We start from the raw sequence: 288,358 nt of genomic DNA, 5'->3' as shown, positions 1-288,358 counted from the left end.
CGCCAATAACGCTCTCCGTTTCCGCCTGAGACACACCAGCTGCCGGACAAAATCAAATGAGCAGTGCTGGTCCTCCACAGCAAGTTTCGTAAAACTCAGTCTCAGGAGGCTCAAACAAGCTCCCTTCGGTTGCACTGTCAAATAACGAATTGTAAATACGAACACAGATTAAGCCCAAAAGTCTGATGACAGCAGTTACCAATAAAAGTAGCGATCTCACTCTCATTCCAAATCAGTAGTCTGTTCGCTAAACCGATGATGATCACCCAATGCAGACAATCAGTCCAATGCAGGGATCATGTAGCAAGAGCTGGCTTCACCGTAAAAACATGCAGAAATCGGCAGGCCCAGGCTAGAGCTGACCGTTTCCAGATAGTCAGAAATGTCCACCAAGTCCATCATCTGGCACATCCACGACAGGGCTGACCGGTCTTATGGTCACTGGTGGGGCTTGTGGAGTGCAAGGTTACTTCTTTTTCTTTTTTTAAGCGCTTCCCAATCTATACAAGGTAGGCTCTTCAGTTCCACAAGTCCAAAATACACGCAGGTTCTTAAATCGTCGCCAGTGTTATGAAGAATGAATGTGCGCAGGCATAGGTCTTGTATTGATGATTGATGCTTTATTCTTTAGATCCAAATCATTAGTTACAGGTTAACAGGAGATGTTCTGTTCCTTCTTAATGCCCCACCAGGAGCAGCGTCCTCCCTGCTCAGCCCCTTCTCACCAACTGATCACACTAGAATCCCAACCACCCTCAACATTCTATCATACCTCATCAAAGGCTGAGCAGGCAGGCAGAGAGCCAGAGTAGGGAGAGTGTATAGATAATAAGCACATCACAACACATCTCCCCCCTTATAATATTTGAAAACAATCAACATGTGTTAAGATGATACAACACTCACTGAGCATAGGAGGATGCATTAATAACAACTAATTAAACATCACCCCCCCAGCGATAATGATCATAAACAGTAAAATGCATGAAAATAAATTTAACACACATTTAGTAGAAAAGGAAGATGAATAACCAAAACATTAAACACCATCCTTCCCCTGATAATGATCAAAAACAAAATTGCAAAACTAGCATGAAAACTCAGACTACAACTATGGGTACAAGACACTACACTACACCCCACAACGTACCCATTATGCCTCATAAAAAGGCACAAGACTGCGGCAGAAAAGGGATCTACAACCCTAAGCTGCACAACCTAAAACAAGACAGATCTGCCACTAAGACAGATCTAAGACTGAAAATTAAGTAAGTCCAAACCTACTTTGAGACAAATTGCAAGGCAATTCTAACTTCAAAACAACCTCGCAAAAAAAAACTAAGGGTAACCATAACCCAAGACAAAATTTAGGGTATCCCTTAACCCTCAAACACACTCGCAAAACACTATGGGTATTTATAACCCAAGACAAATTTAGGGTAACCTTTAACCCAAGACACACCCACACGTGGGTGACTCTAGACCATTTAGGGTATCCTTTAACCCTATACAAACACAGGGTAACCTTCAACCCCTTACAATTCAGGGCAACATAGCAACCCAAAACACTCTCGCAATACTCTTCGGTATGCTTAAACCCATAGAATACAAGATAACCTAAACCAACCCCCAGACATACAAGACTAATCGAGAAATCTCACACCCATGCTCATTCAGCAATATAATAATACAGAACAGGTTCAGACAACAAAACACAGCTTCATAGGCATGGGAACCAACACAGCAATGAACAAAAATAGCGGCAAAGTGACCAGTGAGCGACTTCTCACCCGAGGGCCACCTCTGTCCCACAGTGTCTTAGAAAAACAGATGCTTGCTACAGGTAAAAGTCCACTTCTTGGCAAGCAAAGATGAAAAGAATCTTCAAAATGTCTCTGTTTGCTCACCCATAACTGTGAATACAGTCACCACCACTCTGACAGAGCCTTGAAACCAGTACCTCCAACATTACCGCTGAACAACACATAAACTTCAATGTCTTCACTGTTTGAACAGCGTTGTCCCCCGACTCCATCTGGTTTTGAAAAAAAAATACTTTATTCCGGCAGACAAAACACACGGAAAACGTGGTTGGCAACAGGAACTCCAGTCAGCCAAACTCAAAATGGCAGCACGCTTCATGACGCCACGCCGGGTGGCTACCGGCGCGTATCTGCATACAGGCGTCACTGGGCAGCATCACTGTGAAAGAGAGGAGCAGTGCGTCACTCTGACGATTCTGTGAGTGACGAGAAGGCTGCACGCGATAGACCTACTCACAGGTAAGCGTGCGCATTACTTGTAACGTGACTTTTGAATTTGAAAATGACAACGTCCACAATGTAACGCAGCAACCACCAGGCTCCAGCGTAATTCCTCCGTAAAAATTCCTCCTGACGTGAGCTTCTGTTCTCTTGCCAAATAAACGCCAATAACGCTCTCCGTTTCCGCCTGAGACACACCAGCTGCCGGACAAAATCAAATGAGCAGTGCTGGTCCTCCACAGCAAGTTTCGTAAAACTCAGTCTCAGGAGGCTCAAACAAGCTCCCTTCGGTTGCACTGTCAAATAACGAATTGTAAATACGAACACAGATTAAGCCCAAAAGTCTGATGACAGGAGTTACCAATAAAAGTAGCGATCTCACTCTCATTCCAAATCAGTAGTCTGTTCGCTAAACCGATGATGATCACCCAATGCAGACAATCAGTCCAATGCAGGGATCATGTAGCAAGAGCTGGCTTCACCGTAAAAACATGCAGAAATCGGCAGGCCCAGGCTAGAGCTGACCGTTCCCAGATAGTCAGAAATGTCCACCAAGTCCATCATCTGGCACATCCACGACAGGGCTGACCGGTCTTATGGTCACTGGTGGGGCTTGTGGAGTGCAAGGTTACTTCTTTTTCTTTTTTTAAGCGCTTCCCAATCTATACAAGGTAGGCTCTTCAGTTCCACAAGTCCAAAATACACGCAGGTTCTTAAATCGTCGCCAGTGTTATGAAGAATGAATGTGCGCAGGCATAGGTCTTGTATTGATGATTGATGCTTTATTCTTTAGATCCAAATCATTAGTTACAGGTTAACAGGAGATGTTCTGTTCCTTCTTAATGCCCCACCAGGAGCAGCGTCCTCCCTGCTCAGCCCCTTCTCACCAACTGATCACACTAGAATCCCAACCACCCTCAACATTCTATCATACCTCATCAAAGGCTGAGCAGGCAGGCAGAGAGCCAGAGTAGGGAGAGTGTATAGATAATAAGCACATCACAACATGAAGCTTGGCGGCAGCGCTCTGACACACAAAGGGCAGCTGGAAACTGTGCAGCCGGACGCACTCCAGAGAGCAGCCGCCACCGTGAAGCGCCTGCATGCCGAGGGGAAGCGCTGCATCGTCGTGCACGGAGCAGGGTGAGCCAGAGATGGCCTCTGGAGTCTGGCTAGGGTGACCAACCGTCCATAAATTTCACGGACAGTCCGTAATTTCGGCCGTCTGTCCGTTGTCCGTGAAGGATTCTTTAACGGACGCCATTTGTCCGTAATTTTAACCGGGCATCGGTCGCAACACCCTAAAACCGGCACAGCTTCCACCCACCTCCCTGCTTCACTCCGATGCTGTTGAGGTCGGGTGCAACAGACTCCGATGCAGTACCAACGCTCAGATACCCAGCAGCATTGGAGAGGCACAGCGGGATGGCAACTCTCACACCTTCAGCCCTTGATGAGCTGTTAAGAGGTGCTTGAATGTGACCGAGAGGGAGGGGCTGCAGCTTCAGGAGCAGGGGCATCTATTCAGATGCAAACAGCCCTGAATGCGGCATGTCTCTGCAATTTAGAGGGGCCTCACACATTCCCTTTATGCCCAGGGCCCCAGCCCTGATTACCCCGAGGCAGCACGTGGTTCTCTTCACAGAGCTTAATTACTGTCACTACATTGTAAGCAAACCTCGGTTCTTCAAACGTGCAGTCTATAATGTAATAAAATAAAGGAATGGCACAATCGCACCCACACTGATTAACAAATTATAGAGGACAATCAGTTAAATCAGCTCTATTGGAGTATCTCCTTTAAGTACTGTACATCACAGTGGGGGGTGGCAAAACTAACATTTTGGAAAGAGAGCCTGTCTTCTCATTGTCTTGTCCAAAAGGGGGTGAGGAGCCCTACCCCTCCCTGGAAGAGACCAAGATGATACTAGAATACTGCATGCCCACCCCTGTGCCCACCCTGGTGGATCCTGTTCCCCCTCCTGTGATGGCTCCTGCCCCCCGCCCCCCAGGGATGACACCTGTCCCCCATGTGGTGGCTCCTGTCCCCCCCCACCTGTGATGGCTCCTGCCCCCCCTGTGGTGGATCCGGTCTCCATCCTGGGTGACTTCTGTCCCAGCCCTGGAATAGCTCCTACAGCGAGGGTGAAGTTCTTGATGGGTCTCTTCTCAAAAAGGCTCAGCTCAAAATGAATATGAAAAGGTGGGCGAGTGAGTAAGTGAAGGGATGGGTGGATGAATTAGTGAAAGGCTGAATGGATGAATGAACGATTGAATAGATGGATGAGAGAGGATGGATGGATTGATGAGTGAGTGGAAGGATGGATGAGAGAAAAGGTAAATAGCTGGATGTATGGGTGGCAGGGTAGCTGGATGGGTAAAAGGGTGGATGGATGAGTGAAAGGATGGATGAGTGAAAAGGTGGATGATGAGTGAGTGGGTGGATGGATGGATGAGTGAAATGATGAATGGATGGATTGATGAATTGATAAGTGCAAGGGTGAATGGATGGACGGATGAGTAAAAGGGTGGATGTAAGTATGGATGAATGAGTGAAAAGGAGGGTAGATCGACAAAAGGATGAATAGATGAGTGAAGGAGTGAAAGGATAGATGGATGAGAGAAAGGATGGGTGAGTGATAGGGTCAATGGATGGATTCATGAGTGGATGAGTAGATGGATGGGTGGGTGGGTGGATGGAAGGAAGGATGGCTAAGTGAAAGGGTCGATGGAGAGAGAAAGGGAGGATGGATGGATGACTGAAAGGGTGGATGGGTGGAAGGATGAGCGACTGGGTGGATGGATGAGTATGTAAAAGGATGGCTGGATGGGTGAAAGGGTAAATGGCTGGATGGATGGGTAAATGGCTGGATGGATCAGTGAGTGGATGGATGGATGGGTGGAAGAGTGGATGGATGAGTGTACAGATGGATAGGGTGAAAGGGTGGATGGATGGATAATGGATGGATGAGTGAAAGGATGGATGAAGGGATGGATGAGTGAAATGATAGATGGAAGGATACATGATGGATAGGTTTGCAAATGGTTGAATATGTTTGGATATGGCTGGGCTTACTTATATACTATTGCGCAACCTCATCTGATGTGTCTGTAAAACTTACCTATTGTCCTGAAGTTTTGTCCTGAATTTTGACCTCCTGTCCTGAATTTGTGTCCTGAATTTTGACCCTTTGTCCTGAATTTTTACACTCACCGTCCTGAATTTGCACCAATGCCAGTTGGTCACCCTAGGTCTGGCTGCAGTGGGATTTAAAGAGCTCCGTGAAGCGGCTGCATGCCGAGGGGAAGCGCTGCATCGTCGTGCACGGGGCAGGGTAAGCCAGAGATGGCCTGGGGGGGGGGGGGGGGCGGCTGCAGTGGGATTTAATCTTCGCCCAAATTAATATAGAGAGCTTCCTTGTATTCTTTTCATGCTTAGGCAGCGCGAGCGGGGCGGGGCGATCGGCATCAAGTCGTTTTATAGCAGAGTAAGTGCTCAAAATCGTGAGAAACTTTACGGTGTCTGTATTTAAAAAAAAAAAAATGCACACATTAAAAAACAGCACTTTAACCTATTGTCAGAGAATGTAGCCTATCAACCTTAATGACACTTTCACTTTGAATAAAATCAGAAGCAAGCCTACGCACTTCCTGTTACCTTTGAATCATTGTTTCATTACATTTCTTAATGTTATTGAAGACGGCCATAGCAGTTAATGGGCACACTCGATCTCGACATGCCCCCTGCAGGGCCTTAAAAAGTCTGTCTGTCTATGCCGCACTCAGCTCTTGCAAAACGTGTCCCTCATCGGCCATTGTAAACTCGTTCAATCCGATGTGCCCTGCCCCTGACAGCAAGTCCTAGGTCAAACAAACATTGGCAAAGCCAATAGGTCCCACCTATGTGAGACCTATTGGCTTTGTCAATGTTCTTAAGCATGTTGTACAAAAGCCTACCTGCAGTGCAGCGGCTGAAAGTGTAACATAAAAAAGTGCTATAGCCCCTTCAACGATGGCTCTGTCATAGCGAAGTTGTACTACTTTCAACCATACCGCACAGCAGCCACGCAGCTGTACAACAAGGGTCAAAAAACATTGTATAGCCAAATAGTAAGGCTATTTGTCTTAGTCAGTATTTTCTTTGCCATGTTGTACAGCTGTGTGGCTGCTGTGAAGCATGGTTGAAACTAAGAAACAAGTATTGGCATAGCCAATAGTTCTCGCTTTTGGGACCTTATAATTATTTAGTTATGCAGCACAATATCCTTGGTGCAACAACATTAACTGTTGCATGGTTAAACACTTATAAGGCCCCAAAGGCGAGACCATTTGGCTATGCCAATGCTTGTTTCCTCCGCGTCTAAGCTAATAATCCTCTTAAAAACTGCCCAGTCGTATCTCAATGTTTGACTTGAATGAAAACTCAATTATGTTGAGGTCAGTGTAGGCCACAGCGGTGTGTGAGATGCAGAGGTGCGACCAAGTATAAATCGCATTGCAAATAAACGAAGAGTGGAAAACCCGTAAAAGTCGGCTCTGTCTAATGTTGAAGCCTGAGAGTACTAGTGAGCAGCTAGGTGAAGTAAATAAACAGGAAATCTACAAATATTACACAAAATCGTAATCCAGCAATTCATTTAAATATGTCTCAGTTATGAACATAGTGGTGGCTCGCAGCTTGGCTTATCGTTGGAATGTGCGTGCATTCTTTTTTCACACGTGGCCTGGGCAGTGTATTTTCACATGCAGGTAACATGACCTCTTGAAAAGAAATGGAATTTTTAGTGCTTCAATTAGTCCTCCTCACAGGGCGAAGAGGAGCAAGTTAGTCGCAAACTGACTCCAGGTCCATTGTGATGCTGCTGCGGACGCTCATGGGCACAGCATTGGCATCAGTATTGTGTATAGCGAAGAGCAGATCATCCGTTATGTATTGGACCTTGAAGTGTCACTGGTCCTACAACCCGAGACATTTTTTAAGGACTAGCTTTTTTTAAGTAACAGACCCATACAGGCACTTCACTTTGTCTGCATGTTGTCACTTGAATCGTCTGGTGCCCTCACAAAATGCCACCAAAAACCTGGTTTTCTGTGTAGATGAACGGCGTGGGGCCAGGGACACATTCCCATGAGAGTGAACTTCAGTTTGAGGGTCTTCTGAGCACAAATGCCCTGACGTAGAGTATGGTCAGTGGATGGAGGCAAGAATAGAGGCCAGAGCAGCCAGTTCAGCGGGTGCTACAGGGAGAGCAGGAAGAACAGAAGGCAGGGAGGGGAAAACGACAAACCGAAAGGTTGGAATTGCTCACGGAAAAAGAAACTGTAACGATGCACAATGAAATAGAACAACTGATGTTCATGTAAAGTGCTCTGATAACTTTGCGTCGAGTTCCCGCTACATAAAACTCCCAAAAATAAATATACATAAATAAATGGCAGAAATGTATTTGCAATACAACACAAAGGAAGGACGAGGCGGCATGGATCGTGAGTGCCCACGGGGAACCTGACAGAAACATACAAATGGGGGACGCTGCCCCAGCATCCGCCCTGCACCACTGTGGCCTGCCAATGAGAGAAGGGAAATGCTGTGTTTGTGCACGCAGGGTGGGGGCAGGGCTTACAGTGCAGAACGGGAGGAGGGGAACCAAAATAAACAAGCAGCGATGCGCGGCTCTGTCTAATGTTGAAGTCTGAGAGTACTAGTGAGCAGCGAGGTGAAGTAAACAAACAGGAAATCTACAAATATTACACAAAATCGTAATCCAGCAATTCATTTAAATATGTCTCAGTTATGAACATAGTGGTGGCTCGCAGCTTGGCTTATCGTTGGAATGTGCGTGCATTCTTTTTTCACACGTGGCCTGGGCAGTGTATTTTCACATGCAGGTAACATGACCTCTTGAAAAGAAATGGAATTTGTAGTGCTTCAATGAGTCATCCTCACAGGGCGAAGAGGAGCAATTTAGTCGCAAACTGACTCCAGGTCCATTGTTATGTTGCTGCGGACGCTCAGGGGCACAGCATTATCATCACTTTTACTTCACTGAGGCAGTTACGGCTGCGCGGACACGGCTGAGAATCGGAGGGGGTGCGGGTAGAAATAACACGCGAGTGGTGACGCGATGCTGAATAAGACAAGCCCGGGAGCTGTGTGCGCATGCGCTAAACCGAAATAAAAAAAAAACACGGGAGTGGTGACGCGATGTGGGGGAGGGGGAGGGAATTGAAGCGCAAGCAAGGCGGAGAGAGGCACGCAAGGCTTAATGAGCCTTGACAGAATCCCACATGGCGGCTGCGCGCGTGCACGCAAGCTTGAGGCCAGCAAAAGCCTCTGGTAGCACTTTCAAAACCCACTCACTAAATTTCTCTCAGAGCAGCGCATGCGCTGGCTCAGCGAGACCTAAAAAGCACTATAAAGAGGCCAGCGTTGACCATGTCGCAGCACTTTTCTAAAAAACCTTTAGCCATTGTACAGTGCAGTTATGCTGCTATCCAAAATGACTGTAAACATTGACAAAGCCAGTAGACGTTGCATAGGCGAGACCTATTGGCTTTGCCAATGCTTGTTATGTATCAGTTTCTGTGATAGTCTACTCTAGCAGATTACCAGCATTGTAACTAACATGTGTTGCTATTTGCAACTCGGCGGTATGCATTATTATCACCTTTCAGAGCATAAAAGCTTGTCAGTCTGATTGGATTCAAACCTGTTGTTAGCACAAAGGTTACCTAAGGGGCCTACCTCACGTTTGAAATCCATACACTATTTTATCTTATCATTTGTTTGTTTTCACATACAAATGAAGAACTGGGCTGTTTATATTTAGAGACTGGGCTAATTTGGTGTTTTGGTGAATTACATCCTGTGATTCTGGGCAAATCACTTAATCTCCCCGTGCCCAACAAAAAAAAAGATGAATGTGTTCTCATGTAATGCAACTGGTGCCATGTAAAGCACTCTGATACCCGATTCGGGTCAAGTTTGCGTTATATAAAACTCTGTAAAAATAAATAAAAAAATAACAAATAAAAAAAACACCATTCAGTGCATCAGATACCTTAACCCGCTGAGCGTTCTTGGTGGACATGTTGAAAGGTGTCTGCTACCAGGCTTGACTTTTTAAGAATCCTTAAACGTCCACGTGTATTGTAACAACTAACTTTCTGATAGTAAACCCCTAAAACGTTAAAGAACTACAACAGGCTTTACTGTTGGTTAACTGTGAAGGCTTGTAAGTGGAATGGAGGAAGCACTCTGCAGCCACACAGGGGGGCTTGGGTTTCAGGACTAGCCTGTCTGTTGTAGTACCCTTCCAAGGATTATTTTATACCAAAATCAACTCTGCAACAAAATGGTATCAGAGTCTAACTCTGCCAGGGAGTCTGGCAGAGGTGGCTCCTCCGCTATAGCGGATGAGCCTTGCCCCCCCCCAATCCCCGTTGACCAGAAGAGGGAAAGGAGATATAAAATAATATTTTATTAACATCATTTTATTTTTCTCTTGGAATTGTTGGGGCGAGGCTATGCCAGTCATGGAAATGGAAGGGGAGTGGTGGGCAGCACTGCTGTTAGTGCACATGACGGTTTGGCCGGCCATCTTAGGCGTGCCGGACTGTCATATGCATTGACATCTCCTCAACCCGAGCTGCACTGCCGGTGGAGAGAACAGCAGGCGTAGGCTCACTGACCCATTTGGAGTGGGGAAACAAGCCCGCTTAGGCCAATCCTGGCGCTCCTCTTATGTTGCCCTACCACAGTCATGGACGACCAGCCGCTGCTGGAGTCTGGAGAAACATCTGTAGCACCGCCATTGCAGAGGCCGGTGATTCTGAAACACACCACAGGACAACGGCACTATGGAGCATTGGGAAAGGCAACCTGTCGCTGCTTAAAGACCCACTGAGTTTGCTAATGGAAACTAACTCAAAAGTGATCGGGCCATGAATCACATCACAGACCGATGGGGGTTAAAAGGTCGCTTTTATTTCAACAACGACAATTCAATACAATAACGCAATCAATGAATTTGCATGGAACCCCACCCCGCCACTCCTTCTTGATCCCTCGTGAAATATCCCGTATCGATTCCCCAATGAATTTTCCCCCGTATCGATCCCCCATGACTTTTTCCCCATATTGATCCCCATGAAATTTCCCCATATTGATCCCCATGAATTTTCGCCCGTATCGATCCCCCATGGCTTTTTCCCCATCTTCATTCCCCCATGACTTTTTCCCCATCTTGATCCCCCCATGAATTTTCTCCCACCTTGAACCTCGACCCCAACCCCTTAGTTTGTCCCTCTTCCTACCTCCTGCCTCATTCCTCTGTCCTCTGTTTTCCCTCTGTCCTAAGCTATTCTGCCTGCCCCAACCCTTCCTTCCTGCCTCAATCCCGTCCAAATCTGCCAATAGGTAAAGGAAACCCCGTGAGAACCCGGGAAGCTAAGCCAAGATGAGGGGCAATTAAATAAATGACGGTAGGGTGGGAGGGAGGGGCACAAAAACGGCCATGCTGCCGCCTACCTTGCCTCAGGACCCCCAACTGGCACAAATTAGAACGCGGCATTTGAAAACCGCTGCGTTCTAAAGGAGGCGCCTCGCCTGCGCGTGCTCGGTCTGGGCAATACTAAGCCCGAAGCAGCCCGGGGTGGACATTCTTCGAATGCCACCCCCAAGCCCCCCATCGGGCAATGAATCATATCACAGACCGATGAGGGTTAAAAGGTCGCTTTTATTTCAGCAACGACAATTCAATACAATAACGCAATCAATAAATTTGCATGTAACCCCACTCCTTCTTGATCCCCCATGAAATGTCCCCATATCGATCCCCCATGAATTTGACCCCGTATCGATCCCCCACGAATATTCCCCCACCTTGAACCTCGACCCCAACCCCTTAGTTTGTCCCCCTTCATACCTGCTGCCTCATTCCTCTGTCCTCTGTTTTCCCTCTGTCCTAAGCTATTCTGCCTGCCCCAATCCTTCCTGCCTGCCTCAATCCCATCCAAATCTGCCACCAGGAAAAAACCCAGCAAAGGCGTTTTTCCTGCCCCCCCTCTTCTCCCCCCCACTAAGGATTTGATTTGTGAAAGTTCCCCCTTTCAGTAAAGATGAAATCAAAATCCCAAACCAGTTCAGTATCAACAGCTGATTTAGATGAAAACGCCAGAACATAAAATCTTGTTGTCAAGACACAAGTAAGGGACTGTCGCTAATACTGCCCTCAACCCCAAGTTGCCATCCCAATATATCGAGTAACTTTCTTTAATATTCACCAAATACAATTCTTTTGGTATAACCAAAAGTTGAACACCATCAGGTTTGAAAAATCTGAAAACAAGTAACACAAGGCCGGAAAGTTGTACCAAGTCATTTTCCATTAATCTTAATAAACTCGAAGCTAAAAACGTAGGTTAAATCTATAACAACTTCGTTCAGCCTTCATGACTGCCCACTTTAGAAAGGAGTGTCCCACGATCCAGAAGATTGCCATGTATGCTGGAGAAGAGATTTGACAACCTAGAAAGAAAAAAGATTTAGCAAGACCAAAAAACGATGTCTAAAATTCATTCAAATCTCTAACATATCTTAAAGAGCAATTAATTATTGCTCTAACATCATCCGGGCCATTTCGCCCTGTAGTCATCTGCCATTGAACCATAAGTTGATGAGAGAGCTTATTTATGAGTTAAATCAGCTCACCTTCAGAAAAATCCTGAATCTGGTTCATCATGTCTTCTACTTGTATTTCTAAATCACTTAACCAATTTAATACCATCAATCTTATCGCATCCTGATGAAACTGAGGTACAGTAGAGCGAAGAACTCGAGGGGTTAGAACAGATGCAGAAAGTACAGAATCATTAGACATTTGAAGTGCAGTGGCCTGAGGTGAAGGCGCAGAGGGTTGGGATGGGGGTGCAGTGGCTTGGGTTGGGGGTGCAGTGGCCTGAGTTGGAGAGGGTAAAGAGTGTACCGGTACTGGTTGAAAAATAAGGGGCTGAAAAACTGCAGGCACAGGAGGTGAAACCAGGGAAACAAAGGGGAACAACTTTCAATGGTGCAGGGGGAAGAGGTGTTAAAGGTACATATGGGGGTGGGGGTCGTTCTATCAACAACCCATCAATATCTGAATCCACATCTTCTTGGTGGACCTGAACTGCTACAGTTGGTCTAACTATATATTCTTTAGATATTAATAAACAATGCTCTCTATCTAAACATTCCTTTTTCTCCTGAACTTCCTTATCCTTTAATTCCTTATACTTCTGATACTCTGTTTTCCTTTCCTGTTTCCTTTGTACCTTCTCTGCCTTGAGCTGCAGCTCCCTCACTTCTTTTCTCCACATACGCAAACTGTCAAACATAGCCGGCCTAACTTTCTTCAAAAACAATTGATTCTCTAAATACTCGAGTTTGTGAGGGTCCATAGTTCCCTCTAATGGCCATCTCAGCTGGGGATCCCCTTTTGGGTATTTGTTCCACAATGTATTATACATGATGGGACAAATACCATATTTGATGTACATCTCAAAATTTGGCGTACCTTCTGGTGGCGCCGGCTGACTTGCTTCCAAAATGCTGTGCTTATCGCAGCAGCAACAACAAAACTTCCAAAGAGTGCTAAACACAGGCATGTTATATAAGAGAAAAAAACTTATAAACAGAGAGAAATAAAAAACATTCTCACATTTACCTGTAAGAAAAAATGTTAGTCAAAACAAATAGCAAGTCTCAAAACAAATCTTAGATCGCTAAATACCAAACAGAACCTAGGTTTCAAAATTCACAAGAGAGTCTGAACGGATTGCCAAATTCCAAACAGATTACCAAGTCAAGACGAATACCAGGTCAAGCAAAGATCAAACGGACCCAAACCAAATGAACCGGTTTAATACAGTTTTACCTCATGCGTAGTCTTTGCCTCCCATCCGTCGATCCTCCCTGATCAAAAAAATGACCATCCGAAGGCCTCAGTCAAGGCTAGCAGCCGCCGGGAAGATCAGAGTTGGAGAGCTGAAAAATCACCTTGGACCACGAGCAACACTAATCTCATCAGGTGGGGCGCTCCTCAGCGAAGTTCGTCTTACCGACCTGATCTCCTGCCCCAGTCCGACTGCAAGCACTTGATGGGGCCCCACGTTTGGGCGTCAATTTGTGGAGCAGATTAATCTATAACCTGCTGGTGCAGGGCTCACCACTTCGCCACGGATTCTTTATCAAATAAGGAGGAATCAACAGTGGAGCGAAGTACAAATCATAGGTAATTTATTAAGCATTCAGAATGGGTCTCCATCCAACGAGCACCATGGAGTTACTCAAGGAAGGAGCACACTTGAAAAATGGCTACATGGGTTTTTATAGGGAAGATCACAAACAAGGAACGCCCAGAGGTAAATAGAACTTTGGAAAGAACACACAAATGAGCTAAGGCAAGAATCTGACAGCCTCGGTGTCTTGTGCAATTTCTACGTTTTAAGGCTGAACAACAAAATGTGCTATTCTGAGTAGACTTTACTTAAGGATTAACTATTGCCTGAAAATCTCCGAGCAAGCTGACTCTGCATGGTTACGCAGCCTACAATGTCTCAACTTTAGCTTTGTGACCTAATGTTTATGCAGGTAGCGTCAGGGACGGAGTCAGGCTGAAAACAGGTCAAAGGTGAGTATGGATGAGGCATAGCTGAATCAGAAAACAAGAGATTCAGATTTTAAGGTTTCACAGTTAGAGAGTCCTTAACCAAACGCAGTAACGCCAAGGGCCCCAATAAAGGATGGTTTGACTCTAGGTGCACTCAAGCTTATTCCCATTTAAAAAAGGTACTACATAAAACCCTAAGAAATAACACTGAAGCAAAGGCGGCCAGAGATGCATATAAACTAGCAGTCAGGGATAGGAAAGCCACTATTAAGAAGGAGTTGTGGCATGCATTACTTATTGTGTCAGTGCTTAATGACAGCGCGGCCTTCTGGAAACTTGTTAGGGCTCCTTTCCTGACTAGAGAGGACAGCCCATCACTCGAAATAGTAATAACTGAGGAGCAATGGATTAATCATTTTACCAAGGTTTACCAGGGCACGGGAAATCTTGTTTTGGCGGACCGTCACGCCCAGGATGCTTGCAATTTGAACCCATTCTCCCAAGCAAACGCATTAATGTTTACTTTGGATGAAGTAGAGCAGGCACTGTCTGTTGGTAAGGGTGGCAAGGCACCTGGTCCCGATGGGGTACCAATAGACTTGTTTAAATCTAATGCTACCTTATGGGGACCTCACTTGACGCAAGTTCTAAATGCTAGCTGCGAAGCCGTCTTCCCACCCACTTGCGTAGAATCAACTATTGTCCCCATTTTAAAAAAAGGGGGATAGACAAGATCCGACATGCTATAAGCCCATCTCATTACTCGATGCTATAACAAAAGTAGCAGGCAGAATAATTCTGGAACGCCTCCAGGCGTGGGCGGAGGAGAACTCTGTCCTGTCGGACCTGCAATATGGCTTTCGAGCCGGCGTAGGAACTGTCGAGCAGGGTCTGAACCTGTCTCTTTTAGTTGGTAAATACACCAGGGCTAAGGAGGGGAATCTATTTTTAGCTTTTGTTGACCTAATAGCCGCATTTGATTGCGTGATCCTGTAGTAATCACGCTGCAAATGGTGTAGGTGGAGTACCAAGTTTATTGTCTGTCTCCACAGCTTCCAGGAACCAACTGGTCAGCTTGGAGATTCAAAGCACAACATTCCATCACCATGACACTGACATCACAGTGACCATGAACATGCACATGCCTATTACGTAATTACACTATAAAGAGGAGACTACTACAACATCTCCCTTCTTCCAAGGAAATCATAAACAAATTAAAAATGACAAAACATGCAATAACTCTACCAAAACAAAACCATAAATACATAAACAAAATCTCCTAAATGCACAAAATAAATAAACGGGAAATTTTCTACATGTACAGTATAAACATAAATAACAGCAAGCACAAACTCAAACACACAAAACCTAAAACTAAAGATCTAGACGATCGGGTGGGGCACTTATCCTATTGCTTCTCCGTGGAGGAACATATTTCATAACTGAAGACTCTTCCCTCTGTCCAGCCCTATCCTTGGGAAGAACCTCAACTTCGGATTGAACTTGGCTCAAATCACTTGACCCTAAACCCAAACGTGTCACTGCTTTCACTGGAACCTTATAGACTCTAGAAAGATTCCACCAATTTTTCCCATTCACTCTTATAGCAAAACGTGACACAGCATCTACTTTGACTGGTGGGCCAAATTTAGACAAACCCTTGGGGGTATGCAAAGGAGACTTAATCTTAACCCAATCCCCTATCTTAAGCCTAGGTTTAGAGTAGTCTTCACAATCTTCCTTAGATCCAGAACCTGAACCCGAACAGCTCCCACCTTCCATGTAAACTCCATTTCCACGATCCTTGGACAACACCTCCCATTTCTTCATCCAAGCAGGGCACATATGAAATGAAGCCTCCCTTCCTCGCAATAAAGCGAACAGACTAGAACCAATTGACGGAATGGGGGTCGTTTGATGAGCCCACAGCATGCTCTGGACAGCCTCCATGATGTCCACCTTACCCGATACGGCCCACTGAATACATTCTACCAACACTCTGATATTGCGCTCAATAAACCCATTTGCTTGAGGATGATACAATGCCACTCTTCGATGTATGATACCTGACTGAGTCAAAAAATCAGACATCTCTTTTGAAGTAAATTGTACTCCATTGTCTGAAATTATTTCCTTAGGAAATCCTTCTCTACCAAAAAGAGCTTGAAGAAACTTAATAACCTCTCTCGAATTTGGATCTACCATGAAATGTACATCCCACCACTTACTGAAATAATCAGCTACCACCAGGGCAAACTTATATTTATTAGGTAAAATGGTGAATGGACCCACAAAATCAATAGCCAATTTTAACCATGGGCCATCAGGCCTCTCAATATGTTGGACAGGCGGTGATGATACTTTGATCACTTTATCACTCGAACAGCATGTCAAACACGATTCAACAACCTCATTTATCTGACGATCCATGGAAGTCCACCAATATACTGCCCTGATCCTTCTTTTTGTGTTAGTCTGACCCAAGTGTCCTTCATGACCATATTCCACTATGCGACTCCTAAGGGACACTGGGGGCACAAACTTGTCCCCTCGCATGATCATGCCACCATCCTCTACTGACAGTTCATCTGCAACCTTTGCATAAGAATGAAGTTTGGGATCTAAATGCTTTTCTTTAGGCCACCCCAACACTATGAGTTCTCTTACTCTCTTAAGAAGATTATCAAACTCCATCCCACGAAACCAATCATGTTCAGAAAAAGAGCCAATACAACAAGCATCGACAGCTGCAATGATGCACTCATCTGTTATGTCCAAATCCCGTTCATCATTCTTGAGGGGTAAAGGTGATCTTGACAGATAATCAGCCCTGGTGTTTCTGCCACCCGAAATATGTGCAACAACAAAATTGTACTGTAACAATTTCGCACTCAACCTAGCAATTCTAGGTGTGTGATCCTTCACTACTTTTCCTTCCAAAATGGGAATTAACGGTTTATGATCTGTCAGAAGTTTGAACGTTTTTCCCCAGATAAAACATTTAAAACGCTCAACCGCCCAGCAACATGCTAAGAGTTCACGTTCAATGACTGAGAAATTCTTTTCACTTGGTCTTAAAGCCCTGGTTGCAAACCCCACAGTATACTCCTTCCCTTCTTTGATCTGAGATATCATACCACCTAAGCCATCAAGACTAGCATCCACCGACACTGTGCACTGATATAGTGGATCAAAAGGGGTAAGAATTTGGCATGCAGCCAATTCTTTTTTTACCTGCATGAATTCATTCTGACACTCATCACTCCAACTGAAAACCGTTCTTTTCTTCAATAACTCCCTCATTTTGGCCGTTTTCCCTGCAAAATTAGAGATAAACTTCGCATAGAATTCGCACATACCCAAAAATGAAGATACTTGATCCCTGGATTTAGGACAAGGTGCATTAGATATCGCATCAATCAAACCTTCCCTGGGCATTATACCCTCACCAGAAATACGATGCCCTAAGTATTCTATTGATTGCACCCCAAAGGTACACTTAAGCTTGTTTGCTACTATCCCTTTGATTTCCAACCGTTTTAATACTTTGGAAACATTCTCATCATGTTCAATCTTGTCTTTACCAGCAACTAAAATGTCATCTTGAAAAACTACTGTGTTTGGGACCCCATCCAACACTCTTTCCATAACCCGTTGAAAAACTGCCGCCGCCGAGGCCAACCCAAAAGGCAACCTATGGAACTGAAATGTCCCGACAGGAGAGACAAAAGCAGTAAGATGTTTGGAATTTTGGTCCAGTTCAATCTGGTGGTAAGCTGAAGCTAAATCTATTTTGGAAAACCACTTAGCTCCAGCGAACTTAGAAAGAATGTCATCAATCCGGGGTAGAGGATGGGAATCCACCCAAATCTCCCTATTAAGACTGCGCAAGTCAATGCAGACCCTAAGACTGCCATTTTTCTTCCTGGCAACAACCAAAGGACTCAACCACAAAGATGACTCAATCGGTTCAATTACTCCATTCTCGCACATTCTTTTGAGCTCAATAGAAAGATCATCCCTGATGCTAAAAGGTACATTCCTTAACTTATGCTTCACTGGTGAAACTCCCTCTTTCACTTTAATAGTATGTTTGAACCCTGTGATGCATCCCAACTTATCACTGAACACTTTTGGAAATTCTCTCAACCAAGGACCTAGACCCGCATGCAGGCGCGTAGCTGGGGGGGGGGCGGTGGGGGCGGACCGCCCCAGGCGGCACTATATTTAGGGCGGCCGCTCGGAGCAGTGCTGACCCGCCGATTTCAATTTCATTTAGGCAGCAGGGCCTGAGTGACACACATTACAATTTTTTAAAAAAACCACCTGACCTGACCATGATGACGTTCGTAGAGGCGCGCAGCGCGCAGATGTCTCCGCCTCCGCGTCTGCGCGCCGGGGTTTTACAGTTAGTTTTACCTTAGGGTGGGGTCTCTGCTGCCTGGTGACTCTCATCATGACCTGCGCATTGGGCTTGCGCATTAAAAAGTGCGCGTGACTCCGAGGCGAGGTCGAGAAGGCACTGGCAGGCATCTCAGAGGCCAGAGACAGGACTGGGAAAGAGAGGCCCGCAGGTGAGTCTGTTTAATTATGACTGGACGCCAGCCGTTTAAATTGCATGCAATGCAAATGTAATCCATATCGTTTATGCCGCGCCAAGCCATGCTGGAGGCGATGAGACCGGCACAGGCATCCGGTTGAGACAAACCGCGTCGTTGTTGTGGCGTGCTGTTTTTTGTTTTGCTGGCTTTGTAACACGTCAGCATGGCCCTACCTTCAGAGCATAATGAAAGGACTGCTTGGCAAAGAGGTGTTGTTCAGTTATAAAGGGATGTGCGTCACATCAATATATTCAATGTATGCAAAGTTTCACGCATATTAATGAATTTAAAAAAAGCTTTTGTATATGTTTTCATTTTATTTTCATGATTTGCATAGCGCTGGCACGACGCCTTTATGTCTCTCTGCAGCCAGGGGCCCAGCGCAGGTTGGCAGGCAAGCAGGTGTCACCAAAGAGCTGCATACAATACAAACATGAATGGTATAGTTTTTTTGTTTTGTGATATAGTTAGAACTTCCTCAGTCTTTCATCATTCTAATGTTGCTAAAATGAGTATGTTTGTTTGGGCAGAGATACGTTTTTATCAGTAAAGCTGACCCCCATGGAATACTCCTTTAAATCCTAAGGTTGTATTTCCCCAGACCAAACCCTCTCAAAATATACTGCCCACCAGTATGGATGACATGTGATTCCTACACCTTTTAATCCTCATTGGCTTATGTGACATTCCCTGTAGACTGATTTACATACTTGTATGATTCATTGTCCCTGTATAATGTGTTCGTGGTGTAAAGTGCTGACACATTACACTGATATGAGTAGCGCTAAACAACAAATGAATATGAGAGAGGGGCTACGGAGCGATGAGGGGCACTGGTGGAGGGTGGCAGTGAGGGAATCTGAGGAGGAGGTAGTTGGAGGGGCTGTGGAGCGATGAGGGGCACTGGTGGAGGGTGACTGCAGGGCTCGAGTCGGGGTACCAGGCGGGTGGACGGCGTCCCCTCACTTATTTTAACGGGAGCTCGATTACTGGAGCAAATGGAGCCACACATTTATTCTTTGGCCTCTCTGGGGCGAGATTGGAGCTCATTCAGAACGCTGCTCACGTGCTGGCTTCTCTGATGCAATGGCATGTAAGGGGTGAGCGAGGGGAGGCAATGAGTCTGATGGTGCAAGCCACCTTTCGTGACATCACTTGCTGTTGTGAAGTCAGCGTCCCACACTTCTTTTTTTTTTTTTTAGGACTTGTGCCCTGGGTGACAGTGAGGGAATCCGAGGAAGAGGTCATGGTGTGGAGGGGGAGCTAGGGTGAGATGAGGAGCACTGGTGGAGGGTGGTAGTGAGGGAGTCTGAGGAGGAGGTCACTAGGGGGGCCATGGAGGGATGAGGGGCACTGTTGGAAGGTGGTAGTAAAGGTATTTACGGAGAAAGAGGTTATTAGTGTGGCACCAAAAAAGACTTTCGCATCAGCGCTAAAGCCCTGTCATGGCCTTTCTGTTTTTGTTTATTTAATTAGCAGTCGGGTCATAAGGGCTACTGTGGAACATACTTTAAAGTGCATGTAATTATATTTACTGCTATATTCAATGTTTTAAGTTTGAAGGTTATTTTACTAATGTTTTTACCGGGAAAAAGCAAAGTGGAGCCCGATGGTGCCTGATACGGGGCTGGGGCCCAAGGTCAGCTGTGAGATAAGGTGCACTGGAGAGAGGAGTAGTGGATAATCAAGCCTGTAAGGGAGAGCGTTGCCGAGTCCGGGGTCAAGTGGAGGTAGTAATGAAGAGGGATTCTCCCTGAAGGCTTGCACAGAGGGAGCCTGTAAGGGAGAGCGTTGCCGAGTCCGGGGTCAGGTGGAGGTAGTAATGAAGAGGGATTCTCCCTGAAGGCTCGCACAGAGGGAGCCTGTAAGGGAGTGCGTTGCAGAGTCCGGGGTCAGGTGGAGGTAGTAATGACGAGGGATCCTCCATGAAGGCTCGAACAGATGGAGCCTGAGTAGTATCACTTGCCTGATACTCCCGCCTCAGAAACCTCCTCTTCCCATCAAAGGAACATTACATGGAAAGTGATAATATTTAGAAAGAGATTTGGAAAAGAGTGAGTTTTACTGGTCCTATTTTTCTGGTTTCTTCTGAATATTCAAGGAGTGCCGCAGTGCTGGAACAGTTTGTCCCGGGTCTTGGATAGAGTTGAACAAGTTCCCATGGCCCCCACAACTGTGTTTAAGGATTGTGATCATAATAATAATAATAATAATAATAATAAGAATTCTTTATTCGGTTTGTCACGAAGAAAACCATAAAAGAGAACAATCATACAGTAAAAAAGAAAAAACAGCTGTCATTTGTTTAAAAAGAAGAGGAATTTTTTGCTTCTGAGAATCAATGTTTTTTCCTAATGCGGTTTGTTAAAGGTTTTTTCTATGGTTCATAATACATTTTAAAAAGTTTAGGACCAGGTAACAGACTTCTTCGGACTCTAAGGTTTGCAGTCTAAGGAAGGCCGGTCGACATTGTCTTAGGCCCCATCGCCTGCATAGCAGAAGTATCCAAAATTTTCTGTGTGGTTGGTAAAATTTACAAAAGATAATGACGTGGATATTTGATTGAGTTGATATCGCATCACAGGGACACGGAGGCAGCTTTGAGTCCCAGGCCTTATTTAGAGGAAAAGCAACCAGTCTAAAAAAGAGGTTCAGTCTGAGCCTGGTGAGCAGCATCCTCTCATATGTTTTGGTATGCAGAGTAAGGTATGGTTGAATGCCAAAAGTTAGCTGGACTGTGTTCGCGTGAACCACTGAGGGTTTTGCAGCCTCAGTTGACAGTCTTAGTGTTTCCAGATGCCGTAGTGTAAGTTCCTTGAGCTCCTTTTTTGGGAGGGCAACAATCGATTCTGGGTGGAGATAATATTTTTCAAGGCCCATATCTGTAAAAAAGTTTCTGATGTAGCGGAGCCATTTTAAACTAGAGGCGTGATCGAGTGACATTGTGTCAGCCACTATCGACTGTGATAGCGTATTAGCATCCGAAGTCCATATACGCCTCCACAAAAGCAATGGCTGGATTTTAAGGAGATCCTGCAAATACGGAATTCCCAGTTCCATATGGGAGGCGTAGGTTGGTGAGCCTTTTGGGGTAGCAAGAAGGAATCTTATAAATTGATTTTCAATTTTCTGTAAGGCTCCAACATCTATATGGCCCCAGACCCCTGCTCCATAGAGAGCAATCGCTTGGCACTTGGCGTTGTAAATTTTTAGCAGTTCTGCTGGCCGCCTCCTTCCCAATTTCCTCGAAGGACTGCAGGGCTGCTATTGAGCGCTTAAAAAGGTGGCATCTCGCTTCCACTGCTGGTTTCCAGGTTAGCTTATCATCAATCATGATCCCGAGGTATGGGTATTGTGTGGTGACCTCCAATGGTTGGCTATCGAGAAAGATACTTTTTTTTTTTCCTTTCTTCGCCCCCCCCCCCGTGATCATGACGAACGTTTTTTTAACATTAACCTTTAGATCCAAGGCGTTCATGAAGGTGGTATATCTATCTAGTGAGAGCTGGAGTTCGCGCGGCGTTCGGGCCAGGATGACAGCGTCATCCGCGTAGAGGAGCGCTGGAATCGGTCTCTGTTTCATTTTTGGGAGGTCCTGAGCCCCCCTCAGCATCTCCTCCTCCAGGTCATTTGTGTAGAGCGAGAAAAGGAAGGGGGCCAGAACACAGCCCTGCCTAACTCCACGCTCCACGCCAAATGATGCCGTCAGCTCACCGTTCTTTCCGAACCGAACTCTAGCCGAGGCCCTGGAGTAGAGCTCTCTAAGAAGATCCAGCAGTGAGGGGTCCACGTTCATTGCTCTTAGGACTGTCCATAATTTGGAATGTGCGACGCAGTCAAAAGCGGCAGACAGGTCCACATAGACCATGTATACCGTCGATTTCTTTGCATGCGTGTATTTGGCCATTATAAGGCTAAGGTTAAGTGCCTGCTCTACTGTCCCGAGGCCTTCTCTAAAGCCGAATTGTAGGTCCGAGATGATACGCTTTTCCTCACTCCACTGATGTAGTCTCTCCAGAATGACCCTCCCCACCAGTTTGCCAAGGGAGTCCAGGAGGGATATGGGACGATAGCATTTTGGGTCCTGCCGGTCCCCTTTCTTAAAGATGGGGACCATGATTGATCTGGTCCAGGAGTCCAAAATGCCCTCACTGGCTGCTGCTGTGCATACTCTCGTCAAGATAGGTGCCCAGAGCTCCTGGTTAAATTTAAAAGGGTCCACAGGGACGCCATCAGGCCCCGGGGCTTTCCCTGTTTTACTTTGTTCCAAAGCCGCCAAGATTTCGGAGATGTCAAAAGAAATTGGGATTGGATATTGTACTTCATTATGGAAGTGAGATGGATGGTCTGTGGTTCCTTGGTCTTTGAATATGTTTTCGAAGTGAGCAATCCAAGTTCCCTCATCTATAGCGACCTCTATCTTGGGAGAGTTGTTGTCCGAGAGGAATGGGGATCTAATCGTTCTCCAGAAATCCTTGCTGTTTTTTGATTGGGAGCTCTTGTCTAGGTCATTCCAGAGTTTCTCTTTCATTTGTTGTAGTTTTAGTTTGCGTTCCAGTTTGTATTTTCTTCTTAGAGATTGAATAAGGCCCACGTCTCTTTGTTTTTTGTGGAGGGCAGATTTTAGATCAGTTAGGGCTCTCGCACAGTTGTGGTTAGACCAACCTTTCCTTTCTGTATGTTTGTTGGTTGTATTCCCCGTGAGTAGTCTCTTGGCTACTGTCAGAATTTCTGCGAAGTTCAGTAGGACTTCCGTATGATTTAGGGCTAGGTCCAAACAATTAAGAATATATGGGTACGCCTGGTTAATTAATTTTTTTGTGAGATTTTGTGGGTCGATCTTTTCCCATTTTATGGAATAACCATGTTTGCGCAGTTGCAGGCTGTCTTGAGCGAGGGCAGTTGCTATATCAGTGACCTTAGATCTGTATTCAGATGGATGGAATTCAATCTTTAGTGCATAGTGATCACTTAGTGTGTTGCCAATTACTTGGTGATCTGTGACTTTTGTAGCGAGACCATGGGACAGCAGGATGTAGTCCACTGTTGTCTGGTGGCCTCTAGCCACGTAAGTTGGATTGAACTGATTTTTCTCCGCCTTCAGGGAATTAGCGATAAATAAGTCAAACTCTGACAGTGTGTTATTCAGAGCGTTGCCAGATTTATTGTGGACGAAATGGGCTAGTGGAACGTCGTTGTCGTCTGCAAATCCGCAACATTGGGTATCTGCCATTTGGCAGGGATGAATATTGAAATCACCTCCCCAAATAAGATGGATCATTTTAGAGTTGTCCTCCTTGTGTTGAAAGGATCTTAGTCTCTCCTGCATATCTTGGACAAAAGTCAGGAAATCGTTTTCCGTTAGGTTGTTATATGAGTTGACAAGGGTAATAGTGTCCTCATTTGCAAAGGAGAGGGAGAATATCTGACAGTTAGAATCGGTGGAAAGATTGGTCACTTTTAACTGTGATAGGGTGTTGGCGATGTAGATTGTCAGGCCTCCTTTGGGTCTACCTATTGCGCTTTGAGTAGCAAATGAGGAGTAAGTTTTGTACCCCAATAAATGGAGCTCTGAGGTTGCCCAGGTCTCTTGAAGGCAAATTATTTTGCCTTGTTCTAAGAAATTAACGGCAACGGGGTCTTCGATCTTTGTTCGTAGGCCCGCCACATTCCAAAATAAAAAAGGTATTGTGTGGGGATTCACTTTCGGGACTGAAATTGGTGGGGTCGTGACAATGTTGTTGCTTAAGGAAGGGAAGTGTGGCAGGTTTGGGGTAATATATTCTAGGTCCCTTGATGGTCAAGGACTATATCTATTTGTTGTTGGAATGTTGTACCAGGGATCCCATCTGGGCGGTTCTCTGCGAGTCATCCTCTGCTGTTGGTATCCCCATTCTCCCCAGTTTAGTCCCTGATGACGTGGATTGACTATTTGCCAAGGGTTTTCCTGCTCCCGGAAGCGGGAGGCGCCATATTGTCTGTTGTCATAGAAAGTTGGTTGGCGCTGAGGTGGTTCCACCCAAGGAAAAGCGGGGTCCTCAGAGAAGTTATTGTTTGAGGTTTGAATGAGAGGATAGAAAAATGAGAGGGGTTTAATTCTAATGCTTCCATTTAGGTTCAGTTGTTCCCAAGAGGTGACATATTCTGCCACCCATGGGTCCTCAAAGGTAATGATGATGCAGTCCCCTGGATATTGTTTGGTGCCTTTCCCCACCCACGGGGTCCTGCAAAGAGAGGAAATCCTACCATGGCAATTTGGTGGCATGGGGCGATTTGTCTGCAACCAATGGTGTACTTTGTTTTTTAGGGGCAAAGAGAGGAAATCCTACCATGGCAATTTGGTGGCATGGGGCGATTTGACTGTGTTTAAGGATTGTGATCATAATGTGTCGCCCCTCCCTGCATTTTAGCTTTGGGCCCCCAGGCAGGCTGTGCACCATGTGTGTGCTGAGGCTGCTGTGAAGGAGAGATGCACTATTACAAGCTGGTTTTGGGTACCAAGAGCACATGTCTTTTCATTCCCAAGGAGTTGGTTGCTGCTGCTTGGAAGTAATGACAGGGAGCGACCCCTGGTTATTGCCTTTGGGGCCACCAGAGTGGGCTTTGTATCCGGTCTGTGTTGGCAAGGTGGAGCTGACTGACCCCTTTGTGCTGCGTTTAGTTTTAAGGGCACACAGTGAGTCATTCCCTGTGAATAATTAATTTGCTGTTTTTGAAAGATAAAGAATCACAGGCTTCAACACTGTTAAGTTGGTTTTGGGTCCACAGAGCACATCACGTTTGTGCAGGTCCCCACTGCTTTAATGGGGGGGGGACCATGATGTATGGTCATTTAATGTCAGCTGTAGATGAAGGTTACATGAACAGTGTCATGTATGTGCATGTTTGCATTGTGTTGAGGGGATTACCAGGTAATTGTTCACGCAGCTCTCTGATGGATGTCACATGCGGTTTTTCTGAGTCCCCAGATAGATCATGCAGTCTGTGTGTTCTCTTTTGTACTGCCAGTCACCGGTGTATTCAACTGTGTAGCCTTGGACCGTGTCATGTATGTGCATGTAACTTGCATGATCAAGGTAACTATTAGCGGCGATACTACGTGTCTCTCGGACCTCTTTGAAGTGCATGCCCTCCCCCCATTCCCCCCCCCCCACCCCCTGGGGGGGGGGGGGCGGCAATCTGAGGGATAGCCCCGGGCGCCACAAGCTCTAGCTACGCCACTGCCCGCATGTTTAGGCTCGTCATGCACAATAGAGACTTGTTCCTTTGTTCCTGGTCTGAGCGTCATCTCGGACAGCCCCTGATGATACCAGCCCAGAATGTTCAACCCTTTTTTTGCTACATAGACTTTCCCCTGAATGCATTTGTCTTTGAAAACCAACGAAGTATCAAAGAACCCTCTCAATTCAATGCGTCTCCCTTCGTATGAAACAGGGCTTCTGTCTGGGGGATTTAGAAGCTTGTTTCCCCAGACCTCCTCAAAAAGCTCTTCTGTTATCATGGTCATCCTCGCTCCTGAGTCGACCAATAGCTTAAGACACTTCCCATCTACAAGAATGTCGATCACAGGATCAACACAATCCTCCATATCATCCTTCACAACTACAACAAAATCTGTTAAGGAACTGACCAACCTCATCATACACATCTTGTCTTGTACCTTCTGCATAAACCACATTCACACCCCCACCAGAAATACACATTTTTGCAAAATGCCCCGGTTTTCCGCACTTACGACACATGGCATTCTTGGCTGGGCACACCCGTGCGTCAGGAAAATGCGAAGGAAAACCACACTTATTGCACAAATTCCTCGCATAACCACTTTTCTTTCCTGATTTGTTTTGCCCAAACTTATTCACAGGGAACCTAGTACCTCTCTGATCATTATTACATCTGGTTTTGTCATTGTTCTTATCTTTAGTATCTTTCAACTCTTTGTCATCATTGTGCTCTTTTACAACGCCTACTGTGCTTTTCTCAGGTTTGAGTTCATTAGAGGACTTCTCAGACAATTCTATACTTTTCACTATCCCAATAGTTTCTTCCAAAGAAGGATTCTTAAGTGTGAGTAACTTTTGTTGTACCTTCCTATCGCGACAGTGGACAACAATTTGGTCACGTATCAACTGTGAACAAAAATGTTCAAATTCACACTCAGACGCTAGTATGCGTAAAGCTGCTACTAAGGAAACAATACTTTCTCCAGCCCCTTGTTCCCTGGTAAAAAACTTATGTCTAGAAACTACTAGACTGCTCTCCACATCAAACTGAATTTCTAACATTCTTACTGCTTTATCATATTCATTCAAAACTTCTTCCCCTGTTACTACAGGTATAGGAGGTAAATGTTCAAGCACAGCTTGTCCTTCAAAACATAAATTGTGTTCCAAAATAAATTTTTTCCTCTCAGCGCTGAATCTTGAGCCCCCAATCGCCCCGAGATATTTTTCAAATGCCCTGTGCCATATTTTCCACTTAACAGGGGGATCTCCTGGAAGCTGTAAAAAGGGGGGGGGGGAGCTTGCACATTCTGCATATTGTCGTGCGTTATAAAACGTGTACCACAGTGGAATGTTAACAATTATGAGGTCTAAATTAACCTATTCGTCTTGTAAGTAAAAAAAATTTGTACTAATGAACACAGTAGATAAAGAGAAATTCAGTTATCCCTACAAAATTCACTCATCCATATAACACAGTTACTCTCCCATGTAACTTCGTCTTTTTCCCTTGTGGCGACGTAATGATGTGAAGTAGTCAATGTACTTTGACCCTTTCTTTTCCTGTCGAACCCTTATTTCAAAACTAACAGTTACCACTGAAGATCGCTCCGATTTTCAAACACCAACACTTTGTCCAGGTCGCAGCAACACCCTGGTCAATTACCAATGGAAAAACCACTGTTCGCAAGTGCAACGAGAAACGGAAACCCTTGTCGTGTTACGTGCTCTTCCGTGGTGGAATAACTTCTTCCGGTTCCTCTCTCATAAGTCACGTTAAACACTACGTTAAACACCACGGCGCTCCCTTCACATGTGCAGCTTTGGAACACTCGCTACGCTCGTTAGTTACCGCGTCACACTTGACGCCAGACACGGCTTTCTCTTCACGTAGCTTCCTGGCGCATGTGCAACCTTGGAACACTTGCCACGTTCGACAGTCACCGCCTTCGCTGAATCCCTGAGTGCGTTCTAATGCGTCATCATTTCGCTTCTGTTAACAACGGAGAAACATCGCACAGGAGCCAACCGACAGAGGATCCGATGAAGGAGTAGATCCTACCTCACTCAAAACCGGTGTGCTCCAAACGATTCCTCTCAATGTCAGGAAAACAGCACGTCACAGGCACATCCGAGAAGGTAACCAGATCACCTCCTTTTGTGAAATCACGTCTGCATTTATAGATTTCGCTTGAGTCCGTTTGTTTTCACCGGATTTCACGGAACTAGAGGTGCCACGTTCGTCGAGTACTTTTGTCGTATTTCTTCTTTCATTAAGGAGAATCAATGCCTTCTTCTCGTCTTCTCCACGTTAAAATTGGACTTGACGGTGATAACGCTTCGAAATACGTTCGAGACTTCTTTCTTCACTAAAAAGCCTCTACTGGTGTGCCTTTGTACGCGTGGGTGGAGACTCAGACAGATCTTGTCGCCAAATTTGTAGTAACCACGCTGCAAATGGTGTAGGTGGAGTACCAAGATTATTGTCTGTCTGTCTCCACAGCTTCCAGGAACCAACTGGTCAGCTTGGAGATTCAAAGCACAACACTCCATCACCATGACACTGACATCACAGTGACCATGAACATGCACATGCATATTACATAATTACACTATAAAGAGGAGACTACTACAGATCCATTATAAACTTTGGTCAATTTTAGAAGTGATGGGAGTTGATCCACAGATTATTTATTTTCTTAAACGATTTTATAGTGATGCTAATGCGTGCGTTGTGGCCTGCAGGGTGAACGTACGGCTCCCTTTCCAATCAAACGTGGAGTCAGGCAAGGTTGTGTCCTTGCTCCATTTCTATTTAACTTGTACATAAATGGTCTGGGAGAGGCCCTTTTAAAAGATAATCATGACTTTCCCCAAGTGGCGGGACGACCCATCCCAGCCCTCCTATACGCAGATGATGTGGTACTGATGTCCCGTACCAATATAGGGCTGCAGAGGGTACTTGATAGTTTTTCCAAATTTATGAACAAGCTAGGCCTAAGAATTAATTTGTCTAAGACCTTCATTATGGGTTGTGGTTCTGGCATCAAAAAACCTAAAAATGTTTGTGTCAGGTCAAAAGATCGGGGTCACTTAAAATGTTCATATTTGGGCATCCTTTTTGCACACAATGACTCCTGGTCACAGGCGGTGTCAGCAAAAAAATTGGCACTACTACGCACTACATCTGCTCTTACAGCCTTTGCGATCAAACTTGGAAAAAGTCCACCGGAGGCGCTTATCAAAATATTCAGAGCTAAATGTGTCTCATCGGCAATTTATGGGACTGGGGTCTGGGGACCAGTTGATTTGCTTCCCATTCAAAGAGTAGAAAACTCTTTTTTTAAATGCATCTTATCTGTCCCGAACGGCACTTCCGTGAGTATCTGTCACGCGGAGTTGGGGCTCTCCTTTGTTTCAGATCTAATAAAACTTGATCCTGTGCTGTTATGGCACAGACTCTGGACAAAGGAAGAGCCCAAACTAAACAGAGATCTCGTTCTGGATGTTTTGAAACTGGATGGGGCCTTGAAGATCCCATGGATTAGCTATGTTCGAAGTTTTTTTGAAGATCTTGACCATCCAGAGTATTTTACCAACTCCAGTCTCATCAGGGAAATAACTAGGAAGGAATTAAAAGCAAAGGGCTTGTCTCTACTAGACTCCGCCAGGCTATCAACTGAAATGTCAAAACCTACAGTCCTGCATAATCAGTTGATTTTAATTTCTTTTAATATTCAACCCTACCTCACCTTGGTTCAAAGTAATTTTGACAGGTTCCTTTTAACTCTCTTCCGCTTGGGAATATTTTATAGATTAGTTACTATGCCCAAAGCGAATGACTGGTCCCAAGTTTTACAGTTGTGCCCTTGTGATAAAATCTCTAAGCAGACCTCGATTCATGTTATTCTTTTTTGTAAATTTTACTCTAATGCCAGGAGAAAGAGTATTGTCCCTGTATTAAAACTGTTTGGGCTTCTCCAGTGTCAACCTGCTCTTCTGGGATTACAACAATTAGACAACGCACATATTGTTTTTAGGATGGTAACTTTTTTGAAAAAAGTTCTGTGTCTAAGAAAACAACTGTCTCTACTTTAAAAGTTTTTTTCTCTTAAATTCCAGGAAAGCCTGTGTAGTTTAATGTTTTTATCAATTTGTCTAAATGTATTCTATATGAATTTTAACATGTATGAAATGCTGCTACTGTGCTTTTATGATTGTTTGCTTACAATCGAATAAAGCTTTTTTTGACTTTGACTTTGAGTTCCGTCTTCCTCCAGCCCGCCCGTATGTCAGTGGCCTCCGTTCCCAGACCCACTGTTGATTGATTCCTGTCCCCTGGGGTGTGGGGTGAGGGTCAAGGTCTTTGCTCCAGTCCCCGGAGATCCTCTACCCGTCTCCTCGCCGTTACTGACTTCCTCGGGGTCTGTCCAGGCCACCTCACTTCAGGATTCCAGGCGGCCTCACCCCAGCGGTCCCCAACCCAGTTTCGTGATTCTGCTCTCACGGGAGCGCTGCCGGGGCTTTGTCGGAGCCACTGCCTGTGATGTCCACATGGGGTGGGCCTCTCCCGTGGTGGCAGCTTGGCGCTGCAGCCGCGCTATCATCCAGGCCTCAGCACCAGTCCTCAGTCGCAGCTTCTCCGATGCAGATTGTGGCAGTGTCAGGGATGAGTTGTCCGTCCAGCCCTGCCCATCAGCATCCGGGACCACGGGGTTTCAATTCCGCGTCATCTGGGGTCTCTAATGTGCCGTGCAGATGCCTTTCTCGGCCCTGGCGAGCGGAGCTCCGAAGAAACAGTGCTCCTCTGCCGCCATCTTGGCCACGACCCCAGCAGTTCACTTGAACAAAAACGGAGCACAACTCTCCTCTCCTATTTTGATGTTCTTTGACAGATTTGACATGTTTTTGGTGCTGACTGTTGAAGTGCATGTAGTTGTCCTGTATCTTACCTGTGGCCAGCGTTTCTGTGCAAAGTACTTGGTTTGATGGCACAACACAAGGTAACGACAGTGGTTGCCTGGAGGCTCCCCTGAAATGCGTAAACAGGTGCTGAGTACGTGTTTAAATGTTCTGCCTATTTAAGCCTTGAACCTTCTTTGGGAACCTATTCTAAGATGACGCTGCTAACTGCTCTTGCTAAGTTTTCCCAATCCATTACGGCAGCTACATTTCCAGTTCCTGTTTTGTCACATCCTGTTGGAGGGTATTTAAGGTAAGAAGAGCTTCTACACACTGGTCACAGCAAAGTCAAAGAGCTTTTTTGACTGTTTTATCATCCCCATGTCTACTATCTTTGTCCCTACTTTTATTTTTTCATTCCAAACTCAAGTTAGTTGTACCATAAGCATTATCTGTTATATTTGCCCAGTCCTGTTTGTGCAATTTACCCAAGAACTTTCTGGAAGTCCTGTCTTACAACTTTGTATCTTCACCTTGACTCCTAGAAGTTTTTTTATGCCGTGTAGGCTTTTTCCTCAAGTATGGTATCCCTTTGTTCAGACTCCAAATCTTAACATGTGTATTTCAGATGTGGAGCTAAGTGCTACTGAGCCACTTTGCCCCTACTCCTCTCAGGCCAGGTCAAGATCAAAAGCACTTGTTCCGCATCTAGTCATTGGCAGTGTAATCTTTTTAAATAATTTTATAAATTGCCATTTTTATAGTCGAATAGTGGGATAAAGTGTAATTTTTTTTGTTTAGGTAAATTCGAGAAAGGTAGTGTAGTATGAGGACATATATTAATACGTAGATTTTTATGGACCATGGTGGAGTGGTGTGGCTCACTGGTTAGAGGCGGCAGACCCGTAAGCAGAGAATGGCCAGGGACCAGGGTTCAAAACCCGACGTGGCAGGGTCGTGGACCAGGGTCAAAACGGACTTGATAATTCTCGCCTCGGTGCCTACTCTAACCAGGAACACACTCGGCAACTCTGGGCTTGCTTTAAACATGATCAACATTGATCATGTTTAGTTGGCAGCAAGGTTTTGTGCTCTAGTTTAAATCTAGAATTGATAAGGCTATGGAACCCCTTTCTGGTTGGTGAGCTCCTTTGTAACTAGCTGAAACCTATTCAGAAATGTAAGGGGAACACTGAAATACATGATGCACAGTTAATGAAGCAGAGAATGGTAGTGTAATTCATCAGATCCTGCTCGTGCTGAAAGCACAGGGTGGTAATCGCTGTTGCCATCATTCTTGACAACACTCCTTGCTACTTGCCATGGTTCATGTTCTGCATATGACAATGGCGTCCATGATGTCTGGCACCTCCATCTTTTGTGCAAACCTAAATAACTTTCAGTTTTTTATATTTGCAGTCATCTGTTGCAGTCAGGCAAATCTGTACAAGCAACCGTACATTCTGGCTCATGAGGAACAAAAGTCATGCAAGGTTTAAAGGTAGATCCAAACCTGGACTGCATAATCCAATACTCCTTACTGTGCCCTTTCACAGTCGGGGCTTCTTCTGCCTCTGGGAGCAGAGGCACCATCCCACTGAGCCATCATCCGTGATAAACCCCTTCTCTTTGCTCCCCACTGACCTGGAGCAGCAACACAAGAGAGCGTTCATTCTTAACTAATCAACAGCCAAAGTCTTGCCATTTATGACTGTGATCAATACCTCCCTGGACTGGAATCGCTGACAGATGGAACCCAAATCTGTCACTTTGTGCCGAATACCAAAGCTTTAAAATAGCACTTGAGGTTAGTAAGAAAAGAGAGGAGCTATGGAGTAAGAGACATAAAACCAGATACTCTGTTCTTGTAGATTGTGCCCCTTTGGGCTGGTGGCACATGGCAGCACAAGTTGGAGCAAGGATAGCCCTACCTTCAGAAGGAGTGTTGCATGGCACGCAAGCATTTGAGGGCCACTCGAGCTGCCAATAAAAGAGATTGACGGGGACCTGGTGGAAGTTTTAAGAGGTCTCCTTCAGGAACAGCCGAGCCAGCTGCAGTCACTCCTTTGAATTGGAGATTTTTTATTGGCAGATTATGTAGAAAATATGGGCGGGGGTGGAACATCTTGTCTCATTAGCCAGCCTCTTAATTTACAACCCTTCCGAGCAGCAATGCTGCAGTTTCTTTTTCTGTAATAAAATGTCAGACATTGGTGCCTGATCCAGTGTGTCAGTTTGCCTCATTTCAGTTTACATCATTCGTCTATTCTGAGAGCCAGAATGTAATTTGGTTCCATTGCACACCTCTGAGCAGGAGCTGGTTTAATCACCAACTTGTTCCTGCCCGTGCGACCCAGCAGAGAAATGGGGGATTTTCTGAGGGAGTTGGATGTGCTAGTGTTGAACCCTACGGCTGGCAGGTGCCTCTCCGTTGCGTTATCAATCCGCTGAGCTCTGCTGCTGGCCGATCGTCTTAAGGCTCTGCAGTAGGCAAGAACGTGGCAGAATCGATGTGAGTGCAATCCATTGCAGTCTCAAGATGACCATTTATTGACTATGATGGGTGCTGTCTTCTCCACGTTTTGTCGTTGTGTGTATATTCTGAGTAGCATTTCTGAACACCAAATCTAGTCGGCCACGGGCTGCACTATGTGTGCAGATCAAGCAGCAGCTCATTGTAGCCCTCTAAGCTTCCCAAGACGATGCCCTGGGCAAGTATGTCTTCATGCACACCTAAGCATGTCTGCGGAGAGGATACGTCTTGACCACAGTGGTTGACACCTACCATTCCTTTTAGCTGGCAGTGATAGTCATGTGAGGCACGGTGTCGAAAAACTGCCCTAAAACTCGACAGTGCCATGGCCACCGGTTTTCCATTATGGATTCGGACATGCCTTTGTACACTGGAGACCCCATTTCCTAGTGAGTACCACTGCATGTTTAGGTCTCGCTTAGAGCAGCGCTTGCGCTGTCTCTTCGAGACATGCAGTATTCAGTATATGTGCATTAAGCTCCGCCCATGTTCCGCCCATCTTTACATTTGGCTTCTCTACCTGTACTTTGTAAATGATGGCTTTTGATTCGTCAATAGGCTTAGTAGTTCCTCCTTAGTACCTCCTTGTCTCTCTTTGTAACCTCCCAGGAGGACTGGCCCTCTTACTGTGGCGTTACGCAGTATGTTTTATTTACTGTCTGTGGGCACTATTTTCTTAAATGGCTTTCTCCTATCACAGGCACAGAAGGCCAAAGGCCACTTTTATGCAGAGCGCATTGCCCAATCTAAAAATAATTCAAAGGAAATCTTTGCAATCGTCCAAAGTTTCCTGAAACCATGTGCAGAACAGATGGTTGCACCCGCTTCTAACTCCTGGTGCAAGCAGCTATCTGGCTTTTCTATTGATAACATTCAAACCATCCAGGATAGCTTTGGGACTGCTCTTCAGGTGCAGGCGGTTTACCTGCTTCAGACAGCCTCAGATCTAGATCTAGCCCGCACCCGTTTGACTGCGTTTACTCCCATTCCGCTGCTAGGTACTCTGGCCATTCTTAAATCAGGTTCTCCAGCGGATGGCTGCCGAGCCAGGTTGCTGGCTGCAGTGGCGGAGGTAGTCAATCCTGAAGTAAACAATATTGTCAACCTGTCGCTCCAAACCGCTATTGTTCCATCTGAGTGGAAACAGGAAAACTCCTCCCCCTGCTAAAAAAACCTTCATTAAACCCTGCTACCCTGGCTAGCTACCGACCGATCTCACTTCTCCCAGCTGTGGCGAAGGTGTCTGAGAAGGCTGCCCACAAGCAGCTCACTGAGTTTGTTGAGACTTCTGGTGCCCTCCACTAAGTCCAGTCGGGCTTCAGGGCCTCACATAGTACTGAGACGGCCCTGGTTGAGATGCCGGAGGCTATTAGAGAATGCCTTGATTCAGACGGCAGAGCGGCTCTGGTGATATTAGACCTCTCTGCCGTGTTTGACACGGTGCTGCACCGCCAACTTCTGGCCCAGTTGTCTAACATCGGCATCTCTGGTTTGGTGTGGGAGTGGATTGAATCCTTTCTGGCGAATAGAGCACAGCAAGTATGGCTGCCTCCATTCTCCTCTACACCGAGAAGTCTGACCATGGGTGTTCCTCAAGGCTCAACTCTGAGCCCTCTCCTTTTCAATGTTTACATGATGCCGCTTATCTATCTGGCGGAGGAGCTGGGTGCTAAGATCATACCTTATGCTGATGATACCCAGTTCCTCTTCATGTGGAAGAAAAACGATTTATCCCCGGATGCTGCCAAAAATTGCCTTGTGGAAGTTTTTAATGGTTAGCGCAGGCCCAACTCAAATGCAATGAGGATACATCTGAGGTGCTCCTTTACGGTTCCTTTCCTCCGCAATTTAGAGAGGACCTTTAGCCCGTGGGTTAACCCATGCCTAAGTCAATGGGGAGCCTGGTAAAGAACTTGGGGGTCTGGTTCAGTGAGGACCTCAGATTTTTACCACAGATTAGTAAATTAGCTGGAGTGTGCTTTAGCACACTGAAACTCCTTAAGAGATTTCTGCCCCTACTGCCCAAAGCGGCTAAAGAAATGGTGACCCACGCTCTCATTCTTTCGCGTTTAGACTACGCCAATGCTCTTTATATCGGTCTTCCTGTATACCAGCTAAAAAAGCTACAGATCGTCCAGAACGCGACCGCTAGAGCACTACTGGGTATTCCTGGTAGGCCTAGCACTAAGCCGATTCTACGGTATTTGCACAGGCTCCCGGTAGACCAGAGTGTTTTGTTTCAGGCTCTTACACTTGCCCACGGTGCTCTTAACAAGACGGGGCCTTTGTATCTCAGGAGACACTTTGATTTCTATGTGCCTCCCAGACATCTCGACTCCATGGGGCAATGCCTCGCTGTTATACCCAGGTACCGCCTTGTTAGAACGGGAGTTAGCTCCCTTTCTGTCAGAGCGGCCAAGGCCTGGAATGCCCAGCCCTTTGAGCTTCGGAACATCGGTGACCTCAGGCTCAAAAAGCAGCTTAAAACCTTGCTTTTCAAGTAACCACCTAGCCCAGTCTGCGCCCCTCTGTCTCCTTTATTTGGCTTCCGCGCCGGGACACTTCCGAGTATCCGTGTGCGTTATAAATAGAGTTTAACATAACACAACATAACATAAGAAGAACATGAAGTAGCTTCCTCACAACAGGTTATCACTAACTTCCCGAGTATAGAACAGAAGTATCTAGAAACCTTATTAGATACGGTGAAGTCTGGTTCGCCCCTGGATCGAGCACCTCCGCATATTCTTAAAACAGTTACACCCATTACTGCACCCATCTTAATAAAGATCCTGAATCGGTCACTAGAAACAGGCATAGTTCCAGTGGCCTGGAAACATGCTGTGATAAAACCTCTACTGAAAAAAGCCAATGCAGATCAATCGCAACCAGGGAACTTTCGCCCCATCTCCCTGCTACCATATGCTGGCAAGCTATTAGAAACACATGTCAATAGAAATTTGTCAGAATTCTTAGAGACTAATCACTGCCTTCACCCCACACAGATGGGCTTCAGGGCACAACACAGTACAGAAACTGCCCTGCTGGTTGTGGTGGAGGAGTTAAGACGATCATTAAACCAGGGAAAACCAGCTGCATTGCTCTTATTGGACCTGAGCGCCGCTTTTGATACGGTGGATCATCGTATATTACGCAGAAGGCTCTCAGACATTGGAATCAGGGGCACGGCGCTCAAATGGTTGTCATAATTTTTGAGTGATTGGACATTTCAAGTACAGGAAAATACCATTCTTTCCAAAACCATGTCTCTGAAGTGTTGCGTCCCACAGGGCTCGTCATTGAGTCCAACACTCTTTAATGTCTATGTTGAACCGCTTGCCAAAATTGGACTGGAATACGAAATATCCATGACTTCATCTGCCGATGATACGCAGCTTATTATTTTCCTGGACCCTAAAAGCTGCAGGGATGGTGAGAGACTATCTGCCTGCTTAGTAAAAGTGAAAGAGTGGATGACGGCAACTTGCTCAAAATTAAATGGCGAAAAAAACCTGAACTATTGCTCCTTGGAAATAAAGCAATACCCAGGCCCATTATAGACTGGCCTGCATGCCTAGGTAAACCACCCATTCCCGCAGAAATTGTAAAAAACCTGGCACTCTGGTTAGAAACGGATCTCTCTATGGTTACACAGGCCAATAAGGCCAGAACAACTTGCTTCGGACTTCTCAGAAGTCTACGGAAAATCTTATACAGAATTCCCATACATCTAAGGAAAACTGTGATCCACTCTCTGGTCACTTCACGATTGGACAATGGAAACTCACTGTTCCTGGGGGCTCCTAAATATGTTACTCAGAAACTGCAGGTGGCCCAGAATGCTGCCGCAAGGCCGCTGGGTGAGATCCCGGTATGGGAATCAGTAAGAAAGCATCTACTTAGACTTCACTGGTGTCCGGTAGAGGCCAGAATAAAGTTCAAGGCACTGGTCATTATACATAGAGCACAGCACAATAGATGCCCAAAAAAAGTCAGGGGGCTCGTCTCCCCCTATGTACCAAAGCGGCAGAAGAACGTCTTAAACAGACAAAGGTCAGGAGGGAAAAATGGGGAGGAAGATCTTTCTCCCACCTAGCTCCCAAACTCTGGAACTCTCTACCACTGGAAAACAGACTTATAGATCGAGAATTACAGTTCCGCAAAAAGATCAAGACCTGACTGATTAGCCAATATCTTTAAGGCGTGATCTGCCCATACTCAGTAACTGACTTTGCAGCGCTGGGAAGCCCTAGGGCAGCCATGCGCTTTACAAATCCCAAATAATAATAATAATAAAGGCAGCAGGCATCTGCGAAGCCAGCAAATATCCAGTGCCCATTCAAGGGGCACAAGAGACAGTGGCACACGGGTTGCAAACAGGTAAACCAGGCAGGCCGGAATGTTAAGAACTAATGAAGATCCAGTTATTGCATTAGAAATATTTTGAAGATTTGAAGCATATACTCACGGTAGTGTTGAAGCAGTTCTAGTTCCAGAAGGCACGCAAAGGGAACATCCATTGCGGAAAAACAGGAACAGAATGAAAATGAGGAATAACAGCAACGGGAATCCTCTGAATGCTCTGCAAAAAATGGAGTGGATTACTCCAAAGACAGTTTGAAATAAATGCACAAGGCTGGAGCCTACAACCTTAGAAAAATGGGCGTAACATTAAAAATGTGATGCACTAATTCTCCAAAATGGAGGGGAAGGTTTGCATTTAACAATGACTGTTTTTCACCGTAAGTTCTAGCCACCTGCAATTCAAAGGTTTTGCAAGCAGATATGAGAGCTACTTTTTGTTGGAACAATAATGCTTTGAGCTGCTTAGTATGTTGATGTCTGCCTTCAAAGTTGGAATGGAAGGCCACAATAAGCGATCGATGATCCCATGCGGAGGGGGAAACAAGACATTGTTGCAACAAGTGACAAACTGGGAAATGGATAAAATATATGGAACCTCAGCTCGCACTTTCAACAATCTTGATCGCTAAGAATTATATAACTCCCATTAGAGTGTCATAATAAGGGGCAGAATTGCGAGGACATGGATTCTTTTTAAATAGCAGTCCAAATTGAGTGCTGAAATATTACACGTGCCTTGAATTTTAACATGTTTAGAAACAAGTGAATGAATGACAGTAGAGTTGCATTCTTCTACAGTAATAAAAACTTCCTTTTTGGCAAGTTCACAACGATATGTAAAATGAAGTGACCAAAATTCATGAATAAAGCTGCTTCTGAGGGTTTCATGTCTACCTACAGGGAAATGTTTCATGCAAGCTGTGAATTGAAATGTTGAGATTGGCAGAGAAATAACTCTGTGTATTAACCACACAACTGAAATGGAAGTTGTTCTAATTTTTCTAAATGCAGCATTGTGTAGGTTGCGTCTTTCGTGGCCATCAATTGTTGTTTGCATGTTAAATTAAAACTCAGAAATAAATTGCTGCAATTCAAGTAATACCATGGAACATGCCCTTTTTTAAGTGTTTGAAGCGTCCAGCTAAACTGCATAACAGGTGTAAGCTGACTTTGCCCATGATACAATGTTGACATGTCACTCTGCACATTATCAATAGCAGATGGCACAATGTGGTTTAAATTGTAAATAATAAGCACTTTATCCAAATTATCTTGGTCAATTTGACTCAAATGTGCAGCAGCTTCCATCTGGTATAATTTCCAAATTTCATTATATGTAGCTTATATAAATCTTTTAGAATTTGAATATTTGGGACCTAAAAGAAAATCTGATCAATTCATGCCTTTGGACAAGAGAGAAAGATGTTGCTTCACTGCATACAGTGTGGAATGCTCCAGCCATTGTTGACATCAACTTCCCATTGAATGGGTGGCAATAATACCAGAATTTGTTGACAGAGCAGATCAGGGATCAAGTCTGTTTGATTAGAATCCAGGTGTGGAATTAAGAAAACTAGCGTGGCAACCATTAGTGTCTACTGGCCACAACACCCACCCATCAAGACTCCAAAATGAGGAATTAAATTTACCATTCTGCACCATGCTATTTAACTGTTCTTCTGTGTAATTTGTGAAGCTCTACCAGCTATGAAAGTGGGCAATAGCGGAAATTGTCGGGCGCTCATTGTTGCCAATCCAAGACAAGTAGTCTGCCAGATCATTTCATTCAAGACAATCATTTAGGTGGGAATTAAACACGCTCGAAATAATGTTTCAATTCCCTGAACCTGCCAAGATTTAGTTCCCCAAATTGATTTCAAATCAATGATGTCCTTCCAGTAATCATAGCCTTTAAGGGCTAACTGGTTGACAAACAAAGCTATATATATGAGCTTAGTCTTTGTGAGCATATATTTTGTTGGTGGGGGAGGAACTAATTTGAAACAGTATGACGCAGGATCAGTGTCATATCTTGTAAAATACGTGAATTTGTCTTTTTACCTTTTAGAACTCCTATGTGGGGGAGTTGGATAATGTTTCCATTGTGTGTAATTAAAATGTGGACACTGACCACTAGCTCTGTGCAGAAAATGATGTCCATAATGATGATAACAGACCATATCGGCATAGTTAGCAGAGTTAAGATATAGGTCCTTAGATTTGAAAACAGTATAATACTGTAATACCGAAAGAATAGAATTTGCAGTAACATCATCCCAATCATCCAAATGTAACCCAGGTACTATTACATCACCCATAGAAACTTTGAACCCCTATGATATTTGTGGGATCTTCGTATGGCTGAATATATAGAAAGGAACTTTATCCCAAACAATTCCATCAGTTACTGGAATAGCTGAAATGTTGACGAGGGACAAGTCTCCTATGAGTTTGTGGAATGAAGAATGGGGGACCAACACCTCATCGACCAGTTCCATAGCTGGATGTTTTAATTAACAGGTAAAAAAACTGTCACAAATCCAATCCACATGAACAGGAAAACCAAGGAGAGTATGATCCAGACATACATCCAAGGCGGGATAAGTGTATTTTAACCATGAAATAAAAACACAAATCTATGTGGATGCAAAACAGAAGAAATGTCTGAAGAAAAAAATCATCTGGATTCGTATGGTACCCAGAGGTACTCAGCTGGAAAACTGGAGGCTGTGACTCAGTAGTAGGACCCACAAAATCTAATTGAGATGGACTTGCCCACGGTCGATGCATATAAATAGCACCCATCGTAGAAGACATAATAGTAGAAACAAGTAAACTGTCTGTCAGATTATTGGCAGAGGATTCAACCCGTCCTGTCACCCCTCTCCCCCACAGCCGCGGAGAATCAAATTGGTGGTGCTCATGGGCCATAAAGGAAAGTCTTGTGGAAGGGTATGAACACTTTGGGGCATACTATTGAGAATCAGCCACATTGTGTTGTTTGACATGTTCAATGGAGACAAACTGTTTGTCTTTGGAGCGTGGAAGTTATGTTATGTTATCTGGTGTTTTATTGAGCGCTCAGCTACTCAAGCAGAGTGTCCCGGCGCTGTGTACTGCTGGGGAACCCATCCTGGCTTTCCCTGTGAGATGGTCCCTTACTGGGCATCTCCAAGGTGAAGACCAAGCATCCCCAGCGCTGATGGGGCCGTTAGTGGAGATTAAGCAAGCTATTGCCCAGAGTTGCTGAGTGGGATCCATGGTTAGAGTAGGCACCGAGGCGAGAATTATCGAGTCCGCTGACCTTGGCCCAAGACCCTGCCGCGACGGGAATCGAACCCTGGTCCCTGACCGACCTCTGCTTCCGGGTCCGCCGCCTCTAACCAGTGAGCCACACCACTCCACTGCTGATTGTTAAGGCCTGCCATAGGAGTGGCTGATAGGTACACATGTGTCTATATATAAGGTAGGTATAGGACTACTACACCTAAGCAAGGGGTGATTACACGACCTTGCCCCAGCTGAGTGATCAGCCAGTTGTGTCATAATGGAAGGCCAGACCAGGGGTGGCATAATACATGCTGCAGCCCCTGGTAGGCCTAGGGTACACCTATGCCCTGGGTACCTAGGGTACACTATACAGGGTCCAATAAGGTGATCCTTACCAATTGGGTTATGCACCTAACGTACATAGTATGATTTTAGAGAGAGAACAGCTGGGCTGTGGGTCTGATTAGCAGGCCCACAGCCACATCTAAGTCGAAAACCAGTAAAGCAAAAAGTGGGGGTGAACATAGAAAGCAGACCCTACTCTCCTACACCGACATCCCGCCTCAACCCCGGACTCCCTGCACTATCACCCGCCTAGATTGTGTGACACTGCACCAGTGATCACTCACTCCTTTTCCCATTCACTCATTACTATTCCCAGAACCTCACGGACGCCATCTTTTTTGTCTCTCTTTCTCCCTAACCCAGAGTCCACCAAGAAGACCTGACCCACGGGAGAGAGATGTGCTAGGAGGCACTGTCACTGGCGTTACAAGGAAACATCGATAAGAAGCATTTTCCCAATCCGCTCTTCGCAGGCCGGCGACCACAAACCCAGTTCCGAACACACAGGAGGATAAGAAGCATTATCCCCACCAATGCAGACTGGAGTACTATACAAAAAAGTCTATAAGATAATAAAACCTGCATTAAAACGTCCTTCTGTCTCCTCCGCTCATTGCCCTTCCCTACACTTGGTGGAGAATGCGGGCAACCCCTCCATTGACATGGGCATAATGGAGAATCTGATCCAACATTTAATAGCAGGACAGGAGAATTTGGGATGGGCCGTGGAACGGCAGATGAAGTCGACACAGGTCGACTTGGACGTCTTCAGAGATAACATGACTGCACAACTGGAGGAGCTGCAGAAACTAGCAGCCGAGCAAACCTCGCTGCGAACACGGGAGGTGAGACATCCAACCCCCACCAGTCCATCTAGGGTAGCCCTACAGAAATACGGGCCGGGGGAAGACCTGGACACGTTCTAGATCAATTTTGAAAGGGCAGCCAGGGCCTGTGCATGGCCTGTGGAGAAATGGCCTTTCTTTTTAGCACTTTTATTGACCGGAGAGGCCCAGGCGACCTATCAAGTCGCCAACAGTGATGGAAAGACGTCCTACGATGAAATAAAGGCTGTAATTCTCGACCATCTGGGCTTAGATGCGGAGGCATTCCGGGTCCACTTCCAGAAGGAGAAGGGCTACCCGGGCGAAAACCCAAAGACTCTCTTCTTTAGACTGAAAGCAGCAGCAGACAAATGGCTAAAGCTCCACGAAAGCAACAAAGAGGAGATCATGGACCGCATTTATTTAGAGCAGTTTTCAAAAACACTCCCTTACAATACGCAAAGGTGGCTTGGACAACATTCACACCTGACTACCACACAGGCAGTAGAAATAGCGACCACCTTCTCTCGTGCGCAACCCCGGGTACTGCTTTGTGAACCAGAAAAGTCTCATCGTCCTTCAGCAGGCAAGACAGAGAGCAACAACTATAAGATTCCGCCCGAAGTCACAAGACCTCATCTTCCAAAGCCTGAAGCCCCGCCACGCAAGGGTCCCCAGAGCTTTGAGTGCGGCGAGTGGGGGCATATAGCTCGGGTGTGTCCACGGAAAAGACCACAAGAAGAGCCCATGGAGGTCGGATACATTCCACGATCGGTCCGCTTTACTGCTGAAATGGGGACAGCTTTCTACGTAAGAGTAGAGGTGGATGGGAAGGTCGGGAAAGCGTTACTGGATTCGGGCTGTAGACAATCCATTGTCCAGAAAGACTTAATAGACCACGCTCAAGTGAAGGCTGATAACCTAGTGCATATACGATGTGTCCATGGGGACGTAAAACCCTACCCTATAGCTGTAGTCACCATCACTCCAAAAGGAGGTACTCCGCATCAAGTCAGGGTGGGGGTTTTACCAGACTTACCAGAGGAACTTATAATAGGTACTGACAACCCGGACTTTCTTGGTATGTTTCTCTCGACAGTACAACGAACAAATGACAGAACAGATAAAGGTAGGCATCCAGCCCTTATAACCTCTGAACCCTGGCTCCTGGACAGGAAATTCAAATTTACTCTAGTTAACGATCCTACCCTTCAGCAGGCATGGCAAGTTGCCCAGAGAACTGACGGGGGGACATCTAGGACCTATCCCCAATTCCTGGTGCTGAACAATTTAATTTACCGTAAAGCAGATAAAGAGAAAGAACCCCAACTGCTTGTCCCCTGTGACTTTAGAGAACAAATCCTGTTCTTTTCACACGCCCACCTCACTGCAGGACATATAGGGGTGGAAAAGGTGACCCAGAATGTGCTAAGGTACTTCTATTGGCCTGGGGTCTATGCAGATATAAAACGTTATTGTCAAGAGTGTGAGACTTGCCATAAACGCAAACCCCTATCGCCCTCCCCCTGTACCCCTTCAACCTATACCCATTCGGGGGACCCCATTCAAGCGAGTAGGCATTGATTTTATCGGCCCGCTTCCCAAAACTCAAAGAGGCCATCTGTATGCATTAGTCATCGTGGACTACACAACGAGATACCCTGAGGCTTTTCCCCTGAGAGCCTCTACCACCACTAATATTGCGGAGAAATTAGTTGAATTTTTCACCAGAGTCGGGTTCCCACGTGAGGTACTGATGGACCAAGGTACTCCGTTTGTTTCACACCTCATGAAGGAAGTCTGTAAAACCCTTAATATAAAACATATTAGAACATCGGTTTACCATCCCCAGACCAACGGTCTGGTGGAGCGATATAATAGTACGCTAAAACAAATACTGAAGAAAATGTTGAGCAGCAAAGGGCCTGAATGGGATTGATTACTACCCTTAGCATTGTATGTGATCCGGGGTCAAGTGCAGAATAGCTTGGGGTGCTCATAATTTGAAATGCTCTACGGGAGACAACCCAGGTCTCTCCTGGAGATGACGAAGGAGGCATGGGAGAAAGAGGAAACAGACGAGGCAAGGGGCTTTCTGGAATATACATCCACCCTGAAAACCAGAATAGGGAAGCTCAGAGACCTCGCCTACTCCCACCTAGAACAGAAACAACAAAAACTAAAATACCACTATGATAAGGGAAAGAAATGAAGGAGATTGTCTGAGGGTGATTGGGTCCTGGCACTGTTGCCTTCCACCTCAAGTAAATTCAAGGCTGAGTGGATGGGGCCGTATAAAGTGGTAGCTACTGTGGGTAAGACCAGATATAGAGTACAAGTACGACCGTCACAGGTGCAGACATATCATATTAATCTACTAAAGAAATGGTTGGGCCCTCCTCCCAGATCAGCCAATATCGCTGTGTCTCTGCCCAACAGAGATACCTCATGTACCTTAGACCAATTAATCATAAACAGTGAACTGGGTTCCACAGAGAGACAAAGACTAGACAAGTTGTTGCGCTCCTTCTCTACCCTCTTCTCAGACAGTCCAGGAAGAACCTCTCTCCTAGGCCACACCATAACCACACTCCCAGGGCAAAAGGTTAAGCAACGACCCTATTGTATCCCATCTGCAAGGAGGCCAGCGGTATGACAAGAGGTCAGGAACATGTTGGAAATGGGTGTCATACGCCCCTCTAAGATTGAGTGGTCCTCCGCAATCGTGTTAGTTCTGAAACCGGATGGTTCCACCCGTTTTTGTATGGATTTCAGAAACCTCAATTCTATCTCAAAATTCGATTTGTACCCTATTCCTAGAATCAATGAATTGGTAGAGAAGATAGGAACCTCACGATATATCACCACATTTGATCTAACTAAAGGTTACTGGCAAGTCCCCCTCCAAGAGAGTGACAAAGAGAAGATCTCTTTTGTAGCACCGGACGGACTGTACGAATTCAATGTTCTTCATTTCGGTCTTCACGGGGCACCTGCGACTTTCCAGCGTCTGATGAACACGGTGCTCCGGGAACACCAGGTCTTTTCATCTGCGTATCTGGATGAAATTGTAGTATTCAGTTCGACATGGGAAGAGCATTTGAGACACCTCCAATTGGTTCTGCAGTCCCTCCGAGATGCCGGACTCCACATCAACTCCAAAAAGCCCCGGGTGGGGTTTCGTTCTGTTAACTATCTCGGTTATGTCCTAGGCGAGGGGGTAATAGCACCACAAAAGGAAAAAGTAAAAGCAATTAGAGACACCCCATTTCCCACAACAAAGAGGGGAGTCAGGGCCTTCCTGGGGCTACTAGGATATTACTGGTGGTTCATACCCCAATACTCAGAGATAGCGGCCCCACTCAAAGATGTACTCCGAAAAAACTTGAAGTCCCAGACCTCAACACAACCCTCTGAAGAAATGCTGAAAGTCTTTATTCAATTAAAAGACGCCATCACTACCAGCCCGGTACTAGCCACCCCTGACTTCAATAAACCCTTCATTTTACATACAGATGCATCCGAGACTGGGATAGGAGCAGTCTTATCACAAATCTCGCTCTCTGGTATAGAACATCCACTACTTTTATCAGTAGACGGCTGTTTCCCCGGGAAGAAAAATATCCCACTATAGAAAAAGAGTGTTTGCCAGTAAAATGGGCGATCGACAAACTTAAATAATACCTGGATGGCAGCCCCTTCACACTTTATACGTACCATGCCCCGCTCTAATGGATGAGCAGAAACAAAGGTCATAACCCCCGCATTTTGCGTTGGTTTCCGTCTCTTCAACCATATGTGTTTGATGTAAGAAATCGACGGGGTTCTGCCAACAGTAATCCGGACTTCTTATCAAGAATACTGCCTCTCCCCAAACAGGAGAAGCCTAGGGAGAGGGTGTGTCGCGGTGTCATCTCCGCACGGGATCCACCGAGAGAACAGGGGGCAGGGTCAGTGCTTTAAATGGGCCGGTACTCACCGGTACTGAGTACCGGCAATTCCAAATTTTCTACCCGTCAGTACCGGCACTTTTCTTTAGTCAGGGAGAGTACCGGTACCCTGATTAATGGCACGGGAGGCTCGGCTTCGGTATCTCCTCCAGATGACGCTCTGCTTCCAGATCTCGTAGTTGCACTGAGCCTCTGAAGTCGACTTTTGCAGAGACGCTGCTAAAGTCCAGTGGCGCCCCTTTGAATGTCCCCACACTGCAGGTGTTTGAGAGGGCTTGCATCACGCTGTGATTAACAGTGCAGGGGTCTAGGCAGACCCTGCACTGTTAATTAGGCGTGTAACGAGCATTCAGGTGAAAGTGCTAACTGCCAGCATGAGGTCTGCAGTTTCCTTGTCTAGAAACGCCTGGCTCGGCAAACTGGCGTCTCGCTGGTGACTAGGCATCGTGGAAGCCTATCCGGAAGTGGTGAGGTTTGGTGGGCATGTTCATTTGATTGTTTACTGGCCTCCTTCGACTCTGTACTTGTGACCTTCACAGATGCTATTTTGTACGCTGCTTTCCAGAGTGGGACATTGAGACATTTTGGCATTTCCCCTGAAAACGTCAGAGTTGTGAGTTACCGTTTTTCCCGCTATGATTGCTTGCCAATTACCGGCATAAGGAACTTAATGAGACAATCATGTTTCCTGATGAAATGCGGTTTAGCATTCGGCTTCTGAGTTATTTCTATGATAAAATTGCCCTGTACATAAGGTTTATGTTAATTTGCAGTAGGTTATGCCTCATATTGGACTTTTTTCAGGCCGAGACTTACATAACTTTCATAACTTAACCTGGGTCATTATGGGACTAGTAGTCCCGGTCGTGTTATGAATATTAACATGCAGGCCGACAATTTTGTCGGTAAGATTACACAATTTGTGTTTTTCAGCCTCTTGCATGTTGTTCATTAAGCTTAAAATTAGACTGCCCCTGTATGTGTATCTTGTGGCACACTGTTTATTGGGCGCTTCAGTATATCGCTCCCCTCTGCAATGCATTAATAAGACAGAAAGCCTTATTGGTATGTCATTTTCAGATTTTATCCCAAATGAAATACTGTCTCCTCTTAATTGGTCTAATTGTATATCAGCAGCATGTTTTTACTATATGTTTTAACACATGTTTTTTGAGGTTACATTCACTGAAGGGGTCAGCTCCATCTTATGAGACCTTTCATACACATTTTTGTGTTTTTAATAGTATATGCCCAACCCTTTTGGCAGGCAATTTGGTCTTTCATGTGCTCTTTCATATTCACTGGTAATGTGGACTGATTACGTCCCACGCAGTCAAATGTATTTTATAATTTTGCTGTTTGCTTAATTATGTTTTTGGCGATTTTTCATCTAAATAGCCACACTATTTGAGTGCCAAGTTGTGAATTATTCACTTCATGTGTCTGAAGCACTACGGAACGCCTCATTTGTATGTTTACCATGTCTAACGGTGGGGGAAGGGTTATTTAAGCTCACATGTGTATGGCGCAGGCCAGATTGAGAAAGGTTTCAGCTACCAAAGCAGCCTTTCTCTTCAGTTGTAGGGTCGAGGGGCACCCGAGAAAATAAAGAATGTCATTTACCTTCAATCCTCGAGTGCGTGCCTTCTTCTGATGGCAGCAGGAAGGATCGTGGAGATATATATATATATATATATATATATATATATATACAGGATATTTATATGTGTGTGTATATATATATATATATATATATATATATATATATATATATATATATACACACACATATAAATATCCTGTTTGGCTTTCATTTTGTGTAATGAGCTAACCTGTTTTGTTTACATAAACACATTTCTCGTTGTTTAATATGTACTGCAACTTGCATAAGTCATTACATTACCTATAATTATGTCTTGCCTATAGCCCCGCCCCTAGCCCCGCCCACCTGCCACACCTCTTGCTCATTTTAATGACTACCTGCACTTATTTTTTCCCATTTAAAGCACTGGGCAGGGTGGGAGGAATTCAGAAGCACTGGAGTGTGTTGGAGAGTCGAGGAGCCGAAGGAGCTGAGAAGTATGAGAGGGAGAGACCGAGCCTTGCTGTGTACTTCCAATGTGAAGGGGGTATCGTCGAAAGAGAGTCAAGACGGTGCTGCGCGGAGCCACGCTCCAGGAGGAGCGTGGCTGCAACAGGTACGGGAGCGCGTTACCGGGTGGGTGGGGAGGAAGCCTGCTGCTTAATGTCCTTCCCGCCATCCCGCCTCAACCCCGGATTCCCTGCACTATCACCCGCCTAGATTGTGTGACACTGCACCGGTGATCCCTCACTCCTTTTCCCCTTCACTCATTACTATTCCCAGAACCTCAAGGACGCCATATTTTTTGTCTCTCTCTTTCTCCCTAACACCAAGTGCACCAAGAAGACCTGACCCACGGGAGAGAGGATGTGCTAGGGGGAAATGTCGCCGGCCTTACAAGGAAACGGCGATAAGAAACATTTTAACAATCCGCTTTCTGCAGACCGGAGACCACAAACCCTGTTCCTAACACGGAGGAGGATAAGAAGCATTATCCCCACCAATACAGACTGGAGTACTACACAAAAAAAGTCTATAGAAAAATAAAACCTGCATTAAAACGTCCTTCTGTCTCCGCTACTCATTACCCTTCCCTACACATAACATTATGCTTTAACTTAACCACTAGTGAGAAGTGAGCAAATGCACATCGAAGTGCGGAAAACAACGGACCGCCTGTGCCAGGGCACACAACAGAGCCCGATAGAGACCTGTTTCGAGGCCCCCTTTAAAAAACTACCAGTGCTCAGCACCGGTGAAACCCGGCCCAATTAAAGCCCTGCCCATCACAACAAAAGTTACCGGCTTCATGGTATTTTATAAAGTTATTTTATTACCCACATGTGAGGGATTCTTTTATGCAAAAGGTCTCACTAATTACTCATATCTTGTGGTTAAACATCTTGTGTCAATACTGCTCTATAATGTATGTGCAGAATCTCCAGTTAAAACTGTATCTTTCTTAGGGAATCCCATTTGCCATGCTCAGAATAACAATTTGAGTGGGAAACGTGCATTTTTAATTTATATAATGGTTAAAGTGCTAAAATTGTCAGTGTAGATAATAGTGGTATGTATGGTAGGTTAATAAATGTTATAGTTTTAATAGTCACAATTGCAGCTTCTAGCATTTTTTATTCAATGCATGAACTGTGTTTAGTTCTTGTTCCAAAGATTTGTATGTCTGGCTTGTAGAACTTAGAGGCTTGTCTGCCTTAGTTAGTCAGACAGACACCAAACTTCATCCACATTTGAGCTGTTTATTCCTTCAAACAGGGAACTCAAGTCATAGGCTTAAGTACTCCTCCACTTTCATTTGTGAAATCTCATAATGCGCTCAAATGTTCTCATGATAGAGCTGCTAAACATGTGTGAGGACTTAAGATCCGATGCCACTTCTTGTGGTCACTTTCTGTGACTTTGTGAGGCCGCCACCTGAGACTTCACTTCCTGTGATGCAACACGCTGTGATGCCACTTGTCTACTGCATACCTTGGGTAGTCCACCCCACCTCATTTTGTTTTGTTTTAAAATCTAATGAAGTCTAAAAAATCCCCATAAAACTCTTTCTGCTGCCACACATTATTGAGAGGGACCACATTCCACCTCGTATTACAATAATCTGCATCCTGCTCTAAAAAGCTAGACCGTGGGCCTGCTTCTCTCCGTGCTACCAGTCCATACCCAGTGCAAGTCGTTTGATTTCTGACATCCTATCGGGGACAGAAAGGGGAGAGGCGCGGCCAGAGAACGCCGGTGGATGGGCGGGCTAGGGGCTTGCCATGGGCGAACAAATCGCATCTCTGGCTCGTCCCGGCCCCTTTCCTTTCCCGCCCTGCAGGAGGGGGCATTAATTAGACCACGGGTCAGCGGAGCCTGGACGGCTGCCCATACTAGTTTTAAACCAGTTCTTCCCAGTACCTCATGGGTGCATATACGTGAAATTGTCTGTCGTGCCACTCGCCCATGGACATGTCAGTAAATTGTAGAACAAATGATAAAAATGCGCTGCTATTTTACCAGAAAAGCTTTAATGCCGTAGAGTTAGCGCTATAAAAAAAACAAACATTTGCAATGCAATAGGTCTCGCATTTAGGAGAGTTTGAGCTACTGGCATTGTAAATGACAATGCCCTTTATTTTTGTGTTGTTTTTAAAACCGATAAATTAAAGGCCTTGCCATGTACAATGCCAATAGCTTAAGCTCTCACAAATGCGTTCTGTGCCCGTGCTGTAAAGATTTATTTTAAAGCGTTATGAGAGAGCGTGTCCAGCCTGCAACAGAAGGCAGGACATAGCTATTTGAGAAAATAGTAGGAGGCTGTAATTAAAGCCTACCGAGTAACAACACACTTAACAGGTGGTGTCCTCGGGGGAGGGTACAAAATAAGACAAAGCGGTACTAAGGGAGGGACTACAAAGCTTAGACCAATTAAAAACACACAGTTTACAGTGGACAATAACACAAGCCAATGAAAAATATGGGCACAGAGTGGGCGGAGCTTCAAGTCCATACCTGAATACAGCATGCCTCGCAGAGCAGCACATGCGCTGCCCAGGCTCGACCTAAAAACAGTATTTGATGCCCAAATGCCTCAACTAAGAAGCTTATAGGAGCAATTGGCTCTCCAATTGCTTACAATTGACCGTAGAAGATAACAAGCATTTACAAATCCATAATACATCAGGGTATTCCTTTTTCGGTACTTTGGCTTTGTTGACAGCTTTACACTTGTGATATTTCCTGAGCTGTATGAAGGCGAGGAGGTGAAGTAAAACATTTACTAGCATTTAATGCTATGAATGTTTCTAATAACAGTATTCGAGAACAGATGACGTCTGTGTTATAAGATGTCTATTTACTGTGGTCAACTGTCCATTATCACTGCGCAGGGAACACTGCGCATGTAGAGACATCGGACAGCGTTTGCAAGGGAGCGGCAGAACAGACGCAGAGTACCTTTTGGGGGTTTCATTCCATAATCCCTCCTTTAATCCAGGTCATTTTAAACAATATAACTCACTAAGATTAAACCAATGGAGTCTGATTACTATTCAAGCTGGATTTGAGCTCCAGCCCCTTTACCACCTCCAGGAGTAAGTCTTGACTGTTTGCGAGGAGACCAGTTTACAGCAACAATTCTGTAATCCGAACGGAATGAAATAGTCTTATGGCGGGAGACACCAGATGAGCTCCATCACAGATGCTGCCCACTGATCATCGACTGCCACAGGACGCAAAGAAAGGGCCCACTCTCCTCGCGCCATCCTCGACATATAGGAAAATATAATTTAGAGGGTGATTAAAAACCGCCCCATGTCCCAGCACAGCGCCCAGCCTGGTCTCGGATGTTAGACCTCTTTATTAGAGCGCATGATCACCCAAGGTTTCTTGGCGCGCGGTCACTCGTTCAAACCTGCAAACAGCGGGTGGTTGTGATGGCAGCTCTGCTCCTGAATCTGGCGCAGGACCCCCATGCTTCAACCCCCCCCCCCCCCCCTGCTGCAATCCGCCCCCCAGCCACCGACAGGCACCCCTTTTACGGTTCATGCATAGCTGCAAGAGCTGGGCACCCTGCCAGGTGCCCCGTCCTATGATGGGGCCGGGGGTGGCAACTGGCATTCTGTGGTGCCTCTGTCCGGGCAGCAGGACAGGAGACACGACGGTGGGGCAAACCTGCCAAAAGTAGGACCATTGGTCGGCCGGCTCATTGGGCATTCGTTAGGTGGTTAATATAGCGCCAGTCAAAATAAATAGAGCAAACACATACAAATCGCAAATACTGCAAACATGGCCTTGTAATACTCTGCGTTGGAACCTTGTGTTTTGCGTGTGTGTTTTGTGAGTATATCATGCCCTCTCCGGCCATTGTTCGGAGGATTCTCCCATCAAGTGTCTGCAGGCCGCATGCCCGCCTTCTCCTCCTTACATCCTCTTATTACCCCTCCTCCTCCTCCTCCTCCGTCCACGCCCTCGGGTTCATAGTCCGGCCCCTACCGGCAAATACTGGACTCTGCTTCCCTCTTGACTGGTTCCAAAGGTCCCAAGTCACCTGGGCTTCACAAATAGTCCTGTCCCCTCTCCGGGTCCCCTGACTGTCCTTCTTGAGTCTCCTGTCCCGTGAGTCCTGCTCCCCTCAGCTGTCGTTCTTTCCCAAGTCTCCAACTTCTCTGCAGTGTGCTGCCTCCTGTCTCCCCCTCACCGCTCTCTCCGGCTGCAGGGTGCAGACCGGTCTGCAGAGGGCGCAAAGGGACGGTGATCGGGGGCTCGCAACATGCCCTCCTACGGACGGATTTTGGGGTGAGTAGCGCCATCATTTCCTTTACCCTTGTACAGGAGAGTCTCGCGGAGCTCTCAAGTTTCCCTGACGCAGCTTCGAGTTTCTTTTCCTCCCAGAACAGTATTTTTCCTTTGCATTTTGGGTCTTGTAATCCTAATAGGGTCACATGAGAGCTCTGTGTCATCAGAAGCCAAGAAGGGTCCTGTGCGTGGTGTGGGGAGGTATTCGGGTTCACCGTTCATGTGAGCAGTATAAGATACGAGGCACCCGGAGGTTAGTTCACGGACACTGAATACAGTAAACTGGCAAGATGTGCAAAAGTTCGACCAGCAGCGTCCATGCCACTAACGATGCACATACCCCTCGCTGCTTTACCTGTGCAAGCTTTTATATTCTGCTAATTCGATCCAGTTGGTTTCAGAGACGTGAACCAAGACTGCAACTACCAGAATACACTTGATTGTAACATAAATGCCCGGATGTGGAGCCTTGTGACTGTGGTGAGATGGAGTCCTATCGCACACCTGACATGGGCGGTGTAAAGCAGCTAAGGACTGTCACGGGTCATGCTGGGAGATAGGTTGTGTAGTATGCGTTGAGGGCCCCAATCGGTGGTATACAATGGTATGCAGTTTCTATAGGTGGTATACGATGATAGTACCTGTGTTGTATTTGAAAGTATTGGGTTTCATAAGTCTAGTTTAAGGCAGCCACAATCAGCAGTATAGAAAGGTACAGGGGTCATCCTTGGTGGTATAGGCAGGAATAAGGGTTAGATCTGTTGCTGCAGGTAGTTTATGAACAACCTATGTTAATTTGAGGAAAGTTATTGGTTGTATAGGAAAGTATTAGTTCCCCTGTACTCAGATTTAGAAGGTGTAAGGGTCTGTCTGGGCATAATGGAAAGACATGCAGGTGCCTATGGGTGGTTCTGAAAGGTGTGGGGGTATAACTGGACTGCATCGAAAGTTCTAAGGCTTCGATGGATGTGTGAGGGAGATATGACGTACTGTTTAATGGTGTGAGCGCTCCTATAGGTGTATGGATGGGATATGGAGGTAGAAAGGTCCCTCAGGGCAGGACGACAGTACATACCATCATACGAGGAACCCTTTTGATGGTGAAGGTGAGTATGAAGTTCGTGTGAGTGGAAGGTGGAATAAGGTGTAAGGATTCTTAAGGGTGGTCTGGAAAGGTATGGAGGTCTCTATTGGTGTTTAGGCTGTATAGGAAAGTATAACCAAATGGTACTAGAGTCTCTGGGGTGGGCCCATTTACGTGTCTCCAGTAGTTTATTCGAGAGAGTGAGGCTCGTTGTCTGCAGTATCAGTAGGTGAGTTAGCAAGATGGGTTTTGAAGGTGTAAGAATGTCTGTGGGGCACATGTGGGGGCTCCTTAGATGTGTGGAAGTACTTGTGTTTGGTGTCAGACCCCTAGATATGATATCTACTAGTCCATGTATTTGTATCAAAAGTGTAAGGATTCCTTGAGGTGTACCAGAATATGCATGGATCCATTTGGATAAGTCAGAAGGTGTGGGGGTTGTTGCTGTCATGTCAGATGTGAGCGCTCCGGTGGTGATACCAGATGGTGTGTGGCCCTTATGGTAGTACCCAAGGTGAAAAGATTCCTAAGGTTGAATTAAAAAAAGTTGAGGGTCACGGTGGAGATGTCTGAGGGAGCACAGGGTCCTGGTGGTAATATCAGTAGTATGAGGGCTGCAAGAGTGCCTGCGATGTTGTCAGTGTCAGGTCCTTGGGTGTGATGGAGGTGGCATGAGAGTCCATGGGGTACGGGTGAAAAAGAAGGTGCAAACGATGATGCTAGATGTGTGGAATACTGGGGTCGATATGAGGTGTGAGAGGCCCCTCATTGTGATATCAAAGGATGTGATGGTTCACGTTGGTGTTTCTGTGGTTTGTGGCCTCTAGGGGTAAAGGAGGAAATGAGAAGGTCCATGTGGAGATGTGAGATGGAGTGCGAGCCCGTGGTGGTGATCTCAGAAGGTCTGATAGTCCACGGGTTTGATAACAGGCAGCACTGGGCTCTCTGGGTGATATTATAATGTGTTCTGGTCCGCTTATTTCAGTCGCATCTATAGATGCTAGGGCCTATAGAAGTGGCTTACATCTATAAGGACCCTTGGCGTCAGAAGGTGTTGGGATACAGGTGGTGTATCGGGTGTGATACCACTTTGTGGGTGGTGTCGGTACTGTATTTGGGAATTATAATGTGTGAGGGGCCCCTCTGGTGCAGTGGGGATAGTTGTTGGTGCATAGGTTCAACAATGTGTGGGTTCTACTGGTGGTTTCAGAAGATGGAAGGGCCTAAGAAGAGACATAGGGCACAGGAGGTGTGATCATGAGATCACATGATAAGAAAAAAATGCCTGAGGAGGGATGCCAGTAATGAAAGATGAGAATACCCATCAAGCACTAGATGCGTGTCCTGGCGGACAGGGATAAAGCGCACTGTGACATTAGACACCCCACTCCTTTGGCCAATACTCGCTGTGACTGAACAAACACTCTGCATGCGTGCACCTTACTCGATTTGGAAGGCTGATGATGTCCCCTGAGCAAATGTTGCTCTGTTATAAATAGGGCTTACAGTTTTATGGTATTTATATTGTCAATACATTTCTGTCTGTATTTTTCCATGGTTTTTTTTATCATTTTGTTTGTTTATCCATATTTATTTGGGGTAAGAAAACAAATCTACTACTAGTGCACTTCTGCACTTATTCAATCAATAAAGGGCATTCTTACTTGAAAGGATGTTGGCGCTTTCAGAAGCCCTGTTTAATGCAGCTCTCCTATGCAGTGCAATGAATCATTCGGATTGTAGCACAAGTGTACGCATATCTGCAGCTGTTTAAAGGTTCAAGGCACAGACCCCTTTGTACCCTCCGCCTGTCGTTATGCACAGACGAGGCATTGTTGGCAACATTAAGAATCACACAAAGAAAGATGCACTTTCCAGTTTATACAACATTTAAATAAATACAGCCAGAGAACTAGATGGTTTTCTGTCTGTTTGACTTTAAAAATCTGTAAAAATAAATAAATATCTCAAATCAGCAAACTTGAAGCCTTCGCTATAAACCTCGGCTGCAGACCTTAAAATGCTTACAGTGGCAATGGTGAATCTCTGACAGCAGGAGCGCTTCCAGGAGCATCTTTCAACTCTCGTTTGGAGGATCGCAGGGGTTAAGAAGGCAGTGGGACACCTCCCATTGGCTTCATTCGCCTCTGAGGTTTCTCTTTTGTATTTTGTAGTTTCCATAAATAACAGCGCGTGCACGCTCATACACTCGCCAATCGTTCAGATAAGTGTGCACTGACCTGGAGAAACATATTCACGAGTTGAAGTTTTCTTAATAGCCTCCTCGGGGGTAGTAAGCGCTATATAAAATACGGGTACAAATGCAATTTTGTTTACTTAGGGCTAATAGCCCTTAAATTATTATTTAATTGAATGCAGGTATAACAGTCACTGCCTGCAGCGAAGATCTGTACGAAACCTGCAGGTCACTGTGAGTCACGGGAACCATGCAAAAAGGGCCTATTTTAGAGTGTATTATAACGAAATCCTTTGACTTTATTTGGGGGGATGGTAACGCCGCGTGTTGCAAGGTACTGAAGCGACAAGACTGTAGTATCCTTAAATGAGACTCGACCCAAATAAAGATGAAATTGCTGAGTTCTTTATTTCAGCCCCCCGCATACAGGAAAAGCACCTCCAGTGCTGACAGTCTTCGTAGCAGAACTGTCTTAAGATAGAATCTAAGAATACAATACATTCTACAATCTAGAATAGTGTGACTCGTCTTAAAGCAACATACTACACAATCCCCCTTCTTAAAGGAAACAAAACAACCACAACAACAAAAAAACAACAAAAAAAAATATCTAAATAAAATCAACTACAATCAAAGATTTCTTAAGATTTTGGTTTTTTAACAATTCTACCACTAGATGTTTTTACGATGTTCTCATTACAAGATAACTATGGTGTAACAGAATCCTGAACATCATGTGAATTGTGTCACCCAGGGGAGAATTGGACATCTGATGAAACCTCCGGCAAGGAAACACTTTTTGGAGAGACAATACAATCATGTGAATCCTCAAGATTAACATCAGAAGATATTCTTGGAATAGAAGAACAATCAGAAGTTACACTTTCATCATTTGAATTAGAATTATCAATATGTTGTGAGAAATCGCATGTATCTAACCACCAAAAATTCTTGCATTTATTACATTCTTCTGTTTCAGAATTATATGAAACTGGTGCAAGACGACTACAATGCCAAACTTCACCATTTTGAAGTAAAGCAGTGTTGTTCATAACCTTGACTTCTAGTTTAGTTTCACTAAACTTGCTTTCGGTTTTTGAAACTCTCTTAGCATTTTTAACTCTAACCCATTGACCTCTATGTAAGTTAACCTGTTTGGTGCCATGTTTCAAATCATAATAGGTTTTGTTTTTCATCTGAGATTCTTTAATATTCTCTCTCACAATAGGTATGTCGCAAGAAACTATTCCACTTTTATTTAACCAACCAGGATTGATTTTTGCATGTGGAATTCTGCCTCTCATTAAAGAAAAAGGACTTTTACTAGTAGTACCATGGATAGTACTTCTATATGCCCAAAGGAGTTTTTTAAATTCTTCCTCTTCCCAAGATAGGTTACTTTTGTTAGCAAGTTGGATAACTCCTTTAATACTACGGTTGGCTCTCTCAACAATACCATAACCGCTTGGGTGATACAATGCCGTGAATCTCTGTTGAATCCCAGAAGCATTTAAATAGTTTTTCATTTCAAGGGATTTAAATTGTACTCCATTGTCAGATAGAATGAACTTAGGGAAACCTTCCCTTAAGAAAATATCATCTAAAAATGTTATTACCGTTTTAGTTTTGATGATATCTACAACACACATTTCTAACCATCTTGAAAAAGTATCAATGAGTACCAAAATGTATTTCTGTGAACTATCTTGCCAACAAATTGGTCCCATACAGTCAATGGCAACAACTTCCCAGGGACAATTAGGGCAACCAGGAGAAGCTAAAGGTGGATTGGATGTTTTAAGCGTTTTATCAGAAATCTCACACTTCACACATGATCTCACACATCTTTCTACATCTAAATCAATCCTAGGCCACCAATATAATTCTTTCAGACGTAGTTTGGTGCGTGTAATTCCTGAATGTCCTTCATGACATAGATCAACTATTTTATTCCTTGAGTTTTTTGGTGGGACAATTTTATCACCACGTAAAACCAGTGTATCAGAAAGACTTAGTTCATTCCGAACTTCCCAAAAACCTCTCAATTCATCGTTGACAATTTTTTTATCAATTCCATTCCATCCGTGCATAATTAATTGTTTGAGGACAAGTAATATTTGATCAGAGTTCTCTGCTTCGAGCCATTCTTCTTTGCTAAAACTACTTTGAGTCCTATTTGATGATATGTGAGCTACTGAAAAATCATTCCAAGAATTCATGTCGAGCTCAACCAATGGTAAAGACATACGACTTAGAAAATCTGCAGTAAAGTTTTTGACACCAGGCATATATTGAACTTCATACATGAAGTCCTGTAGTCTCATGGATAATCTAGCAATTCTGGCTGTGGCATTGGTCAAACCATCAGTGGTCAGTAATTTAGTCAATGGTTTATGGTCGCATCGTAAGATAAATTTCCTTCCCCAAAGAAATTTCCTAAAATGTTCTACAGCCCATACACAAGCTAGGGTCTACAACAGAGTAACGTTCCTCAGTAGGAGTGAGAGAACGTGATGCGAAAGCAATAATGACTTCTTTGTTGTTCTCATCTAATTGTGTCAGTACGCTACCTAACCACCTGCTACTAGCATCAGTGGTGACAATGGTTTATGCGCAAGGATCAAAACCTTGAAGACTAGGTGCTTGCGCAATGGCTGTTTTTATTTCCTCAAATGATTTTTGTCAAGAAGCACACCAAATAAACTGTGCCTTGTTTTTAAGTAGGGATCACATTGCACAAGTTTTCTCTGAGAACTTGTCCACAAATTTTGAGTAAAATTCTGCAAGTCCTAAGAAAGATCTAAGATCCTCTTTCGATTTGGGTGGAGGAGCATCTTTAATGGCACTTACCAGGCTGGTTTTGGGTCTAATACCTAAGGCACTGACTTCATGACCCAGATATGTCACGTTATTTTCTGCAAATTTACATTTTGAAAGTTCAGCTGTAACTTCTTTGTCTTGTAAGATGCCCATAACTTTCCTTTTGTTCATCATTAATTTTTTTGTTAGGACCCATTATAAGAATATCATCTTGGAAGAATATTATACCTTGCATATCGCCAAAAAATTCATGCATGAACCTTTGAAATACCGCAGCTGCGGACGCTAACCCGAATGGCATGCGGCGAAACTGGTAACAACCAAAAGGAGTACAGAAAGGTGTGAGATGTTTACTCGAAGGATGTAAAGAAATTTGGTGATATGCACACGATAAATCAATCATTGAGAACCATTTTGCACCTTTGGTTAATGAAAGCATTTCATTGATTCTCGGGAGAGGAAATTGATCAATGATTATATTTTCATTCAAATACCTTAAGTCTATGCACATGCGAATTTTCCCATTAGCGCGTCTGGCAATAACAATCGGGGAAATCCAATCAGGTGCTTCAATTGGTTCAATAACTTCTGCATCTAGTAATTTTTTTAAGTTCTGCTTTTACCTCATCTCGAACAATTAGTAGAATGTGACGTACTTTATGAATTTTGGAAATTGCATTGGGTCTGACTAAAATTTTATGTGTAAAACTCTCAAGATTCCCAATGCTGCCACTAAAAACTATTGGAAATTCTTTTTTCTTTTTTTTTTTTGACCTTTGTAAACCAACTTTATTAGTTGTTCCCATAGAAATAAGAACAATTGATTAAATTAAACTGTATAGAGCAAAATAAAAATGTAAAAAGTCCAATTTGATCTTAGGGTCTGTTGACCTACTAAATCAAATACATAAGAAGGGTGACCAGATGCTGGAGGAATAAACCGAATACCAATTACTGAATCCAGTGTTAGTTTATAAACGTACATTTACAGGGGTGATTGCAAGCTGGTTTACCTTGGATAGCTATCAAATGTTAAATTTTTTTTATAATTATTATTATTAAATGGTGATGCAACCATAATACATACAATAAACAGACAAATCAGCATATACAAAATGCACGACCAGAAGACACAGATATACAGAAAAGCAGGAAGGCACTGGGGCATGTCCACAGTTATTAGTAGTTTTCCCTGGATTTTGCAGTCACATGAACGGGGACATTCTGCGGGATACAGTCTGCACACCATTTAGTCCTCCCCCAAACACAATACATATCTTTGTGTAGTCTCTATTTTCACATTTTTCTTCAGATGTGTCATTTCAGTGGCCCTATATATATATTATATGGCATATTGCCGTAATCAGTGCATTCCCATAGCTTACCACCCACCGTTACCGCCGTTCGAGGAGGCACCATCAGCTCCCCGGATTCCGCATCAATTCCCAGTCACAGGGGGGTGATTCTACTATCGCTGCTATCAGGTCCGTCAGGGGACCCACCAACTCGAGCCTGCAGATATTTCGGCTGCAAGTGTGGAAATATGGATTTTCCTGGTCAGTTATGTCCCCTATCTTGGACCCCAACGGTTCCATGTGTATATCACAAGTACATATATGTTCCCCCAGTTCCAGTTATGAAGACGCAAATACATGTGCGTCCACCGTCAACATGTCCTTTGACAGATCCGCCATGAATAGGCCGGATATCCCATTTGTAAATATGAAAGGCCATCGGCTTTATATGGTTCACTTATGCCACTTTTCAGTCCAGGCAAGTAGGCCCTGATTCTGTCATCAAACTCTTCTTGCCTTCTGCCTCTAAAAGCTCCAGCCCGAGCCTGCATCTGTGACCATGAACTTTGTCTCATTCTCTGCGCGGCTCACGAAGCCTGACATCAGCTTACTCTCTGCCAAGAACTGTATTTCACCTTCGAATTATCTGCTTCCCCCTCAGCCGACACATTCCTGCCTAGTAGTTTAAGTAAACATTCTTCCAGTTACCAAGCAAAAAGGCCCATCTTCTCTGTCCTCATGCAAGTAATTCATAGCCCTGTTACCATGGAATATTCCTACCCCCTCGCATTCAGTGTAGACACTTAGACGCTTGTACACGCACGCACAGTCAGTATAGAATAGATTCTGTCCGAGAGTCCCTCTTTTATGGATAACATAGTTCTTTAAACATAGGATGTTAGATATGATTTGGGATTAGGTTGACTTGACCCCCCAGACTTCTCGTCTCCACATATAGAGCTAAATGTCAAGTCCCCGTCACCCCCTAGTTACACGTCAATTACACGTCATACTGCTGCGCGCGCATCAATGCCAAGTATTATCTTATAGATCCATCTATGTATTACATCATAACCAATCATGTTCCTTTTTACTCATTATTACACCCATTTTCGGTTACGCAGACCAAAAACGTCAATGTCCTTATCAATTGTTACGCCTACTGTATTCACTTCATTATAATGTATGTACTATAAAAGTTACTTCTTGTCAATAAAGTATGTACTTCACTTCCTGAACCCCCGTGGTGATGGAACTTGAAGCATCCGATTATAATCGACCACCGGAATAAAGCCCATTCCGAAACTCTAATATCACGGATTCTGCCTCTCATTTTACTGAGCTATTTTATAATGTTTCTGTATCAAATTCAGTCCCGGTAAAGGAGAAATATTTACCACATGATGGCGCCCGAACAGGGACACTTTCTCATCTCACGCGCCGGCGGTGCGTTGCAGGCCCGGTCTCCTGCCACAGCTGGACGGACAATAACGCGTACCAGCAGGATTTCCTGTATCTCCCTCCGGTCAAGCGGGGGCGACTGAGACTGCGATCAACACCCAGACGAGGCGGTGAGAAGTGCGAAGTATCCCGACCAGAGCCTAGCTGAGAGAGCAAGATCCGAGGTATACAGAGACCCACCAGTCCGAAGTCAAGCCCAGTGTCCGACGAGTCGAGTCCAGTCCAGTCCGGTTCAAGTTCAAGTTACTGAGGCCTTCCGTTTCCGAAGCTACCCGGTGAGTACCATTGCTGGGGAGGCATTTCTGACGTGCACATAGGTTGTGCCGGTCAAGACGGGTTTGGGTACACAAATCCGGTCTGCACTGTTTTAGCAGTGTATCTGTACTGTTTAGCAGTATATCAAGTATTCCGAAGTATTCCGAAGTGTCTAGTTATTGTCTAGTTATTGTCGAGAATTAAGCTTGGTGATTAGTTATGCAGACGATCATCATTGTTGTTTCAGTTAAAGGTTTAATGTTTAATGTTTAAAGTGTTTAAGTATATCGTGGTATGAATGACTGTTCATTATCGTGTTTATTGTATTAAGTCTGTTCAAATTCAAGTATCAGGTCAAAATCAAGTATAAGGTCAGTTCTCAATATGCCGCTCTTTTCGAAATTAAGACAGATCACTACCAGAAAAGGGGTTCTCGAAGAAGCCGTCCCTATTCCTCCTAGGGACACTCCAGGGCACTTTATGTATCACAAACATGGCTTAGACGCTATATTATTTCTTGATTTATGGGTAGACTATACCAAGGGATTACCAGAAAGTCAGAGGTGGCCCACAGCGGGGACCTGGGATGCAGAGTGCATCATGAAAGTCGAGGAAGAGTTATGGAAAAGGAAAGTCAGACAGTCACAGAAAGACGCCGTTGAATTATGGCGTAAAGAATCACATAGACGAACAGAAAAAGCACGTAGACAGGAAGAGAAGAGTAAAGAGAATTCCAATAAAGTTCGAGAGAATCTATTAATTGAGGAAGGTATCCGAGTGAAATCAGAGCAAGTAGACAGACAAAGAAATGCCCTTATGAATGGTATGTATCCCCTTCTGGCCGAAGGATTACCTAAGGCTACTCCAGAGACACCAAAAGACTTGCCAACCCCATTGTTCCCAATAAAGGTACATCCTAAGGGGCATCCTAGAACCGCAGAAGATGTTTTTCTTTCCTCATATTTAGATGACGCAGCTCCCGAGTATGCTAATTCCGCCCCACATAGACCGCATACCAGGGAGGTTCAACGCCAAGATCCAGTACCCGTATCCCTACAGCAACAAATCGAGTCACAAGTTCCGGCAAGCACATCTGTTTCTGTATCCGCTCCTACAGCTACTTCTATGGCTGTGTCCACACCTGCAGTTGCTGTGTCACGTTCGACGAATCCTTTTACACCCGACGCCCCAGATGGGGCCGCGGGAGGAGCTACCAATGTCTTTTCTACGCCACCCAGAATAAATAAACTTACTTTTCAAGAGTCAGCGCATTCACGTACACCCAAACTCCTTAGTGCCCGTGCGCTTAAGGAACTTCTTATAGATTGTAGATATGACCCGGTGCCTGGAAAGGAGGACGAAATGACCCTAGCATCATTGCGTATCAGACGAGCCGCAGTGTATTTAGCGAAGTTACCAGGAATGACTGCGCATCTAGATAATATATATCATTTTGTCCAAACAGGGCGAGATCCAGAATGTATTTACAGAGCTATGGAATACCAGAAAGTAGAGATACAGGGGGAACTGTTACGTTTCCTCATAAACTGTGTGATCAGAAATCAAGACCGACCGGGGGTAGACCCGGAAGCCATGAAAATTCTTACAAGATGGAGCCAGAATATATCAGAAGGGAGACATGATAAACAAAATTGTATAATAGCCATGTGCCGAAAGATCCGTAAAGAAATAGAACGCCTACACGAAGAGCGATTAGAGGTAGACGAGTTCGAACAAAACGAGGAAGAAGGGTCAGGACTGCCCACAGGGCAGTCGGACACCATAGCCTATGTAGGTAGAGGAAGATCTTGTAATAGGAGTAAGACTAGATATCACACTGACTCAATACATCCGATATGTCCAGATAATAACAGGAATTTTCAAATACCTATAATTAACATAAGGTCTAACGAGCATTCGTTCCAAACCGCCGACAAACTACTCCGAGAACGAAGGGGTTATCATTTTCTCGATTCTATGGATGAACAAGATTTAGCAAGGGCAGCTGTTCATTGGGTGGACAGTCCCGGAAAATATAGTGATGATACAGTAGTACGCACATTTTTGAATCTTACCCCAGATGAACAAAGGTTAGCTGGGATTTATATGATTCAACCACTCATTATACTATATCGGAGTCAGCATTCGGACCCTGGTCACCTACCTGACATATTGACTGAATTGCTTATGAATAAATGGAGAGGTCCAGGTACTGAATTAATTAAAGAAATTCTAGAATCAAGAAAGCAGTATATTCTTTTTATATGTTCAGAACATGTTCCATTGTCCGTCAAGGAAAGAACTACGTATCACATAGATAGACAGAATCCCTTACGAGAAGTGCACCCAATAAAGGGTGAGGACAATGAGTTTAAACGCGTATTTGTATATACGCCTATATCGAAAATAGAATTGTTACAAATGAAGAAAGTGGTACCCAGTCATGACAAAGACCCAGCGGGTTTTCACCGAGAAATCAAAGACATGTTACTCATGGGAGAGTATACCTACCCCGACATTATGACAATATTAAAGGTGTTGATGCCTGCTGGCATTTATGAGAAACTCAAGGAAAAAGAGTGGGAGGTAGGTGATCAAAAGATAGAATGGTCAGCATTAGAAGCAGAAGAAAGGGCCCGAGGTCCAGGTGCAGGGCTTGGGGACAAAACTAAGGCATTACCAGGACTACTAGTACAGGTACTGCCGCGTTTATTAACTACGAAAAAGGAAGATTGGGGTACAATCTCAGCCTGTAAGCAGAAGCAAGATGAAGACACTAGCGATTACTATGCCCGATTCGAGAAATGTTTTGGTATAAATAGTGGCATAAAAGCAAGTAGCGAATCATACCCGCATCTGTTTGTAACAAAATTAGTGGAAAATGCCCTGCCCCCAGTAAAGAATAGAGTATTAAAATTCGAAAGTACCTGGCAAGGTAACACTCCAACACAAATGTTACAAATGTTACAGTACCACCACAATAGAATTAAAGAGGAACAAGAACATGAACACAGACGCATGAAAGACACGAAAATGAAAATGCTAGTTTCCCAGACAGTTCCAGCTGAAGGACATAAAAAGGGTATGACACATTCCGATTCAGCAGGACCTGTAAAAGGGACATGTAATTATTGTAAAAAGCCAGGTCATTACGTACACGATTGTCCAGTTTTAAAACATAATATCGCCATAGGTAAAACACAAGAAAGATCACGGCCACTAAGACAAGATCAGAATGAACAAGGAGTTATGCAGCATGCCCAGGCCATGCCAGCCGCACAACAGCCAATACAGTTTGTGCCAGCTGCACCCCCATTGCCTGTTGCTGCCACACAAACAACAACACGACAAATGTATCAGACCGCACAGTATGAATATCCCGAGTATCAGCGTTACGCATGAACTAGCCTAGAGAGGGAAGTTGACTTACCCCTTATCGAGATTCCTGTAGATCAAGAAGGACCTTATGTACATAGTAAATTATTAGGTCAAGATAGAAAATTTTTACTCGATACAGGGGCAAGTCGAACAACTATAAAACGTAGTGAAGTTCCAGGGGCACCCCTCTCAGGCTCACAGAATATTTCCCTTGGTTTTTCAGGAAAACCTATTGTTAATGAAGTGTCACAACCTCTGCCACTTACGATAGGACCTTTGACCCGAACTACAGATTTATTGCTTACTAAATCATGTCCAGAAAATCTATTAGGAATAAAAACGTTAAAAGCTCTAGGAGCTATAATATGTTGTTCTCCGGAAGGAGTAAGATTGTTTTTACGTGATTTTAAAGGTCACTATGTATCTAGAGACATGGATCCCCGACTGCAGACTTTACCTACACGTCTATGGGCACAAGGCCCTACTGATGTTGGTTGCATGAATATTACACCATATCGAGTCACACTAAAGGCAGGAGTGGTGCTACCACGAATGCGACAATACAAGTTACCACCAGATGCTGTAACGGCTTTACTACAAATCATTGACGAGCTCATTGCCCAAGGAGTAGTTGTAGAAACAGACTCCAATGTATGTAATTCACCGATAATTCCGATTCTTAAACGAACAGATCCTACAGCTCCGCCAGTATATCGATTGGTTATTGATCTGCGCGAGTTAAACAAATGTATTGTGCCACAATTTCCTGTGGTCCCAGATATCTCGTCATTATTGACAGCTATTGATTCCGAAGCAACATTGTTTACTGTAATTGATCTCAAAAATGCCTTTTTCAGCGTCCCAATAGATCCGGAAAGCCAATATTTGTTCGGATTTAGTTTAAATGGACGTAGCTTTAAATTCACACGCGCACCTCAAGGATTTACAGAAAGCCCCAGCATCTATAGCCAAGCACTGAAACGAGAACTTGACAGTATCCACATGCCGGTTAACACTGCCCTGCTTCAATATGTCGATGATCTGCTGATCACCGCGAGAAGCGAACCAGAATGTGAGAAAGCATCACTGACGGTTTTACAATTTCTAGCCGAAAAGGGGCACAAGGTGTCCCCTTCTAAGCTGCAATTCTGTGTCCAGCGAGTTATTTATCTTGGTCACTCGCTGTCCAAGGAGGGAAGACAGCTTACACCCGACCGCATTCAGTTGATAGCTAACATGCCAATACCCAAGACACAAAAGGAGGTGCGGGCTTTCATAGGCCTCACTTCATACTGTAGACAGTGGATCCCGCAATATGCATTTCTAGCAAAACCACTCATTCAGTTGACAACACAGGAGGCAGCCACATCGACTGTTCTCCCTTGGACTCAGGAACACACACAAGCTTTTGAAAACCTAAAGAAAGCTTTATGTCAAGCACCCGTTTTAGCAACGCCATGTTACAGAAAACAGTTTACACTTTTTGTTACAGAGCGCGAAGGTACTGCCTTGTCAGTACTCACACAGGAACAAGCAGGAGCACACAAACCATGTGCGTATTTTTCTAGTACATTAGATCCCGTAGCTCAGGCTTTGCCTGCATGCCTAAAATCAGTAGCAGCAACAGCTTTAGCAATCAGACAAAGCGATGCCATAGTGTTAGGACATCCATTGACAGTTCAAGTACCCCACGCAGTAGAGGTTCTTGTAAATAGAACACAAACACAACACTTGACCGTAGCACGACTTACAGGGTATGAACTTACATTGTTTCAGCCACATATAGAAATAAGACGCTGTAACACATTGAATCCTGCCACACTTTTGCCAGTAACCGGAACAGACCCACTAGCCCATGACTGTATTGAAGTTATTACTGTAACGACAAAACCCAGACAAGACTTGACCGATGTTCCATTGTCAGATCCAGACTTGACATTTTATGTCGATGGTTCATGCATGAGAACAAGTACAGGAGAGTTAGTAGCCGCTTATGCAGTCACAACAGATACTGAAGTCATTGAAACTAATCGTATAAATACTTTGTCAGCTCAAGCCGCAGAGCTCATCGCTCTGACACAAGCCTGTATTCAAGCCACGAATAAAAAAGTCAACATATACACTGATTCACGTTATGCATTCGGAGTTGTACATGACTTCGGCGTGCTGTGGCGAGAGAGAGGTTATTTAACTTCCCACGGTGCCCACATTCAGCACGGACCCCTCATTCACGCATTATTAGATGCAATACATCTACCCACTGAAATATCAATTATGAAATGTAAGGCCCATACGAAGGTTACTGATATCATTTCCCAAGGCAATGATCTAGCCGACAGAACAGCTAAACTGACTGCTCAAACTCAGACCCCCGACATGACAAAGACAATAGTCCCGACACCGACACATTGTATGACCGTTAAAGATCCTACTCTTGACGTAATTGACATACAGACACATGCTACACCAGACGAAATAAAGAAATGGACCGAGTTAGGAGGGATCCAAACGGACCAAGGATGGATGATGAAGGAAAGGTCTGTGTGGTTCCTTCCTGATTCAATGGTCCAAGTCGTAATTAACACTATACATAGTCCGGCACATCTAGGAGAAAAAGCTATGCTAGACAGCATTCAACACATTTGGTTCAATAAACATTTACGAGCAGCAGCAAAACAAAAGGTCCGTACCTGTATGATCTGTTGCCAGTTCAACCCAGGAAAAAGTGTTCCCGTAGAACAGGGTGGATTTCATCCTCCTGATCACCCTTTTGAAGTCCTACAGATGGATTATATCCAGATGGAACGATGTCGAGGATTCAAATATGTTCTCGTAGTTGTCTGCGCTCTGTCCTGTTGGACAGAGGCGTACCCGGTTTCAGATTACACTGCCCCGACTACTGTCAAACAGTTGGTTCGAGAATTCTTCCCACGATACGGTTTACCACGTGTTGTCTACTCAGATAACGGCCAGCCGTTCTCATCCGAATTAATGAAACACGTTTCACTTCTGCTAGGATATCAGTGGAAATTCCACTGTGTCCGACACCCCGAGGCAGCAGGTCTCGTAGAAAGACATAATCAGACACTGAAAATCAGACTGTCCAAAATATGCAGAGAGAAAGGGGTCGACTGGATAGTAGCATTACCAGTTGCACTTTTTTACATGAGAATGGTAGCACACTCTAGAACAGGGCTATCCCCGTATGAGGTGATCTTTGGTAGACCACCGAATATGTGGGGGACGCCTATACCACGCAAAATAACTGATATTGACTGTAATATGCTGACAGATTACTTGGCTTCCTTGATGTCTGCACTACAATCTTCTCGTTCACAGGTAGCTGCAGCCTTTCCCGACAACACTGAGGTGAAACCCCATGACGTTGTTCCGGGTAATCTTGTCTTTGTGAGGAATTTCGACCGAAAGACTCAGCTGGAGCCCAGGTGGAAAGCACCCAAGTTGGTCCTGTTGACCACAAGAACAGCCGTGAAGATCGAGGGCCGCAAGGGCTGGATTCATTCAAGCCACATCAAGAAATTTCATGGACTATCTTCGGATATAGACATTGTGCCCTGCACTCCCTCACAGACTGATACAAAACTCCCTTTTGTTGAACCTAACAAATCTGAAAATTACAAACTAAAGCTTAGGCCCAACCAGTCGAGCAATTTGATTGTTTAAGTCCTCTCCAAGGTGAAGCGGTTGAATTGTCTCTGACATGTATCCCTTGGACCTGAGTAGAGAAAATACCCGAAAAATGTTGAAACGACAGGCGTATTGTAAATCACTGCGTAGCCACTGCATAGTGACATTATTAATTTTGTTTTTATTGAGTCTTTTAATAATTATTACAAGTATGTTGTTGCACATATATTACCCTATTTCTAGACATGTTTATAATGTTGCTGCTGAACATTCTTTTAGTGACTTACCTCCGCATGAATTGTCTTATAGACTTGCGCTGCGCAATAACACTTTCATTAGTATGTTACATCATTCCCATCAGACTAGTAATGCCACCAATTGTTGGGTGTGTGGCCGACTCCCTCCCTATCAGAATTATGAAGGAGTCCTGCCTTTCTTTCCACATCCATTTACACATAATGGCTCCTGTGGAGCATGGTTTAGTTTAATTAATTCCATAGACTCAGACACAGCAGTTTACCAAGACCATTGGGTATGGGGAAATCTGAACCTAGCTTTACTCAAGGTCTGTTACCCTGACAAGGAGGGTCGCCCCAAAAGAACAGGAACTGATCTAGAAAATGAAGTATATGGATTAGGTAATTTTACACCTAATCTCATGATTCTAAATGTCGTATCTGAAATTGAACTAGTCTTACCCACCATGTCAGTATTCCCAGCGAGGGGTGAATTATGTGTAAGAAAGGTTGGTTCCATACATATGGGCCATAGTAAATGCACTACTATGGTAGAATTCAGTGACCAAGGCAAATCTTCATTCAGAGCATATCACCACTCCTACTTTATATGTGGTCAGACTGCATATATGCGTCTACCTCTAGATTGGGATGGTACCTGCTACATAGCATTCCTTTTGCCACCTGTTTTCCTAGCTCCTCCTGATTATTACAGAAATATTCATTTAGTACACAACAGAGAACGGAGAGATCTCCCCATTGTCGATTACACTGAAACGGCATGGGACAAGTATGTAGATTTTAATAAAGGCATCTTTCCCTAACAGTAAGCTGATACGTAGATTAACTAGAACCCTTGAAGCAGTAGTGAATGAGACTATTTCCGCCTTAGGCAATTTAACGGAAGAGCAGTCTGCTATGCGGATTGTTGTGCTTCAAAATCGTCTTGTCCTTGACGTCATCCTGGCTGATAGGGGCGGAGCTTGTAGGGTCATCGGATCAAGCTGCTGCGTATTCATACCAGAAAATTCGCCATCTGTATATAAAGCCATCACTCGCCTTCATAAGATTGTAAGCCAGATACACCAGAACCCAGGCACTTGGACTTGGTCCAGTTGGTTTTGGAATGCGGTATCAGCCTGGGGATGGAGAGTTTTATCCTTCCTAGGTATTGGCCTTCTCATACTATTCAGTTGCTGTCTATGTCTACAATGTGGACCAGCGATTTGTGGTCTGTGTGCCACATCGTGTATCCCACATCAAGATTTTCATTCAAGATCCCGGAAGAAGAAAGAAGAACAAATGATGCTATATGAACAGATCAATGGATTGATGAAGATTGATATCTCTTGAAGGGCAAGTAGGGGACAAGGAGGGAATGTGGAAATATGGATTTTCCTGGTCAGTTATGTCCCCTATCTTGGACCCCAACGGTTCCATGTGTATATCACAAGTACATATATGTTCCCCCAGTTCCAGTTATGAAGACGCAAATACATGTGCGTCCACCGTCAACATGTCCTTTGACAGATCCGCCATGAATAGGCCGGATATCCCATTCCTAAATATGAAAGGCCATCGGCTTTATATGGTTCACTTATGCCACTTTTCAGTCCAGGCAAGTAGGCCCTGATTCTGTCATCAAACTCTTCTTGCCTTCTGCCTCTAAAAGCTCCAGCCCGAGCCTGCATCTGTGACCATGAACTTTGTCTCATTCTCTGCGCGGCTCACGAAGCCTGACATCAGCTTACTCTCTGCCAAGAACTGTATTTCACCTTCGAATTATCTGCTTCCCCCTCAGCCGACACATTCCTGCCTAGTAGTTTAAGTAAACATTCTTCCAGTTACCAAGCAAAAAGGCCCATCTTCTCTGTCCTCATGCAAGTAATTCATAGCCCTGTTACCATGGAATATTCCTACCCCCTCGCATTCAGTGTAGACACTTAGACGCTTGTACACGCACGCACAGTCAGTATAGAATAGATTCTGTCCGAGAGTCCCTCTTTTATGGATAACATAGTTCTTTAAACATAGGATGTTAGATATGATTTGGGATTAGGTTGACTTGACCCCCCAGACTTCTCGTCTCCACATATAGAGCTAAATGTCAAGTCCCCGTCACCCCCTAGTTACACGTCAATTACACGTCATACTGCTGCGCGCGCATCAATGCCAAGTATTATCTTATAGATCCATCTATGTATTACATCATAACCAATCATGTTCCTTTTTACTCATTATTACACCCATTTTCGGTTACGCAGACCAAAAACGTCAATGTCCTTATCAATTGTTACGCCTACTGTATTCACTTCATTATAATGTATGTACTATAAAAGTTACTTCTTGTCAATAAAGTATGTACTTCACTTCCTGAACCCCCGTGGTGATGGAACTTGAAGCATCCGATTATAATCGACCACCGGAATAAAGCCCATTCCGAAACTCTAATATCACGGATTCTGCCTCTCATTTTACTGAGCTATTTTATAATGTTTCTGTATCAAATTCAGTCCCGGTAAAGGAGAAATATTTACCACACAAGAACCCAGCCTCTATTCCTCCACATGTATCACACCTGTCTGTGTCTTGCAGCCCAAAACGGCACATCCCAGCCGGGGTGCAGTACATACCCTGCAAAAATGTATAATGAATGATACGCAACCGGGCACTTGCTGAGATTTCCGCAGTCTGTGAGCAGCAGTATCGCCATTGTTCATCGGTAATGTCCCTTTTCAGGTCAGTCGCCCAGTGCGTCCGCGCCTTGTCATGAGGGATCTCGCATTCCGCTCGTATCGTGCGATACATGCTGGACACCGGGTATCCAGGATTTACACTTTGTACTATCTGTTGTAGTGGCTTCAGTATCTCTGGCTCCCGCGGAAAGCTCGGGAGAATGGCCCGCATGCCCTGCCGCAATCTTACGTACAGAAACATTTCCAGGGGGGTGTGTTGTACGTCCCCAAAGAACTGAGCGGACGTACAAAATTTACCACTACTAAACAGGTCTCCCCAGGTTCGTCTGCCCACTCGAGTGCATAATTGTCTGAAACCTGTCTCCTGCAACAGCGTCAGCCGGGGGTGATACGTCAGAGGCAAAGTTGGGAAATAAAGGGTCGAAACCCCCAGGGTCCTCGTAACATACTGCCAGACGTCAATAGTGCTTGTGATTGTAGTTGGTGCATTATTCCGAGGGCGAGGAGGCGCAAGTATCATTCCATCCAGGGGAATCGGGTCTGCCAGCCAGTAATAGGCGTAATGGGCTTGGGCGCAGGCATGATATAGCTCGAAGTCCGGGATGTCAAACCCTCCATTCAGTGCAGGCCTGGTAAGCACCTTCCACTGGACCCGCGGCCTTCTGCCCCCCAAAACAGTCGTATAAGCTCGGAACGCAGCGTTTTAAGGAAGAAACTCCCCGGGTAGTAAGGGAGATTAAGAAATAGGTATAAAAACTGCGGCAATATCACCATCTTAATCAATGAGGCTCGTCCTGCCATTGACAGGGGCCAGGCAATCCAGCGAGTGACGTTGTCGGTGAGCCGACTCATGGCAGTGCCATAGTTTAGTCGGAACATTTCCTCCCTATCTTCCGAGATCTGGATCCCCAGATATCTCAGGTCTGTGTCACACCATTCAAGTGGGTAGTCCAGTGGGAATTTGACCGCTGCAACCGTCAAGGGAAATACATGCGATTTTTCCCAGTTAATATGAATGCCAGACAGTTTCCCGAAGATTATAAATTCTCGCAGCAGGGGGTTGAGGTTAGTCTGGGGGTCTCGAACATAAAGAGTCAGATCATCTGCGTACATTGATATCAATATTTGTCGCAGGGAGCATCGGAGCGCTCTATCATTATGGTGCTGTCGCAGTCTGCACGCCAGGGGTTCGATCGCAAGGGCGAACAGGAGGGGGGACAGTGGGCACCCTTGTCTAGTCCCTCTTGTAACGGGAAATGCATGTGAAACGCGTCCGTTAACGAGTACCCTAGCCGTGGGCTTTCGATATAGCAGCTGGACCCAGGACACAAATCCCGGGGGGAACCCCATGCAGACCATAATGCCAAATAGATAATCCCATTCGACGGAGTCAAACGCTTTAGTAGCGTCCAGGAACACGACAGCCAATGGGAGCTCCGGCGATACATTCCGTAGGATCGAGCACAGCGTACGAAGATTATGAGAGGTTGCCCTCCCTGGAACGAATCCCGCCTGATCCGGCAGGACCAGTTTGCCTATGAGGAGGAGGACTCGATTCGCTATGAGCTTTGCCAATATCTTGGTGTCACAGTTAAGGAGCGATAGCGGTCTGTAGGAAGCGCAAAATTGTGGTTCCTTGCCAGGCTTTAATATTTGACGTAATCAGGGCTTCACGCATGGAAGGGGGTAATGTTCCACCCTCAAGAGCCTCCTCCAAGAGTTCTTTCAATATAGGGGCCATAGTATCTACATACGTTTTATAAAATTCAGCAGGGAGTCCGTCGAGGCCCGGCGCCCTCCCAGATTTCTGCTGCATTATAGCCTCGCGGATCCCGTCTATCTCAAATGGGGCGCAGAGGAACTCTCTATGATGGTCCTCCAACCATCCCAATGCAACGTCTCCCAGGAACGTCTCGAATTCCAAGGGGTGTCTGCGCTGTGTCGCATACAATTTGGCATAATGGTCAACGAATATATCCTGCACCGTCCCCGTGTCTCGGCATAGCTCCCCCCCTACGTCTGCTATTTCAAGAATATAATTGGAGAACCTAGGTTTCTGTATGGCTTCAGCTAGCGTCCTTCCCGGGCGTTCTCCCTCCCCATACCTCCAAGCCGTCCAGTATTTCCCCAAGAACCTAGATGCTCTCTCAGCCGCATCTGTATATTCCGTTAGCTTGTCCCTAAATTCTGCATGTGCCCGTCCCCTGGCGTCCGGAGTCATCCGCACCTCCAGCGCCATCCGCTCGGTTTCTAGCCTCTGGAGCCTCCCACGCATATCTCGGAGCACCCCACAGCTCTTTGAAATGCACACACCCCTGATCGTGACCTTAAATGCTTCCCATATAATCTCCACCGAAGTCACGGAACCCCTATTTCTCTGGAAGAAAAGCCCAATTTCCCCCTCCAGCTCGGCATGATACACCGCATCCAGCAGTGCTGCGGGCTGCAGCCTCCACGCCCGCTGCGCTCCCCTCCCACCCAGCAGGTCAAGCACAAGGTGTACTGGTGAGTGATCCAAGTATGTGCGCGGCAGATGGCGGACTCCTCCAATGCATGGCCCCAGTCCCCTGGATGTTAGACAGTAATCTATCCGAGGCCATGCTTGACACAAAGTGCGTGCCCTCCATGGATTGTGGGTGCATGTGGCGCCAAGTGTCTATTAGTCTGCCTTCTTCCATGATCTCTCGCATTGTGGCCTGTATGCGATTGTAATGGTGTGGCAGCGCCCTTGATCTGTCCATGACAGGGTTGAAGGCTACATTAAAGTCTCCGCCCCAGATGACGTGTGTGGTGCCTAGCGCCAGTATTTTGCCCCAGAGGACAGTGAAGAAGTCTGGTGTGTCCACATTTGGCCCATAGCAGCTCACTAACGTGAATGTATCAGCTCCCAGTCTCCCCCACACTATCGCATATCTTCCCTGCGGATCCATTAGTTCTCCCTGCGGCACGAAGGGCGCATGGCGCTTTACTAAAATAGCAACACCTCTGGCATAGGAGGAGTAGGAGGAGAAGAGCCTGTAAGTCGCCCATCATCCCGCGAATGTATTACTAGTGTGTGGAGCACAGTGTGTCTCCTGCAATAGTGCAATACTGATTTTATGTTGATCTAAATAGGAGAGTATTTGTCTCTTCTTTCTAGGGTCCCCCATTCCCCTTACATTCCAGGACAGTATCCCTATACAATTGTCAGGCACCCTGCCTTCCGCTCGCTCCATTAATAGTTACAGGAACCTTCCGTATCCCAATGGGTGTGTCACTGTCTACTTCTGTACAGTTGCACATTCTGTCTGAAAACATCTGAACCAATTCTAAACCATTCTCCCTATCCATCCCCCAACCCTCCTCCCACTGAAGCATCCCAACCATGCCAGTACCTCTGTTCCCTCCCCCCCCTTTCCCTTCGCAACTTAACCCCCAACAAAAACAAAGACACTTCAGCTGAATGCCGAAGAGATTCTTCAAAATGGAAAAACACCCTGAGGGATCTCCCAGATGGGGTTGTCACCAGGTGGCTCACAGGTATCACCTGCCTCCCCGGGGACTCGCAGGAACGCGCCGTACACCGTCAGGAAGGCATGGGTGTCCGGTGTGGTCCATGGAAAGTCTTCATTACCAGGACTAGTATACTGTATGATGTGGGGAAATATTTCAACAAGTGGTGCAGGTCCGTCGCCAATGTGAGGTGCACTATTCGCTTCCGCGTTGGTTGCCATCCCACGACAGATAACACCCCTATCAATCAGTCAATGTCCGAGGTGGTAGTCGATTGGGACCCCGCAGTAAGGCGTTCCCCCTTTTATTTCGGCGCCTCAATTGCTTCAAGAAGTTCTCAGCTTGCTGTGGTGTAGTGAAGAATGATTGTTTGCCCTGGTGGGTGATGCGGAGCCGGGCCGGGTAGAGCAGAGCATAGTCTATTTGTGCTTGCCGAAGCTTTTGTTTCACGGGGAGGAATTTTCTCCTGTTCTCCTGCACCATAGCAGTAAAGTCCGGGTATATAGTGAAAGTGACTCCGTCATACTGAAGCTGCTTCTTCTCCCCTGCCACCCTGAGGGCCACATCCCGGTCTCTATAGTTGAGGAGACATGCGATAACGGGCCGCGGAGGTCCCCCCACTGGTGGTCTTGGGTCCAGAGATCGGTGCGCGCTCTCCACCACGAATTGAGAGGATTCTGCCCCCACTGTCGCCATGAGTAGTTTCTCTACGTACAGCTCCATCCTACCTGTATTCGTAGTTTCAGGTATTCCTAGGAGGCGGAGATTATGCGGCGGCTCCTCGCTTCCATGTCCTCGCTCTTAGCTGCAATGACTTTCAAGAGTTTGTCCATTTGAGTCATTGTGTGTTGCATGCGTGCAGCAGTGTCCTCCGAGTTTGATATGCGCGTCTCCGCCTCCTTGAGCCGGTTTTCATGCCCATCTATTTTACGCACAATAGTGTCCATTCGTGTGGTCATGTCATCCATTTTGCCCACGATCAAAGCTATTCCCTGTCGTACTTCCATAAGGATAGTTTTCATGTCTACGTCAGGTTCCATCGCGAAGTCGGGGGTTTTCGTTGCCATGGGCTCGATGTCACCTTCCGAGCTCGCCTTGGGATTTTTTTTCGACTCGAACTGGAGCCGAGGCTGGCGAGGATCCGTCTTACCCATCTCTGCGGGTCATGGGTTGCCACTACTAGTACCCAGGAGAGCTCAGGCAGTGGCTCAAATCTTTCCGCCGAGCGACACGTAGATGTCCCTATCGGCCAGTGTTCGGGGCGCTGCAGCACTCGCTGTGTCTGGGGTGCCTTCCCTCTATAGATTGTCCCCAGGGGTTTTTCGTATCGTGGTCTGGTCGTGTAGTGCTCCGTCCTCCCCGTCGCAAGCGCAGTGCCACACGGCCTCGGCAGCGGTCACCCTTCACGTAAAGCCCCCGGCCAGGATATCGCCATACACCGCGCCGCGTTGTAGGGTGTCGCGCAATGGAGCGCCTCATAGGCCTCACTCACCGTCCGTTCGAAGGGCGCTCTCCCAGCTCCATGCGACAGAATGGAGACAAGGCCTCTTCAGGTATGTCGCAATGTGTCCGTTTTTGATTGCTCTGTTGTCTCCTCTCGACCTTCGCAGCTTCAATAGCAGCTCCACAAAGCCAGCTCGCACGGCCCGTCCACCCCCGACCTGCCAAGCGCCTCTGTTCCTCTAGGCCTCAGGACTTAGCCCTGTGTGGCGCCTCCAGGGTATTATGTGGGCGATGTCCTCATGCGTCTGCCCGGTTTGTTTTCTTTTTTTTCTTTTTCTTTTTTTTTTAACACCCTCCCAGTCAAAGGTCGCGCTCCCAGTCGCCGCTCCTCGCTGTGCCCACAATGTTTTATTAGCACCTGTGTCACAGCTCCCTGGCGCTACAATAGAGTCGTATACACCTCAGCGCCGCATCCCCAGCAGCGCCGCTATCTGTCAATTCTAGGAGCTTACTTTGTCTTGGGCAGCTCTCCGTTGTCAGGACCAGGGCTCTGCCGCCGCTACCTCTCGGGCGCCTCCGCTCCGGTCTCAGGTCGCCACCGAGGGTCGCAGCGTGCGATCTTCCCAGTCTTCCGGTGCGTTACGCGCTTTCCGCAGTCCGCCCCCACGAGTTCCCTGGACGTGTCGCTCTTTCCTGCCGCTGCAGGCGTTGTCACTCTGGCGCCACAGCGACCTGTCCGCCCCTCTATGGCCTTCTTGTGCCTTCGCAGCCGTGAGTCCCAGACCGTCGTGGCCTGCACACCTCGTGGGCGCACCGATCTCTCGTAGCTGTGTCCTGCCTAGCACGGTCTCCAGTTAGGCAGACGTCTACCTCCGGTCGGGGATGTTACCTCCTCGTATCGGCTCCTCACCCCACCACCAGCCGCAGAACTCGCCAGATTTGTAGACCGATCAGTTCCCCATCAGTGCCATGCATTTGCAGCTCATGCCTGATCAGGAAGGAGGATTAATGGACGGATTATTCCACCGGACTGCGGGAACTTCACCCAAGGGCAGCCATTCCGCAAGTGCGCCACCTAGCGCCAACTTTTGGAAATTCTTCCAAAATCCATTTCTATGTGTTCTCTGCTTCACACATGACTAACACTTGCTCAGGACTATTGGGATTCAAAATAATATCAAGAGAACGTTGGTCTTTCCAACCTAAAACTGAAGGCCCATCTTGGGCTACATACAATTTACACAATGCCCTTCTACCCTTGAACTCGAATATTAAAGATCTAAAGCCAAACATATCAATTTTTTGTCCAGTGAAGGTTTCTGGGTTCACATCAGTTGGTTGTAACTGTGGGCCAATAGTGTTAACGAATTTATTATCCCACACTGATTTAGCGATGATGGTGAACTGAGATCCAGAGTCCGCTGCAACCTGTAAAATTATGCCACCAAAAGAAATCATACATAAGGGCTTATTGCTATCATTGCTTGTAATATTGACCACAACATGCTTAGTTACACCACTGGAAACATTCGAGTTCTCTAAAGAGTCTTCATCTTCATTGTTATCTGATAAATCAGAATTGCTGTTCGTAATACAAGTTACATGTGATTTTTTTATAACGTTTCCTCCTACAAACTTTGGAAAAATTTCCAATAATTCCACATACTGAACATTTCGTAGATTTGGCAGGGAATTTTTCAAATCTTGCTGTATGAGAAGTACTCCCACATCTGTAACATACAAAGCCAGACTGATAAAGATTTTCTTCTTTTTTAGAGTTAGAGATTTGATGTGGTTTCCAATTATTGTTTTGATAAGATCTAGGTTGCTTGTAAGTAAGACCTTTGTCTTTCCTGGTGTCAGTAATTTTATTGACAGTCACTGTTTCACTTGAAGGAGAAACTGCTTTAGCACATCTTTCTGATAATTCTGCTTTTTTAACTAACGTAATTATATCTTTAAGACTAGCATCACCTTCGATCCAAAGTTTGTCCTGGATACTCTTATTTTTGGTCTCTTATCATGTCGTCATGCAAAGAACCAAATTTGCACTTTACGGCAAGACTCTTTAAAGCAGAGACATGATCCTCAATCGATTCGTTAGTCTCTTGTTTACGTTTATAAAACGTGCGCCTGGATACTGCTGCACAAACAATAGGTGAATAATGGTCATCTAGGTCAGCTGTGGCACATTTGAAGACGTCAACATCACCACTTCTTTCACTTTTCTGCATTTGGTTATAAACTCAGGTCCTAAACAATGCATTAAAATTCTTTTTTTTCTTTCAGGAGACATAACACTACCATTATCCTCAAGAGTAGCAATATAATTAATGAAATATTCTTGCCATTTAATAATAGGTTCTCCAGGATTGGTCAGAAATTCTTTTGGGTTACTTAGAGTAATGCTGACATTTGTATTTTGTGTATTATTGCTTGCTGTGGAGGTTGTACTGGATTCACCATCCATATTCACTTACTTAGAAATGCTGTTGAAGTATTTAATATAATAGAAATATGTAAAACAAATCTTACTGTAGAATAGAGTGAAAACGGTCGATTTTCAGTTTGTAACTCCTTAAAATGTTGAGAATTCCTTGTAACCGCTGTTACAATCGAAGTACTTCACTCGTACTGTATTTCTAATGAATACTCAAGATGGCCACCAGGGTCATGTTGCGTGACCTCGAAGCTTACGCGAGCTGATGTCACCGCGTTGTGCTGCCAAGAAGCACAAAGTAGACGCCTCTTTCGAATCAACGCCGCGCCGAGGAATGGAAGCTGCTGTCATCTGCACGAGGTAAACCACGCTCGCGCCAGGGAACTAACCGTCACTAGATTAAATATCAACAGCGCTTGCGTTGGCAGAAATAAGTAGATTCTTGATGTAATACGCTGGGGATTGAAAGAAATCGCAACTAAACTCACTTAAATGTTGAGTTGTCCGTTGTTGTTCCCCTTCGCGAAATAGTGCTCTTGGTGAAATAATGATGGATAATTTGATTATTTATCCGGTTCAATATTTGGCAGGGGGCTGATCATCCTTGTCGCCAAATTGATGTAGTATCCTTAAATGAGACTCAACCCAAATAAAGATGAAATTGCTGAGTTCTTTATTTCAGCCCCCCGCACACAGGAAAAGCACCTCCAGCGCTGACAGTCTCCGTAGCAGAACTGTCTTAAGAAAGAATCTAAGAATACAATACATTCTACAATCTAGAATAGTGTGACTCATCTTAAAGCAACATACTACAAAGACGTAATAATTATATATGTAGCTAAGCGCTCGTACGCCAATATTTTATCATGGCGCTTCCTGGAAGAGCCACAATAACCAGCACTACCCCTCACCCATACTTCGCACATTCTACCTGCAATGGAATGCCACCGTCTAGTGCCAGTCGGCTGGGACCCGGAAGTTCGTCACGTTCTGAACGGGAGTTTATTGACAGAGCAAAGGTCCCTGACCTGAACGTTATGTTCGAAGCGGATTGTCTAGAATCGGCCAGAGCCCCATACGTGCTTTGTGTGGCACCAGGCGCGCAACACCCATTGGAATCAAAGGGCTTCAGCACCGCCCCCCATCGTGTGTGGCAGCCCGGGATGAGACAGGTTCCGGGGCACATACACAGCCGCACCGGAGCAGTTCACAGGCCTTTAAAATACCATTTGCATGTTAATGAGGCCTTGCTGTTGTTTCACCCCTTCTAAGAGCCCCTGCAGCTCCACTCTGCCTATTGCTTAAAGATTCAGCCCCCCTCCACCCCCCCCTAAATTTTTCTTGGCACCCCACCCCGGAAATTTGGCACTAGTTGCGCCTATGTGTGGCACACAGAGCATTTGGACTTTGTGTTATGACGTAGGCACGCCAGCACGGGCCAATGCGTGCGTGGTACAGGTGTGTGTCTGCTGCTCCACAGCTGAAGATGCGGCCCCCGGGGGAAGTAAGGTCGGCAGACTAGTCTCCCCCCGGGGTGTTCGCGCGTGACCGGGACAGGGAAGTTAGGGGTGGGATAAGGGGTGGGGTCTAGGATAGAATAAAGGGGGCTGGAGGATGAAGTCCTTCCTCTTCCTGTCCCCAGCGCCCCAGGGTGTTTAGGTAGCTCTGTTTGGCTTTGTTCGGACGGCGAGTGGTGGCCCAGTCTGTCGGCTGGAGCAGCTTGGTGTTGCGGCGGCGGTTGAATTGAGCATGGAGGTAGAAATGGGGGCGAAACCTGACGAGGCGGCAGTGCGCGCGGCGCTGCTGCTACTCGGACGAGCGGGGAGATCGGATCTCCTTCGGCTGGGGGTGTTGGAGCTGGCGTGGGTCGGCATGACCCGCACGCCGCGCTCCGCGTCTGCGGGGGTGGCGGCTGCGGTGGCAGCTTGCCTCTAGGAGCCGCCACCGGCAAAAACTCAGTTAGCGGCGCGGGGGAGGGGTAGAAAAACGAGCACGTCCTTGAAGCGCGGGGATCGGCGTCTGAGCCTCCCCGCGCTGGGGCCACATGCAGGCAGTGAGGTGGAGTAGGGGGTGGGGGGGAGTGTTGTTGAGGGGATAAAAGCGGTGGGGGGCCCCTGGGGGCGAGCAAGGTGGGAGCACGGCCGGCACGGGAAGGGGAAGGGTTATCAGGGCCGGGGGTGGGCTTAGTGGAATACAGTGAGGATAGTGACCGGGGGGGAGAGTGAGGAACAGGCTGGGGAGGAGTTTACGCTGCATCTGTCTGGGAGCGAGTCGGTGGGGGGGAAGGAGGGCGAGTGGGGGGAGCAGCCCATGGACCTCTCCAGAGGGGGCAAGGGGAGGGGTGGGGGCGGGGGGCCAGGGCAAAGGCCCAGTTAAGCGGCGGGGCGCTAGTGGAAGGGCAGGAGGCCCCGGGCCCCTCCTGAGGTGTGGGGCAAGGCCGCAGGGGTGAATTCAAGGGGGAGGACAAGTGGGAAGGGCTGAACATTGAAGAGCGCATTCGGGAGCAGCGTATGATAATTGAAGAGACGGAGCGCAGGTGGCGGGAGATGTGTGCGGCCAGGGAGGGGACGGCGGCAGGGGGGGTGCCATCGGGGGGGGGTGCCAACCGGCACGGCCGGGAGATCTTGCGTCGGCGCACAGGAAGAGTGGGGGACAAGCTAGGGTTCGAGGACAGTGGGTGTGGGTAGATGAGGTAGGGACTGACTTGACGTCTCAGAGACCTGGTGGCACTGGGGCCTCCTCGGGCTGTGCCGGTCCGGGGGGGGAGGGGATCAAACCAGCGATGGTTGCTGGTAGAGGCCAGGGTGGGCCGGCGGGGCGCAAGACGGCCTCCAAACGCCGGGGCGAAGCAGCAGGGGGGTCCGCGGCGGCCTGCCCTCCGTCGCGGGAGCGGGCATCGTCGGCGCCGGAGTGTGAATTTGTGCCGGGTATGAAAGGGAAAGGTGCGAAACGTGTGGTGTGTGAGGTCCAGAAGGTGCAGTTTGAGGATGAGTTTGAGGAGGAGCTGGATTATGAGTCTGACAGTGAGGAGATGGAGGAAGGTGAAGTGCATGAGGTGCATAGGGGAAAGCGGCAACCGGAAAGATTGGTGTCTTGCAGGCGCCACAGGCCAGCAGCAGTGGGACACAGATGGAGAGGAGGAAAGCCCAAGTTTCCGGTGGACGGGAGTGGAAGGCGCCAATGAATCTTGCAGGTGAGGGTGCTTGGTGGGAGGCGTGGGAGGTGGGAGACAGGGGGGGACGGAAGAAGGCCTGCAGGTCAGTAGGTGTAGGTGAAGGGTCGGTGAGGGAGGTGGGAGCGCCGTTGAAGGGGGTAGACGTGGCGGGGGAAGGGAGACGGTTCGTGGGGGCTGGTGTGCAGACGGACAAGGTGGGGGAGACAGAGGGGAAGGACGAGGTGGGAGAGAAGCACAAGAAGAAGTTGCCATACCTGGGCCTGGCGATGCCCTTGGGGTCACACTTATCGACGAGGATTTGGAAGCACGAATATGTAGATGTGTTCAAATTGTTGCACAGGGAGATACAGGCCAAGGAGGGTTCGAAGGAAGAGGAGTGGGAATTGACAAGCAGGCCTCGGGTGCCGGTGAATATGGAGAATTGAACGTCGGCCTTTTTGATCTATGCGATCATATATTGTGAAAAGCACCAGGACAGGGCTATCGCGTTATTGAAGTATATGGATATTATACGCAAAGCGCAGATGCACTTTGGGGGGTTCGCTTGGCTCAGCTACGACGAGGAGTTTGGGGCCCGAATCAGTGTTAATCCCGATAAACCCTTGGGGGAGGTGGACCAGGAGTTGTGGGTACAATGGATGTCTTCCACGCAGTCGTCCGCTTCTACGCACGCGGCTAGTGGGCTTCCGGTGACGTATCGTTTTTTTCAGTCTCGTACCGCCCAAACCGGGGCGGGGGGGCAAAGTGGTGTCGGGAGGACAGGCCTCCACTTCGGCGGCATCAGGACAGTCAAGTAAGAGTGGGGGAGCTACCACAGGGGCATGTTGGAACTTTAACAAGGGTTTCTGCACCCGCCATCCGTGTAAATTCAAACACGAGTGTTCTAAGTGTGGGGGACGTCACCCGGTCACACAATGTTTCACACTGGCCACTCCCTCTGAGCAGTGGCGGATTACCAAAGGAAGGGGACAGGCTGGGCCAAAGGGCTCCTACGCCGGTTAAGGTGGAGGCCATGGGTCCATGACTCTCCCGATACCCTGACAGGGAGGCTGCGCGGAAGCTTTACTGGGGGTTTGCAGAGGGTTTTCGAGTGGGTTATCAGGGTCCTCGGGAGCGGAGATGGGCAGAGAATGTGCGGTCGGCGAAGGAATTGCCGGGGGTGGTGGAGGCCAAGTTGCGGAAGGAAAATCTGGAGGGTAGAATTGCCGGCCTGTTTGACACGTGGCCAATGCCTGAGCTCATCATATCTCCATTGGGGGTAGTACCTAAAAAGCAAGGGGAGTTTCATCTGATTCACCACCTGTCGTGGCCGGAGGGGTCGTCTGTGAATGATTTTATCGCGGTGGAGGATTCCAGGGTACTGTACGCGTTGGTGGATGATGCGATTGATTTGGTGAGGGCCTGTGGCAGGGGGGCGGAATTGGCTAAGTGTGACATTAAATCTGCGTTTCGCCTCCTTCCCATTCATCCGGCGGATTTTCCATTGCTGGGTATGCAGTTTGGGGGGGCCGATTTTTGTGGATAAGGTTTTGCTGATGGGCTGTGCTGTATCCTGTGCGTTGTTCGAAACATTCAGTTCTTTCTTGCAGTGGGCCTTCACAGACAGATCGGGACACCGGCTGGTGTCCCACTATTTGGATGACTTCTTGTTTGTTGGGCGTGGTCAGTCGGGAGAGTGTGGGGAGGCTTTGCAGCAATTTCAGCGACTGGCCGGTGACTTTGGGGTTCCATTGGCGCCGGAAAAGACGGCTGGGCGTAGCTGTTGTCTGTCATTTTTGGGTATCGAATTGGACTCCGTGGCATGGGTGGCACGTTTGCCCCAGCAGAAGGCGGGGGAGATGCAGGAATTCTTGCTACAGGTGGTGGCACAGCGGAAGATTGACTTGAGATCGGTGCAACGGCTGTTGGGTTTGTTGAACTTCGCTTGTCGCGTGGTGCGGGCTGGCAGGACTTTTTGTAGACGGTTGGGCATGGCCATGTCCGTGGCTGTGCTTCCCCATCACAGAGTGCGGATTTCCATGGGCGTTCGGGCGGATTTGCGGATCTGGAACGTTTTTCTGAGCGAGTTCAACGGGGTGTCTTTGGACGACAATATGGTGTGGCAAGTGCAGATTTTTTCGTATGCGGCTGGAGCACAAGGTTTTGGCATTTTCTGGGACGGGAGGTGGTGTGCGGAGCAGTGGCCGGCACATTGGTTGACACAGGGCAGGAGTATTGCATTTTTGGAGTTCTTTCCGTTGCTGGTCGCGATGCAGGTGTGGGGGTTGGAGTTACAGAACAGATCGGTATTGTTCCACGTGGACAACAGGACGGTGGTGGACCTGGTGAACAATCAGAAGGCAAGGGATCTGCGGGTGCTGCGCTTACTGCGAAGTTTTATGCTGCTGTGTCTGCGTTTCAATGTGCTGTTTCGCGCGAAACATGTGCCGGGCGCTAGCAATGACATTGCGGATGCATTGTTTCATTCGCAGTGGCAGCGCTTGTTGGACAGGCCACATGAAGGGCTTGCTCCCTCCCCGCATGACAGGGCCCAAGCCCCGGACTCCCAGGTGTTACCCACAAGGGCAACCCGCACCCCGTCTCCCAACGGAACTCCTGCCTCCGGACAGCCATGTATCATGGGGCCGAACCACTACCGGCTCCCCCGGCCGGGTCAGCCGCCATCTTGGGCGCTGCGCCACGAGGCCGCGTGATCTCGGCTCGACCCTAACCCTGGGCCTGGCCGGCCCCGACATCCCGGCACCACCATCCACCCAGGAGGTGAACGGACCACTTGGCAGGTCAATGGGAGAAAGAAGTGTCGATGGCTCTCCCCCGCCAGGTGCCGATCAACCTCCAGCTCCCCCAGGCGCTGGCTCCACCCCCTGCTGGGTGTCTGGACTCCCTCATCCCGGACCCCCCGACCTCCAAGTGCGAGGGTCCGGACATCAAAGGACGCCAGACCTATAGTTAGGGCAGCTCCAGAGCAGGAAGGCAGTTGTATCCTGGAGTCGAGAGACACCGAGAGAACTCAGCCTTGACGGACTACTGGCGCTGCCGTAGCCCTGCCTTGTGAACTGTCGTCCTGCCTGCTGGCGCTGCCGCGGCCTTCTGCATCATCCATCCTCGGCGGGACCTGCTGGCGCTGCCGCAGACCGTTGTAACGACCACCTTCATCGGGACCTGCTGGCGCTGCCGCGGACCGTGTAACGACCATCTTCACCGGGACCTGCTGGCGCTGCCGCGGACCGTGTAACGACCACCTTCACCGGGACCTGCTGGCGCTGCCGCGGCCCGTCCAAGCTAGAACGCCGAGCTCGAGGATTGTGAGCTACCCACCATCCCATTTCAGCTACCAGATTGGTAACCAGATTGTCCCGCTACCCCCTTTCCCCAAACCAAGAGACTCGAATCGAGGGGACCCCTGAGTCCAGACCTCCTTGTACCATTTCATCGTACCTTAAGAAATCACCTATAAAGAACGCTAAATCCTATCCTTGTGTGGTGTATATCTGTGGGGGGGAAGTTATTCATCTGTACGATCGCTGGAGACGGCTCTCCCCGGAGACCTCTCCCCTTGTCCTCGGCCGACCCTCCCGGTCCGTCTAACATTGGTGGCCAGCGGCGCGATCCGAATCAACGCGTAATCGTACAGAGAGTAGCTCACCCCACGACAAAACCACGATGTCAACCAAAGAGAGCGGATCCACCGAGAAATTCCAGATGGATAAATTGGAAGAGTATAGCCATCGTGAACTTAAACAATTCTGCATGGAACTAGGCATTGCTACCACCGGCCTGAGTACCAAAGACGATTTGAAGCACGCCATTGAGTCGTGGGCGGAAACCGGGGTCGTCGGATCCCCAGACCAAAACGGTGCAGCATCGGAGGGGAACGCCACAGCTCCCGAGGAGCGAGGAACGGGCCTCTCGCAGGAAGAGATCCAAGAAAGAGAAAGAAACAGATTACATGAGTTGGAAATGGCACGACTCAAGATGGACGGTGAACTAAAATTAGCCGAGCAAAAACTGAACCTAGAACATCTGCGGCTCCGAGAAGAACGGGAAGAAAAACAGAGGCAGAGAGAGCTCGAAGAAAAAAGACTAACATTCGAACACGAGCGCAAACTGGCGGAAATAGAACTTCGGAAACAGAATAAAGAACCGGAGGTGCCTGAGCGACCGCGCACCCCGGGAGCAACCGAGAAAAAAGTCCACATCCCCAAGGATGTTGTCCGAGAGTATGTCCGAGAGGACGACATACAACAGTGGTTCAAAGCCTACGAGATCGCCATGACCTCCCACCGGATCGATCGGAGTGACTGGGGAGCCGGCCTATGGGGGAGGTTCGTCAACGAAGGCCGCGATGCCCTACTGCAGCTCCCAGACCATCAGATGTCATCCTATGACCACATGAAGGCTGCCCTCCTCACCCGATATGGGCTCACACCCGAAATGTACCGCCAGAGGTTCCGAGACTGCACCCGGATCCCGGGTACAACTTGGGTGGAATATGTCAACTATTTCAGCCGAGCCTTCGAGGGTTGGATCAAGGGAAGCCACATAACGACCTACGAGCAACTCTTTAATCTCATGGTGTGGGAGCACCTGTCTAACAACTGCTTCGTCGAGCTCAGGCAGCACCTCCTCGACAGTAAATTGACTGACCCACGGCAACTCGCCGCCGAAGCTGACCGGTGGGAAAGCACCCGAGTGGGCCGGAGAGGGCCACACGAGCAAAACCGAAACAACCAAGGTCAGCACCGTCCCCGAGGAGGAGGAGGAGGCCAGGGGCGAGGGAGAGACACCGTCCCGGCCACTCCCGCGGCCAGCACCCCGCCGCCGGCCGGCCGGGGCAACCCCCCGATGCGGCCGGGGTTCCGAGCCAACGTCACGTGTCACCGATGCCAGCGAGTCGGCCACTACGCCAATGACCCGAGCTGCCCGCAGAACCAAACGCCAAAGCCCCGCCAGGTAGCTGCCGCCGCCCTGGGGGGAGAACACATCTCCGAGGAACAAGAAGAATATGAGCAGGCACAACAAGAGTGGGAACCGGCCGCCATGGTTCTAGCGTGCCTAGGGGGAAAGGACATGGTCCCGCGGGCTCCCCTACCCGCCAACACCAGAAAATATGGCCAGTGGGTGAACATTAATGGGCGCCGGGCCGAAGCCCTACGTGACACTGGGGCCAGTGTGACGGCCGTCCGCTGTCACCTGGTAAAACCAGAGCAGATCCTGCCGAACATTCGCTGCCCCGTCCGCTCAGCCGACAATTCCGAAAGTCTATGTCGGATGGCCTGCGTCCCCTTCGAATGGGGAGGGGTCTCCGGCATGTTGAAGGTGACGGTCCGGGATGATGCCCCCGTGGACTGTCTCCTGGGGAATGACCTTGAGAGTTCCCCGTGGGCCGCCGTCGAAAGAAGAGAGCACCTGGGGATGCTGGGCCTCCCGGACTGGGCCTGCGTAACCACCCGGTCCATGGCCGCCCGTGCCATCCCCCGACCAGAAGAACCAGAATGGCCAGCACCTCCTCCCCCGGTCGCTCCAGTAGAGGACAACGACTATACCGACCCTCCAGAGCCAACCCCCGAAGGGGTCGCCCAACCCCAGGACCTTCCCGACCTGGCTCAGTGGCGTCAAGAAGGGGGGGCCCACCCAGGAACAGTTCCGCCAGGAGCAGAAGACCTGCCCCTCCCTCGAGGGACTCCGCCAGCAAGCCAGCGCCTAGAGCGCAGGGGACTCCACCGGAGCCCATTGGATCTATTGGGATAACGACCTGCTATACAGTGAACAAAGAATCGCGGAGTTAGGGGCCAGTCGAGTGCTGGTGGTGCCCCTCCGTTTCAGAGACTTCCTGCTAAATTTGGCCCACGATGTCCCCCTGGCTGGACACCTGGGCCAGGACAAAACCTACAGTCGCCTGGTGACCCACTTTTTCTGGCCGAGGATGCGAAACGACGTCCTCAACCACTGCCGGTCCCCCACCGAACCATGTGCCTTGCAAGATAAGTGGACGGGGCCCTTCAAAGTGGTCGAACGCAAGAGCCCCGTCACCTATCTCATCGACATGGAGTCCCCCCGGAACCCCCTCCGGGTCCTCCACACCAACAGACTCAAACCCCACTTTGTGCGCTCGGAACTCAGCCTCCTGATGGCTACAGACAGTGGGGCGGAAGAAGACTCCGAGCCCCTCCCTGATCTCCTGAAAACCCAGGAGAAAGACGGTTCCGTGGACGGGGTCCGGCTCTCCGATGCCCTCACCCCAGAGCAACGCCAGGGCTGCCGGTACCTCCTGCTGCAGTTTGCTACTCTGTTTTCCCTCACCCCAGGGATCACCCCTTGGTGCTTGCACGACGTGGACACTGGGGACAGTCCCCCTATCCGACACCGGGCCTACCGCGTACCAGATCGGGTGCGGGCCTGCATCCAAGAGGAAGTATCCAAGATGCTCACGCTCAGGGTCATCGAGCCCTCGGACAGCCCCTGGGCCAGCCCGGTCGTGCTGGTCCCCAAAGCCGCTGCCCCCGGCACCACTCCTGAACTCCGGTTCTGCGTCGACTATCGGGGCTTGAACGCTGTCACCAGGACCGACGCTCATCCGATCCCCCGAGCGGATGAATTGATCGACCGCCTGGGGGCCGCCCGCTACCTCAGCATCTTCGACCTGACAGCGGGCTACTGGCAGATCGGTCTCACACCCCGGGCCCAAGAACGGTCCGCCTTTTCTACCCCCGATGGCCACTACCACTTCAAGGTCATGCCCTTCGGCATGAAGAATGCCCCAGCTACTTTTCAGCGTCTAGTGAACCAGGTCTTGGCGGGGCTCGAAGAGTTCAGCGCCGCCTACCTGGACGACATCGCTGTATACAGCCGCCACTGGTCCGACCACCTCCACCACCTCCGAGAGGTCCTGCAAGCCCTCCAGCGGGCCGGCCTCACGATTAAGGCCGGCAAGTGCCAAATTGGTCAGGGGTCCGTGACCTACCTCGGACACCAGGTGGGAAGCGGTCTGGTGGCCCCTCTGCAACTCAAAATTGCTGCCATCAAGTCCTGGCAACCCCCAGTCACGCAGACCGAGGTCCGAGCCTTCTTGGGACTCACCGGCTACTACCGGCGGTTCGTGAGGGACTATGGCAGCATTGTGGGGCCCCTCACGGGTCTCACGTCCAAAAACCACTCGAAGAAGGTTAACTGGACCCCCGACTGTCAAGCGGCCTTCGAGAAGCTGAAGGCCGCCCTGTGCACCGCCCCTGTGCTCCAGGCCCCCGATTACAGTCGGGAATTCATTGTACAAACGGACGCCTCCGACCACGGCATCGGGGCGGTTCTTTCCCAGCTGAACCCCGAGGGTCTTGACCAGCCGGTGGCCTTCATCAGCAGACGCCTCCTGGCCCGAGAACAGCGCTGGAGCACAATCGAGAGGGAGGCCTTCGCAGTGGTGTGGGCCCTCAAGAAGCTCCGGCCCTATCTCTTCGGTACCCACTTCCGGGTGCAAACCGATCATCGACCCCTGCAGTGGCTAATGCAGATGCGGGGGAAAACCCAAAACTATTGCGCTGGTCCATCTCCCTGCAGGGAATGGACTTCACTGTGGAACATCGACCGGGCCAAGACCACGCCAACGCAGATGGCCTGTCACGCTTTTTCCGCCTCGACGAGGAGAGTCCCCAAGAGGATGGGTGACTCTCCCCGCCTTCAGGTGGGGGGGACGCATGTTGGACAGGCCACATGAAGGGCTTGCTCCCTCCCCGCATGACAGGGCCCAAGCCCCGGACTCCCAGGTGTTACCCACAAGGGCAACCCGCACCCCGTCTCCCAACGGAACTCCTGCCCCCGGACAGCCATGTATCATGGGGCCGAACCACTACCGGCTCCCCCGGCCGGGTCTGCCGCCATCTTGGGTGCTGCGCCACGAGGCCGCGTGGCCTGGGCTCGACCCTAACCCTGGGCCTGGCCGGCCCCGACATCCCGGCACCACCATCCACCCAGGAGGTGAACGGACCACTTGGCAGGTCAATGGGAGAAAGAAGTGTCGATGGCTCTCCCCCGCCAGGTGCCGATCACCCTCCAGCTCCCCCAGGCGCTGGCTCCACCCCCTGCTGGGTGTCTGGACTCCCTCATCCCGGACCCCCCGACCTCCAAGTGCGAGGGTCCGGACATCAAAGGGTGCCAGACCTATAACTAGGGCAGCTCCAGAGCAGGAAGGCACTTGTATCCTGGAGTCGAGAGACACCGAGAGAACTCAGCCTTGACGGACTACTGGCGCTGCCGTAGCCCTGCCTTGTGAACTATCGTCCTGCCTGCTGGCGCTGCCGCGGCCTTCTGCATCATCCATCCTCGGCGGGACCTGCTGGCGCTGCCGCGGACCGTTGTAACGACCACCTTCATCGGGACCTGCTGGCGCTGCCGCGGACCGTGTAACGACCATCTTCACCGGGACCTGCTGGCGCTGCCGCGGACCGTGTAACGACCACCTTCACCGGGACCTGCTGGCGCTGCCGCGGCCCGTCCAAGCTAGAACGCCGAGCTCGAGGATTGTGAGCTACCCACCATCCCATTTCAGCTACCAGATTGGTAACCAGACTGTCCCGCTACCCCCTTTCCCCAAACCAAGAGACTCGAATCGAGGGGACCCCTGAGTCCAGACCTCCTTGTACCATTTCATCGTACCTTAAGAAATCACCTATAAAGAACGCTAAATCCTGTCCTTGTGTGGTGTATATCTGTGGGGGGGAAGTTATTCATCTGTACGATCGCTGGAGACGGCTCTCCCCGGAGACCTCTCCCCTTGTCCTCGGCCGACCCTCCCGGTCCGTCTAACAGCGCTTCAGGAGGTTGGCGCCAGGAGCAGAGGCTTGCAGGACCAAGGTGCCGGAGGGTATCTGGAGCTGAGGGGAGTGAGAGTAGTGGAGCTGGTTGAGAAGTCTATTGCTGATTCCACAAGGCTAGCGTATCGATTGGCTTGGGCTGAGTTTGAGCGTTTTTGGGGTGGTCAAAGGAGACTTGGCGCATGGCGCAGGACGGCTGTGAGGAAGGGGTGATGAGGTTTGTGTTGGACTGTATGTACAGGGGTTTGTCGCATGTTACGATTGCGGGAAAGTTAGCGGGTATTTCCTTCTATGGCATGGTGTATTTGGGTTTTGATCCAGCGAGGAGTGAGTTGTTGAGTAGGATGTTGAAAGGTTGGGGTAGGGAGAGGGGGGGAGTTGGGGGAGCAGCTTTGCGGGAGGCTATCACGTTTGATTTGTTGGTAGAGATATTTGCAGAATTGAGGCTCTGTTGTTATGATGCGGCCGAGCTGGCTGTGTTTCGTTTGTGCATGACTTGGATGTTTTTTGGGGCGTTCAGGGTTTCTGAGTTGTTGGGGGCGAGAGGTGCGCCTGGCAGGCGATTTGAGGACGTGCGAGTGGACGAGGCACGGCTGGGTATCTGGTTGGGGCGGACAAAAACAGATCAGGCAGGGAGGGGGAAATGGGTGTGGTTGTGCGAGTCGGGTGGGGCGGGGGCTTCTCCGGTGCAAGAATGGAGAGCGTTTTGCAGGCAGGCGGGTAGGAGAGAGGGGGAGATTTTTGTCACGACTCGGGAAAGAGGGTCACAGCGTTTCAGCTGCTGGCAGTGTTACGTATGGCAGTGAAGCGCCCAGGCAGGCACCCGGCTTTGTATGGGACACACTCCTTTCGGATTGGCGCTGTGACTGCGGCAGCTCGGCTGGGGTGGTCCTGGGAGAAGATCAGGCGGATTGGTAGGTGGAGGTCGTGTTGTTGCGAGCGGTATGTGCGAAAGTAGGGCTGTTGAGCGCGAAGGGGCGCGAGGGCTGCTGGAGCGGTGGGGCTCTGTTTCGTGTTCTAATTTCTTTTCTCTCCATAGGTTGCGTGGGGGGTCCGGGAGCCAAGACGGTTACCTGGATCGTTGGACATTCCTTTGTGCATTGGGCCTCCAAATATTCGGACAGGCAGGTGTACGGTCGTAGCCTTGGCCTGCGAAGCAGTCATCATGAGGTACATTGGTGGGGCAAGAGTGGGATGCGCTGGGGTGAACTGCTGCCCTGGCTGACAAAGAAAGTTTCACAGAGGGGATGCCCGGACATGCTCGTTATCCATCTGGGGGAAAATGATCTGGTGAAACAATCAGGGGTGTCGTTGCTTCATTTGATGCAAAGGGATTTGGAGGCTATGAAACGCAATCTGGCTGGCGCCTGCATTGTATGGACTGAGTTCATCCCACGACGGATCTGGAGGGGGCATTGAAGCCTGCAGCTGTGGAACGAGCAAGGAGGAAGTTGAATAGGGCAATGCGGGTCTTTTGTGAGAACACTGGGATCAAAGTGATTGCGCACACGGGGCTGCGGCTCGAAGAGCCCCTGCTTTCTAGGGACGACGGAGTGCACCTTTCGCACATGGGCAATGCGTATTATATGATGGAGTTGAGGGATGTCATCAGCGCGTTATGGAATGAGTCCATTTGGTGCCGGAGAGAGTGAGGACGAAAGGTGCACTGGAATGGGGTGGGGCAGGTAACCGCCCTCCGGGGGTTCCCTGGTTGGCAGTTTTGGGGGGGGAGGGGGGAGTCCATGACGGGCATACTCACCCTTCTGGGGAGGGGGATACTGGTGCAAGGTGGGGGTGCGTCATACTGGATTACGATGGATGGAGATGATGGAGGAGGTTGGAAGAGAAGTGAGGAAGCGAATGGGATAAGTGCGGAGTTTGCTGTGTGATGCGGGACTGAGTATTTGGAGTATGGGAGAGGATGGAAAGATGAGAGATATGTCGTTGGGGGGTTTGTTTAATGTTTGGTTATGGTTGTTCAACCCTGTCCTAATAAATGGCCTTTTACGCTAAGAACTTGCGTGGAGTGGTTATTGCGCGACGTGCCACCGCAGCCCCAGGTTTGTACGCCTGTAGCACTCCCTCTTTTAAGGCTAGAGTGTAAACTATAGAGGGTTGGTTTCTGGAAACGCAAGCCTTAAGATGCTGACTGAGAAGTGCCATGCTATAACGATGGCCTCATTTTGGGCCTCAAATGAGCGTTTCGGTGCGACTGCTGAGTTTTTAACTGGTCACGAAGGCTGTGGGCGAGGCCCTGGGCTTCATGCCTTAAGTTCTGGGTCCACCAATGCTCATTAGGACACACCAGCACTTATGTATTGTTACTGTCAATCATATGTAGCCAATGCAGTTCTGTTGCATTCTTCGAGCGATATCCGGAAGAACCGGTCCCTGAAGTGGTACACGCCTTTTTATGGCATCGATTCTTGGAAAACCTGATCATCCTCTGCTTAGGTGAAACCTGGTAGCGTGCAACTTAGTCAGTTGTGCCAAGGACAAACTTACAAGTAACAGGGCCGAGCTTAAGGCAGAACCACAAGTTATAAGGGCAGTTCACCCCATAGATCAAGGGTGCAATGAAACTAACCAGTCACACAATACGCAATTCCCCTCGTCAGCAACGGTTTTTTAAAACGTGTTACTATTTGACAACAACCTTTTGTGTTTTTTTTTTTATAGGAGACAAACCTAATAAAACAGGTCTTATATCAGAGCGACAACACTTGCTGTTACAGCACAGGGCGGTGCATGTTTACAGATCTGCTGACAGCACCGTGGTGGGCCATGTGAACAGAATAATAACCGAGCCCGCTGTCTACAGCTTGCTCAAGCGCACAGGGAGGGTAGGACTGTCACTTAATGTAGTAGTAGTAGTAGTAATGCGCTGTATAAATGCTAAACAAAATACAATGTATGGGGAACCACACGCACTTATCTTTGAAAAAAGTATGCTTTTTTCCATGACTGTCTCATTTGTCTCTTGTCTTTCTGGTATTGTACACAATAAACTTACCTCTCATGGAATGACACAATTATGTGTCAAGTTGCCAGAGAGCGCTTTGACATCGCCACTGAATTTCTTGGGGAAGTAAATAAATCCGATTTTTTTAAATACAATTTTGGAACTTCTTTGGGGCTGAATTTCTCAATATAACATCTCATTGGGCAATTAAAGGACGCCAATTGCATACTTCTAATTAGAAGGGTTGTGTTCCTTAAAAAACAATTGGCTCCGCACCCTCCACTATATTACTCGCCTCAATAAGCTGATCAATGTGTTGGTTGTTTATATTTAAATCGTTTTTAAACATAAATGAAAGTAAGGCTACAAATAGAACTTTGAAGACAGACTAAACGTCCTCATTTAATCACAGAGTGATTACATCAGCACACTTTATTCCAGGTCGGACCAAATATATACTTTTTTCCATCACCATATGCCCCCTCACGGGCAGCATATGGCGCCCTCCCATCAGCACCAGTCCGGGGTGTATGGGAAGAGAAGAAAGTGGCAGCAACCAAACAGACTCGTGTGTAATCCAGTAAAAACCTAATCTGCAGAAACCTGTAACTCCAACTACAGCCTTCGAAGACGGCGATGGCATATTAAATGTAAGGAGAGATGCTGTCGGACAACTAGGAACCCCTGCCATCCCATTGCACCCAGCAATATTAACAGGCAGACCCCACTGCTTGCATATGTGGAAAAAATGCCACTTGCCCTCAGAAACCACCTGCAGTCTCGCAGGATGCCATAGCGATTACTCCGCGCCTGTGGCAATCAAGCCTTTCTTAATTCTCTGTAGTTGATGGCGCCATCTCCCGGAGACCCTGCTGTAGTCTGAGCACTTAAGCATCCTCTCACGGGGGAAGTATATCTTCCCACTCTGTTGAAGCGCTCCCAGGATCATCTCCTTCTCTGCCGCAGTTCTCTACTCGACAATGAGTCTTTCTTAGCACCTCCCCTTTCACTGTCTTGGTTGATGGTCCTAGGCTGTGCTGATGGTCACTTGGGAGGATACAACAGGCAAGAGAACCTGTCCTTGTCTTTTTAGGGAGGTATAGCTATGGTCTGTGCCCCTTGCAACTCTAGGAGGACTCCCTAGGTTGCTTCGAAGTTCAACTTGTTGTGCCCTGGTTCCAGGCAGCCATCTGGGGGCTGTGAGAAGTTGGCCTGGCATATGCCGTCCTCTAGTTATAGGGGACACCTTGCACCAGTCCAATTCGACTCTTATTGATGATAGGTTAAAGACAACCTTTAAAGAAAGCGATCCTAGTGGTAGCTGTGGAGAGCAGCCTTCAGGCTAAGTCTTGAAGGAGTGTTAAGCTTATTGTTTTACCATAGATAGCCTCTTGAATAACCAAATGAAAGAGTAGTCCACACAGGTGTGTATATATATAAAATATATGTATTTATTCTAAGCAGAATCCCACTAGTCTCTTTATGAGGCTGGAGGTAAAGTTACAATTCAAACAAGCATTGATAGTTACAATAAATAGCACTGGAATCATTGGGCCCCAGGGGGGGACCAAACCATATATTAAAAAAGTGGTATAAGAACCACGACAATTCTACAGATAATGCCTAGAGCATTGAGGGTCGCTGGCCCCTTAAGAAACCACCCAAGGTACTGAGGAAGGGGGCCCACGGGAGACGCGTGCAGTGGTATAAGCTGCTGTCGGGATCTCTATTAAACCCTATGGAGATTGTCGTGGTTGAACTTTACAAGATTAAAAACACTTCTAGCAGGAGTTCAAGTTCAGGAGCTTAGAGTTAAGCTTTTGAAGTGCCCACACCCACGAGAGTACCGAGGTACCACTGTTACCTGCACCAGGGAAGCCGGGTGCATAGGTCGTTTTCGATGTCAGGTCACGGGCTGGTTTTCAATGGGAAAACGTGTAGAACTACTGCTAGCCAAAAGCATCATCGATGTCGTGAAGATTGAAGATGTAGATCTTGAAGAGAAGGACCTGAAAGCAGAGGGGACAGAGTCTGGGTCACAGCACAGTGACCAGGGAGCTCAGGAGAAAGATCCCTTCAATGTCGGGTGCTTCCAGGTGGAAGATGAGTATCCTGGATCAGCAGCCACGGGCTCCGGGAGGCTTCAAGGAAGGCCAGCTTCTGGAGGGCAACTGTCCCTCAAAGGATGAGGGTCGCTACGATGTTAGTGTCCGGATTGGATCCACAAAGCCTTGGCAACCGCAACCCACGCAAGAATCACAACACAGCTACTGGTGCAGACCCACGAGGTCTGAGCGAGGTCTCCAGCGAGGAGACGGAAGAGCAGGCCTGGAGCAACCAGGGGAACTCTTGGACGTGAAGATTGACCTCCGCCAGGGTCCACCAGTCGAGAGACAAGGGACCGGGGGAGGCAGCAATTTGGCGTGCGTAAAGATGCGCCCACGGGTCGCCGGAGCGGGCTAGGGCGTCGATCTTTGGCACAGATGATGCTCTCTCTGTGTGTCCCAATCATCTCTATTCCACACATTCTAAACTCATAGTTTGATTTCAGTCCAGATTCGCCACTTTTGCTCAATTCATGACGGGCTGCTGCTTCCTGTACAGAAAAGTAATTATTGTCTCCAGCATAGTGGTTGACATAAATACATTTTTTATAAAGTTGAGTGCACACTGTTTGGGTTCGGCCACAAAAGCATTGTTTAATCGTGACTTCAAAGTCTGTTTCATTCTTAGACGACACAAACCAAATACAAGGCAGCTCCGAGGAGACACAGTACAATAGGAGCTGTTGGTATTTATTATAAGGTATCAGGGCCTCGAAGTAATTCAAATAAGAAACAGTCTGTGTCCGCCCCACAAAACCATCTTGCCTCCCCCATCGCACATAGAACCACGCAGCCACTGCCATGACAGCTAGTCTCAACTCCGCAATGCCATATTATACTCTCGTTGGTGACACAGCTGGTCTCCTTTCCACCACACACCCTCAGGACTGACTTACAAAAAGATACTACTGGGGAACCCTGTCTCAGTCCCACAACCTTTGATGGGCAATGTAAGCATGCACACACTCCATATTTTAGGACAACTTTGACACAACACACTTAGGAGTGGGCCTTCTGACCATACACGTGCACATACTCAGAGGTTTGACTGTAAAGACATATTAGTCTTGGCAAAAATATTCAAACCATCCCCGCACTGCAGAAGGCCGTGAACAGCACAGGGTCAAAAGGGCATAGTTGGGTCTTGCAGACCCCAAACCGAAGCCCCCTGTAAAAAGCCGGTCTGGCTGTGTGCATTTTAACACTGTGGATATCTTAGTCCTCCAGCATATTCTGGCACAGACCCACTCACCAACCCACACAGATCTGCCTCGTGCTCCTCACACTCGCAGGGAGCAGACACGCAGAACTGGGCCAGGGTGGTAACACCAAGGACCCCATTGCCGATCTCTGAAACTGTCTAATGGGGATTGGGGATGGAAGCTCTGCAGTGATGACCCGAGAAGACTGATGTTCACATGGCATATTCAACGTGCCATGCTCTTGCAGTTGGAGAGTATTTCACAGCACGGATTTATCATGCACATAGGTGTTGCTCCTAAAAACGATTATGCAGCACTTCACTGTGCAGTGAAAATGGCTTAATAAGAGGGGTACAATTTTTATTAATGTAGCATGTACAGTGGTGCCAGGGCACACAGGCTTGGCAGGACCACCTCACCCCAACAATGGCTCTTTTTAGGTCTCTCCTCCAGAAGCTTTAGCTGTTGTCAAAGACCTGACAATAACAACACATAGTCTGCTTTGGGTCAGCCTGTTGCCTACCATTGGTTGGCTTTCTTGTCGGTATCATTTTTCTTGCTTCTCATTCAATGGCTTTCCTTCTTCATATGCTTGTTTTTTTTTGAAACCATAGCTTCTTTACCATCCTCTTAATTGGGTGGCTTGTGTTGGGGTGAGAATATGTGGGTGTGTTTCCTTGTCTGAGTGCCTGACTGCAGGTATATATCGGTTAACCTGACTTCTATTTTGGTCCTAGTGTCACTCTAACCTAAGCATGGACACGGTGGCCTTGTCCTGTCACCGACAATGTGCGGTCCTGAACCTGTCCTGTGTCCAGTGGGGGCGCACCAAACGTGCCCTCACAGTGAACCGTGTACTACTGTCTCTGTCCTAGGTAAAGCGCACCAAGTGGTGGTGGCAGTAAACTCGGTTTTGGAGATAAAAAATGTGACCAGACCTTTTTATCTCTGTCACTGAGAGTGAAGCTTATAGGGCCCTCTCGTTTAAAGTTACACTGTGATTGCAGTGCCCAGAATGATGCAGGGGCAGCCTCCATACAGTGAGTGAGTAGCACAAGTATAGTAGCAGGGGCAGTGGCGTAACGAAACTTGAGGGGGCCCCCCTGCAAAGCACATGGAGGGGGCCCCCCTCCCCCGGCGGCGCGGCCCACCATCTACCACCTTGCCCTACCACCCAGAAAACTAGCATATTTTGATTTGAAACCTCCAACATTTAAATTAAATGCCTCTATATTGTCTTTCTCTAAGTTCTAATGAGAAAGTGGGAAACACTCTTAACATACAAGCTATATACCATTTGTAACAATACTGTGAAAAGCAGATTATTTAACTGAGGCAGCAATCAGAACAATGCCAAAGAGTGATCCTATTGTCTCAGGAACTGCCTATGGCTGAAGAAAAAAGAAGAACTATGAAGGTCTGAAAAAGAAGTGACAATACCTTGAAACTTTAAAAGACCAACCGAAACCTGCAATTCCATAAAAACTCAACTGACAATATACATGAGAAGTACACAAGCTATAACTCAGTATCCTGCGAAAGTCAAGAGAAATAGACTGGTGAATTATCTGCATGCCACACACTAGCGACTGTCAAGGGTGCATGATAATAACGTGAACTGAGGAAGCAATTTCAATCATAATGTCTTTATTAGTAAGCACTGCAAAACAGGCAGGCAAACAAGGCTGAGGAAGAAAACTGTTTGGATGCTTCAGAACATTGACGCAGATGTTTGTTTTAATTTCTAATTTCTGTAGTGTAAACAATGCTAAATACAAGATTTAAGGTACATGTATTACAGACAAGTGCAAGCAACACCATAAATAACACTGCATGTAGAATAAAAACAAACCGTATCAGCAAGTACCTAATGACAATCTATACAAACTGTAGTTGGTAAAGCAAAAGAAAAAGTGCAAATACTTTCAAAGTGCAAAATAAAGCAATCACCGGTCCAGCAATATACAAAAATCAAGCATGTTTTGTAAAACAATCCAACTTTCTTCTTGCATCAAGGTGAAAATACTTTCAAAGTGCATGGTAAAAACAAGTCCAGCAGCTTCCCTCACAAGGACTGACCTGAACCACCACACTGGGCCTTACTTCATAACAAACAGAGGCCTCAGACCTCAGTGTGTCATCACTGGCGGTATTTACAACTTACTAAGAGTATAGACACGCCTAAATTACAGATTCACCATTGCCTCCAAATGGCTCTATCGTCACGTGTGACACCGCCAGCCTGGCCTGAATTTTAAGCCAACAGAGCCTTGCATTCTGGGAGTTGTGCTGTGACCATCTAAGTAAGGGGCTAAACATTCCAGCATGCAAAGTGTTGTTGGATAAAAGCTACGAATGGACATGACATGGTGCCAATGCCACTTGGCAGCTATGTTTTATACAAGCACAAGGGGATGTTTATTTCCTCAACACAAGCTGCAGAAGTCTGCCGTCAAATAGCAAACACATTGTGCGGAGAACCCAGAAACGTGCTGTTTAGCCCCTGTGTATGGACCCGAGGTGTCATTCTCTAAGAGACCCAGTGGTAAAAGCCCACAGCATGTTAGTGCCAGGCAGTGGTCGAAGTGGGGGGAAAAAAGTTGGGGAACTGTGGGAGGAGAATCAGAGGGCAGGAATAACCAATGGATTGGGTCAGTGGGCGGAGTGAGAGGTGTGGCAGAAAGAGCAAAATATCCCAATTTTTAATATTAGTTTCCCATTTTGGTTACAGCTTATTACATTATTTAATTTAACCAATAGATACACATGTTTATTTAAGGTTCAATATGTGTTATTTACATTAAAACACATTCACTAAGTGGGATACGTTTCCAATCACAGAATGTCCCAAATATCCTTAAAAGTGGAATCGCAAGCCATTTGTCTCCCAGTCATGGAGTTTCTGTCATCAGCACTTCTCCTCCCTTTTTCCACAAGAGCAGTTCAAACATGAATGGCAAAATATCCTAGTTTGCAAATGTTTTCCACATAACTATGGCTTTGCCATATTTGCAACATAATACATCATCAATCAAACATTTGTAGAGCGCACTACATACCCGTGAGGGTCTCAAGGCGCTAGGGAGGGGGGGTGCTACTGATCAAACAGTGTAGAATAATCACAGGAGTTATACCCATAGACCCAACTGAGATTGGGTAAATACTTGTAAATGCAACAATATCTCAGCAGGATATACTGAAATTATTTAAGAGGTATGTACAAGACATTACAAGGAAAAAAGAGAGGAAACTCAAAGTTATTTTTTCAGAAGCGCCAATTGGCGTCATATATTATAAATAGATCAGCAGAGCACAACAAGGTATAAAATACTCTGGCAACCCTCGTGAAAAAAGTGTACAAAGTGCTCGTGTAAGTGAAATAACGGCGCTAGTGACAACGTGGAAAAAACATCAACAGCCGGCGCAGGGAGGCAATTTGTGCAATACAAGGTTCAATTAACAATTTTCTGAATAGTGAGATTGGTAATTTCTCTTTTTCAAATGAACCAAGTTCGTGTGCGCCAAGAGTGTTTAGGCTGATGGGTAATGGTCAACGGCGTTTCGATCCTGCCAATTTGAGGATCATCATCAGGACCTGGGTTGCTTACTTTGGGAGTGCTCTTGTGCCAGGGGAGAGGGCTAGTTGTACCTCAACCAGTGAATGGTGGGGTACAGAGTGCGGGGAGGAAAAATTCCTCGTGAAGCGAGGTAATTAGAACTTCGCAGGAAAAAGCAACCGATGTGGGGCGAAGATCAGGCGGCGGCCTGAGGCTGAGTGGAACAGCAGTCGAGGTTCTGGTCGCGTGTGCGATTCGTCACTAATCGACCTAGATGGTGCACATGTAATTGGCTCCTCTAATCCTTACTCCCGCGCTGGATTCACTCCGGTCTGACTTGGGATCGCTGACTCGCACACGCGACCAGAACCTCGACTGCTGTTCCACTCAGCCTCAGGCCGCCGCCTGATCTTCGCCCCACATCGGTTGCTTTTTCCTGCGAAGTTCTAATTACCTCGCTTCACGAGGAATTTTTCCTCCCCGCACTCTGTACCCCACCATTCACTGGTTGAGGTACAACTAGCCCTCTCCCCTGGCACAAGAGCACTCCCAAAGTAAGCAACCCAGGTCCTGATGATGATCCTCAAATTGGCAGGATCGAAACGCCGTTGACCATTACCCATCAGCCTAAACACTCTTGGCGCACACGAACTTGGTTCATTTGAAAAAGAGAAATTACCAATCTCACTATTCAGAAAATTGTTAATTGAACCTTGTATTGCACAAATTGCCTCCCTGCGCCGGCTGTTGATGTTTTTTCCACGTTGTCACTAGCGCCGTTATTTCACTTACACGAGCACTTTGTACACTTTTTTCACGAGGGTTGCCAGAGTATTTTATACCTTGTTGTGCTCTGCTGATCTATTTATAATATATGACGCCAATTGGCGCTTCTGAAAAAATAACTTTGAGTTTCCTCTCTTTTTTCCTTGTAATGTCTTGTACATACCTCTTAAATAATTTCAGTATATCCTGCTGAGATATTGTTGCATTTACAACTGATCAAACAGGCAGGTCTTGAGTAGCCTCCTGAAGGTCAGCAGGTCTTGGGTCTGTTGTAGGCTCAGTGAGAGGATGTTCCAGGTCTTGGCGGCGAGGTGGAAGAAGGATCTCCCGCCGGTAGTTGTTCTTTGGATGCGTGGGACGGTGGGGAGTGCGAGGTCGGCGGAGCGGAGCTGGTGGTTGGGGATGTAGAAGGAAAGTCGTCTGTTGAGGTAGGCTGGGCCGGTCTTGTGGAGTGCCTTGTGAGCGTGGATGAGGAGTTTGAAGGATATCCTCTTGTTGACGGGCAGCCAGTGCAGGTTTCTCAGGTGGGGGTGATGTGGCTGTGGTGTGGTACATCGAGGATCAGTCGTGCCGAGGCATTTTGGATGCTTTGCAGTCGTTTGATGAGCTTGGTCGGGGCTCCCGCGTAGAGGGTGTTTCCGTAGTCGAGTCTGCTGCTGACGAGGGCCTGGGTGACTGTTCTTCTTGTATCTATCGGGATCCACCTGTAGATCTTGCGGAGCATGCGGAGGGTGTTGAAGCAGGAGGAGGAGACAGCGTTAACTTGCTTGGTCATGGAGAGCGTTGAGTCGAGGATGATTCCCAGGTTGCGTGCATGGTCAGTGGGTGTCGGGCTGCCCCCAGTGCCGTCGGCCACCAGGAATCGCCCCAGGCTGAAGGGTTGGAGCCGAGGATGAGGACCTCCGTTTTGTCCATGATCAGCTTCAATCGGCTGATCTTCACCCAGTCGGCGACGGCCTTCATTCCTTCATGGAGGTTGGCTTTGGCGGTGATGGGGTTCTTGGTGAGGGAGAGGATCAGTTGAGTGTTGTTGGCGTAGGAGATTATGTTGAGGTCGTGCTGTCGGGCGACATGTGCGAGCGGGGCCATGTTATTGTTGAACAGTGTCGGGCTGAGGGAGGATCCCTGGGGTACGCCGCAGATGATCTCGGAGGCTTCGGATCGAAATGCGGGAGGCGGATGCTCTGGGTTCTGCCTGAGAGGAAGGAGGTGGTCCATTCCAGGGCTTTGTTTTGGATCCCTACGGCGTGGAGGCGTGCGCGTAGTGTGCAGTGGCAGACGGTGTCGAAGGCGGAGGAGAGGTCCAGGAGGATGAGGGCTGCGGTCTCATCGCTGTCCAGCAGGGTCCTGATGTCATCGGTGGCGGCGATGAGGGCGGTCCCGGTGCTGTGGTTGCTGCGGAACCATGACTGGGAAGGGTCCAGGATTCTGTTTTCTTCGAGGTATCGGGTTAGCTGTCTGTTGACGATCTTCTCGATGACCTTGGCTGGGAACGGGAACCTGATGATTTTAACTAATAAATTGTTTATAGCTCAAACACATCAAAAGTTGCTAAAAAATGTGACTTGTGCTGCTGTGAAGTGGAGGGCCCTTTGCAAAGTTTGACTGGTCACCTTTCTCATTGCTGCAGTTGTATATTACACTAGTACTAATACGGAAAAATCTTTGCAGAGACTGTTAGCATGTGTAACAATTTCAAAATAATAAAGTATCAGAAAATTTACAGCACCACTAATACCAGTGTAGGGTATCCGAGTACTTTACATCACACATATTACACAGAGACAATCATTCATATGTGTGTAAATCACTGTGTAGGAAATGTTACATAAGACAAAGGACTACAAGGTGTAGGAGTCACATGACAACCATACTAGTAGGCAGCATAGTTTAATAGTGATTGGTCTGCTAAAACACAAACTCAGAATTAAAAACATAATACCATGGTTAGGGGTTCTCTTTAATAATCAGAATTGATTTCTACCCAAATGAACCCTTTTTTGCAACATTAGGATAATCGAAGACTGGGGAAAAAAACATAACGCTCTAATTTATACCTTGGAGTTTGCATGCAGCTCTTACATGACAGTTAATAGCTCAATGTTCTATGTTAGGATTTTAACTTATTAACTGCAAGTAACAATAGGGTCTCTCTGATAAAAGCAGTAACCCAGTGACCTATTCACATTATGTGCACTTTGTGATCTGCATGGCACATGTTCTTAGCAGCATGCATATTACACCTCTGCCATTCCTTTTCATGAGTCAAACCTTCCACTAGACAAAACACCATCTCTCTCTACTAAGAACATTAATCACTGGAGTTATCAAGACATTTTTATTGTTGCCCAAAAATGTTGGAGGCCAGGAAGGAGGCAGCAAGTGCTTTTAAAACCATATTATACTTACAAACACGACGCCCCCACCTGAAGTTAGCACCCGGTGCGATCGCACTGCCCTAGAGCCACCATGCTCAAGGGTCCTGTGACCTCAGTGACAGAGTCACTGACACTCTACGATGTGCTGCTTCATAGGTCTGTCTCCAAGACTGGAGGTGAACTTCATGGATAGTGGTGGACAGGCCTTCAAGGTTAATCCACACTTGCCACCGCTAGGGTCCACCTGCTGGTGCTAAGACATCAGGGCTTTTAATATCTTGCGGCACCTTCTAAGGTGTAGCACAGGAATGTGCTCCCTCAGGAGAGTGGTCTGGGAGCCTGGTCATTAAGGCTGAACCTGGTTCACCAGTTCCACTTCAACAGCTCTGACCATAGCGCCACATCCTTTCCCCCACTGAACACCATACTGCCCCACTTAGAGAAACTTGCACTGCACTGACCCGCTATAAACACCTGGATGTGACTCAATTCTAATTACGCACTAGACAAGAGCAATATGCTGCCTAAAAAAATGTAACAACATCCTAGAAAAAGCAAACACTCATAGGGAATGCAAGATTAAGTAAAGCATGTGAAATGTAAGCAGAAACAATATGGTTACCTTTTTCTTTTTACACTCATTATTCTGAAATCAGTAAGTGCTTTTGCACGAAAAGGTAAGGCCATGACTACTGGGCCCGGAAGAGACCCGTTTCAGTGCCCATCGCTTATATCCTTTCAAAAACATAGGCAGTATGGTTTAAAAAGATTTGGGGGCATATTATCAACAAACGGCGTTAACATTATCGCCGCTTTAGCGGCAGAAAACTGCCGCTAAAGCGGCGATAATGGGCTTGATAATATGCCCGTGAGAATTCCCATAGAAGCCCATGTTCTGGTGTCAACATGGGCTTCTATTGGAATTCTCTGCGGCATATTATCAAGCTCATTATCGCCGCTTTAGCTGTAGTTTTCTGCCGCTAAAGTGGCGATAATTTTAACTCCGTGCTTGATAATATGCCCCCACATTCGTAAACACACAGTCGCTGTACACGTTTTGTTTTCCAATTCACTCATCAAGCAGATATTTCAGTACCTCCAGGCTAGGTGCACTTTCCCACACAGGGAAAACTATGTTGTCAAAGAGAGAGGCGAAAACAAAAGTAGCGCTTCACTGGGAAACACTGTAAAGTGGCGCTAATGTGTTTTGGTGTAAATAAATCAATCTGGCCATCTTGCAACCACTCTGTCTTGCTTTAATTAGTTATTTATTTTTCACATTTGGAATGTTTTATTTCTCTTCACCCCGAGGCTGCATTTGTGTCAGAAAAAGACAACGTTTCCAGCAAAAATATTTTTCTTTTTTGGATCCATTTCACAGGGGAGCAAATAAACGAAAGGAGGAAAGAGAGGGTAATACTCGTTTCTTGAAGTCTCTGTTTTCACTAACTAGGGAGAGAAAAAGAGAGGGAAGACTTTTTAGAGGCCGTCACCGTGGCCTGCGCGCACAGTTTAATTTATGTGGATTTAAGAGGCTTGCTTGCAGGCGCAGCCATCTCCCTCGCAGAGAGTGAGGGGGCCCTTGGAGCGTGGGGGCCCCCCCGCACCGCGGGGGCTGCGGGGGCCTGTGTTACGCCCCTGAGCAGGGGTCCGTGTGTGAGTAAGCCTGAGTACTGAGATCAGTGGAATCTATTTTGGATAACCGTGACTTGGTATGGCATAGGATGGACAATGAGGCAAGCTTCTCCAGACAGTGGAAATGTATTACTTGCATTCCTATAGCTGGAGGGTGAGATCCGTTGAGGAGGAATGAGACAGGAATACCTTTAGAAACTCCACGAGGACTTTTGTTGGTAAGGGACTGCTGATTAGTTCTTTCTGGGCATTGCAATGTGGTTGTTGGTAAGGATGGGACTGCAGTTTCTGTTGTGCAAGGTGAGGAGGGTTCTAATTCAGGCCTGTCCCTTTTTCTATCCCTGACTACTGCTTCAATGAGCCGATGGCAGCCAGGTGCAGAAACCTCACACTTCATTGTAACTGTGTTGTGGGTGCTCCAAGTAAGAGAAGCACCATTGCTACCTGCTGTGAGACGCATCACTCAGCATAAATACTGCATTTGGAGATTAGCCTGAGAAAGACACTTGAAAAGAGAACCACCACAGACCAACTCTGACATTGAGACGGTCGGTAACATCCTCTATCTAGAAAATTTGTATAAAAGTGGGGCACAAACCACCCTACGTGGTGCCAGTTCCAAGTCTTTCAAGACCAGGAAAGGGAGTGCTCCGCAGAGTACCTGAAGGACTGCTGTGTACCATGGCTGATATATGCTAAACAGCCAATTTCCCCGAGGTGAGGTGACATAACCTGAAGTCTTCAGTTTGCTGGAGAAGCTGAGGGTCTGCCTAAGTGTCTAGAAGCCTTCCTGCCTGCTAAGAAATGGAAGGAGTTTGCCTGGTCTTGCAGAACAGTGTCCAAGAGGAGAATCCCATTGTGTCCCCAGGACTGAGCAACATCCAGAGGAAGCTGACTACCTCATAGTTAGCTAGGAGTGACCCGGTCTGTGGAGGGTCCTCCTGGTGTCTCATAACTGATTTCTGGTAGGATCTGCTTCACATATTGTACCCATATCGGCGCAGTTGTGTCTGCACCTGCTGTGTGACAATAGGCCAATCGAGACTGGAACTGCCTGTACTGGCCTGGTCGGGCCGCATCTGCTGTTGTGATCAGAATTGCCCTGTCGAGGCCTGGAGATGCGTCAGCCGACTGACTGGCCCAGTTTGGGCTAACACCATCCAATGCCATCCGGAAGCGACAACCGCCGGGCCCAAACCTGCACTCTAGCATCAGGGCCACTGCACCATGGAGATAAGCTGGACAGTCAGGCATACAGAGGAGTGGATGCACCTGGCTACTCGACTGCCCCTGCGATTGTCTTTGCTCACCACGGGTCCTCACCTAGAGGAAAGGCTACGACATTGAGGTGAGCACAAAGAACTATTGCATTAACCACTACACCACCAGTGATAAGTCTTTCGAAAACATGACCTGTGTGCACATTTGACTTGTTGGGGTATTTGAGACTGAATCCTGAACCTGATTCATGCTACTTGTGGAGATCAGCCATCAAGGGGTCACCCAGGTTGGGATTAATATCCGGCACCACAGTTGGTGTAACACCACAAGGAAGCGTTACAACCAGGGTCTCTGCTTGTGTACTAGGTTGGACTGGGTAGTATTTGGTTCTGCTGTGTGATACTTTAGTTATTGCTACTTCAAGTTATCAGGTTAATTTTTGAGTTCTGAGCTCATGCCCCCCACATTTCCTCCTGGAGAAGCCTGTTACTCCTCGCTCTTGGGTCCCTGAGAGCTTTATACTGCACTGTGAGTCAAGTGAAGAAAGTGTTGTGCATATTCCAGTTTCCAGAGCCTTAGTAGGCCAGACCCAAGACATCCACGGCAAACTACCTCCGCCACCACAGTCGGGGCCCAGTTGCCCTTTTGCCCTGTTGCACCCTTGAACGTGGACTGACAAATTGAGTTATATTTTTGGAATGCCCATATTCAGGGAACCACTTTTACCAGCACTCCGTGTGATTACGCGTGTTCTTGCTCTCGGCTTCCTGTGCTGCTTTCCCAGTGAATTACCGCTGCGCTGCTCCTTTTGCACTGATGGGCGTTTGCATATGTATGTATATTTTTCAATTTACCCCTCCAAGACTGGTGCCTACCATCTGGGAACGGTAAATTAAAAAAGTTAAAAAAAAAAAAATATATATATATATATATATATATATATATATATATATATATATATATATCCCGTCATGACGCATACCTGCAGCAGCCTTTTAATTTTTTGAGGATGTGAAACTGCATCGGTAAAAATACATTGATCTGCATTGCAAAGGCGCGGCCTGTTATCTTTGTTGATGCTCGTTTAATCCTCGAACAGAATACAGAGGACTTTTTCCTTGCATTCGAGCTCGTGACAGCCTTTCTACGTCACAGCACAGGGTAGAACAAGAGGGTGGCAGTAACGGCCGGGTGCCCACCTCATAACTGCACTGAAAAGCGTTGCTGCTGGCGGACATAAATTGCACTCCATAATTCATGGTCGGGAGGCGGGGCCAAGGAGGGGACAGGGGGCGGGGAGGACTCTGCCTCCAGGGGAGGGGTGGGACGGGGCGGGCTACGGGAGGGAACTCCTCGGATTCGGACCTCCACGTTTCAGCAGCCTGCGTACGTGCTGCCTTGCCTGGTTCCACATCTGGGTGAAAGTTCATGAAACAAATGTATTGCACGAAGTCGAGCGATGTCTGGGGAACAGGTGGGGTTCACGCAGGGGGGGCATCAACGTGCGTGGGTGTGTGACTACTGTAATAATGTTTAGTTTAGAGGTTAGCATTGATGAGACGCACTGACACTGCCCATATAGAAATACCCTTGATGAGAAATTCTCGTACCGCCCAATTAAATGTAAAGTACCGGGAACCTGTGTAAAGTCCAAATGTCAACGGAACATCTGGCAAGTGCTAGTATCGCCCTTTGTTGTTCGTCTCAAACGTCCTCTAATATTTGATTCTTGTTTACTAGAGCTTGCCATCGATACCTCTTGCACTTCTTGCTTGTGACCCGGCACTTTCACCCTCCACGTCCATTCTCCGGCACCCTCCCTCTCAAGTCGATCCGGCTCTTCAGGTTACTATAACCTGGGTTAACAGCGCCTAGGGGCTAGGAGGAGCAGGAATCAGACAGTCGGAGCCCCTCCCTCTCCTGATTAACCTACAGAGGGTACAGACATGGGCGTAGGAAGTGTGGGGATATATCCCCCCCAGATTTTGGAGTGGGGGGGACACGGGGGACAAGGGTGGGGGGGACGAGGGGACCTAGGAATTTCCCCTCTCCCTTCTGTTATCGCAGGGCCATTAGCACGCGAAAGCGCTACCTAATGGCCCTGCACTTGACCTGCCTGGAGTCAGAGGCCACCCGCCCTCTGCCTTTTGTTCTGCTGCAGGAAGGCTCAGCCGTTCTGGGAAGGGCAGAGAACGGAGAAAAAATAAACGCTGTCTCTTTTCCTTCATGGCAAGGACCGTGTCCACTACTCCTGACCTGCCTCTGGCGGCTGCCCTCCTCTCTTTATTCCTCCATCTCTTTCTGTCTCTGTCTCGCTCCTGCTTACTGCTGATTTCCAGAGGCAGCTCTTAAGGTACTCTCTCTTGCCTCTCCTTTTCTTTATTTGTTCCCATGTGAAATGGATCCAAAAAAGGCTGAACACTTTGGCTGTAAATGTCCTCATGTTCTGACCGTTTTCTATTGAAAAGAAAAACCTCGGAATGGAGAGAAAAAATAGTTAAATACCTAAATAAAGCAATACAGAGTGGACAGCAGACAGGCCAGACTGTTATTTACACCCACACACATTAGCGCCACTTTACAGAGTTTGCCAGTGAAAGCGCTACTTTCTTTTTATCTTCTTTCTTTGAACAACATTGTTTTCCCAGGGTGGGTAAGTGCGCCATTCCTAAAGGGACTGCAATACCTGGTTGATGGGTCGAGTGGAAACGTTTAATATGATCGTTTTCAACTTTTTAATTATTTTAGCTTATAAAATGCGGCTCTGTGTTTGGGGATGTGGTCTTTTTTAAACCAAACTGCATACATTTTGAAAGGATATAAGCAATGGACATTGAAAGGGGTCCCTTCCTGGTCCTGTAGCCATGTCTTGAACTTTTCAGGCAAAATCACTTACTGATTTCTGAATAATGAGTTTAAAACCGTTAAGGTAACCATGTTTTTTTTCTGATTACAGTTCACATGCTTTGCTTATTCTTGCATTCCCTATGAGTGTTTGCTTTTTCCAGGGTGTAATTCATTTTTTTTCAGGCAGCATTTTACTGTTGTCTAGTGCATAATTTGAATTTAGTCGCAGCACAATTGAGTTGTGCTGAAGACAGTGCGAGTTTCTCTCAGTGGGGCAGTATGGTGTTCAGTGTGGGAGAGAATGTGGCACTCTGGCCAGAGCTGCTGAATTTGGAACTGGAGAACCATGTTCAGCCTTCATGACAAGTCCACCAGACCTCACTCCTGACAAAGCTTATTCCGATGCTACACCTTAAAAGGCCCGATAGACCTTAGAAGCCCAGGTGTCTTAGCACCCGCAGGTGGACCTGTCCACCACAATCCATACTGCAGTTCACTTCCAGTCTTACGGGCAGGCATATGAAGAAGCACATCCTAGATCGACAGTGAATCTGTCACTGAGGTCACAAGACCCTTGAGGCCAGTCCACCTCACCCATTGGTACCTCCATTGGCCTTTTTCCAGCACTAGCAGTGCAACTTGCCAGGTGTTGGCAATGTAGGATTTGCATGCACACCAAACTTAGGGGGTGATTATAATGGCAGTGGGACCGCCACGTCACCCCGTCAGTGGCGGTCCCACCGCCATTGGTGACTGCATCACAGCCCGCCATATTACAATGGCGGGTGGTTACCTGGCAGTCGGAAAGACCAACCACCACGCACCAGACGGGCTTCTTGAGCCCGCCGGTGTGGTGGAGGGGCTCGTGGTTCCTACAATGCTGGTGGTGCCTACCATGCACCGCAGCAGGGATTACGATGTCCCTTACCCGCCAGCTTATCAATGGCGGTTCACCTGCCATGGAAATGCTGGCGAAAGGGACATTGGGGGCCCGTAGCAGGCCCCTTTACCCCTGGCCCTCAGACATGGGTCCTGGGGGGCATCTATGATGCCCCACAACATATCACTGCACCATGTGGCAGGCACTGATATATTTAACATGTTCCTTTTTTTTTTAACTTTGCGACGGATGATGCAGCCAGCAGCACCTGCTGCACTGTAAAAGATAGGCACTGCGAACACCGTAGTGGTAGTCGCATTGTAATGCCTATCGTGGGGCCTCCACCTTAAAGGCCAGCGGTCCCATTCCCCGATTCGATGGCGGTGGTACTGAAGTCCGCCTGCCATCGTAGTCAGCCCCTAAGTTTGCATTTTATGAATATGAATCAGCGGGTAATAAATTGATGTTTGCAATTTAATTGACTTTGGTTGGCCTCTTATCTATGAGATTTCCCTGTTGAATGTGCCTTTACATTATACATTTTTGGTTGTATGAATTGATTGCATACTACACTCTCCTACAGGTATTAAATTGAGTGTCATTAGGAGTGTCTGGGACCAATTGTTTTCTTAGGAATTATTTTCTTTACTAACCTTTGCAAAGGGCCCTAAACTTCACAGCAACACAAGTCGCATTTCTTTTAGTAATTTGGGATCCGTTTGAGCTACAAAATTGTTTTGGAGGAAATCGTTAGATTATGCAGCAGATGATGTATTATGTAGCAAATATGATACAGCCATAGTTAAGTGGAAAACATTTTTCCACTTAATTTTGCCCCAACATTGTAGTTGATCAATTTGTAAGTTCCCCAAACCCAAAAGTCGAGTTTGGGCACAATTTGCATTTTAAAAGCAGCCCTATAACACAGGGCTACTTTTAAACTGACCTCAGGCTTCAGCAGTGCACACATGCAAGCGCAGAAAGGGCTGCTGGCCTCTAAACTGCCATGCCTTATTATATTCTAGGGACTTAAAAGTAGTTCTAATCCCCCTGCCCTATTATGTACTAGGGCCTTATAGGAGAGGTCATGCCAATCATAGGGGTACCCTAACCCATAGTGAACCCTAGTGTATGTAGGTGTTTTCACTGTATTTTTAAGTGCCAGAATAGCACTGGCTGTTTAGGCAGAGGCCAGGGTCAGTCAGTCAGGTACCACCAGTACCAGTCAGCAAAAAGTTGGGGAGTGCCCAGGGCGGCTTTGCAACACTAGAGAAACACAAACTCAGAATGTAAAACTTAACACCATTGTGGTAAATAATTTAATTACCGGGACTTAATTTGATACAGAATCTTAATAAAATAGCTCAGTAAAATAAGAGGCAGAATCCGTGGTATAAGAGGTTCAGAATGGGCTTTATTCCAATGGACGATTCGAATCGTGGCCTCCAAGTTCCATCACCACGGGGGTTCAGGAAGTGAAGTACAATACTTTATTGACAAGTAATCATTTTTATAGAACAGACATTACAATGAAACAAATGCAGGAGGCGTAACAATTGATAAGGAAGATAACATTATACATGCGTAATGAAAATGGGCGTGATTGAGCGTAACAAAGGAACGTCATTGGTTGTGATGTCACACAGGGTGGATCTATGAAATAATTTCGCAAAGTCAGCAGAAATACTTGGCAGAGATGCGCACGCAGCAGCATGACGTGTGATTGACGTGCAACTAGGGGGTGAAGGGGACTTGACATTTAGCACTACATGTGGAGACAAGAAGTCTGGGAGGTCAAGTCAACCTAATCCCAAATCATATCTAACATCCTATGTTTAAAGAACTATGTTATCCACAAAGGAAGGACTCTTGGACAAAATCTATTCTATACTGACTGTGTGTGCGTGCACAAGCGTCTAAGTGTCTACATGAGATGCAAGGGGCAGAAACCTTCCATGGTAACGGGGCTATGAATTACTTGCATGAGGACAGAGAAGCCGGGCCCTTTGCTCAGTAGCTGAAGGAAATGTTTACTTAAACTACTAGACAGGAATGCATCGGCTGAGGAGCGAAACAGATAACTTGAAGGTGAAATACAGTTTTTGGCAGGCAGGCAGACCGGCCGAGGCAGGCACCGTTAGCCGCACAGGGAGTAGGACAAAGTTCATGGATACAGATGCGAGCTCAGACTGGAGCTGTCAGAGGCAGAAAGCAGGGAAAGGCTTGATGGCAGAATCAGGGCCTACTCGCCTGAACTGCAAAAATGGAGTAACTAAGCCATATAAAGTCGGTGGCCTTTCGTACTTAGGAATCGAATATCCAGCCCATTCATGGCGGATCTGAAAGAGGACATGTTGACGGTGGACGCACATGTATTTGCGTCTTCATAACTGGAACTGGAGGGAACATACATGTACTTGTAACATGCACATAGAACCGTTGGGGTCCAAGATAGGGGACATAACTGACCAGAAAAATCCATATTTCCACATTCCCTCCTTGTCCCCTACTTGCCCGTCAAGAGATATCAATCTTCATTAATCCATCGATCTGTTCATATAGCATCATTTGTTCTTCTTTCTTCTTCCGGGATCTTGAATGAAACTCTTGATGTGGAATACACGATGTGGCACACAGACCACAAATCGCTGGTCCACATTGCAGGCATAAGCAGCAACTGAATAGTATAAGAAGGCCAATACCTAGGAAGGATAGAACTCTCCATCCCCAGGCTGATAACACGCTCCAAAACCACCCGGACCAAGTCCAAGTGCCTGGATTCTGGTGTATCTGGCTCACAATCTTATGAAGGCGGGTTATAGCTTTATATACAGATGGCGAATTTTCTGGTATGAATACGCAGCAGCTTGATCCGATGACCCTACAAGCTCCGCCCCTATCGGCCAGGATGACGTCAAGGACAAGACGATTTTGAAGAACAACAATCCTCATCGCAGACTGCTCCTCTGTCAAGTTGCCTAGGGCGGAAATAGTTTCATTCACTACGGCTTCAAGAGTCCTAGTTAATCTACGTATTAGCTTACTATTGGTAACTGTACCTATATAGGGAAAGAGCCATTTATTAAAATCTACATACTTTTCCCATGTCGTCTCAGTGTAATCGACAATTGGGAGATCTCTCCGTTCTCTATTGTGTACTAAATGAATATTTCTGTGGTAATCAGGAGGAGCTAGGAAAACAGGTGGCAAAAGGAATGCAATGTAGCAGGTACCATCCCAATCTAGAGGCAAACGTATATATGCAGTCTGACCACATACAAAGTAGGAATGGCGAGAAGCTCTAAACGAAGACTTGCCTTGATCACTGAATTCTATTACAGTAGTGCATCTACTATGGCCCATATGTATGGAACCATTCTTTCTTACACACAATCCACCCTTAGCTGGGAACACTGACATGGCAGGCAAAATTGGTGCAACTTCGGATTCGACATTCAGGATCATGAGATTAAGTGTAAAATTACCTAATCCATATACTTCATTTTCTAGATCAGTTCCTGTTCTCTTGGGACGACCCTCCTTGTCGGGGTAGCAGACTTTGAGTAAAACTAAGTTCAGATTTCCCCATACCCAATTGTCTTGATAAACTGCTGTGTTTGAGTCTAAGGAATTAATTAAACTAAACCATGCTCCACAGGAGCCATTGTGTGTAAACGGATATGGAAAGAGGGGCAGAACTCCCTTATAATTCTGATAGGGAGGGAGTCGACCACATATCCAACAATTGGTAGCATTACTAGTCTGATGGGAATGATGTAACATACTAATGAAAGTGTTATTGCGCAGCGCAAATCTATAGGACAATTCATGCGGGGGTAGGTCACTAAAGGAATGTTCAGCAGTAACATTATAGACATGTTTAGAAATAGGATAATATATGTGCAACAATATACTTGCAGTGATTATTATAAGACTCAAGAAAAACAAAATTAATAACGTCACTATACAATGACTACGCAGTGATTTACAGTACGCATGTCGTTTCAACATTTTTCGGGTTTTTCCTCTATTCAGGTCTAAGGGATACATGTCAGAGATAAATTCAACCGCTTCACCTTGGAGAGGACTTAAACAATCAAATTGTCTGACTTATTAGACCTGAGTTTTAATTTATATTGTTCCGGGCTACTGAGTTCAACCAAAGGGAGCTTTGAGTCAATGGGCGAAGACACACGAGGTGTGGTATTTACATCCGATGGTAGTCCATGAAATTTCTTGATATGACTTGAATGTACCCAGCCTTTTCTGCCCTCGATCTTCACGGCTGTCCTTGTGGTGAGCAGAACCAATTGCGGCGACTTCCACCTAGAATCCAGCTGAGTCTTCCGATCAAAGTTCCTCACTAAAACTAGATCCCCCGGAACTACGTCATGGGGTTTCACCTCAGTGTTGTCAGGAAAGGCTGCAGCTACCTGTGAACGACAAGATTGTAGTGCAGACATCAAGGAAGCCAAGTAATCTGTCAGCATATTACAGTCAACATCAGTTATTTTACGGGGTATAGGCGTCCCCCACATATTCGGTGGTCTTCCAAAGATCACCTCATAAGGGGATAGCCCTGTTCGAGAGAGTGCTACCATTCTCATGTAAAAGAGTGCAACTGGTAAAGCTACTACCCAGTCAACACCTTTCTCTCTACATATTTTGGACAATCTGATTTTCAAAGTTTGATTATGTCGTTCCACGAGACCTGCTGCCTCGGGGTGTCGGACACAATGAAACTTCCACTGATATCCTAGCAGAAGTGAAACATGTTTCATCAGTTCGGATGAGAACGGCTGGCCGTTATCTGAATAGACAACACGTGGTAAACCGTACCGTGGGAAGAATTCTCGAACTAGCTGCTTGGCAGTGGTCGGGGCAGTGTAATCTGATACTGGGTAAGCTTCGGTCCAGCGGGAAAGAGCGCAGACAACTACGAGAACATATTTGAATCCTCGACATCGTTCCATCTGGATATAATCCATCTGGAGGACTTCAAAAGGGTGATCAGGAGGCTGAAATCCACCCTGCTCTACGGGGAGGCTTTTACCTGGGTTAAACTGACAACATATCATACAGGTACGGACTTTTTGCTTCGCTGCTGCTCGTAAATGTTTGTTGAACCAAATATGTTGAATGCTGTCTAGCATAGGTTTCTCTCCTAGATGCGCTGGACTGTGTATTGTATTTATGATAGCTTGGACCATAGAGTCAGGAAGAAACCATACAGATTTCTCCTTCGTCATCCATCCCTGGTCCGTTTGGATCCCTCCTAATTCCGTCCATTTCTTTATTTCGTCTGGTGTAGCATGTGTCTGTATGTCAATTACATCAAGAGCGGGATCCTTAATCGTCATACAATGTGTTGGTGTCTGGACTATTGTCTTTGTCATGTCGGATGTGCGAGTTTGCGCAGTCTGTTTAGCTGTTCTGTCAGCTAAATCATTGCCTTGAGAAATGATATCAGTAACTTTCGTATGAGCTTTGCATTTCATAATCGATATTGCAGTGGGTAAATGTATTGCATCTAACAGAGCATGAATGAGGGATCCGTGCTGAATGTGGGCACCGTGAGAAGTTAAATAACCTCTCTCTCGCCACAGCACGCCGAAGTCATGTACAACTCCGAATGCATAACGTGAGTCAGTGTATATGTTGACTTTCTTATTTGTGGCTTGGATACAGGCTTGTGTCAGAGCAATAAGCTCTGCTGCTTGAGCTGACAAGGTGTTTATACAGTTTGTTTCAATGACTTCAGTATCTGTTGTGACTGCATATGCGGCCACTAAATCTCCTGTACTTGTTCTCATACATGAACCATCTACATACAACGTCAGGTCTGGATCTAACAATGGGACATCTGTCAAGTCTTGTCTGGGTTTCGTCGTTATTGTAATAACTTCAATACAATCATGAGCTAGTGGGTCTGTTCCGATTACAGGTAAAAGTGTGGCAGGATTCAATGTATTACAGCGTCTGATTTCTATGTGTGGCTGAAACAATGTTAGTTCGTAACCTGTAAGTCTTGCTATGGTCAAGTGTTGTGTTTGCGTTCGGTTCACAAGAACCTCTACTGCATGCGGTACTTGTACTGTCAATGGATGTCCTAACACTATGGCATCGCTTTGTCTTATTGCTAAAGCTGTTGCTGCCACTGATTTCAGGCACGCAGGCAAAGCCTGGGCTACGGGATCTAATGTACTAGAGAAATAGGCACATGGTTTGTGTGATCCTGCTTGTTCCTGAGTGAGTACGGACAAGGCAGTACCTTCTCGTTCTGTAACAAAGAGTGTAAAATGTTTTCTGTAACATGGTGTTGCTAAAACAGGTGCTTGACATAGAGCTTTCTTTAAGCTTTCAAAAGCTAGTGTGTGTTCCTGAGTCCAAGGGAGGACAGTCGATGTGGCCGCCTCCTGTGTTGTCAACTGAATGAGTGGTTTTGCTAAAAATGCATATTGAGGGATCCACTGCCTACAATATGAAGTGAGGCCTATAAAAGCCCGCACCTCCTTTTGTGTCTTGGGTATTGGCATGTTAGCAATTAACTGAATGCGGTCGGGTGTAAGCTGCCTTCCCTCCTTGGACAGCGAGTGACCAAGATAAACAACTCGCTGGACACAGAATTGCAGCTTAGAAGGGGACACCTTGTGCCCCTTTTCGGCTAGAAATTGTAAAACCGTCAGTGATGCTTTTTCACATTCAGGTTCGCTTCGGGCGGTGATCAGCAGATCATCGACATATTGAAGTAGTGCAGTGTTGACTGGCATGTGGATACTGTCAAGTTCTCGTTTCAGTGCTTGGCTATAGATGCTGGGGCTTTCTGTAAATCCTTGAGGTGCGCGTGTGAATTTAAAACTTCGTCCATTTAAACTAAATCCAAACAAGTATTGGCTCTCCGGATCTATTGGGACGCTGAAAAAGGCATTCTTGAGATCAATTACAGTAAAGAATGTTGCGTTCGAATCAATGGCTGTCAGTAATGACGAGATATCGGGGACCACAGGGAATTGTGGCACAATGCATTTGTTTAATTTGCGCAGATCAATAACCAATCGATATACTGGCGGGGCCTTTGGATCGGTTCGTTTGAGAATCGGAATTATCGGGGAATTACATACATTGGAGTCGGTTTCCACAACCACTCCTTGGGCAATGAGCTCGTCAATGATTTGCAGTAAAGCCACTACAGCATCTGGTGGTAACTTGTATTGTCGTATTCGTGGTAGTACCACTCCTGCCTTTAGTGTAACTCGATATGGTGTAATGTTCATGCAACCAACATCTGCAGGGCCTTGTGCCCATAAATGTGTGGGTAAAGTCTGCAGTCGGGGATCCATGTCTCGGGATACATAGTGACCTTTAAAATCACGCAAAAACAATCTCACTCCTTCCGGAGAACAACATATTATCGCTCCTAGAGCTTTCAATGTTTTTATACCTAACAAGTTTTCTGGACATGATTTAGTAAGCAATAAATCTGTAGTTCGGGTCAAGGGTCCGATCGTAAGTGGAAGAGGCTGTGATACTTCATTAACAATAGGTTTTCCTGAAAAACCAAGGGAAATATTCTGTGAGCCTGAGAGGGGTGCCTCCGGAACTTCACTACGTTTCATTGTTGTTCGACTTGCCCCTGTATCAAGTAAAATTTTTCTATCTTGACCCAATAATTCACTGTGCACATAAGGTCCTTCTTGATCTACAGGGACCTCGATAAGGGGTAAGTCAACTTCCCTCTCTAGGCTTGTTCATGCGTATCGTTGATACTCAGGATATTCATACTGTGCGGTCTGATACATTTGTCGTGTCGTGGTTTGTGTGGCAGCAACAGGCAGCGCTGGTGCCGCTGGCACAAACTGTATAGACTGTTGCGGAGCTGGCATGGACTGTTGCGGAGCTGGCATGGACTGTGCATGCTGCGGGGCTCCTTGTTCATTCTGATCCTGTCTGAGTGGCCGTGGCCTTTCCTTTGCAATACCTATGGCGATATTACGTTTCAGGACTGGACAATCGTGTACATAATGACCTACCTGTTTACAATAATTGCATGTCCCTTTTACAGGAACTGCTGAATCTCCGGAATGTGTCACACCCTTTTTGTGACCGTCAGTTGGAACTGTCTGGGAGACTAACATTTTCATTTTTGTGTCTTTCATACGTCTTTGTTCATGTTCTTGTTCTTCTCTTATTCTATTGTGATGATACTGTAACATTTGTAACATTTGTGACGGGGTGTTACCTTGCCAGGTACTTTCGAATTTCAATACTCTATTCTTCACTTGGGGCAAGGAATTTTCAACTAATTTTGTCACAAACAGATGTGGATATGACTCACTACTTGCTTTTATGCCACTATTTATACCAAAACATTTCTCGAATCGGGCATAGAAATCACTAGTGTCTTCATCTTGTTTTTGCTTACAGGCTGAGATTGCACCCCAGTCTTCCTTTTTCGTAGTTAATAAACGTGGCAGTACCTGTACTAGTAAACCTGGTAGCGCTTTAACTTTATCCCCGAGCCCTGAACCTGCAGTTCGGGCCTTTTCTTCTGCTTCTAATGCTGTCCAGTCTATCTTTTGGTCTCCCACTTCCCACTCTTTTTCCTTAAGTTTTTCATAAATGCCAGCAGGCATTAATACTTTTAATATTGTCATAATGTCAGGATAGGTATATTCTCCCATGAGTAACATGTCTTTAATTTCTCGGTGAAAACCCGCTGGGTCTTTGTCATGACTGGGTACTACTTTCTTCATTTCTAACAATTCTATTTTAGATATGGGCGTATATACAAATACGCGTTTAAACTGATTGTCTTCGCCTTTTATTGGGTGCACTTCTCGCAAGGGATTCTGTCTATCTATGTAATACGGCGTTCTTTCCTTGATGGGCAGTGAGACATGTTCTGGGCATACAAAGAGAATGTACTGCTTTCTTGATTCTAGTATTTCTCTAATTAACTTAGTACCTGAACCTCTCCATCTATTCGTGAGTAATTCAGTCAATATATCAGGTAAAGGACCAGGATCGGAATGTTCGTTCTTGTATAATATAAGAAGTTGTTGAATCATATAAATCCCAGCTAAACGCTGTTCATCTGGGCTGAGGTTCAAAAACGTGTGTGCTACTGTTTCATCACCATATTTTCCGGGACTGTCAATCCAGTGAACGGCTGATCTGGCTAATTCTTGTTCATCCATAGAATCGAGTAGGTGATAACCCCTTCGTTCTCGGAGTACTTTGTCAGCGGCTTGGAACGAATGTTCGGGAGACCTTATATTTATTATTGGTGTTGGATAAGTTCTGTTATTATCTGGACATATCGGACGTGTCGGATCAGTAAAACATCTAGTATTACTACAAGATCTTCCTCTACCTACATAGGCTATAGTTTCTGACTGTCTTGCGGGAATTTCTAATTCTCCCTCTTCGTTTTGTTCAAACTGGTCTACTTCCAATCTCTCTTCATGTATTCGTTCTATTTCTTTACGGATCTTTCGGCACATGGCTACTATACATGTTTGCTTATCATGTTTCCCGTCTGATATATTCTGGCTCCATCTCGTAAGAATTTGCATTACTTCCGGGTTTACCCCCGGTCGGTCTTGATTTCTGATCACACAATTTATGAGGAAACGTAACAGTTCCCCCTGTATTTCCACTTTCTGGTATTCCATAGCTCTGTTAATACATTCATAATCTCGCCCTGTTTGGACAAAATGATATATATTATCTAGATGTTTAGTCATTCCTGGTAGCTTCCCTAGGAACATCGCAGCTCGTCTGATACGTAATGATGCCAGGACCATTTCGTCCTCTTTGCCGGGCACAGGGTCATATCTACAATCTACTAGAAGTTCCTTAAGTGTGCGGGTATTTATAAGTTTGGGCGTACGTGGATGTGCTGATTCTTGAAAAGTAAGTTTATTTATTCTGGGTGGCGTAGAATACACGCTGGTAGCACCTCCGGTAGCCCCATCTGGGGTACTGGGCGCGAAAGGATTCGTTGATCGTGATACAGCAACTATAGGTGTGGACACAGCTGTAGAAACGGCCGTGGGAACAGATGTAGAGACAGATGCGCTTGCCGGAACTTGTGTCGGAATTTGTTGTTGCAAAGGTACAGACACATGGTCTTGACGTTGAACCCCCCCAGCAGACGGTCTATGTGGTGCAGGGTTAGCATACTCGGGAGCTGCGTCATCTAAATATGAGGAAAGAAAAACATCTTCTGCGGTTCTGGGATGCCCCTTTGGATGTGCTTTTATTGGAAACAATGGGGGTGGCAAGTCTTTTGGTATCTCCGGAGTAGCCTTAGGTAATCCTTCGGCCAGAAGGGGATACATACCATTCATAAGGGCATTTCTTTGTCTATCTACTTGTTCTGATTTTACTCGTGTACCTTCTTCAATTAACAGATTTTCTCGAACTTTATTTGAATTTTCCTTACTTTTCTCTTCCTGTCTACGTGCTTTTTCTGTACGTCTATACGATTCTTTACGCCATAATTCAATGGCGTCTTTCTGTGACTGTCTGGCTTTCCTTTTCCATAATTCTTCTTCTACTTTCATGATGCACTCTGCATCCCAGGTCCCAGCTGCGGGCCACCTCTGACTTTCTGGTAATTCCTTGGTGTAGTCCACCCATAAATCAAGAAATAATATGGCGTCTAAGTCATGTTTGTGATACATAAAGTGCCCTGGAGTGTCCCTAGGAGGAATAGGAACAGCTTCTTCGAGTACCCCTTTTCTAGTTGTGATCTGTCTTAATTTCGAAAAGAGCGGCATACTGACAACTGATCTGATACTTATTCTTAAACACACTTAATACAAAAGCACAATAATGAACAGTCATTCATACCACAATATGCAGAACGTACTTCTTGTCTCCACAACGTATTTAAAACATTTAACATTTAACATTTAATGAACAACAATGATGGCCGTTCACTAAGCATAATACTCGATACTAACTAGATAATTCTGACTTCATATACTAGACATACTCGATATACTGCTAAACAGTACATATACACTGCTGAAACAGTGCAGACCGGATTTGTGTACCCAAATCCGTCTTGACCGGCACAACCTCTGTGCACGTCAGAACGCCTCCCCAGCAATGGTACTCACCGGGTAGCTCGGAACGGAAGACCTCGGAACGGAACTGAACTGAACTGGACTCGACTCGAAACTTCGGAACTTCGGAACATCGGAAACTTCGGAACTTCGGAACTTGGTGGGCCTCTGTATACCTCGGATCTTGCTCTCTCAGCTAGGCTCTGGTTGGGATACTTCGCACTTCTCACCGCCTCGTCTGGGTGTTGATCGCAGCCTCAGTCGCCCCCGCTTGACCGGAGGGAGATACAGGAAATCCTGCTGGTACGCGTTGTTGTCCGTCCAGCTGTGGCAGGAGACCGGGCCTGCAACGCACCACCGGCGCGTGAGATGAGAAAGTGTCCCTGTTCGGGCGCCATTCATGTGGTAAATAATTTAATTACCGGGACTTAATTTGATACAGAATCTTAATAAAATAGCTCAGTAAAATAAGAGGCAGAATCCGTGGTATAAGAGGTTCAGAATGGGCTTTATTCCAATGGACGATTCGAATCGTGGCCTCCAAGTTCCATCACCACGGGGGTTCAGGAAGTGAAGTACAATACTTTATTGACAAGTAATCATTTTTATAGAACAGACATTACAATGAAACAAATGCAGGAGGCGTAACAATTGATAAGGAAGATAACATTATACATGCGTAATGAAAATGGGCGTGATTGAGCGTAACAAAGGAACGTCATTGGTTGTGATGTCACACAGGGTGGATCTATGAAATAATTTCGCAAAGTCAGCAGAAATACTTGGCAGAGATGCGCACGCAGCAGCATGACGTGTGATTGACGTGCAACTAGGGGGTGAAGGGGACTTGACATTTAGCTCTACATGTGGAGACAAGAAGTCTGGGGGGTCAAGTCAACCTAATCCCAAATCATATCTAACATCCTATGTTTAAAGAACTATGTTATCCACAAAGGAAGGACTCTTGGACAAAATCTATTCTATACTGACTGTGTGTGCGTGCACAAGCGTCTAAGTGTCTACATGAGATGCAAGGGGCAGAAACCTTCCATGGTAACGGGGCTATGAATTACTTGCATGAGGACAGAGAAGCCGGGCCCTTTGCTCAGTAGCTGAAGGAAATGTTTACTTAAACTACTAGACAGGAATGCATCGGCTGAGGAGCGAAACAGATAACTTGAAGGTGAAATACAGTTTTTGGCAGGCAGGCAGACCGGCCGAGGCAGGCACCGTTAGCCGCACAGGGAGTAGGACAAAGTTCATGGATACAGATGCGAGCTCAGACTGGAGCTGTCAGAGGCAGAAAGCAGGGAAAGGCTTGATGGCAGAATCAGGGCCTACTCGCCTGAACTGCAAAAATGGAGTAACTAAGCCATATAAAGTCGGTGGCCTTTCGTACTTAGGAATCGAATATCCAGCCCATTCATGGCGGATCTGAAAGAGGACATGTTGACGGTGGACGCACATGTATTTGCGTCTTCATAACTGGAACTGGAGGGAACATACATGTACTTGTAACATGCACATAGAACCGTTGGGGTCCAAGATAGGGGACATAACTGACCAGAAAAATCCATATTTCCACACCATGGTTGGGGGGTTCTCTTCAATAATCAGAATTGATTTCTATCCTAATGAACCCATTTTCCAACATTAGGATAGGGAAAGACTGGAGAAAAATCATAACGTTCTAATCTATACATTGAAGTTTTTATTCAGCTCTTTGATGACGGTTAATAGCTCACTGTTCAATGTTAGGATTTTAACTTATAAACTTCAAATACCAAAAGAATATCTCAGACAAAAGCAGTAACTCACTGACCTATTGAATTAAAACTTTCACTAGACAAGCCTTCGATCTCTCTCAAAAAAGAACATTAATCACCAAAGTTATCTTCACATTTTTATTGTTGCCTGAAAATTGCTGGAGACCAGGAATGCAGCAGCAGGTACTTTTCAAACCCAAATGCACTTGCAAACACAACGCCCCCACCCTAAGTCAGCGGCCTTTGTTTGCTTTGTGCATTAAGATGCAAGATTCATATATATGTTTTTTTTAAACATTTGGTCTCATTACTATATGAATGTAAATAACAATAAAGCATACATGCAAACTGTGACTACATGCCTGCTTTTCTCAATATTTCACTTCGAAAGTATGCGATTGTATTTGTTTAACGGGCGGTGATTTGTATAGGGTCACTGGAAAGTGCACAAGGTTGTCCCTGTCCCCCCCAGAATTTTAGTGTCTCCTACGCCCCTGGGTACAGACACCTCTGTAGGTTATAGATGTGGTATTTACTACTGTTCCTTTGAGTTACTAGAAGAGTTACTAGAATCTTATGTTTAGAATACTGGTATGTCATTTTTGATTCCATGCCTGGTCAGTTGCTGTTTGGTTCTTGCTCCCGCAACTGCGTATGCCGTGGGCTCCGTCTTGCATACTACTACTTCCTGTAATCTACAAATAAAAGAAGATTCTGGACATTATCAGCGTTTCCTGGAATTTTGGCGTTCCCCTCCTCTACATATTGGTACCAGGAGTGGGGTAATTTTTTCCACCTATTCTGTGCTGTCCTGCATCTAATTTGGAGCCCACCGGACTACCTTCTCTGAGTGCCTGGCACCCTGACGACCTCTCGGGACATAAGTTTGAGGTGGGTCGAAACTTTGTCAATTTTATCATTCACGCAAGCTTTCTTATATTGGGCCGCGCACTCCTATTTCAAAAGTCGCTTGCCTGGCTCATTCTTACCGCTCCCACCTCATCGTTCCAAATTCTATGTCAGGACCGGAGGCTCCGATTATGCTTCTCATTCTTTGCTTTATTACCAACAGCAGCCAATACAAAAACATCTTTTTTATTCCAAAACTACAAATCCCATGAATGCAATGCATCAGAATACCATACAGACTATCAGTACATAAGGCCCAGCTGAGTCAGACACCTCCTCTTTCTTTGCTGCTCCGCAGCCAGTTAAGTGCCTCTCCCTTACTGCTTTTCTTATGATTGTGGTGTATGGGTTGGATGCGCACTGTATATGATAATTAGCTTTCATATGTAGAACGCGCGCTGTTATAATTGTATTTGCTGTATTGCTGTGAGTTTCGCTCTGCTAAAGCGTTTGGCTACTTATTTATTGACGCGACGTTAACCTTTGTTGTCCCCTCCTTACCGTCACGCTGCTCGTGCAGCGGAGCGCTCGCGTCTGTGCTGATCAGCTGGGAGCGCTTCGGCCGTGCGCTCTGCGCCCGCAGCCTCGTTCTGAGTGGAGCGGGAGTAACTGGGGGCCTGAGGACGGCACGTCTCTACTCGCGTGCGTCCTCTTTCTCTTTTCACGGGCGGCCGTCTCCGCGCATGCGCGGCGGCCATTTTCCGTTCTCGGTCTGATCGGAGTTGTTGTCAGAGCGGGAAATGCTCGTTTTTTTCAAATTCAAAGCCCGTATTTGTGCCCCGACTGACGCCCAAGGAGAAATTAAACCTCGGGCTGTACAATATATGCATAGGCTCTGCTGAGAGAGGTAGCAGGCCCTCCTTCCACTGTTTTAATCAAGTATTGTGGCATTTTTGTGCCTGGCCTGCTTGGGGTTGTTCCTCTCCCCCTGATTTACTCCTCCCTTCGCACCATTGTTGTGCTATAATGGTATACGTGTTACTAGCACCATGGCTGAATACTCTTATGAGGAGGAGTATTATGAGTCAGAACCTGCGGGTTCCTTTGAGCAAGAGCTCGTTGAAGCCTTAGATGCTGGGGTTCAGCATTCTGTCAGCTCAGCGCTGGTAAGGGCGATTGCGCCCCTGAAACGGCATTTGAAAGATTATGCACGACAGCAAGGATGGCTTCCGGCTACAAGTACCCACCCCAAGCCAACTAGTAAGAAGGCTTCTAACCCCCACTCTGAGGACTTCGCTCGGCTTTCCAGGGCCCTTGCGAATGATCACTCTTATTTGGCGTGCACTGACCAGGTTGAGTCTTCTCATGAAGACAAGGGGGATTCCTCGGCGGACGGGGAGTCCGATCTAGAGGAAAGCGCGCAGCCTGCTAAAAAGACTAGAAAGGAGCATCATACGGAGCCCACGCCACCGCCTAGACACCTGACTTTCGACCCGTCCGATATCATCCACCCCAATTCAACGGCATGGACCCCCTTGCAGGAAGTGGCAGATTACGTCCAGTCAAACCTCCGTCGCCCTTTTGAAAAGGACGTAAGGGCCCGCCTTAAGTCTGAGTGCCCCAGGCCTGACCTGGCAGCCCGTGTGGCGGAAACTCCTGAGGTGGACCCGACCATGATGACCTACCTTAGGAAATACTCTAAGGACCCAAAAAAGGGCATTGACCGCGCCTGGCGGTCATGCCAGGATAAACTTCTAGATTTGTCAGGGCTGTTGGCAAAACTTCTGGATTTGGGTCTCCAAGCGAAGGAGTCCGGCGGAGATCGATCCTCCTCAAGCTCGACCCGAAATTGGCGGAATTGTCTTCCTCGGAGGCAGGTCCAGTAGCCCAGGGTCTCCTTTTCGGACAACCCTTTTTGAAAGAGCTCACCAAATTCGTGGCTACTTTCAGCGGCCTGGATAAAGCGCAGGAGTCGCTACGACGAGCCTTCCGACCGGTTTTCGCCAGGGCCGGACGAAATCGAGGGCGGTCGTCCGGCCTAGGTAATCCCCAAGGCGCCCAGCGCGGTCAACAACACAACAGAGGAGGTTACCAGGATAACTACTCCGGGAACTCCAACTTCTACCCCTCCAGACGAGCGCGGAACCGGTTCCGCAGAGGCAGGTTCGGTGGTAACCAGGGAAACCACCAGGATTCCGGATTAGCAGGTGAGACTTATCCTTTGTTCGGAGGTACAGTTGGTGGGTCGCATTTAATGTTTCCTGCATGCTTGGCAAACGCTCTCGCAGGATCCCTGGATCCTGGAAACGGTACAGGGTTACAAATTGGAAATGTTCAACACCCCTGTCCAGCGTACCCCCCCCCCCCCCCACCCCCCTCCCATCCATTTTTCCCAACTCGATCAGAGTTTTATCACGGGCGAAATACATTCCCTTTTACAGAAGGGGGCGGTTGTCGAGTCTCAACCGCATCCTCGCGGTTTTCTAAGCAACGTGTTCCTGGTCGAGAAGAAAGGGGGCGGGTACAGGTTGGTTCTGAACCTCAAGGAATTCAATGGCTGGATCATTTACCGCCATTTCAAAATGGAGGGCGTCCATTTGCTGCGCGATCTGCTGCAGGAAGGCGATTGGATGGTTCGGCTGGACCTGAAGGACACTTACCTGGCGGTGCCCATATACGCTCCTCATCGGCGCTTTCTTCAATTTCTGTGGCAAGGCGTCTGTTACGAGTACGCGGTTCTTCCCTTCGGACTTTCGTCAGCACCATGGTGCTTCACGAAACTCCTTCGTCCGGTAATGGAATCACTTCGCTCGCGCGGGGTGAGGCTGATAGTCTATCTGGACGACGTCATTATCATGGCACAGTGTCCGCATCTAGTGACAACACATCTAGAGTGGTCCATTCACCTTCTTCAGGATCTGGGCTTCATTGTGAATTCTCAGAAGTCCGCTCTGGTGCCTACGCAGTCTATAGAGTTTCTGGGCTTTCAGGTGGATTCTCGCACCTGCCAGCTTCTCCTACCCGCACCCAAGATCAGAACGATAAAGGAAGAATTGAGGTTGATTGTGAACAAGCGGACTGTGTCCTTGAGATCCATAGCCCGGGTAGTAGGCTTGTTGGCCTCCTCGATTCAGGCCATATTTCCGGGCCCCCTTCACTACCGTGCTCTCCAACGATTAAAGATTCAACATCTCCGCAAAGGCCTCAGCTATGCCGATCAGATCCCTCTTTCAGAGGAAGCGAGGTGGGAAATGTTGTGGTGGCTCGACCACATGGAATCGTGGAATGGCAGAGCCATTTTTGGGTCCAATCCGGAGGTAGTGATCGAATCGGACGCCAGTCGTTGGGGCTGGGGAGCCCGCTGCGGTCCGATCTCGACGGGGGGTCGGTGGTCTCCGGAGGAACTCTCCCTTCACATCAATTGCCTGGAGTTGTTAGTGGGATCGTTCGCAATTCGCAGTCTCTCCCCGCAGAAGATGAACTGCTGCATTCTACTAAGAATGGACAACATATCAGCAGTCCGTTACGTGAACAAACTTGGGGGTACACGATCCCGCATCCTGGCGGAGATTGCCAAAGACTTTTGGCATTATTGCCTTCAGTACAATCTGTCAATAGTGGCGGAATACCTCCCGGGCCGGAAGAACGAGGTGGCCTATTGGCACTCCCGGTACCTACGGGATTACAGCGATTTGGGTTACACCCTCGAGTATTCCGGATGTTGAATCTCCTATGGGGTCCGTGTCAGTTGGACCTGTTTGCGTCACGGCTGAACAAGCAACTCCAGGGACAGATGGCAGGTCCCGGGACTTTCGACAGACGCTTCTGCCTTCGTCAAGCAGGCGTGGTCAGATAGTACCCATAGGCGGTATTCATCAGCATGGAACAAGTGGTGTAGCTGGTGTGTTCAACGGGACGTCGATCCCACTGCAACTAATGTCACCATGGTCATGAATTTCCTGGCTTCTTTGGCGTCCTCTGGTTTTGCTTATAGGACATTCAACAATTTTAGATCCGCTATTTCCGCTGGGCATGCTCCGTTGGAGGGCAAGCCAGAGGGAGAACACCCTCTGGTGTGCAAACTACTTAAGGGTATCCGGATGGTCATACCCCCGTGTCCAAAGTACTCTTTTTTTGTGGGACGTTACCGTGGTACTTCGCTTTTTGGATTCTTGGCCACCTAACGAGCACCTGTCGCGGAAACAGCTTTCCGCCAAACTGGCGATGTTATTATGTTTGGTCTCTTGCAAGAGAGTTTCTGATATTCGAGCTTTGGATCTCGCGGGCCGTCGGTTTTCCCCGGAAGGGGTGACTTTCACTATTTCCAGACGGACCAAAAGCAATTCCACTTCAGTGTCTTATCCGGCCTTTCCGGATAATCCCAACTTATGTGTGGTGCAATGTGTCAAAGCGTACGAGGTGAGTACATCCAGTTTCCGTTCTGACTTGCAGGGTCAACTGCTGATTGCTTTGCAGAAACCCTTTCGCCCAGTGTCCTCAGCTACTTTGGCGAGATGGGTGCGTTGGCTCATGAATGAAGCAGGCATTGATGTGTCTCAGTTTGGTGCGCATTCTGTGCGTGGCGCAATGGCGTCTAAATCCTTTTCCTTAGGTGTAACCTTAGCTGACATCATGAATACTGTGGATTGGTCAAATGAGTCCACCTTTAAGTCATTTTATTACAAACCTATAATGGATATTGCATCAGTGGTGGTGGCTCGGCTTTAAACCAGCATAATCGGAGCCTCCGGTCCTGACATAGAATAAAAAATTTGCGAACATCCGTGACAAGAATTTTCAATTCTATTAAGGACAACGGAGGTGAGGATTATCCCACCCAGAGTTTATATGTTATTTGAATATAGATGTAAATCAAGTTATGATGATTTCAGGTTGCAATATACTGACTGCCTTATTGCTCTCTCTTGTTCCCACCCTGTTGTTGTAGTTCTTATACCATTGTGATTGGAACATTGTCTGGGAGATTACCGTTATTACGGAATTTTTATCTTTGTTTTAGATTCCAGTGGCAAGTGAAACTTGTTTCTGTTCAGGATATCGTTGGGAATGGCTATCCCCTTCGCGATGTGAGGCTCGCTCGCCTGTTTTGATCTTCAGAGTTTCGTTCCTCGGAGCCGAAGTTCGCCTATTGGTTTTCGGATGTTAGTTCACATGGACAATGGTTCAAGATCTCAGTTCAAGAAGGAGTGATTTGTTCAAGTTCTGGACTTAACAGTTATCGGTCACGCAAAGAAAGAGGAGGTGTCTGCCTCAGCTGGGCCTTATGTACTGATAGTCTCTATGGTATTCTGATGCATTGCATTCATGGGATTTGTAGTTTTGGAATAAAAAAGATGTTTTTTTATTGGCTGCTGTTGGTAATAAAGCAAAGAATGAGAAGCATAATCCTCGCCTCCGTTGTCCTTAATAGAATTGAAAATTCTTGTCACAAATGTTCACAAATTTTTAATTCCTCTGGAATTTCGTCCTCCATTTTGTTCTCCCTGTTGCTTCCTCTGACGTCGCCGAAAGGAAGTTGCCGCGGTGCATCCTGGGAGACTCCTTGATGACACACTCACAGCGGCGGCCATTTTAGGTGAGTCAGAAACTGGATTACTGCGTTGTACTTACAGCGATTGTTTGCCTCTCATTTGTGTGACGATACGAACGGTGATTTGCACACCATATGCTATTTACAGTAAGTGTCTGCTTCTACCAAGTGCGATACCGCCACCGGTGATTCGCACACCACAGTCTAACAATTTAATTTTTTTCCTGCCTTCACCTTTCCATTTGGATCTTTTGTGGTGTGACACACTGTGATTCGCACACCTTTCTGTGCCTGTTTTATCAACTAATAAGTCCATATTGCATATATTATACTTCTCTTCTTGGTGGCTCACACGTTATTTTATTTATATATTTTTTTATTTCTAATTTGTGCATTTGTAGTTTTTTCAGTGCAATGCTTTCAATTTTATTACATCCTTTGTTCATTCAGTATGGCGTCCAGCCAGGGAGTTATTCAGCCCGCACCTTTTTTGTCAAAACCAGGCAAGTCTGATTTAAAGTGGAGCGAATGGCTAAGAGATTTCAAAAATTACCTTACGGCCATTGATGCTGATGGTTACTCTCCTTCGAGGAAATTAGCTTTGCTAATAAATCATCTGGGCACAGCTGGTCGCAGGGTCTTTGACAATCTATCATGCTATCCTTCTCCTACATCTGAAGATACTGTATGGAATGTTTTCATCAAAGCTAAATTACGCATGGCCAAACAGTATTCCGACTCAACAAGTGTTCTATTAGAGAGATTTACTTTCACCATGTGCAAGCAATCTTTAGAGGAGTCTGTGGAAGATTACGTAGCAACTTTGAGGGTTCTAGCTGAGAAGTGTGAGTTTGGCCCCAATGTTGACATTCAAAGGGACCAGTTTGTCTTCTATTGTTATTCCAAGAAGATCCAATAGCGCCTTCTTACCTCACGTAATCCCACCTTGGCTTGAAGGACTGGGTTATTCTAAGACCCAGCGGTGCCAGGGAACAACACCTGAAACCTTCGTGGGTTACCTGTTCCGGCGTACAAAACACAGAGACACGGGACACTTCCAGCGACGTCAGAGATCAGCGTTTATTTACTGAAGGGATACAGAAGTCACAAGAAGTACACAACGTGTAGGTTCTCGGAGACTGCTTCGATTTGCAAAAGTGGATCGCTCCTTTTATACACATTTTTGCCATTGCACAGTATGGCGAACAAAGGTTACAACTCAGTTCCCACAATAAACTTCACCAAAATAGTGTTCATGTTTCAGGAGGCCGGAACATAATTACAACAGCATTGCCGGTTCCCAACTGTAAAAACATATCTTTTCCGCAATAAAACACATTCCATCCTGACCGTAAACACATTAGAAAAAGGGAACGAAAACAGATGCAAAGAAAGGACAAGGATGCACAACAGATTAGGAAAGAGTGTTGGGAGTAATAAAGGAAACTTGATAACGGGATCAAAGACCTCGTGTCCAATGTATGCATGACTGAAACAATAGAACGGCACGGCAAGATGAGCCTCGAGCGGGGCCATCTGCCTTCGCCGTGTCATTTCCCTCATCGTAAAGTCACCCTCAAAGAAACACGTGTCCCTCGTGTAAGCTTGGGAATCCCAGGGTCACGAAGCGGACAAAGTCCGTTCGCTGGCTACTTGAGGGCAAGAAACAAAATGGATGCTGTATCTAAAATGGAACCCGAGGGTTCGGATGAACAAACCCAAAAATAAGACGAACCATACGTGGTTGCATAGCGAAACTGAGTACACCCACTATACTCGTCATTTGCGGTTCGTAGACACCAAACTCATCCATATTCGTCACCACTCAAAAGTGTCGTTCCGTCCCACACGGAACCTCAGACGCTCCTTTTGCCCTCATGTAGGCAAGCACTAGTCAAGATCGGAGTCTATTTCAATATTCATCAAATCGTTCAGCTGCTGCTGAAACATCATTCTATTCATCAACGGCTCCTTGGTAACAGATGGCCGTCTTATACACGTTGTAGCACAGAGGCCACATAAGGCAGGACCACACTGTACACAAAGACAACACGTGAACAGAAACGTTACAACAACCCCTACGATCATCAGAATCTTCCAACCCCAAGTTGACATCAGGCCCCAAAACCATCCTAGAAGCGTCCAATTACCTTCGTCCACGTGTATGGACTCGGAAATCTTGTGCAACTTCGAGATGGCTTGGTAAACAGTTGGAGCATTGTCAGGAATAAAAATGCAACAACTCGAATGGATAACTTTACACACACCACCTCTATCTGCAAGAACAACATCTAGAACCATACGGTTCTGCAATGTCAGGAGTCTATCCGCCTGAAGTTCAGCTGTTAAATTACCAAGGGCACTTGCAGTAATATTAGCAGTCGACTCAACTACACGGGTCAACTGTCTTAGGTTCCTACTATTAACCATAGGTCCCCAAAACGGCAAGAAACCCTTAAAGAAGTCTCCTGCTTCTTGACCGGCAGTATCCTCTTTGCTAATAACGCCTCTCACAACTCTAGTTTTGTGATAGTCTGAGGCAACTGTGAAAGTCGGTGGTAAAAGATTCGCAATATAACAGGTACCCGAAAAATCACGGGGTAACCATGTATATGCGCGTTCATAACATACGAAATAAGTGCCCTTAGCGGTCAGAAAAACAGGGGAAGAGAGCATCGGTAGAACATACGTGTCAGTGCAAGCGCTGTTCCCAAGTTGTGCTCTCGGCTTTTGACCCAAACCTTTCAAGCAGAAATTACCGAGGTGTGGTACAATCCATATTGGGGACGAGCTCTTAAGCTGTCTATCACCCACTGACGTACTATACTCAGCCTCGCTCAGATCCTTATAGGCCTGCACTTCTTCATCTGGGATAAGCGATGCATCAAAAACATCTCTATCTAAATCCGCTATCGCTATCGCCAAAGGCTTGTGATACGGCCCAGAACCAAAATTGACAGAACGTGGCTCTCGACTGGGGTAGGAATCTAGTGCACTACGGAACATAGTTTGGAATGCTCGAGCTGAGCCCTGGGAGCTGTAAGGAAGGACCAAATATGGAATACCCCTATCCATGGTATGTGCCATTAACCCACACACCCAACAATTGGTAGTATTCATCACCAGCTGATGCTGATGTAGAAGTTGAACGAAGGAGTTATTCATCAATTCCGCACGTCTAACCTGTTCATGTTGAGGCAACGGGTGAAAAGAATGTGGGGAAACAGTGGTGAGGGAGCTTAGTTTGGGAGAAAGAGTAGGTGGAACAGAAGGTAATAACAACGATACTCCAAAATACACTCCACCCACCACTAGCATAGATACGGTCAGAAACAATAGGAACACCTGAAACAGAAAACATTTTGTTCGTACAACCCTATATAACTCTGATCTCTGCGCCGACATCCTTTCTACTTCCAACAGCTTGGAGAACGCCATCCTCTACAAACCGTCCGTGACGTACTTGACGCACTTCGTTCTGAGTAGCGATTATCAATCCCCAGGAGTTCCCAGGAATCGACAAAAGTAACCGACCTAGCGTCAGAAACCTGCTAAACAGAAAGGAGTACCCGCACGGCCCTACGGTAACCCGGATGGTAGGTATTTCTCAAAACGTTCAATTTTAATACAAATCTCTTTAGCAGTGGAAGACATAAAAAACTCAAAAAGAAAGGATGTAATTGTCCATAATGCTCATCGCACCGGAAAAGGAAAAACCAATATACAACTTAATTTTTATTAGTCCTTGAACGAAGAAAGTATCGACTTCTTCCAGGTCGAGTTTGTTCTGTAAACAATTGTTCAGCTGGCGCAACAGTGTTTGATAAAATGGACAACGAGTTGGACCTCGGGTTCTCTGCTACTGATGACTCCACATGTGGATTTGGCAGTGGCAAATCATCTCTTACAGGTTGAGCGTCACTAAACGGCACAAAGTGTAAAGGAGTCTCAGTTTCCGTTGCCGAAATCCCAGCTCTCACCCAATCGTCTGTTGGTAAGGGGATCGGTACCTTTTTCGTGTGGCTAGCATGGACCCAGTTTTTCCGGCCCTCCAGTCGAACCGCAGTCCTCGTTGTCAACAAGACTTGAAAGGGTCCTACGAATCTGGGCTCCAAGTTACGTTTCCGACCAAAATTTCGGGTAACGACCCAGTCGCCTGGCTGGAGCTGATGTCCAGGACCCTCTGTCTGCGCCGGTAGAGCTTCAAAGACCTGTTGATGGATTAACCGTAGTTTAGTGGTCAAATCATGAAGATAATCAATTAGCATTGGATACTCAAGACTATCAAAAGCCTTAGGTCTCGGGACTCCCCAAATGTTTGCAGGGCGGCCGAACACAATCTCATATGGGCGAGAGTGTACAGTCGCTCTGGTTGATAGGAGAGCCAGAGGCAAGGCATCTGGCCATGATAGACCAGTCGTAGCCTGTATCTTGGCGAGTTTGAGTTTCAGGGTACCATTGTACCCTTCAACCAAACCCGCTGCCTGAGGATGATTAGCGCTATGGAATTTTTGACGAATTCCAAGGCCCTTACACACACTCTGCATTACACTTCCCACAAACTCGCTTCCATTATCCGACCACACGATCCGTGGCATTCCATACCGAGGAAAGTATTCCTTCAGCAGGATTTTCGCTGTGGACAGGGCAGTATTATCTTTAAGAGGATAGGCCTCAATCCATCTGGAGAACGCACAAACCACAACCAAAACATACTTCAAGTTATTGCATCTCTCCATATGGATAAAGTCCAGTTGAATAACCTCAAAGGGACAGACAGGAGGAGCAAAATGACCAGGTGGGGTGGGGGTGCCCTTGCCAGGATTATGCATCAAACACACCATACAATTCTTAACCACTCTCTCGGCACACTTAGCAATACCCTCATTCTTCCATACAGGGGACAAAAACCTACATATTCCTTTTGCACTAATATGTGACAACCCATGAGCCATCGTCACAACAGCTAATACGTACGCATCTGGTAACATCCACCTCTGACATTCCGTCAGGTCAACCCAACATCCATGCATATCCAACTTCCCCGTACTTTCTTTCCACTTGGTCTTTTCAGCTTTAGTAGCTTCGTTCTGAATTGCTTTCACACTCTCGACAGTATTTTCACACATACCAGTCTCCGTCGGCCACCTCACAGAACTCGTAACATACATTCGGGTCGTACAATCCTTAGCCGTTTCCTTAGCAATCTCATCCGCAAACGCATTACCACGACCAACGTCATCCGTCACTTTTCGATGTGCACTACATTTAACGATCGCCACTTGTTTAGGCAATGTAAGTGCATCCAAAAGGTCATTCACGAGCTGCCCATGTTGAATCTTCGTACCATGCGATGTCATAAATCCTCTTTCTCTCCACAGTATTCCAAAGTTATGCGCAACGCCGAATGCGTACTGACTGTCGGTAAACACATTCACTCACTTTCCTTTAGACAAAACACACGCTCTTGTCAATGCAATCAATTCTGCCGCTTGTGCTGAATTCTGATTCAATCTCGCAGTTTCCACAACCGTGCTCAACGTCACTACAGCATACGCAGTCGTCACATCGCCATTCGGCAATTTGAAGCAGGAACCATCCACATACAAAGTACCATCAGGATCTGTCAAGGGAGTGTTTTTCAGGTCCACACGACCCTTTGTTTCTTCCTCAGTTCGTAAATAACAATCATGTGGTGGTATATCATCTGATTCCATATTAATCGGCAACAATGTCGCCGGATTCAGTACATTACAACGTTTAATCTGTATATGACTTGCCAAAAGGGTCAGCTCGTACCCAGACAACCTTGCACTCGTCAGATGTTGAGTCTTTGTCCGATTCAAGAGAGTGTCAACCGCATGCGGAACCATCACCATGAGCATATTATCCATGACAAGACCTGCGGACTGCCGAATAGACGCCGCTGCTGCCGCTGTCGCCCTCAAGCAACTTGGCAACGCTCTGGCTACCGGGTCTAAGGTCGAGGAAAAATATGCACACGGGCGCTGCTTGCCACCAAATTGTTGCGTTAAAACACTTAACGCACAACCTTCCCTCTTGTGGACGTATAGTGTGAATGGCTTGCTGTAATCAGGAGTACCTAACACAGGAGCCGAACACAACGCATCACGTAGTTCAGAAAAACTTTTCTGACATTTCTCCGTCCATGGCAAGGGAGTCGAAACATCCTTGCACGTGAGAGCTATCAATGGCTTCGCTAACAGTGAAAAATAATGAATCCACTGTCTACAGTATGACGTGATACCTAAAAAGGCACGCACATCTCTCTGAGTTGTCGGCACAGCCATTCGAGCAATTGCTGCGATTCTTTCAGGGGTCAACCTTCTTCCCGCCTTTGACAATAAGTGACCTAAGTAGGTAACTTCTTGACAACAATATTGTAGTTTAGAAGGTGACACCTTGTGGTGTAAACCACAGAGATGCTGTAACAGTGACACAGTAGCAGTCTTGCAAACTTGTTCAGTGTCTGCAGCTACCAACAAATCGTCAACGTACTGAATCAAAGCCGCACCAGTCGGCAGCAAAAATGCATCCAGTTGACTCTTAAGAGCTTGGCTGTAGATCGATGGGCTCTCACAGTAGCCTTGAGGTGCACGTTTGAACCGGAAGCTACGACCTCCTAATGAAAAGCCGAACAAATCACGACTTTCCTCAGCAATCGGAATGCTAAAGAACGCATTCTTCAAATCGATTACCGAAAACCATGATGCAGAGGCTGGAATCAGAGTCAGTAAAGCTGTAATGTCGGGCACCACAGGAAACTGCGGGACAACAATTTTATTTACTTCCCGTAGGTCAATGACTAGACGGTACACGGGAGGCTTGGAGGGATCAGTTCGCTTCAAAATAGGCAACACGGGACTATTACACACGTTACCTCGTGTCTCCTCGATAACATCTTTATCGATCAGATCATAAATGATCGCTAATAGTGCCCGTTCACCATCAAGGGAGATAAGATACTGTGGTATGCGTGGTAAGCGCGCATCAACTTTCAATTGAACAACATAAGGTGGTATATCCAGCAGGCCCACATCATTGGGACCTGTCGCCCACAAAGAAGCCGGAAGAGAACTCAATTCCTGTGGGAGCTTATCGATCGATAGATACATAGGAGAAATCACCCTCTCACCCAATGTAAGCTCCACACCTGTAGGAGAGCAGTACAAAGTCGCTTGTAACCTCTTCAACAAATCCAAGCCCAGAAGATTCTCACCACAACCAGTAGTCAAAATCAAAGGAGCTTCTAACTCATGAGACCCAATCGTAAGGGGCAAGGGGCTAGAAACTGGATTACTAACGGGGGCGCCAGAGAATCCAACGGAAACATTTGTTAAGCCAGACAAAGGTGCGCCAGGGAGTTTCGAATGCATAATGGAACTTTTCGCTGCACCAGTGTCCAACAGAAAAGGCTCAACGACGCCCAATGCAGCAACTGCAACATAGGGCCCTCTCTGATCAACCGGAACTGATACTTCTCCCTTCCTTTGTCTATGGCTGTCCTAGTAGATACCATCCGTATCAACATCACGCTCGACGTAATAGTCATCCACATGATACAGTGCAGATCTACCAGACGAGAGGTCGCGTCGATCGAAACAATTCTGCGAGTCTGAGGAAGTGGCAAGACGCTCGGCCTGATTCTGAGTAACTCCACGACCTCTACTACGTGAAGCTTGTTGAGGACCACTACGACCTCCTCGAGCTGACACACCATTGTTCCTATCACGGAGAACTGGACAATTAAACTTCAAATGGCCCTCCCCTCGACAATATGCACATTGATTATATCCCAACACAAAACGAGGTGCGGGAGAGTCATTTCGCGTCTGCGACCTGGAAAATTGTGATCGATTTGGCTGTTGCGAGTCACTGAAATTTGAGCGCGGAGGATACGCTTGCTGCAATAAGACCTTAGTTTTAAGATCTTTCGTTTTCTTATCTGCACGTTCACTTTCTTCCTTTTCTCTATTTTCGTAATATTGGGCCGTAGCCAATATTTGAGCAGTGGTAGAAACAGCCCACGAACTCTCAGAATTTTTCAACTTGTTGCTAAGTTCGGGCAACAAGTTTGATACAAACTTATCAACGAACAACCGCTGACCACCCTCCGAACTCATGTCTTGACCACTATGATCAACAAATGCTTCCTCGAATCTCGTAAAGAAATCGGAGACGCTTTCATCCCTCTTTTGCTTGCACGCGGACAACTTGTCCCAATTGACACGCATCGCTGGCATAAGCGTCTTCATGAGGGTAATTATCCTCTGGGGCAGCTCCACAATAAGCTGTTCAGGTTTAGCCCCACCAACTTGCTGAGCGTCTGCCGTCGTAAGGGCAGCCCAGTCACCGCCTAACTCGGCCGCGTGATTCTCGTGACAAATTTTCGCCCATATCGGCTGAGGCACTACATTACCAAACAACATGTCAATATCAGCAAGGTTCATAACAGTAGCATCCACTAATTGGGACAGCTCCTTATAATAACCTGCAGGATTTTTACGAGGATCAGGCAAAGTTTGCTTCACCTTCCGATCGTTTCCAAGGGAGGTGTATCCAGACTCTCTGAAAACGGCCTGGGACAGCAGGGTTAGCATTAGGATCACCTGGCATCCACACTGGAGGAACTTCCCGCATAGGATATTGACCAGGTTGCGCCATCCACTCTGCGGTCTCTTCTTTAAACAATGCTCGAGGTTGCACTGTACACCGAAAGGATAACAGGCGTTCTGGAGCATCTCGAACCTTATCACCTACAATCACGCCAGTCGTGAATTGATGCTGGAGCTCAGAAACCTCAGACGGTACATTATCGACCACATCATGATCCCACTCCTCCCTCAACGATTTACACATTTCCTCAAACACGAGTCGTTGCGTGGGCGCATTAAACTGGGAAAATGTTTCAAACACTACACGCGAGGAGTATTTAACAGGATTACGAATCCATTTACGTGCCATTTTTACCAACGATTCACGTTCCCTACCATCAGGAAGCTGGCTGCGCCTCTGGGCAACATCTGAAAGAGTCGAGCCGAGTATTGGCCCAAAAAGCGGAGAATAAAGAGTAGCAACAGCAGTCAGGAGACGGCTACGAACAGAAGGAGAAGAGGAAGAAGGTGTAGGCGCAGCGACAGTAGGAGTAGAGGCAGTAGAAGTAGACGCGGCACCAGGAGTAGCGGGAACGACAGGCTGAGGAGGGACTTGGAGAGGCGCAGTAGGAAGAAAAGCCGGCAAAGGAGGATGAACGATCTGTGGTACAAGAGGATTCGGGAGAGCGGGAGGAACGGCGGGCTGACCAGCAGCCGCCAAAACAGCAGGTTGAGGAAGAGGTAGAATCACAGGACCCATAGTATCAGGAGCATAGGGAGGTGGCGATTTCAACAAATAAGATAGTAGCGAATCCTCTATCGCTTCTTCTCCCGTCTTATCGGCATTAGACGGTAACACCGGATAACATTTATCCACTGCCATATGATGAAGTCGAGCACTAACTTCTTGCTCTTTCTCATCTTTGTCTCGCTGATACTGTTCTGCATTTCGCATCACCGTAATGACACCTTCTTTTTTATTTTTCTTACTCTGTTTGATTTCTTTCTGCTTAGCCTCTTTCCGCCAGAACCGGAAGGAATCAAACATGGCCGGCCTAGCCTTCTTTTTAAATAGTTTAGCTTCCAAATTATCTAAGACGGCAGTTTCGAAACTACCATGTGATGGCCAACTAAGAACGCCATCATTTTTAGTGTAGCGGACCCAATATTCATTATATACGATAGGACCCACGCCATGGCGACTATAGAGCTCGTAAATTGGAGTTCCAACCGGAGGTATCGGACACGAATCCTCCAGCCGGGAATCCATTCTGCAACATTTGAGAAACCCAAACAAAGTACTACGGCCAGGCATCGTGCACACTAACCGAGTATACAAACTTCGAGGGCTATCGAATTATGATGTCCTCGCACAAAAATGCAAGACCCTCGGTTTTTGGCAATTGCAATCGTCAAATAAAATCCAACAACTAAGAACCACAAATGCTATGGAACCATGCAAACAACGAAGGAACACTGGGAGCGACCCACAAATACTTAACTGAGAGAACAATGGCGTCACCAGGAAGGCCCGTCTATCGTCTCGCCGTACAAAGGACTACGCCAGGCGCCAAAACAGGTCGACAGTCAGGGCATCAGTCCGTCGCAGCCGTCAGGAGGCGGGGATCTTCGCGGGAAAAGTCTTCGGGCCACTTATTTCGACAACTGGATCGATGAAGCGGGGTGCACCTTCCCTCGGAGATATCACACGAAGTTCCTCACGATCGTCGGGCTTTGGACCGGTACCGTTGATGTCGCCCCACAATGGGCGCCAACTGAAGGACTGGGTTATTCTAAGACCCAGCGGTGCCAGGGAACAACACCTGAAACCTTCGTGGGTTACCTGTTCCGGCGTACAAAACACAGAGACACGGGACACTTCCAGCGACGTCAGAGATCAGCGTTTATTTACTGCAGGGATACAGAAGTCACAAGAAGTACACAACGTGTAGGTTCTCGGAGACTGCTTCGATTTGCAAAAGTGGATCGCTCCTTTTATACACATTTTTGCCATTGCACAGTATGGCGAACAAAGGTTACAACACAGTTCCCACAATAAACTTCACCAAAATAGTGTTCATGTTTCAGGAGGCCGGAACATAATTACAACAGCATTGCCGGTTCCCAACTGTAAAAACATATCTTTTCCGCAATTAAACACATTCCATCCTGACCGTAAACACATTAGAAAAAGGGAACGGAAACAGATGCAAAGAAAGGACAAGGATGCACAACAGATTAGGAAAGAGTGTTGGGAGTAATAAAGGAAACTTGATAACGGGATCAAAGACCTCGTGTCCAATGTATGCATGACTGAAACAATAGAACGGCACGGCAAGATGAGCCTCGAGCGGGGCCATCTGCCTTCGCCGTGTCATTTCCCTCATCGTAAAGTCACCCTCAAAGAAACACGTGTCCCTCGTGTAAGCTTGGGAATCCCAGGGTCACGAAGCGGACAAAGTCCGTTCGCTGGCTACTTGAGGGCAAGAAACAAAATGGATGCTGTATCTAAAATGGAACCCGAGGGTTCGGATGAATAAACCCAAAAATAAGACGAACCATACGTGGTTGCATAGCGAAACTGAGTACACCCACTATACTCGTCATTTGCGGTTCGTAGACACCAAACTCATCCATATTCGTCACCACTCAAAAGTGTCGTTCCGTCCCACACGGAACCTCAGGCTGAAACAATTGATATTGCTAAAAGCATTGAAAGATCAATTGTTACATCTAAGGTTTTATCTGGTCATTCTAACCAAACTACACTTCTTCCTACTCAGTCCGCAATTTCTTCTAATATAAGTCTGGTTTCTGGTGACAATACTGTGTGTGCTATGAATGCTAAACAGACTTTCAACAAAAGGCCTTACAAAAATCAACCTTCAAGAGGCCAATTGGTTTGTTTTCGGTGTGGTTCTAGAAACCACATAGCAAACAATCGCAGTTGTCCAGCCTTAGGGAAAACATTTACTAAATGTCAGAAATTTGGACACTTTCAGGGTGTATGTAGGAGTGGTATGAATACTACACCATCAAGTAGGGTTAAAGTTTCAAGCATTTCTTTGGACACTCCTGATGTCCAAGATTGTACTTCTCAATTTGCTAATATTTTAGTTACTGTCGAAGTCCCTGAATCTTCGGACAAACCTATTAAAGGGCCATTAGTTGACATTTCCATTGATGGTAGAATTATTCTAGCCATGGCTGATTCAGGAGCTCCTGTTACTATTCTAGCAGATTGTACATTTTACAAATTTTGGCCTAATGACATGCCACATCTTATCTCTGATATCAACCCCAAAGTTTTCGGGGAACAAGACATTGATCTGCTGGGTTATTTTTAGGACAGTCTGGAGTGTCTGGGCAGATCTGTTAGTACAAAAATGTTAGTAGGCATCAAAGGAAGAGACATCATTGGATGGAAGGACCTTGCCCTTCTAGGTATCGTCCTGGACAAGATCCTCCAATTATCTTAGGTGATTTTCCCTCAAATATTTTATCTGTCAGTCAACCAGACTCAATTGTTGAAGATTTTTAAAAATCTTTTCCAAATGTATTTAAAAATTCTGTTAGCACTATCAAAGGCTACGAACACACTATTATGTTTAAAAAAAATGCTGTTCCCATAGTGCATAAGGTCAGACATGTACCTCTTAGTATCAGAGAGGATTTAAAGTCTCTGCTTAATGACCTCCAAACTGAAGGTATCATTTCTCCTATAGATTCATCAAAATGGATTTCTCCGGTTGTTTTACGGAAAAAAAAGACTGGGGACCTGAGACTATGTGTGGATTTAAGATCTCTCAATCAAAACATTCTTGTTGATTGCCACCCCCTACCTCTCATACACGAAAGGTTAGCAAATATTGGGAAGTAAAAGTTTTTCTCCACTATTGACTTACACTCCTCCTACCTCCAAATTCAACTTTCTCCTAACTGTCAAGCACTTACTGCCTTTGTAACCCCTTTTGGGGCTTTTAAGTATCTTAGGTTAACTTTTGGCCTCGCTTCAGCCGCGAGTGTTTTTCAAAAACTCATGGACAGTTTGTTTGGTGGTTTTTCGCAAGTGCAAGCATTCCAAGATGATTTATTAATTCACACAGAAACCAAGGAGAAACACCTACAAATTCTTAACAAAGTACTAACTATTTTACAAGACAGAGGCATGACTGTAAAAGCTAATAAATGTATATTACTTGTTAATACAGTTGAATATCTGGGTCACACTATATCAAGTGAAGGCATCAAACCAACATTTTGTAATGTAGAAGCTATACGTAATGCACCTCCTGCTTCTGACAGACGCCTTACCTTTGTATCCTGGCCTGTGCGAATACTATGCCAGGTTCATACCTGATTACGCACAATTAGTGCAACCACTAAGGTGTCTCCTCAAGAAAGGTACTGAATTTGAATGGAATGACACTCTATGTGAGACATTTGAAAAAATAAAACTTTTAGTTATCAATGCACCTGCCATACACCCATTCGTTTCTAACGCCAGTCCTTTTGTGTCTGTGGATGCCAGTCAGAAAGGTCTTGGGGCAGTTTTCGGACAATGGTATGATGGCAAAGAAAACACCATTGCTTTTGCCTCCCGTGCCTTAACACCTACTGAATGCAACTACAGCACGATTGAACGGGAGGCTCTTGGGCAGTTCAGAAATTCTAAACATACATTTGGGGAACTCAGTGTGAGATTTTTCACTGTTCACAAACCTTTGGTTTCCTTATTATCTGGCAATGGTCTGGGAAAATCCTCTGCCAGGCTGGTTAGGTTACTTTCCAAATTACAAGAATATAATCTTATTATAAAATATATTCAAAGGGGGTAAAAACATCCGGGCTGATTGCCTTTCTCGTATTCCTCTCCCTGATTGCAGTGAAGGTGAAAATAATGTCCACAAAGATTGTGTGGTTGGTCTTATAGATGCTGTTTCCATGTGCAATGGCAGCATCTCACAGGATGAATGGGCTTCTGCCATGGCACTTGATGAGACTCTCAAAAAAGTGGTGGTGTTCATTAAGAGTAAATAGCCTGCTAATAAAAATTTGAGCAAAGGTGTAAAGTGCTTTGCACAAATCAGTGAATTATTGTCTTTTGAAAATGGAGTTTGCGTGAGGAATGTTTGTTTCTACCTCCCACTACCCTCAGAGAGAAGATCATCAAGATTGGCCATGAAGGCCATTTAGGTATTTCCGCTACCTATAAAAGATTAGAAGACATCTACTGGTGGCCAGGTTTAGACAGATAAGTGGCCCTTTTCATAGATAATTGCCCTAATTGTGTTGTTTCCGACAAACATTGAAAAACCAACAAGAAGCCTTTACTTCCAGTTCCATTCCCTGATTCCCCTTGAAAAAAAATTGCCTTGGACTTTTCAGGACCTTTTAATTTGTTACCCTCAGACAAAAGGTACTGCCTGGTTGCCATTGGCTACCATTCCAAAAGTAATTAAAGCTAGAGTTGCTGCAAAGCAATCACTGCAAAAGCAATCCTAAGATGGGTTTTCTACATCTCTTGGCCCTGATCTCAAAACTAATGATTGGGTTCTCATCAAAAAAACCTACAAGGTTTGCAAGGGCCAATCTAAGTTCACACTACCAGTTCGGGTTATCAGGGTCACCAAACCTTCTGTCCTTTTAGAAAACAAAGGTTGGTGGAATAAGAACAATATTGTGAAACTTACTGACAATCAAGTTAGCATACTTAACAACGGTTATGGCAACAGGTCTAATGAAGCTGATACTGATTTTACTTTTGGACCTGGTTTTGACATCATAAACTTTCATAATGCATCGGTTAACTCTGATTCTACTGCATTTTCTTCCCCAAGTTGCTCTAATGTTGTTTCACCTAGTACTCGTTCTTGTAATTCACTAGCTATGACATCTGCACGTAATCAACGAGTTTGTAAAATGCCTGTCAAATTTCATGATTATGTATTGTATTAAAGTTTTGTATTATATGGGGGAGGGTATGTGGTATTTACTACTGTTCCTTTAATTTACTAAAATGTTATGTTTAGAATACTGTTATGTCATTTTTGATTCCATGCCTGGTCAGTTGCTGTTTGGTTCTTGCTCCCGCAACTGCTTATGCCGTTGGCTCCGTCCTGCATACTACTACTTCCTGTAATCTACAAATAAAAGAAGATTCTGGACATTATCAGTGTTTCCTGGAATTACTGGCGTTCTCCTTCTCTACAATAAAATAGAATATTTTAGAAGAGGAAAGTTGGAGATTTAAAAAATGGAACAGAGAGAATGTATTTCTCCTATTGACTTCTATTAAGGGCGAGGCCTCAGGTCATGCGTGGGACTTGTAAGTGTGCTGCTGCAACTTAGGTCAGATATCAGAAATGCACATATATATTTTGTTCTTACCTGTCAGCAGCACATAGAAAGCTCTACAGCAAGCAGAGAAAGCGTGACACAAACATTGTGCACTGGCCTGCGGGAGCAGGTTAATGGCAGTTCATATGCTGAATCACACTAGACCAGTCCTGGTCGGCAGACGCCTGTCGAGGAATCAGGTTCTTGCATGTAGGAATCGGGAGACGGGAGAGAAGCCTTGAAATCGGTAGTCTCTTGCCTGAACCAGGAGGGTTCGCATGTATGCTGAGCCTAAATAAGCGTTACTCGTCAGTTAAAAGAAAAAGGAACCTTACAAGAAACGCAAATTGTCGGAATGCATAGAGCCCTCAACCCCCAGCGCCTTGATGTCAACTTTCAGGGGCCCCTCATAGGCCGTTGCAGACTGCAAGTGAGAGACATTCAAGCACAAGAGGCAGCCTTGGTTGGGGACCCTTAAGTGAGTTTTACAGGGGAAGGGGTTGCAATGAGTTTACATTATGCTGCTGATTTAGGCACCACTGGTGTTGTAATGTAACGCACAGTACATAAATAAGCAAAATCACTTCAAGCCAGTATTTTTAGTCCTAATCGGTGTATACTTCATACATCATGTACAAATAGAAAGCACTTTTAAATGTGTTCTAGTGCTACATTAATGATTAATAATTAAGATAAACGAAGGCCTAAAAGCTGTGTTACAAATGAATGCGTACAATTTTGTTTCATGTCCTATTCAGTATCATTCAAAAAATAGAAACCCAGCTATGTCATGCGAAATAACTCTCCGCTGAAAAAAACATGTGAAAAAAAAGGTTTTCTTGTAAAAACCCTCACCCACCAGGTTTACCCCTTGGTAGCATGCTTCATCATCGGGTCAATCCCATTCTGCTGCAGATCGGGGCATGATGCGGCCTACGGACTACGTGGGAGCACTTTTTGATTTTACACAATGACTAAGAAGATGTTAAAAAAGGAGTGGGGATTACTTTGTTCTTGTCCACATCTTGTTGGTTAGCGCATGCAGACTGCACTTCCTCTTCGTGTGTTCGTCCCTCTGGTGGAGTGTGGACCAAGTACAGAGTAATGTTCTTCCACTGCTCGCACTCCGATGGAGATACTTTTTAGTTGGTCGGCTGTTTTGTGAAAGAGCACACTGCCTTGTTGTGCGAATTCTGGGCTGGCTGTTGGTTTGTGGCCATTTTCTCTTGGGATTAACCTTTCTAGTATAAATCACTGCAAGAGAGCTCTTATGGAACACCTTCACACACACAGATGGGGGCACTGTGTATTGGTTGGCTCTGCACAGTCACGATGCACCATAAGGATGTTTTCTAAACCAGGTAGCAGACAGTACTGCCCACGGTAACACGTCCAGTCGCTGTTTGCGCCTCCAAGCACCGGTTATTGGTATTCTAGAAGTAATCTAAACATTACAGCATTTCGCAGGTATAAGGAGCACTGCATGCCGGCCTGTGCTGGAGTGACGAATAAGCTTCCAGAGTTAAAAAAATAGAGGATTAAAACTATTACACAGTCACTGCTGCAAACAGAAGCAACACAACCATGTTCACACAAAGCGGGAGTTGATATGGTCCTTGACTAGCTATTCGTTATTGGCATTCTTTGATATGGTCTGTTATATAGACACTGTGCAATCCTGAGTACACTAAACAACAAATGAAATGAGCCTGATGCACTCCATGAAAATGTAGTTATAATAAAGCGTGCATTCTTTAGTATTCTATACTACAAGTCCACTTTGATTGCCAACAACCACACATTGGACTAAAGGAAATGTTTCTGCATCAAACCTTGTGTTCCACATACTATAATGTACTTTAAACATATTTAAAATGTTTGAGGGACCTGTCGATCATCGCGCCGATAGGTTTGTCTGGTTCAGTTTGGCAGTTCCATCCTATTTGACATGAAATAGTCCACACATATAAACACTCACGTGTGGCCACTTGCACAGACACACAAAAGTGCTGCCACTTTTATTCTTCCCTCCTACAAACACATGCACACACATTTGTATTAAATTCTTCTAAAAATGTAATAGGCACACGCGTTGTCAAGGGCACCTGTGCCAGGCAATGCATCGCTACTTGATGCCAGACAGATCAGACTGCAGCAACAATCAACTTTCCTGTGTGAAATAAAAGTTGCTGAAACGTAGACCGGGTGCAGCAGCCAGTGGCTTTGAGTTGCGTAGCGAATGTGGTATACTAGGGTGGGAATGTTGTGAATAGCCCTATGATTTCACACAGAGCCAACTCTTCTAAAGTAGCCCGAACTTGCCTTTGCATTAAATCCTAGCCATACATGAAACCAGTGGGCAAACCATGGGCAGGCAGGGTATCACAAGATGCAACGAAAGCATTTTAGGAGGCTTATCTGTGGACATTTCTCATCACGTAGACATTTGTAGAGATTGGTGTACCTCAAGTACAAATGTCCTGCAAGACCCCACTGTATTGCATTTGATCCCTGCCATGACTCTTAGCATCCCACTACCATGGCATTAATTGTGCAAGCATGGTCAACGACGTCATCAGTGCATCACTGTTTGTAAATAAGGGACTGTACAATTTGTATACTATTCTCAAAACACGGCACGATAGATTTTAACAGTGACTTGTGCTTCCTGACATTTAGTACATCTGGGCCATACCCTCTGCTCTCATGCACTCCACTCAAAATGCCACTTTCCTTCGGTTGCAGATCAGAAAAAGAAGTGGTTTATGTTGTGGCATGTGGAATGAAGATGCAGCGATCTTTAAATATCTTTCATCAAAGGGCATTTCAATAGGATTTGTAGAGGTTCTTCAAAGATGACAGAAAACGTTTCAAGTAAGCAAAACCACAAAAATTATGTACTCATGTGTTGTCAACATAATTAAGGTATGGGCATAGCCACAGAGGAAAATAGGAAAACATGCCCCATTTGAGGCTATAAAAGTCTCAGACCATGAGAATATAATCTTAAGACTTTTGGGGAACTAGGAGAAACTTGTCTCGTGAAGAGTCTGACAGTGCAGAAAAACCATCCGCTAACTCCTCTACTAAAACAAACAACCAGTAAAGATCAGATGTGATGCAAAATGTAAATAAAATGCACGATTTGCATGCTTGGAGGACAAACTGAGATAAGCGTGGCAAAGCAGTCCCACTTGTTAATGGCAGAAAAAACCCCAATAACCTTAATAGGGGTAAATGGAGACAATAACAAGTATTGGTAAGGCCATTAGGTCTTGCCTATGCAAACGTTAGTGGCTTTGCCTGTGTCTTACAGCCATGTTGTACAGCATCATGGCAAAAAGTAAAGTTAGAAAAAAGTGCTGGCTGAGCATAGCGCTTTACTTTTAGCCATGCTGCGCAGTCACGCTGCACTACAACATGGCTACAGCAAACCCATTAGCTTTCACATAGGCGAGACCTATTGGCCTGCCAAAGCTTGTTCCAAAATCCTTGACAAATCCAGCATTCTAGAAGCCAACAGGATGCAAGCCAATGTCACACCTATTGGCAATGTGTGTTTTATTCTTGTTGCTTAGCTTAAGGCAGTGCTTGAAATGGAAAAATAGAAATGCAGGTACTCTATACAAGAGTACCTGCGTGTTTCTGAGAAGTGCCGGTACTTTCCAATTAAAAGTCTTGCATTTCTTTTGAGAAGTGCCGCTACACTCTCTCTCAAAATAAAAAAAAAGTGCTGGTACTCCGTACCGGACAGTACCGGCCCATTTAAAGCACTGTTTAAGGCATACCATAGATTTAGTATGTCGTATGCTTTTTTCCCCTATTCCAGTCTCCTGTTTCGTCTTGGTTGCCCGGTGAGGTAAACAGCTTTTCAAAAGTACCTAAAAGCAGGCAAATATGTGTGCACTGTTCTTGTTCTTTACATATCCGTCCATCAGAGTTTGGAAGACAACGTTTTTGTCTGTTGTTCGCTACTTGGGTGGGAAGTCTATCTGGTCCCTATGTAGAATATTCCTTTCCATTATGAGGTATTCTCTTGCTAGTGATGATTCAATCATGGTCAGATATTTGTTTGTAGTAAGAGCAAGCACATCTCTAAAGGCAGAAGGAATGGGCCAGGCCACGTGTTTGGAAAGTTCCAAGTTTATACTATGGTGTTGAAACGATTATTCAGTTTGTCTTTTGCGGTCATTTTGAAAACATGCGTCTAGTTAGTAATTTGTATTTAGTGGCGCCGTGGAGAATGTTCTTTACATCAATAAAAGATAGATTCATATTAGAGTCTGATTTAAAATTGTATTAATTCCTTGACTGCACAGGTGCCTGCGTGCTCCTATGCCTCGTACTTTCGTACTAATATTTGTCCAAACACTTGAGGGACCTTATCCTTAACCGCTGTGGCACGCGCACATCACATTTATGAATACATCATTAGAGTGTACAGCAGCCCTTTTATGCCTTTTTAATACATAGAAGCCTGCAATTACTTTATAAAAGCCAGTCTCTAATTTCCTTATTGCAGTCGAGTTGTGATGTGTCTAGAGGCCTGTAATAAATAAATGATGGACCCGATCAACTGTAATAACTTTTTCAGTGGAGTTCTGACATCATAATTGGGGCTCCCTGTTTTCCGTTTTTACTGATTTTTACAGATAAATACAGACCGATAACTATGTATATTCCTGTGTGTATTCATTTTTAAATACAGAAAAATATGGAAAATAGGCCTGCTTGGGTGATTTTTTTTTTTCTACTGTCAATCATGAGTGCCAGGTCAGTAGTGTACCGATTGAGAAGTAGGGGAGATAAAAAAAAAAAAGACAATAGATTTCTTAATTAAGCTTAACTAAGGGCAGTTCTACAGTTATTGATGCTATTCTACAAGGCAAGTGTTTTCAGACCACGCTATTGCACTGTATACCGATGAAACCATTAGGACATTGAAATGCGAGTATACATTTACAATTTAAATAAATGTGGAGAAATACTTATTGCTGCTTCATTTATACAGTGAACACAAAATAAAAATGGATAAATATAGAACAAATTAGCAAAAAATAAATGTGGATAAATACAGACGGAAATGTTGAAAAAATAAATACCATAAAACCGGGAGACCGAATCGTAGTGTATCCTGCCAGCAGCCAAGGTGGAAAGCAGTTAACAGCTTCATTTAAGTAACTAAAAGGAGAAATGGCTTTTCGTTCCTCTGATTTTCTTTTTCTAAAATAAAGAGTGATCAGCAAAAATTAGATTTTTGTGGCAACATGTTTATTTTTTCCACCTAGGTAACTACAGGAACAGCATAGTATATATTGCTATACGTTCTGAGCCACAGCAGATTTTCTTAATCTTAAACTGATTCTACCTTTCTTTTTGCAACACACTTGTAACTACTTTTTATTGTATGTATTTTGCACTGCAGAGTATACTTTTGTTCTTCATGGGTGTAAACATAATAGCTCTTTCAGATGCCAGAGCCAGTAACCAGGGTGAAGGGCGGGTCATGGAGTATGATTACAGCTGCAGTTTAAACAAGGAAACCAGGAACTCGTGTATACTTCCTCTGCTAGGTTTTTGTGAATAGAAAAAGTGATCAGCAGAAATGAGATATTTATAGCAATATGTTTATTTTTTCACACTATAGGTTATTATAGGAAAGCTACAATCTCTGGATGTTTTATGTCACTTGAGCCACAACACTTTTTAACTTGAGTTGCCTTAAACTGATTCTAATAAATAAATAAAAATATGAACTGCTTTTGTTGCATTTAATTTCAGTCTAAAGATTCTGCTTTTATTCTTCTAGTCTTCAATGAACATGAAAACGCAAGTATGGCGTAACCATGTATTTTAAATAATAAAATATAATCTGCTGTACATTATAAGGCTATTACAAGTCACCTTGGAGATTTATGACCCCCATAAAGAATTTTTGTTCTTTTGGTCTCGTTCCTCTAGATGGTGATGGAACTGTTGGTGACTTGCAATACCCTTATACTGTACGTCAGAGGGTACTTTATCTGATATATTATACGTTAATGGGGTAGTCAGTTGGGCAAGAAAGACATTGGCCATGCTGCTTCACTCATTTCTGTGGATGATATGCACACCTTGGCTTTTCCCCTGGCTTATCAAGAAAACCCCAAGAGGAAAAGAGAGGGAGGGGGAGCTGGGGGGGGGGGTGAAGGGGCTATTCGTATTTTACTGTTGTAAGCTTTGTCTATATGTACAGAAATTAGGGGAAATGGTCTGTTATTGCTTTTTGACCAAACTTTAGAGCGGGCTGCCCTGAGTTGAACTGAAATAGTGAAAAGGCGGAATAGAATGTTTTGCCATTCTAAAAAGAAACCACGACCTAGTCTTTGCACTGTCTGACGCGTGTTCTCTTTTCTTATAATCTCGTGTCCTCCCCCTTGCAGGATCTGTTCCCATTCGCTGAAACAATGTGCCGCTGCACAGAAGAGTCCAGGTCGCTCAGTGCATGCTCTGCGGGTCCTGAATGGGGATCTGGACCTGCTATCTGGCAGGGTGAGGGAGTTTGTGGTGAGCAGTGCCAAGCTATGCCAACCAGACAGCATCCACATATGTGATGGCACGCCAGAAGAGGAGCGCAGTGTGCTTGCACTGCTGCAGAAGGATGGCATGATCAAGAGACTGAGCAAATATGAGAACTGGTAAGAGCAGGCAGCGGGGTGGCAGGGCGTGGGTGGGCATTTTTGTTACCTGGCACTTATATAGTACACACTGAGCAGTTATTATTTATTTTATGTCTTTATGGGATTGAATTGCATTTGGTAGTCCAAGGACTACTTCCAAGGCATTTTAACAATTGCAAGGAGGTACTAGAAGGGAAGTGCTTTAAGGTTAGCTACTTGGCTGACACAAGAATTGAGACACTGAAAGATTCAGGAAATGCTCACTGTGAGACCCTCCACTGCAACACCATCAACTGCACAGGCACTGTGAGAAAGTACTTTTTTTCATCCTGGACACTGTTAAAAAAAAACAAAAAAACTTCTTTCTCCTCCAGGGTACTTGAAGATCATTTTATTTTGATGTGGAACTTATTCTAGAGTCCCATGCTGTGCATCATTCCACCATCTAAACCTGGCATCCCGAAACATTCGCTATTTATTTATTTTATTTGTTTTTGAGTGTTGAACAGGCGACACAGTAGCCTTCTTTTAGAATTTTTATCACTGTTGGGTTTTGACACATCGCTGAGAACTCTAGGTAGACGGCCACCAAAAATCAGGGGGAAGAAAAGTGGCTAGGTTTAAACCGGTTATTCAAATTAAGAATTGGCGGCAAAGCACAGAGACGTTGAGAAAAAGTACACAGATGCTGAAAACAATCGCTGAAAAACAAAGGAAAAAGGTTCTTCAAAGCCTTTAAGAAAATGCTCCCTTTCGTTTTTGCCTGAAGTGACAACATAAACTAGCACGTCTTCCAAAAGATCAGAAACCTGAAGGCCATAAGACTGGTGAGAAATGTAATTCTAAAACCTTGAAGATGCAGGAGATACCATCTTTAAAGGCTGCAGGACTATTAGTTTAAGAAGATTTGCATGTCCCAGAAGAAGCAGATGCAGGAGGATCCATGGGGGAGCAGAAAGTGTCTGCAAGAGTCTGCATCAGTAGTATGAGAAAATCTCAGAAAAAGGAATTTCGACATCAGAAACAAAATGTGCACCTACAATTCCTTAAAGTGAAAGCCACAAGAGTTGTATTTGAAGAAAGGAAACCGCCTTAGATGCTGAAATATTTGGCAGTCGAACAACCTCAAAGACCAAGGAGCCGACTGGGCCGAAAACGAGACCTCAGAGCAGATAAACCTTGGCGCTTGGCTTCAAGAGACTGAAAGAAAGGACAAGGACATCCCAAGGGAGAAAGATATACCAGAAGAAGAGGGGATCAATCGTCAACATCGAGGCGGCTTTGAGAAGAGAAACGAATGCCTGAAGTCGAAATGGCAGCGCTGCTACTGGAGAAGGCGATTGATCACAGATTATGTGCTTCAAAAATCCCCCACGCCAGGCACAGAGACAGTGGAAGAACCCCTAAAAGCAACCCCAAAACCTCTATGGGAGCTCTAGGACGGTGAGCATTCAATTGGTGAGGAAGAAAAATGTCCCCTTAAATGAGGACACCCGCTGGGATGAAAAATTAATGGCAGGATGTAATAGCATATTCACCACAGGGGGAAGTAGATTCCTACCCATGAAGGCCGCCCCCCCAGTGTTGATGGAACAATTTTCAGAGTGGGGGTGCTGTCATCAATGTAATATCACTGAAGGGATTTTAATGCGTCACAGAAAGATCAAGTGTAGCAAATGAGCCACGCCCATTCAGCAGCAGGTGAGGATGTGATTTGCAGCCTTGGGTGCATTTTGGAGCACACTGTCGCAAATCCATTATTAAAGCATGGGAGGTAGGACAATGCCATTTGGAGGCAGCATATATTCCATTGAAATGGCCACTAACTTTGCACAGATATACTGATAAAACTATACAGAGCACACATGATAGATAACGTGTCGGTTTTCAGCGAGTATTTATAATTTGTGCATCACTGAGTAACATGTCTTGATTTGTTTCGATCTTATGAAAACCCTTTGTTTCCATCACACTTCAGAATTACAAAAAAACCTGCTTCATTTGTGCTCTTGTAACTGGTGATATATTCTGAAATATTGTACAGTTTATTGACCGGTATTTAAATTGTGTTGTGTGTTAGATAGAAATAGGCACCCAGCCTTTCCTTTCTCATTCACTGTATTCCAGGTAAGTCTATCACATAGTTCATAGATCACTTTACAAAATCCTACAAAGTTGCAGTCAGAGAAAGAAACGTAAACACCAATCTCCATATGACTGAATTCCAGTTTGGTTTTACTGGAGTTGTTGCAGCGCTCCTTGCACCCTTACTTCCAGCACCCACCATCACCCCCCGATGAGCGTTGCCTGTACCCTACTCTTAGGAAGAGAAACCCGGCCCGTAAGGAGTACAGCTAGCGGAAGAACAGACCGTTAGGTTTCCTACAAGAGTCGCTACACCCAAAACGGAGATGAAACCAACCAATTCCTTCAAAGCATAATTCACGATGGTAAGGAAGCTATCAGTGAACCAGCCTCACTAAAGGCGGTAACTTTGAGAGGGGAAGGAATATATGGCCTTACCTCAAGACCTGTGGATACATTAGAACCAATATATCTGTGGATTTCTTAATGGAGACAACAGCCCATAAGAGAGCCACCACCAGACAAACACAGCAGAAGGCTGTATGTAGTTAGGAGAACACAGACAGGGCAGCACAACTAAACAGAGACCAGTGAGCTCCACTAATCAGCTCGGCAGATGCTTTCATCAACAATGGAGAGTGAGACCTCATGCTGTATCCACCAGAAAACTATAAAAATAGGTTAAAATGTGCCACTCAAGAGGGAAAGACCCGATCAAATACATTCGCGAAATCATCCTTAGACATAGCAGACATTGCCAATAGATAATTGTGTATTGGAACAGTAGTGACAAAACACACAGTACTCATGATTCCAACCTTCAAACCAAAGGTATAGGCCTAATTGGTCAATAGACCACATACAGGAGACTACCTGTTTGGTGGAGCAGTAGATGACTTGCTGGAGCAAACGAAGGTCACTGACTAAGCAAGAACGATGGGAGCCGCTCGATACAAGGCGTCCTTCAGAAGGGCTGCACAGTGCAATAGACAGGGACGTCTCTGTTTTTCAACCTTAACAGTTCCAGATATGCCAAGGGTCAGGAGAACAACTGGAAAATGCATGCACTCTCATGAAGAGCTCTAGGCCAAAGAAAAAACTGTTCCCTAAAAGTGAAGAGTGGAAAGATACAAGTAAATTGGCAATGCTCCAGGGGTTGGACAGACACAAAATGGACTAGGCAAGCCATCGAATACGAAGTAGACAAATAAGAGTGACAGTAAAGCCAAACAATTTTAAACAGTGGGTCGGTTTCAAGCCTCTCTGTTCTTGGGAAGCATACAATCTGTCTTTAGCAGCCAGACAGCTGTATGTTCTGGTAGGCCGACCTAGAAATTGCTGTCGTCTAAAGGTGATGTTCATATGTTGGTAGAAATGAATGAAAAAAGAATGAAATAAAAGTAGAAATATAAACAATATGTCACCATCCCTTGCGCTGAAGTGGAATGCTTTTTGGGTGGATGATCATACGTAAAAATGACATCGACTGCAGTGAAGAAAGCCAATAACAGGAGTGAGCTGATAACCACCCTATGCTCCATGTTGTGGTGGATGGAACCAAAATGCAAATACTAATTGAACAGACCAGTGGATGGAGAGGATTGACCAAAGCCCCTGTGTAAAAATTGACTTTTGGTTCTGGCTCAAACGTACAAAAACGCACAAATCTGCTAGCTATGGTATACAATGCCCACAAAGAACGCTATATCTCCGGTTGTCCACTATACACAAAACATCCATTTTGTAATGTGCACTAGTAAAAAGGTAATCCGGCTAGAAAAAACATGGCATCTACTCCTGTGCACCAATTCCCCTTCTGTTCTGGGCACAGTGAAAAGGCCTCCTGCCCGGGTCACTGTGATGAGGCCCCTTTCTCTCCCCTGTGTGAATATATCCTACTGCTGAGCACTGTGAGAAAGACTTCTCCCAGTTACTGTGAGAAAGAATTACAGGCACTTTAAAAGGCATCCCTCATCTTCCTTAGCATTGTATGTGCCACTCCAGGGCTCCATGGCACTTTTGAGATGATCTTATTCTCTTTTAGGCACTATGAAGATCACTCATCTCTCCATGGGCCCTATGAGAAGGTCCGCGTCCTTCAGGATACTGTGGGAATGCGTACTCTTCATACCTGGGCACTGTGAAAAGTTCCCTTTCTCCCAGATACCATGAAAAGGCTCCTTTTTATTCTCACGGGCACCGTGAGAAGGCCCACTTAATATCCTGGAAATTCACCAGTTACCGTTTACTGAGCTAACTATAAATTGCGCCCTGCTTATGACCTCACATATTACGTCGCTGATGATTTGTCAAATGACATCACTGGTGACAGCAGGGATAAGACCATAGTCACATAAAGTTAATATACATTAGGGACCTGTTAAGCAACTGAGAAGATCAGTAGGCTGAGTAGACACACGGATATTGGATGCTCTATTTATGCAGATATCTCTTTTTACCAACATTTAGCCCTTTAAAAATACATCGTGGATTGAATTACTATGACGCAGACCTCTTCTCGCATTTTTAACTCTCAGGTTCCATGCCTGCATTAACAGTTCAATGCTGATTTACTTCAGCCTGCTCTTTCTGAAAGGCTGTAAATCCAGCAGCTCGTATTTCAACAGAATGGTGTTCAGGCGTACCTCTCTTTTGCCTTGAATGCAAATTGCTAGCACTCTAGTTGTTCATTAGACCCCTGTAGTGATGCTGCACTTGATTACTTGGGAGTTCACCAGTGGCGGTTTCTAAACCAGGGCGTCGGGGCTCCGCCCCTTTACTTTAATCCCCCAGGGTCGGCCATTGTCAAAGTTAAAATACACACTTTATTTATTTATGCATTTTTATAAAGCGCGGACTTTACCCGAAGGTGTCAGAGCGCTGTACAATAGAGCCAGTTACGTAACATGAGAGAAATGTTACAAAATAGAATGTACAAAAATAGCAGGACACAGAATCAAACACAGCAGGCAAGAGGAACACAATATCAAACACCGCAAGCAAGGAATGTACAAAAAAGAAATAAAAATAACAAATTTGCAATGACTAACTTTACATCCGTTTTTTGGGGGGGGTTTTAACGAAAAAATTGTACAAACGCAAATTTCTGGAGTCCGATTCGGAGGAGACTTTTGTTGCTGCGATTAGATTCTGGCACTGTGTTGTCACTGTCATGTTACACCGATGCATTCCCTTAATCTGCTGTCTGTGGGTGGGCCCAGAGTCTATAGTTTTTGCCGGGCTGAGGAGCTCACAGCCCTGAGGCTTGTGAGGTCATCAGCTCGGCAAAGAAAGTGCCTAAAGGACCAGTCTCCACCCCCTGATAACATGGGGGTAAAAATAGCCCCGACGTTTTAGACTAAAGCCCTGTAACACTGGGGCTACACGTCCGTCAAGGAGTGGAGAGGATGGTCACCCCACCCTTTTCCAACTCGTCATTGGGGGTGGGTCTCACCCTGTGATGAGTTGGGAAAGGGTGGGGTAGAGGCTGCAGGGAGGCGGGTTGCTCAAAAATCGAGTCTGCGCAGTTTGTCATCACTCACCGCGCAGACTCGAGTTGTATGCTTCCCGTGCGGCTGTGAACAGCAGGATTATGCAGACCAGGCCCGGCTCCAGGAATTTTTATTTGGGTGGGACAAGGGTGTATTCGGGTTTGCCACTGCGGGCCTGATTTGTCTCTTATATGTCTAGCCAGGCCTGCTTACAAGCCCTCCTTTATCTCTTCTTAGTCTTACAAGGCCTAGTAAAACGTACTCTTTTCCAAATCTTTCTCAATGTTATCACTCTCAAAAACAGGTTTTTTCCCATTTAATGTCCCTTTGATGAGAAGAGGAGGTTTCTGAGGTGGAAGTATCAGGCAAGTGACACTTCTCGGGCCCCCTCTGTGCGATCCTTCAGGGAGAAACCCTCTTCATACCTACCTCCGCCTGACCCCGGACTCAGCAACGCACTCCCTTACAGGCTCCCTCTGTGCGACCCTTCAGGGAGAATCCCTCTTCATTACTACCTCCGCCTGACCCCGGACTCTGCAACGCACTCCCTTGCAGGCTCCCTCTGTGCGAGCCTTCAGGGAGAAACCCTCTTCATTACTACCTCCACCTGACCCCAGACTCTGCAGCGCACTCCCTTACAGGTTCCCTCTGTGCGAGCCTTCAGGGAGAATCCCTCTTCATTACTACCTCCACCTGACCCCGGACTCTGCACGCACTCCCTTGCAGGCTCCCTCTGTGCGAGCCTTCAGGGAGAATCCCTCTTCATTACTACCTCCACCTGACCCCGGACTCTGCACGCACTCCCTTGCAGGCTCCCTCTGTGCGAGCCTTCAGGGAGAATCCCTCTTCATTACTACCTCCACCTGACCCCGGACTCTGCACGCACTCCCTTACAGGCTTGATTATCCACTACTCCTCTCCAGTGCACCTTATCTCACAGCTGTCCTTGGGCCCCAGCCCATATCAGCCACCATCCGGTTCCAATTTCATTCTTCCTGGGGAAAAACACTAGTAAAATCACCTTCAAACTCGAAACTTTGAATATAGCAGTAAATGTAATTAACATGTACTTTAAAGTGTGTTCCACAATAGCCCTAATGACCGACTGTTAATTAATTAACCAAAAACAGAAAGGCCATGACCGGGCCGGCTTTAGTGCTGATGCGAAAAAAAAATTGGCGCCGCACCAATAACCTCTTTCTCGGTAGATACCTTTACTACCACCTTCCAACAGTGCCCCTCATCCCTCCATGGCCCCCCCTATTTACCTCCTCCTCGGATTCCCTCACTGCGACCCTCCAACAGTGCCCCTCATCTCTCTGTAGCCCCTCCCCCTCATGACCTCCTCCTCAGACTCCCTCACTACCACCCTCTACCGGTGCCTCTCATCTCTCCATAGCTCCTCCCCCACCCTCCCCATGACCACCTCCTCGGATTCCCTCACTACCACCCTCCACCAGTGCCCCTCATCTCTCCGTTGCCCCTTTCTCATATGCATTTCATTTGTTGTGTAGCGCTACTCATATCAGTGTAGGGTGTCACAGTACTTTACATCACGCACACGTTCTACAGAGAAAATAAGTAATTCTACTGGGAATGTCACATAAGGCAATGAGGATTACAAGTGTAGGAATCACGTCATCCATGCTGGTGGGCAATACATTTTACGAGGATTTGGTCTGGAGAAGAACAAACTCAGGATTTAAAGAGTCCTCCAGTGGTTGGGGGTTGACCTTACTGATAAAAATGTATAACTGCCCAAACTCTTTTTAGCAGCATTAGAATAATGAAAGACGGTGGACGTTCTAACTATATCACAACACAAAAAAGCCAAAGTTTGTATGCAGCTCTTTGATGACAGTTCATAGGTCACTTTCCTATGTTAGGATTGCAACTTCTGAACTGCGAGTAACACAGGGATCTCTGTGACAAAGGCACTAACCCACTGAGCTATCCACATAAAATTCAGTTTATCTGCATTTAAAAACTACCAACAGACAAATGATTGCTCTCCAGCAGGATCATAAATCACCATTTATCTAAACATTTTTTATTGTTGTACATGGGTGGCAGATTCACTGTGAAGGCCAAGGCTCATGTTTGGTGGGCCAGGCTCATGTTTGGGTGCCCACCCTCTAGAATCGGGCCTGATGCAGACACCAAGGTTTTAGCTCCGGCTTCAGTGTCTCTATGTTACTGGGCCTGCACTGGTAGCCAGGAGCTGAGGAGCAGAAAAGGTGGTGCGCACAGCCAGGACGGGTTCCCCAGCGGTCTACAGCGCCGGGACGCCCCGTTGCTGGGGCAGCTGTGCGCTTTACAAGTCTACAACATTTACATTTACATTTAGGTCCGTGTCAGCCTCGCCTAGAAGCTTGAGCTTCCCCGACAATTGAAGGCCCCGATGGTTCCCTAGTGCACCCCCAACTTTGCTCGTGGGCCATGGCACAAAGAGGGGTAAGCTAAAAAAAAAAAAAAAAAGCTTAGCGAGTATTTTCTTAATTTGAACAGCACGCAAGTTGCTCTTTTTGGGTTAATGTCAACTTGAATTAATCCAGTTTTCCGTTTTGTGCTACGAACAATAAAAAATACCCAATCTCTCATCCAGGTCTATCTAAACAGGGCCTCAAATCTTTGGAAAAAAGGTGTTAAGGTTACAATAATTAATCGTACTCTTTTTGTTGGCACTGGGTGGATGAAAGGTTGAGTCAGCCATGCTGCATTTGAAGAATCTCACAGGCCTGCCGTAAGAGCATTAACCTACTGAGCTAGCACGCCACCTCTCTAGGTCACGGAAAAACACTGCGCCCTTTCAGAGGCACTGGCCTTTCAAGAGACAACCCTGTTTGCACATTGAGCAGAGCACGCCAGCACCTGTCAGAAAACACCCCAAATCAATTCACCTCCCTGCACCTCTGAAAACGAGTGAAGGATTATGTAAAGCAAAGTTGGAATAGGGGCAAAGGATCTTAACTCATTCTATGTGGAGCGCTTTATACTACACAACTGGGAACGTATTGGTCCAAGCACTGGCGCGCTAGATTCACTGTAATTCAGTACAGCCATAGTACAAACCATGTTGCTCTGAATGTGTTACTCTAGAGTCTTTATTGCGCGAATTACTTGCTAGACGAACTCTCACAGCATTTGTTTTCAGCTGTAATGAAATGAGCTCATGGACTGCGAGGTGCAAACCCTCTGCCCTCTCCGTAAAAGACGAGGCAGTGGAGGGAGGAGGTCAGGGGGGCCTCTGCCTCGCACCGAGATGACACTGGCTGCAAATCACCTCCTATTCAAGAGCAGTTGTTGGGCAATGCGGCAGGGCATTGTATGCGGTAAAGGTGTTCACGCGAGCCATATGCTTAATGACGCACAATACGGCGGCTCTGTCGTCTACCGTGCCCGCTGGACTCATGAGTGTCCGTTTTTGGCTATGAGGAAAACTACCCGCATCATCTCCTGTGCTACAGAAAATTCATGTGGCTTCTGCTCTGAGGATGCGCGGTCTATCCTCGCCCGGCTTCCACCACAAATAGACTCCGTCCAGACACCGAGATCATGCAGAGCCCAGGGATACCAGCAGACACTGCAGCGCCCAGATGACCCTCATTTTATTTTTGATGCTCGGACTCTGTTAAATTTGATTCTAACTTTAAGTCTAATAATGATCAATTCGTCCCTGCAAGTAGGACTCGCCTAATATTAATCCAGTGCAGTGGTCTATGATTTCATTGCCAATCGCTGTATCAGTATGCCAGAGAAATTAAATGTATGATGTAGGCTCCTCCACATAGGGGCACACTGTTTATGAAGTCTGCGCCAGTCTGCAGCCCCGCCACAGCATCGCTCAATAAATGAATGTGTTGCAGGACATAAGATGCACATGCTTTACATCACACACCACACAGTTTCTATAAATGCGATTTAAGAGAAGCAGCCAAGTGTTTTCGGTGTTCCTGCTGGCAAGGAAACAGAACTATTAATTCTCTACATGTACCAATATTATACCATATTGCATTCAAGTTTTCTTAATCACTTAATGCATTTTAACCTTTATTTTTCTGTGTGGCTTACAGTTTTAAATCGCACAAAATGAACTCCGCAATGCAAATTTAAGAAATATGGTGCCCCATAATTGATCGGTTAGCCACATACTTTGCTGGCTATGCAGATGAAACAGTGAGAAATGCAATTAATTGAAAAGATTTGCATGGGAAATGGCGCCCGGCCTCCCAAAAAATGCTGACCCCCCTAAAGTGAACCCCAAAGCTGCCTCCCCCTCATCCCTTCCCCTCCCGTGTGCAGTCCAGCCTCACCACTCTCAAACTTCACCAGCCGCCACTGGAGTTAACTGACACACTGCTGCTGGTGTTGGAAGTGCATGTTTCACTCTGCATGTCAGAATGTTTTACTAAAATGGACGAGGAAGATATTTAAGACCACACAGAGATTGTGATCTAATTTTAGCTGTCTAGAGCACTGACCATAATTACTATAACAAAAAGAAATTTACTGCTGTATTCTCTAGTTTTGATTCCATCAAGATGGAGCTCAGGTGTGCCACACTTTTATCCTAAATACAGAATGTTAGCACTCTTGTTGCTCATTTAAACTTTGTGGTAAAGCTGCAGTTGACCACAACAGAGTTTACTGACAGACTTGTGTTGAAATAGCATGCTCCAGTCTGCGCGTCCGAATATTTTACTGAAATAGATACGGAACCTTTGAGAACTCCTAGAAAATCTGTCCTTTCCTCATTTTAGCTTTCTAGCACTGTAGCCATCATTTCTATGACAAAAAGAACACCCCATAATTTTGTTAATTTTTAAAGGAAATTCTTTAGGTTTTCCAGCTTGAATTCCTTGAAGATGGCTTAAAGTGTGCTATGGTTTTGTCATACCTAGAAATGTTACTGCTCTAGTTGTTCAATAGAACCCCTTGGAAAGATTCGCAGAACGCAGGGGAAAGAACTGACAGGCTGCTGCTGAAAGTATATGTTTTACTCCGAACATCAAACTTTGTACTCAGATGGCTAAGGAAGATAGTGTGAATATAGAAAATGTGTTGCCTCCTGGAGCACCTTCCATAATCTCTATGAGAAAATCATAAGAGAAAACACTTTTTTTTCAAACATGGTTCATCAAATCTCAGCAGAAGGTCAGCGTTTTTCTCATGATAAAATCACTGTAGAACACACCACAAATCTTAAAATGAGTATGGTACACTCAACAGATTTATATTCAAACTAAAAGCTGTTATCGCCCTTTATATGTGCTCCTTTTTATGACCCTCAAAACCTGGCATTTACTACAATGTATTTCAAAAGGGAACATGCCCACATCACCCATAATGACCGCCACAGCATCTTGTCCATGTTGTGGCCAGCCAGTCATAGGGAAGGGGCCTCTTTGGAGAGTCCCTCCCCCACATGCCTATTGGTGTCCGGTTGAACTCACCCTGCCTGCCTCTTATATGTTTTTTCATTTGTTTTCAGGATGCAGGGACCATGTTCCAGAGTCCTGTAATGGCTGCCATAGCTTATTGCTCAGCTTGTGGCCAGCCAGTCATGGGGAAGGGGCCTCTTTGGAGAGTCCCTCCCCCACATGCCTATTGGTGTCCGGTTGAACTCACCCTGCCTGCCTCTTATATGTTTTTTCATTTGTTTTCAGGATGCAGGGACCATGTTCCAGAGTCCTGTAATGGCTGCCACAGCATCTTGTCCATGTTGTGGCCAGCCAGTCATAGGGAAGGGGCCTCTCTGGAGAGTCCCTCCCCCACATGCCTATTGGTGTCAGGTTGAACTCACCCTGCCTGCCTCTTATATGTTTTTTCATTTGTTTTCAGGATGCAGGGACCATGTTCCAGAGTCCTGTAATGGCTGCCATAGCTTATTGCTCAGGTTGTGGCTAGCCAGTCATAGGGAAGGGGCCTCTTTGGAGAGTCCCTCCCCCACATGCCTATTGGTGTCCGGTTGAACTCACCCTGCCTGCCTCTTATATGTTTTTTCATTTGTTTTCAGGATGCAGGGACCATGTTCCAGAGTCCTGTAATGGCTGCCATAGCTTATTGCTCAGGTTGTGGCTAGCCAGTCATAGGGAAGGGGCCTCTTTGGAGAGTCCCTCCCCCACATGCCTATTGGTGTCCGGTTGAACTCACCCTGCCTGCCTCTTATATGTTTTTTCATTTGTTTTCAGGATGCAGGGACCATGTTCCAGAGTCCTGTAATGGCTGCCACAGCTTATTGCTCAGGTTGTGGCCAGCCAATCAGGATTGACTAGTCCTCTTTAAGGTGGCCATTCAGAGCCTATCTGGACACCTACCCTTGTAACACATAAGTAAACTGCTCTTCTGGTAGCCGACACACCACGTCCACTGTTCTTCATTTCTATTGGGGTTAAAGTCATTATTTGGGGAGTATCTTTTAAATTAATCATGCCGGCATTGTTGCTCTTCTTGTAGCTGGCTGACCAGGACGGATCCTAAGGATGTGGCACGAGTGGAATCAAAGACTGTGATTGTGACCGAAAATCAGCGGGACACTGTGCCCATTCCTGTTGGTGGTGCCAAGGGTCAGCTGGGCAACTGGATGTCTCCTGAGGACTTTGAGCGGGCGGCTGGTGCACGGTTCCCAGGGTGCATGAAGGGTAAGTTGGATGTGAGAGGAACCTACTTTTTTCCCCCTGCTTTCTATTTTTGGTTGCAAGTTTCCCTTCCCTCATTCTAAAAGTGCTCTTTCGATCCTTCCCCTATTAGAATGCCCTCTCCATCCCTTATTCTAACACTCGTTCTCTTACCCCTTGTCTTAATGACTTTCTTTCTATCTCACGCCATTGGCAAATGGATGTTTGAATCCTTAATAACTTTCCCCTTTTGACTAATCTCTACCAAAGTTGGCAATGACAATAATTTAGAATACATCTAAGTGCGTGACGACTTTCATGCAGATTAGTCAAAAAATCCAGAAGTTTCAAAGGGGGGTGGGGGGGAGGGCAAAATCATTTTTCACTCGTGCTGTTGACGTAGCGCAGGGTCAGTTGGATCGCCAGGTGGAAGCACCATCGCAACCTGTGAGTTTCAGACCACATTTGTTTCATGGTATAGCCACTTTTTGAAATATTAGTCAACCTTAACTTCCTTCTAGCACCAATTTGTTTAGAGGATAATATATATATATATTGAGTGGAAAACAGCCAAAGGTTAAATTCAAGTTCTAGTTAGCCTTGGTAATACGACCTTAAAATGTGTTTTAAAAAACACGTCTGAAATTCATTGAAAAAATCACATTTAAAGTGCAGTTATGATTCTAAAACCTAAACACAAATTACTGAAAACGGCCAGTTATGGTTCGGTGAACTAACTTACAAACTTATGCACTGGTAACCATAGCTTTCCTTTTTTAACCTTTGGTTTTTCAGTGAATTTCAGTTTTTTAAAATCGTCTGAAACTGCTCCTTGCCCCCAATCTTCTATTTACAGCCAATACCTGCTGCAGACGCCCTGCTCAGTGAGGGCTGGCACATAGGGCTAAGGCCTGGCATGTGGCCAAACCCACTATGGGAAGCCACTTCCTGCTTCACATGGGGCCTTCGACAGTACCTCTGGGGGGGTGGGGGTAGCACTGGCCACAGACATGGGTTGGGATCAGGGTCTGGCTGTTTGCTAGTTCCTTCGCCAACCTACTGCAGGCTGCCAACCGCGGCCTTCAGCATGTGCATCATTGTTGACCGCAGGGCCTATTGCCAAACCTCGTGTGTGGCCACCTCCAGCTGCATCATTCATTTTTCTTTTTTTCATTTGAGGATTTTGCAAACCTGTGGACTCTGGGAGGCTCTTGAATTCACAAATCCAGCACCTGATTTCTGAGTCTCATCATGTTTAAAAAAAATATATATATATATCCATGTTTTTGATGGGGTTCCTTTGGGGGCCCTCACGTGCTTTAGGGTAGCTTCACCCTGTTGCCGTATGTATTTTTTTTTCTTTGTTTGGTGCTCCGTGTTGGGTAATAGCAGCCACAACACAATAACAATAATAATAATAATTCTTCTTTTTATTCTTCTTCTTTTACTTCCTCTTTTCTCTCTCTCCTCTTTTCTCTCTCTCTCTCTCTCTCTCTCTCTCTCTCTCTCTCTCTCTCTCTCTCCCACCCCCCCTAACCCCCCCCCCCCCCCGCCCATGGATTTCTGAATGCGTGGAGGGTTCGTAAATTAATGATTGATATCTCTAAAATTTTACCTCTTCAAGTCTAGACTGGAACACTTTTTAAACTCTAATTTCTCAAACTACTGACCGGGTTTACACCACACTAAACAAATGCACTTACTCCCTCGAGTAAAGTTCCATTTGCATGGCAAGTTTGGTGTAGTTCTGTTTATCCGTGTGTCCTGTACCTAGGGGAGTTGAAATTCGAAATATCAGTTTTAGTTTTGGCCCTCAATAAACAGATCTGCACCCAGCTTGTCATAAAGAACCAACGTGGAACACATTTAAGCCCAGATTTGTTGACTGATGTCAGATTCATTAAGAAAGCAAAACATGCCTTTAACCGGAAACCCTTACCTAACCCTAACTACAGGCACTAACCTCTATAACATATGGACACACCACTGAAGTACCCGAACTACATGTACTCCAGGCACCACAAGTCACCAAGGAGTATCACGGTGACAGTGGGATTCCAGAGTCCCTTGCTGTAGTATCTCAGTAACGCGTATGATCTGCCATTTCACTCCTTAAATTCAGACCGTTTAAATCAAGAAAAGGATGCAAGCTTTATGGGCGCCGCCATTGTATAGTTTTGACCACTCACTAATGGAGAACAACATACGAGGTCCACCCATTTTCTAACATAAAAAGCTGAAGTAGAAGGACAGCTACAGGGGTTTGTTGTTGTGGACGGCTGTCAAAATGTAGCTCCTTCGTCATGTTTACCTGCCACATGTTCTCTGACCGACATACATCTCCCTTGTTTTAATGCTTCTCTAACCCACTCCCTTTGTGTATTTATTTATAAAAAAGGCGCATTTTCTGATCTTATCCATACCCAGCCATTTTACAGGCTTGGAGTGCCCCATAGATTATGCACACACAATAGGAACCCTGAGTAGTTCCAGGTTTTAGGTGGAGTGCAGCTCCTTCATATGGAACACTCTCAAACGACTCGCCTCAAATGCCTTTTTTTCCAGCAGAGTTTGTAAGCATAAGAGTAGCATAGTGCCATCTACGCCGAGCTTGAACATTGACGGTCTTTTGCCATTTTTGCAGGAAAGTCTTTAAGCATAGAATTAGTTGGTGCCATCCACGTTGAGCTGAAAAATGGCAAAAGCCTTTTACCACTCCACATCCTGCCCATCATCTCACTTTGTTATTGAGGGAGGACAGGAAAAGCTATGTGCCACTGGTGCTTGTGGATTAAAAGTGATGCCTCTAGTAACCTATCATTAAATGCTGCATACTACATATGATATCATTTGCTTTTTCCAAGCGAATTATGAAATTAGAACAAATTCGTTGGAATAAGAACATCTGTGACCGTCGATCACAGGGAGATTATTTTCTCTCGAGTTTACCTCTGACTCCCTTATGTTTTCTTTCCATTTTTAATAACACCCTACTTTTTAATCTTTCTTTTTCTCACACCAGTGAAACGCTGTCTCCAATCTACCTGATTATAACCTTATCCCCATGTATGGTAATGCTCCTTGCATTGTATCATGTCTGCCCCATAGGTCGCACCATGTATGTGATTCCGTACAGCATGGGTCCTATTGGATCTCCCCTCTCTAAGATCGGAGTCCAGGTCACAGACTCGCCATACGTCGTTGCCAGTATGAAAATAATGACACGGATGGGGTCCCGTGTGCTGGACACTCTTGGGGATGAGGAGTTTGTGAAGTGCCTACACTCCGTGGGACGACCCCTGCCATTGCGAGGTAACTAAGTAGCTTCATAGCCATCTGAGATGGAGCTCCAGTCCGGAGAGCCAGAGGTCCACTAAGAAGTGGTAGCGTATCTCCCATCTGTCCAACGTAGCGTTTTCCTTGATATGTTGAGTTGGGTTTTTTCCTGATTATGGTCAGAAGAAGCAGTGTGGCTTGTTGTGTAGTTTTGGGGAGAGCAGTGGATTATCAAGTAACTGGCTGTGTGAAGTGTTACATGACTGTGGGGGCTGTGGAGTATTGTGTCGCTTGGACGGTATTTGAGTGTCTTGTTTAGTATTACAGGGTGTGGAGTGGCCAATGGGAGTGTTGTATTGAATGGTTGGTTGGGAATGGCTGGAGGGTGGAATAAGTTGTATCCCATAGCTGGGTGGAGACATTTGCTTGCGACTGGTATTGGAGTGTCTCCAGAGTGGGGGTTCAAGGGAACAAGTTTGAAGAGTTCCACCACTGACCAGCATCGCTGGGGAGGAATTTCTTTAGTGTGAACAAGCGCTCGTATGGGGGTTTGAGGGCATGACATGTGGGCATAAGCTTCGTTCTTTCAGCCTGGTCAGACTGTACTTTTGAAATTCATGTGTATGGGTCCCCTTGCCTCCCACAAAGCACCGCTTACCAATGGCTGGCCTTGTAATCCGGAGAGCACCCTGATTGCCCACGTGCCAGATCGGAGGGAGATCTTCTCCTTTGGCAGCGGTTACGGCGGCAACTCTCTGCTCGGCAAGAAATGCTTCGCACTGCGCATTGCGTCCCGCATTGCCAAAGATGAGGGGTGGCTGGCTGAGCACATGTTGGTAAGTACAGCACAAAAATGTGAGAGGGGGAAAAGGGCCAGAGAAGGGAGGCATGGGAGATGGTCACAGGATGCTCAAGGCTAAGCGATGATGGGTTAATCACGCGCAAGTGAGCAGAGTAAGACCGATGGGAAGAATGACTGGCAGAGCTGGGCATAGAGAGCTGGACTGGCTTCATATTTTCATAAATGTCTTTCTCACCAACTTCTTCCAGATTTTAGGAATCACGAATCCTCAGGGACGGAAGAAGTACATTGCAGCAGCTTTCCCCAGTGCCTGCGGGAAAACCAACCTGGCCATGATGAGCCCCTCCCTGCCTGGCTGGAAAGTGGAGTGTGTTGGGGATGACATTGCGTGGATGAAGTTTGACGCTGAAGGTGACCATCCTTCCTACAAGCGGCTCTCTTCTGCTAGCTTCATGTGTGAAACCTCCTCTCATTTCTCTCTCTCGACTCACTCGTTCGACACATCTGCATTTCCTTCCCTGATGCTCCCCCTTTCATCTCCCCCTAACCCTTTGCTTCCGTCTCCTCTGCAGGGCGCCTCCGAGCCATCAACCCTGAAAATGGCTTCTTTGGCGTAGCGCCAGGTACCTCCATGAAGACTAATCCCAATGCCATGAGGACCATGCAGAAGAACACGATCTTCACCAATGTGGCAGAGACCAGTGAAGGTGGCGTCTACTGGGAGGGCATCGACGAGCCTCTGCCTTCAGGGGCTACGGTCATGTCCTGGCTTGGCAAACCATGGAAGCAGGGTGAGTGCCTTTGAGGGGAGCAATGGAGGATTCCCTTTAGTAACCATATCATGGCTATGCCCCCTGACTTGTGGCCCTTTTAGTCTTTGTTACAATGCATACAGGCATACCCAAATCCTGACTGCCTAGCAGGGCTATGAGCACAGACCCGGTGGTCCGTCAAGCATGTCCCCATCACCTTTTGTATCCGAGGCAAGAGGGAACTGTGAGATCCATCAAGGAAATAGAAATGGTCTGTCCGGTGTGCTCTTATGGCACACACAGAAAGCCTGTCCGTTTTATGCGGTATGACAGATGCAGCGAAGACCCATTGACCATTCCGCATTGCACAGTGTTACAATGAGACAACATGACACCATGTTTAGTCCTTGATGTAGACATTCCCTGTGAGCTGCTTGTCACAAGTTACAATTCTGACCAGGCTAACTTAGTTTTCCAGCCTTCCATTATTCATTAAATAAGATGAGCACTGGAAGGAAGGCAACCTTTTCGCTGTGTTCACTCCTTTCCTGTGGACATCCACAGTGGGTGCTGTAACCTGCTAACTCGGCACAGCCACATTTGGTATGTTCCAAGGACAGACTTTTGTTATTTCCAAAGTGCTATCACTGTCACTCTTGCAAGAGAGCTATCTCTGCACAGCTTGCACAGGGACAGATATGGCTAGTACGAGTCCAAGATATATTTGCCCCACCTGCTTCTAAGACATATCCTTTTTAGTTTCATGTTTCCCTAATGGCCTTTACTGAATGATGTGTCTCCACCTATATCAAAAGTACTGTGGCTGTTAATTTGTAAACGTTGATTTAGTAAACTGTATCAAAAACATATTTACAGCATGGAGGTAATCTATGCTGAAATGCTCAGACCAAGTTTAAAGTTAAATCCCAAACACCAATTATCCCTGTAGCAGTTATGATACAGAAAACAACATTTTCTTGGGCTTCACTGAAGTGCTGTGACTCCTGGGCCAGATGTATACTTGGGTGCTGAGATTTGTGATGCTTGGGGAGCTGAACTGTGAGGGTCAGTGGTAGAGTTGGGAGGCATGGAGAACTGGGTTCGAGGCACATCGAGAGAGGGAGTAAACCCTGTGATGGTTATGACACCAGAAACTAGTGGATAATGCAGGGTAAGAAGGGACATGTGTTCCATTTTCAGGTCTCGTCTGATCCAGCGCTTTAGCGCTGCTCTCGCGAGAGCTTTTGTTAAAGGGGGATCTGGAAGTGCAGACTAGTGCTTTTCAGTCCTCCAAATACAGTGCATGTGCGCGGGGCGCGCGCACCATTTGTCAGCCTGCCTGATCTCTTTCGCGGGCGCTTTGATGTTCTCAGTGAGCCGCGCGGCCACTGAGAACATCAAAGCGGCCGCTAAAGTGCTCACCATTTGCCACCCCCTCCCTTGTCCCACTTCCTGCTTTTTTTTTTGGGCTTACAGTCTCCATGCCCTCTGGCTCCTTCGTGCTGCTTTACCCTTCCCTCTGCTTGTGCTTCCTATCTCCTCCCACTCCTACTGTTCTTTCTTTTTTTTTAAAGTCATTTTACTAAGCGCCAACGCGAACTGAAGGTATCGGAGCGCTTTACATGAGCACCAGTTGCATTACAGACGGACGCATTCATTTTCATGGATGTACAGCCAGTAGGTGTGCAGGGGCGGGGATCTCATAGCAGCGGTTCTCAGAATACTGTACAGTTAGTACAGTGAGGCTCAGTTCTGCAAGCCTCGCGCCCTGTTGCTCATCTTGCTGCCAGCCTTTCTTTTAGGGTGGCCTTCAGGCTCACGCACCTCGCACCTAGCCACAAACCACAGAGGTCGAGCATCCTTTGAACTGGTCTCTAATTAAAGAAATGACCTAGAAACCAAAGGCATTTCACAAGTCATCGTGCCGCAGACCATGCGCACGTAGAGTACTGTTAGCACACGGCTCCCAAGCCAGGAACTTTATTATGAGATCCGCCTTATATTAGAATGATTCAATTCAGACCTCTCCGTTTCGGACCGGGGGAATGTTTTAGCGATTTAGCAGGCAGACAGACGTTTGCATTTCTTCAATAAAACGAGAGCGAAATGGGCTTAGACTCATTAAACTAGGGAGGTCCGCCCCTTAACAAGAAAATCCATGCTTTAAATGGACAGTTATTAGGTAGCTGCACTTTTTAATTTGAAAGGCACAGTTCCGTATTTTTAACTAGCAAACTTTTAATGATAGCGTATCTGCACTTCTGCGTTGCAACCAGGTATCCTGGGAGTCAGAGTACCTGCACTTTAATGTTTAATTTTTAATCAATGACTGAATTGATGACGTGTATGCCCAGGTGTGCCACACTTGTTGTGTTGACACCAAAAGCTCCGGGGGGACAATGCAACCAGTATTCAAGCATTAAAAAAATTAAATGCATAAAATGTTAGACAAGTAGCAGGAGACAAAATATGCAAAATGGCCGTGATGCAAACAAAATGAAAACGTGAGAATGACATCTATCCAGGAAACGATGCATGGCTGTAGAGGGAGTTTTGTTATGATTTGACTGATTTATACGTTTTTTCAACGCACAATACATATAAGGGTCTCTTGGCGGGGGCTTCGTACTTCCTTGAAATAACATTTCAAAGGAGCCAGAATTACCGGGTTTTCTCTAAAACATATCAAAGCAGTCCGGTTCGAGGTTTAGTGCTTCAGTGAACGCTGAACCTCATTTGCCAGATAATCACCGATTGCGAGTAACCCTTCTAAGAAAGGGAAATTACAGGATCCTATTGCACAAGCCATCTGTGTTGTCAGGTTTCGCCGGCACAGCGCTTGCGCAGTACCCATGGCAAAACAGCCGGTTTATGTGTGCAGGTCCGTCATGCTCCTTTTCCGAGAAAGACCTAAATAAGCAAATTTGTGTAAATGCATGTAGTCTGTGTGGACCTGGGGAACTGGGTTCGAGCCTCGGTAACAACGCTGATCATCGTGTGATTCTGGGCAAATCACTTAATCTCCCTGTGCCTAACCAAAATGAATGTGTGTCCTCATGTAACGTAACCGGTGCTATGTAAAGCGCTCTGATACCTGATTGGATTCGGGTCAAGTTTGCGCTATATAAAACTCTGCTAAAAAAAAATAAAAAAAAAAGAACTCCTTTCAGGGGGAGTTCCTTGGACTGTCAGATCCAATCTGCGCTCTAAAGGATCATTTGTTACACGCCCTCATCCACTCTCCCTGTCACTGAGCCACCTTTCACACTCCTGGGCGACATGAAACTTTAGCAGACACCGTGGACCGCACAACATCTCAAAAATTAACACGCATTGGCATAGCCAATAGGTCTCGTTTTTGGGACCTTTGTAAGTATTTAGTTATGCAGCACAATATCCTTGGTGCAACAACACCAACTGTTGCATGGCTAAACACTTATAAGGTCCCAAATGCGAGACCTATTGGCTATGCCAATGCTTGTTGGTCATGGAGACCATTCTACTTGCAAGGTGGAGGGGGCGGAGTGTTATCGTCACATAGTCTCAGGGATGCTTGATGTCTTCTTCTCCCCCCCCCCCCCTTTTTTTTAATACATTTTTGTTTATTTATATTAACCCTCAATCTGTTCCCTTCTGTTTTCCAGGTGACAAGGAGCCATGTGCCCACCCAAACTCCCGTTTCTGTGCTCCCGCAGGGCAATGCCCCATCATGGATGAAGCCTGGGAGTCGCCAGAAGGAGTCCCCATTGAAGCAATCATCTTTGGGGGCCGGAGACCCAAAGGTAAGTCCAGTTAGTGGTATACATGAGAGAGGGGGGCTAGTGATGCCATCAGCTGCTGATGAAAGGTGATGGAGCACTGCTGGTGGAGGAGGTAGGGTGATCTTTATCAGTGAAATAGTACATTTCATAGGGTTTTCCCCATCTTGCTTCATATACGCATGGTGGGTATTTGAAGCCCATAGGCATTCACCATTGCTGATAACCCGAAATACATGAAAGTTGTTGAGAAATATATAGCCACCATTGCTAACACCAGGCTTGGAATTTTATTGATCTTAGCCTTTTTTTTTCCTTTTTCCTCGTTTGTACTCTGGGCCTGAGGCTTCACTGCCTGTTTTTTAAATTTTTATTTTACAGAGTTTTATATAGCGCCAACTTGACCCGAATCGGGTATCGAAGCACTCTACATGAGCACCAATTGCATTACATTTTTGTTAGGCAAAGGGAGATTAAGTGATTCGCCTAGAATCACAGGATGTTCAGCATCATTGCCGAGACTCGAACCCAGTTCCCCAGATTCGAGGTCGACCGCCATGGCCGTTAGGCCATCTCCTCTCCCCTGGAAACTTTCACCTCCATTTATACCCCAGGCCTTGGGATTTACTGCTCCTAGGTCTTCACCTCCATTACGATCTTCCTCAGGGGGTGTTTATAGAAGATAGTTTTCACCTCCAGTGTTTCTTTTCAGTGCATACTATTATTCAATAAAATGCGGGGTCATGGCGTTTTTTAAATGTCTATTAAAATCTTAGAGGGTATATTCTGCCTATTGCTTTTCCCATCATTTATATCACCATTATACATCCTTCGGGATTAGAATGCACAGCCCACAGCATTTCAGCTCCATTATTACCACCCAGGAGTGGTAGTAGCGGCTCCTGGTGGGAGTGCTGCGGAGCGGTGAGGCGGGGCGGAGGGGGTAGAAAACCATAGAATACGGCCGAACGGAGGTAAGTACATTAATAAATAAATAAAACAAATCACATTGCGCACGCCGCAACGCCAAATGTGCGTAATGTAATTAGTTTTATCTATTTATGTACTTACCTCAATTTGGCCGTATTCCGTGGTTTACTACCCCCTACCCTGCCCCTCCCCCGTCCCGCCTCACCGCCCGCAGCACTCCCACCAGGAGCCACTACTGAGGAGTGGGAATTTATTACCTGTAGACAGTCACCACAATTATTAGCCCGCAGGGCTGGTTATTTAATATCCACAGCCATTCACCCATACATAGCTCCATGGGGGCAGGTATTTACTGCTCATAGCCTCTCTCATCACTTGGCTCTCACTCTCAATACTTGGCTGTTTACTTCAGTAGCTTTTCCCCACAGTGAATACCCATGTGGGGTGGATCTTTACTTCCCACATGCAAGCCCCACCCCCCATATCTTTGCCCACGATCTTCCAATTATGGTTTTATAAATGGGATTTGTGGTGATCTGGTTATCTTGAGGCGCACCACTTATTTAACATGGCCCTCCCTCCATTGTCTCGGTCTCCCATGTCACATCGCACATGAATCAGGTTATGACCTCATCTAAACTGCAGAAGTAATCTTTCCATTATTTGTATTCCAAGTCATGTTGTGGGTCCCCTTACCTTGCTGCTTAAAATGATCCCTGTGAATCTCAGGGAAGTCCACCCTGGAGCCTCAGGACCTCTTGAATCTTGCTTTTGGAAATGCCTTAAGTAGTGAAAACACCTGGGGCACTATTTGGGTATCTGGGAAACATTCAGCAGGTCCCATGATCAGTTTCAGTCTGTGATGACTTCATCTTGTTCTGCACATGCTTCAAACTCCATGTAGCCCAGTTATTAAACGCAGCATATCTGACAGTGGCATTTTTATTGTGGAGCAGTAGCTTCGAGGTTTGCTGTGAGGTACCACTTAAAGGTCACCGCCTAACTCTCAGGCCTCCCGCCTTACCCCTTGAAACCCCATCAGTTTCTGTACGGTGTTGTGACCTCTGCCATCTTTCACTTCTAGGAGTGCCTTTGGTGTACGAGTCGTTCAGCTGGCGTCACGGGGTGTTTGTCGGTGCCGCTATGCGATCAGAGTCCACGGCAGCAGCTGAACATAAAGGTAAGACCTGTGCCAAACCCAATCTGCATTTGACAGCTGTGGGAATGCCTCCATCGACTTGTTTGGCAGAAGCATGGGGAGAGTCACCCAACATGGGGCCTTTGAGAAGTGGATGCCAAGTGTTAAGTGCCTTTCAAGGTTAGAGGTATGCCAGCCCACTCATTGTGGTCCGAAAGTAGCTTGGCAGAGACCTTACCCAGTGAGGTCTGAGATGCAGGATCCTTGCCCATCATGGCTTCACTGTGAGTAGTAGGGTCTGCCTAGTATTGTGTAAAAAATAAAAAAAAAAGCAGATCAGCAGCGTTAACCTAAGATGGGGTGTGTATGTGTTTGACCTCTACGTAACCTGACACGTGTAAGGGCTGTATAGTAGTTACATCCATTACTGGACATGAGCTAGGTCTCTAGATGAGGGACGTACAAGAGGCTGTTGGGCATTTTCAGCATGGTAGGCATACAATCAGTTTTAGAGATGCAGTCGCTCTACAAAGTGGTGGGATTGAATGGTGAAAGGCCAAACCCTTGAGATGCCATGGCTAAAGATAAACCCTTCAGAGGTCATGAGCCTGCAATTCAGGGGTTACTTGCCTGTGTAACCTGTAACGACTGTCTGACTGTTAGGATTTCACCAGGCCCTTGCTCCTCATGATGCATGAACTACAGACCACTAGGGTCTATAGAGGCGATGCAACAAACAGTTTAGTATAAACGCTCTCTATTGTCTTTCTCACTGTAGTTTGTCATTTGTACACTTTTTTCTCTCTCTCTCTATTTTTCAAAACTTTACACATATCTAGATTAAGGACAAGATTTTGATTGGGGCTTACATATTACTCCCTTTGAGCTAACAAATGCTACCGACCTATAGAGGCAACACTAGGCAGAAACTCATTGACCAGTACGGAGAACATAGGACTACTTTATTTCATCATGTCAGACTCAACTTTTTAACCTTGGCGAAGGTAGCAAAAAAGTTATAAATAAACTACTGTTTATCTCCAGGTGATCCTCAGTCACCTCTTACAAGCCCTTTTTACATATCGCCTAGGCAACCCATCCACTAAGCGCTCCATCTTTCAAGCCTGTTGGGACTTGCTCAACGAGGAGCAGGACCAGAGGATGAAGCACTCATTCTTAGTGGGTGAGGGTCCTTGTTATCTAAAAGTAAGACCTCCATGAATTTAGGTAGAACACAATTTTCTGCACTACACCCCAAGGGAATTTACACTGCGTTGTTTGGTTATTGTATCTGGCAGGATGTATGGTGGATCAATTACATTCCTCTCCCACCCCCTTTCTGAGTGTTTGAATAAAGATAAACCCAGCCTCATCCTGAAGCAAGGTAAAATGGATACATTTGCGAAGTTAGATGGCATAGCACCGATGGACCCCGGGTTTGGCTGTGTCACAACAATGCAGGCGCAAGCCACCTTGACTCATCAGTCTCTGCAGAATTCATTCAGTGATGATCCAGTTCTCATGCTCATCTCCATAGATCAATATTAGGGAAGTGGGCATGGGTGTGGTGCTCCCCCACCAGGATCTAAGAATACAGTGAATCAAGTCAATGAAGCTCTGGACTGAATATCCAAACTTGAAGTGGTTAAGGAGGTGCAAGCCAACAAGTCTGTATCTTCTAAATAGATGAAGTAGAGGATGCAGCGGGACGAACCTGCCACATCAGTCTAAAATGCGTGGGCTTCGCAGAGGGTGTGAAGGGCAATCATCCCGAAGCCTTCCTAGAGCCAGTGGCGTACTCTCTCAGATGGTTGGTGTTCTTGTTTTGAGGTAGAGCCTGATCATTGATCCAAAGCAGAGATCACAGTGGGGTAAACTTCAATTGAGTGATATAACCCATTAATAACAGACATGGCACACTAGACTCCAATGGAGGACTTTGTTGCAGCTGCTTTGTGACAGCATGTAGCTTACAGTTCGAGGCATGTGGGCTGCTGAATTCATATCTGTGCATAGATCGCCGCCTAGTGTTGGGTCCGGATGTTTGCACGTTGTTGTCCTGGAAGAGTCTTCGAGGTATCCTGGGATAGGTGACTCCTCCCCTGGACTACAGTGCGCATGGGCATCCCCTCCATCCTCAGATTGTTTTTTTCCGCCATTGGGTTCGGATGTGCTATCTTAGCTCAAGTTAGGAAAAACTTTATCGAGGCCAAAAGGCCTTTAGTTCGCGTCGGTACTGTTTTTCTCGATCGGTTTCGATACTCCTTTGTTAGTTTAACAACTTTCAGCACCGACTTTTCGCTTCTTACCTGCCCATCGACGACATCGACGATGGAATCGAGGACACCGTTCAAAAGATGTCCGGTATGCAATGCGAAATATCCCCACATCGACGTCCATCCGGTGTGCAACAAATGCCTTTCGCCGGATCACGATGAATCGACATGCATGGCCTGTGCCCGGTTCCGTTCTAAGAAGACTCTACGGAATCGACGAGCGGCAAGACTCGAAGCGCGGCACCGGCCCCGGCAGACATCTTCAACGCCGAGACCGAAGATGTCGAAGAATTGGAGATCCTACCCTCCAGTCCCGTTTCCGAACATGACTCCGGATCGAACGATGTCGACGAATCACTCTTTCGCAGAGATGAAGACGACACCGAGGTAGGAGACTACGATGAGGCCTTAGGGGCCGAAGAGAGTAGCTCCAATGACGAGCAAGGCCTACCCGTTCAGACTGAAGAGAGCCCAGTGCCACAGTCTATGGCTCCGGTCGAGGGATCGCCTTCGGGCCTTACCCGAGACCTATCCCGCAGTTCTTCGGCCCCGCCCTCGGGCCCGGCCTCGGACGTTCAGCGGCAGCCATTATTACCTAAACCGGCTGGTTTCCCTTCTTCCAAACCGAAACCGAAAGCTGCACTGGTTCAATCGAAACCGAAACCAAAAGTGGCGCTGGTCGGATCGAGGCCTTCCACACCTTCGACGCCAGCGAAGCGCGTCGGCACCGAGCGCACCAAGCCAGACTTCGGTGCCGAACTTGAAGCGGCCGACGTCGGAGTCGGCATACGGAAAAAGGCCTTCGGTGCCAACAAACCTGATCGGTTCCCGGCGTCGACGCCATCGACTCCGACACCAAAGGTCACACTGCCGGCTGCGTCTCACATCTCTTCCACGGCAACACCGAAGCCTCATGCATCGAAGACGTCGACGGCCATTCCCGCCCCTCGACTCGATGACCCGCAGGCGCTGAAAAAGTCGACGACCGCCTCGACAGACCTGGTCGGCACAAAAGCCTCAAAGACGCTCCAAGTCCGACCTGGTGCAGCACAAAGCAGCAAAACCAAAACGGTCCTCCAGGACACGTCGGGCTCCGGCCCAATAAAAGCCCCAGCAGCCTCTTCGGTGCCAGCCAACATTACTTTTGGCCCGCCTCCGTCCACGATCCCAAAAATATTCCAACTCAGGACACGGGTCGCCCACACCACAACTACACCTCCTGAGGCGTCTCCGTCACATGTCATCGACGCCATCACCGGCAGGATGGTTATCCACGAACGGAGGATAACTTCGGAGCCACCTTTGGACCCTTTCTGGATCCCGCTAAAAAGGAAGCTGCCTGTGGACTCGGAACCGCTCCTAAGCGAATCTTGCCACTCGCCCTACCAGAATCCACAATCATACTCTCCGACACACTCCGACACGGATGTGTTGGGGGATTACATGGATGACCAAGTCCCCTACCACGGAGACATAGACCCTGATTACCAACAGGACCCTGATCAAACTTGGGGCGACCCTGTAGATCCAGGTGCACCTCTAGATGCACAGGACCCACAACTCTATGGGGCGAAAAAATCTCCCACAGAGGACACTGCAGCGTTCAACGCTCTTATCGAACGTGCCGCAAATAATCATGGAGTGCAGCTTCACTCTGACACCATCGAGGACGACTTTCTTATGGACACCTTTGCATACTCAGAAAGACATGTGAAAACTCTGCCCATGTTGAAAGGGGTCCTCAAACCAGCCAAGGACATCTTCAAAGAACCCACCAGGGCACGAGTGATAAACCCCAGGATCGATAAGAAATACAGATCGGCGCCTGGGGACCCTACTTACATCAGAGGCCAATTACCACTAGACTCTATTGTCGTGGCGAATGCTCGCAAGAGGGCACACTCGCAGACGACAGGTGACGCTCCTCCCCCGGACAAAGAGTCCAAGGTGCTAGAGACCTCCGGCAAGCGAGTTGCCGCCCAGGCTGCCAACATATGGCGCATAGCCAACACTCAAGCGCTCCTCGCTCGCTACGATAGAGCGCACTATGACACATTGGAACAACTACTCCAACATCTCCCTGACCAGTACAAAGAAGGTGCAGAAATTCTTATCAGAGAGGGACAGCTACTCACAAATGCTTCCATCAAGTGTGCACTAGATGCCGCAGACACGGCTGCCAGGGCCATTAACACAAGCGTCATGCTGCGATGACATGCCTGGTTGCGAATCTCCGGATTCAAACCGGAGGTGCAAAATAATATACTCAACCAGCCTGTCAACCCCGACTATTTATTCGGACCGGAGGTTGACACCACCCTTGAGAAAATAAAAAAGGACACGGACACCGCAAAGTCCATGGGGGCTCTCCAGACTCAGTCCTTTCGGAGCAGCTCCTTTCGTCTCCCCAGAAATAGAGGAGCAGGTAGAGGACAGGGGTCGCAGCAGACATACAACAAGGGCAATACACAAACCACCTACGATAAAAACACCCGGGGTGGATATCGTGGCTCCAGTACAAAGGGAAGAGGACGCGGCTACGGCAACACCAGGTCCTCCCCCAAGAACAAGCAGTGACGCCCTCTCCCTTCCTCCCGACCACATAACACCTGTCGGGGGAAGGCTACAAAGGTTCCTGTCCACGTGGAACTCCATCACCACGGACAGGTGGGTCAAAGATATTGTCAAACATGGTTACTGTCTAGAGCTAACCTCCACTCCACCCACAATTCCTCCAAGAAACCGTCCTATGTCCTCAGAGCACTTAACGCTCTTACAGCAGGAGGTGCAAAGCATGCTTCTAAAAGGCGCAATAGAGGTCGCAACCGTCCACGAGCAAGGTACGGGGGTGTACTCCCTGTACTTTTTAATACCGAAGAAGGACGGGTCACTCAGACCTATATTAGACCTGAGACCCCTAAACAGATACATTCTTTCCGAGCATTTTCACATGCTCACTCTCCAGCAAGTCCTCCCGCTGCTCAAGCAGGGAGACTTTCTAGCCACACTGGACCTCAAGGATGCGTATTTCCACATACCCATTCACCCATCACACAAAAAATACCTCAGGTTCACTGTTCAAGGACAGCACTACCAATTCAGAGTCCTTCCCTTCGGCGTGACAACGGCACCAAGGGTGTTTACAAAGTGCCTAGCTACTGTGGCGGCACATCTACGGAGGCAGCACATACACGTCTACCCTTACCTGGACGACTGGCTCGTTCAAGCGAAGTCAGCCCAGCAATGTGCCAGCCACATGTCCCGCACCATTCACCTCCTTCACAGTCTGGGGTTCTCACTAAATTACCCAAAATCCCATCTCCAGCCCGCACACGTACAACAGTACCTAGGTGCGACTATAGACACTCTGGCGGCCACAGCTCAGCCAAATTTAGTGAGGATCAACAGCATGCAAATGCTGATCTCCATGTTCAAACCCCAACACTCACTTCCAGCACGAGTGTTCATGCAGTTGATAGGCATGATGGCCTCCTGCATTTTCATAGTCCCACACGCGAGATTACATATGCGCCCGCTTCAGGAGTGCTTAGCACGTCAGTGGAATCAGGCTCAAGGACAGTTGAAAGACCTAGTGTTGGTGAGCGGTCGGGCATACAACTCTCTGCATTGGTGGAATCCTCAAAACCTTTGCAAGGGCCGACCGTTCCAAGAGCCTGTTCCACAAATAGTACTGACAGCGGACGCGTCTCTCCAGGGATGGGGAGCTCATGTACTCCACTACACAGTGCAGGGACTATGGACGACACAACAGAAGAAGATGCACATCAACCTTCTGGAACTGATGGCAATCTTCCTGGCCATGAAGGCATTCAAAGTACATCTGTGCAACAAAGTCGTGTTGATCCGGACAGACAACATGACTGCCATGTACTACATACAGAAGCAGGGAGGAACACACTCTCCACAGTTGTCTCATCTGGCTCAGAGCATGTGGAAGTGGGCCATTCAGAGGAACATGTTCCTCATTGCAGAGCACCTCCCGGGCAAGGACAACCAGATGGCGGATCTGCTCAGCAGACACAGCCACCAGATGCACGAGTGGGAGTTACACCCATCAGTACTCCAACCGTACTTCCAGCAGTGGGGTCATCCAGAGATAGACCTCTTCGCCACAAGCGAAAACGCAAAATGCCAAAGCTTTGCCGCCAGGTTCCCACATCCGCAGTCGCAGGGCAATGCGATATGGATGAACTGGTCCGGCAGATTTGCGTACGCTTTTCCCCCAGCGCCGTTGATACCGCTGGTGGCTCGCAAACTCAGACAACACTCCCTGACACTCGTCCTAGTTGCTCCTACGTGGGCACGCCAGCCATGGTACACCACCTTCCTCGAACTTTCCGTGGTGCCGCATCAAAGGCTGCGGATCAAACCCGCGCATTTGACGCAGAACCATGGAGAGATTCAGCACCCAGATCCGCAACAGCTGAACCTGGCAATCTGGCTCCTGAAGTCCTAGAGTTTGGCTACCTCAACCTGCCACCTGACTGTATGGACATCATCAAGGAGGCCAGGAGACCCACTACAAGAGCTTGCTATGCAGCCAAATGGAAAAGGTTCGTCATTTATTGCAGTAATAATGACATTAACCCGCTGGACGCATCCATCCAAAACATCATTTGTTACCTCTTACACCTATACCGATGCAATCTGGCGTACACCTCTATACGTGTCCATTTGACCGCAATCTCAGCCTATCTGCAAACCAGGCAGCACCTCTCACTATTCAGAGTGCCTGCCATCAAAGCATTCTTTGAAGGACTCAAACGAGTCATTCCACCAAGCCACCCACCGGCTCCAATGTGGAACCTCAACCTGGTCCTCACATGCCTGATGGGTCCACCCTTTGAACCTCTACACTCATGCGAGATTCAATTCCTCACCTGGAAAGTAGCTTTCCTGGTAGCAATCACTTCTTTAAGAAGGGTTAGTGAACTCCAGGCACTAACAGTTCAAGAGCCATTTATACAGGTTCACGCCAACAGGGTCGTACTACGTACCAACCCCAAATTCATGCCCAAGGTAATCTCGCAGTTCCACATGAATCAAACTATTGAACTGCCCGTTTTCTTCCAAAACCCACAAACTGTCGCGGAACGAGCACTCCACACACTAGACGTAAGGAGGGCCCTCATGTACTACATCGACAGGACTAAACCCTTTAGGAAGACAAAACAACTCTTCGTTGCCTTTGCCCCACACCACAAGGGTAACGCCATCTCCAAAGCAGGGATAGCCAGAAGGATAGTTAAGTGTATTCAAATTTGTTATCAAAAGGCAAAACGCACATTAACTATTCCCCCACGAGCCCACTCAACACGTAAGTTAGGGGCCTCCATGGCTTTTCTAGGAAATATTCCCCTGCATGATATATGTAGAGCAGCCACCTGGTCCACCACACACACATTTACCAAACACTATTGTGTAGATGTGCAATCAAAACAGCAGGCAGCTGTAGGACAGGCTGTTCTCAAAACCCTTTTTCAGACCGCTGCAGCTGGCACTGGTAGCCGCCGCTAATAGAGGGCACTGCTATACATTCTATGCACAGATATGAATTCAGCAGCCCACATGCCTCGAACTGAATATGCTACTTACCAGTATGCATCTGTTCTTGGCATGTAGGGCTGCTGACATTCATATCGCCCTCCCTCCTCCCCGGCGCCTGTAGCAGCTGCAGCTCTCAGAATTACTGTAAGCATGGTCATCACTTTTCTTTATCTACTCCATCACTGCCACAATGGCGAAAAACAATCTGAGGATGGAGGGGATGCCCATGCGCACTGTAGTCCAGGGGAGGAGTCACCTATCCCAGGATAAATCGAAGACTCTTCCAGGACAACAACGTGCAAACATCCGGACCCAACACTAGGCGGCGATCTATGCACAGATATGAATGTCAGCAGCCCTACATGCCAAGAACAGATGCATACTGGTAAGTAGCATATTCATTATGCATGGCAGCACTGCCATGCCTACAACCAATAATACACCTTTTTTTCAAGAGTGCATAGATCCATTTCTAAGTTCTATTTTTTTAATTTTTTTTATTGAATGTGAGAATGGTAACCGAGGTAGACATTTTAGCCACAGGGCTCTCAAAGTACACCCCAATTGGCTAAAGACTAGAGGGAGGGGAGGCAAGGTTCAGCAAACCAACATGTAACGACTTAATGCTTGGGGTTAAAAAAACACTAGTCTTAGCAACACTAGTCTTAGGATGGCCCTACAAAAAGAAACCGAGAAATTCCATTGACTTAACAAAGGTTCCATTGATTCCCCAGCAATATTATGGAAAGCATTTTAATCCGTAGTGAGAGGCAGGGCTGTAGACTACATCTTGAGAATAAAACATGGCAAGCAGGAGGAAATCTGTGCTGCAGAGTTGGTACTCCTTAACGTGGAGGGACTATACAGACAGCAACGCCACTGAGATGCTCCTGCTTGAGATTAAGAATGGCAAATTGCAGTATCGACAGCTTCTCACAGGAGAGGCCAAAATCTGTGGTTATTGCCCAAAGCCAGTTTTACGACCAAGATGATAAAACTGTAAACTTATTCTACGGACTGGGGACTAAAAAGGAAAATATACACCATTTCGTATACACCTGAAATACGGAAGGGCAGAGAGTAACAGACCCAGCAGCAACCGGATCACTGAGTTCTAGCAGGGAGGGCGCTCTCAAATAGTGTTACCCTGAGGCCTCCGTAGCAGATCTTTAACTGAAGAGCCTCACTGACATGACGAGCGACCCTATTGACTACCCCATTACCGAGGAAAAAGGTGACTGGCGCTATTGGTCAAATGTCCTCATAGAAAGCCCTGGGAACTAATGGATTCTCCGTAGAATTAGTAAAGTTACACTCCAGCATACTGGACCATATCTATTGACCACGCACACAGCTGCAAGGGAATTGGGTTAGATACCGCAAGACTCCATTGAGGTGGACATAACCACAGTGCGTAAACCTGAGTGTCCAGTCAACTGCTGCGACAATTTCATTTATGTTGAAGCTATAATATATGTGATGTCACAAAAGTCAATGCATATCACGACTAACAGCACTATAACCATGGCCTGGTACTAGCAGTCCTTCAGATAGACTTTGACAAGACTTTAATAATCTGAAATGGGAGCACATTTTTGCCCTCATATGACTGAATCCAGGCCAGGTCTTCCTTGCATACCATAGCTGCATTGTGGCTGAGACTAGCACTGAGCTTAACCGCCAACCAGATACATTTAGCACCTGTGACCGGAATGGATCAAATTAGAGACCATGCAAAGTGCATGGTCTCTGGTTTGATCCGCTCCTGTTATGATTGCTTAGAGAAGTGAGGGTACCATTTTTATCAGGAGAAGTGTGGAAACGCATGGTGATAGGAACTTGTGGAACACTACATATTCCGGAAGTTTCTCTCAAAGAAATGTCAGGGAAATAGGTGATTTTACCCAAAGTTTGGGGTTTCCATGGCATTCTGAGTAAGAAAACTTAGTGGGAGCCATGCAAGTCGCACCAACCTGGACTCCATTGGGTGTTTAGTTTTCAGAAATGTCTAAATTCAGAACGGTTTCCTGGTTGTTGGCTGACCCAGAGTCCGAATAGTGCTGCCATTCAGCATGGCAAGTGACGGGAAATTGGGATTTAGCTCAATTGTGAAAACCATATGCCAAAACTACGCCTAAAAGAATGCAGATTTCCTTTTGCTTGCCATGGGAATGCTCTGGTCCTCATGGGGGATCAAATAATGTTAGGGGTATATGATGTCAAGACAGCCCCCATCCCATTATTTCTTTAAGAAATATCCCTGGCATCAGTGTGCTTTCTGCCAGCTCCCGGGAAAGATTCGGGGCAAATTCTCCAGTCGTCCCCCGGAAAGGGGGACACAAAGACTTCTGGGTAGTCTCCTGGGTTGGAGGCTCATAAGGATGCCAGGGCTTACTGCGGGTAACTCCCGCCTCCAGTTACCACCAGACTTCGGGGTGGGGGAGTTCTGCCCCCAATGGGGCCAGTAGGGTGGTATAAACTACTGGGCCCTTTCTGGCATGTCCTGATTCTTGGGCGAACCGGCCCGAACTCTTCTCTTTTGACAGGGGGTCTATGGAATAGTCAAGCTGCCAGATTGGAACTGACCTGGTATTGTAAATCGGTCTTTGACGAGGATCCAGGCATGGCAGATTTTATGGCATACTACCAAGCGTTTTACTTAGCGGTCATGACTGACTGTATGTTTGTTACCGTGGAATACTCTGAGCGAGCTTTGAGTGATGAATGGAATAACACCTATACATGACATCTGTGGGGGCTGGGTGGGGTGGGTGTCAGCAGTGATGATCTACCAGCCACTAAGATAGTACTGGTAAGAAGGAGAGACACCTTGCATGCCCTGGGGTGGACAAATAAGCTAACCAGAGAAACCCATCCCTGTGCAGGGATACTCCCAACATAGTGTTGCAGCTGTTGAGGGATTCCAGGGCTGGGGTGTACTTGACATCTTTATAATAGGGATTGTGGTCAATTGTAAGTCTACAAATTCATTCCCAACCGTGAGGAAGGAGTTTGGACTTTTATAGCCCCAGTTCTTCTGCTGCTTACAGCTCCGCCATGCACTAACACTCTACCAAACCATTCTTGAGGAGCTCCCCCAATCCACCCATTAGTGGTGAAACTCACCATGTCTAAACTCGCAGATAAAAAGATAATGTGAATGTTTAAAGCAGTGGTGATGCATACGCCAGGCACCTTCTCAGTACTAATAGAGGCATAGGAGGCTTACGTTGGACCCTTGGATGTAGTGGAGCGGCTTACTGCACTGATGGCCCCTAGCCCAATAGCCATATCGTCAGCCTACAAGCTTATGCAATTTAAATATTCACGCCATGCATACTTCACAAGAATAAGACTCTGGAATATTGGTAGATACTCTCTCGCAACAAACCCCCTCGCCCCTCCCACCCCATCTCCCCCCGCCCAACATGTATGAAATGTCAGCGAATGGTGACTTTCATTAGGGGCTTCTGGGATGCAGTGCTGGAGTTACTGTCAGCATATTAGGGCACCGAGCAGTCCTCAAGCCCCAGCCCCCCTTGTGCTACTAAACGGTCTAGATTAAATGGATTTAAACAGATGTTGCCTTACTTTTAGGGACCTAGACTTGAAAGACGCTAAAAGGGAGACTGATCGGCACAGGAGGGAGGCGGAAGCTCTAAGCCTGCTTAAGCAGGGATAGACAGGTGCAGAAAGCTAGACAAAACAATAAATGAGGCTCAGAGCCACCCACAGAAGCACAGCAAATGGTGGGAAACGAACAATATCGAGATGCCTCCAACTAATGCACTCCATTGTGTTTATAAATGTAGTAATTGTTCTTGCTATGTTGCACTTTGTTATATCCAGTTTTATATGCTGTGTATCTAATGTCTGCTCTCTGTGTCTATGGTGTCTGTGAGGTGATGGTGAACCCTGGTGTGCAGTAGATGCCACCAATCAGACGGAGGAGCTCAGAATGGCTAGGCCTGAGCTGATGCCAACATGCTTCTGGTGGGGTGCTATTAAATATAACTTCCCTCAATAAATCAACTTCATGCTACAATTGCTTTGGACTTCTTTACTTAATAACCTACTTCAATCCACTTTTACGTACAGATAGGACTAATGTGCTTGGTACTCGCAAATGGGGGGATGTCACTGTTCCATGCCCCCTGGCATTTTCTTCTCCTGTTGATTGGTACATGAATAGCTAGTAAAACAGTTTATTAAACAATGAAGTCTAAGAACTTTGTAACAGCGCCCCTAAGGAGTCTCGGAGTGGCCCACTCAGAATGGTGTTTTTGAGATATATGGTAGCAAAGCCACCATGTTATCATTAGGAGAGACACACCGGATGTAGTGTCTTTGAGAGCTTTTTCCTAGTTGGGGTCTGTGAGAGCCACAACTCAAACGGTCTCTAAGAACTATGTGAGTCTGACCCAACATGGTGTCTATAAGGACTTGGCAACGTTACCCAAAATATACAGCTGTTTACCGTCTTCCCTTCTTTCTTGTCTCCCAGGGAAAGTCATCATGCATGACCCCTTCGCCATGCGCCCATTCTTTGGATACAACTTTGGCCACTACTTATCACACTGGCTGAGCATGCAGAACCGTCCATCTGTCCACCTTCCCAAGATCTTCCACGTCAACTGGTTCAGAAAGGACTCCCAAAACAACTTCCTGTGGCCCGGCTTTGGGGAGAACTCGCGAGTCCTGGACTGGATCTTCCGACGTGTGGATGGCGAACCTGGTGCCCGGGTTACACCCATTGGTTATGTGCCTGCAGAAGGAGCACTGGACTTGCAAGGGCTGCCCCCAATTGATACAAATGAGCTCTTCTCCCTACCCAAGGGATTCTGGGAGCAGGAGGTAGGCGAGGCCAGGCACTACCTGACTGAACAGGTGAACCAATACTTGCCTGGTGAGGTAGTTAGTGAGCTGGACGCGCTGGAGGAACGGGTGAAGAAGATGTGAGTGTCTAAAGGAAGAAGGTGCAAGTCTTTACTGCCTGGCTGCTCTGTTAGTGAGGGAGTAATGGTTACACTCCTACAAGGGGTGAAACTGTGAAACATTCCATTGTTTACATGATTTTTTAAGGACAAAAATCTGATTATTTTTCAGGGAAGACACTCTTCATCATGAACCATAGACAGCTTTCTGTGGGGAGGAAGGGGAGGGAAATAGGGATTGGGTTTGGTCTTTTCGGTGTTTTTTGCCTTTTAACTCTCTTTGTACAGAAATAAATTGAGGGAAGTGTGTTTTCTGTACTTGTTGAGGAAAAATAAAGAACTATGCTGTGAGTTTGGATTACTAGACTCAAGTCTGTTTGCGAAAAATGTTGGAGGTTTGTTCTTCTGTCCTATTGCAATAACTGGTCACTAAGGAAAATCAGTGTGGCTCATTCATTTAGCAAGGTATCCAAGAGACTAAGGTTATGTTGCACTCCAGTTGAATAACCACATTACTATATTTAGGAGTTTAACTCTTTGGGAGCACCCACTGTCGAGCCTTCCAAATCCGAGTCCTCAGGGCTGTGTCGATGCTCTATGGGGGCCCACCTCTGAATCGACCCAAGTCTGGCGCATGTAGAATACACAGACTCTTGGGGCAATTGAGCGGGGGAAGGAAAGGATGGGGACTGCTGGGAGGGAGACCTGTAAAGAAAAGAAAGGCAACGTGCAACACATACACATAGGCAAATGAAGAAAATGAGAAAACACAACTACTGCACAATAAAGTGCTCCACCATGGAACACATATCGGAACACGTTGTTGACTGTAGAATGCCCCACCTGGAGCAACAGTTAAATAAGTGAACTCTGAGGTTGCCTCCTCAGATCACAACAGTTGCGTGGCTAAGGGCCCCGCACCCTCTTTCTATATTCTCAAAGTCAAAGTGAGGAGGACGGAAAAATATGGAGGTGTGTTTGATCCTCCCTCAAGTCAATTCACACACCCACACTCACTGCGATGAGCGTTCGCTCTGTTGTGTACTGTACTTCCCAAAGTACGAAAGGCACCGCACACTGCACGCTCTCCAAACAACTGTTTATACTTGACTGCGTGTCTCTATCAAAAGTACGAAAGACACTGCACACTGCACGCTCTCCAACAACTGCTTATGCGAGACTGCGTGTCTCTTTCAAAAGTACGAAAGACACGGCACACAGCACGCTCTCCAACAACTGCTTAGACGTGACTGAAAGTTAGCTCGCGGGCACTATACCCTCCCTGCAATAAAGGACCACGAGTCGGCCTTTTTCCAACAGGGAGCAGGTAACCCACGCGCCACTACGGGCGACGACTCCCCTCTGCATGTAACGGCTGGGAAGCTCGTTACGGCCAACAGAGGAGATCACAGGACTTGGGTTGTCCGAATGACGGACCAAGGCTATAGAATGGCGGTTCCGTGAGTAAAGACTCCAGAACCCTCTTACCGCTACCACGGAGGTGAAGACTTTCTCTCCGCCACAGGAGCAGACCGCTATGGAGGAATAATCGGCAACGCCGCCCGGGGCTCTGCCGCTTTGTATCCTGCTTCTTGGTTCCGGCTCCGCCCTTGCTGGCGCACGTCGCGTCACTCTGGGCATTCTGGGGAATGTAGTTCCTGGCCGGCAATACGCGCGTACAGCTAGCGTAACACCCGGCCAGGAATCGTGACAGGACATTCCCCTTCCCAGAAGACGCTAGCTGTCACGTGGAGCATTCGGATGGAGTCTATAAAACCGGGCAATCAACTTGGGTGCGTGAACCGCATCCTTGGGCTCCCAGGAGTTTTCCTCTGGGCCATACCCTTTCCATGCGATTAGGTACCATAGTTTGCCACGAACCCTCTTAGCGTCTCGTATTCCCTGCACTACATATTCCGGCTCCCCTTTTATTAGCACAGGACCTGGCCTTTTCTGTATCTTTCCCTGCACAGGTTTCAGAAGGGAGACATGGAATACTGGATGGAGGCGCATATGTGAGGGAAGTTTGAGTTTGATTGCCACAGGATTTATGTGTTTCACAACTTGATACGGACCTATGTATTTAGGATGGAATATACTAAGTTTCTTAAACCGTATATGTTTTGTGGCCAGCCATACCCACTCCCCCTGCCTGTACCTCGGAGTAGCCCTTCTGTGCTTATCCGCCTGTTCTTTATACTTCTTTTTTGCTTGGATTAAGTTGTTTCTTGTCTGGATGAGCGTTTTCCGCATGTGTAACAACTTCTCTCGAACATCGGGAAAGCGGACTTGTGTACTAGGAAGGATCAAGGGGGAGAATCGGGGGTGAAACCCATACGTGCTGTAGAATGGAGAGTGTTTTGTGGATGAATGAATTGCGCTATTGTATGCTATCTCAGCAATCCATAGCCAATTGACCCATTCGTCGGTGTTTTCCGCTACGTAACATCTGAGGTATTGCTTGAGTGTTTGATTCAGACGTTCAGTTTGGCCATCCGTCTGAGGATGGAAGCTGGTGGACAGGGACGAAGATACCTGTAGCTCAGAACACCATGTTCTCCAGAACCCTGCGGTAAATTGAGCCCCTCTGTCCGAAACAATGTCTGTGGGCAGGCCGTGAAGACGTACTATGTTGATTAACAACAGCTTGGCCAATTGGCTGGCCGTGGGTGCTTGTCTGCAGGCGATGAAGTGACCCATTTTTGTCAAGAAATCGACCACTACTATTATGGCTGTGTTGCCTTGATCTGCTGGCAATCCAACCACGAAATCCACCGAAATCCTTTCCCATGGGATCTTTGGTGTGGGCATGATTTGTAGTGGTCCTGGCATTTTCCGGTGATCTACCTTCATCTGTGCGCATTTTGCGCATTCTTTCACCCAAGTTAGAACGTCGGGGCGCACCGTTGGCCACCAGAACTGTCGTAGTATTTTCTCCAGGGTTTTCATGCCTCCTAGATGCCCGGCCCAGGGAAGATCGTGGCACCATGAGAACGCGATCTTGCGTAATCTCTGGGTAGGAAGCAGCACTTGTTGGTTTTTTACCGGGAGTCCTTGCCTCATTCGCCATTCCGGATGGCTCTTGATCCAGTCTTTCCACTTGAAGGAGCAAATTCCTTGACGTATTTCTTGTAAGAACTCATCAGTGCGAACAGCACCTAACACCCTACTGGGTTCAATTATGGAGTTTTCAGTGGGACATGTATCTGGGAGCGAGAGGTCTTGTCTCGTCAGGGCATCTGCTTTCTTGTTCTGGATCCCTGGGCGAAATGTGACCACGAAATGATACTCAGCAAAGAAAAGCATCCACCTAAGTTGTCGAGGGGTTAGATGTCGAGCTGCCCGCATAAATTGCAAATTTCGATGATCGGTATACACCGTTACTTGATGACTCGCCCCCATCAGCCAATGTCTCCATTCAAGAAACGCTTCTTTAATCGCCAATAGTTCTTTCTCTGCGATGGTGTAATTCCGCTCTGCGGGATTGAATTTTCGTGACATGAATGCTATAGGATGCATACATCCGGTCTCTTCGTGTCTTTGAGACAGGACCGCGCCCAATGCCACGTCCGAAGCATCGGCCTCCACTACAAACGGCAAAGACGGGTTGGCGTGTCGAAGGACTGGAGCTGTGGTGAATGCGGTTTTGAGACTGTCAAAAGCCTTTTGGGTGTCTGCCGTCCACTCGAATGGTTCCTGTTTTCTGGTCAACCGGGTTAAGGGGGTTACCAAATCCGAAAACCGACGAATAAATCGACGGTAGAAATTGGCGAATCCTAAGAGACTCTGGATTTCCTTCACGGAGCTAGGACGAGGCCAGTCCAGGATGGCCTTCACCTTTCTTTCGGCCATGATCTGACCCGAGGGGGTGAGCATGACCCCTAGGAACTCTACGGTGGTGACGTGGAACTCACATTTCGTGATCTTGCAGTACAAGGAATGCTCTCGAAGGGCCTGTAATACCATACGAACATGATCAACGTGTTCTTCATTGGTGTTGGAATAAATCAAGATGTCGTCAATGTAAACGACTACAAAACGATCCAGGTACTCCCGCAATACCTCGTTTAAGAAGAACTGGAACGCAGCGGGGGCATTACATAACCCGAAAGGCATTACCAAGTATTCGTAAAGCCCATACCGCGTTTTAAATGCGGTCTTCCATTCATCCCCTTTCTTTATTCGGACCAAGTGGTACGCTCCCCGGAGGTCCAATTTGGTGTATATCCCTGCCGTTCGTACTTGCTCCAGAAGCACCGGTATTAGGGGAAGCGGATACTGGTTTTTCACCGTGATGTCATTCAGCGCCCTGTAATCGATGCAACAGCGTAAATCTCCGTTAGCCTTCGGAATAAAAAACAGGGGGGATGCTGCAGGCGAACGTGAAGGTCGAATGAAGCCCAAAGCTAAGTATTTGTCTAGGTAGGTTCGAAGATACGTCGTTTCGGGCACCGTAAGGGCATACACTCTCCCGCAGGGGACGACCGCACCGGGTATCAGGTCTATCCGACAATCATACTCCCTGTGGGGTGGTAGCTCCTCTGCCTTGGTGTCGCTGAATACATCAACAAAATCTGCGTAGCAAGTGGGTAGGTCCACCTCTTTTTCAGCCGCTGTTGCAACATGGTGAATGGTGGAAAGAATTCGAGCAGGCTGAGGACCATTCGTAACACAATGGGTTTGACAGTATTCTGAGTCAAATGTTAGCGTCTTGGTGGCCCATCGGATATTCGGATCATGTTGCTGCAGCCATGGAAGACCTAATATGATCCCGTAGTGTGGTGCTTGTATGATTCCAAATGACACGATTTCTCTGTGGTAATCTTCGGATACCAATTCGCAATCCGGTGTGTTATGGGTGATGGGGCCCGAGTCTAATTCTTTACCATCCACTGCATATACTCGTTCTGGCCGTGGTTTAGGTACCAAGTGAATTCCTAATCTAAGAGCCTCTCCTTTATCCATGAAACACCCCGTGGCTCCTGAGTCAATCATGACCAGTACAGGATTACTGGTTTGATTTATTTCCAGAGTCATGGAAATAAAGAAGTGGTCTGTTTTGGTAAAAACAAAGGTATCCATAGAAGGGATGGATTGACCGCTTGAGACTCTCCCTTCTTGAGTGCTCAAGCTTTGAAGTTTCCCTCCTCTTTTTCAGTGGCTAGAGCTACCACCTGTCCTTGTCGGGGTCTACTGAGCTTGGGTTTAACTGGACATTCCCTCAGAAAATGGCCCTTCTTCCCACAGTACAGACATAATCCTTGTTTCCTGCGATAGTCCCTCTCACTGACCGTTAGTGAAGCCCTTACGGTCCCTATTTCCATTGGTTCCGCCGAAGTAGTCGGTTTGTCCAGAGGGGAAACTCGATCCCCAGTGAGAGGATGGCGATCTTTTTTCTTATGGTCTCCCCGACGTTCTCGCAGCCTGTGATCCAACCTCAGGGTGAGGTCTATGAGCGCGGAACATGTTCGGGGTTGAGGATCTATTTGCGCCAACACATCTTTTAGGTCGTCCGAGAGGCCTTGATAAAATATCGCCGACTGTTTTTCTTCCGGCCAATCGGTTTCGGCGACTAAACGACGAAAGCTGTTTAAATAACTGATCAGTTCGGAAGACCCCTGTCGCAGTCCCAACAAATCTCTATCCGCCGAGAATGTTTCGGCTCTTCTATCAAATGTCTTTTCAAAGCACTTGCTGAACTCATCCCAATCATACAACTTCGGGTCATCTCTTCTTACTATGGGGACCGCCCACTGAGCTGCTTCTCCCCCTAGGTATGAGATTAGAAATGCCACCCGAGCTTGGTTTGTAAGGAACATCTTTGGTTTGCATGAGAAATGGAGAAGCACCTGTGTGAGGAATACCTGAACTTTCTTTATATCCCCATAGAATCTCTCTGGGGGTGCTAGGGGAATTTGTGCCGGCATTTCAACTACCACCGACTGTGGGTGCGAGGTACTCCCTGCATCAAATGGGTTCCTTTGCATTCTGTCTAGTCTGGCATGGAGAGCCGTGGAATCCTGCCGTGATGTGACTAATTCCACTTGGACCAGCGCTAAGGCGGCCACTACATCTTCTAATGTGGCCATCCCTACTTTCAACCCAACCGGGAGGAGACTAATTCGTGGGCCGATTATTCTGTCGAGCCTTCCAAATCCGAGTCCTCAGGGCTGTGTCGATGCTCTATGGGGGCCCACCTCTGAATCGACCCAAGTCTGGCGCATGTAGAATACACAGACTCTTGGGGCAATATAGCGGGGGAAGGAAAGGATGGGGACTGCTGGGAGGGAGACCTGTAAAGAAAAGAAAGGCAACGTGCAACACATACACATAGGCAAATGAAGAAAATGAGAAAACACAACTACTGCACAATAAAGTGCTCCACCATGGAACACATATCGGAACACGTTGTTGACTGTAGAATGCCCCACCTGGAGCAACAGTTAAATAAGTGAACTCTGAGGTTGCCTCCTCAGATCACAACAGTTGCGTGGCTAAGGGCCCCGCACCCTCTTTCTATATTCTCAAAGTCAAAGTGAGGAGGACGGAAAAATATGGAGGTGTGTTTGATCCTCCCTCAAGTCAATTCACACACCCACACTCACTGCGATGAGCGTTCGCTCTGTTGTGTACTGTACTTCCCAAAGTACGAAAGGCACCGCACACTGCACGCTCTCCAAACAACTGTTTATACTTGACTGCGTGTCTCTATCAAAAGTACGAAAGACACTGCACACTGCACGCTCTCCAACAACTGCTTATGCGAGACTGCGTGTCTCTTTCAAAAGTACGAAAGACACGGCACACAGCACGCTCTCCAACAACTGCTTAGACGTGACTGAAAGTTAGCTCGCGGGCACTATACCCTCCCTGCAATAAAGGACCACGAGTCGGCCTTTTTCCAACAGGGAGCAGGTAACCCACGCGCCACTACGGGCGACGACTCCCCTCTGCATGTAACGGCTGGGAAGCTCGTTACGGCCAACAGAGGAGATCACAGGACTTGGGTTGTCCGAATGACGGACCAAGGCTATGGAATGGCGGTTCCGTGAGTAAAGACTCCAGAACCCTCTTACCGCTACCACGGAGGTGAAGACTTTCTCTCCGCCACAGGAGCAGACCGCTATGGAGGAATAATCGGCAACGCCGCCCGGGGCTCTGCCGCTTTGTATCCTGCTTCTTGGTTCCGGCTCCGCCCTTGCTGGCGCACGTCGCGTCACTCTGGGCATTCTGGGGAATGTAGTTCCTGGCCGGCAATACGCGCGTACAGCTAGCGTAACACCCGGCCAGGAATCGTGACACCCACATTGACAATTAATAAACTCCAAGTCCAGTCAGAACAGCTACTTTTGTAAATACAATATTTCCTATTTACAGGGAGGTTTAATAAGCCAGCTGAAATTCATTTATAGACAAAAACAAAGAAAGGCAATAGGTTCTGATTCCCAGATACGATCCAAGACTTCTGTACAGCGACTGATCACCCGGGGGCTAGATCTAGGCTGACCCTGGTTTCCCCTACGGGAACTGGGCAGGGAAGGTGTAGGCTCGTTACACTTGCTGTCCTAAATTGTACTGCATCCCTGCAGTTAGGTTTTGGGGATTCTGGCCTGACAAGTCCTTGTGTCTCTGGTCGGATTGTTGCAGCGCGGAAACCTGCGTAACGGGAATCAAGGCAAAACCCGTACCGAATAGCATCCCTTTATCACAGACCAGACATCACGTTAACACATTCACTCATTCAATCACTGGTGGGGCCCATAACACCAACATTCACACTTCACATCTTACTGTGAAGAAACAGGCTGAATTATGCTGTCGGCGCAGGGTACGCCTGAAATCTTCTGAGTTCGCCTTCTAAATGTACAGAGACACGGAACACTCTGTTGCCATAGGAACTTCAATTTATTAGCTGCAGCTAGGTACAGTTGTCCTAGAAGTACATCAGTGGTAGGTTCTCAGGAGACTGCCACTTCAATCCGTGGCTCACAGTCTTTTATAGCGCTTGAATCCCCTAAAGCAACAACCCCCTCAATGTGCAATAAAAACGAACAAATCATCCACTAGCAAACATTCTTTGTACAAGATACAGGATAATAGGTAATAGAAATTCCTTCCCTAGGGTCGTGTTCTCTACCTGACCCTATAGGCCAGGTGGCATGAGCATTCCTAAGTTAAATTAATTTACAACAGGACGTGTTTGCGTGTTGCAGGTGGTGATTCGTTAAACAATTGGAGAGGCAGAGAAAGATCACCAAGGGTCAATAGATGGTTATCACGGGAATTAGTTGCTTCGAGCCGGGTCTCAGAATGTACTTTGCTCAGAGAGACAGGAAAAGGTCGTTTAACATGTTACAGTACAGAGTATGAAAGAAACGCTACGAAGGTTGTCTGTGCCTGAGTGAGGGCAACATCGCAATGGTGTCAATACGCAAGATGGAGCCGTAATCAAATTTCCTCAACTGGTCTGCACTTACAGGAGAGATAAATGTTCCAAGCGCAGACATGGAAAGAATACCTTATGACCTATGGAGAGAGATTTATTCACACATCTATACACTAATATTCTTATATCTACAAACCTTAAACCTAAACATTAAGATACTCCTCCCACGTGATCAATGGATCATTTAGTTGGATTGGAGTGATGATTTATTCCCGCTAAAACATACTCAAAGATCCTGATCTATCTCTTCTCAATAAACGACCAAACACATTTTCTTGTTAATCAATATTTTTGTTTATCTAATTAATGCAAGAATTTAGTTCCATCTAATATATTTATTAATCATTACGCAAATCACAGAACACCATATTTACCTAATCTGGCTATCAGTCGTCCTCTAAGTCATCAAATTTGGTCGTCAATTAGTCAGAATTCGAAAGTTCTTCATGCAGCACGCTACTGTCCCAAAGATTGGGTCAAGGACCAGAGATGTGCAAGCATCGATCAGTGCCCATAGATTTTAGGTAGTCCTCAGTTCATCAAGAAATTGGGCAGCAATTCAGTCTGTCAAAGATTCAGGAACGCAGCCGTCATGTAGAGTCACCGTCGTCTCCGTCAGCAAAGTAAAGTACGGGAGCAGTAGAGATAGAGATGACCTCTCTATTCTAACGTCACTTGTATAATGAAAGTAAGGTCTAAAAGATACATTTTATAAAATTTGGGCTCATCCCATTTGTTGGTTTGGATCGTCTGGTGAGGTTTCACACAGTTCAGGAGGTTATGTCATTAGACATGATCCATCCGGTTCCTTGCATTAGTCCTTTGTTTGAATACTTGGCGAGCATCCCATCGTGACCTTGCTTGGGCACAGCAAGTCTAGGGTCATGCCGAGGCCATTGGTACATGTGGTGGCGCAGGCGCACTTCGCCCAAAACCTCGTGGAATGGTGGCCATCGCGTCGAGTCAGTCAGGCGGCCATCTTGGTTTTAGGCCCAAAGGACAACTTAAGCGAAACAAACACAAAAAGTAATTAAAACATAGAAATAACGAATAAAATGTTAAACCCTCACTAATTCCTCTGTGTGCTTGTATTTATCTAGCGTATGGCGACATTTAAAGCGTTCATATTCACACATTGATGTCATCTGGTGCAACATATGATAACGTCACAAAAGCAACATATATCATGCGATATTCTATTTTTCTAGTATTAGTATGCGTACGTATGTTAATTACAAATTATTTTAGCCATGCAAAATGCAAATCCCACGTGTATTTCGTACATTAGTAATGTTGATTAAACTTCATGCAAACACATTAATAATATTACAATTAATAGATTATTCTAATTAGTATAAACATGCAGAATAGGGGGGTATACAAAATTGTGTACTACCCGCTCCATTAGGATCACTCTAGATGTCTCCATGTAGACTTCACCTATCTGGATTTCTCTCTTCCTCTCTTGGTGAGGGACCTGCTCTTCATCTCTTACTGGAATTTCACCATACTCTTCTTTAGCCGCACTTTTGGTAGAAATGAAGCATGGTCTTGCCCTGTAGTATGAAACGGCTCCAGCATCCCCATGAATATGCTCGTTGGGCCGAGGAACGGTCTCCTCACAATCCAGACACTAACCCGTTTGTGGCTTCTAAATAGGACCAGATTCATCATACTCCAGAGGCAGTGGCAGGAACTAGAGGCAGCCAAACTTCAAGTTTCCTTGAAAGGTTAAATACTCCTTCGTACAGTATGGAACTGGTTTGGCAAATGAGAATTGTGGCTGCCCCCTGCTACTATCATGACTATTAGAGTGTCGGGGCAGAGATCCAGAGGAAGAAGCACGCAGGCTTTTGCATCCACATAGGGAAAAGACAGCCAATCTACAAGAGAATTAGCATTTTTTGCAGTCTACCACACACTCCCATGGACATGATTCCACATATACTCCATGTGTGTGTGTATGCGCAAAAAAACCTTGACTGTGAGGAAGGGCCACAAAGGACACCAGGTCTGAGATGCTGCTCAGGTTTTACAAGGGAAAGACCAGTGGGTCCACTCCAATCCACAGGTAAAGCTGGCTCTGCCACAATAGTATGTCACTGCCAACTACCAGTCTCGTCGTAGGCCGGTGTCCGTGAGGGGTAGGGGTCGTGGAGTATTCCCCCTTAAATATGGGTGGGGATTTATTTTGGTTACACCCCAATTAAACATCCTTCTGGAAGTCTATCAGCATCTCTTTGTGATGTCGCTGTGCTCCACGGGAAAGTCTAACCTTTGCAGGTATGTCTAATATCAGAGTGAGCAAGTATCTCGAAAGATCTCGTGATGTCGCCTCAGATGAAGCACAAGTTCTATGAGGAATCAGGTAAAATCGACAAAAGGGTGACAGTTTGCAAATCCCCAGCCACATAATACACTCAGACGCGTCTTACAGAGATCGTGAGTACATCTCTCTCCTTTCAAATTTCAAGTAAAGTGGAACCCAGCCGAGCAACTTCTTCAGATCAAAATGTTGGAACTAAAAGCAATGTCTAGCAATGACGATGTTTCAAACAAAAGTATAAATGAAAAAATACTCTTTCACACAGATATGACAAGCAAGTACCCTGCAGGTCTCTACACAAAGCAAAACATGTATTTGTTTCTTTTGCTCCTGCACACCTCGGTCAACCTATTTCCAAGGCTACACAACCCACGAGAGGGAAAATTTGGAAGCGAGATATGAAAAATATCAGTTCCAACGTACTCTCAAGCTCCATCCCTAACAGCTTGCTCCCCCTTGAAGGATCATCCGATGCTCATAGCCTGACCAATCACTACTTCCACTCCATGAGCACGTTTCTAGACAAAGTAGCTCCCCTTCAACTGAAAAGAATCACCAAAAAAGACTCAAAACCGTGGTATGACGGCAGGTTAAATGAAGACAGAAGATCTCTCGAATTAATCGAACGACGGTGGAGATCTATCCCATCCGCTGACCACCTCAAGGCTCTAAGAACCACGAGAAATGCCTATTTTAGAAAGGTCAGACGATGTAAAGCGGACTTCTTCAGCACTCAAACCTAGCTAAGAACCGACCCAAAAAACTATTCGAATTAATCAAAGCGCAAACTAAGGATGCCCCATCCCCCCTCCGCCAGGATAATCCAGACATAAGACCCAATTGCGAGGATTTTTCTGCATTCTTTACTAGGACGACGGAAACATAAAGACGGACCTGCTCAACGACTTAATAACTCTCACGGACACTCAAACAGTCCCTCCAATTACCACACCACTAGCCCGAACCTCCAGTTCTTCAAAATTCGACCTCAAACAACGCATCATGGTCCTCCTTCAACTTTTACAGTAAAGAATCCATTAAAAAAATCTGATGGCCTTGAATCCCTCCAACCACTTCACAGACCCTCTCCCCGCAAATTACCTAAAAGACTTAATACCATTTGTACTACTTCTAATACCATTTGTACTACTTCTGTTGACCAAGATCATAAACATATCCCTCAGTTAAGGAACCATCCCAGATATCCTTAAAGCAGGACATGTATCCCCTATCTTAAAGAAGCCATCGGCCAACCCATCGGACTTAAACAACTATCGCCCAATATTCAACATCCCCACTCTGGCCAAACTCCTAGAAAAATGTGTTCATACACAGTTGGGCAACCATATAGTCCATTTCAACCTGCTCAACCAATACCAATCTGGCTTCCGGGCAGAGCACAGTACAGAATGAGCCATGACACTCATAATAGACGACGCACTAAAAATCCTTGACCAAAACGAAACTCGTTTACTAATCTTGCATGACCTATCTTCGGCCTTTGACACAGTCAAACACGACAACTTGCTAGACCTCTTGAAACACAGAATGGGTTTATCCGGCTCTGTACTTACCTGGCTCACCTCCTTCCTCCAAAACAGATCACAAAGATTCAAGGTCAACAATTCCTTATCCAATCCCGTGCCAGTAACTTTAGGAGTACCGCAAGGATCATGCCTCTCACCCACTCTTTTCAACCTCTATATGGAACCACTCACCGAACTCTTCAGCGCATCTAAGGTCCACTATCACATCTACGCAGATGATACGCAACTCTACTGAAAGATCCATTCACTTGGGGACATCATATCTCTCAATTCAACGCTGGAAAAAACTCAATCCTGGCTGGCCGAAAACCATCTGAAACTAAACGCCCTCAAAAATGAATTCCTCTAATCGCCCCCACTCAACCATTCTTCCATCATTCCTGACTGGCTGAATCACCTAACAGCACTCAAAGGTCAACCACTCATTGTCGGTTCAGCAAAATCACTGGGAGTAACGCTGGACAGAAACCTAAACATGCAGAAACATATCAGTGCCTCTACAAAAGGAGCACATTTTCAAATAAACACCTTAAGAAAACAGAAACCCTTTTTGCCCGCAAATGACTTCAAACAGGCTGTGCAAGCCTTAGTAATCCCAAGAGTAGAATATGGATGTGTCGCCCTTTGCGGTCTTCCCAGATCAACGACTGCCCCGCTAAGAGCCACAATCAACACAGCGGCTAGACTGATCACAGACTCCAAAAGAAACTGTCATATCTCCCCGGACCTTAGAGTTCTCAATTGGCTACCATTCGAGGCGAGATTTCATCTATAAATCGCTTGTATGACACACAAGGCCCTACACCACAATACCCGAAGTTATCTATCACAAAAACTGTCACTCTCATGTGGTAACAGATCCACCAGAAGCTCCAAGAATCTTCTTTTGAAACCGCAAAGATTTGCCAAGAAAAAAACATAAAACCAATCCTTCTCAGGAATGGCCCCTAGGATCTGGAATGCCCTACCCCCAGAAACGAGACAGAACCCCTCTACTGCCTCTTTCAAAAAAGAAGTGAAATCGATTCTCATGGCTAAGTTTACGTGAAATATTTCATTTGCGGATTTTTAGTGACTACTTTGTATTGGATCTATCACACCAACTCTTGAACTATATTCTCAGGGATATTATGTTTCTAAAAAATTTGTATATAACCTTGTAATGAATGTATATTTTTTTCCCCCTAGTGGTAGCTACTTCTATGTATTAGACTCAATCATAGATTCTCTACTATATTTGTATCTGCTCCTGACATCTTGCAGGTAAAGCGCTCCGATACCCGCAAGGTTCTTGTTTGTGGTTGGAGGACGTTGTCTAGGGACGGGTAGTGGAACACCTGTATAACGTGGTGATAGGTCGGTTTTTAGCAGGGGTTATTATGTTTGGTATTTCCTGGGTTGGGTGTTGGGTGTATACCCTGGGCTGGTGGTAGGTAGGGTAGAGTTATGAGCACAGCCTGCGGTGACGAAAGATAGGGAGTTGGCGGGGTCACCTGAGTGTAATGCAGTCCTTAGCTGGGCAGCTGCGCTGCAATCTGTGACAGATCAGAGTCCGTTACATTCAGACAACCTTCTGTTGCCCCCTCCGTGGAGCTGCTGAATAATGAATATCTTCTCCTCGGGAGGGGGCGCGGGCGACGCGCTTCTAGGTGAAGAAAAAGGAATGGGCCAAACCCTCGGGGGACATTCCCGGACATCTGCCCCTCGCTACAGCAGGAACATGGAGTGGGGGAGGGGAGAGCCGAGGCGGGGCGGGTGCTGTTGCTGCAGTCACTAGAGAAAATGAGCAGGAAGACTTGGGCAGGACAGTGACAGGAGAAGTGGGTGAGGAGGCGGGGAAGAGAAAGGGACATGAAGGCAGCAGGAAGTAAAATAAACTGAAGAAGAGGGGCGGAAGAGGCAACTGAGTAGAAGAGAGAAGGGGGAATGAAGGGGTAGAGAAAAGGACAGCAGAGGGAATGCAGTGAGGGAGACGGGGCAGAAAAGTGGGCACGAGAAGATGGAGTGCGGGAAGGGGAGAGACGTCAAAGAGACCAGTGAAGTGGGGCACAGGCAGGAGAGAGTGGGAAAGGGTGTGAGGAGAAGGGACAGTATAGGAAGCGAGGCTACGGAAAGAGCGGGGCAGCACAGCGAGCGACCTGCTGGGGTAACAACAGGACTCAGGAGGGTGGCGAAAGAGTGTCAGGTGAGGGAAAGAGTGGCAAAGTAGAGCGGCAGACGAGGGAGTGCGAAACTGAGCGATCGGATCGGGGGATGAAAAGGTTGGAGAGAGGATAGAGAAAGCGAGACTGTGAAGGAGGGACAAAAGTTAGGAGAGGCAGTGAGAAAGGGGAGATAAATAATAAGGAGCAGCGAGGTAGTGACTGTAAGGGGGAGGACAGCGCACAGAAAGTGAAGGATGAAGGCACGGAGAGAAGAGATGGAAAGGAGCTAACTGTAAACTGAAACTAACAAAAGGAAGTCTCTGACTGGATAAACAAGCACAAGCCCCGCGGAGCGTGGCGCGCGCGCTTGGCGGGGGAGCTTGATGACAGTTAATAGCTAACTGTAAACTGAAACTAACAAAAGGAAGTCTCTCACTGGATACACAAGCACAAGCCCGGCGGAGCGTGGCGTGTACGCTTGGCGGGGGCGGGGGAGCGCATTCCAGGCGGGGGAGCGGACCCTTTGAAGTGCTCCCAAAAGCGGAGTGCATGGCGGCACGATGCGCGTGATTGTGCGTGTGCTAGCCATGCAATCCGCTTTTGGGAGCACTTTGAAAAGCCCTTTTATAATAGTCTCGCTTTGCGATCGCTTACGCGATAGTAAGGCGAGACCTAAAAATGGAGAAACACCAACAGGTTCACATACATGCCAACATTTCAGAAGAGCAAAGCGGGAGATTTTTAAGAAAAAATCGGGAGAAAGGAGCCTTGAATCGGGTTACTGTCATGTATGGGCTTTGGAAGTGTGCTGCTGCAGGACTGGACATTTGAAACGCAAATGCACGTTTTTTTCGTACCTTTCAGAAGCATGGAGCGCAATGGCAGGCAGAGAGAGGGTGATGCAAGTGTTGTGCACTGGCCTGGCAGTGCATACGCCCCCCCCCCCCCTCGTGTGTGGCAGCCCGGGCTGAAACAGCTTCCCGGGCACGCACACAGCCACCCCCTCCCCCCCCCCCAGTACTTCACAGGTCTTTAAAAGACCGTTCGCTTGGTAATGAGGCTTTGTTGGTTTTTCACCCCTTCTAGAGCCCCTGCATCGCCACTCTGACTATAGCTGGAAGAATTAGCACCTTACACATTACCAAGCCCGGTCAGCTGAAACCCCGAGGAATCTGGTTTCGGGATGCTTGAATCGGGAGGCGGGAGACTAGTCTTGAAATCGGCAGTCTCCCGCCTGAATCGGGAGGGTTGGCATGTCTGGGTTCAGTTTAAGCATTAGAACACAATCGCGGAAGCAAGCACTCGCACAGAACGACTCAGATTACTGACATCTTCAGCATGTGACCTGGAACCAAAAGGAGAAAAGATTCACCGATTCTGTTTCGACTGCGAAAGATAACACCAGCATGGAACAGCGTCCCACCACAAGCAGAAATTGGCGAGAGATAATCCCAGTAATGGGAGACTATCTGCACAGCAAGCACAGAGTGGCAGAGTACACTACAAAAAGAGGGGTGCTGGCTCGAACTCGAAGCAATACTAGAGGAATCTTTCCCAAACCAAAGTAGGTGTCCTGCGAGCCAAGAGTGATGGCACCTGCCCCATTAAAGTAGTATTTTCCACACAAACTGTAGTCAAGTAGTCTGTGGCTGCACCTTTTCCCCCAAACATGTAGTTACTAAACTTTTACATATTTGTCCAAGGCTTTGTTTTAGAAGGCAACCGAAAAAGCCAGCCCAACTGGTCGGGGCAGGGGGGAGACGGCTGGACCCACACATCCTCAGCTAAGACCCTGGATACTGGGCAACTTCAAGTATAACACAGAAACGTGTGAAGTGGGAGATCCTACTTTAGTGAAGGGAAACTGGACTGGCAGGGAAGAAAATGTTTCTGCAGCCCCGGGACAGGGAACAAGAGAACAAAGCCACGCAGTCTGTCACGTCCACAGAGAGACCATGGTAAAGGGCAGCAGGGGAACCAACGTTTTGTGCAGATTTGAACCATGTCCTATAATCCCATTCTCCTTGCCACGGTCTCCTGTTCTCACTCACACACACGCCAGGCACGCTTTAAATCCCGCACCATGGGAGGAACGCGAAGTCAAGTACTGGACTGAGAACCAAAACCGGCCCTGGCAAAGTGCTCGGCCGCCCCCCTGGGGTTTGGGGGGCGGCCGAGCTCTTTGCCAGGGTCAGTTTCGGCCGATTTTGTTACAGGGCCGATATTGCAGCTATGCTGCAAAAACGTCCCTGTAACAAAATCGGCCCCCCAGAGGCCCAAAACTGGCCCCCACCCTGGCGGCCTACCGGGGGAAAGCCCGGTGCCCGCCACGGCCAGTCCAGCCAGCCGGCCTAAATTTACAGGATACTGGAATATGCTTCAAGCCAGAAGAACAGGTTTACAACAACGATGCCCCCCTCAATGAGTATGGCGGACATCGACCGACTGATCGCTGAAGGCTGCTTACAGGGTGCAGCAGCCCCCCTCGAGTACCGGCGAGGTAAGCTTGCCTGGTTCGCCTACGGGGCAGCCTCAGTTCTACCATCGAAGGTCAGAACAGAAGGTGGAGGAGGTACCTAAGAGCACTCGAGGGCTGACAAGTCCAATGGAGTAGGGGGGAGGGGTGGGGCACGTCGGAAAACAATTGAACAGGGCCGGGGAGCACAACTTTTAAAAGCCGTGCTAGAACTTCTTTCTCTACAACCTCTGTCGTTTGTGGAGTTGCACCGAGCCCACTGCACGCGCTCTCTCTCCTTAGTTACACTGCCTGTCACAACATGACGAGTCCTTTCTCAAACAAACGTCAGGTTTGTTTGTTTTTCCCAAAACGGCCTTTCACCTTTTAGCTCATGAAAGCCCCGTGGCTTGGCCTAGTAGATCCTGTGTGTAAGTAGGTGTCGTCCACTCCGACTCCCTATTGGCCACTGCAAGACATTATCTCCAGCTCCCTATTCTATAAACAGGCCACCGCTATCTCGGAATCCGTAGAATCACCCTGTTGATTCCATATAGACCTCCCGTGAGACTCGGTAAACGTTCTGGGAAATAAACAATAGCCCACATCAGGCCCGGCTCTAGGAATTTTTATTTAGGTGGGCCAAGGGTGCATTTGGGTGGGCCACTGCGGGCTCGATTTGTCGCATATATGTCTAGGCAGGCCTGCTTCAGGGCCCTCCTTAATCTCTTCTTAGTCTTACAAGGCCCAGTGTTTTTTCTATGTAATGTTCCTATGATGGGAAGAGGAGGTTTCTGATGTGGGAGTATCAGGCAAGTGACACTACTCAGGCTCCCTCTGTGTGAGTCTTCAGGGAGAATCCCTCTTCATTACTGCCTCCACCTGACCACGGACTCTGCAACGCACTCCCTTACAGGCTTGACTCTGCAGCCACGGGGACCAGGAGATATCAACAATGACCAAAGTCCTCAGGCGAGCTGTACCACGAAGGATGTTGAGTGCTGGGGGGTGAGTGTCCGGATTGGAGACCAACAAGCCTTGGCAACTGCAACCCACGCGGTCAGAGAAAAGATGCTTCGGTGTGGACCAGCAAGGTCCTGTGAACTCCCCAAGCAATGGAGAATCAGGGCACGTCTGGAGCAACCAGGAAATCCCACTGAAAGTTAAAGTACCCTTCTCAGGTACCCACAGGTCAACGGACCATGGATCGCGAAGGGACCTCAAGAGGAATCACAAAATACCAGCCCACGGAACACTCGTGTAGTGTAGGCCAGTAATTTTCGGTGGAATCACTGCTCAGGGTCTGGACTACAAGTAGCCCAAAGCACAGCTTCAAAGATTGCCAAAAAGCATATGCTGCTGCAAATGTGCATGGTGTCCAGGGGTTCGGGTTGCACGGTCCCCACGAGGGCTGCGGGTCTCACGTTTGCTGAGAGCACTGGTCGGCCTCGGGGAAGCTTAGGAACCCACCTCCTGTGTTGCAAAATCTTCGGAGTCCTTCAGGAGCTGCGTAGATGTAGTGTAGATAGTTGAAGTACTTGGTTTCTGTAGCAGAGTTTCGTCCAGGTAAATCTAAAGTCCTATAACCAGGGGTTCCTACTTTTTTACCCAAGGAAGGGGTGGGATACACTCTGGGGAACCACCTATGGGAGGTTCAGGGCAGAGGAGAGGCTACACCCATGTCCTTTGTCCAGTTTCAAGCCAGAGCAGGGGCTGATAGCCCCTGCAACCGGTTTGAGCTGGACTATGCACAGGGACACCAAATGTGCCCCCAGTGCAGACATCTAAGCACTCTCAGTGTACCCAACCAGCCCCAATACACTAAAGCCTGTCTTAGAGGTGGTCACAACTCCCTGTGACAGGAAACCTATTGTCCAGCCGTCCCCTGCCAGAGTTTCATCCAGCAGCAGGAGGGCAGACTCGTGCCTGTGGCTGGCAGCATCCATTTTCTGATGCCAGGGTTTGTAAAGCTGGTACCGGGTGTACCGGTGCTGTCATGTTTCTCCCTCTAGTAGGGTGGAATCATACCCCCATACCAGTTACTGGTGTGGAGGTATGATTCCAAGGTGTTTGACACCAAACACGACATGTTTCCATGCAGCCGCTTTAAAGTTAGCATTTACCACGTGGATATAATGCACTTAAGTATATATGGTTGGCTGCATTACAAACAACCTCGCAATAGAGGTTCCAAAAGCTGCAGAGGGGCTCTGCTCATGCATGGGCACCCTCTCATATAAAACCCAGCACCCTGCCTTTAGGATTGATAAAGCCTGCCATAGGGGTGACTGATAGGTTTATATGTGCAGTGATTAGGATAGCTATAGTGAACCTATATCTAAGTAAGGGTTGCATACACCACCTTGCACAGGCTGCTGTAGCAGACCTGTTGTGCCATTTTGAATGGTCTCCCAGGGGTGGCATAATACATGCTGCAGCCCCTGAGAGGTCTCTGGGGTACCTATGCCCTGGGTATATAGTATACCATATACTAGGGACTTATGAGGGTACGTCACACACACTAGCCCTAGTAGTTAACTAGGGATGGGAACTAGAGGCACAGGACCTAGGGACTAGCCAGCCTCCAATACGACATATAAACACAAATGGGGCTGTCCCTAGTTGGGATTCCTACAGGATTACTAGAGATGCATGTCCAGTGGCGGCATCTCACAAAAAGTGAAGGACTGGCCTCACACACCACCTGGTGTCATGCTTCATCATAGGCCGTCCTCGCCGCCCAAGAAAGCTCTGGAGCAACCCAGTCCATGATGGTCTGGATTTTGCTCTGCAATGGTTGAACCTGGTATCCACCCACAAGGTGGCCCAGGTACACAACCTGACTCTGCCCTATCTGGCACTCGGTGGCCTTGATAGTTAGGCCTGCTTTCTGCAGGGCCTCCAAAACATTTCTCAGGTGAACAAGGTGATCCTCCCAGGTGGTGCTAAAGACAGCAATATCATCTAGATATGCTGCACTATAGGCTTCCAGGCCTGTAAGGACTTTGTTCACCAACCTTTGAAAAGTGGCAGGTGAATTCTTCAAACCAAAGGGCATAACCACAAATTGGTAGTGCCCACTAGGGGTAGAAAACGCTGTCTTTGGCTTTGCTAGTCTGATCTGCCAGTAGACATCTGTTAGGTCAAATGTGCTCAGAAACTTGGCGGAGGCCAAAGTATCTATAAGCTCATCTGCCCTAGGGATTAGATGGGCATCAATCCTAGTGACTGCATTGGGACCTCTGTAGTCTACACAAAACCTCATCTCTCTTTTACCATCTTTGGTGTGAGGTTTGGATACCAAGACTACTGGACTAGCCCAAGGGCTATCTGAGGGTTCAATTTCACGCATATCTAACATCTTCTGGACTTCAGTCCTGATACAGTCCCTGACGTGGTCAAGTTGCCTGTAAATCGTATTTTTAACAGGCAGACTGTCCCCAGTGCCACTTCATGAGTGCACCAGGTAGTCTGACTTGGAGTCAGTGAAAACATATGTCTAAACTGATTGAGAACTTTTCTGCAATCAGTTTGTTGTTGGACAGTGAGGCTGCCTGCCAATTCTACACCATCTACTTAACCATCATCAGGGTTCTGTGAGAGCAGGTCAGGGAGTGGATCACTCTCTTCCTCCTGTACCTCATCAGTAGCCATGAGCAAGCCCATGTCAGCCCTGTCAACATATGGTTTGAGCCTGTTGACATAGCGCACCCTATGGGGACTCCTAGGGGATCCTAGGTCCACCAGGTAGGTAACCTCTCCCTTCTGCTCAATTATGGTATGGGGGCCACTCCTCTTTTCTTGGAGCTCTGCTGGAGCCACAGGCTCCAACACCCATACTTTCTGTCCTGGCTGGTAAACAGTCAGCACAGCCTTTTGGTCATGCCGGGCCTTTTGCAATTCCTGGCTAGCCTCAAGGTTTTTATTTGCCTTCTTTATGTACTCAGCCATCCTGGAGCGGAGACCAAGTACATAGTCCCCAATATCCTGTTTAGGGGGTTTGAGAGGTAACTCCCATCCCTCCTTCACTAGACGTAATGGACCCCTAACTGGATGTCTAAACAGAAGTTCAAATGGGCTGTAACCAACCCCCTTCTGTGGAACCTCTCTGTAGGCAAAGAGAAGGCAGGGCAAATGTATGTCCTATCTGTGCCTAAGCTTTTCTGGGAGACCTTTAATCATGCCCTTGAGGGTTTTGTTGAACCTTCCAACTAACCCATTGCATTGTGGGTGATAAGGGGATGTACATTTTTAATTTACTCCACACTCCTTCCACATAGCAGTCAAGTAACTAGACATGACATGAAGTTTGCATCTCCGTCTGATGCTACCTCCTTAGGGAAACCCACTCTGGAAAAGATTCCCAGGAGGGCTCTTGCCACCACAGGTGCTGTGGTGGTTCTAAGGGGAATTGTTTCTGGATAGCTGGATACCTAGTCCACCACCAGTATAAATCTGTGCCCAGGTGCAGTTTGAGGATCCATGGGACCAACTATATCAATCCCAACCCTCTCAAAGGGAACCCCCACCAGGTATGATTTGCTCAGAAGCCACAAGATCTGTTGTCACCCCTGTGACACTTGCTCCTATGTCCCTGAATGCCAAGGCCTCTTTTCCATTTATCAAAGGCTGCTGTCTGTATTTGCCCAGATTACTGGGACTGACAAATAAGGAGGTACTATCCATGCCTCCATCACAGATCAGTACAGCCTGAGTAGGAACTCTGACTAGGCCAGAGTCCATCTCAGATCCCAGGGTTAACCCTACTACACCCTTTTCTGAGTACCACCACTTGGAGCTGAACTAGGAGGAACAGTTGCCTTAGGGGCAATGGTGGCTGGAGTTGAGTCCTTGGACTTGGTACAATCACTTGTCCAATGGGTCTTCTGTTTACAGATTTGACACCATGGTTTCTTCTTGCCTTTTCCCTTGTTGGATTGTGACTCCCCATCAGATGCAGATTATTGGGGCCCTTGAGAAGGCTTCTGGTCTTTACCCTTCTCCCCACCCTTATCAGAGTTTTTGGAATCCTGCTACTTGGAGTCACCACCTTGGTTCTGAACCTTCTGCCTCACCCTGGTTCTGACTTATTTGTCTGCCTTCTGGCCCAATTCTTGGGGAGAGGTCAGATCAGAGTCCACCAGGCACTGATGCAACAACTGATTTTGACAATTATTAAGGATCTGCTCCCTCATAATTAAACTGTACAATCCTTTAAAATCACACACTTTACTGCAAAGTAATCAGCCTTCCAGAGCCTTAGTAGCACAATCTACAAAGTCAACCCAGTCTTGAGTCCGTGCCTTTTGGGTATCTCTGAACTTAATCCTGTATTGTTCAGTGGTTAAGCCAAACCCATCAATCAGTGCACTCTTCAAGACTGTATAATTATCAGCATCCTCTTCTCGAACAGTAAGGCGCTTGTATCTACCTTTATCTGCAAATGAGAGCCACAAGATTGCTGCCACTGCTCCTGAAGGACCCTCTGTACTTTACAGGCCCTCTCCAGTGCAGTTATCCATTTGTGGATGTCATCCCCCACTCTGGTTGGGAGGGACAATCTTGTTCAGGTTCCTATGGTCATGAGTATTTTCTCTACCTCTAGGGACACTGTTGCTGCCACCATGGGGCTCTAGTCCGAACTTTCTAGAAGCTCTCTGACGCTCCAGGGATTTCCCTATCTAAGGCCAATTGCTTTCTCTTGATTCTGAGCTTAGCTCTCTCGAAGTCAAGCAGTTGGCACTTCTTATCATAAGAGGACTCTCTTTTATGAGAATAAGTCCTATGAGAAATAGAATTCCCTACAGAAGTACCAGAATGATTAGATTCCTGAGAAGGAGATCTTGATCTTCTTGGTAAACTGTTAACCCTTCCAGGTGGGGTAAAGAGAGGACCACTGAGGTCTTCTCCCTCACCTTCAGGAAGAATTGGATTGTTCAGGTTAGAATCATCTTGATCCTCCTAGCCAGCATCAGGGTCAGGTCATAGAGGTTTTCACCTCCTGACCTTTCCTCTTCTGCTGTCCCACCCAACTTGCCTGCCTCATCAGACCCTGGGGTCTTTCTGAGGTCATCTAAAAGCAAAGCCTCTATGAGGCGTTGAGTTCTGGGGGTTTTTCCTGTCTTCAGTTTCCTAGCAGTACACATACTCCTCAATTCTTGGACTGGGATATGGTCATACTTAGTGGTCAGAGCCCCACTTGGTTCTGCCCTAGAAGACATACTAGTGTTATGTGGTGTGGCACCTACCTAACCTAGTGGGAACTACTAAACTCTCTTGAGTTGGAGAAAGGGTGTGCTAGACCCTTGACTTATCCAACTCTAAGTTCAATAGACTTGGTTTATATGTACCTGTGTACCTACAGTGGCTTTCAGTTAGTCACTCAATAAGATTATCTGGTAAAGCAATGGCAAGCTTGAATCCCAACTGCTGCACACCAAATGCCCACTTTAACTAGTGGACAGCATATACCAGGCCAACTTCTCACAGTAGGCACAAAAGGAAGAGAAGACTCTGAGCCTGAGTGTGAATGTCCAGATTGCCTGTGCACCGCGCATGGCATGAAGAAAGTGATATATGCAGTGCCACCCAGTGGTCCACTGCGACACCGCTGTACTGGCAAACACATAGGAGGATCTTTAAGACAAAGGATCGGTTCCAACCTGCACACCTAGTTTGATCATTTCCAAAAGTTTAAGATACTAATGTAGTGTTTAATGAACAATGCGTACTGCTGTGAGCTTGAGGACCTGCCTGTGGCCCTTTGAACAAATCCACTCTATAATCTCACTACAAAGTCATACAAGGAGGAATTGTTACCATCCACGGTACCACTCCTAAACTATAATATTTACCCATGCCTCATCATTGTGCAAGAGGGAACCCAATGATGAAGCATGTTACCTTTGGGTGAGTGAGGGTTCTCGTCTTTACAAAAATAATTGTCTTTCCAATTTTTAACCTTTCTCATTATTTCTCAACTTACATTTTGGTATGGTTGTCACACCAGCCGGGTATTTTTTGTGAGTATTATAACAAATCTACTCTGAAAGGGAAACGAAGAAAACTCTGTTCCAACGCACAGTGCACTGCGAGCAGCCCCTAAGGTTTCAATATAAAGCATATACATTTTACATCGTTCACTTATCACATGTGTGTATTATGTTTAAATGATAAGTGAAAGATGTAAAATGTTTATGCTTTAGATTGAAACCTTAGGGGCTGCTCTCAGTGCGCTGTGCGTTGGAACGGAGTTTTCTCCGTATCCCTTTCAGAGTAAACACATAGTAGGAGCCATTCAGTGAATAGAAGCAGACGTCTGAGGAAAAGTCTTCGTCTGATCTGCATAATTTGTACCGAGACTCCATTGTTTTTTCATTGCCATCTCGTGTCAAAACATTTCCAAACGACCCACCTGGTCGTTTCTACTGATGCCTGGGAAAATTCTAACTGACATGACAAAAACCATCTTGCAGCCTGCATTTCTGCCCAGGAACTGTCGCACACCCAACCCCCCTGTTCTTTGCAGTTCAACAGAAAGCCATGAGACACTCAAGCCCTGGGTAAATGATTTGTTTTCCATCTCCTGCTCCCAGCCTGGTAAACATCCTTGACACCGTGATCAGGTTATCTGGACAATGGTCTGTCTGCTGGACCTTGATCAGGGTGATTAAACAATGACCTGAAAGACCGGGCTTTGATCAAGCTGAGTGAACAATGATTTGTGTACCAAGCCTTGACCAGGTCACCACCTACAAACATCGTCTGGATCTGGTTATCAACTGAAAACACTGCCCTGATTGAACAATGGACTAACAGCCAAAAGACTGCAATGAAAAAGTATAAAAGGCTTGTAAGCTGTGGAGTAAAGCAGCAGCCTCCTGGGTTTTGTCTCTGACTAGCTTGGGACTCTGTTCCATAGCCCGGGCTATTTGAATAAATCTGGGTTCCTCCTGCAGACGAAGGCTCCTGTGTCTCCTTTTACTACGTATGGAGGATATGGAAGACTTGGGCGGTTCCCCCGCCGCCGAGACCCAGTAAGTGGGTTATTCCGATTCTTCAAATGGCACCCGAATAAGGACTCCACGAGCATGAATGTCAGGCCCGGTGGATGTGAGGAGGTGCACGGAGAGACTTCGACGGAGGCGCCCTACCCAAGGGATTCTTGCAATCTGGTAAAGCCGAACGACTCGCCCCGCTGTTCTTCCCCACCCGGTCTGGGCCACATGACCGCGTTCTCGCTGGAGTCCCCTAGCAAATAATTTCTGGAGCAGGACACAGCCCTACGTCTGCAGAAGAGAACTACACCTGTAAGGTAAGGGTGGACTGATCACCCACCAAGTCTGTATGATTCTGTTATTGACTTTTGCAAAAGCCAAGCTGTTATTGACTTTTGCAAAAGCCAAGCAAGCGAGGTGAATTTTTAAAAACCCGCTGGTGTCTGTTCTGTATGATTCTGCTGTTATTGACTTTTGCAAAAGCCAAGCAAGCGAGGTGAGTTTTTTAAAACCCGCTGGTGTCTGTTATCTGTTTACAAGCATGCCAGTCAGTAGTAAGTTCAAGAAATTATGTCCCTTCTGGAGGAAGCGGCTTGTCCGCTTCCTCCAGAAGGGACCCCTGGCCATACAATGTATGTTAAACATGGTCCTTCTGCCATAATGTTTTCCTCATTCTGGGTAAAATATACGAAACAAAGTAACGCGGAATTACAGTGGCCACTTTATGGCTCCTTTAATTCCCAAGTTCTCTCCAACTTAGAGGAACAATTAATGAAAAGAAAAAGGCGCCGTCTATATTTGAATCTGTCCGATTTTGGAGGAAAGAGATAGAGCAGAGAGCTAGAAAGCAGAAGGCTCAAGAAAGAAAACAGGAACGTATGTCAATGGCCGACCACGCCAGAGAAAATTTACAAAATCAAATGACAAAATCGGTAGAAATAGCCGATAGGGAGCATGGTGCCTGGGTACAAAAATGTTATCCAGCTCGTGAGGAGAACGGAAAGGGCGATATGGAAGGGGGAGAAGAAGGTGATTCCTTACTTGATACCATGCTAGAAAGAAAGCCCGCCTGCATATGACCCAATGTACCCTGCCCTGACGCCTCACACCCCGCATGTCCCCCCGCCACAGCCCACTCCTGCCCCCACTGCCCCTCCTACCCCCACTGCCCCTCCTACTGTTCTCCCTGACACATCGACCCTCCCTATTTTTCCTATGACACCGACCACGCACGCTAACCCTGTCCTCGCTGCGGGAATGACAATAAGTCCCCATCCGCCCAACCCCTGCGGCTTTACCCCTACTCGCCCTTTCCCTACTTCCCCGTGGTCTACAGTTAAGCAGGATCTATATAAATTGTTGAATTCCCCCCGACTGGCCTCCTTGCGCTCTGCAGTCAGCTTTTCATCCCTTCGAGAAAATGACCTGCCAAAGCAACAGTGTGAATGTGGGATAAATAACGGGAATATTTATACCTTTAAAGAAATATGGTCCACCTTTTCCCAGTGGACGATTATGGAACAGACCACCTGGGCTGAATACTTGTGTACCCTGGTCATGCAAAGATTTGAGAATGCGCTTATGCAGATACCCACTGGATTAATGGACCTTAGGTCACAAATAAAAAGAGGCGATGTTCAGGGAGAGGGGATGTTTGGCGCTATGTCTACTTTAATGGCTTACCGTGATATGACCGCTTTTCCCAACACCCCTCTAGAAACAGCTATGCCAACGAGAGAGGCCCCTGTCTTTGTTAACGCACTTACCGATGGCCAAAATAATGGCCGAGGGGCTGTTGAGGCACACTGGCGCAGGCTTTGGGTTCATGTTCCTTGGAAAAGGTCAGAAGTAATAAAGTTAAAAGGACAATTACCAGATCCCCGGAAGAATTCGGCTGCCTTTTACAGAGAATTAGGTCAGATTATATTTGCAGGTACTCTCATTCTTGAGGCTATAGATGTACTTTTTGGTACGGTTGTCCCCACTGAAATTTGGGACAAGATTCGACATACTGACCATGAAGTGGCATTGGGAGATAAATGGGCTAACCTAGAGGCTATGGAAGAAGCAAGGGTAGGAGGAACTAAACCAGAAGCTGCCATCCTGACTTTGCCCGGTAAAATAATGACGTTTATGAAAACACTTTTGCCGGAAACTGTCATTAACTGGGATAAAATAAACGCCTGTAGGCAGCGAAAAGATGAGAATATGGCTGACTTCTTTACCCGTTTCGAGACAGAATACAAGGGACATAGTGGTTTGGATCCAGTGTTTGTCGTTAAGTTTGTCAGCAACTTGCTTCCTGAGATCTCCGCCAGGCTTAAGAAGGTTGAAAGTACGTGGTCTGCCCAAACAATGACTGGTATCTTGGCTATGGCACAATATCACAAGAATAGGGAGAACGAAGATAGAGACAAGGAAAGTAAGAAGGTTAGGGATCTTAAGACTAAGGCACTTCTGCAGCAGGCTTACCCTCCCCGAGGTCCCGATGCCCGCGGGAATTTCAGACCCCAACCCCAACTCCCTCCGAGGGCTCGCCAGTCTACCCCCTCCAGCTCTCAACGTACGGGAGCCCTCCAAACAGATCAGTGTGCTTATTGTAAGGGGTACGGCCATTGGATAGATGAGTGTCCCGTGTTAGCTGAAAACATCCGAACAGGGAAGACTCGGCCTCGCGCTCCCAGGGAGGGGAGGACGACTAGGGACCATGGCCCGCCCCATCCACAGGATAAAGAACGCAGGCCCAGGAATGATGCTCCCTTCCGGCAGCGCCCGGCCAATAGGTTTGATGGGTACGAAGCCACATGCACTTATTACAATGATGATTATGGCGAAGTTGATGAGACAGGGTCCTACCAAGCATAGGACAGCCAGGAAAGGGGTACTACCAGAGTGCAAATTCCAGTGGGTCAAAGGGGCCCGCATGTTCAAATGTCAGTTGTGGGGAATGATCAGAATGTTCTTTTGGATACTGGGGCCACCAGGTCTTCTATTGCACGTCTGTCAGTCCCGGAGGCACCCCTTTCTGGCAATATGAATGTCTCCGTGGGTTTTGCAGGAACACCTGTGACCAGCCCTGTCTCTGAACCCCTCCCTCTCGATATTGGCCCTGCACATGTTGACGCTCCCTTGGTCCTTACTACAGGTTGCAGTGAAAACTTGTTAGGCATGGATTTACTGAAAGCTCTGTATGCGACCATATCATGTAGTCCCCAAGGTGTATCCCTAACAATTTCTCCCACCGCAGCTTCCTATATGTACCTGTCCGGTCCCTTCCCGCCAGAGTTGCAGTCTTTACCTTCCTCCCTCTGGGCATCATCAGACACTGATGTAGGGTGTCTCAACATATCCCCTCATGTGGTACGCATCCAGCCAGGTGCACTTCTCCCCCGCCTCCGGCAGTATCGACTACCCACGGAAGGAGAAATGGCCCTTTTGACAATAATATCTGAATTGATGGACAAGGGCGTAGTGGAGGAAACACATGGCAATATCTGTAACAGTCCCATTATTCCTGTTCTTAAAAAGACCAATGGAGATGCTCTCTTCCCTAAAATATACAGATTCGTAATTGACCTAAGAGCCCTTAACAAAATAACAATCTCCCAATATCCTGTTGTCCCCGATATTACAGCCCTCTTAACGATGGCACCTTCTGACACCACGCACTTTTCTGTCATAGACCTGAAGAATGCTTTTTTCAGCATTCCTATACATCCTGACAGCAGACATTTTTTTGGTTTCTCCCTTGGTGGGCGGAGCTATAGATTCTGCCGTGCCCCTCAAAGTTTTACCGAGAGCCCGAGTATCTATAGTCAAGTCCTAAAAAGTCAACTAGATTCCTTGGAACTCCCTGATAATTCCACACAATTACAATATGTAGATGACCTCATTGCTGCAAATTCTGCCCCAGCATGTAAATAAGCAACTATCTGTTTGTTACGCCACCTTGCCCTCCATAATCACAAAGTCTCTTTGAAAAAGCTTCAGTTTTGTCAACAGAAGGTGACCTATTTAGGTCATCTCCTCTCGAAGGAGGGAAGGCAGCTCACCGCTGATCGTATAGCCATTATCAATGCTATGACGGCCCCACAAACACAAAAGCAGGTGCGAGCCTTCATAGGCCTAACCTCATACTGTAGACAGTGGATTTCCAACTTTTCGGCCATGGTCAAACCTCTTCTTGCCCTCACCGCTAAAGACATATCAGACAGTTCCTTTCCATGGACTAGAGAGCATGCGCAGGCCTTCCAAGATTTAAAGAGGGCTCTGTGTACTGCTCCAGTCCTCGGTACTCCTGATTATAGCAAACAATTTTTTCTTTTTGTGCATGAGACAGATGGCTGTGCATGCGCTGTCTTGACCCAGATGTTCGGTGGTCACCATCGGCCATGTGCCTATTTTTCAGCCATCTTAGATCCTGTTGCAAGGGCTCTCCCAGGATGCCTACGGGCGACCGCTGCGGCTGCCCTCATGGTCCGTCAGAGTGCGGGAATCGTCATGAACTCCCCCCTGACTCTGATGCTCCCCCATTCTGTAGATACCCTCCTTAATAACACCAAGACACAGTACCTCACTAGCGCACGTCTCACAGGATATGAACTGACACTCTTTGCCAGCCACATTAACATCAAAAGATGCACTGTACTAAACCCCGCCACATTACTCCCACTGGATACTCAGGATGCCCACTTAGACCCACATGACTGCATATTAAGGACAGAGGAGGAGACGAAGGGACGGGTTGACTTACAGGATACCCCGATAGCAGAACCAGAAGGTTCACTGTATGTGGACGGATCATGTCTCAGTGGGCCAGATGGTAACACCTCAGCCGCCTATGCCCTCACGACCTTAGGGCAAGTAGTAGAAACAGCTCAGATTCCACAGTGCTCTGCTCAAGCAGCAGAATTAGTGGCCCTCACTAGAGCCTGTGAGTTAAGCAAAGGGATGACGGTGAATATTTATACTGACAGCCAATATTCCTTCGGGGAGGCCCACAACTTCGGGAGGTTATGGAAAGAAAGGAATTTCCTTACTTCCCATGGGACCAAGATTCAACATGGCCCCCTAATTCACCGATTGTTAGACTCCCTGACACTCCCCAGAAAGGTAGCCATTATAAAATGTAAAGCCCATAAGAAAGTGACAGATGATGTTGGGAAAGGCAATGCCCTGGCTGACCAGACGGCCAGACAAACAGCTCTTAGAAAAAGGGAATGAATGTATGTAGGAGGTCCCGCTAGGTGGGTGACAGACGAGGGCATGGTTGAAAACACAGTACAGAGTGTGACCGATATTCAGTCCCATACTACTCCTAAGGAACTAAGGGTGTGGAAGGAGCAATTAGCAAAGGAGGGAATTGATGGTTGCTGGGTCCGTACGACTATGGAAAGACAATGGATGTTACCTGACTGTCATGTGCTACCAGTAGTTACGATGGCCCATGGTCCTGCACATATTAGTGCAAAAGGGATATGTTAACTGTTGTAACCTACAAAGTACAACTCTAAGATACCAGCATATGCTGAAAAGCTGGTTAAAACATGCATGATTTGCCTAATGTATAACCCAGGAAAGGCACAGTTACCCCTAAGGGAGGATTCTCTCCTCCTACCTTCCCTTTTGAAGTCCTCCAAATGGATTACATCCAGATGGACAGATGTAACAATTTGAAATATGTCCTGGTGGTGGTCTGTACCTTCAGCCGATGGGTGGAGGCCTACCCCGTCAAAGACTGCACCGCTATCACTACCGCCAAAGTGCTATTAAAAAAGTACCTCCCACGATTTGGTTTACCCCGCTTGGTCTGGAGTGACAACGGGACACACTTTACGGCTCAGATTATGGAATATATCTGTACAACATTGGGTATAAAACAAAAATGTCATGCAGCTTACCACCCCCAGTCAGCAGGTCTAGTGGAGGTGTACAATGGCATCCTAAAAACTAAAATGGCCAAAATAGTAGCCGAGATGGGTGTCTCTTGGGTTGATGCTCTTCCCTTGGCCCTACTGTCTACCAGAACAACGGCCCACACCAGGATAGGGCTATCCCCCCATGAGTTTGTGTTTGGGAGGCCTGCCAATGTATGGGGTGTCCAACGGCCTAAGAAACTGTCTGATGTTGAATACCCTGGATTAACTGATTATCTGTACAGTCTAACTAATACCTTTCGTACTCTTTATCACCAGGTGCATGAGGCCATACCTGACAAAAGTGAGGGCCCAGGACACGTCATTCAACCTGGTGATTGGGTCTTAGTGAGAAATTTTCAACGGACCAAGAGCCTCGAGCCCCGCTGGACACAGCCCCGTCAGGTGTTGCTGGCCCCGCGCACCGCCGTGAAAGTAGAAGGTCGGAAGAATTGGGTGCATTGGTCTCACTGCAGGCGTGTGCCTCTGCCCCTCCCCTATGATCAGTGGGTGAGGGAAGGACAAGGAGACTCAGAAACAGTCCCGACGTTTGTCCCATTCAGCGATGCCAGACTGCATTCTACATCTACGGAAGCAGAGAGTGACAGCATACTGAAAGGAAGGGTGGAACCCTCCCTTAACTCTGCTCAACACCAAGAACAATTGTTTCCCGACCATACTGTCCCTACTTCCGACTGCTATAACTTGCGCCCCCGAGGGAAGGCTTGCCCTTGACTTCGCCAAGTGCCTATAGGCTGTAGGGCTGTGATCTTTCCCGGCTGAGAGTAGTGCTGGTGTGTCAGACTAAAGTACGCCATAGGGCCCTTGGCACCTGCACCCAGTGAAGCAACCACCAATCACAGACAGCCACTAGAGGTCCCTGGCTTAGCACAATGGCTGCCGTCCAAAACACCCGAATCCAGAAACAATATGTCAGTCTCCGACATAGTAAATGCTTCATTGCCACCGTGGTGATGCTGTTTGTCTCCCTCATCCTGTCTATCCTTGGTTGGCTGTTACTAATCTACCATTCTGTTACCTCACCAACTCCTACACCGACTCCTGCAGAGCACCAGTATTACACACTACCAGCCCACGAATTACCCCGCCGTGCAGATTTCTTCAATAACACCTTCATCCAAATGTTGCATCACCATCAGCTGATCATGAACACTTCCAACTGCTGGGTTTGTGGACTGATGCCGCATTCCATGATACACCCTGTCCCATTCTTTCCCTACTCCTTTTCCATCTCTGGGTCTTGTCTTGCATGGTGGATGTTGATGCAGGAGGCCTACACTGTCAATGGTACTGCCAATTCGGTCCTTGGGACATTTCGGAACAGATCTGGCAATGCCAATGCGCCTTTTTGCCCGACCAGCTCATCCACATTGCTACTACCACCAGATGAACTCGGTGAGATGGTAGTATTCAACTCAACCACTCGACAAACATTTTCTAGATTCCTCAACCAACATATTCTATCAATGGAGGTTACCACCTGTTGATGAAGGGCGCTCTATGCCGCTCATGTAGGGGCGTCATATCAGCCGAGGATACAGCAAGCCAGGAAGCCGGGGACTTCTTTAAAGGTTTCCTTCCATTCTGGGGTCCCATGGCGAACAGTCGGGCTATACGAGGACTGACCAGGGTCCTTGAGGCCACCATCACAGTAACAGCTGGTGCCCTCTCCAACATCACTGCAGAGCTACAGGCGGACCGCCTTATAATGCTCCAAAACCGCATGGTCCTTGACGTCATCCTTGCTGATCGTGGTGGTGTGTGTAAATTGATCGGCTCCAGCTGCTGTGTGTACATTCCAGACAACGCACCTGCAGTATACGATGCCATCCAGCGTCTGCATCGCCTTTCTTCTGAAATTCATCTGGATGAAGACAACTGGTCCCTCACAGGCTGGATCTGGGGCCTCCTTTCCCATTGGGGGTGGAGGGTCCTCATCTTCCTTGCCTTGGGAGTAGCTGTCCTGGTCTCCTGCTGTTTGTGCTTTCAGTGCTTGCCAGTGCTCTGTACAATGTGTGTCCAGACCATCAAACCTCCACCCTCAAACCTCCACCCTCTAACATTCACAACACCAATATGATGATGATGCTCCAACAAGAAACAGATGGCCTTATGAACATTGACATTTCTTAAAGTATTTGCCACTCAATGGCAAAAGGAGGGTCTGAGGAAAAGTGTTCTTCTGATCTGCATAATTTGTACCGAGACTCCATTGTTTTTTCATTGCCATCTCGTGTCAAAACATTTCCACACGACCCACCTGGTCGTTTCTGCTGATGCCTGGGAAAATTCTAATTGACATGACAAAAACCATCTTGCAGACTGCATTTCTGCCCAGGAACTGTCGCACACCCAACCCCCCTGTTCTTTGCAGTTCAACAGGAAGCCATGAGACACTCAAGCCCTGGGTAAATGATTTGTTTTCCATCTCCTGCTCCCAGCCTGGTAAACATCCTTGACACCGTGATCAGGTTATCTGGACAATGGTCTGTCTGCTGGGCCTTGATCAGGCTGATTAAACAATGACCTGAAAGACCGGGCTTTGATCAAGCTGAGTGAACAATGACCTGCAAGACCAGCTTTGATCACACTGAGTGAACAATGATTTGTGTACCAAGCCTTGACCAGGTCACCACCTACAAACATTGTCTGGATCTGGTTATCAACTGCAAACACTGCCCTGATTGAACAATGGACTAACAGCCAAAAGACTGAAATGAAAAAGTATAAAAGGCTTGTAGGCTGCGGAGTAACGCAGCAGCCTCCTGGGTTTTGCCTCTGACTAGCTTGGGACTCTGTTCCATAGCCCAGGCTATTTGAATAAATCTGGGTTCCTCCTGCAGACGAAGGCTCCTGTGTCTCCTTTTACTACGTATGGAGGGTATGGAAGACTTGGGCGGTTCCCCCGCCGCCAAGACTCAGTAAGTGGGTTATTCCAGTTCTTCACGTCCAAAACCTGATTCTGACCCTCAGCAGGTATTCTGATGTAGTGATGACGGCAGCGCGCCCCCGGCCTGTCTGCCCATGCAGCAGGAGGTCCGTGAGACTGTGTACCTTTTTCCCCCAAACAGAGAGAGAAAGAGAGTGCAGCACCGGCGAAAATGACATCCCCCAGAACGGAGAGTGCCAAGACGCCCAAAGCTGCCCCAGTCCAGAAGAGCGCCAACAAAACAGAGACTCATGCCATGCCGAACCTGCCATTACGTGGTACAAACCCCACATCATCACCTCCAGTGCCCTGCACTCCCAAGCAGCCACAACAAGCATACTGGCCAAGTGCGCTGACTACTTCCTGAAGAGTAGAGGAATGGTGTACACAGCAAAGAAGCCCTGATAGATAGCGAGCCACAAGGGATACTGTGCGCTGCATGTCCCCCTAGCAGTTGCCTACCGCCACTGCAAGCAGAGGAGCAAACGTAAACTGTTGTCACGCTCTCCTTCCCTGCATGGACTCACAAAAGGGAGAGTGGTGGCATGAAAGGTTTCCGCAGGAAATGGAGAGGAAGGCTGTGAGAGACACAGCCAGGACTGACGCTGATTACACCACACGCTCTCAGTGGCTGTAAATCACCACAGCAGCCAGGACCAAGACAAGAGAAACCGTACACCCCAGCAGGGCATCATTTCATTCACCACCAGCGAAACTCGGAAACCCCTGAACACTGACAAGTTGTGCCAGTCAGTCTGCAAGGCCCCAAAGCAGCAAGCCGAACAGACAGCAATGTCACAAGGGATCCATCCACACCAACAGCACAAGAAAGACTGGTGCAGAGCGTGCACCACAAGTAGCTGCCCAATTGCCAGAAGAAAGCGCCCAAGAAGAAGATGGAGCTCACTAAGTCAGAGATGCACAGAAGGTGGCGCCAGCGAGTCTGACAGCACGGGCAGGCGTCTGGGAGAGAGAGACATCTCCATAAAGAAGCACTGCTGAACGCAGCACAGAGAGCAGCCACACCTCTACTGCACCAGCGAAGCCCCACAGTGGGCCGAAGACAACACAGAGTCTCCTCCCTTGCACTGCCTCAAGACGGAGTAGTCGGTGACCCAAGACAGGCAAGAGAGGAGTTGCACACTCCACGTGGCAGGCCGCCACAGCAACATGTGCTCCATCAACAGGTGACACGTGGCCGGACGTTTCGTCGCACAGTAAGCAAGGAGCACGTTACACGAAGTGACCAGTCCCGACAAGCAAACCGGAACGAAGGAAGAAGCAGGCGCCACGACGGTGCCGCCTCTAGGTTCAAGCGTAATACCCTTGAAGGAAGGAGAGTGACAGCCTTGTCACCTGGAAGAACCATATGAACACAGGAGCGCTGAACAGGCCAACAAGGGGAGAAGACCGAGGACTCGCACAGCAAGCCAAGAGCACACCCAGACACACCAGACAGCCACCAAGGCGGACCGACGTCCCTGGACACAGCCCCACAGGAGAACCGAACATAAGCTGCAGCAAGCGCAAACCGCGTCTCTCCCCAACACTTTCCCAGGCGACCGTCCATCCCCGAGCATCGGCAGCCGAAGTCAAACGGCATCCCTGCTCCTGACCGCAGATGCCACGGGTGAAGATAAGCACCGAGTGTCCTTCCTCGCACTGCCTCAAGTTTGAGTTGGCAGTGGCCCCAAGACAGGCAAGAGAGGAGTCGCACACTCCAAGTGGCGTGCCACCACCGAAGATCAACCTCGGCAAGGCGGAGACACATGGCTGCTAAGTCCCTCCTGACATCCAACTTTCCCAGCAAGTCACCACCACCTGTTACTCCGACTCACCATATGGCTGGCAACTGCCATCACGCCAGCCCTCATCACATGCGTCAAGCAACACCACTCCCAGAGTACCGATGGACTGGAGTACTACACCGTTGCCACACCAGCTGACAAAAGAAACCAGGGCCTACTTGCGAACCTGGCCTACACCTGAACCGTGGCAGCAAGAGCATGTCTTGGCCAAGACTCATCCACCCTCGAGGGTTGTTCGTGCGACTAAGTAACGGCTCCTCGGTGGTCCTCCAGCTGCCTCCAGTCGGCAAACAAGCGGCCCCAGTGCAGACCTACTGCAGTCCTGTAGCAACCCCGACAATGGGCCTCCCCAGGCGGGAGAGTGAGAAGTAACATTGCCCCACCGACCGGTTATCGGTTACAGCCAAGCTGTTCAACAGAGAGAATCGATCAGGCAACACCTCCGTGAACTCTCACCATGGACTCCATCCATGCTCATGATTCATCCCATTGCATGAACTGTTAGAACTCACCACAGACCATCCCCGACGTCAGCAGAGTGGAGCCACGCAAGACTGCAAGACACGTCATCATCAGTGAGCTGACGGTATGCAGCGGACGTCTCCAAGCCAGCGGTCGTGTCCTGAACCCCTCAGGTTTAACTACGAGTGCCCGCCGAGATGGTGCTGTTGCAGGCAGAGTCACCAGCCCATGTCTCACATCTTCCCGCCACCTGACTCGTAAGGCTGATGGACTCTGTGGTGTTTAGTTGACTGTTTGATTGTCCCCACAGGTTGGTCTAATGTTTATTGTTGTTCTTAAATAAAGTTGGGGAGGAATGTAGTGTCCTGCAGGACACGTTCTAGTGTTCAGCAGGCAGCTGTATTACCAGCCACTCCCTTGAGGGCTGGACACACTTGCACCCCCACCCATCCATCACGGGTGTCACAATGACGTGGCCCCGCCAATAAAAGGGCCCGGGTGCAGGTGCTCGTGGCCAGTTACTATACCCTACCACCTGGTGTCTGTGTCACTCATTGCCATCATGTGGGCCTGAGACCTGACACCACAAGGTGCAGCACTGAAGGAGGGCTACTGATAGGGCCTTTAGGATCTCCACTGGCTGGCTCACATGGGATGCTTTGACCCGTCTCCCTGGTCACTCTTCCTGGCAGTTATCTCGTGGTTGTATCTTACGCATCTCTTTTGTACATCTTCCTTGCACGTCTTATAGTTTCATCTTCTCCTCACAACCGTTCTGAAAACTCCCTTTTTCTGTGCCACTGCTCCCCTTACCATTCACACACAATCTCACACCCTATACTATCAATGAAATGCTCCTCTCACAAACACACGCGCACTTTCCATTCCCCCTTTTATATCCTCCTTTCCCTTGCAAGCTCAAGGATGGCTGCGTCTTTTCTTGTCCCTATCCCCAGTCCAAATGCTAAAAGATATGTATTTTTTAAATTAGGTTATGAAAAGAAAGCTGGCAGTCCCGACTTAGAAGCCCTTCTAAGTCTACGGTCTGAAGAGCAATTCCCATGCAGGATGGAAACTTAAATCAATGCAGTGGTGATTTCAAGATGAAACTTTGAGAGCAAAATGAACGTTTGGGGCTATTTACAAATGAATGGAGTTTTGTTTTTTCACGTGTTCAGAAGAAGCTGTCACCCAGTTGGTCACTGTTATTTGGAATGGTCCCGCCACAGCCTAAGTAGCTGTGCTCTACTTAGGCAAACAGGTACCATCATCTACAAGAGTATTTTACATGGGCGCGGCGTGCACGAGATGCTGCGAAGTCCCAGCCTCGTGCAGGACCTGTCCAGAATGTTGAGAGCGCCGGTGCTTTCTGCATTAAATGCAGGTTGACACACAGATTGGTGCAGAGCCGGTTCATTTGAAAAGCATCACTCTGCGAGAGCCGAAGCAGATATATATCGCCGATGTCACGTTCTGTGAGTGTTTTGTGCCATGTTGCTCGGGAATTTAATGCGCCAGCTGTGGCAGAGATCGGTGCACAACCTTCGAGGTAGCCAGACTCGACCTCGCTCCATAAATTCACCTTGAAGCCGTGCAGTCAGGTCTGTGAGAGAAATCTCTTGCTTCTTCGGTGTATCTCTGGCCGCTAATCTTCAACCACATCAGCCGCCGTGAAGTGATTGGGGAGTGGGCGCCCTTTGAACCAAGGGCGGCCAATGTCAGCCCTGCGTGTTCAGTCTCAGGAATGTGCCCAGGGCTGCAATCTCTCCTCTCTGGGTTATGTTTAACCAGAAGGGGAGGGCGAGGGTTAAGTGCCAGTGTCCGCTGGGCTCAAGTGGTGGAAGCCGCTGCATGAGTATTTCATTGTAGAGCTGTGCACTCACTCTCTAACTCACTCGATGGTAGTACTCCCAGGGTTCAGCTGTACTCTGGGCTCGTAGCAGTATTATTGGGCCCACAGTAGCACTCTCCCAGTAATGCTGTGCCGTCGGGACGGATGGAAGATGCCAAGGTCCCATGGGCGAATTAAGGGGCACATGGTGTTACTGCTGTGCGCAGGTTTTTAGGGGCAGTAAGCTTAGTAGCAGTTCCGTCTGCTGCATGCCTCAGCAGCAGCATTACTAGGCCGAAGGTTCCACAGGAGCACTGCCGTGGGTTGATGATGGCTCTGTTGGGAGCGTGTGGTTTTCATGGTGTAATGCTGCCACATGGCATGATGGCACCGCTATCTAGTTCGGATTCATGGTCCTGGAACGCTCTACGGTAGGACCGCCAGGCATTGAACCCCAGGGTTGGACTGATGCATAAGGGCTCCATGACGCTACTTCCGGCCCAACCGCCTGAATGTGGTGCTGCCGAAATTAGGGCTCAAAGTTACTACTGAAGACCACTGAGCTCTGGTGGCACTGCAAGGCACAGGGCTTGGCAGTACTGACATCCAAACGGGTTCATGGCAGCATTGCTAGCTAGGCCGGGACCCCATGTAAGTGCTGGCCAGTGCAGGGCTATTACTGTAGGTGCAAGGTTTGATGGCAGCATGGGTGAACTGCTGACCACACAATCTGGTAGCAGTGTCACCATGCTAGAAATGTATGGCAGTACTGCTGGCCACAGGGCACAATGGCGATACTGGAAGCACACAAAATGTGATGGGAGGATGCTTGCAATAAGTCTAACCACTGGCAACCACTCAGGGTAGCACTCCGACAGATCGTTCATTTGCTGACCATGCAACTTCAGTTTGGACCCAGCCATATGCAAATCAGTTTTGACCCTGCTCCTCACAGGAACAGGAAACAGCCTTTACAACGAGATTTTTACCACATAGTACCTTCACTACGCATTGTTTACCATGCATATTTTTAGAACACATATGCTTTTACAGCATATGCCTTTACCACACATTTAAGGTAGGTTCGGGGTTGTGGGTTTCTCCCCCCCAAAAAATATGTTGTTTATATATATATAAGTATATATAAACAATGCATGGTAAAGGCATACACTGTAAAAGCATATGCGTCCTAAAAAATGCTGGTAAAAAATGTGTGGTAAAGGCATGCCGAGTATTTTCCTGCATTTTTCCATCACACAACCCATGGGAACAGTCCAGCCTGAACTGCCAAGCCAGGTCCTCCCTGATCCAGAACAGAAGCATCCTGAGACCAGTTTCGCTCTAGGTATGGGCTCATTAGATGGATACAGGTTGGTTCCAGTGACACAAAGTGAGCATGGGACCCATGTGGGCATACGCATGCCAATTGGAGTGCTGCCCTGTGCGAATGCCAGAGGTTATACTTATTGTAAGCAGCCTCTCATCACCTTTTGTGTGTTTCATGTACCGCCATAAGTGTTATGGGTATGCCCAGGCATGGGTCCCATTCTTACTGTGTCACTGGAAGCAAGCTGTACCCAGCTGACAAGCCCATAACTAGAACGAAACTGAATTGCTTGTGTTCCTGTTCAGGGAGGACCTGGCCTGGCAGTTTGGGCTGGACTGTTCCGACTGGAGCAGGACCAAGGCTGATTTGGATATGCCTGGGTCCAAACTGAGGTGGCGAAGTGAGCTAAAGAAGGATGGGTTGGAGTGTTACACGTGTTGTGTGGTGCAAAGGCAGAACTCCCAGGCTAGAAACTGATAGCGGTACTGATGCCACAGTGCACAATGGTAGAACTACTGGGCAGTAAATTGTTGATATTACTGCCAGCTGCAGAGTGCGATATTGCCCCTGCGGCCCACTGACCTCTGGTGATAATGAACGGGCCTCAGTAGTAGTGCTGCTGTGGCCTAGCGTTGAATGACGGAATCGCAGTAGACACAGTCTGGTGTTAGAACTTCCAGCCACAGGGCTCCCAGGAGGAACTTCTAGCCTTAAGGTCTCGTGATGATACCGCCAGAACTGCCAGCACGGTGAGGCTATTACTACCGAGTGCAGACATCAATGGCAGTATTGCAGCCCACATGACACAATGGTCGTAGTGTCAGGGTACGGGCTGGTGGTAGCACTGCCATGCGCAGGGCCATTGTCACTCTGTGCAAAGCCCAAAGGTGGTACTTCTGGACATAGGGCTCAATGTTACTACTGAAGGCCACTGAGGGCCAGGCATGACTGCAGGGCGCAGGGCTCAATGGGCTAAGGGTAAATGGAACCACTGCTGACCTAGGACAAATGGAAGTAAAGTGGCGCCCCTGCATCACAAGTATTACTGCCGGTCAGCGCTCAATGGGGTGCAGACAGACGCGGCACGGTGCGGGGCACGCCGGGGGGCTGCTGTGGAGGCCCAGGACCCAATAGCAGTAGTGTGGCGTGTTTGTATTTAGTACATAGCAGTGCTGTGACACAGGGTTCAATCACAGGGTGCAGCGCCTGGGAGCAGTGTGCCAGCCCCAGAGTCATCCTTTCTGCCTCCTCCCTTCCCCCACACAGCCCACAGGATTCAGGCGCCGGTCAGGGAATGTCCAGCGCTGCTATTAATACAGAGTTATTTTTATTGTCATTACACTCTGTGCCCGGACCCCTCCGCCACCAGGCGTCTCGGGTGACACATGCTGGCTCGTATGAGATGGGAATTTGTTGGTCGTGCTGATCTCTTTTCCATAAGAGACAGCCTTTTGGCGTGTAACTCTGTCCCTGTACCTCCTCTCTCGGGACCTTATGACTGTTCTTGCGGCAGTTTTTCCCTGGCTACTCCCAATGGGGTACGACTTGCTGTAGGGACTGCTCGTGGCATTCATACGGATTGCACCGAGCGGGAACTTAATATATGGAGCTTGAATGTTAGATCCTTGGTCAAGCACCATCAGTCACTACGGGACATGATAGATACGGACCTTCCTGATATCATTTTTCTTACCGAAACTTGGTTACAGGACGCTGACACTTCCATTATAAATCTGGCTTTCCCCTCTACCTACACGGTGTTTACCTTGAACCGTTCGACTAGGGGAGGTGGTATAGCCATGGCGATTAAATCCTGCTTCCCAGCTGAGTGGAAGGCTTTTGATCTTCCAATGTGTGAAAGCGCCTCGTTTAAGGTAAGGGTTAGTCATCAATTTACCTTCAGTGGTGTGCTTATCTATCGTCCACCGGGGAACGACACTGCTTTTAAGGCTGCCCTTGCGGATGTGGTTGGCTCGCTGGCTCCTAGGTGTGCTAACTTTAGCATAGTAGGTGACTTAAATATACATCTTGATCAGACGTCATCTCTATCCATCAGCTCCTTGTTAGCGGACCTGGAAGCGATGCAATTTAACCAACTAGTCACCTCCCCCACCCATATAGGAGGTCATATACTTGACCCCTTTTTTACCACCCTAGTTCGGGCTAGATCATCTGACCCGATGGTGGTGGGTTGGACTGACCATCTGTTGGTCAAGGTGTCATGCCCCCTAGAAAATCCGCAATTTAAACCTGTGGATAAACAGATCTTAAAGCGCAATTGGCTTAAACTCAAGTTGGAGGAGTTTGTCAGGATATTGGAGGCACAACCCCTGGGCAAACTGCAGAATGTGGAACAGGGATATGACCAGTATTGCAACTGGGTCCTTACTGCCCTCTATTCTCTTATACCTCTGCGCTGGGCTAAATGTCACGTAAAAAATCGCAGCCCTTGGTATAATGAGACTCTTGCCGAACTTAAGAGAACTTGCAGGCAAGCTGAGAGGGCCTGGCGAAAATCCTTTGATCCCACGTTAAAATCACTGTACTTTGCCCAGCTTAAGACCTATCACAGAGCTATCTGTCAAACCCGGGCCGCTTACTATGCAGCTGAGTTTTCCAACAGCCCTAACCCTTCTAAGTTAATTTTCAAGGTACTCAAAGACCTGATGGGGAAACGGGCTACCTCGCAAGAAATCTGCACGGACTCTCACTGTGAAAGTTTGGCATCCTTTTTCGTGGGGAAGGTGCAGACAATCTATCGAGGATTTATACCATCTGTCTTCGGGCATGCTCTTAGTGATATGAAGGTCCCGGTGTCCGAAACTCTGTCCATCCTGCCGGCTATGTCTAACGAGGTATTTGACACTCTGAGCCTTAAAATTAAATCTGGCTCCCCATTAGACCCATTGAAGCCGGAGTTCCTTATTCGTCTCCCGCCTCTCTGTCGTGAACCCATTTGGACGTGATTAATCTTTCCCTCAGTGAGGGCGTGGTCCCGCTATCCTGGAAGCAAGCTGTGGTCAGCCCTATTCTGAAGAAATCCAACTCTGACCCCTTGCTCCCGGAGAATTACCGGCCCATCTCCCTCCTGCCTTGGACCGCCAAGGTCACTGAGGCACACGTGAATTCCATCTTGTCTGCCCACCTCTCTCGTAATAACATTCTTGACGAGAGTCAAAATGGTTTTCGCGCCCAACACAGCACTGAAACTGCTTTGCTCTTCATGACCGAGCATTTGCGGTCAGTGCTGGATGCGGGGCAGACTGCGGCACTCCTATTGTTAGACCTGAGCACCGCGTTTGACACGGTGTCTCATGACATTCTGATGCGGCGCTTGGAGGAAGTGGGTATTGGGGGGAAGGCTCTTCAGTGGTTCCGCTCCTTCCTCTCGGACCGGTCTTTCAAAGTAGCCATTCCACCTGGCCAGTCCTCTTTCCATTCTTTGGAACTGGGAGTCCCTCAGGGTTCTGCTTTAAGCCCCACATTGTTCAACTTGTATGTGAAACCGTTGGCCGCTGTCATCAGGCAATGTGGCCTTACCATGACATCGTATGCCGACGACACGCAGCTGGCGGTGACACTCAGTGGGGACCCTGAGGTGACTGCGCCCAGGTTCCGTGCAGGACTTATAGCTGTGGCTAGCTGGATGCGTAGCAACTGCCTACAGCTTAATGCTAAGAAAACCGAGGTCCTGGTTGTGGGGAAGCAGGCGGAACTTTGGGGAGACCAGTGGTGGCCTTCTGAACTCGGGGTGTCCCCCATTCCAGCGGCCGAAATTAAAAATCTGGGGGTGTGGCTGGATTCCAATCTTTCTTATACCAGCCATACAAAGAAGACAGCAGCTACCTGTTTTGGTATTCTGCGAGGGCTGAGGTCAGTCCTCAAATTTTTTGACCCCCCCACTCGGCAACTGGTGGTTCAGGCCTCTATTCTTTCCCGGCTGGACTACGGAGTGCCTTGCTTCTTGGAGTCAACCAGGCTGAGGCTACTAGGCTTCAGAGGGTGCAGAACGCTGCTGCACGGGCCATTGTTGGCCTTCCGAGACGAGGCTCTGTCTCTGCTGTTCTGACCTCCCTTCACTGGCTTCCGGTCAGACAGAGAATCAAATTTAAGGCTCTCTGTCTGACATTTAAGATCCTGAAGCTTTCCTCTCCCCCTGCTTTGGCGGGCCTTATTTCTCCTTACGTCCCCACGCGGTCTCTCAGGTCTGAATCTTACCATCTGGCGACTAAGCCTAGGTTCAGGCTGAGTAGGATGGGAGGACGCTCTTTTCGTGTTCTGGCGGCTGATCTATGGAATTCCCTTCCTTTACATATTCGCGCCCTAAACAGCCTGACTCTTTTTAGACGCGCCATTAAAACACATCTGTTTGCCCCTGCTATCTGATTTCTCTTTTCTTGGCCTTGACCTGTTGTGTTGTGTACCTGATCAGGCGCCAGGACGCCCCTTCGCTGGGGCAGCTGTGCGCCTAATAAAAGTGAATAACATAACATAACATAACATATATGGTGGTTACGAGGTGTAGAAAGTGAGCATTCTAGTAGTTGGGTGGGCGGAGCTACGGGGCCAAAGGGAAGAGGAGGAGACACAGCAGGAAGAGGGCAGTTAGAGTAGGGACGGGGACTGAGCAAGAAGAACTGAATAAAGCTCGTAATAAAAGTATATAGTGTCTGTCATTATTAGGTAAAGACACTACAACTGGCGACGAGGGTGGGATGGTGTAGCCCACCACCCACCGAACCTCAGGAAGAAGCGTCCCGTCCCCTGTAGCGTGAAGGAGGAAAACGCTGTCGATACGCACGTGCCTGAAGTAAGCCCACCGCCCAGATCAAGAGGCCAGTGGTGATTGCACCTGCTCTGCGAGTTGCTAGTCGCGTAGGGCCCCAAGGAGAAGTGCCAGCGAAAGCTGACGGCGTTTGAAGCAGAACGCCGGTTCGCGCCCAACTGTGACTCACCCCTGATGCATGCAAGTCGGCACGCGAGTGACGAGGAGAAATCGGGAGCCCACCGCCAATTCTGCCTGCTGCTCCGGTGATCGGGAGGTGTCCGAGGCACTGCTGAAGCCTCGTGAAAGTGATCGGAAGAAAGAGCGCCGTTGCGCGCCAAGAGCGGAAAAGCTCACCCCCGATGCATGAGGAACGGCACGCGTGCGAAGGAAAAAGTCGGGAGCTTACCCCGAGCCTGCCTGGATAGGCGAAGTGACCAAAAGGTGTGCGAGACACTTCGCCTGTGGAAGTGGCTGCGGGTGAGTGCCGAATGAAGCTCGGTGAGCCTGAAGAAGGAATACAGCCAAATCTCATGGGGTTGAGAGTTTCTGTTTAGTGGCCAAATTAGAGTCAGGCATCCTTGAAAGACACCCCTATGAAGTTCATGAGCGACCATTTTGAAGTCAGGCAATGCCAAGCAAACAAGCATTGATCGAGAAAAGGCCTGAAAAGTAAACAAGCACCATCCAAAGCAAGCGTGAATTAACAAACAAACACAAGTTAATGCAAATGGGAAATAACAAATAAGCCCGAGCCAAAGCAAGCGTGAAGTAACGAACAAGCCCAAGTCAATACAAACAAGAAACAACAAACAAGCACGTGCATAGACAAGAAAGAAACAAAAGCGTACTGCCAAGATGTCGAACCACAACTCTCCACAAAGAAATGAAGTCAAACCACTCCTGACGGGTGTGTCACATCTGCGCCCCCCAGAACCCTTAACGCTGATGACTGGAGGGAGCATGGGCCCCAGATGGCAGGAATGGCTCGAGGACTTTGAAGATTATATCAAGGGATCAAAAGTGACAGAGGATGAAGACAAGGTGATTGCACTGCGCAATCTTGTGGGTAAAGAAATCAGCAAGTTAATCAAAGAACTGCCGACGGCAGACACAGGAACCTATGATAAGGTGCGAGACGCTCTGAACAAGAAGTTCTTACATAAGAGAAACGTGGATTACGAGAGATATGCCTTTCACCAAGCCCGTCAAGGGAAGGAGGAAGTGATGAGCACATTCATAACGAGACTACGTCGACTGTCCAGGTATTGCGAATTTGACGCGTTCTCAACGGATGATGCAATCAGATCACAAATAATCGATGTTTGTCAATCCGAGACGCTTAGGAGGATATTATTGAGAAAGAGTCACAATCTGGATGAGATTGAGGAAATGACCCGTGTTTACGATCAAGCGGAGGAGCACGCCAAGAGCATGGAGACCGGGCGCACTGAAAGGAGAGAGCAGGTATGCCGAGTGCATGCCAGCAGTAGTCGCAGAAGCTCGAGAGAGCGACAGCACAGATCCCGACCGTCCTCTCGCCATCAATACACAGAGCGTAGGCGTCACGAGTCAGGCCGGAGAGACAAGAAACAAGATAGCTCAAGAAAATGTTATCAGTGCGGGTATGACTTTCCGCACATAGATGCCTGTCCGGCCATGGGTCAGCAATGTCGGAAATGTGGACGAACGAATCATTTTGAAGCAATGTGTGGAGACTATCGCAGGGAAAGAAGGAATGAAAGGACAAGGCCCCCTCGCCCTGACACCAGACGGCACCATGTGAAAGCTGTACAAGATCGACCGAAGTCGTCCTCTGGCTCTTCACACTCCAGCAGAGAATCAAGGAGGTCCCAATGGTCGAGGAGGTCACCATCCAGGGATTCCCGATCAGGGTCGTGTGAATCAGAATACACTATTGAATACGCTAGTATGGTAGCAGATCCTGACCAACTCAAGAAATACCCGAGACTAAATATAAGTGTGGGGAATCACGCCACGAAATTTGTTCTGGACAGTGGAGCGTCACTGAATTATATCCCTGTGACGGAATACAAGAAAATGAAGCCGCAGCCGCCTTTGAGTCCAGCGCATGTCAGGGTATTTACCTGGATGTCGAAGAAGCCCCTTCCCTGTCTAGGAAAATTCCCAACGACACTCAGGCACCAGACCATGTCTGTGCCGGCATTCATACACGTAATTGAGGGTCCGGAGGCTGATTGTCTTCTCAGCTTACCCACTGCGGCGCGCCTTCGTCTAGATGAGATTCTATACAGGGTTAGTGATGACCCGGACATTCTACACAAATTCCCCAAGCTATTCACCGGGCTGGGAAAGATGAACAGATGCCAAATTCGACTTAATGAACAGATAAGGCCTGTAGCACAACATCCCAGGCGAGTGCCTTTCCACCTTCAGCAAGCAGTGGAGGATGAACTTCAAGAACTATTAGCAACCGACATCATTGAACGGACTGACGGTCCCACACCATTGGTGTCGCCTGTAGTCATCGTGCCGAAGAAAGGCACCCCCGGAAAGGTGCGTCTGTGTTGACATGCGGCTCCCTAACACTGCCATCGAAAGGGAACGTCACCCCGGGCCCCATCTGAGTGACATGATCTCTGCATTAAATGGTGCCAGGGTATTTTCGAAACTTGACTTGAATAAGGGATACCACCAGCTGGAGTTACATGAAAAATCGAGATACATAACAACATTCGCAACTCACTTGGGGCTGTTTCGATACAAACGGTTACGTTTTGGTATTTCCTCGGCTGCGGAGATCTTTCAAGAGGCCATCCGCCAGACTATACACCATATACCCAACACGTTGAACTACAGTGATGATATTCTCGTGTATGGGTCAAACGTTCAGGAACATGATAAGGCTCTGGATCGGGTATGTCATGCCCTCTTGGAAGCCAATCTGACCCTAAACAAGGACAAGTATGAATTCCATCAATCCACTCTCAAAATTTTTGGACATGTGTTCTCTGGAGCCGGGATGAAGCCGGACCCTGAAAAAGTGATGGCGCTCAATGACACTAAGAGTCCCCAAGATGTCGGTGACATTCGATCGTTTCTGGGCATGGCCAGCTATTGCGCCAGATACATAAAGGATTATGCCACGATTAGTCACCCTCTCAGAACACTCACGAAGCAGGGACAGCCTTTTGTCTGGACTCCTCAGTGTGAGCGGGCGTTCCAAGACATCAAACTTGCAGTTGAGTCTGCCGACAACCTAGCTTATTTCAGCCCCAGGAGGAAGACGGAGATAACTGTGGATGCTAGCCTGTGGGCCTGGGTGCAATTTTGGCTCAGTATGACAATGACATCGATCAGCGGCACATTGTAGCTTACACCAGTCGCAGTTTGTCAGACACGGAGAAGGCGTTTTCTCAACCAGAGAAAGAAAGTCTGGCAGTTGTATGGGCCTGCGAACATTTCCATGTCTTTATCTATGGCAAACATTTTACCATGGTGACCGATCATCAGGCGCTTGTCACCATCTTTGGAAACCCCAGGTCAAAGATGCCACCTCGGATTGAGCGGTGGGGTTTGCGTCTACAGGAATATACATACACGATACTGCACAAGCCGGGAAAATCAGCAAATCCGGCTGACTACATGTCACGACACCCTCAATCATCACCGGCATCACGATCATCGATGGCCGAGGAATACATCCACTTCGTGGTGGACCAAGCTCAACCACCAGCAGTTCCCCTGGAAGCCATTCAAGAGGCCACTGCGCAAGACGTCATCCTGCAGAAAGTATTACGTCGACTGCAGACTAATCGGTGGAGACATGACAGTGAAGAGGAAGGGAGTGATCCCAAAATCCGACAAGAAATGCAAGCATTCCGACATGTGAGTGATGAACTCTCTGCTACCTCGGAAGGTCTCTTGCTGAGGGACCAACGGATTGTCATTCCGACGCAATTACGTCAGGGCATCATCAACCTCGCCCATGAAGGCCACCGGGGAGTGGTCGCGACAAAAAGAGCCCTCAGGGAGCGGGTGTGGTTTCCGCTTTTAGATCAAATGGTGGAACGCACCCTCAAAGACTGTCCCCAATGTCAACTAGTCAGTCAAGGAGCTCCCCCAGCTCCTCTGCAAATGACAAAACTGCCCAGTGGAGTGTGGCAAGAACTTGCCATGGACGTTTATGGACCTCTTCAATCGGGAAAATATGTCCTGGCAATAATGGATGAATATTCAAGATTTCCACTAGCCCAATTCGTATCATCCACCAGTGCATCAAGCACCATTGCGGTGTTAGACGAAGTGTTTGAGGCATGGGGTGTTCCCAAGGAACTCAAGACAGATAATGGCCCTCCTTTTAATGGGCACGAATTTGGTGAATTCGCAAAGCCTTTGAATTTCAAGCACCGCAAAGTCACGCCCTTGTGGCCGCAGGCCAACGGGACTATTGAAAGGTTCATGGCCACTTTAAAGAAGACTTTTCAACAGGCTACAGTCGAGAAAAGGGATCTTCAAGTGGCTCTCAATGAAGTCCTAAGGGCATATAGAACAACACCGCATGCCACCACAGGAAAGTGCCCTGCCACACTAATGCTTGGGCGACCAATCAGGACCCGGATACCTACCTGGGAAGGCGCCCTGAGAGCGGTGTCACCTGCCCGTGTTCATCAGGAAGTAATGACAGCTGACCGTATTGGAAAAGACAAAATGAAGTCATATGCGGACGCTAGAAGGAGAGCAAAGTCACCATCCATACATGAAGGGGACTGTGTCATAGTTAAACAGGAACAGCAAAGGAAAACGGACTGTCAATTCAGAGCTGAGCCTTTGACGATTACTCAGCAAAAGGGTACCATGATGACCGCAGAGTCTGACAGCAGAAAAATCACCAGGAATGTGTCGCACTTTCAAAAATGTACTCCAGTCATGAGAGAGTCGCTCCAGAAGATGATGAGACGACCAGAGAGTGAGGGGAGAGAAAGGCCCGAACCGGCAATCGCGGTCCAGCGACATGATACTCACGTAGAGCCTGAGTCTGAAGCTGGAAGCGTATCCCTCCGACCTCGACGAGACATTCAAAGGCCAATACGACTAATTGAAGAACTATGAACAAGTCAGTTATCTTGTTTTGTTAACAAAGGGGGAGATGTAGAAAGTGAGCATTCTAGTAGTTGGGTGGGTGGAGCTACGGGGCCAAAGGGAAGAGGAGGAGACACATCAGGAAGAGGGCAGTTAGAGTAGGGACGGGGACTGAGCAAGAAGCACTGAATAAAGCTCGTAATAAAAGTATATAGTGTCTGTCATTATTAGGTAAATACACTACACGAGGGTCGGTAACAGAAGTGGTAGGTGCTGGGGAAACACTCAGCTGTGTAATGAGGGTGACACGGCGTGGCGGGTGCCGGCAGTGAAGTGATATAGCGGGTAGGGAGATGTGGTGGGCGCTAAAAGGGAAGTGATGTTCACTGGGGTGAACAGATCCACGTACTGAAAACGAGGTGATATGGTGGGTGCTGGTAGAAATGTAATGTGTGTGAAAAGTGAAACGATGCGAGAAATGGATGTGAAGAGGTGTTAGGTGATGGGGTTAACAGATGTGGTAGGTGCTGGGGTGAAGAGAGGTGGTAGGTGCTGGGATGAAGACAGGTGGTAGGTGCTGGGGTGAAGGGGTGAAGAGAGGTGGTAGGTGCTGGGGTGAAGAGAGGTGGTAGGTGCCTGGGTGAAGAAAGGTGGTTGGTGCTGGGGTGAAGATAGGTGGTAGGTGGGGGAAGAAATGTGGTAGGTGCTGGGGTGAACAGATGTGGTAGGTGCTGGGATGAACAGATGTGGTGGGTGCTGGGGTGAAGAGAGGAGGTAGGTGCTAGAGTGAAGAGAGGCGATAGGTGCTGGGTTGAAGAGATGTGGTAGGTGCTAGGGCGAGGAGAGGCTGTAGGTGCTGGGGTGAAGAGAGGGGGTAGGTGCTGGGTTGAAGAGAGGCGGTAGGTGCTGGGGTGATGAGAGGTGGTAGATGCCGGGGTGAACAGGTAAAGAGAGGAGGTAGGTGCAACAACATAGAGTGTTTAGTACATAGACCAATACCAATCAATGATCAATAAGCTATTTACAAGCAATACTAACCAAATCAAAACAATAAGGAACCATAACTCTGCTACGAAGAAAACTGATGCAGCATGGAATAGAAAATCCCTCCCTTCGTCACAGACCAAAAGTTCTACTAACACACTCATTTATTACATTCACTGGTGGGGCCCATAACACCAACATTCATTCATTATCAGTCTGTTTTTTTAAGGAGGCAATTGTTCCAACCGCTGTAATGAAAGGGAATACCTGTTCAATTTGATTCTCTAGTTTCCCAATTTATTTAGACTTACATTCTCCTCTTGATATCCCTCTCATAAATAGGCCATAGATCACCCTAGTTGTTGGTTTGATCCTCTAATTCTACAGTTCTCAACCATCAATTCATTTTGGAAATAAACAACTCAACGCATTTCTGTAATCAATAAATGAAATTTTATCTAAATAATGCAAGAGAATTCATTAATCAATTTAGTAGTTGATCATCATATTTATCTATTCTGACTAAAAGCCGTCCTCTAAGTCAGATTCGGTCGTTCTATTACTCAAATGTAAGAGTTCATTCGATCAGTCCGTCATAGAGTCAAGGGAACAGCTGTCCTGCAGTGTCACCGTCCTCTCCGTCAGCATAACGTCAGGAAATCGAAAGCGCCGCATACAACCTCTCTATTCTATGGTATTTTATAGTAAAATCACATTCCAAAAGTATCGAATATTAATTTTGAATGTCTCTGATTGGTTGGTCAAATTTGTTCAACAGGGTTCCCATGCGCTAAATGTCTCTTTAGATATAGTTCATAATTTTCCGGTCCAAAGTATCTTTTTATTGTTCTTTCAGAGCATCTGGCTTGCAGCCCAGATCGTCCTTGAGGGGTACATGTTCTTCTGGGGTCAGGTCCAGGCCACATTTGCTAGTAGTGACGCATGCGCACTTCACCCAGAAACTCATAGAGTGTTGTCAGTCATGTCGGTTATGAGAGGCAGCCATCTTTAGGCAGGCCCGAATGGCCAACTTAAGCAAAAGAAACACAAAAACGTAATTAATACATAGAAATGACTAATAAAATGTTATTCCCGGGGGAGGAGCCAAGATGGCGACCGGGACGGCAGCGTAGGCTCCCGGCTCCGTGAACCTCCACATCCCGCACAGATATCCTGCATGTGATCCTCAGCCTGCGCTACATGCCCGTGTTGGTGATCGAGAGCGGCAACCGATCGTGTGATCCTGAAGCTTCCAGCGGCGGTACCGCCCGAGAAATGCTCATTTGAAGTTTGCGGCCTGTGCAGCCCTGGAGCCGGGACCTCGGGTGGACAACGTGGCCGGGCGGCAGTTTAACAACAGCGGCCATTGGTGACCGGGTGGAGTCGGACTGCCGAAGCGGCGCGAATATTGGCCTGAATCTCGCAGTGGTCGCTCCTATCACCGAGAGTAGCGTGACGGGTGCATACCCGGGGTGACGATTCCAGGGGTTTATCGGCGATCGCCTGGACCCTCGCCAGTGAACTGATCGGACGCGGCCTGTGGCTCGTCCCGATTTGCGCGGGCTGCTCCCGGTTTTCGCGGACACTGGCCCAGGGGGAGAACGACTGTTACCTGTGGCCGCACACTGTATACACATTTTGCCTGCCTCCGGACCTTTGTTTGCAGGGATATGGAACTTGCTGCGCCCGTGCCTGAGACCCGGTCCCCATCTGGGATGGCCCTGCCCTGCGGCCATCTTGATGGGATGGACTCTGTCATCCTGTACACTGGGTCACAGCAAGATTGGGAGTGTGTGGCGCAAAGGAGCATGGCGGAGCGAGCGCGGGGGACCGTGCTGGGGTACGGTGACCTTCTAGATGCTCTCGGAGCCCTTCATTCCACCCTGGTCCACGGCGCCCTGGTATTGGGGAGGAAGCTGGATGGTATTGCGTCAGCGTCGGAAAAGTTGCGGTCTGCCTGTCCCCAGGTACATAAGGCTCTGTCTCACCTTCCACAGGAGGAAAGTACCGTGACCGCCTCTGTGGATAAGGGACGGATGGAAACCTTGGACATTGTGGCAGCGTGTGGTCGGCTGGCTGTGGGGTCGGTCTGTTCCGGAGGTTTTGGACTTGAGCAGACGGTGGTGACTTTGTCCCATGCGCGGCCTCCGGCGACCCAGGCAATCTTCACGCAACGATCGCCTGCTCTGGCCGATTTCTCCTTCCTGGACCTTGTGTGCGGCGCGGGCCCTGGGGCAGTACTGGGAAAGGTGATCTTCCATGACGATGACTGTGCTGATGTTTCGAAACGTCCTCCCCACATGTGTGTGTCCCTTCCTAGTCTTTTCTGGACGCACCTCTTCCTTGTAACTTTGGACATGATGGTGGGTCGATGGGTATGCACTGGTGGATTCGCAAAGAGTGGCCAAGGATAAGGCTGATCCTTCCGAGGTGGTCAATTAATAGGCGGGCGGGCTGGGGGGTTGTGTGCTTTCACGACGTAACTAATAGTGTAGCCAGTGCATAATGCTCCCCATTTCTTTTAGATATGGCCGAATTTTTGCTGTTTACTGTTTGCGCTGGGGAGGAATATATTGTGCGGGAGGGAGAAGCCGGGGGCATGGTTGAAGGCCCTCCTCCAGTTTATTATTACTCTCTCCCCTTTTCTGTTAGGGGGGGTTTCCTCTCTTTCCCCTTTTTCTCTGTTTCTTCTATATTTCGGGTCTGGTTCTGGGGCGACAGGCACGCTGCGGGGGGGGGGGCCGTAGTCATCTGCAGAGGTGCAGGGTGGGGGGGTGGGGGAGGGGCTTCTTTAGTCCTTTACTTTGTTTCTATGGCCTCCTTTTTCTTTTCTTATTCTTCTTTGTCTTTTTCTGGGGTCAGTGTGGTAGGTGTCCTTCGTGGCCAATCATTGTTTTTCAGTTGTGCCTCATTTCAGTGGGTTTTCTGGGTCCTAGGGCAGGAGACTGCAGGCGCAAACGGCTCGTGATATTCCTCCACATCCTGAACCTTCTGTTTCTGCGCCATTGACTTGATAGCTTGCCATTATTGTTGATGTTCATTATTCTGCTTGCCTTTTTTCGCTGCTGAGAACTTGATTGGCACCTGATCCTTCTATCCCTTATTGTAAAATGAAAACCTTTTATATCCTGGTTCCCCTCTTGGGCTATTCGGTGGACAAGAGAATACTAGCATGGAAAATCTGCTTCCGGAGGTGCTACATGTGATTAAAATCTGTTTGCTGTTATTTTCACTGCTTAGCGGCCGGCCCCGAGGGTTGTAGGCCCATACTTGTCTTTATTTGCAATGTCAATAAAGGTTTTCCAAAAAAAAAAAAAAAAAAAAAAAAAATGTTATTCCCTCACTAAAACCCATATGTGTGTGTATTTATCTAGCAAAAGCAACACTCATTGCGGGTTATACTCACTTTATAAAGCACAAATCACAAAATACATCACGAAAGCAACACTTATCATGCAATATTCTAATTGTCTATTATTAGTATGCATACACAATTTAGTTTACTTATTAATTAGGCCATGCAAAAGCAATTCCCACGTGTATTTCATGTATTAGTAGGTTGATGAGTAAATACTGCAAACCAATTAGTATAATTACTATTAATCAATTAATCTTTTAAATGTAAACATGCAGAATGGAGGGGTTATATCGTTTTTTAATATTTAAGCCGCTCCAGCAGTAGGTGCTGGGGTGAACAGATGTGGTAGGTGCTTGGATGAACAGATGTGGTGGGTGCTGGGGTGAAGAGAGGAGGTAGGTGCTAGAGTGAAGAGAGGCGGTAGGTGCTGGGTTGAAGAGATGTGGTAGGTGCTAGGGCGAGGAGAGGCGGTAGGTGTTGGGGTGAAGAGAGGGGGTAGTTGCTGGGTTGAAGAGAGGCGGTAGGTGCTGGGGTGATGAGAGGTGGTAGATGCTGGGGTGAACAGGTGAAGAGAGGAGGTAGGTGCTGGGGTGAAGAGGGGGGGTAGGTGCTGGGTTGAAGAGAGGTGGTAGATGCTGGGGTGAACAGGTGAAGAGAGGAGGTAGGTGCTGGGGTGAAGAGATATGTTTGGTGCTGGGGTGAAGAGAGCCGGTAGGTGCTGGGGTGAAGAGATGCGGTAGGTGCTGGGATGAAGAGAGGCGGTAGGTGCTGGGGTGAAGATAGGTGGTAGGTGCTGGGCTGAAGAAATGTGGTAGGTGCTGGGGTGAACACATGTGGTAGGTGCTGGGGTGAACACATGTGGTAGGTGCTGGGGTGAACACATGTGGTAGGTGCTTGGGTGAACAAATATGTGGGATGCAGGGGTGAAGAGAGGTGGTAGGTGCTGGGGTGAAGATAGGTGGTAGGGGCTGGGGTGAAGAGAGGTGGTAGTTGCTGGGGTGAACGGGTGAAGAGATTTGGTAGGTGCTGGGGTGAACAGATGTGGTAGGTGCTGGGGTGAAAAGAGGTGGTAGGTGCTGGGGTGAAGCGAGGTGGTAGGTGCTGGGGAGAAGAGAGGTGGTAGATGCTGGGGTGAACAGGTGAAGAGAGGAGGTAGGTGCTGGGGTGAAGGGAGGCGGTAGGTGCTGGGTTGAAGAGAGGTGGTAGGTGCTAGGGCGAGGAGAGGCGGTAGGTGCTGGGGTGAAGAGAGGCGGTAGGTGCTGGGTTGAAGAGAGGTGGCAGGTGCTGGTGTGAAGAGATGTGGTAGGTGCTGCGGTGAAGAAAGGTGGTAGGTGATGGGGTGAAGAGAGGTGGTAGGTGCTGGGGTGAAGAGAGGTGGTAGGTGCTGGGGTTAAATGAGGTAGTAGGTGCTGTGGTGAAGAGAGGTGGCAGGTGCTAGGGCGAGGAGAGGTGGTAGGTGCTGGAGTGAAGAGAGGTGGTAGGTGCTGGGGTAAAGAGCGGTGGTTGGTGCTGGGGTGAAGAGAGGTGGTAGGTGCTGGAGTGAAGAGAGGTGGTTGGTTCTGGTGTGAAAAGGGGTTGTAGGTGCTGGGGAGGAGAGAGGTGGTAGATGATGGGATGAGGTGGTAGGGTAGGTGCAGGGGTAAAGAGGGGTGGGTGCAGACACGGAAGTGACTAGGTTGAAGAGATGTCATGGACGCTAAATAGGAAGAGATTGTGTGGGTGCTGAAGGTGAAGTTCTGTGGTAGATTCTGGGGGGGAAGGAGTGTGGTGGGTCTGCAAGTGAAGTCAAAGGGTCACCACTAGGGATCTACAGATATGGGTGCTGAACGTGAAGTGATGGCATGGCTGCTTGGTAGAAAGTTGTAATAGTGGCTGCAAGTGACATGATGGGAGCACTGTAGTGATCCCTTTTGTGAAGAGTTGTGATGTATGCTGGCAGCGAAGTGATGTGGGTAATGGTTTGAAGAGACCCCTGGGGGTGATGTAAGTTATGGGAGCACTGAGACTGAAGAGTTCTGGGTGCTGTATGTGAGGCGAGGGGCAGGGTATATAGGGATGAGGAGGCAAATCAAAGGTGTGGTTAAAAAAATTATCTGTAATCTCTTTGATCCGTAACCTTCTGGTAATTGCATACAAAATAGCGCACAGCTTAAATGAGAAATTCATGACAAGAAGTTAAGTTAAGTCGTGGCAAATGCACTATGGTACTTTATGAAACCTCTCTTAGTTAATGCACTGCAGAGGCCTGGGTGTAGCCAAAGAGCCACAGAGTTAAATGTTGGTTGGTGCAGTGGAGAATAGTGTCTTCGGTATTTTTAGTGCTACTAGGTCCCAGCCTTGGAAAGAAAGCAATGTAAATATGGATCATTTTGAACTTGAATTACACACAGTGTAAGATAGACTGCTACGAAATGGGCAAAAACGTTTAAGATGAAATGGTGCTTCCAAAATATAGATTTTAGTAATACCCAGACTGTACGTAATGCATTTTTAGGTCGAGCCTGGGCAGCACGTGCGCTGCTGCGAGGCATGCAGTATTGGAGTGCGAACTTGCGCACGTGGTCGCAACGGGCGCGGCCATCTTGTTTTTCACTCTATTGCATGGTTCTGGTGCCTGATTTTCAATCCTCCCTGCATCTTTTCAATCCTTTGTTTGAAGCCACTTTTTTAAAATCTTTTTTATTTATTATTTCTCTAACTATTTTTCTGCTTCTATATTTTTGGTTTTTGTCTACTTTTTGTTTGTTTTTTAGCTACTTTTTCACTCTTTCTATTGCCTGCTATTTATTTCCTTTACTTACTTTTTAAATTTTATTACCTTTTCTTTCCCGCCCCGTCCCAGAACCATGTCAAAGGGTAGGGCTCATCGCAGCCAGAGCCGCGACCGCCTTCCTTGTGGAAGGCGGCGCGCACAAGGTGAGGTTCTGTAATTCTCGAGTCTGACTCCATTTTGTTCTGTGCCACCATTTTGTGTTGCCCTCACGTAGGCCTGTGAAGGTAGCCTGGCGAATAAAGTGGCCTGGCCTTCTCAGTTCATGTATACATTAACTAGGTTTCTTTTTGACTCTGAAATGAACTGTAAGAAACTGACCTCTGCACCTGAAACTGACCCCGCACAGCCAATTTCCCTGATCGATCTTTGTCTGAGATTGCCAATCAATGTTCAGGACATCGTTAACTTTTAGTTTCCTTGCACATGCCTTATCTTGTTCAGCATCTGTTACCGTTTCTTTTTTTATGTTTCTTCATTACATGGGTTATGCTTTCTCTTATAGGTTTGTCCCGGCTTGTGGAGATTGAATTTGGGACATTCCTAATAATTAACTTTTGGGTTGGGATACTGTAAATTGAGTTTTTGTTATGTGACACTTTGTTTGAAAATGTACCTTATTGGCTAGAATTTTGTGCAGTGGGTGTACATTTATAATGTGAATATTGGATATAAAAGGAGACATCTCGCCTTAGTAAAATGAGCAGTCTCCTGAGAATTTACACCGTGATGTATTTCTAGGATCACTGTTACTAGCTGCAGCTAATAAACTTGGTCTCTGATGCCATCCAGAAGTATTCCGTGTCTCTGTATACCAAGACAGGTGAACTCGAAGATCTTAGGCGTGCCCCTGACGCCGCTGGGTTAAACCCCAGTTCTTCAACTGGCGCCCAACGTGGGGCGACTTCAGCGGTACTGGTCCAAGCCCGAAGATTGTGAGGAGCCCCGTGAGGAAATTCTGGAGGACGGCCGCCACTTCATCGACCCCTGCATGTCGACGTGGACCGAAGGTTTTTTCTGCGAGGCTTCCCCTTTCCGATGGCTGCGAAGGACTGCTGCCCTGACTGTCGCCCTGTCTTGGACCCTCTTGTGATGATTTGTAAGGCGAGACGTTAGACGGTCTTCTGGTGGCGTGACAGACATTTTGGTTAAGTATAAGTGGGTCACTCCCACGACTTTGTTTTGTTTCTCGGTTTTGATTCAGCCATTACAATAGTCGAAGCCGGGGTGTTCGTATATTTGCAAGTGTATCATTTTTGATGACCCCTTGAAGTTTGAAGCAAGACTAGTGAGCTAAAAGATGCCTGGTTTTAGCAAATTTAGGAAATGGTTTTGTTGTAGTTGCAATAGGGATTCCCGATTGGAGGACTCGTGTCCGATACCTCCGGTTGGAACTCCAACTTATGAGCTCTATTAAAAGCATGGTGTAGGTCCCATTACCTTTAATAAAGTATGGGTCCATTATAAAAGGAAAGATGGTGTTTTACGATGGCCCCAACATGGTAGTTTTGAATCAGATGTTTTAGATAACCTAGAAGTTGCACTATTTAAGAAGAAAGCCCGGCCGGCGATGTTTGACTCTTTCCGCCTTTGGCGTAAGGAAGCCAAACAGCGAAAAATTAAGCAAGCTAAGAGAGATAGGAAGGAAAGAAATATATCGGTAATGCAAGCTGCTAGGCAGTTTAAGGAAGATGAAGAAGATCGTGCGATTGAAGTGTCAGATAGACAACATTGCATGGCCATTGACAAATGTTACCCGGCTTTGCCACCTCCCCTTTCAAATGTGACTGTAGACCCTGAAAAGGATCCTTTAATGTTACATTTACTGAGATTACCACCCCCTTATGTGCAGGGTGCCACTGCACCTCCGTTACCTCCAGTTGTTGCACCCCTTGTTGTCGTTCAACCCCCTGTTGTAGTTCAGCCACCCGTTGCTTCACAGGTGGTTCTTCCTCCCCCGGCGCAGCCCCCTCCAGGGCCGCCAGCCTTGCCACCAGCCTTGCCTCAAACTCCTTTGCCTTACACTCCTTTATCTTCGACTTCTCTTATTTCTGTCCCTACGCCTCTGTCACCTCAAAACACTTTGTCTCCTGTCCTCATGTCAACTTCTTCTCCTTCTGCTCGGCAACGAATGACTGAGACTGTCACTAGTCTTTTGTCTCATTTCTTTGGGTCACTGAATATGACCCCTGTTTCTGAACGTAAGCAGAGACGTAGTCAGCTCCCTGGTCCCGAAGAGCGGGCAGTGTTAGATCTCCTTGCTCGTAGATGGGTTTTGAATGCCTCCAAGTATAGTCCACAAGTGGTTATGGATATCTTCCTACAGTGGGAGGCACCAAAACAAAGGTATGTTTTTGATGTCATGGGTACCTTCCTTCGTCAGGAGTGGGAAGATAATGAGTTGGGTTCAATTCCACTGGAATTACTTAATGTTTAGTCTGAATTTGCTAAAGGGACGATAGTGGGTTCCGATGTTGAGGAAGCGGTAGAGACACTACTTACTTTTAGGTCTAGACTTCCACCTCAGTCATTGTTCGAACCTGACCCTTCTATTAGGAGAAAAGTGAACCAGTATCCTATGAGGGAGGTTCCCCCTGTATGGAGAGAGGCAGTTGTGGCTGATGCCGCTCATGGTATTGCGGCTGCACCGGCTCATTTTCAGCGAGTGTGGGTGCATGTCCCTTGGAAGAGAGCTGAGGTCCTGGCTCTTAAGCAGACTTTGCCTGACCCCCGTAAAAATCCTGCTGGTTATTATAAGGAGTTGTCTCAGACAGTTGATGCGTGTGTTATGAATTTGGCGGACATAGAGATGTTGATGGGTAATGTAGTTCCTCAACCTTTGTGGGCAAAGATCCGTCACGAGGATCACGCGCCAGTTAGGAGATGCATGGGTTAATATTACTGCTGCAGATGGTCGGCAGGTAGGAGGTGCCAAACCTGAACCCTTAGTTGCAGAACTACCTGGTAGGATTATTAATTTAATGAAAACTATGATGCCTCCTCTGCGGGTGAATTGGGACAAGTTAGCAGCATGCAAACAAAAGAAAGACGAGAGTGTGTCTGATTTCGTCACTAGGTTTGAGGAAACATTCATTGATCATAGTGGTCAGGATATGAGTACAGAAGGTGGTCAGAGGTTGTTTGTAGATAAGTTTGTTTTTAATTTACTTCCTGAACTTTCTAATATGTTAAAGGACTCTGAGAGTTCATGGGCTGTTTCTTCTTCGGCTCAGATATTGGCTACTGCACAATACTATGAGAATAGAGATAAAGATGAGAAGGATAAAGTAGAGAAGAAGACTAGAGAATTAAAAACGAAAGTTCTTCTGCAGCAGGCTTATCCGCCTCGCCCTAATCAGCGCCAGTTTCAGCAACCTTCTCAGTTTCAGCAACCCCCAGTTTCAGAAACTGTTGCCGAAGCCTGAGTCTTTTGCTTCGCGACTCCCGTTAGGCCCTAATCAGTGTGCTTATTGTAAAGAAGAAGGTCACTTCAAGAATAGTTGCCCGATCTTGCTACAGCTTGCGAATGGTATATCTGGTCTGAGAGGTAGTGGTGGTTTCCAACAAGTACCTAGGGGTAGGGGACGTGGTACGTTTCCCCAGAATGAACGTTTCTTTTCCCCTCAGAATTCTATGAATCATTTTGACCGACAGAATGCTCCGACCGTCCAGTCCGCTCAGTACTACACTGATGATTATTATGTTGGAAGTGAGAGTGCTGGTTTTAATGATAGTTAGAACAGCCATGGACAAAGGGAGGGAGTAGTGTCAGTTCCAGTAGACCAGAGTGGACCTTATGTTGAGGTGATTACATCAGGTGTGGTAGAACCTTTTCTTTTGGATACTGGTGCAGCAAAGAGTTCTATCATGCACTCTAAACTCCCCGGCGCACCTTTGTCTGGCTTGACCAATGTTTCAGTAGGATTTTCTGGCGCCCCAGTTCGTAATCCGGTTTCTTGTCCTTTGCCCCTTTCTATTGGTCCTTGTGAATTGGAGGCTCCCCTTATTCTAACGACGGGCTGTGGCGAGAATCTGTTGGGTTTGGACTTGTTGAAAAAATTGCATGCGACACTAATTGTTCTCCTTCGGGAGTACATCTTACGGTGGGTAAGAAAGTGATTTCCCCGATGTATCTGTCTAAGGATCGCCTTCCACTGGAACTGTGTTCTCTCCCTGATACACTTTGGGCTACAGGTCCCAATGATGTTGGTCTCTTGCAGATTCCACCCTATGTTGTTACCCTTAAGTTGAATGCAAAATTACCTCGCATTCCCCAGTATAAAATTTCCAGGGATGGCGAAAGAGCTCTTTTAGCTATTATCTATGATTTGGTTGAGAAAGGTGTGGTTGAAGAAACGAGAGGTAATGTGTGCAACAGTCCTGTTCTGCCTGTCCTTAAGCGTACTGACTCTTTTCAGCTACCTGTGTATCGGTTTGTGATTGACCTTCGGGAGGTCAATAAGATCGTTGTGCCACAGTTTCCTGTTGTCCCGGACATTACTGCTTTATTGACTATAATCCCTGCCTCAGCTGCTTGGTTTTCTGTTATTGATCTGAAGAACGCTTTCTTCAGTATTCCGATTGCTGAGGAAAGTAGGGATATTTTTGGTTTCTCTTTAGGAGGCCGCAGTTTTCGGTTTAAGCGCGCTCCTCAAGGTTATTGTGAGAGTCCCTCCATTTACAGTCAGGCTTTGAAAACTCAGCTTGATACTCTTGCGTTGCCTTCTGGTGTTACTCTTATCCAGTATGTTGATGATCTGTTGGTTGCTGCTGATGATAAAGAGATTTGTAAGGAAGTTACTCTTTCTTTGTTGCGACACCTGTCTGACCTTCATCATAAAGTGTCACCTTCGAAGTAGCAGTATTGCCACCAAGAAGTGACCTACTTAGGTCATCTCTTGTCGAAGGAGGGAAGGCGATTGACACAGAGCGTATTCAAGCGATTGCCAAAATGACTGTGCCATGCACACACAGAGAGAGGTGTGTGCCTTCTTAGGTATCACCTCGTACTGTAGACAGTGGATTCCGAATTTTTCTTTGCTAGCGAAACCTTTGTTGGCACTTACTCTTAAGGACACAGCACACCCCACACCCTCTTCCTTGGTCTGACGAATGTCAGAAGAGTTTTTCCGAAATGCGTGATGCATTGTGTTCTGCTCCGGTGTTGGGTACCCCCGACTACAGTAAACCTTTTACACTTTATGTACATGAGAGTGAAGGTTGTGCGTTGTCAGTGTTGACGCAACAATTTGGAGACAAGCAGCGCCCATGTGCGTATTTTTCAGCTACTTTAGATCCGGTAGGTAGGGTGTTGCCTAGTTCTCTAAGAGCTACAGCGGCAGCGGCTGTTTCTATCCGACAGTCTGCTGGTTTGGTATTGGATAATACATTGATTGTGATGGTCTCACATGCAGTGGATACCCTATTGAATAGAACGAAGACTCAACATCTTACCAGTGCGCGTTTGTCAGGTTATGAGTTGACGCTTTTGGCTAGCCATGTGCACATCAAGAAGTGCAACACATTGAATCCAGCTACATTGTTGCCGATTTCTGTAGAGACAGATGCTCAGGAAAAGCATGACTGTTTTCTCCGGACAGAGGAGGAAACGAAGGGTAGAGTTGATCTGAAAGATACTCCTCTTTCGAATCCTGATGGTACCCTATGGGTAGATGGTTTGTGCTTTAAGCTTCCGAATGGAGAGACGACTGCAGCATATGCTATCACAACTTTGCACACAATTGTTGAAACAGCACGTATTGCACAGAATTCAGCGCAAGCAGCGGAGTTGATAGCATTGACTAGAGCGTGTGTGTTGTCAAAAGGAAAGAGAGTGAATGTTTATACTGATAGCCAATACGCATTTGGCGTGGCTCACAGTTTTGGTCGCTTGTGGAAAGAGAGAGGATTTCTTACTTCCCATGGTACGAAAATTCAGCATGGACAATTAGTGAGTGAACTTCTTGAATCACTTACTTTGCCGACCCAAATTGCGATAGTGAAGTGTAGTGCGCATAAGAAGGTTACGGATGATGTGGGTCAAGGGAATGCGTTTGCAGATGAAGTAGCAAGAGAAACGGCGAAAAATGTGACGAGTCGGATGTATGTTGCAGGTTCTGCCAGATGGGTTGTGGAAGGAGGAATGTGTGATGATACAACAGAAAGTGTGAAGATGATTCAGGCAGAAGCTACTGAGAAAGAATTGAATATGTGGAGAGAGAGTACGGGAATGTTGGATTCAACAGGCTGTTGGGTTGAGATGTCAAAGCACCAGCGATGGTTATTGCCGGATGCATATGTGCTTCCGGTGGTTACTATGGCTCATGGGTTGGCTCACATTAGTTCAAAAGGGATATGTAAGTTGTTGGCTCCGGTATGGCAGAATGATGGAATTCCTAAGTGTGCTGAAAATTTGGTTAAGCACTGCATGATTTGCTTGATGCATAATCCTGGAAAGGGAACCCCAGCTCCAGCGGGTCATTTTGCTCCTCCAACGTATCCGTTCGAGGTGCTGCAGATAGACTATATTCATATGGAAAGATGCAATAACTTAAAGTATGTCCTTGTGGTTGTTTGTGCCTTTTCCAGATGGATAGAGGCCTACCCCCTAAAGGATAATACTGCCTTGTCTACAGCCAAGGTTTTGCTTAAAGAATTCTTTCCCAGATATGGCTTGCCGAGGATGGTATGGAGTGATAATGGAAGTGAATTCGTGGGTCAGATTATGAAGAAAGTATGTGCGAGTCTGGGTATTAAACAGAAGTTTCACGCTGCGAATCACCCCGTCAGCAGGCCTGGTCGAGTGCTATAATGGCACTCTGAAGCTGAAGTTGGCCAAGGTGCAAGCGAGCTCTGGTTTTACATGGTCTGATGCCTTACCATTGGCACTTTTGTCCACGAGAACGACAGTACATTCTCGCGTGGGACTTAGCCCATACGAGATTGTTTTTGGACGCCCGGTGAATGTCTGGGGTGTGCCGAGGCCTAAGAAGTACAGTGATATCGAGTATCCTATGTTGGTTGACCACTTACATGATTTGACTGCTAAATTGCGTGTTCTTCACCAACATGTCCATGACACTTTGCCTTCAGTTTCTGTAGACGCAGGCCATACGATTCAACCTGGCGACTGGGTTCTAACCAAGAATTTCCAGAGGTCAAAGAACTTGGAACCAAGATGGACCGGTCCATACCAAGTCCTGTTATCAACTCGGACTGCTATTAAGGTGTTCGGCAACAAAAACTGGGTACATGGTACCCATTGTAAGAAGATACCTTTGCCCTTACCGTACGATAAGTGGGTCCGGGAAGGTGTTGCCGATTCCGAGAGTGAAAGGGTTCCGAGATCTTGTACCTTTTAGCGATGCACATCTGGAATGGGCTCAGTCAGAACGTGCGGATGATAAAGTCTTGCAAGAAGCTGTGCCGCCGTGTTTGAGACTTGTTACTACGCACCCAGAGACACTCTTTCAGGATCAAACTGTGCCTGGTAAAGAACGCTACAACTTAAGGTCTAAAAAGGACAAATAAAATTTGAATTTTTTTGTGAATTACACTCTTTCAGACAAGAGAATATTTTTCTTTTTCGAACCACCATCCGGGTTCAGCTGCAGGGTCGCGGTATAAGAACTTAAGGGGTGGCCCGCATATTGACGAAAGGTCTGCGGTTCTAGGGACGTCTAGGACGCCTGGACACACAGTTAAGTGAAGAAGGAAAATTGCCGCGAGCAGCATGTTAGAGGATGGAGTCTGTTGTAACTGAAAGATGTTGAGAGAATAGATCTTAAGACAAGATTTTGTACATTGATACATAGCAAATGTTTTATAATATTGTGCTTTTTGATGTTTTTAGGTATCTCATTGGCTTGTGTGGGTTGGACTGTCTATGCTATACAACAGATATCTGCACCCACCTCCCAACCTATGCTTTCTTCCACTACTGTTTCTTTGCACCAGTTTTATACGTTGCCTGAACATGAACAGACAAGGAGATCAGAATTTGTCAACAACTCGTTTATACAGTTGTTGCATCAGCATCAGTTAGTAGTAAATACCACTAATTGTTGGGTTTGTGGTCTTATGCCTCATACGAAAGATAAAGGTATGCCATATTTGGTTTTGCCTTTTTCTTTTAATGGGTCTGTGTGGGCTTTTCAGACCATGTTTATCTATGCAAATGAGGTACACCCCTTACGTTCCATTAAAGATAACTCGAGCAATAGTGCCTTAATAAGGGGAATAGTAGCTATGATCCTAGATATTGATGCATATAATGCTATCCCTAAGGATGAGGTGCAGGCTTACGTTGGTTGGAACGTGACTGGATAGTACCAGTTTGACAGAGAAGGAGAGACGAAAAAGGTCTCCCCCTATTTGGATTGTACCCCACCGAGGCCACTTTTGTTTTCAAGGTAATAGTCGGAATCCGAAAGCTCAGCTAGGTAAGAGTATTCATCTCGGACTTCTCCACCGTTTGTGCCAGCTAAAGGCACATATTTTGTTTGTCATGACAGAGCCTACACATGGTTGCCACCGGATTTTTCAGGAACTTGTTATGTGGCGTTTCTACTTCCCCCTACATACCCTACTGTTTCAGACTATCATAGAACGAGATATGGTAGAGGTGTCTTCAATAAGGAAGATTCCGCAGCACACAAAGTAGGAGATTTCTTCAAGGGCTGTTTACCCTTTTGGGGTCCTATGATCAATAGTAGGCATATTCGACAGCTTGTCCGCGTTGTTGAAGCTACTATTAATGAGACGGCAGGTGCTCTTAGTAATGTTACAGCTGAGCTTCAAGCGGACCGCCTTATGACTTTGCAGAACCGTATGGTATTAGACATCATACTTGCAGATCGAGGAGGAGTATGTAAATTGATTGGATCCAGTTGCTGTGTTTACATACCAGATAATGCCCCTACAGTGTACCAAGCCATCTCTAGGGTGTATAAAATCTCTGAGTCTATCCATGTAGACGAAGGAGACTGGTCATTGACGGGATGGTTTTGGGGACTGCTGTCCAAATGGGGATGGAAGATTTTGACATTTCTTGGTATGGTTTTAACCATCCTTTTCTCTTGTTGTCTTTGCATCCAGTGTGGTCCCGCCATTTGTAGTCTTTGTGCTACTATGTGTGTTCGGAGACCTGTCCCCGAGAGAAGTAGAGAATAATAAGATGATGCTACAGCAACACCTTGATGACCTCATGAATATCGACATAGACCTAGATTCAGATTAACATGAGTCTTAGGTTATTGCCTACGTAATGGCAAAAGGAGGGTCTGAGGTTCTGTAATTCTCGAGTCTGACTCCATTTTGTTCTGTGCCACCATTTGGTGTTGCCCTCACGTAGGCCTGTGAAGGTAGCCTGGCGAATAAAGTGGCCTGGCCTTCTTAGATCATGTATACATTAACTAGGTTTCTTTTTGACTCTGAAATGAACTGTAAGAAACTGACCTCTGCACCTGAAACTGACCCCGCAAAGCCAATTTCCCTGATCGATCTATGTCTGAGATTGCCAATCAATGTTCAGGACATCGTTAACTTTTAGTTTCCTTGCACATGCCTTATCTTGTTCAGCATCTGTTACCGTTTCTTTTTTTATGTTTCTTCATTACATGGGTTATGCTTTCTCTTATAGGTGTGTCCCGGCTTGTGGAGATTGAATTTTGGGACATTCCTAATAATTAACTTTTGGGTTGGGATACTGTAAATTGAGTTTTTGTTATGTGACACTTTGTTTGAAAATGTACCTTATTGGCTAGAATTTTGTGCAGTGGGTGTACATTTATAATGTGAATATTGGATATAAAAGGAGACATCTCGCCTTAGTAAAATGAGCAGTCTCCTGAGAATTTACACCGTGATGTATTTCTAGGATCACTGTTACTAGCTGCAGCTAATAAACTTGGTCTCTGATGCCATCCAGAAGTATTCCAAGACAGGTGAACACGAAGATCTTAGGCGTGTCCCTGACGCCGCTGGGTTAAACCCCGGTTCTTCAAAGGGGTGCAGGCACGGGCCTTATTTGGGGAGATGGAGTTGGCTGCACTAATTTTCTTTGTGCAGCGCCACCTTGAGGTTCCGTGTGAATCGGAACGACATTTTCTGGGTGTGTTCGAATATGGACGAGTTTGGTATCTACGAACCGCAAATGACGAGTTTAGTGGGTGTACGCGTTTTCGCTACACTACTATGTACGGATCGTCTCATTTCTAGGTATGTCCATCTGAACCCTCGGGTTCCATTTTAGATACGGCATCCATTTTGTTTCTTGCTCTCAAGTAGCCAGCGAACGGACCTTGTCCGCTCTTTGACCCTGGGATTCCCAAGCTTTCACGAAGGACACGTGTTTCTTTGAGGGTGTCTTTTATGATAGGGGAAATGACACGGCAGAGGCAGATGGCCCCGCTCAAGGCTCATCTTGCCGTGCCCGTCTATTGTTTCAGTCATACATGCATTAGGCACGAGGTCTTTGATCCTGTAATCAAGTTTCTGTTATTACTCTCTACACTCTTTTTCAATCCGTTGTGCATCTTTGTTCTTCCTTTGCATCTGTTTCTGTCCCTTCTCCTAAATGTGTTTACAGTCAGAATGGAATGTGCTTAATGTGGGGATAATATGCTTTTACAGTTGGGAACCGGCAATGTCGTTGTAATTATGTTCCAGGCTTCTGAAACATGAATGCGACCCGTTTGAAGTTTATTGTAGGAACTGAGTCGTAACCTTTGTCTGCCATATTGTGCAATGACCAAAATGTGTATAAAAGGAGCGATCCACTTTTGCAATTCGAAGCAGTCTCCCAGAACCTACACGTTGTGTACTTCTTGTGATTTCTGTATCCCTGCAGTAAATAAAACGCTGATCTTTGACGCCGCAGGAAGTGTCCCGTGTCTCTGTGTTTTGTACGCCGGAACAGGTAACCCACGAAGGTTTCAGGTGTTGTCCCCTGGCACCGCTGGGCCTTAGAATAGCCCAGTCCTTCAGTTGGCGCCCAACGTGGGGCGACATCAGCGGTACCGGTCCAAAGCCCGACGATCGTGAGGAACTTCGTGTGAAATCTCCGAGGGAAGGTGCACCCCGCTTCATCGATCCAGTTGTCGAAATAAGTGGCCCGAAGACTTTTCCCGCGAAGATTCCCGCCTCCCGACGGCTGCGACGGACTGATGCCCTGACTGTCGACCTGTTTTGGCGCCTGGCGTAGTCCTTTGTACGGCGAGACGATAGACGGGCCTTCCTGGTGACGCCATTGCTCTTTCAGTTAAGTATTTGTGGGTCGCTCCCTGAGTAGACTTGGTTGTTTGCATGGTTCCATTGCACTTGTGGTTCTTAGTTGTTGATTCTTAGTTGTTGGGTTTTATTTGACGATTGCAATTGCCAAAAACCGAGGGTCTTGCATGTTTGCGAGGACATCGTAATTCGATAGCCCTTGAAGTTTGTAAACTCGGTTAGCGTGCACGATGCCTGGCCGTAGTACATTGTTTGGTTTCCTTAAATGTTGCAGCGCGGATTCCCGACTGGAGGATTCATGCCCGATACCTCCAGTTGGAACTCCAATTTATGAGCTCTATAGCCGCCACGGCGTAGGTCCTATTGTATATAATGAATATTGGATTCGTTACACTAAAAATGATGGTGTTCTTAGTTGGCCATCACATGGTAGTTTCGAAACTGCAATCTTAGATAATCTTGAAGCTAAATTGTTTAAAAAGAAGGCTAGGCCGGCCATGTTTGATTCCTTTCGATTATGGCGCAAAGAGGCCAAGCAGAAGGAAATCAAACAGACTAAGAAAAATAAGAGAGAAGGTGTCATTACGGTGATGCGAAATGCAGAACAGTATCAGCGAGACAAAGATGAGAAGGAGCAGGAAGTTAGTGCTCGGCTTCATCATATGGCAGTGGATAGATGTTATCCGGTATTACCGTCTAGTTCTGATAAGACGGGAGAGGAAGTGATAGAGGATCCATTATTGTCTTATCTATTGAAATCGCCACCTCCCTATGCTCCAGATACCGTGGGTCCTGTGATTCCTCCTGTTCCTCCACCTGTTGTTTTAGCGGCTGCTGGTCAGCCCGCCGTTCCTCCTGTTCTTCCGAATCCCCTTGTGCCACAAATGGTTCATCCTTCTTTACCGGCCCTTTTTCCTACTGCTCCTTTGCTAGTGTCTCATCAGCCTAATCTTACTACTACTCCTGTTACCCCGACTACTGCTACTGTTTCTACGCTTACTCCTAATATTGTTGCTCCTGTGCCTTCTTCTTCTTCCCCTTCTGTTCGTAGTCGTATATTTAATGCTGTCGCTACTCTCTATTCTCCGTTTTTTGGACCAGTACTTGGGTCAAATCTTTCTGATGTTGCTCAGAGGCACAGTCGGGGGAGGAAAGTGGGCACTAAATTCCTAGATCTGGCCCTGGCTTTGGCCTAGAGACGCATAGCAAGGATGTGGAAATCCAGGGCGGGACCAGCGGCTGCGACATGGGTTAAGGATGTCACAGCTGGGCTAGAGCTGAAGAGAGAGCTCTGATTAGGGAGGATGCCCGTGACATGAGAAGACATCCAATTGCGGGGTTGTGTGCGGAAGTGCTAGAGTCCTGGGAACACCCAGTGGAAGATACAGGGGATGATACAGAGGGACAAGAAGTGCATACCGAATAGGCCAGAGATAACCCTTGTGGGAATACAGATGAGAAGGAAGACACGCACTAGAATTGATGTGCGGCTGTATCTCTTGAGAGAAAAATGCTCCTTCACATGGTTCACTGTGAGACATGGAAGGTTATTCCCCCTTTCCCCTCTCCTCACCAGACATCAATTCATGGACAACACGCCAATAGAGACTGAGGTACAGGGAGAGAGGTCAGGTATAAAAAGGTAAATGAATAGAGAGGTAAGGGTAGCAAGAGGCAGACAAAGACAGAGAGACTTGAGGAAAAGCAAAGATATGCAAGGAAGAGAGACAGAAAAATGCGAAGAGGTATAGAAAAATGGGTCAAGTAAAGAGGGTAGTGGGAAAGAGAGAAAGGTAGAGAGCGGTGAAGAGTAGAAAGGGAAACGTGGTGTAGAGTGAAAAGAAGCTGAGAGGCATACTTGAAATAGAGAAAGGTAGTTGAGGTTTATACAGAGGTAGAGAGTTGTGGGATAGAAAAAGCGAAAGTCATGAGATAAAGAGATCTATAAAGAAAGAGGTTGAAAGAGCTAGTTGAGGTGGAAGGGAGGAGTTGAAATCAAGAAGGCAATCCAGAGCGATATATGTTTTTGTGTGAGAGAGAAAGTGAGAGTGGCAAATAGAGAGAGAGAGAGAGAGACAGAGAGAGACAGACAGACAGACAGAGACAGAGAGGAGTTTATGATAGCGAAAATGGAGTAGAGATAGAAATAGAGGTAGCTAGAAAGGAGTAAAATATTTAGCGAGGACTAAGGAAAGAGAACAGAGGTTGAACAAGAGTAACATGAGGTGGAGAAGTGAGGTAGTGAGCAAATGTTAAAGTAAATTGAGAAGTTGGATAGCAAGAGAGAGTGGTGAGGTAGAGAGAAGTGAGGTAGTGAGGGTGATGTGAGCTAGAGAAAAACAAGCTATAGAGGTGAGGAGTGGTGAGGTGGTGAGAGGAGTGGTGAGGTAGAGAGAGTGGTGAGTAGTAGAGGCATGGAGAGTGCGATAGAGAGATGAGGCAAAGATAGAGATGCGCCTGCATGAGTAGTAAAGTAGATGGAGGAGAGGTACAGGGAAGTCAGATGGAAAAAGTACAGTGAGGTCAAAGAAGGGATGATCTAAAGAGAAAGTTGAAGTAGAAAGAAGGGATCAAATGTGATAGATAAAAATGTAGGAACAAAGAGTCATAGAGGGGGCAAGTTCGGTAGTGAGGTAGAGAGAGGTGAGGTTGAATGGGGTGTATTGGGTACATTCAGAGGGAGGTAAGGAAGACAAAGATGAGGTAGGGAAAAAGGAGGCAGGTACACATAGAGAAGCAAAGATGGAAAGACAGAATCTGAGGCTTAATGTAGAAGAGGTGAAGTGAAGTAAGTAACTAGAAATGGCTCAAATATTATTTTTCTATTTAATTGCCACCAACTGCCTTAATGTGAGAGACTTTTTAATGCATCTCAGTGCAAGAAAGGACAGCAGATCCATATTTAATAAGCATAGCCTACTGCTGCTCAATAACCATTGCACAGGTGCACAAACAGGCTGCCTAGCACCACAAACAACTTCTGCACCATGAGTGCAGAGTGGGCTGTCTGGCATAGGATTTGCACGGGATGCATTCCTTACCAGTACAGAATCCTATGCCTAGACAAATTCTTAAACATTACACATATGCAATATCTGAAGTATTTGGAGAAATAAAAACATTTTAGTAGCTATCATAGTAGATTGGGCTTTGCATAAAAAATTATCACTAATCAGCCCAATTGAAACCCAAGTAACACAACCCCCTTGATGCAAAGTGGTGCAAAACGGAGCAAAGAAGCTCAAAGTGCTATTTGGTCTGAGAAAAGCGTACGTTTCCAGAGTGAAATGCCTTTTTAGCACTGGAAAGTAAACGTCCTTGCCAGATTTAGCGCTGCTTAGCATCACTGTACATGACTGTGCTCCAGCGCAAACCCTTAGTAAATCTGGCCTCAAGTGTCTGTTAGGCATGCTCTGCTGTCAAATGGAAACAAAGGGGCAGATTTACAAGCCCCTTGCGAGACATTTATGCCGCCGTTGCGTCACTTCTGTGACGCAGCGGCGGCGTAAACCATGAGCCATGTTGCGCCTTATTTACAACGTGACGCATCTAGGGAGATGTGTCACGTTGTAATGCCCTGCGCTATATTAAACCTGCGTCAGGTTTAATGTATGCAGGGTGGGCGTTCCGTCAGAAAAAGCCTCGGAAAAGTGACGCAGTGAAATCTACAAGATTTCACTGAGTCACTTTTACGACACTGCTGCGTCAAAACCCTGAGCCTGCTTGAAGCAGGCGTAAGGCATCACACAGCATGTTCGGTATGGGCAGCCCCTGAGCATTGCTGGAGTTGCGTCGTGCTTGCGACACGACTCCAGCAATGCGCCGCCCTTATGCCATCAGATGCGTCACGCATCTGTTTATCCTTGCTCCATGATGCGCTGCATTGTAAATGCGGCACGTCTGTGGTGGCGCAAGGTTAACCTTGCGTGACGCATCTTTCCTGGCGCATCCCTGCTGATTTGCAGGGATGCGCCAGGAAACATAAATCTGCCCCAAAGCTGTTTGTTACGAGCAACGTAACTATAGCAGGAATTTCAAAGCCCATTCACTTTACTAGGGGCCCTTTGGGAAAGAGGGAGCCCTGGGCAAATGCCCGATTAGGCCATGCATTAAAACTCCTCTGACAGAGTGGACTTCAGCGGCGGGTACTGGGAAGAGTGAAGAGATCTGGACAGTTCTGGGCAAGGGCAAGAGAAGTTACCAAGAGGGAGACTCCATGACAGTCTGTCAGAGCATTAAGGCCGAGCAGTGTAGACCTCATTGGAGTCCGTGGGGGTGTACTGCTTGATTTTCCTGGCCTTCTGGTGTTATAGAGCGATCAATATGACTTCAGTCTCTTTCCATCCAAGTCTAAGGACTAGAGTAGTGAATAGGGCCTATCTATTAGACACTTTGACATAATCCTGTGCTCCTACCCATAGATCAGGGCCTACATACATAGCCTAGGGGATAGATTCGTTAGCATCGAGGATAACTTGCCCTATAGTGAGGGTATTTCATGGAGTCGTGCTGAATTCAGGCCTGGTAGGCCTCAGACAGGAGAGACTCCATCTTTCCTTCTGCTCCAGCAGATTGGGACACTTCTAGAGGGAGGGTGATGTTTTAGTTATGAGGTGTTATTCGCTCGGAGAGAACCGGTTCAGGCCGGCCCTTATCGAAGGAATGTATTTTTTCCCCTGCCGAAGACACTACATCAGGCCGGCCGGCTGGGAACGTGTCCTTGGCACGGGGAGGTACAGGAATTTGGTGGGCGGCAGGTTTCGAGCTGGAAATTTCCATGAGAGAATGCACCTCTATATTAGTGAAAGTCTGAGTTAGATATGGGCACTTGCTTCTAGACCATAGGCGGCATCTGGCCGTTAGCAGGAAAAAGCTACTTATTCCAGGGAAGACAGATGACGAACTTGAATCTAAAGAGGAGGAAGTAGTCGATGAGGAAGAGGTTCCAGTGACTCGGAGAGGGAGAAGGGAGTAGATCCGCGACTGCGGAGGTGTGACTTCCAGGCGAAGCCGAGGCACAGAGGGAGAAGGGAACCTAGATGACCATTGAGCACAGACTACATACAATCCAGGTGATGTCGACCCCTTTTTCTTTGAAGTGTATAACTTAACCTTTCACTTTCCTTGCAGGTTATATATATATATATGATGTATTCTGCGAATGTGCATGTGGCATTTAAATAAAGTATTTAGCTTGTCGTGAGTTAGCATGTGTTGTGTATTTTTGTATAGGAGGATAGCCTATTCTTTTAGTCAGAGTTAACTCAACATGAACAGAGGTTAATCCTGGTTAGGTAAGTGGTAACTGGATGAGGGGGAAACGAGCCCCTCGAACTAGAGAACAGGTTGTGCTCAACTAATAGTCTTTGTGTGATCTGATATATGGTAATCCCGATTCCCCTGTCATGTACTACGGTAACAATAGGATGAGCTCGTGCTAAGGCTGCCGTCTGGTAGGAGATTCTGGGTCTGCCTGAGGCCGCGAGACTATGGGTGTTGCTGCCGTCTGGTAGGAGATTCTGGGTCTGCCTGAGGCCGCGAGACTATGTGTGTTGCTGCCGTCTGGTAGGAGATTCTGGGTCTGCCTGAGGCCGCGAGACTATGGGTGTTGCTGCCGTCTGGTAGGAGATTCTGGGTCTGCCTGAGGCCGCGAGACTATGTGTGTTGCTGCCGTCTGGTAGGAGATTCTGGGTCTGCCTGAGGCCGCGAGACTATGTGTGTTGCTGCCGTCTGGTAGGAGATTCTGGGTCTGCCTGAGGCCGCGAGACTATGTGTGTTGCTGCCGTCTGGTAGGAGATTCTGGGTCTGCCTGAGGCCGCGAGACTATGGGTGTTGCTGCCGTCTGGTAGGAGATTCTGGGTCTGCCTGAGGCCGCGAGACTATGTGTGTTGCTGCCGTCTGGTAGGAGATTCTGGGTCTGCCTGAGGCCGCGAGACTATGGGTGTTGCTGCCGTCTGGTAGGAGATTCTGGGTCTGCCTGAGGCCGCGAGACTATGGGTGTTGCTGCCGTCTGGTAGGAGATTCTGGGTCTGCCTGAGGCCGCGAGACTATGTGTGTTGCTGCCGTCTGGTAGGAGATTCTGGGTCTGCCTGAGGCCGCGAGACTATGGGTGTTGCTGCCGTCTGGTAGGAGATTCTGGGTCTGCCTGAGGCCGCGAGACTATGGGTGTTGCTGCCGTCTGGTAGGAGATTCTGGGTCTGCCTGAGGCCGCGAGACTGTGTGTGTTGCTGCCGTCTGGTAGGAGATTCTGGGTCTGCCTGAGGCCGCGAGACTGTGATTGCTGAGATTGCGAGGCTGTGAGGTCTTGATATATATATATATATATATATATATAATAGGAATTCCCTGTCCTTAGGTAGTACATATATATGTGGTTATTTAGGTGTAAAAAGGCCCTAGGGAGGGGGTAACGTTCTGGTTTGGGTCAGGAGGGCTCTGTAGAGCGGGTTCCACCCGATCTGAAAACCCAAGCAGAACATTTGGCGTCACGAACTGTTTACGAAACCTGTGTGCGTTGTCTTTGTCTTGTGTTTGCTTTCGGCGTGTGCGTGGTTTTCTTTTTATATATTTGCGTGTATAGTTTTTTTTTTTTCTCTCTTTCTTTCTCTCTTCCTTTTTTTTTTTCCTTTCTCTTTCTTCTCTTTCTCTGCGTTTCTTTTTCTTTCTTTTTTGCGATGTTTTCTAAGAAATCTAAATCTACTCTTAAATTGTCCGTTGATATTCCCGGATGGGATTCAACGCCTTATGGAGCCTTAGCCCGTGAGTGGGCTGACTCTACTGGTCTGAGTGAAAATTGGAACTCTTCTTTGGAGTCAGCGGAACCGGCTGACGTGATTACTTGTTTGCAGACGGCACCTGTATTGAAGGGTGAGGAGGTTCCCGCTTTGGGGCGCAGAGGTTGGGTTATTCTGTCTGCGTATCGGATTCTGCATGAGAGATTGTTGAAATTGCAGATCTCTCTTAAGGATGTGGAGGCACACTTTGTTGAGATTCAGAATTCTAATACTTTATTGCGGTGTCAAAATAAGTTGCTTTCTGACAAACTTGACACTTATCAAACGGTTGCCGAAAGGGCGGCTGTGCGGATTGCTCGTTATAAGTACAAGAACAGGCGTGGTCGAGTTTCGACGCGTAAGGTGCGTCTGGTCGTGGCGAAAGCTGGACTAGATTGGAACCCTGATGAATGGGATGGTAATATCTGGGACTCGACTACGTCTTGTTCCTCGGGTGAGGAGTCTGTCAAGCACGAGTCTTCTCGTTCCCGTCATGAATGTAAGTCTGCTTCTCGCACCTCTGATGGTGCACCCCGTGATTACGCTCGCTCTTCGGGCGGCATCGATGCTTCTTACACTGATTGTCCCTCTACTAGTTCTGCTCGAGCTCCTTGTGATGCTCGTCCCGTAGTCTCTGCGCATCCGGTTTTTCGTCGGAAGTTGCAGCAGTCTCCCAATGCTCCGCAGGGTATTTCTTTAGACTGTTTAGAAGATTTTACCCAACAAGAAATTAGTGACATTTTGCTGCGCTTTCGGCAGCGGGCTGGTGAGGCTTTGCTCACATGGATGGTGCGCCTTTATGAACTAGGCGCTGCTGGTATTATGTTGGATACTGGCGATTGTTTGAAATTTTGTTCTTTGAGTTTGGATTCTACTGTGCAAGATCATTTTCGTAACTATAATGGTGGTGGTCAAATTTCTTTGCTCCAATTGGCGACTGAGGGTTGTAATTTGAAGTATCCTACTGAATCTGACTGGCCTGTCAATGACAAGCCATGGTATACCTTGCGTGATGCTGCGCAACGTCTTAAGGAAGAAGTGATGAAAACGGCTATTTTTCTGGGCACTGCTGACAGGTTGCTTGATGGGATGTTGACTTCTTCTGTGCGAAATCGTATCATTCGCTCTTCTCCTGTTGCCTACAAGCAGGTCATGATGACTTTGTTGATTAACCAGACTGGTAATGTACTGTCTACAGTGTTGGAATCGGTACGCCAACTCGGTGAGTTGGGTGAGTGGTTTAAACCTGAACGTCAGTCCCGGCCTGACACTCGTACTCCTGGTGAATATAAATTTACTAGACGTGATATCTTTACTGGTCTTTTGGCTGATGGTGTGCGTAGGGAGGACATTGATGGTGAGACTACTGCTCGTTTGTGGGAGATGTTTCGCAAACGGGGCTTGGATCGGAAGGAGGGTGCCCGGCGTGTTCGAACGACTGCGTGTGATCGTGGTTGTTCTGATGGTAGCAGTGATGATGATCGCCGTGGGCGCTCTGATCGTCGTGATGATCGGTGTCCTGCACGTGATCTGTCTCCCCGTCGAGAGCGGGACAGGGAGAGAGAGGGGGAAAAGGAAAGGGGGAGAAATGATCATGCTTACAGCAGACGTAGAGATGATAGGGATCAATCCCCTGGGTTGAGAAGGAGAGAGGATCGACACAGTTTGGCCGATCGAAACCCGCAGTACAATGCAGAGGACAGGAATCCATTTCGTAATAGAGATGGATATGAACAGGAGGTATCAATATCTAAGAAACGTGAGAGCCTTTATCCTGATTTGTCCTGGTACACAGAATGCAGTAAGAATGACTAGGAAATAGGTCAAGCTCCGGTACACAGATGGGCTCACAGAGATAATAGACCCTATGTAGATATTGATATTTATTGGAGACATCGTAATATCCAAAGGGCCCGAGCATTAGTTGATACAGGAGCGGAGGCCACTCTTATTCATGGAAAATCAAAGAAATTTACAGGGCAGCCTTTTACTATTACCGGACTAGGAGGAAAAGAAACCCCTGCAGTTCAAACTTTGCTTGAAATGAGAATAGGTAGAATCCCTAGAAAGGAATATTCTGTATTAGTGGTGCCACTCTTAGAATTCATAATTGGAATTGATATTTTGAAGGGAATGACGTTGCATCTTGATGATGGGTGTTACCAATTTGGAACGACGCATTATATCTCGTCCAGACCTATACGGGTTGGTCGTTTAAGGATGCCCCCTATACAAGTTCCCCAGGCGACCAAAGTGGTTTGTCAGAAGCAGTATCGCATTCCGGGTGGTCATGAAGAGATTAGTACCACCATTCAGGAGTTGGTTGATGCAGGCGTTATAACTCCAGTTACTTCTGCTTGGAATAATCCTGTTTGGCCGGTGCGTAAGAGTGATAATTCTTGGCGCATGACTGTTGATTATCGAGAATTGAATAAACACACACCCTCTTTGACTGTTGCAGTACCGGATGTCATTACTTTAATTGAAAGAATCCAAAAACATCCGGGTACATGGTATGCGTCCATTGATATTGCTAATGCCTTCTTTTCTATTCCAATTGCCCCTGAGTGTCAGGAACAGTTCAGTTTTACGTGGAACGGGCGCCAGATGACATTCAGAAGTCTTCCTCAGGGCTATGTGCATAGTCCTACGATTTGTCACCGGCTGGTGGCAGAACATTTGGCTGAAGTACCAGTTCATCCCAAAATTCAGATATGTCATTATATTGATGATGTTTTGATCCAAGGCGAAACACAAGAGGATGTTCAGACACATTTAGATAGAGTCATTGAGTGTCTGCGTGGGAAAGGTTGGGAGATCAATCCGGATAAATTACAAGGTCCGTCTCAAGCTGTAAAATTTTTAGGTATTAATTGGCACGAGGGACACCGCGAGGTGATCCCTCAAGTTAAACAGAAGATTCATGATTTTTCGGTTCCGAGGAATAGGAAGGAAGCCCAGAGCTTCATTGGCTTATTTGGTTTTTGGCGCCAGCATATTCCTCATTTGAGTCAAATATTGGCCCCTTTGTACCGAATTACACGTAAAAAGAATGCATTTGAATGGGGTAAGCAACAGCAAGATGCATTTAGTCTGGCGAAAGAGGCAATTCAACATGCTATGGATCTATGGCCTGTACGTGATGGTGATGTGGATTTGAATGTGTCTGTGCAAGGCCCTTATGCAAATTGGAGTCTATGGCAGAAACAAGGCAGGAGTAAGGTACCGTTAGGGTTTTGGACCAAAAAGCTACCTGATGCTGGTGAGCGTTATACACCCTTTGAGAAACAGCTACTTGCTTGTTATTGGGCTTTGGTGGATACCGAGCAATTGACTTTGGGACATGACATATTTTTGCGTCCTGAAATTCCTATTATGCAGTGGGTTTTGAGTTCACCAAAAACTCATCGAATTGGGCATGCTCAGGAGGCGAGTGTGATTAAATGGAAATGGTACATACAAGACAGGGCACGTGTGGGTCCGAAAGGAGTTGCAGTTTTACATGAGCAAGTGGCGCAAGCACCATCGGCTGAGACTGAGAGTGAGTGTTCCGTACCTTTAGAACAGGAGTCCCCTGTCAAGTGGGGTAGACCTTTTGATGATTTGTCCGCTGAGGACAGAAACCATGTTTGGTTTACAGATGGGTCGGCGAAGTTTATTGGAACGACACGACACTGGAAGGCGGTGTCTTATAATCCGATCACACAGAGACTATTGAGCACAACTGGTGAAGGGAAGAGTAGCCAATTTGCCGAGCTTTACGCTGTTTACCAAGTTTTGAAACAAGAGTTACCCGGCACATGTCACATTTTCACCGATTCCTGGTCCACTGCCAATGGACTGGCTGTTTGGTTGCCGACCTGGCATTCCCATAATTGGAGGTTACATTCCAAAGAATTGTGGGGAAAAGAGTTATGGCAAGAGATTTGGGAGATGCTCCCACAGAGTACTGTTACCATCTTCCATGTGGATGCTCACACCCCAATAGACTCCCTTGACAAATTTTTTCATAACATTGCAGATGAAAAATCTAAAATTGCTGAGGCAGTGGTGGACAGACAAGATCCTGACATTGCGGGATTGGCGAAATGGGCACACCAGAAGGCAGGACACTTTGGAGAGAAGGCCACTAGCAGGTGGGCTGCTGATAGAGGAATTTATATTCCTCTGGATCTAATCAAAAATGTTATCTTACATTGTCCCGTCTGTCAACATATCAGACAGCGTAAGGTACCCCAAATTGTTAGAGGCCATTTACATCGCGGGAAACTGCCCGCTCAAATTTGGCAGATTGATTACATCGGGCCCCTTCCCATGAGTAGAAATTGTCAATATGTTTGCACAATTGTCGATACATATAGTGGCTTGCTGGTAGCTCTTCCATGTAAGCAAGCCACCCAATTGAATACCATAAAAACATTAGAATTGATTATGATGTATTATGGTGTGCCATTCCAAATTCAATCTGATAATGCATCCCATTTTCGTGGAAGATTGGTACAGGAATTCTGTGTGGAAAATAACATTGAATGGATATTTCACATACCCTATTACCCGCAGGCCTCAGGCCTGGTGGAGAGATTGAATGGCCTGCTAAAGGATCAGTTACGAAAGTTAACAGATGACAAGTATAAAAATTGGCGAGACTTTCTACCCCAAGCACTATTGATCCTGAATAATCGTCCTTTTTTAAATGCTGAATCTCCGCTCATGCGTTTGTTTCCCCCAAATGTTGAGACTATGCCTAATGTAATCAATGAAACTGTGATGTACTGGGAAATTACTCCCGGAGCTCTGGCTCCATGCAGAGCGACCCCAGGGTCGGCAGGTTTAGACTTGCATGCTATGGATGACACCGTTCTGGAAAGTAAAAATCGGGTCATCATTGCTACCGGTGTTGGTATTCATATACCACCGGGGAATTTTGGATTGATCGCCCCTAGATCGGGGCTGGCTGTAAAAGGCATCCAGGTGCTTGGAGGAGTTATTGACAGCGACTATCAGGGAGAGATTAAGGTACTTCTGCTAAATAGCAGTGAGATTGACTTGCTGATACATCGTACTGACCGAGTGGCTCAATTACTCATTATGCCTGTTTTCAGTGGTGAAATAATGAAAGGCACTGCCCCAACTTTGCTAACAGTACGTGGCCAGAAAGGCTTTGGCTCTACGGATAACCCTGGGGCCAAGGTTTGGGTGCAATCGCCTAAGAATCCCCCTGAACAAGCAGAGGTTATTGCCACCGGTCAGGATAATACCATCTTGGTCATGAGGCCAGGGAAAGATAGCTGGGAAGCTGTCCCAGCTGATAAATGTTATTTACGAGAATGATTAATGCCTGTATTTGGTTCTTTTTCAGATCATTCTTTGGATTGTTGCTGCAGGATGTGCCGGTATTGGACCCCCTTCGGACTACTTCGGCGAGAGGGAAGGGATCCCATCAACCCGGGATGAACTGGGAACCCGAATGTTGCGTTCCTTCAATGCGTGGGATTCGTCATCGAACTTTTGGACCCTACTGGCCAAAAGAGTAACTGATGCCCCTCACTTCTGTTTGACACCGATGAGATCTGTGCACGATATTCTTGCGACCTGCCTAGTTGCTGTCCCCGCCTCGCTGGAGACTTTAATCAGTATCTTTAACATTTCGAAGGCTCGTCCGAATATTATCCTGGGTGATTTTGCTACCCATGTATATTGTCCTTTGTGTACTGAACTGCCGAATGAGCAACTCCCCATCCAGTCCCAAATAATTACGTACAATATTACACAAGGTGACTTATGCTTCTTTCTTACATGTAATCCTAATGCAATTTCTGAATGCCTACGCCTCAAGTTAAGGGGCGCCACTTCCTTTACACCTCATGAACGAACTCTGTGTTTCCAGAGGACACCGACGACATGTGTCTCAGTCCAGAACAATATGACTTGCAATAGTTTGGTAGTTACTCCCAGTCACTATCGTGCGATGTTGCTACCTGCCGGATGGCTTTTCTCATGTGGTAATACTTCCTGGCCATATGTCCCTGCAAACATTTCCGGAGGCCCGTGTGCCATCACTAGATTGAGTTTACTAATGTTCTCCTCCCATCCAAATGCCAACTCTCGTGTGCTTCGAGATACAGTGATGTTACAGGAGGATTGTGACTCATCTTTGCATTTATATTCCAAGTCTGAATACCTTAGCCTAGCTGTTTCAATTATTGGTGTTCCTGCTTTGGCGGTTTACAATGCCAAATCCATTGGGAAAATGGCTTGCTGGATGGTTAAATCTATTAATCATACTTCTACAGTCTTGTCTGACTTGCTATTAGACGCCCAGGGTGAACGTAGGGCCATTTTGCAAAATAGAGCAGCCATTGATTATCTTTTGCTTAAACATGGACATGGTTGCTCAGATTTCGAAGGCCTCTGCTGTTTTAACTTATCTGATCATACACAATCCATTCGTGCACACATAGATAAATTGCATGACTTAACCAATGGAGTTAGAAAACACATTGATCAGGGCTGGTTTGACTGGCTCTTTAATTGGTTACCGGACATGCATATGCTACGCTACATATTAGGTGGCATTTTGATTGCTATTGCTGTTTTGATTTCTATCTGTTGTTTTATTCAATGTATCCCTTCATTGCTTCAATTCTGCACATCTGGTACTAGACATAGATCGGTTAGTTTTGTTTCATATTATTCTTCCACCGATGTGACTTCTGTTTAAATGTATGTATAATAGACTGAAGTCAAGGGTGAAATGTACTGCTTGATTTTCCTGGCCTTCTGGTGTTATAGAGCGATCAATATGACTTCAGTCTCTTTCCATCCAAGTCTAAGGACTAGAGTAGTGAATAGGGCCTATCTATTAGACACTTTGACATAATCCTGTGCTCCTACCCATAGATCAGGGCCTACATACATAGCCTAGGGGATAGATTCGTTAGCATTGAGGATAACTTGCCCTATAGTGAGGGTATTTCATGGAGTCGTGCTGAATTCAGGCCTGGTAGGCCTCAGACAGGAGAGACTCCATCTTTCCTTCTGCTCCAGCAGCTTGGGACACTTCTAGAGGGAGGGTGATGTTTTAGTTATGAGGTGTTATTCGCTCGGAGAGAACCGGTTCAGGCCGGCCCTTATCGAAGGAATGTATTTTTTCCCCTGCCGAAGACACTAAATCAGGCCGGCCGGCTGGGAACGTGTCCTTGGCACGGGGAGGTACAGGAATTTGGTGGGCGGCAGGTTTCGAGCTGGAAATTTCCATGAGAGAATGCACCTCTATATTAGTGAAAGTCTGAGTTAGATATGGGCACTTGCTTCTAGACCATAGGCGGCATCTGGCCGTTAGCAGGAAAAAGCTACTTATTCCAGGGAAGACAGATGACGAACTTGAATCTAAAGAGGAGGAAGTAGTCGATGAGGAAGAGGTTCCAGTGACTCGGAGAGGGAGAAGGGAGTAGATCCGCGACTGCGGAGGTGTGACTTCCAGGCGAAGCCGAGGCACAGAGGGAGAAGGGAACCTAGATGACCATTGAGCACAGACTACATACAATCCAGGTGATGTCGACCCCTTTTTCTTTGAAGTGTATAACTTAACCTTTCACTTTCCTTGCAGGTTATATATATATATATGATGTATTCTGCGAATGTGCATGTGGCATTTAAATAAAGTATTTAGCTTGTCGTGAGTTAGCATGTGTTGTGTATTTTTGTATAGGAGGATAGCCTATTCTTTTAGTCAGAGTTAACTCAACATGAACAGAGGTTAATCCTGGTTAGGTAAGTGGTAACTGGATGAGGGGGAAAACGAGCCCCTCGAACTAGAGAACAGGTTGTGCTCAACTAATAGTCTTTGTGTGATCTGATATATGGTAATCCCGATTCCCCTGTCATGTACTACGGTAACAATAGGATGAGCTCGTGCTAAGGCTGCCGTCTGGTAGGAGATTCTGGGTCTGCCTGAGGCCGCGAGACTATGGGTGTTGCTGCCGTCTGGTAGGAGATTCTGGGTCTGCCTGAGGCCGCGAGACTATGTGTGTTGCTGCCGTCTGGTAGGAGATTCTGGGTCTGCCTGAGGCCGCGAGACTATGTGTGTTGCTGCCGTCTGGTAGGAGATTCTGGGTCTGCCTGAGGCCGCGAGACTATGTGTGTTGCTGCCGTCTGGTAGGAGATTCTGGGTCTGCCTGAGGCCGCGAGACTATGGGTGTTGCTGCCGTCTGGTAGGAGATTCTGGGTCTGCCTGAGGCCGCGAGACTATGTGTGTTGCTGCCGTCTGGTAGGAGATTCTGGGTCTGCCTGAGGCCGCGAGACTATGGGTGTTGCTGCCGTCTGGTAGGAGATTCTGGGTCTGCCTGAGGCCGCGAGACTATGTGTGTTGCTGCCGTCTGGTAGGAGATTCTGGGTCTGCCTGAGGCCGCGAGACTATGGGTGTTGCTGCCGTCTGGTAGGAGATTCTGGGTCTGCCTGAGGCCGCGAGACTATGTGTGTTGCTGCCGTCTGGTAGGAGATTCTGGGTCTGCCTGAGGCCGCGAGACTATGTGTGTTGCTGCCGTCTGGTAGGAGATTCTGGGTCTGCCTGAGGCCGCGAGACTATGTGTGTTGCTGCCGTCTGGTAGGAGATTCTGGGTCTGCCTGAGGCCGCGAGACTATGGGTGTTGCTGCCGTCTGGTAGGAGATTCTGGGTCTGCCTGAGGCCGCGAGACTATGGGTGTTGCTGCCGTCTGGTAGGAGATTCTGGGTCTGCCTGAGGCCGCGAGACTATGGGTGTTGCTGCCGTCTGGTAGGAGATTCTGGGTCTGCCTGAGGCCGCGAGACTATGGGTGTTGCTGCCGTCTGGTAGGAGATTCTGGGTCTGCCTGAGGCCGCGAGACTATGGGTGTTGCTGCCGTCTGGTAGGAGATTCTGGGTCTGCCTGAGGCCGCGAGACTATGGGTGTTGCTGCCGTCTGGTAGGAGATTCTGGGTCTGCCTGAGGCCGCGAGACTGTGATTGCTGAGATTGCGAGGCTGTGAGGTCTTGATATATATATATATATATATATAATAGGAATTCCCTGTCCTTAGGTAGTACATATATATGTGGTTATTTAGGTGTAAAAAGGCCCTAGGGAGGGGGTAACGTTCTGGTTTGGGTCAGGAGGGCTCTGTAGAGCGGGTTCCACCCGATCTGAAAACCCAAGCAGAACAGGGGGGCGCTGACTCTCTTCACGACAATGACATATTAAAACCCAGGGTCTGAGGCAGCCCAGATGTAAAATGACATTCAAATCTATGAGGCCACGAAGACTGGTGGGGGACGAGTCACCATTTAAGTCTCTTGGGCTATGTAGCCTGGACAGTAGTGAATCTCTTTTAAATCTGTTGGCGCAACGACGGTGGCAGGAGTGAAATTCCAATGTCTGTGAGGGCACTATGATTAGCTTGGAAAATACTTCAAAAGAACCATTTGTGCAGTAGGAGAAAGATGCAATTTAATTCTCTTGGCTATTTTAGAGTTTGCCAAAAACACTATTGAGACAGCCCATCATTACACTCCATTAAGGTCTGTGCGGGACCCTAAATAAATATATATATAATTCTTTCTGACCCACACATTGTAGAAATCTGCCTCTACCCGACACCAAAAAAAATGGCTTATTCCAATGTTAATGTTTCTGCTTCCAGGATCTGCGTGCAACCAACACATGGTAGCTTAAACTCCAGGGACGTCTGTGGCATTCGACTTTTCATATCTGGGTGAGGAGGCCTCCACGGTCCACCCCCACCCATTTACATGGACATGACGCCAGGTTTCTTATTAGGAAATGTACGAAATATACGGACTTATTTACAAGCCCCTTGCGCTGCCAGTGCGTCACTTTTAACATGGGAGAAAGTGACGTACCGACGGCGCAAGGGGCTTAAGCCCCATATTGTTTTGAACGGAATGGGATCTGGTGCAGCGCCATAATGCATTCGACGTATGGTGTATCCAATATTTTGTTTTTCAGGAACGTTTCTAAACCGCCCACTTTGGCCCAAACCGCTGACGTGCTAAACTTGCTTAACTCCCAGATGTAAACACGATAACGATTAACGCCACCTGTTTTTCAAATCTGTGGAGCCTATAAAACGCACCTTCACTTGCGGAAATGGGCGGAATTGGCTCGGCGGCGGTAGGCCCGGCACCTACGTGCAGAGGGCGGCAGGCGTAGGTGGCCTTGAAGCCCGGGGCACAGTCCGGTGTTGTGTAATATCTGGTATCCCGATTCCCCACGGTATCGTGTATCCCCTGCACTTCGGGACTTTTCGGAAACGAAACTCAGCCCGGGCAGGTTCAGACAGAAGCAGCTGATCACTGCTCGGGCTGAGTTAGGGGATACACGATTAAACAGGATGCCAAACTCGGCTCAGGCGATAAATCACCTGAAACTTTTGCACGAAGAGAGACAAACGGAAATAAATGGAGAAAATGAATCGTAATGGAAATAGCAATTAAGTGAATAAACATTGTGAAAGCAAAGAAACTATTGCTGAATGATATCGAATCGTAACGAAATAACATGAGGGGAAGAGAATATAAACAACAGGGGGTTCAAATAAGGGAAAAATAATATCAAAACGAGCGAAAGGGTAAAGGTAAAAAAAAAGGCAATGAAAAAGGCAAAGTATTAAAATGGGGAAAGAAAGTGTTTTGATTTTCATATAATGAATATGTTACAAGGTGTTAATGACAGACATATAACTTGCACAATAAGTTGAATAACAGTGCATGTTTAGTTTGACTCATATAACATACTTGTCATTTTATCAGCTGCCCTATCTTTTTGTGCCCATGCTAATTAAACAAGCATTGGCAACACAACCTGTCTCATACTTTTGTGAAAGTTAGAGCATATTGGCGATGTAAATGACAATGTTTTTTACTTATTTTCTAGGTCGAGCCTTGGCAGCGCATGCGCTACTCTGTGGCATGATGTTTTGAAGCATGGAATAGAAGCCCCGTACACTCTCTTCCCATATTTGCTATTGGCTTGTGTCATTGCCCTTCGTAAATGCTGGCTTCTGATTTGTAAATAGGCTTGTAAGTTCCTCCTTAGTACCGCCTTGTCTTCATTTGTAACCTCCCATGAGGACTGGCTCTTTTACTTCAGTTGTTACACGGTACGTCTTTTTTAGTCTGTAAGCACCATTTTCTTTATTGAGTTTCTCCTACTGCAGGCACAACATGCTTTCCTGCAACATTCAGTGCGCCATGCGTGCTTTCACTTTCCGAGCAGCCAGGGATAATGGCGGCCGCTTCTTTGAATAGGTCTCGCATTCACAAGAGCTTGAACTATTGGCATTGTAAATGACAATGCCTCTTATTTATGTGTTAATTAACAAAACAGATAAATAAAAGTCAGTCATTTACCATGTCAATAGCTTAAACTCAGGCAAATGTGACACCTATTGCATTGTAAATGCTTGTCATACATGGTTCCTGGTGCACACTGGTGGGACACATTCTGATGATCGTTTCTCACATTGCTGGTTTTCGTACGCAGATACTGGTGCACGCTCGTGTCTCAGGCTACACAGCACACATTCTGGGACTAGTTCCCTTACTGCCTTTGTTCGTACACGGATCCTGGTGCATGCTGGGGGCTCACGGCATACATTCTGGTGCCAGCTTCTTACGTGGCAGGTTTTTGTACTGGAATTCTGGTTCACGCTCATGTCACTCACTGCACAACACACCCTAATGCTGGTTTTCCACATAGCAGGGCAGGTTTTCCTACACAAATGCTGGTGCGTGCTTGTGTCGCATGCTGCAGTGCACACTCTAATGCTACTTTTCCACATGTCTGGTTTTTATGCACAGATTCTGGTGCACGCTCATGTCTCATGCTGCACAGTACACACTAATGCTGGTTTTCCACAGGGGTATTTTTCATGCACGTATCCTGGTGCACGCTCGTGTCTCACGTAGCACTGCACACATTTTGATGCTGGTTTTCACACATGGATCCTGGTGCATCCTTGTGTCTCACGCATCACAGCACATTCTAATGCTGGTTTCCCACATGGCTGGCTTTCACGCACAGATCCTGGTGCACGCTCTTGTCTCACGTTGCACAGCACACACTAATGCTGGTTTTTCACAGGGCTGGTTTTAATGCACAGGTCCTGCTGAATGCTCATGTCTCGTGCTACACAGCTAACTCTAATGCTAGTTTCCCACATGGCTGTTTTTCACACACGGATACTGGTGCACGCTCATGCCTCACGCTGCACAGCAAACTCTAATGCTGGTTTCCCACACAGCTGGTTTTCGTGCATGGACCCTGGTGCACACTCATGCCTCACGCTGCACAGCACACTCTAATGCTGGTTTCCCACACGGCTGGTTTTCGCACACGGATCCTGGTGCACTCTCATGCCTCACGCTGTAAAGCACACACTAATGATACTTTTCATATATGGACCCTGGTGCACGCTCGTGTCTCATGTGGCACAGCACACTCTAATATTGGTTTTCCATAATACTGTTTTTAAGGCACAGGTCCTTGTGCACACTTGTGTCTCAAACTGCACAGCACACTTTAATGCTAGTTTCCCACATGGCTGGTTTTCACTCACAGAACCTGGCGCATGCTTATGCCTCATGCTGCACAGCACAATCTAATCTAAAAGTTTTCAAATGGGGGTGCTAGAGGGCGTCTGGCAAAAGGGCCGCACTGCTGTGAGGCTCTGCCCGGCCGAGTCACAATCTGCCAATTATCTGCTGCATCTCGCACGTTTGATAGCCGACAATTACCTGTGCGAATTCCTGGTATTCTGCGGTGTCCCTCTGTGGTGGATTTGCCTCTGACGATTCACTGCTTGCGGCTCGCCGAACCTGTGCTGTCTCGCTACCGTGACGCTGCAAATGGCGGCCACCATGCTGCTTTAGGCCGTACTTAGAGGCGGAGTCTGGTGCCTGACCTGGATCTATGTGCGGTGTCTCCTGCTCCGTTGAGGCGGAACGACTACCTGCTGACGCTGCCTGCCCTGCTGCGATCCTGAGGGCCGGGCGCCGGAGAAGTGAGCCATTGCCCGTTTGCTGGTGCGGGTGCCGGGGGCTGCTCGGATAGTGAGGAGCAGGCCCCCGCGGCTGCAGTCATCATCCTCCTAACGTCTTCTGCTGGTGTGCGGTGGCTCTAAATTCCGGACGCCCGTCGGCGCCGGCAGCGTTAATGAGTGGGGCTGGGGTCGGGTAGAGGCACGGCCTGCGGCAGCGGGTTCGGGCCTTAATCCAGGATCTTGGCCTGCTTGCTGCGGCTGTCACGGGGCGTGACGTTGCGGTTAGGCTCCCGCGTGTCGCCTTCGGCTTATTTGGAGATCCCCTCGGCCTTTCAGGCACCGCTTCCCTTGGGACTCTTGAGCGGCCCCCGAGCCTGTGGAAAGTGCTGCACTGACGCTTCAGCCCTGGTCACATGACAGCTTCTCAGATGCCACCATTGAAGGACGGGGGCCTGGGGCATAACTTCTCAGCTCTGGGGCCTTGGCTGGTGTGCTGAGGTGACTGCGGAGCGCAGCGCTGTCGACCTAGATCTTGGGGGTTAACAGTGGCCTGGATTGGAGGCCTCCAGCTGATCACTGCTTCTGCGGGCCCGCAAACGTACTCCTTCTGGCCTCCTATCTCGCCTGACTGTGTATGGCACTTACCTGCCGGTAAGGGCTTCCACTGCTATCACTTGCGGACCTGCTGTGGGGGGGAGTGTCTCTGGCGGGGGCTGATTTTGCATTGTTTGGAGTTTACGACGATCCCCCCCAGTTAAGTTATTTCTCTGCCCTCGTGAACCATTGCACGACCACCTGTGCTTCTATCCTTGGCTCAGGTGTATACGACCAGGTGAGCTAGGTCTGGGGCCATGGGGAGAACTGACAAGTCGCAGCCGCGCCTGACTCGAATCGCGGAAGACTACCAAGACCATGCAGAAGGCTGCGTCGGACTCTGAAGCTGACTCCCTAGTGTAGGGCCCCCCCATGCTGGAATCCACGTTGATGGCTATGCAGCGCTCACTGCAGTCTATTGAATGCACAATGGCTGCGGTGAATACCCGTCTTGATCACGTGTCCTCCCAACATGAAAAACAGAATGCCCGGATGGTGGATGAGGTGGAACAGAGGGTGTCAGCGACGGAGGACGACCTTAGTTCTGTAGCAGGCAAAACCTCCAGCATGGAGAAAGTTCCGCCCTCATTCAGGCAAAGAACGAGGAATTAGAAGCGCGGTCCCGGCGCAACAATATCCGTATTACTGGGCTGCCGGAGTCCACAAATGTGGGTAAAATGGAGACTTATATTGAACGCCTCATCGTAGATATCTTTGGTTCGGATCAATTATCCAGCATGTTTATAGTGGAGCGTGCCCATTGCTCCTTAGCTGCTCGCCCGGTCCCAGGTGCGCCTCCTCGCCCCCTTATCGCTAGAATTTTGAATTACATGGATCGTGACACTATCCTCCAAATGGCCAGAGAGAAAGGCGCTATCGTCCATCAGGGTAACACATTGGCCATTTTTCCTGATTTCACGGTGGCTGTCCAGGCGGCCCGCCGAGAATTTGGTGGTGTGAAAACATTTTTGCAGGCTGAGGGGGTCCCTTATGCGATGTTGTACCTGGCCCGACTCTGCATCGGGGTGGATGGCGACAGCAAGATATTTTCAACCCCAAGGGCCGCGATGGACCACGCCAAGCAGCTGAAGCGCAGGAGATGGGACTCTACTACTGCTCCTGCGGCGGAAGAGTAGGGGTGGGATGTATCGACAGGCTTGGGGCTTCTTGTTTTACTGCGACTCCCTTTTATGTCTGCTATCGCTTTCCTTTTGCTCTAATTTCTAATGTTGATCATTTTTATGTAACATATTCTTCTGTGCAAGCACTGATGCACCTTTGTAACTTCCACGTGGCTGTTCACAGACTCTTATTGCCAGTTGGCCCTTTTCCTTGTCCTGTGGCTACCTTATGTGTGGTTGGAGCGTGGGTCCCATAAGGGTTCATGGCCAACGGCATTTAGTCATGGGCGTAGTGGCAGGCTCATCTTTAGAATCACTACCGTCCAGATGCCTTGGAATTCTGTTTAAGACTGTTTGCCACAGTTGTTCTATGCATGCAGTTCAATGTATTGGACAAGCTTGGCCACCTCCCACCTATGGGAGGCTAGTAGCACTCTGTGCCCCCTGATGATGGGTGTACCCCAAATGTACTCTTTAGTTGTTGGGTTGTGGGGGGAGGATGGGGTAGGGTATTGGGATGGCTGTGGCATGTTGGGGCAGCTGAAGTGGGTGGGGGTGGTTCTTTTTTGGGAAGGCAGAATGTAGTTAGCATTTTTACAGATAAACTTCATGAGTGGTTGCACGCGAAGTTTGGATGCCATCTATTAGATGTATATATATATGGGTCCATATATGTCCGGTCCTTCATGATGACTAGTCAGTTCCTTACTTGGAATGTTCGTGGCCTAAATACGCCTAAAAAAATCAGAGCGGTGTTTGCATACTTAGATCGTATGGGAGTGCAGGTTGCCCTCCTACAAGAAACTCACCTGACTGGGGAATCAGCTATCAAAGTGAGCACTCGTTGGGGGGGGGGGGTTCAGCTCTCCTCCTCCTTTTCATCCTATTCTAGGGGCGTGCTGACCCTGGTGTAGAAAGGTGTACCCTTCACTGTGATTAGATCTGAAACTGATGCTTGTGGTCGGGTTGCGATTGTGCATGGCCGTTTGTCTGGAGAGAGTGTGTTGATTGTGAATGTTTACGGACCGAACGTGGATGACCCTTCGTTTTACTCTGATGTGTGGCGTCAGATATCGTCATTCTTCCCCGGCATTGGTCATATGGGGGGCGGATTTTAATCTGTGTTTAGATGCTACCTTGGACCGAACTGACAGTAGTGTGGCCCCACCCAAACGTGCGGCAGAAGTTTTGCTGGGGCTTCTAGATACTGGTCACTTACATGACGTCTGGCGTAGACGTCATCCTTCAAGTTGGGAGAGCACCTACGCTTCCTCAGTGCATGGGTCATGGTCCCGCATTGATTTTTGGTTGGTATCGGAGACGGTTTGTACCTGGACGACAGCGGTATCACATGGGGCTCGCATTTTATCGGACTACTCCCCGGTATTTCTAGCGTTACAGATTCCTATGTATCAGACGCCACCTTTTGCTTGGTGGTTGCAGCCTTCGGAGCTCAAGGACCCAGTATTCAAGCACACTATAGCAGACTCCATCAAACATTATTTTAGAGAAAATTAGGGGACTGTAGAAAGTGCGGGAACACTTTGGGAAGCGTTTAAAGTTACTGTATGGGGGGCTTGCATAAGTGTCCAGTCCGGGGTATTGTGGGATATTCGGCGTCGGATAAAGAAGCCAGAATCTGACATCTCCAAGTTGGAGCGGGACTATGACTCTGACCCAACCACTGCCAAACTGGCCGCCATACGGGAACTGGTTACGGGCCATAATGAGACTGTTGACCAGGAGCTGTTACATTGTTCCCGGCGCCGCACAGCGCGTTACTATGGTGAGGGTGGCCGCCCTGGCCGTTCCCTGGCACAGAAGCTGTCTGAACCGAGTAGCCAGGAAACTATAACTGAGCTCCTGAATGAGGCGGGCGAGGCCCGGCACTCGACCACTGATCTCTGTGACATTGTATTGCAATTCTATACTCGCCTATACGCCGCTAGAGAGTCGCCACCAATAGAGGAGATTCATGAATACCTTGACAATATAGCGCTTGGGTGGCTGTCCGTTCGACATCGAGAGTACCTTTTGATACCGTTCGACGAGGAGGATGTTAAGGAGGCTATTCTGTCTCTACCGATCTGCAAAGCTGCAGGTCCGGACGGACTCCCCAGCGAGTTTTACAAGGCATATGCGACAGACCTCGCTCCTCGGCTTTTGGCAGCTTATGCGGAGGCCTATGAGACCGGGACCCTGCCGCCTTCGCTCCGGGAGGCCCTACTGGTCACACTACTGAAACCGGATAAACCGGCAAATCAATGCGGATCGTATCGACCACTTTCTATTATCAATATAGATGCAAAGATTTTGGCAAAAATGATAGCTCTTAGAATACAACCACTGGTTCCACTATTGGTATTGCCAGATCAGTCTGGGTTTGTCATGGAGCGCTCCACCACGCATAATTAGCGCACGCTTTTTTCTACTCTGCATTACTTTGAGTCAGACTTCCAAGTGGTGGCTGTGCTGCTAGACGCAGCTTAGGCCTTTGACTCTCTACAGTGGCCTTTTATGTTCACGGTATTGATTAGAATGGGCTTTCCCCCTTTCTTCTTGCAGTGGCTAAGGGTTCTGTACAGTGACCCGGTTGCCCGAGTGCGGGTTAACCGGTGGGTGTCATCATTGTTTCCCATCAGGAGAGGCACAAGGCAGGGGTGCCCATTGTCGCCTATGCTATTTGCCTTAGCATTGGAACCCCTTGCCTGCAAGCTGCGTCAAAAACACGCTGCAGCTGCACTACGGTTCCGGCAACGACCATTGATAGTCTCCCTTTATGCGGATGACATGCTGCTTTATGTTCGTGAACCTGCTGTCCACCTATCTGCGCTCCTCAGGGAGTACGTACAGTTTGAGCGCTTCTCCGGCCTAGGGATCCACTGGTCCAAATCTGTGGTGTTTCCGCTAACTGCAGGTACTAAAGAAGTGGAGCTGTACTTTCCCTTGTCATGGACATCTGACCCTGTGAAATATCTGGGGGTCTGGGTCCACAGGGACCCGGATATGGTTGTCACTGAGAATTACGGCTGCACGGTTACCCGTATTTCTGAACAGGCTATGAGATGGGTGCACATGCCCCTCTCCCTGGCGGATAGGATTGCGGTTGTAAAGATGGTGTTCTTGCCTAAATTGTTGTATTTATTTGTCAATATACCTATAAAATTGAATGTCGCGCTGTTCCGCACTCTCCAGTCTATGCTGTTGACATTTGTGTGGGGAGGTAAGAAGCCCAGGTGGAGATGGGATCTGTTAGTGCAGCCTTTTGATCGGGGAGGTTTCGAGGCTCCTGACCTTCGCCTCTATTATCTGTGCGCTCAAGCGCAAGTTGCGCACTATTGGTATTTCCCACTGCGGTTTCAGCCCCATGTGGCTATTGAGGCAGATGCTGTACTTCCTGTTCCATTGCTGGCAGTGACTCTCTCGGGGGGGTCGGGTGGTCCACGGTCTGAGATCAACCCCACGCAGTGCACGGCGTGGGCCTGGCGCATGCTGGCTATGAGGGCGCATTACGCAACCTGTATGCGCCGCTGCTGCCTCTAGCATCACACCCAGAAATCTCTGCGGCAAGGGAGGGGCCTGACCTACAGGAGTTGGCTGCAGCTGGCATCTCTCGGCTGGGTGACTTATATGCGGGGGGATGCTTTAAAACGCTACAAGAGGCACAGAATGGTGCAGAGAGCGGTTTTATGTTCAACTTCACATACGTCCGGGTTCGTCAAGCTGTCCGTGCGATGTATCCGGCTTATCCTGCTGAGCCCACCATTCTACGAGCACTGCAGGTGCTGTTGACGGGAGATAGTCGTAAAAAGCTAATCACAAGACTCTATAATGCCTCCTTGCGTGAACGCGATCTGGAGGAACGTCCCTCCTGCGTGCATTGGCGGCTGGTACTGGGCACTCCTATTTCACCTGAGGTCTGGAAAGCGTGCTGCCAGCTTATGGGCCGCCTCACTGCCAATTGCAACCTTCGAATTATCCATTTTAAGTTCCCGCATCAGGTATATTACTCCCCCCTACAGTTATATAGATATGGTCTCAGAGATACCGCTGACTGTGTGAGGTGTGGGGTGGCGGACGCAGATTTTTTCCATGTTGCCTGGCTATGTGCGAGGGTGTATGCTTTTTGGACTGCGGTGGTGACTATTCTATCGGAAGTGGTGCTGGAACCTGTGTGCTGCACCCCTGAGTTATGCTGGGGTATGTTAAGCGCCTTAAGCCCTGCAATAGGCACATTGTTGCAGTCTCCACTCTTCTCGCAAAAAGGGCAGTGGCGCGGTGCTGTGGAGCAAAAACGTCGCCTACTATAAAAAAGTGGCTCCATGATTTGGTGTACTGTAAGAACCAGCTTCAGATATATGAGGAGGAACTGCCGGAATCATCTCGACCTAAAGATTTTTGGGCCCCCTTGACGGAGTATCTGGGGTCCCACCCGGACCTACTGTGAGCGTTATTCGCTGTGACTTCTTTAGGCTCCGGTTTTCCTTAGTGTATAGGCTATAGGGAGGGGCTGGCCTGCTCAAAGGGCGATTGTCGATTGAGGTTGGTCCTGGAGTTGGTCTTAGTACTAGGCTCTGGGTTGAATAGGGGGAAGAGCTTTCTTTGGATTTGTTCTTGGTATAATTTAGCATAAATGGATATCTTGTTGTCTGAAATGTACTGTAATTCTGCTATTGTTCTGCCTGCGTGTGGGTGTGGCAGGGGGTGGGGGGAAGCTGTGGGTTTGCAAAGATTCAATTGTTTACTATGGCTTGCACTTTGATTGTCCAGCTTGTTTTAAAATCAATAAAATAAATTTTTTAAAAAAAGGTTTTCAAATGAGTTTCTCCTAGTGCAGGCAGACAGGCTTTCCAGCAACATTCTGAACTGGGGTGGTGGTGTGAACTAAAGAATGATGATGGATTAAACCCAGATCAGTTGACTGGGGGTGAGTGTTTGATTTGCTCAAACGCTTCGTCCATCATCCCCTTTGGTATCGCTTTGTTCGTCCTAAGTTGGCAGGGTATGCCCAGACGTGGGTCCCTTGCTCACTTTGCCACTGGATTCAAGAGAGCTGGCTGATGAGGGTGATGAACCCGAAACCAGTCCCAGGATGCTTGTTTCCAGTCCAGGGAAGACATGGCTTGGCAGTTTGTGCTGGACTGTTCCCATGAGGCACAGGGTCAGACTGATTTGCAAATGGCCACGTCTGAACTGGGGTGGTGGAGTGAGCTAAAGAATGATGATGGATTAAACCCAGATCAGTTGACTGGGGGTGAGTGTTTGATTTGCTCAAACGCTCCATCCATCATCCCCTTTGGTATCGCTTCCTGCAACATTCAGCGCGCCATTCGTGCTTTCACTTTCCAAGCAGCCCGGGACAATGGCAGCTGCTTCTTTGAAAGGAAATAGGTCTCGTATTTACAAGACTTTGAGATATTAGCATTGTAAATGACAATGTTTTTTATTTATGTGTTAATTACAAAACAGATAAATAAAAGGCATTGTCATTTACAATGCCGATTGCTTAAACTCTAGCAAATGCTAGACCTATTGCATTGCTAATGCTTGTTTTTGTTTGCAGTGGAGTGATCAGTTAGAAAACAAGAGTTAAAGCTATTGGCATCGTAAATGTAAATATTTATGTGTTATAGAGTAGAGTCGGTGTATGTGGTGTGTAGTGGAATTATGTGGCTACCATCCAGAGAATGTGAGCATTTAAGAAGCAGAGGTGCAGTTAGGATGGATGGGTTGGTGGAATGATAGCTATTTGTATGAATGCTTGAATGGATGGATGGCTGTACATGCATGGATGTCTGGGTGATCAGTTGAATGAAAAGATGATAGGTGATGCATGGGTAGGAAAGTTACAGATGGTTGGTATGGGAAAGAAAAAGATGGACACATAGGGAAAATATTTATAAAAAGGAAAGTTTTGTACTTTATTGGACCTTTGGTAAAGACTGGATGATATATCCGGCTACATGGTGGCCCAGATCTCAATAAACATAAAATCCCATTTACAATTCAGAAGTTGGTGGTGGTTGTGTGCCCTTACCCTGAAACTAAGCTTCATTGTCAGCTGCTTGGATGCCTGCCTAATCTGCAGTCTTCCAACACAGTATTACACTTGGACGCTGGTTTAACCCATTCAAATCTTAAATGCTGTGTTCCATCAAACCTTACAAGAGACAGTTACTAATTATGACTGATGAAGGAAAAGTCTGATGACTGGTCCCATTTATAGCTCTTGCATGTGGTGTTCTGCACAATGCAAGGACACACTGACAATGCCCTGTTGATGAACACAATTAGGCCACTTTATAGGTCTATTTGTAAACTCTCTGGTGCATGACTTGCACACTAAGGGCATGCTACATGTTTTCGGAGCCTTGCAACTTGTAACCGTGTGAGCGCAAGGAAGGGATGACATGACTGGCACAGCAGGGGCAGCATTACCGTCTTTTTGTTCTAAGGACTGCAACATTTCCGAGTGAGCCTTCACAGCAGCAGCTTCCCAGTATCTCTGTTGCTTACTTGATTGTTTAGATAGCTCTCCTGAGGCGGAAGCCGGGAGCCACATTTGGATTTATTTTAAAAATTGCTCATTTGCACTACTGTGATTTTATTACTTGTTTGCTTACTTGCTGCTGCTCATTGCTGTCTCTTGGGTCTTGGGGTTACCTTCACAGCGGTCCCAGCGCTGTTGCAGGGAGGGTCACTACAGCGCCGCCATCACCCTCGAGACGATAGGCCACGCCCCCCACAATAAGCCACGCCCCTATTTCTTCTCCAATAAGAATGCCTACTACTTCGAAGCGCAGCGGACGAGCGCAGCGGGCACGCCGGCAGCGCGCCAAAGGCACGCCTAAGGCAAGCCCGTCCGCGACCAGACCGCGTCGAGCGCGGCCCACTCTGCCCAACTTACCATAAGCCATGGAGCTGCCCCCTTACCTTATTCTCGGGAGACTCTGCTCAATCTGAGTGAGTTCGCGTATGAAGGACGTCTTTCTTTTGCTGACACTGCTCTCCCTTTGAATGACTTTGCGATCAGGGGTCTGTTTGCGGGCGGACTTCTTAACGTAAGATCATTGCCGGAGCATGCCACTGAAATTCAACTATTAGTGGAAACTTAGATGCTCTCTTCTGTACCGAGACGTGGACCCACTCGGATTGTGAAATCGATCTTGTCGGGGCGTGCCCACAGGATTATAAAATTTTACATCTGCCGAGACCGAAAGGTCAGGGGGGTGGGGTGGGAATTATCTATAGAGCCTCCTGGAACGTTAACATCCTAGATATGGACCCAGTTGTTGGGACCGAGATCCTTGGCCTCTCAATAAACAGTCACTTCGGAGCTACTTTCACAGTAATTATCTGTTATCGTCCACCGGGGGCCTTCAGTTCCCAGCATCAACAATCGTTACTTACTTCTCTCTCCAATATGGCGACTTCCCACAACAAGCTAATTATTCTAGGAGACTTTAACTTATGGTCGAATGGTCCTTTAGATACTGGACTGCATAATCTTTTGCTCTCTTGTGAGAGCGTGGGGCTGCAACAACTAGTTAAGGAACCCACCCATAAAGCAGGCCACCGACTTGATCTTATTTTTTCCACCCCTCAGCTAGTACATCTGAATGATATCCTGCCCATGGGCTGGACTGATCACTCCCTCCTCAAATTTTATATCAACTGTAAGGGGGTTAAAATGCCGGCTCGTAGTACCTCCTCTGAATTCATGTACAGAGACTGGAAAGCTCTGGAAAGACGGAGAGCTACTGGTGCCGTGTTCCAAGTGGAGGACAGTTTTTCTCCTAATCATTCAGTTGAGGATAACTATGAGGCTTTCGGTCTTAGGATATCGACAACTACTGACTCCCTAGTTCCATTAAAGAAATGCAAGCACAAGGGTAGAACGTCTACTCCTTGGTTTGATGATTCGTTAAAGGCCCTTAAATTGGCCTGTAAGCAGGCTGAAAGAAAATGGAGACAGGGATACCTTGATGCTAAGGCTCCTCCATCAGCCCGATTTTATTTAACGTTTACTTAAAACCATTGATCACGTTAATAAAGTCCCATAGGCTAAAAGTAATTAATTATGCCGACGACACTCAGCTCATCCTCTCTTGGGAGGGTGAGGAATCGATTCCTTTGGAATCGTTTCATGTCTGTCTGCGAGACACGGCTGGTTGGCTATACAATAATTCTTTACAGTTCAACGCCTCCAAAACCGAGGTTTTGTTCTGCGCCGGTAGTCGGATTATCCGCCCGTTCCCGGTGGAGTTTTGGCCCCCTAAAACCTCGGAAAAGCCACAGCCGGTCACCACGGTTCGCAATCTGGGTGTTATGATGGACAGCAAACTCACCATGGAAGCCCAGGTTGCAAAAACAGTGTCCACCTGCTCGGCCCTTATTCGTTCTCTTCGCAAGATCTTGCCACTCCTTCCCTCACAGGCCCGGGCCTTAATAGTCAGGTGTACCATTCTTAGTCGCCTTGACTATTGTAATGCGCTGTTGCTCGAGGCCCCGTCCGTGCTGCTAGACAGACTCCAAAGAATTCAATCGGCCGCTGCCAAATTGGCCCTGGGTTGGCCTAGGAGATCTTCGGCCACTGCGGCTACGGCCGGGCTTCACTGGCTCCCTATCAAACAGCGAATTGCTTTTAAATCTCTCTGTCTTGTTTTTAAAGCTCTACATGGAGCCGGGTCAGGCCCCCTGCAATCCTGGTACATTCCAACCAGAGCTCTCCGATCTACTACGGCCTGTCTTGTCAAAATACCAAGATTTAAAAAGGTCAGGACAGGAGGAAGATCTTTCAAGGTTGCAGCAGCTAAACTTTGGAACAGCTTGCCTTTGGATGTCCGTCAAACAAGGGAACTTCTCCCTTTTAGGAAACGGGTCAAAACGTGGCTGTTCCCTAAACGTTAATTGTCCATTATCTTAATGTCCTCTCCCAGTGCACCTATTTTAGGAGTTATCTTCAGCGCCAGGATACCTGTAAGGTGACAGCTGCGCTATATAAATGTTTAAAAAAAAAAAAAAAAAGACCAAACAGAAGATATCATATTCTGAGGCCGTATTACAGATGACTGCGCCAGCGCTAATTGTCACTGTGCGCCAGATTGTGCGCCCAACGGCCTTACAGAGGATCAGTCTGTAATGCACCGTGATGTTGGTGAAGACTTTGAACTCTGTGTTTATAAGCGTTTGCGTCTGTGTGCATATTGTATTAGCGCACAGACGCAAATGCACATAAGCACAGACATACTCTGGTGCACAGCGACAGTTAGCGCTGGCGCACTCATCTGCAGTACGGCCCCAGAATGTTTAATATACTGCTTTAGTTGATGGGCTAGGTGAAAGTCCTTATTCCCTCACCAAACACCTGACCCATACATTCATTGAAGCACTACGAAGAAGAAATAAGGCTGCACTGCGCTCTGAAAAAACAATAGTCTAGCCTCACAATCAGAAGTATAACTATACCCAAAGCACGCTCCAGAAACATTTTGTAGGCCTTGCAAAGTTGCAGATAACAGTTTCAGGTGTTCAGCATGTATTGTATTAAAAAGCACTCCTGCCGAACTTGTGATGCTGTACCTGCCCGGACAGCCCACCACCCCTGCCCTACCTGAACAAATGGAGCTCCAAGGCCATGCGCATTGCCTGCTCCAGCTTTGCCAGGCCCACTTTCACCTGCTGCTGCTGCAGCAGCGTGGACCCCATGGTCTCGTTGCTGTCTTCCAGGGCCTCCAGCAGTTCAGCAAGCACCGGAGGCAGAAGGAAGGCAGCGCAGTACCCTTATTTTGTCACCCTAAGGGCGCCATATTAGTTACGGTACTTTCAACGCTGAAGATAATCTGTTTAGGATGCGCCATCTTGGTTAAGGGATCGCAAACTGCGTAATCATGGTTGAGGGCTTGTGAACCTAATACAGCGGCAGCAACACAAAACAAGTACTAGCGAAAGAAGCAAGACGGCTCTTAGCAGAGGCACTGTCACACGGAGGGCAGACTTCATGCATTTAAGTTCACAGCATCCAGGCGAGCCACCACTATTTTATTCTCACCACTGACTGATGAGAGAAATGGGGGGTTGTGGGCCGGTAATAATAGAAATGCAGGGGTGGGCGGCTGTACATATGAGCTGGGCTTTACATTTTTTGCACAGTGATAAAGCATGGCATGCCGCGCTGCCACAATAAGAAAAAATAGTTCTACCCAACAACAGATGAAGAATGCAAGCGGAAAGAAACTGTATTTAGGCGGTGCTCCTCTGTGAAAAACTGAAGTGAGGTATCACTGCATGAACCACGTAGGAGGCAACAAAGAAGAGCGACACTGGACTGAACCAATGCTAAGCAGCAGACTCCTTTATCAATATAACAGGTCTTCCAGACAGCACATGTGTGTTCCCTAGGCTCAACCTAAAAAGCAATACAACTATGTATTTTTTTTCCTTTTGACATTTACACCTAAAACAAGAAGCACACAAAGCAGTCCTTTAAAAATATGCATTTCTTCTATGATTGCAAGAAATTAGATTCATATTTGGTGTGGTCAACTATATATCTCAAGAAATATTCACAACTCGAGACAGCGTGGACCTTCATAGTCACTAATTAACCTAAGCTCCACCCGCTGATAGGAATGGTGTAGATAAGACAGGCTTAATTTAGGGCAATGTGTGACTTATTTATCCACTGTCAGAACAGTAATAAAGTAAAAAACCCCAAGCAATAAAAATACCAAACCGAATTATAAAAATAGAGTAAAATGTAATAAGCCAAATGACACCAAAACAAGACTAATCCATTAAGGGATACATCAGATATGAATTTTAAAGATTAAAGTGATAATAGCACTGAAAAGGATTACACACCATTGATAGTCAATGGCCACAATAGAGTTTTTCCTTGGGACTCAGTCTCTGAAATTGAAGTCAAAATCCTTCAGTGGGTCAAGCCCCCAGGCTGCATCCGATGGTCAGCTCCATGAGGCCTGGTACCTTATCGATCAGGGCCCACTGATTTGCTGCTGCGGCGAAGCTCCAAGTGGGAGAAACCACTTTCTTCAAACCAGCGTGGCTATGCCGTGGGTGGATAGAATGGGTTTTTGTGTTCCGGTCCTCTTGAAAACTGAAAATCTAAAACCTTGTAGGTACCAACTTTTCAGAGGTGGTATGACAAGTGCAGTTAGACACAGCTCAGGTTTCCAGGACCTGAGAAACAACAGTTGTAAGTCAAGACTCACTCCAGGAGAGACCATCAGCAGGTATTAAGTCAGGTCCAGTTGTTATTGGTCAGCTTGGCACTTCATGGAAAGTCCTCTTGCATCTTGTTGTGGGCCTATAGCTATACAGGTCAATAGGCGTCTACTTTTTTGTCCCGGTTACAAGGGAAAGCAAGCCCAATCCTTCAAGCCTCTGCTCTAGATACAGAAATCAGGTCTGGTCCTCTTCTCTTCTTCCACAGGTCCATAAAGTGTGATTAAAAAGGGTGTCTTGAGGTTCCATATTCACGCTTGGTACCAACGAGTGTATTGCTCCTAATGGCGCTCAAAGCGAATGGGTAAAAGTTCCTAGGGTTAACCCTACCCGCTTTAGAAACTGTTCCTGTTTGCCCTTCTGTAAACAATCCCACAGTACCCCCTCACTCTCAAAATCCAAGATGGAGAAATCCTTTTCTCTTTATGCAGAGTCTGTGTGCACTGCCTTCCCAGATGTATGACCAGAGAAATCAGCACTCTCCTTCTCTGAGGTCACCCTACACCAGTTCCGGAGGTAGCATTTGGGGCCAGCCTAATAAGAAGGACATAAGCCCGGACCTCTCCAGGTGTTACCAAACATTTGCCTGTTACAGGGGACACCCCTTCGAAGTAAATTAAGTTCCTGGGCCAACCCCACTGGTCTTTCTGCCAGGGGAAGGGAAAAACAACTCCTGCTTCTCAAGCCATTGTACCTGCCCTATGATAATTTTTCATACCATTCATCATGGCTTATTCCTGGCTGTACCACTGCTTATGAGAGAATGCAAATTAGTCTTAGCAGCTTCAAGCAGGGAAAATTTTACTTTCTAAAATATACCGTTCCCTAATATTCATAAAAAATGCGACTTCACACCATTGAATTGGGATTTTAATAACTAATAGAAAATAGTTGTTTCATCATTTTTGTAGCTGAACCCTAACTGGAGAGATCAACATTTGTTTTTACAATCGCTTCCCAGTGTTTCCCTTTGGGATAGCAAGAGCCTTCTCACAGTACAAATAGCTTTTGGGTGCAAGTCACTATAAGGGCATGTTAACTGTATATTTCTACTGTTAACTGTATATTACAACTGTTCTACTTTCATAGATAATGCACACTGCCTTGTGGGCTATACAGCCTAAACAGGAGTGACTTTTTGATATTCAAAAGAAATGGTTTTACCTAACAAAAAACGTTTTGTTGAATGAATGCACAGTAAATGTTTATAGTGCAGCAGTCAGGAATACACAGGGTAGGCCTGAAGCCATGTTTGCCCTGCTGCTGTAGTTGATGGCACTATAGGCACTGCAGTCCTCTAGTGCATTTCCGGACCCTGTGTTCACTTTCTTCATCATATAGTAAGGACATCCAAGCAAGTTAAATATTCCAATGAGAAATAAGCCAAATTAACCATATCTAAGAGGGCACACAGACACCCTACTAGCAGGGGTAAA

The 288,358-nt window shown here is 47.2% G+C and overlaps 1 protein-coding gene across 1 annotated transcript; it reads left to right on the top strand.

The window, feature by feature from the left end:
• The first annotated feature begins 52,067 nt into the window (after positions 1-52,067).
• LOC146771976 (phosphoenolpyruvate carboxykinase [GTP], mitochondrial-like) lies at positions 52,068-187,176 on the top strand. Its single transcript, XM_085640244.1, has 10 exons — positions 52,068-52,313; positions 150,931-151,185; positions 163,200-163,384; positions 166,469-166,672; positions 167,285-167,472; positions 167,687-167,849; positions 168,011-168,229; positions 171,835-171,972; positions 173,963-174,058; positions 186,365-187,176. Exons 1-10 carry the CDS (start codon positions 52,288-52,290, stop codon positions 186,817-186,819), a joined length of 1,929 nt encoding a protein of 642 aa, XP_085496370.1. The 5' UTR covers positions 52,068-52,287; the 3' UTR covers positions 186,820-187,176.
• Positions 187,177-288,358: the final 101,182 nt, after the last annotated feature.

This window comes from Triturus cristatus, unplaced genomic scaffold (genome assembly GCF_964204655.1).
Source record: "Triturus cristatus unplaced genomic scaffold, aTriCri1.1 SCAFFOLD_168, whole genome shotgun sequence".
Taxonomy (NCBI): Eukaryota; Metazoa; Chordata; class Amphibia; order Caudata; family Salamandridae; genus Triturus; species Triturus cristatus.
Note: the sequence above shows the minus strand (reverse complement) of the source record. Positions and strands in the feature narration are given on the sequence as shown.

Bases quoted from the DNA above. Each gene is read 5' to 3' on its own strand.
- LOC146771976 (XM_085640244.1), top strand. From the start codon at position 52,288: ATGCCCTCCTACGGACGGATTTTGGG. The intron at 168,230-171,834 runs GTGAGTGCCTTT...TCTGTTTTCCAG, and splicing joins TGGCAAACCATGGAAGCAGG to GTGACAAGGAGCCATGTGCC. The intron at 174,059-186,364 runs GTAAGACCTGTG...CTTGTCTCCCAG, and splicing joins GGCAGCAGCTGAACATAAAG to GGAAAGTCATCATGCATGAC.